A 288,358-nucleotide genomic window follows, 5' to 3' on the forward strand; every position below is an offset into this window, starting at 1 on the left:
TTCTTATATCTGGTGTAGAAACCTGAGACCAGAGATAACCTCCCTTCCTCACCCCGGTTCCCTAAAGTCATTCCTTTGGGGCATGGACACCCTCTAAGCTCACTATATAGGCTAAACAGCCAGTAGTTTGACCTGAGACCTCTGGTCTTTTGTGGCCTCTGCCTCCACAAATAGTGCAAGTCCCATAGACAAATTTTTGGTCCCTGGGGCTTTATCGGTGCTAATGTTGTAAACCCAGCTTGACCCCAATTCTCTCCTCCAGGTCCTCTCCATCCTCCTTCATCTGTCCCTCCCTCTGACCTCTTCCGCTCAGAGTCTCTGATGTCCAGGATGAGAGGCCTTTGACAGTTTTGATCACTGCCACCCTCACACCAAAATTCTGTAGGACAAGGTAAACATCCAGTCAAGTATGACTCAGAGATGCCCTGGCCAGACTCCTGGGAGCTTCATACCTCTGGATCACAATCTTGGAGGTTCTGAGAACCTCTCATATGCTGCTGTAGGTTTTGTTGTTGTTGTTGTTGTTGTTTGGGACAGAGTTTCTCTGTGTAGCCTTGGCTGTCCTGGACTTGCTTTGTAGACCAGTCTGGCCTCGAACTCACAGGGATCTGCCTGTCTCTGCCTCCCAAGTGCTGGGATTAAAGGCGTGCGCCTCCACACCTGGCTTGCTGGGGTAGTTTTTAAGTCTATTTTATTGGGTTCTTAGACCTCTACCTCCCTTCCAACCTCCCAACGCTAGGTAGGAGAGAAAGAAGGTGAGAGGATCAGGGGGAGTAGACCTCTGTAGGCTACTTCCTGCTGGTTAGGGGCATTGGATTCCTTGGGGGCAAGTCCAGGTTCATCATCAGAATATCCAGCAAACCAGCAATCCAGCAATAGTAAAAGCAATCGCTAATGCAGCAGCAGGGGGAGAAGCAGCCATCCCAGGCTCGGTTGGGGCTTTCCCATTTATACCCTCTCCAGAGTCCCCAGAATTAAACTATCTGCAGCTGGCAAAGATCACGCCCCTGCTAGTGCCTGAGGTAAATCATAATCACCTGCTGTGAAGCAGCCTCTTATCTCACACCTGAGATTAAAACAAAAGCATACTCACATTAACATAACTTGAGTATTTTAACATTCCAAAACTCACCAGCCAATGGTGGCACACGCCTTTAATCCCAGCACTCAGGAGGCACAGGCTGGCAGATCACAGTGAGTTCAAGGCCAGCCTGGTCTACAAAGTGAGTCCAGGTCAGCCAAGGCTACACAGAGAAACCCTGTCTTGAAAAGCCAAACCAAAACAAAACAAAACAAAAATACACACACATTAAAACAAAAACAAAAACAAAACTCTCACTCCACCTGTGTCTTATGAGCATAGGGTAGCCATTCCTAACACTTGGGCTGGTTTTATTCTTTCCCTAAACCTGGGGACACCTCAGACTGCCTGTCATTTCAAATTTAAACCAAATTGTTTAAATGGGCTCTCAAAGCTCTCTCGGGCTGGAGAGATGGCTCAGAGGTTAAGAGCACTGGCTGCCCTTCCAGAGGTCCTGAGTTCACTTCCCATCTATAATGAGATCTGGTGCCCTCTTCTAGCATGTTGGCTCACATGCAGGCAGCATACAGTATAAATAATAATTAAATACATCTTTTGTGGGGGGTTTTTTGTTTGTTTTTTTTGTTTTTTGTTTTGTTTTTTCAAGACAGGGTTTCTCTTATGTAGCCTTGGCTGTCCTGGATTTGCTTTGTAGGCCAGGCTGGCCTCGAACTCATAGCGATCCATAGCGATCCACCTGCCCTAGCCTCCTGAGTGCTGGGATTACAGACGTGCGCCACCACACCCGGCATAAATAAATAAATCTTTTTTTTTTTTTTTTTTTTTTTGGTTTTTCGAGACAGGGTTTCTCTGTGTAGCCTTGGCTGTCCTGGACTCACTTTGTAGACCAGGCTGGCCTCGAACTCACAGTGATCCGCCTGCCTCTGCCTCCCGACTGCTGGGATTAAAGGCATGTGCCACCACGCCCAGCTAATAAATCTTTAAAAAAAAAAAGCTCTCTTAACAGGCTCTGACCCACCAAACTCATCCAGTTATCCACTCAGATCTGGCCACAATATTTCCTTGATGACTGCCACTGTTGGGCCCAGTCTGGAACTTTTCAATTTTGATCTTCTTGCAGATCTAGCCAACTTTCATAAATGATAACAACAGTAACAAAAACCTCCATATGAAAAACAAAACAAAACAAAACAAAACCTCCACATGCTACAGAAGCTATTAAGGCTGCCTTAGCTTTACCTGGAAACTTACATAGCCTGATGATTTTACAGTATGTACAAGATAATTATTAATTTATTGTGTCATTTAAGTGTGTAATTTGGATTCAAAACTTTTATTTTATTTTTTTTTATTTTTATTTTATCTTATTGGTTTTTCGAGACAGGGTTTCTCTGTAGCCCTGGCTGTCCTGGACTCACTTTGTAGACCAGGCTGCCCTCGAACTCACAGCGATCCATCTGCCTCTGCCTCCCTAGTGCTGGGATTAAAGGCGTGCGCCGCCACCGCCGCCGCCGCCACCACCACGTCCAGCAAACCTCCTTTTATTACAATGTCTTCTAAACTGAACACTTGGCATCCTCAGAATTCCAGCTCTGTTGCTTAAAATAATTACAACTGGGCTTGTTAAGTGTTAATATTCCCGCAAAAAAGGGGACTAGGTAAGGGCATTGGACCTTCACCTGAGTAGTCAGTTACACCTCCCAGCTGGCTGTGCACAATAAAGACCTAATTATATGAAGCCTCAAGGTTTTCTGAGTGCACAGGTTAAAGATTAAAAATGGAGAGGAAGTATACGTATACAACAAGAAAGCTGTTATAGACATTGAGTAAAGGCCCCAGATATTGGCTAACACCTCTCCTTAGAATAATTTATTACAGCCTGGAGAGATGGCTCAGAGGTTAAGGGCACTGGCTGCTCTTCGAAAGGTTCCGAGTTCAATTCCCAGCACCCACATGGTGGCTCACATCATCATCTGTAATGAGATCTGGTGCCTTTTTTGGAGTGTAGGTGTACATGTAGGCTGTACATTGTATACATAAATAAATACATATTTTTTTAAAAAAGAGGGCATTTTTAAAAATGCACTACAACAAATGATTAGTTTGTTACTTTTATGTCTTTATACACACATATATAAACAAAGTATATTATATAAACTATATATACATATATATGTATGTTGTTGCTATTTGTTTATTATGTTTCTTTTTTATAGGTTTGTGTGTGTGTGTGTGTGTGTGTGTGTGTGTGTGTGTGTGTGTGTGTGTGTAGCCCACGCTGTCCTGGAACTTGCTTTGTAGACCAGGTTGGCCTCTAACTCAAAATTTCTCCTGCCTCTGCCTTTTGAATACTGGGGCTAAAGGTGTTCACCCCATATCCAGCTGGTATGGGTATGTTTCTGTGTGTGTGTGTGTTTGTATGTGTGTGTGTTTGTGTGTGTGTGTGTTTGTGTGTGTGTGTGTGTGTGTTTACAAATGTCTAACTCTGTGAATACCACCCCCCCCCTCTTGGTTCTTGATAACTGAAAACTTACAACTGCCAGGCAGTGGTGGAACACTCCTTGGGAGGCAGAGGCAGGAGGATTTCTGTGAGTCCGAGGTCAGCCTGGTCTATAGCATAAGTTCCAGGACAGTCAGGGATACACAGAGAAACCCTGCCTCAAAAAAGCAAACCAAACAAACAAAAAACTTAAAACAACCAAAAAAGTTACTAGCTGAAAGTCCATAATTTGTTATAACATGCCTATACAAATTCTAACTTTTGAGGCTCAAAATATTAACAGGGATAAAATTATAACATTCTAATCTTATGAGAGTTACTAAGTTATTGCAAACTGTTAAAGATAATTGAGACATAAAAGTTAATGATTATTCACCTTATAAATGATTAAGTCCTGTAAAGTACTCCAAATTATTTTTGTAGCTATGCTAAAGCACAAATGTAATTCATTTACAGGGATGAGGAGAAATTGATTTGTATCTTCCATTGTATATTCTTTTGTTTGGTTGGTTTTTGTTCTATTTTTTTCAAGACAGCGTTTCTCTGTGTAGCTCTGGCTTCCCTGGAACTCTGTAGCTCTATAGACCAGGCTGGCCTCGAACTCACTGAGACCTGACTGCCTCTGCCCCTTGAGTTAGGTGGATTAAAGGTGTGCACTGCCGCCACCACCCACCAGACTACATAGTTTTCTGTGAATGTTGTCACTGTCAACGTTACGCCTGAAGCAAGTAACTCAAAATGAGTTTAAGTAAACTTGTTTAATGAAAAGTAATATTAAAAAAATCAAGTATATCAGAAAATCTGGCTATGAAAAAATTAACTGTGAGCTGGGTGGCGGTGGCACATGCCTTTAATCCCAGCATTTGGGAGGCAGAGGCAGGCGGATCGCTGTGAGTTCGAGGACAGTCTGGTTTACAAAGCGAGTTCAGGACAGTCAAGGCTACACAGAGAAACCTTGTCTCGAAAAACAGAAAACAAACAAAAACAAAAAACAAAAAAAAATTTTAAATGTGTATTGAGAGTTATGTTAATGTGAGTATGTTTTCGATTTAATCTCAGGTGTGCGATAAGAGGCTGCTTCACTGCAGGTGATTATGATTTGCCTCCTGCACTAGCAGGGGTGTGATCTTTGCCGGCTGCAGATAGCTTATTACGTTTGGAATTCTGGGGACTCTTGAGAGGGTATCAATGCCAGAGCCCAGAGAGGGAGAGGGGCGCTCCAAAGAAGGGCCTGTTGCTCCCCCTGCTGCTCCTGGTTGCTGTTGTTGTGGTTTATAACAAAAAGTTGGAGAGCCAGGCGTGGTGGCGCACGCCTTTAATCCCAGCACTCGGGAGGCAGAGGCAGGCGGATCGCTGTGAGTTCGAGGCCAGCCTGGTCTACAAAGCGAGTCCAGGACAGCCAGGACTACACAGAGAAACCCTGTTTCAAAAAAACAACAAAAAACAAAAACAAAAAAAAAAGAAGTTGGAGATAATATGACAACAAAGATCAACCCTGCCCCGAAGAACTCCTCATCCCTAATCAGCAGGAAGTTTATAGAGGTCTTCATCTGCTTTCCCTCTTTTTCTTCCTCTCCTACCTAGTGTTGGGGGGTTGGGAGGGTGTAGAAGAGTGATAAGTATAAGAACCCAATAAAATACACACCCCCCCCAAAAAAAGCACCTATATAGATGATTGAGTAAACTTGGCTAAACTTGTAATTCACTTGTAATTCACTTGCAGGGCTGGATGTTCCAAATCCAAGGAGGGACCTTTCCTTTTGAATGAGACACAGCCCCACCATAGTAAATTGCATGCTGGCCTCATTACAGACAGGGATGCGTGGGAAAATAAACCTGCCAGAGGCTTGCTGTGCCTGACTCAGGCCGTGTAGATCAAACCAAAAAGAACTGCTTCTTAATCCACAGAGAAGAGAAACGGTCCTTGTGTGTCACCTGATGGGGTGGTGGCTTCTCTTGCCCAGTGGAGGGTCTCAGCAGAGTCTGCACCCACATCCTGAACGTCTCAAACAAGAGGGAGGCAGACAGCAATTACTCTGCCCTCAGTGTCGCCCCAGATGACATTAAGAGGATGCTATGAATAGGGAAGCCTTGTACCTAAGCCTGCCACGCTGCTGGCATGGGACCTGCGTGCTGGTTGAGTGGCCCATGCCCTTTACCCTGGCTTTCAAATCATCCCCTTAGCAAGAGCTAATTCCAGGAGGCAAAGACAGGCTGATCTCTAAAGTTCAATGCCAGTTTGGTCTACAGTGCCAATTCCAAGATAGCCAGAACTACACAGAAAAACACTGTCTTGGGGGCTGCGGGGACAAAAACAACAACAACAACGAAAACAAAATTTAAAGGGCTGGGGTTACAACTTAGTAGCATTTGCAAGGCTCTGGGTTCAAGCCCCTGTACAATTAAAAGACAGTGGGCAGGACAGGCCTCCATGGTTAAGAGCAGATACTGCTCTTCCAGAAGACCCAAGTTTGGTTTCCAGCACTCACATCAGGCAGATCCCAAACGCCTGTCACCCCAGCTCCAGAGGATCACACCACCCTCACTTCTGGCACAGACATAAATAAGCCTTTAAAAAAACAACAAAAACAAAAAGAGACACTTACAACATTTTTTTTTCTATAACCTTAAGAAGCACACAGGAAACAAAATAACGAAAACCAGCCCTTGCAAGTCTAAACTGGATTAACAAACATGTTTCAGCTGGACACAATGCACACACCACCCAGTACTTGGGTGGTTAAGGGAGAAGGGGTCAGGAATTTGAGGCCAATGCAAGCTACCTAACAAGTTTCAATAAAAAAACAAAACACAAGTCTGGTGTGGTGGTGCGCGCCTTTAATCTCACCACTCCCGGAGGCAGAGGCAGGTGGATCGCTGTGAGTTCGAGGCCAGCCTGGTCTACAAAGTGAGTCTAGGACAGCCAAGGCTACACAGAGAAACCATGCCTCGAAAAACCAAAACAAAACCCCACACATTATGACCGAAGACAAACTGGGGAGGAAGCGATATCTTTCAGCTTAAGCTTTGAGGTTCATCACTGAGAGAAGCCTTGCTGCGGATTGGCTTTGCCCAGGTCCACTGTCTAGGGATGGCACCGCCCACAGTGGGCTGAGCCTGCCTACATCAATTAGCAATCAAGAAAACGCACCACAGGTTTGAGGTCTGAGTTGAGAACTAAGACTAGCCATCTGAGACAGGGAGGAGGGAAGCAGAGATGAAACAATTTCCCGGCTTTCTTGACCCTAGAACAGATAGGCAAGCCTACTTACAAAATTGGCCACCAGGTGGCGCTCTCGTCCCTGAGTGGACTTTGGATCTCTCAGCCAAGGCCATCCAAGAGATAAGATGCCTAGACGTATGAAACAAAAAAAGAATTTTAGCGATGTCAGTTCAGCCAACAGCCACTGCCGTCCAGAGAAGCCAGGATAGGCCAAGGATTACTAAACATTTCATTCAAGGTCACAGCTCATGGGAAAATCCAAGACTTACCCATGGCCCCAGCTCTGATAGTCTAAAGTGTATCCCTTCTCCATTGTTGGGAACCGGGGACACAATGCAGGAATTCCTCTGGATAATTCAAGGAAAACCCTCCTGTCGGTGAATACTGGCAGCAGTGACTTCTGTGCAGTGTAAACTGTGGGGAGTAGAGACACTGACCCCGAAATCCTGATTTATTTGCCCCCAACTACTATTTTCTTTTGGGGGGGGGGTGCTGGAGACCCTTAGGGGTCAAATATCCAATTTCCTGCATGCATATCAGATATTCACATTACAACTCATAGCAGTAGCAAGGTTACATTTCTGAAATGGCAATGAAATAATTTCATGGTTGGAGGTCACCACAACACGAGGAATATATTAAAGGAGTACAGCGTCACGGAGGTTGAGAACCCCTGGGCTCTAAAGCAAACTCATGACCATGAGTGAACCCATCTCACTGCTGAGCAGGTGAACAAAAGCAAAAAAGCAAAAAAAAAAAAACACATATGTCTGGGCAGTGGTGGCACACCCCTGTAATCCCAGCACTCGGAGGCAGAGGCAGGTGGATCTCTGAGTTTAAGGCCAGCCTTGTCTACAGAGTGAGTTTCAGGACAGTCAGGACTACAAAGAGAAACCCAGTCTTTTGGGGGGGCAGGCAGGTAGGGGGGGCGAAAGAAACAAAGGAATAACCACAGGTGTCCATTGAGGACTTTGTCACTGCTGCAAGGATGTGACTTGGCACTCTCATGCGTTTCCCCAGTGTCTCTGTTTAAATGTCAGGATGGGTGGATATGAGGCACAGTGTTTGCCCACCCATCAAAGCAGTCTGGGAGGTCACAGTAAACCCAAGGTTGCTGTGTTTTGATAATTCCAGATGCTTATTTTCTGGAGGGCACAGAACGTAGTAGTAAACTCTAAAGGCGCTGCTATGTAGACATGGAGTCTGTTTTAAATAAATGACTGATACTGGGTGCAAAGTCTATTAGCCACACATCTGTGCAAGGTGTTCGCCAAGGCGGAACACATCACTACTGCCCTTTCAGTTGAGGAGAAGGATGTCTGCAATGGCGTGGGCATAGCTCATATCTCTCAATGCTGGAAGGCCAGACGAGGTCAGCATTTTAACCAGTGTCTGCAATTACAGCAGTCGGGAGGCTGAGGCAGGAGGATTGTGAGTTCTGGGTCAGCCTGGGTTAGATAGCAAAACTCTTAACTCTCAAAAAAAAAAAAAAAATCCCAAACAGGGGCCAGCAAGATGGTTCATGGTAAAGGCTGCCAAACCTGATGAGTGCTGTTTGATCCCAGGTATCACATGGTAAAACCACAGAACCAACTCTGTCGGGTTGTTCTCTGATCTCCGCCCCCCCCCCACATCCTTCCCCCATCGTCAGTCAATCAACCAATGTAACTAAAAAAAAACAAACAAAAAAAAAACCAAAGAAGAACCATATACCTGAGAGACAGAAGCAGATGGAGCTTTATGTGTTCAAGGCTATGCTATCCTGGTCTACACAGTGAGCTACAGGCTAGCCAAGTGAGGCCTTGTCAAAAACAAATAAAACAAACAAACAAACAAACAAACGCACAGAAGAGTGACAAGCAGGCAGCTGGGGCTGGCCCCATAACTCAGCAGGAACTGGAAGCTGTTGGGAAACAGAAGTCTTCCTTCTGTGGGGTTACTGGTCTAGATGTAACCAGGATACAAGCTGTAGTAGTGTGTGAGTGTGTGTGTGTGTGTGTCCCATGTGACAATCACTGCAAACAGTCTCCCCCCCTCCCCGCCCCCATGACAGGGTTTCTCTGTATAGCCCTGGCTGTCCTGGACTCCGTTTGTAGACCAGGCTAGCCTTGAACTCAGCAAGCTGCCTGCCTCTGCCTCCCGAGTGCTGGGACTAAAGGTGTGTGCCACCACCGCCCCGCTGTAAACAGTCTTAAAACAACATAGATTTGCTGCCTTTTAGTGACTCAGCAGCTGGGCCATAATAATAATGGATCTTCTGTTGACCAGTGGCCTCCCAAGAGTGTCCAAGACAGCTTTTCTCAACCTGTGTGTAGAGACCTCTTTGGGGTTGAATAACCCTTTCATAGGGGTCACCTGAGACCATTGGAAAACACAGATATTTACATTATAATTCATAATTACAGTAATGAAGGAGCAACAAAAATAATTTTAAGGTTGGAGGACACCACAACATGAGGAGAAACTGTATTAAAGGTGGATCTCTGTGAGTTTGAGGCTAGCCTGGTCTACAAAGCCAGTCCAGGACAGCAGGACAGCCAGGCCTACAAAAAGAAACTTGGTCCTTTTTTTTTTTTTTCCTTTGTTTTTTTTTTGGTTTTTTGAGACAGGGTTTCTCTGTGTAGCTTTGACTATCCTGGACTCGCTTTGTAGACCACGCTGGCATCACCACACCTGGCAAGAAAAATCACAGCATTAGAAAGGCTGAAAACCAGCTGGGTGGTTGGTGGCGCACAACTTTAGCTCCAGCACTCGGGAGGCAGAAGCAGGTGGATCACTGAGGGTTCGAGGCCAGCCTGGTCTACAAAGTGAGTCCAGGACAGCCACGGCTACACAGAGAAACCCTATCTCGAAAAACCAAAAACCAACCAACCAACCAAACAAACAAAAAACCCACACACACCAAAAAGGCTGAAAACCACTGCTCTAAGGGGTCAACTGAGACTGGGGCCTGAGCTCAAGATAGAGCTGAGGCTCTCTGGTTGGTGTATGAACAGCCAACTAAACGCAAGATCCAGAGTTGTAGGTTAGCCTGGACCACATGAGATCTTGTCTCAAAAACAAACAAACAAACAAACAAACTAAGCCAAAATGACAACAACAAAAACCATATACATTTGCTGACTATTTTCAAGGAATTTGTTTTGTTTTTCGAGACAGAGTTTCTCTGTGTAGCCTTGCTTGCCTTGGACTCCATTTGTAGACCAAGCTGGCCTCGAACTCACATTGATCAGCCTGCCTCTGCCTCCCTGAGTGCTTTCAAGGAATTTTCTAGAAGGTGCCAGTCAGAGTATGAGCTTTGTTTTCAGCAGCTTTGAGATTATTAAGGAGACACACACACACACACACACACACACACACACACACACACACACACTCACAAACACATTTTCCCATCACTGTAATCCCAAGCAGTGGGAATCCAGGACACCAGTCAGAGGGCAACTTCCAACCCATATATCAGTCCGGGCCCTTGGCCAGCAGCGAGCTCCTGAGTGCCCTGAGGTCACCGCCCTCGAAGCTCTGTGCCTCAGAGGGGCAGCTCTGGTTGCCGACCACCACCACAGGACACAGAACATTGACTTCCTCTAAGTCTCCCTTGAAGCCCCATGTGCACAGAGGAGGAACTCTGGAAGGAACCCGCCCTGTTGACCAACCAGATCAGTGAACGTCCACCTCACTGACCAATCAAAACAATCCCAAGGTTCCACCCTGGTTCACTGGAGTCTACCTACAAGCCAGAGCCTCCTGGAGCCCCAGGCTAGGCCACCAGGGTGACAAGCAACAGCCCAGAAAAGTACACAGACGTTGGATATGTGTCAATAATCACAAAGATCATTTGCTTTTCTTTCTTTTTACTGCTTCCCTGCCTTGTCTTAACAAGCGAGCTATAATTTTCATGCTCCCCTCCACCCCCCCACCCCCCCACTTCGAGTCAGGGTCTCATGTAGCCCACAGCAGGCTGGAACCAACTCCCTTTGTTCCAAAGACGACCTTGAACTTCAGACCTTCCTGCCTCTCTCCAGAGTGCTGGATCTCTGATATGTACCAGTACGCTCGGTTTATGCTGTCACTGTTGTGTATTCTAGCCACATTCCCCAGGCCTATAATTTACTTGTGTGTGTGTGTGTGTGTGTGTGTGTGTGTGTGTGTGTGTGTGTCACACATGCACATTCTCTCTCTCTCTCTCTCTCTCTCTCCTGTTCACGTGAGTTTGTGTGCACTGTGCAGGAGCCTGTAAAGGCCATAAGAGGGAGTCAGACCTCCTGCTAGTTACAGGCAGTTTGTGAGCTGCCACTGGGGTGCTAGGAACCAAACCCAGGTCCTCCGTAAGAACAACAAGTAAGCCAAACCCTGACTTGACTGTCCACCCCCACCCTGCTAGAGGCTGGAACTGCAGGCCAAATAGCATCACTAGTGGCACCCCTCGAAGGGGACTGGGTAGCCCTCGCCTTCTCTCTCCCTGTTCATCTCCTGGCCTGATACACACTGCCTGCCAACCACATTGTGCTGTGTTACCACAGGCCCCAATGCAGGGAACACTTGATCATAGAAGAGCCCAGATGAACCTTTTTTCTTTATAACTTAAGGGTATTTGTTACAGTAACACACAGCCGACTAACACCACCCTGAATAGTGTTCTGAGCATTCAGCAAGTATTGAGAGTCTATGCTTGTGAAAGGAGCTCTCCAGATCCCCCAAAGTTCCATCTTTACCTGGAGGTTTAGGGCATGTCTCTGGTTCTGGAGAAAGACAAAGGTTTCCACAGACATTTGCAAGGCCATCCAGCTCCTTAGCTCAAGCTAGGAAATGTCGCTTCCTTGATATTCTCTCTCTCTCTCTCTCTCTCTCTCTCTCTCTCTCTCTCTGATTTTTGGAGACAGGGTTTCTCTATGTAGCCTTGGCTGTCCTGGACTTGCTTTGTAGACCCGGCTGGCCTCGAATATGCAGCAACCCACCAGCCTCTGCTTCCCAAGTGCTGGGATTAAAGGCGTGCGCCACCACATCTGGCTCTTTTTTTTTTTTTTAAAGTCAGGGTTTCTCTGTGTGAGCCTTGGACTCACTTTGTAGACCGGGCTGGCCTCGAACTCACATCAGTCCGCCTGCCTCTGCCTCCCGAGTGCTGGGATTAAAGGAGTGCGCCACCACCACCCGGCTCCTTGATCCTCTCTCTCTCTGTCCCAGATCCTGGAGACAGCTCACGCCACTCTGCCCACAGTGGGCCGCACGGCATCTCTTCTCAGGCTTTGGCAGCTTCCTGAACTGTTGAATGAGGACAGAAAGAAGAAGCCTCAGTGTCCAACAGTTAAGGCCTGATCACACAGTTTCACAATTCACTCACACTAGGCAGTTGCTTTAAAATGCACATTTTAGGGGCCAGAGAGATGGCTGGGCAGTTAATGAACTTTCTGCTTCTCCAGATGGTTGGGGTTCACTTCCTAGTTCCCATCTTGGGAGGCTCACAACTGCCTGTAACTCTGGTTCCGAGGAGAATCTGACGCCTTAGTCTGGCTTCCTCAGGCATTACATATGAACTCTTGTGTGTACAAAAAATGGTAGTTTTGACAATTTTTTTTTATAGTGTATCTAGGCCAGGCTAGGCTTGGACTCAAACGTCTCAGTCTTCCACAACTGGCTCAAAGCACATGCAGTACCCACACAAGCCAGAAGAGGGCATCAGATTCTTTGGATACAGGCGGTTGTGAGCTGTGACGGGTGTTGGGAATCAAACCCAGGTCCTCTGCAAGAGCAGCAGGTGTTCTTAACCATTGAAACATCTATCGCTACAGTTTCAGCACACTTGCACACTTTTTTTTTCAAGATAGGGTTTTTCTGTGTAGCCTTGACTGTCCTGGACTCACTTTGTAGACAAGGTTAGCCTTGAATTCAGAGATTCGCCTGCCTCTGCCTCCCAAGTGCACATTTTTTTTTTAAAGAAAATCCTGGCTAGCCTGGACTACATCAAGTTCCAGGTTACACTTGATGTGTAGACCAGGCTAGCCTCAAAACATCAGAGATCCTTGTGCCTGTGCCTGTGCCTCCTGAGTGCTGGGATTAAAGGCCCGTGTCACTATGCCCAGCTAAAATGCACTTTTGAAAAGTAGTTTTATAGGTTGGGAATGGTAGAGCATGCCTTTAATCCCAGCACTCAGGAGGCAGAGGCAGGCGGATCGCTGTGAGTTCGAGGCCTGCCTGGTCTACAAATCGAGTCCAGGACAGCCAAGGCTACCCAGAGAAACCTTGTCTCAAAAAACCAAAAAAAAAAAAAAAAAAAAAAAAAAAGCCAAACCACTCCCCTCCTCCTGAGAGGGAGAGCACAAGGGAACAGTGTGTACAGTGTGTTTCAAGGGCACTCTCCCCCACTGCCTACGACTGCCCACTTGGCCCTACCTCCCAGTGCCACAGAGGCTTGGGGCTTAACCTTTAATACATGTGTCTTTGGGGCATTCATATCTGAACTCTAGAAATTTACTTGTTAGGAAGGTTCCAAAGTAAGAGTACTCAAAGAGTGTGGCGGATAATACGGATTGTCAAGGTGACAGGATTTACAATGACCTAGGGGGGGTCAAACCTCAGGGTCTGGTTGTGAACGAGCTTCTAGACTGGGTAAGTTGAGGCTGGGGTCCTGCAGGTGCACCGTGACTGGAGGCCTCTTTTTGCCATCCCTTCCCTGTCACGATGGCCTGGACTCCCACAGCGTGAGCCAGAGCAAACCCTTCCTTCCTTACATTGCATTTGTGAGGCATTTTGTCACAGCATGAGAAATGTAACTAAGAGAGAAAAACCAAAAAACAAAAACACCAGACGTTTATACACACGTCCATGTGGAGAGCGTATGTTGCATGCACCTCCTCTTTTAAGAAAGCTTTAATTTCATTTGGACTCTTTCTTAGGTGTTCAGGGGCGGGGAGGAGACTTGTGAACCCTGAGATTTTTCCTATCCCCTCCTGGAGGCCCTGTTAATAAAGTCTTATATAAGGGGGTCTCCTCTGGGTCATTATAGCTTTGCTGCTCAAATATCAAGTGTGTGTGTGTGTGTGTGTGTGTGGAGAGAGAGAGAGAGAGAGAGAGAGAGAGAGAGAGAGAGAGAGAGAGAGAGAGAGAGAACGAGAGCAAGAGTAAGGACCAGCTAGTGGCCGAAGGAGCTTGCCACCAGCCACGCCCAACAACCCGGTGCCATCCATCCCTGGCACAACATAGGGCAGCAGGAGACACCAGTCCCTCTCAGTTTTCCTCTGACTTCTATACTTGGCCCTGTAGCAAGCATGTCTAATACCTCACCTCTGCACACACACACACAGTTTATAAATAAATGGAAAAAAAATCAGTAATAGCCAGGCTGTAGTGACCTTTAATTCCAGCACTCAGGAGGCAGAGGCTGGTGGGCCTCTGGGAGTTTGAGGCAAGCCTGGTCTACAAAGCGAGGCCAGGACAATCACAGCTACACAGAGAAATGCTGTCTCAACAACAACAACAACAACAACAAAACAGAGCCAGGCGTGGTGGCGCACGCCTTTAATCCCAGCACTCGGGAGGCAGAGGTAGGCGGATTGCTGTGAGTTCGAGGCCAGCCTGGTCTACAAAGTGAGTCCAGGACGGCCAAGGCTACACAGAGAGACCCTGTCTTGAAAAACCAAAAAAACAAAAAACAAAAACAAAAACAAAACCCAAAAAACCAAATTAGTGATCATGTCGTCCCAGGGGAACTTCTGTATTCTAATTGCTACTATAAAAACCTGGAAGATGGGCTGCAATCAAACCCTCCTCAGATCTGCTTCCTTCTAGAAGCAGAGGGCCACCCATTCCTGATTGCCTCCACCTTCGAAGGCTGCTCACATCCAACTGCAAAGCTGGCAACGGCTGGTCCAACTTCGCTTACCCTCCCTCAGTCTGGTCCTGTCAATGCCGCTTTCCATTTCTCTCTTTCAGGACCGCTGAAAAGACCTGGGAACCAACCAGAAAATAGCCACATCCTGAGGCAACCTGAATTCCATATTGTCCAGAGGAGAACTTGTTCCGGGCCTAAGAGAAACAGCTACTAAATTCTCAGCTCAGCTGTTACTGCTTGCAAAGCCAAGGCCAAGACCGGGCTTGTAGACTGTCAAGTTCCCTCACAGAACGAGGTGGGGGTTGGCCTTGAAGACCGCGACTACGACCCAGCCATTTGTATGCAGTTCTGTCCTAATTTGCAGGCACACAGGCTGGAAGGTTAACTGAAGAGAGGTTCCAGTGTGGGCATTTATGGGGTGATGGGGAGGCCATCCTCTCTGTTGGGATCAGAACTTGCCGGCAGCTGCTTTGAAGTCACCCACGCTCCCGCAGATAAGCCCAACCAACTCTTTTGATTCCTGGATCTGGTACTTTGGCTGGCATTTAAAAACAACTTTTAAGCCAACAACAAAAGATAACGCAGGGAAAAAATGCCGCTAGTTTCAAGAGATGCAAGGCGGAAAGCGCGGCCTTATCACTAGGAATTGCGAAATGGGGCAGAGTCCTTCAGATGCAAAGCAGAAGCCACCATAGCCTCGCAAGCTCAGGCCTGCTGGTGCCAAGCTTCTCAAGGATCCTGGCTCTTGGACCGCCCCACTCCGGGCCAGCCAATCAGAGGACGAGAGGGCGCGGCCTGGCCTGCGATTGGTCGAGCGGCGGCGGCCAACTGCGCAAGCGTCCTGGGTGAGCGGTGCTCGGGACTCAGCGCGTGTGTCCTCTGTCCTGCAGTCGCCATGCCAGCCGACATCAGCCAGTGGGCCGGGCCGCTGAGCCTGCAGGAGGTGGACGAGAAGCCCCAGTACGCGCTGCGTGTCTCCTACGCCGGGGTGGAGGTGGACGAGCTGGGCAAAGTGCTGACGCCCACCCAGGTAGGGCGCAGGCCTGTTGGCGGGGGAGGCCCGGAGGCGGCGGGGTGGAGCGGAGCAGGCCTTGCACCCAGAGTCTAGGGGCTCAGCCATTGTAGTCCGAGCTGCACGACAGGAGCCCCACCCGACAGCCGGAGGCCTCTTATGTAACCTTTCTTAACGATCCGGAGCTTGCAGTCAACCCCCGGCGAGCTGCCTGCACTTTGAAGGGCTAGCGCCTTCCCCTTACCTGGTTTGCTTTTCCGCGTGGGGGGGTGGGACGGTGACGCTCCAAAAAACGGCTCCAAGAACAGAGAAAGTGGGTCTAACGGCTCCCGCTGGGTATTTAGAGCGCAGTGTTTGGGGTGGTGACTTGGGCGTTTTCCATCCGATGGCCTGTGCAGTCAGTCTCCATCGGTCCAAACTTCGTACGTGTCCTTGGGCGCTCTCGTTTTCTGAAGGCAGATTACACCTTAGCTGGCCCCAAAGGCATGGTGACTCGGGACCCTAATAAGGGGGACCTGGTGCCACCATTGGACTCCTGTCCCACCATTTTCTGTTAATAACGGCAAGTGTTGAGGCATTGTGTGTGTGTGTGTGTGTGAGAGAGAGAGAGAGAGAGAGAGAGAGAGAGAGAGAGAGAGAGAGAGAGAGAGAGAGAGAGAGAGAGAGATATGTAGGGTCTCACTGTGTAGCCCTGGCTGTCCAGGCTGGCCTCGAACTCAGAGAGATCCAGTTGCTTCTGCCTCCCAAGTGCTGGGATTAAAGGCGTGCACACTACATCTGGCTTCTTCTGTCTTTCCAAGCTTGTCTTATTATTTTTGATTTTTGTTTTATGAGTCAGTGTGTGGGTATGTGTGAGTGAGAGCAGGGGGCTGTGGAAGTCAGAAGCCGCATCGGATCTCCTGGCTCAGGAGATGCAAGCAGTTAAGAGCCTCCCTCACCCCCACCCATCACCCGCAGCTGCTGGGTATGGACATGTCCTTTGCAAGAGTTCTTAATGGCTGAGCCATCTCTCCAACCCCAAGCCCCAAGCTTCAAGCTTTTAGGAGAGGCCATACTCAGGAACATCCATTAATCTGCTATTGCAAACTATATGTGGGTGAAAAATACAAGAAACTGTTTTTGTTCCCTTAGTAAAAGAAAAAATTTTAAACAAATCCTCACGTTATACCTTTTAGGAACATAAAATCGCCAAGTGTTGAGTTTTGTTAGCGTTGCTGGGTTTTTTAACCCCAAACTGGTGCTTTCCCACAGGTCAAGAATAGACCTAGCAGCATTTCGTGGGATGGCCTCGATCCAGGAAAACTCTACACCCTGGTCCTCACAGACCCCGATGCTCCTAGCAGGAAGGACCCCAAATTCAGGCAAGTCGGGAGGCAGGGAGAAGGTGGGGAGAGGTAGTCATCTAGGTGACCTATCTGGTGGAGGTCCCTTGCTAGACAGGACTGCATAGAACCCCCCCCCGCCCCCGCCCCGGGGTTGCAGCCCGGTTTGCAGTGCTGGGAAGGAAGCCAGGCTTCACGCATGAGGGGCAGAGGCCGCCTACACCACATCCCCAGCCCCATAAGCAGGACTCTCCCTCCCTCCGCGCAGCCCTCTCACTTGGTCGAGCCTTTCTGCTTTCTTTATCATCTGCTCACTGTAGCCCAGCATGGAGGACGTGCTTGGTGCACACCTGCCACCTGGTGATCGGGGTCCTCTGTTTTCTCTCTCTAGGGAGTGGCACCATTTTCTGGTGGTCAACATGAAGGGCAATGACATCAGCAGTGGCACCGTCCTCTCAGATTACGTGGGCTCTGGGCCCCCCAGTGGCACAGGTCAGTAAAGGCTGCTTGTTGGGGGAAAGGTGGGAGGGCAGGCTGGGTGGAGTGTTGGGATGAGCCATGGGGCTGTCACAGGTCCTATTTAGTTCCAAGCTTTCCTGTAAGGGAGATGGAAGCCTGTTTGTTTTTCCTTTTGGGCAAGTCCTTTCTGGAGCAGTGAGCCTGTAGGATTGTGGGGTTAGAACCTTGCTCCTGATGGGGTAGGCCCTCTGTAGAAACGATTTTTGGACTTGTAGAGAGATGTGTCTGTATGTGGTTTTTGGTTCCTGAAAAATCAAAGTCAGAGCCTCAGATGCTTGAGGCAAGCTCTGTCACTGGGGCTGTCACGTGCTCTGGGCACAGAGCAAGCAGGCCTGTAGGAAGCTTGCAGAGGGTTTTGGGGGGGCTGTGTGTGTGTGGGGCAAACAGAGTCGAGCCCACTCTCTTCTCTGTCTTCTCTGTCTGCTTTGTGTGATCTTGGGAGTTTTTGATCCTGTAAAGAGGAAGTAAACACTATTTTCATACTAACGGCAAAGATTGCATAAAACACTCCCTTTCTCCCCAGAATGTGGTTGGGTACTTTGAAAAGATTCAGAGGACCATAGTGAGCCACGTTGAAAACACACACACAAACACACACACACACACTCACTCACTCTCTCTCTCTCTTTCTCACTCTCTCTCTCTCTCTCTCTCTCACTGTGTTTGCATGGAAAGTGAGAGTAACTCCAACACTGAAATTTTCCAGGTCGCATAAGTACCTGCTGGAGCTGGTGGCAGACAGTAACTGCCTGTTGCTTGTTACATGGTGTTCCTTCCCAATGGCAGGATCAAGGCCACAGCGATGATGGCTGATGCGTGACAGACTGCAAACTTCTGTGCTTCGTCCTGCCCTGAGAACTGACTGGAATAATGAGTACCCATTAAAGACCAGGACCAGGACTCTTGCTCTTGCTCACGTTGTGTCTGTAGGCCCAGAAACTTCCAGGTGGTTTAAAGGCCTCTGGAGTGTTCATAACAGGAGAGTAAAGAGACAGATTTCCTGGGGACTCTCAGGTTCTCCAGGGCACCTACAGGAGCAGGTGATTTAATTATAGGCAGGAGACACTAGGGAGGGAAGCAATTCTCTGGAGTCAGAGCTGCGATCTGCTCTGAAGAATAAAACTCCAGCGGCTCGCAGGTGTTTGGAAGGTTTAGCTTGCATAATGAACTGGTGGCCCAGAAGGTTTCGGGCAGAGGATTTGAGGCACATACCTCTGGACCCTCTAGGAAGATGGAGGCTCTTCTGTCACCCTGAAGGTCTTAGAGGTGGCCTTGTTCCTGTCATTCCCCTGTAGCTCAGTGTTTTCTGACACGTGCCTCCGTGGGAGGCTTTGGCCACTGCGTTCCTGTGGGCAGTGTGTGCATGGTGTATTACCTGGTGAGCGGCCTCTGTGTGAGAGTCCTTCGGTTCTGGCTTGGGTTCCTAGTTCATTTCCTTTTGTTAATTAGCTTCCCCTGTGACTGTGCTGCACGGTTCAGCCTTCCTCTGGCTGGGCACTTGGGTTGTGGCCAGGATGTGGGTGTTATGATAGAGCCACTATGTGTCTACCGGGTGTTCCTAGGCAGGGATTTCCACTGCTCTTGGGTGAAATGTCCTGGGTCAAAGAATTGCTCTGGAGTTCTCCAAAGTGGATGTTTTACACTCTGATCAGCTTGTGTAAGGTTTTTTAGGAGTTTGTGGAAATCTTTGTAGCTCCCTGAAGCTTTCGTGATGGCTGGGGTGCTGTGGCTTCTTGTCCAGTACTAGGATGGATGGTGGCCACTTCTGTCTTACCATTGTGTATATAAATACCTTTTTAAAACGGGATTAGAACCATAGGATGTTGACGTGGTCTCGTGTAGCCCAGGGTGGCTTTGAACTCGCTTTGTACTTGAGAATGAGCCTGAGTTCCTTGGTCCCAAGTGCTGAGGTGTGCACCAGTGTACTCTGTTTGTGCTGCACCATGTGGAAAACCAGGCTGAGGCTTTGCGCCTGTTTGGCTCGAGTATCCCAATTGGGCCAGCGCATCCCGACCCTCAGACTCACCTTCTGGATGATGCTTGTCTCCTGCAGGTCTTCACCGCTATGTCTGGCTGGTGTACGCGCAAGACAAGCCGCTGAACTGTGACGAGCCGATCCTCAGCAACAGGTCTGGAGACCACCGGGGCAAGTTCAAGGTGGCGGCCTTCCGCAAGAAATATCACCTGGGAGCCCCGGTGGCGGGCACGTGCTACCAGGCAGAGTGGGATGACTACGTGCCCAAGCTGTACGAGCAGCTGTCTGGGAAGTAGGGCTGCTGCTGAGGCCAGCAGTCCTGGGGACCCACCCACCCGCAGTATTGTCAAGTTGTGTAAATCATGCCGTTTTCCCCTTCCTCCCCCCCCACCCCCCAGGGAGTCCTGAGCCGAGGTAGGATAGAGGCTTTAGGGTGAGTCTTCCCACGCCTGCCCTTAGATTCTAGACAGTCACATCCCGTTTGTGTTTGGTTAGGCTCCATCTGTGGGGCGTTTGGTATTCTGATAGAGTCATGATAGTGTTGATTTAAGAAGAGCAACTCTGAAAAAGTTGATGCTCTGCCATGACTAGGTCCACAGGAGGAGGGCCAGGGCTAGCGTTGCCTTTAAGCATTTAACAAGGTGACTCAGTCCAGAATCAGGCACTGGCTCCCATCTCAGCTAAGCCCTGACAGTCCAGCTTGGTCTGGTGGCTGCACGGTGTTAATGTCCCGTTGCTCTAAATGACAGGGCTACCGTGCAGAGGCGTTGCCATGGAGAGACCCTGCTAAGCACGCTGCTAATGGTGTGAGCAAAGGTCACTGGGGTTGCCGGGTGTGTTAATCCTGTTCATTGTCAAATAAAGATAAAGGCACTGGATTCAGATGTCCAGGTCATTTCCGTAGTGTGTGGGCTTCGTACACGGGTAGTCTAGATCCTCTGAGTTAGCAGTGATGTGATCTGCTGGCCACAGGGAGCGCTCTGCCATCCCCTCCCTCCTGATGCATATAAAGGGCAGTGGGAGCGATTCACAGAAGAGAGTCAGGCGTGGTGGCGCGTGCCTGTGATCCCAGCATCTCGTCCTAGGTCTCCTGTGAGTTGTAGGCCAGCCTGGTCTATATAGGGAGATCCTGTCTCAAAACAACAGAGAGGCGTAGCCATGCTTTCAGGCTTCAGGCCGCCCTGGAAATGGTGGGCTGGGCCTGTATTCCAGCATTTGCGGGGCTGGGGCAGAAGGAGTATTGAGTTTGAGGTCAGCTTGAGCTACAAAAAAAAAAAAAAAAAAAAAAAAAAAAAAGGGTAAAGGCCAGGGAGGTGAAAGCATTCATGTCCTGAGTTCAAAGCCGAGGGCCCGGGTGGTGGGAGGAGAATAGTGACTACTGCAAATTGTGATTTTTTTTTTTTTTTTTAAGATTTATTATGTATACAGTGTTCTGCCTGCATATACGCTTGCATGACAGAAGAGGGCACCAGATCTCATTATAGATGGTTGTGAGCCACCATGTGGTTGCTAGGAATTGAACTCAAGAGCAGTGCTCAGTGGTTAAGAGCAGCTAGTGCTCTTAACTGCTAAGCCATCTCTCCAGCCCTGCCCCCCACCCCCCGGGGTTTCTCTGTGTAGCCTTGGCTGTCCTGGACTCTCTTTGTAGACCAGGCTGGCCTCGAACTCACAGAGATCCCCTGCCTGCAAGTTGTAGTCTTAACTGCAGTACTTGCATCATGGCATGCGGGATGCCCAAACACAAATAATTAAAATTAAAAAACTAAAAATAAAACTAGTCACTTTACTTTTGACAAGTCCTTTCTGGCAAAGGAGGAACGCTGCTGTTGCTTTGTGTCCTTGAGACAGGCTTGCTCAGCAGAAGGGTTTGGTGGTTCATAGTTGAGCCAACCACAGTAGGGAAAGTACAGCCAGGTAGTGGGGACTGTTGTGGTGGGGCTGCCTGGCAAACGGAGTTCACATCCTGCAGAAGAGACAACATGGGGGTGAAAAACCAAAAAAAGTGCCTGTCATCTCAACAGTGTCCTGACGACAGTTCGTGCTTGGGTTTTCTTCTAGAAGAAACAAGATAAATGCTATCCTTATAGCTTTTTTTTTTTTTTTAAATCTATATCCTTATGAGGTAAGTCTTGGTATGAATACTGGTAAACACTGTTAGGCACCTAACAAAATTAAATGTGTGTGTGTGTGTGTGTGTGTGTGTGTATGTGTGTGTGTGTGTGTAAATGTGTGCAGCTGCCTGTGGAATCCAGAAGACGTTGTCAGATCCTCCTAAAGCTGGAGTTAAAGGTGGTTGTGAGCAACTAGCATGGGTGTGGGGCACTGAACTCAGGTCCTCTGCAAGAGCGGTGCATGCTCTTAATTACTGACCCCCCCACATCTGCATCTATCTAGTGTGGTGTATACATAAGTGCACATGAACATACTTGTGTACACTACAGCACACTTGAAGGTACAGTTTGCACCTGTGGGCCCTGGGAATCAAACTCAAATCGTCAGGTTTGGTGGGTCTCCCCGGCCCTAGGCACTTACTTTCCAAACACCACTCTATGTGGTAGGTCTTAAGTTAAGGTGCCGAGGCGGACATTTTGAATAAATACATGGTGTTACAGATGCGCACATAAGTGTGCATCTGTGCTTATTTGCTGTTGTAAGTAGTACTTCAGCAAACACCCTTCATACATGGAGAAAGTACTTTGGCAAGCTAATTTTGTGTGCGTGTTGGGGGGGGGGCGTCCTAGAATTGCACAGTCATGTCCACAGGCGTGCATCTTTTTAGTTCTGTTTGTGCAAATTGACCTCTAGGGAGACAATGGTGTGAGTCCCCTCTCCACACTCAGGCCAGTTGTATTGAACTTTAAACATTTTGACTTGATATTTACATATATTTAAAATCATGTACTTTTTTTTTCCTATACACTATTTTTTATGTGAATTTTCTCTCACTAGTTGCAAGATGTTAGATTTTTTTTTTTAAGTGATAATCAGGGCGAGGTTGGAACTATAACCCCCTTTGCTTCCTTATCAGACTGTGGGGGATGGGGCCAGGGCAGGCAGCAAGATGGCGAGTGAGTAAAGGCACAGTCACCAGATTTGAGGACCCAAGCTTTGTGTTTTATCTCAGGGACCAACTCACATGGTGCTTGAAGGAAAGAATGGACTCTCCAAAGTTGTCCTTTGGTACTCATGTGTGAGGCGTGGCACACGTGAGCGTGCATACATACACAAAACACATGTAATAAATGGGGGTTGGAGAGATGGCTCAGTGGTTAAGAGCATTGGCTGCCCTTTTCAGAGGTCCCGAGTTCAAATCCCAGCCACCCACGTGACAGCTCACAGTCTGATGCCCTCTTCCAGTCTGCAGGCATTCGTGCAGATAAAACACCTGTATGCATAGCACATCTTATAAAATAACAAGTGATGGTGCACGCCTTTAATCCAAGGGCCAAGGCACATGGATCTCTCTGAGTCTGAGGTCTACAGAGCAGGCTCCAGGACAGCCAAGGTACACAGAGAAACCCTGTCTGGAAAAAAAAAAAATGTAATTGATTAAACTGGATCTGATTGACATGGAGCAGCGAAGTCCAGACGTTCTGGCCGCTGCCTGCCCACAGCCTCCCAGGAGTGTAAGCTGAGGGTGTGGGATGAGCACCAGGCATTAGTGACAAAACACTGAAGGAGCCTGAGGGAGGAAGGTCTGTCCTAGCTAACAGTCTGGGCATGGAGCCTGTCATCGTTGTGGGGAACGCAGGCGGCAGAAGCTTGAAGCAGTTGTCACATTGAATCCCATCAGGGAGCAAAAATGGTGAGTCCAGGAGCCCAGCCTGTGGCATGATGCCACCCACAGTCCTGGAGGGCCTTCCCACATCGGCCAACCCACACAGACATGCTCAGAGACTTGGCTCTTCTATGACGGTTCTAGATCCTATAGTAGTAATTAATACAGCCTAGGGGCTCACAGCCCAGTATTCCTTACATTTTTATCCAAGTATTTTGTGTGTCTGTATGCACACACCCATGTGTATATAATATGTAGGTATGCACCCAGCATGTATGTGGTCACTGAATGACTTGGAGTTGATTTTCTTTCGTTCATTCTTTGGTTTGGTTTGGTTTTTTGAGACAAAGTTTCTCTGTGTAGCCTTGGCTGTCCTGAACTGGCTTTGTAGACCAGGCTGGCCTCGAACTCACAGAGATCTGCCTGCCTCTGCTTCCCCGAGTGCTGGGATTACAGGCGTGCGCCACCATACCCAGCTTTATTCTCTCTTTCTATGTGTTCAGTTATTAAACTCAGCTCACCTGGCCCATTGCCATTTAAAAATGTATGTGCAGCTGGGTGTGGTGGCACACGCCTTTAATCCCAGCACTCGGGAGGCAGAGGCAGGATCGCTGTGAGTTCAAGGCCAACTTGGTACACAAATAGAGTTCAGGACAGACAAGGCTACACAGAAATGCTGTCTCAAAACAACAACAACAACAAAAAAACCAAAAAACTCCAAAAATGAAAAAAAAGTGCTCGGAGGCGCTTTCTCTCCCCCCAACCCCGCAAGGTGCTTTGTCTCTCAAGGTAGCCCCAGACTCAAACCTCTGATCCCCCCAGCCCCACCCCTTAGCTACTGGGATTACAGCTGTGCTCCATAGGACTGGGTTTATGTGGCACTGGGAATGGAACCCAGGGCTCTGTGCGTGGTCAGTATGTGCCCCGTCACCTGACTGACATCCCTAGCCCTTGTATACAGATTTTTCTGAATTCTGGCTTTTTAAAAGATTATTTTAAACCATGTGTAGTGGGATGGGATCTGTAATCCCATCACCCTGGGAGGCAGAGGCAGGCGGATCTCTATGAGTTCAAGGCTAGCCTGGTCTGCAAAGTGAGTCCAGGACAGTCAAGGCTACACAGAGAAACCCGGTCTCAAAAACAAAAACAAAAAAGATTATTTTTAAATATGTCTATGTGTATATGTCTGTATGGAGGTATGTGCACATAAGTGCAGTGCCTGTGGAGGCCAGCAGAGGCCAGTGATGGATCCGCTGGAGAATTACAGGCAGTTGTTTATACACACACACACACACACACACACACACACACACACACACACACACACACACACACACACAAACACCATACATATATTCATTTAAATTTAATGTTTAAAAGACAAGTCAAGAACTGAGCATGTGCTGGGTGGAGGTGTAGCTCCATGGATTCCCCCCACCCCCAGCAGTACAGGAAACAAAACAACCTAACAAACATCATAAGAAACTGAAGTCCCCAGCAGGGGAGCCTACCTCATGCCTAATGAAGTCTCCTGGATGACTGTCAAGTGCGTCTCAGGCTTAGGGACTTGGTTATTTATTTATTTTCTCTCTTTGTTTTGAGATGGGGTTTCACTGCGTAACCCAGCAGGTGAGACCAGCCTCTAACAGTTTCCTATGTGATCTTCTACCAGCCATTGTCGGATGGAACCCAGAACCGTGTCCCCTGCCACCCTAGGCCCTGCCACGCCTTCCTTCTCACTCAGGTCCACACAGGTTATGGAGACGCAGTCTGCCCAGGCATCTGGTGCAGGACACACATTCCTTCCTCCTGGCAGCTCGGCCCTGGATCCCTCACAGACAGACTCGGGGAGAAGGAGATTCTATAAATGGCATCTGTTACCTCATGGTTGAGAACTTTCACAAGCTAGCTGGGCATGTCTCACTACAGAGAGAAAAGGATGGAGAGACCAGAGGGGCGTCTGTCTAACTGGAGACTCCCCCTCCCCCTGCGCTGTGAGTTCTGCAATCAGGGCTCAAACAAGACCGCACACCACCGCCGACCGCTGCCTGAGGTGGCGCTAGGGTGGCGACATTCTGTGACATGGTAAGCAGAATCACACGCTTTAACATGTTTTAATACACCACTCATTAAGCTATTTGTTTTCTAAGACGTTATTAGATGCCATTACTGTGATAAAATACCTGAGATAGTCAGTGTAAGAGAGAAAAAGTTTCTTTGGCTCACGGTTGCCTGACTGTTGCTCCGTGCCTGTGGTGACTCGGTGCATCACAGTGGAACAGCGTGACAGAGGTCTGTCTGTCTGTGGCAGCCAGGAAGCAAAAAGGAAAAAGGAGGGTCTTTAAAGATCCTCTCCAAGAGCACACCCACAAAGTCTGAACTTCCTTCCACTGGGCCCTTGCAGGACCAGACACTGGGGACCTCGACATCAGCACACAAGACTCCAAGAGACACTCCCAATCTATGCTGTGCCTACTGCCTGCCTTCTGGCCTTCCTTCCCCCTCTCCCCTTCTCTCCCACCCTCCCTCCTTCCCTCCCTCTTTCCCTGAGACAGGGTCTCTCTGTGTAGCCCTGGCTGTCCTGGAACTCACTTTGTAGACCAGGCTGGCCTTGAACTCCAGAGATCCACCTGCCTCTGCCTCCCGAGTGCTGGGGTTGAGGCTCTGGCCGCCGCACCAGGCTCTAACAACTTTATTTTACCGTGTGGAGCATGATACTAGCAGGCTCAGTGGCCTGGGGAGCTGGACGGCTGTTACCATAGGCTCTCGGAGGAGTTAACGCACGTTACTAACTATTTGTAATTTTACACTTGCCAGGTTTAGTTTGTCACAATGAAACCAACGGGTTTTATTTGTACTTGGCAACTCACCTTTTTTTAGGGTCCAAGAATGATCCTCAGGTCCTCATTCGCAGGAACTATGATGGGGGATGGGGCGACATAGCCCACACTGCAGAATAGAAAACTACATGTGATCTCAGCCTGGCTAAGCAGGTCTAAACAGCCCAGCTCCAGAAAACCTAACACAGGGCTGGCTGTGACGCCTCTAACCCTAGCACTTCAGGGAGATAGGGATTGGGCAGAGGCGGAAGGATCTCTGTGAGTTTGAGGCTAGCCTGGTCTACATTGTGAGTTCCAGAAAAGAAAAGAAAAGAAAAGAAAAGAAAAGAAAAGAAAAAAAAACACCAATAATGACAAGAGAGGAAAATCCAATTTTCAATATGTACGGCTTGCAGAGCTAAGGTTATAGGTGTGAGAGTGTCCTGACCCCAAAACCATATCCCGGAAGTTTTATTTTACTATATAGTTACTCCAGTGAGAGGAAACCAGGAGGGCATGGAGTTTGTACTACAACAGGATCGCTTCCAGTGGGAGTGCTCCCCTGCTCCTTGTGGGGTTCCGTCCTCTTGCCTGCAATTCCATACGGCTCTGCACAGTGTGTACAGTTTGTACTTCTATGGCTAGGGACACTGAGGCTGGACCAGCCTCTCTGAGCATGCCAAATAGTGCATGCACCTCCATCTCGGTCCAGGAGAAGAAACCGGAAGCTGCGGTTTTACCTCGGCATCCTTCTGGGAGGAGCAGCAAAGTTGTGGTGCACGGTTCCAGGAGGGTCCAGCCCTCAGAGTCATCTCCAGCGGCACCTGGAAAGGAAACCCTGCCACAAGAACACAGCCAGGCGATGTGACCAACACTTTTATTTACAAATATAATTAAAAGCCCTGACAGTTAATCATGCTCTTCCTTGGAACCTGAAAAATGTTTTGTTTTAAAGTTTTTTTTTTTAAGGTGCATGCAAAAGGAGTAAAGCCTTTTTTTCTTCATCATTTTTTATTGTAAGAAAATACACAGTTTGAAAGGATGAATAATGCAATATTTATGACCAAAGATAGGGGGCGTGGGTAGGGGAAGGAGAAATAAACAGAGATGATCGGACAGAAAAGACATTGAACTCCAGAGATAGACCTGGAAACCATGGGAAGGTGGGCATGGGGGCAGGGGAGGAACAGGAGGAGGAAGTAAAAAAATTTTGATCAGAGAAACAGTTAAAATACAATATGAAAATAAGCAATTCCTCTCCTTAGATTCCCTCTATACACAAAATACATGATTTGCCAAAGCCCAATTTTGTGCTACTGGGATTCTGTGAGCTCCTTAAGTGTATTCGCACCGTCTGCAACGGCAGAAGATGCCAGGATACAGTAGACCAGGCTGACGGCAAGGCAAACCCTTGCCGGCAGGTTCTTAAAAATCACAAGATCTTTTCACCCCACCCACCCACCCCGGCCCCAAAATAGTAATAATATGTTACCACTTCATATGTACATCACAATTAGTTCCTGTAAAATGTATCAAATTTTCAATCTTTAATAAAACTTTGTTTTTTTTAATTCCTGATGAATAAATACCAAAAAAATAAAATAAAATAAAATTATGCAGCAGCTGGTTAAGGTGTAAGGCTGCGGATTTTGTCTCTCTCCCCCTTGGCATGTATTATGTATTTAGTTTTCTTTCTTTTTAGGTATTTGCTTGCTTGCTTGTTTCTGCTTTGCTTTCACTGGTTGGTGACAATGAGGGATTGCTCAGAGCAAGACCATCCGTGTTCCATCGCCGGTTGTTGATTGACAGACCCTGAAACCACCTCCAAGGTTTTCACCAGAACATCCGTGAACCACATCGGTACCTCGATGTGGGTGGTGGACAGTCGGGGCGGCCGGGTCTCGGCCAGCACTGAAAGTTGACACGGGGGAGGAAAGGGCGGGCCCCTGATGGAGTAAGAGTAAACAGGCACTAGTGCAACACGATGTCAGGAAGAGTAAGAGAGAGAGAGAGACAGAGAGAGAAAGAGAGAGAGAAAGAGGGAGGGGGGGAGAGAAAGAGAGAGTGTGTGAAGTGAGAGCAACGCCCGTTAAAATGGGGAATGTAGTTTTGCAGGGTCTGAATTTTTTTGTTTTCTTTTTTTCATTTTTTTTTTTTTTTTGTAAATGGCAAAAAAATTTAATCTCATCTATAGTCCTCCTTAGGAAAATCTAATGTCACCAAATTCCCAAATCCCATTCTGAGGCTCTCCATGTCAAAAGTCTCCGTTTCTCGCTCTTGCCTTTCCAGGAGAATTTTGATCCTCTCACTGCGTTCCTTCTGCAGGGCAGCCAGCTCCTCTTCAATCTGCACAAGAACAGAAGTAAGTGGGTATCAGTGCCAACCCCTCACCTCCACAGCCATCACACACACACACACACACACACACACACACACACACACACACACACACACACACACACTCCAGCAGGAAATAGCCTCGACCTCAGAGAAGGGAGTGCAGCAATAATGTGTCCTGGATTTGACCCACTGTGTTTCAAACTTGCTAGGAGTGGGAGCTGGGTGTGGCGGTGGAGGCGCGATGCAGGTCAGTGCCTGCCCTCAGTGGGAGGTACCTGAGGAGGAGCCCAGAGGTCTGTTGTGGTGTCACTCTTCACCTTGTTTTCTGAGCCAGGTGTTCCTGAGCCTGGAGCTTCTGTTTCAGCTAGACAGGCCATCCGGAGCATCCCTAGGATCCTGCTGTTCCCGCCTCCCCAGCGGTTAGGGTTTCAGGCTGTCTGATCCTCACACTCTCTCAGCCAGCGTTTCACCCGCCGAGCCACCTCCCAGGTCCACGGGTTGCTTTGTGTGCATACACACGTGTGCATGCGTGTGTAGGTTTATGTGGTAGCCAGAGGACGATGTCTGGTGTCGTTCCTGGGGTACCGTCTACCTTGTTTATTGAGGTGGGACCTCTCGATGGCTGAGTAGGCTGGCCCGCCGGTGAGACCCAAGGAGCCGTCTGTCTCTAGCTCCCTGTGCTGGGATGGGAAGTGTGAAGCCCCCTACCTGGCTCGGATGGGAAGTGTGAAGCCCCCTACCTGGCTCGGATGGGAAGTGTGAACCCCCATACCTGGCTTTGAAATTTGTTTTCATGTTGGTGTTTGGGATAGCACTCATGGCGTCGTGCCTGCACAGCAAGCCCACTGGGCTATCTCCTCAGCCCCAGCCCTGAGATGCTTCATGACACAGCTTCCGGCTGACACTCCCTAGTGCGCTGTCTGGAGCAAGGCATAATTCAAGTGGGAGCACTTGTGCTACTATATGCGGCAATATCAACCTATATTTCCATTTGTTAAAATTTTTAAAAATTTCATTATTTATGTCTGTGTTTAGGTATGTGCATGTTAGTAGAGTCTGTGGAAGCCTAAGTCAGATCCCGTGGAGCTGGTGTTACAGGTGGTTGCGAACTGCCTGATGTGGGTGCAGGGAACTGAACCCTGGTCCTCTGGAAGAACAGCAGCAAGCGCTCTTAACCTCTGTGCCATCTCGTTAGAACCTCATTTTATTTCTTACTTAAAGAGCCGGGTTGATAATTTCTTTTTGTTGGAAAAAAAATCAACTCTTATTTGATTTTCTTAGGCTCCTGGGCAGCCATGCGGGCGTCCCGTAGTTGTTTTGTAAGTGACATCATCCAGCTGGCTAAGATGGCGGGCTTCCTAAGCAGAATCCCAGAGGGCTCAATCACCTTCATAGGCCATCATGTCCCAGATCTGGGGACAATGTCTGCCTTTCTTGGGTCCCAGAGGTAAACGGACAGTCTGACCTCTGGTCACTGGGGAGGGCCCCATACAAAACTCCAACCCTCCGGCATCCCAGCCCCACTGCCTGCCTCCCAGGGAACAACTTACCTTCTGCTCGAGATGCGCTCTGCGTAGAGACACCCTCTGCTCCAGCTTCTGTAGCTCCCGCTCGTGCTGGGCCTCCGTCTGCATCTTGATTTTGCTCTGGTAGGCGTTGAGCAGCTCCATCTCCTGCTGGAGCTGTAGTCTCAAGGCCTGGCACTCTGCCTCTTGCGCCTCGTCTAGCCGTAACTGTGGGCACAGAAGACACGCGCTGTATATAAGGCAGTACACTCTGTGCCACCCTGGCGGTGAGTGGGAACAGTCTCCTTGCTTGGGCTTGGGTAGAAGGGTAGAAACCCACGGACACTGCAATTTGCATTTGAGCCAGTGGAGTCTGAAAACACATTTCCTTCAGTGCTGGGCCCCAGATCCTGGGAAGGCTGCCCACTCTAGTGGCTGAGCCTATGTGCTCTGGAGGTGAACCAGCGAGCTGAAGCAAGGCTCTGCCACTCGGGGTGGCATTTTGCTAACTATTTAGTCTCCTTTGGTCTCATTTCTTCCTTCATTCCTTTCTTCAAGAAAACAATAATAATTCCCATTAAGATTGGAGTTAGTTTTAAACCAAAGACTCCATATCCCAGGCCTAGGACTCCACGTGGACTACAGTGCTCAAAAAACAGCAGATGTTACATCATTTTGGTTTTGACAAGACTGTGTCCATATTTAAACACCTTTAACTATAAAATCATGATGCCCTTTAGACATACTTAGTGCTACAGAAGTGAATCCCACAATCACACAGTGTGAAGACCACGCCACCATAGTTGTTATGACCAAACAATTCATACTGACCACGGTTGTGGCTACACATGACATCTTAGTTACCAATCCATAACCCCAGGGGTTCAAATTCTCACCTCTTGAGAGCACCTGGTACCCACCAGGGGCATATTTTGCTTCTTAAGCAGTGGGACCCAGACACACACACAGCCTGGCCCAGTGCCCTTTGTGTCCATGTGAGCATCCGGTTTTTCCCTTCAGTACCAAGATGCTCAGATCCTGTGTGGAGATGAGCTAAGCCCATCTGCGGGAACACGAAGGCCAGAACCCAAAGCTGCTCCTGTGTCAGACCTTAGCAGAGCACAGGTTAGGTCCTCTGGCCTAAGCTTGGGTGTATCCCCACAGTAGCCCCTCAGTGTCCCTGGGACCACTGACGTCAGAGCCCCTGAAACAGACAGTGTGGCTATCCTGAGTTTCTCTCCCCAGAGTCATCTTCAGCTGATCTAGGCCTGTGACAAAACTGACACTGTGTCCTGCAGCGGGAAGTGATTTTGGAAATGTTAAAGCTACATGTAGAGTGTCATCTTTAGTTCTTCTGTGGGAAACACATGGAGTTACAGGGGGAAGTGTGTTTTCTGAGTCCCAGCCTGTGCAGTCCATGTTAGAATCCACTGGGGGACAAAGGCGGGGTTGCTGTACACGTGCTGTACACACATAGTCAGGCTGAAGCCAGAAGAGCTCACAGAGTAGGGTGAAATGTTCTGTGGCTCTCAGCAAGAACTGCTATGGCCTTTCTCCTGATTGAGAAGTTCCACACTAGGAACTAGGAACTCTATTCCTAGGCGTTAGCTGCCATGAGCCCTGCGCATGCGGCTGAGGGCTTAGACCACCAGCGGGCAGCTGAGAAGTGTCTCCAGCTTCCTCTGAGACAGGGCCTCATGCAGGCCATGCTGGAGCTGGAGCCTGTAATGCAGCCAAGGATGACCTTGGATTCCTGATCCTTCTGCTTCCACCTCCCAAGGGCAGATGTGCACCACCATGCAGGGATTGCAGGTGTGCACTGCCATGCTGGGATTACAGGTGTGCACCACCATGCAGGGATTGCAGGTGTGCACCGCCATGCAGGGATTACAGGTGTGCACCACCATGCAGGGATTGCAGGTATGCACCGCCATGCAGGGATTGCAGGTGTGCACCACCATGCAGGGATTGCAGGTGTGCACTGCCATGCAGGGATTGCAGGTGTGTACCGCCATGCAGGGATTGCAGGTGTGCACCACCATGCAGGGATTGCAGGTGTGCACCGCCATGCAGGGATTACAGGTGTGTACCGCCATGCAGGGATTGCAGGTGTGCACCACCATGCAGGGATTGCAGGTGTGCACTGCCATGCAGGGATTACAGGTGTGTACCGCCATGCAGGGATTGCAGGTGTGCACCACCATGCAGGGATTGCAGGTGTGCACTGCCATGCAGGGATTACAGGTGTGTATCACCATGCAGGGATTACAGGTGTGGCCCGCCATGCTGGGATTACAGGTGTGCACTGCTATGCAGGGATTGCAGGTGTGCACTGCCATGCAGGGATTCTAACAGTGCTGGTAACAAAGCTGAGGACTTCCTGCATGTTAGACAAGCTCTCTGCTACCCCAGCCTGCAGCTTCCTTTGTTTCTGGTGTCCAGTCATCCTCAAACTTCACTCTGTGTCAGCTCCGTCCACGCAATTCCAGGTGCTAGAAACCACAGGAGTTCCAGCTTTGGGCATTTTTCACCCACAGCCATACATACAGATGCACTCTAAGGTTTGCAATAACGTGGGTGGATATCACGCTTGCTTCCTACACTGGCTTAAGCAGAAGAGAAGGATGCAGGGCACAGGAGGAGCAGGCAGTGTAACTCAGCTCACAGCCTCCTCCCAAGGGCAACTCAGACCCTGCCTGTACTACTTGGTAGTGATGGGACCCCTTACTCCTAAATGCCGGAAACTGGAGTGCTATAGCCCCTAGGCCCAAAGTGGCCATGTGTCTGTTTATAAATAAAATTTTACTAGGGCATGATGTCTCTCTCACATGTGCGCACACACACACACACACACACACACACACACACACACACACACACACCTCACACATGTCATTTTTGACTACCTTTGCAGAGATGAGCTGGCTAGTGTGACGGATACCTTGTGGTCCACATGGATTACAATTTTGATCTGTCTCTTTACAGAAAAATTTAAAAAGTGCCAACTTTTGTCCTGAGACTCTTGTCTTGAGCAGTAATACTGTTCTCTTCTTTGGCCATTTTCCTCATCCTGTGGCTGCCATCTTATATAACATGGTCACTGGACATCTGCTGCAGAGCCAGGCAATGCCATAGGTACTATGACTCCAGCTAACAGGACAGGACCCAGGCTGGGGTTGTGGGTGGGTTGCTAGAGCGGGGAAATGCATGCAGCCCTGGTCTCCAGCCCTGAGTAAACAGGGCATGGTAATGAACACCTGTAATCCCAGTGGGAGGTGGGAGGCAGGAGGATCAGAAGTTCAAAGCCATCCTTGGCTATACAGTGAGTTCCAGGCCAGTTTGGGCTAGGCTACAAGAAACCTGGTCTAAAACAACCGTAAGACCAAGACAAGAATCCTAGCAATACTGTCCCCATCGCCTTTGCCTTGTCTCTTGCTCATGATGTCATTCATCATCCACTTACGTCACTCGCATCATCTTGGTGAGACGTTTTCATGGGACCTCACCTCCTAGCAGGGTTTGTCGCCATCAACTGCCTCCTCCTTGCCTCGATCCTCGGCTTCTGAGACTCTGCATATTCCCGCCCCCCCCCCCCATGTTTTTCTCCCCACTCTGCTTCTTTCCCAGCTAGGCCCTGCCAAACAGGCTCTTAGAAATGTGGCTGCTCTGGGGAGTTAGCCCCCACCCTCTCCAACTGCTCTCCCTAAGGCCTCCCGTGTACTCTACGAGCGTCTGTTGGGCAGATGCTGGCATACCGATGGGATACATGCTCTGGATTTGCCTTGGGGAGGTGGGGGCTAGCTCTCCTGTTCTCTCCCCTCGGTGTGTCTGTTTATCTGCTGGACAGCTTCACCTGGGCTGTTTCCCAGACCCCTGAGCTCAATACGACCATTACACCCTCCTCCCCTCCTGCTTCCATTGCACAGCCTGTCCCACTGCCTTCTAAATAAACCCACACTGTCACCCAGAGACTTGGATCCTCCCTCAAGCCTTTCTCATCTTGGCCCTGTCGCCAAGCACACTCCCTGGACCTCTCGCCTGTCTCTCAAACATGGCCACCTCCCCCTTCATCCCAGTACCACAGCTGTAGTGCAGCTATCATCCTCTGTGACCAGGCAAGAGCGCCACCACCGTAATGGGCTCCATCACTCTGGCCGTTCTCCACATGTCTCAGACAGATGGTCCCCAAACAGCAATACGATGCTGACTCTTAGTGACGGTGCATTGTGAAGCCTGTAATGACCTGTGACCTGGCCCCTGTGCAACCCTCCTGCCTCGTTCCCAGGCAAGATCTTCCCTAGCTCCACACATTTCAGACAGAACCGATGCCTCAGAGTTCTTCAGATGGGCAACTGTTTTCCCATGCCTGCACCGGCAGCTCCTCAGCCTAAATAGCTGTGGTAGTGAGGCTGCTCCTGCCACTCTAGACCAGGCTAGCCCTCCTGACTCCACCGCTGCCTTCTTGTTCTTGCTCTACCCTATGTGCAGTGCAGGGGCTGCAGCCCTTTTTTGATGTTGTTTCTCCCATTATCCCCAAAGGACCAGGTTAGGGGATGAGGCGACAATCATCGTAGCACTCCAGGATGCTTGGGGCACAGTGCAGACACTCAAATCCTAGTGGACGGATGGACGGATGAGGGCAGGAATGAGTGCAGCGGCACCCATCCTCAGCTCAAGACTATGTTGAAGCCTCTTCCTATTGGCAGAAGCCTCCTTTAACTATCCCCTCTGCTTGCTGCACATCTGTCTGCCTCGGCTGCTGCTGAGGATGCGAAACGGTGTCCTGTATGCAGTTTCTTCCTTTTGAGAGACACTCTTTACTTTTGAGACAGGGCCCCATGTAGCCCACGTTGGCCTTGAACTCGTGGCTGGGGGATGACCTTGGGCTTCCAATCCTCTTGCTCCGCCTCCCAGGTGCTGGTTTCTGTGGTGTGGGGCATGCTAGGCGAGCGCTCTACCCCATCCCTTGGAAGTGAGAGTGCCTCTAGTCCCTCCGCTGTACTGCACTGACTAAAGCTACTGTCTAAAGCCAGGAGGTCACCAAGGTCTGCTGCTCCCGTGGCTCCCTCTCCTGGGAACTATGGCTCTGGCATCTGTGACGCGTGCTTGCCTGGCCCCCTGTTCTCTTACTACTTGTCCTTGGGGATCTACATCATCTCAGCCTTCAAACATGGACAGCGACTAGCTCCTGTTCCCGGCCCACTTCTCAAACTCCACCTTCTGTCCCTGGTGGAGTTTTGCTTACTCTTAAATGTTACGGCTGCCTTCACAAAGGCATGGGGCCTCTGTCTTTAGTTCCAGTGTCCTTTCTGACCTGCAGATGTCAGTATCTGCATCTCTCTGTGTGGATGCCTATAGGCCTCAGGTGCCATGGCTGCCTTATGCAACTACTGTGCCCATCGTCTGAATTCACCCTCTTTCCTCAACTCTGCCCGTCTCCCATCCACTCCTCAGTTTGCTCAGATGCCCTAAGTGTCCCTCAAATCCTACCCACCCCTCGCCATGTCCGTGTGCCTGCTTCCCACCTCCCTTTAGTGCTGTGGTGGAACCCAGGACTCGCGGACACGACACACCAGACAGGCACCCAAACCCTCTCACTATGGAAGAACAACTCACATCCTGCTGAGGGGTCTGACCCCACCCCCGCCCCCACCCAGCTACTCCCTGGCTGTGACAGCTCCTCAGGCTGGTCACTCGTTCTCAGACCCTTTGGAGCTTCTTGCGTCTTTGCGGACTATAACCTCAGGTGGGGCTACTGTTTCTGTTTAGTAAACCACGGGCTGTCAGGGTCGGTTGCTGTGGGATGACATCATTCGATTACCTGACACACCCCTTCCCTAACCTACCAGCATCTTGAGCATCTTAGGATGCCTGGCACAGTGGCAAACCAGGAGGGGCTGGCCTGAGACGAAGACGGGAGAGGTGCATGAGGGGTCCTAGTCTGCCTTTCTCCTTCCCTTCTTTTCCTGCATCCTTCCCCCTTCTTTCTCCCCTCCCTCCTTCCTTCCCTTCTTGTCAGCATTGGGGCTCCCCTTCAAGTGGTCTACTGGTGAACTACACCTACAATCATAGTGTTGCCAAGACTAGGTCTTGCTAGTAGCCCAGGCTGTCAAAGTCCTCTGCCCTGGTTGTCTGAATGCGGGGACCACAGGTGTGTGTCATGGCTCCCAACCCAATCCTCTTCCTTGAACTCTGGGCTCGCCCTCCAGCTCTGAGCCCCAGATACACACTCTCCTCATCTGACCTTTGCCCATGCAGGCCCATGTATTCTGATGGGTTTCTTTTACGGCTCCCGGTATCCCCAGGCCAGCTTCCCTGTTCCTCCTTGTCCTTCCGAGGCCCTGGGTACCCCACAACTAAGTACTCAGTGTGCTTGGCTATTACCGCTTACTTACATGACTTCCCAGTTTCCCTGACTCAGCATGAGACCGCGGTCTCTGGGCCTAGTGCAACGTAGCATGTGGAGGTGTGGCCAGAGTTCATTGAGAAAATACCTCTGTCTGTCTGTCTCTATCTTTCTGTCTGTCTGTCTGTCTGTCCCCTCACTCGACCATGAGCTCAGAGGCAGCAGGGTCATGCCTGACGTTAGTTGGGCAGTGGTCAGTAAACCCCTGATAACCAAGCAGGTACACACACGAGGTACCCATCCCATCTCCTCCTCCCCGCGTGCCCCAGGCTGGACCGGCACTGCTCCCTCAGCTCCATGTTATAAGAGGTGTTCCAGCAAGTATCCACGCGCGGGCTTGGCTGTACTCGGCGTCTTCGCTTTCTTCCGTTCCTCGGGCAGGAAAAGAAGCCAATAATATATCCTAAACCAATACATCCCGGAAGGTGCTTGGGGGATGGAAAGCCGGGTCTTGAATTGTCTTGAACTCCCAAAGGCTCTTGCAGCCGTGGCAGCAAAGCTCCCCACTTACCGCTTGAGAGGCCATCATCTCGTTTATGCTTTGTTCGTACTGCTCGGCCAAAACGGCCAGCTTCCTCGTCTGCTCGTCTTTCAGCGTCTTTAAGATCGTTTTGTGCTCGTTCTTTGGAGTGACTTCCAACTGGTGATTTTTGAGTGCTTTGTACTGTTTGGTCTGTACTTTGCAAGTGTCCTGAAACTGTTTTTTAATTTGCATTTCCATGGCCTGGTAGATTTAAAAAAAAAAAAAGTGGCAAAGAGAAAAAGAGACACGAGTCAGTCTACAAGGAAGTCCCCCGGGGTCATATGACACGATTCCCACACACAACAACCATCAGTCCAGAAAATGACAGGTTCGGCACAGGACACGGGTAACGCTAACCAGTGCTCCTTTTTTTTTTTTTAATGGATGATATGGATGAAGTGATTTTGAGTTGACAAATGTCTTTAGGAAAAGAAATGGATTATAACAGGGAGAACAAATATTTGTAAGCTAATGGTGGGATATTATGAAGCTTGTTAAAAGGCTGGCAATTATTTCTCTGGTTTCCCCCAAGTCTTTTTATTTTTCAATATTTTTATTTAGTTTTAATTTGTGTGCATTGGTGTGAGGGTGTCAGATCTTAGAGTTAGAGACAGTTGTGAGCTGCCATGTGGGTGCTGGGAATTGAACCTGGGTCCTTTGGAAGAGCAGGCAGTGCTCTCAACCACTGAGCCATCTCTCCAGCCCTCCTCCAAGTCATAAGTGGCTCCTACTGTTTGCTGTGTTCCTTTCTCTGGTGTACACAGCCATGTGTGCACTATTTCCTCTCAGTTCCTAGTAAGAAGGGGGTGGCACTGTCCAGCCAGCTGCCTGCTGCCGTGGCTCGCGGTGCCTGAGACGCTGATGAGGAAGAACACCCACACAGCACTTCACATCCCAACCCATTCCCACTCGGTTTCCATAGAAACTGAGGGAGAAAAGTGACTTTGGGCCTTTGATCACATCCAGGATGCTTTCAGGACCTCACATCACATTTGCACTCTGTTGAGTTCAGGGAGAGGAGTATCTGGAGGCCTCACGACACTCTGCTGTCATGTGTCACTTCTGCAACACTCGGGGCTTCTGGTGGCAAGGGTCAAGGATGTGCCTAGCGTTTGCCTTGAAGAGACACGTGCCATCGTGACTAAGAGTGGCCTGCATTTGCGCCAGCACTGACGGTGGCCTCTCATTTTGACACACGCCAGTGGCTGAGGACACAGAACCTGCCGCCCAGAGCGATGCAAGGACTAGGTGCAGCCTGTGAGGGCCAGAGGGTCCCTCCATTTATCCTGCAGCCTGGAGAGCCAGTCCCAACTCCCAGGCACGTGCGATTTCGTAACTTTGCTACTCTTATGAATCGTAATGTAAATCTCTGTGCTTTTTAACAGTCTTGGGTGACCCCTGTGGAAGGGTGATTCAAGTGTCTCCTGAGTTCTCCTTGTTTACTTTACACTTTTTATTTTTATTTTATGTATATGGGTATTTTGCCTGCACGTATGTCTATATACCATATGTCTGCCTGGTGCCCACACGTGGAGAGACTGCTATCGTGGGGGTGGCCACGGATATGCCTGTTTGGTGAGGATGCGCTCCGGGCTCGGGGTCGCTGCCCTCTCACCTTTAAGTTTTTCGGCTGTTGCCGAAGCTCCATGACGTGCTTCCGGTGCAGCTCCCGCTCCCGCCGCTTATTGTACTCCAGCTGGTTCTCCAGCTCCGTCTGGTGCTGTAACCGGATCAGATCCATGCGGAGCTTCTGCAGCGTGTGCAGCTGTCTGTACTCTAGCTCTCGGGTGGACTCATCATGCCGGATCAGCATGGCGTGCTCCATCTCCTTCTGCGTCCTCTTTTTATTTAGTTCCTGTACCCGGGAGCAAAAGATGAATGGAGAGAGATGAGCGGAGGGGAAAGGGACGACACACAGCGCGGTGAGGGATGGCGCTGAACTAAGTCCGTTAGTGTTTGCAGCATGACTTAATGAGGTCAGGGGGGGTGTGGTCTGTTCTGTGATGAGGTCACCACTCAGAAGGTGGAGACTTCAAGCAGCCGTAACTGCATTCTCTGGGAAGTGGGATTAATCCCACCTGGATTTTCCTGCCTCACAGAGGGCCCATGACATGCTAGGCTTCGGTTTGGTAAAGCTAGGGGCTCCCATGCTATACCCATTAAAATCATTTGCGGACACACACCCTTACATTCTGATTAATTCTCTGGGATTCCGATTTTCAATTTTAAAGCCTTCTCCAGGAAACTCTGCTATGTGACCAGTGTCAAGAACCAGGCTAAAGACCTAGAATGTCTGCATTGCCCTCAGCTTTCGGGGAAATACCCTGTTTTCATATATAACAGAAGTAGGCCAATTATCTATTTTTAAAAAGCAGAGCTTAGGGCATGCTGGGAGAAACTGGAGGACACCGCTCTCCCCTTAGTAACCATTTGCTTCTTTTCACTTTTCTTCCTTCCTTTCTTTCTTCTTTTTTTTTTTTTCCTTTTTCTTTCCTGTGGCACTGGGGACTGAACCCAGAACCTTGTACATGCTAGGCAAGTGCTCTACCACTGAGCCGCATCCCCAGGCCTTCATTCGTGCCCATCTGATGCCTTTTCTCCCTTCTTCTTCTTCCTTGGAGAGTAGGGAATGATCCAACAGGAGAACAAAAGGTTAAATGAAACATTTTTACCCACTAACCTGAGACTATTTTCATCTCTTACTCCAAACTGGGGACTGAACCTCGGGCCCTGGGCTTGCTGGACCGCTGAGCTACATCCTCGGACTCTTCCTAAATTCACCAGTTGCAAAGACCTAACCCATGAGCCCTGGATTCATGCTAGTGTTGGCTAAGCTGTGGCTGCTGCCCTCGACTTGGGGGACACTCTAATGGCGACATGTAAGGTAGACGCATGTTAAAGCAGGTGCTGGTCTCGATGCTGACTGGATCCAAGGTGGGCGGATGGCCTAACCTGGGCCAATTTATTTCCTCTCCTAGGAGTGTGGAGCTGGGACCCAGGGCCAGTTGTCTCTGTGGTGGCTGGGGTGACGGCACACACAGGAACTATGGGGTGTCATCATATGGGTGAGGCTTATATAAAGCTAGACTTCAGAAGAGAGGGGAGTTGGGGGAGAAGGGAAGAGGGGGAGGGAAGGAGGGAGAGAAGGAGACAAGGAGGGGGAAAGAAGGGGAGAGGGAGGGGAGAGAGGGAGGGAGGGGGAGAGAGAGAGAGAGAGAGAGAGAGAGAGAGAGAGAGAGAGAGAGAGAGAGAGAGTGAGAGAGAGGCAGTGAGTATTTGTACCAAGTCTTGGTTGCTTTTCAGCCCACCACTATGTCCAGCGCATTAAACTACTACTGAGGGCTTTGTTCTGTTCTGTTTTTTTGTTTTTGTTTTTCCTCCCTGAGACAGAGCCCCGCCTGCTTCTGCCTCCTGAGTGCTGACTGCTGGGTGGCTTCAGGGTTCCAGTACTTCTGCAGGAGCAGCCTGACTTAAGCCAGCCCAAAGAAATTCCAACAGTTCTTAACCAAGGCAAGCAAACAGACTCTGCACAGCTTGAAAAGGGTTACAAAGCAGGGCTGGGAAGAGGCTGCTCCAGAAAACAGTGTGTGCTGCAGAGTTTTGGGGAAGGTGTTCTCACTAGCTGAGAAGGTTGGGGTGGCTGGACTTGGCAGGGGGTCAACTGCCTCACCTCTCTCTTGGCATCTGTGAGGGGAGGAGAAGACTTGAGGTGTTAGCGTTCACAGGGATGTTAGTAATGGGTGACTCTAAGTAGCTTGCATACACTGGCCGGCCCTCATACCCATAGCTTCCAGCACCACCATAGTGTGCATTTAGCAAGCATTATTAGTATTGTACATGCATGTAGCATGTGTTGGATACCAACACAGGCACAAGGGATGGAGCTGGAACAAGGGTGTCCCTGGGGCGAATTTTTAAGTTGCAGGAGTAGCTACAATGTAAACATAGTTTAAATGTTTCAATTCCCGAAAGTGAATTCTGCCAGGGCCTCTTTCTCCAGCTCCCCAGCATGTCTCTCTATTGTTTTATTTTTGCCTCTTTGCAAGGACCACCAAACGTCCTCTTTTACAAAGAATTTTTATTCATGTCTATGAGTGTTTTCCCTGCACTATGTGTAAAATGCACCATATGAATGCTGGAAGAGGCCGGAGGAGGGTGTCAGAGCCCCTGGAATTGGAGTTAAAGATGGCTGTGAGCCACCATGTGGGTGCTAGGTTCTCTGGAAGACCAGCCAGTGCTTTCAACTACAGAGCCGTCTCTCCAGCCCCAACTAAATGCCTTCTTTCAAAGATCAGTGAGTGGCCATTAGGTGATACCACAGGAAAGTGAACCTCCCCACAGATCACATGATCAATCCAAGAACTTAAGAGCGGGCCAAGGAAAGCTCTGTTATAAGTGGGTGAAGGTCTCCCTTCCATGGCACTGTGTCATGAGCCCCAGAGCTGGGCTTTATGGCCCAACTGACACTCAAGCTGCTGGGAGACCGAAAAGAAAAGACATCAAGTGAGAGCCTTCAGTGGTGATCACAGGCTTCTCTTCTTGGATGGAGTGACTCCAGGTGCTGAGGGACACCTGCATAGGATGCTCTGGGTGCCAAGAGCACTTGCACTGGACTTTCTGGGTGCATGGGGTGTTCTTTGGGAGTCATCCAAGCAATGCTCAGGTCAGAGCCAGCTTTGGTCCTTCCAGTGACGGGCTGGCTGTGCCTCTGGCAAGCTTTCTACACAGGCAAGGCCCTAACTAAAGCACACTTCAGTTTCTTCAGGCATAAACTCAGGACCTTCCCACCCAGCGCGAACAAGGCTCGTGAAGATGAAATGACAGACCTCAAGAAAATGCATCAGAATGTGACCGTGTGCTATTGTTTTTCTGTGCTCAGAAATGAATAATGAACATAGAATCGCTTAGATTTGGTTTTCACACATTATTTAGAAGATGTTGTGTATGATACAGAAAAAAATGGTTTTGGGTTGCAGTGTCTAGGCTGGCCCCTTCATCTTGGGTCCTGTCTCTGAGTTGGTGAGGTGTAAGATGGCCAGCTGCCTGTACTAGTTCAAGGCACAGGGAACCCTTTCATACCCATCTTCTCCAGAATCCACTGCCATGTCTACAGTGGCAACATGCAATGCGCTTTCATCTTTCTTTTTCTTTTACGTGGGAGTCTTGCTAGGGTGCCCAGGCTGGTTTCCAACTCATACACCTAAGTGATTCCCCTGCCTCAGCCTTAGCCTCCTGGATAGTGGGGACTTCAGGTATGCCCTACGATGCCCACTTCTCAATTAAAAACAAATCATTTCATACAGCTTAATTCTAACTGCGTCCCTGTAAGGTGGCAACCTTGCAAGTGGTGTGTGTGTGTGTGGTGTGGTGTGTGTGTGTGCGCATGTGCGTGCGTGTGTGGTGTGTGTGTGTGCGCGTGTGTATGTGTGCGTGTGCGCGTGTGTGTGTGTGCGTGTGCGTGTGTATGAATGAGACAGTATGGCTGGCATAGATCAGACTGGCCTTGAACTCACAGAGATCCTCCTGCCTCTGCCTCCTGCTGGGATTAAAGGCATGTGCCACCACTCTGAGGCCTCCTTGTAAAGACTTTCCATATGTGACCGTGAGGCACTGGGGGACTCAATGTCTAGTCATGTACAACTTCTGTGAAGCTAAATGGAGGCTACAACTCTGGTTCTCAGGTTTACAACATTTCTGTGAAAAGATGCCCCAGTGAGGTGTGTCTTCCCATGCTCTATTTTTCCAGTCTGTGATAGAATGTTCTAGACACTGATGCTACATTTTATGTTAGAGCCATGCATGCCTGTGGCTTGTATAAAACCACCAAAATCAACTGAACCAGAGGTGATAACATTGGTGACCTTGCCCACCAATGCACTTAGGGTCCATGTTCCCTGAGGGAGAAGGAGGCAGAGGCAGCTGTCTCCTTTTCTGTGAGGCAGGGGCTCTCCCACTAACCCCAACCTCCAGCCCTTTCCAAGTGGTACTTTGAGAGAGGGTCTCGATAAGTTGCCCAGTCTGGCCTCCCAACTCATGATTCTCCTGCCTCAGCCTTCTGAGCGCTAGTGTTACAGGTGTGGCACCCACAGCTGGCTCGGAATACAAACTTCACAGTGATGGTGTGTTGGGCTGTGTAGTTAGCGAGTTCTTAGTTCCGGGTCTTGGGTGGGGTTAAGCGGGCTCAAACAGACTCTGGAGTTCCTTTCTGTTTGCTTCGTGAGCTAAAAGGACCCCTGATGGCTCAGGCAGCTATGAAGGAATTAGGTTTGCTGGTGGAACTACAGATGCCTAAGGGGTGATGATGGTAACTGTCTATCTGTCTGTCTATTTTTAAGTTTTTTATTACTTTATGAGTGTATGTATGTGGGTGCATGTGGAAGTCAGTTCTCTCCTTCCATGTGGTTTTCGGAAATCAAGCTCAGGCCCCCAGACTTGGCAGCAATCACCTTCACCACCTGAGCTGTTTTGCTGGCCCTCTGTGAAATGTATCTAAAACTTTGATCAGAGGTTCCACTTCTGAGACACAGCTATGAAAGTATGTGCGCCTGGAAATGCTTGCTGACTGATTTTTCTGCAGAGCTGGAGGTGGAACCCACGGCCCCATGGATTCTAGGCGCGCTGTCTACCACTGAGCCACACTCAGAACCCACAGCCCCACGGGTTCTAGGTGCGCTGTCTACCACTGAGCCACACTCCGAGATATTAAAAACATACAAAGGTATTCTCTGTAGTGCGGCTACGTTCACCTGAGAGGATGACAGAGGTGGCCAAGGTCAGCCTGAGCTTCACAGGGGACAGATAATGTCCCCCCACCCCCACCCCCACCCCCACCCCAACAGATAATGAAGATGCCCTGAGAGAAGGCGCATTAGATAAAGATCTGTGACTACTGGTAAATCCTGTGACGCTGTGGAGAACAGGGCAGTGCTCCACATGCTTCACAGTAAATGGAGAAAGGCTGAGTTGGAGAGATGGCTCAGAGGTTAAGAGCACTGGCTGTTCTTCCAGAGGTCCTGAGTTCAAATCCCAGCATCTATATGGTGGCTCACAGCCATCTGTAATGATAGCTGGTGCCCTCTTCTGGCAGGCAGGCACACATGCAGGCAGAACACTGTATACATAATATATAAATAAATCTTTAGAGAAAGGTAGACAAAACAGTATGGTGGGCATCTGGTATTTCTGCACTTGCCCCAACCCCCGCCCCCAGCCATCCTCTTCTGCTTTGAGAAAGGACTCCATCTTTGCTGGAATTGGGGTGTCACGTTAAGGAGAGGAGGTTACCCACTTGAGGAATGTTCTGCTAGACATCCTCACTTGGCTGGAAACTGAGGTCGGTACAGAAGTGCTACATGAACAGGGTCGGAGGAGACAGAGCCCAGTGGCCGTGTGCAGGGGAGCCCAGCTCTTGCCTTCTCCATCATGGGAGGTGCTTTTCTAGCACGTCTCCTCACCATTCCTGGCTCGTTCCAACATCCCTGTTACCTTCCCCTTTCCCCCCACAGTTACTTCTGGGGCTCAAGAGATAGCGCCGTAGGTAAGAGAGCTTGCTGTTCTGAGCTGGGTTCCTGGCACACACATGGTGGTGGCTCCAAGCAACTATAATCCCAGTTCTAGGGGGGAATATACCACCTCCTTCTGGCCTCTTACACATGCAGGCAAAGCATCCATATACATAAAACAAAAATAAATGATTCTTGAAAATATTCATTACCATGCTTATGCCAGCCAGAGTTTGTTTCTGTTGCTTGCAGATAATGCCACAAAGTTAAAGTCATCTGTAAGCTATAGGGGGAGGGGATCTAGAATAATGTATGCTAAATAATGTTTGGCTGTCTTGGGGGTAGAACCTAGATGATATGAAGTTATGAAGAAAGGGTAATGTTGATAAAAAAAAAGCACCAATTTTTTATTATGCAAGATGAATAATTCCTGGACCCCTAAAGGACAGCATAATGACAATAGCTTGTCATGCTTATATTTGTAAGGATGGGTCAGAAATCTCTTCAGAAATATGCACTTGCGCATAATGCATGCACTTGCACATAATACATGCACACACACATATACACTTGCACATAAATACATGCACACATATACACTTGTGCATAATGCATTCACACATATATACACTTGCACATAATGCATGCATATACACATGATACATGCACACAATAGTAAAACACATAATAAATGCACATGCATACACAATGAAATGTGCAATGCACAATTACACAATGCACATGCACACAGAGATATACACTGACACATACTGCATACAGTGCACAAACAAACAAGCAACAACTATACAGGGCTAATGGATATCATAATTAATTCAAATACAATAATTTTCCAATGCACACTATGTCAGAGCATAGGGTTATGTACCTTAAGTGTAGGCAACTTCTAGTCCATAGTGAGAAAGAACTTTTCATATTATACTTTATATTTTTCAGTGTTCTTGTGTAGATAGAAAAACATGAACATTTCCATGAACATGGTTCTAGAAAAAAACTAAAAAAAGGAAAATCTGGACCTTTAATAAAAAAAAAAAAAATACTCTCACAGGGTTATCCTTTATCCGTGTGTGTGTGTGTGTGTGTGTGTGTGTGTGTGTGTGTGTTGTGTGTACCACCTGTGTGCTGTGTCCTTGGAGGTCAGAAGAGGGCACGGGATCCCCTGGACCTGCAGTTACAGGTGGCTGTGAGGCACCGTGCAGGAGCTGGATGCACTGAAGAGCAGTGAGCGATCTTAACCGATGAGCCGCCGCTTCATGAACACGGTTGTTGTGCGGCATTAGGGGGACAGTGGTGAGCATAGCTGCCTTCCGTGACCACAGTTGTTGTTGTAAAAATCATGTTGGGGACTAGCTACTTTCTATAACTTTTATTGATTATAACTGACCCCCTTGGCTACAAAATACCCCTAAATATCTGCTTTTGGAATAACAGTAATTGTCAGATGAAAAAAAAAAGATTTTATTTCTAACCAGCTATGGGGCTTTTAACTTTTATTTTTAAAATGTGTGTGTGTGTGTGTGTGTGTGTGTGTGTGTGTACATGGCATGTGTCTGTATCTGGTGTGTGTGTGAGAATGTGAGAGCATGCCATGCCATGCATGCATGTGGAGGTCAGGGTTCTCCTGTCTTTAGCCCCTTCTTACTGTTTGAGCCATAAGAGCATTGAGATTATAGACATGGGTGCACTGTGAGGCCAGCTTCCCGTGGGTGTAGGGGATCCGAACTGGGGTCCTCAGCTTGTACTTTATTCATGGCACCTGCTGCCATAGTTCATTTTCGGTTTCTGGCAGATCCAGAACATTCAGTGCTTAGTTAATTTCTTACCAAAACATAACCCCCTCTCTCTTTTGGTTTTTTGAGACAGGGTTTCTCTGTCTAGCCTTGCCTGTCCTAGACTCACTTTGTAGACCAGGATGGCCTCGAACTCACAGCAACCTGCCTGCCTCTGCCTTCCGGGTGCTGGGATTAAAGGCGTGCGCCACCACCACGCCTGGCATATCAAAAGCTCTCTTGAAGCTGCTGCTTCTAGCTAGACTTAAGTGTCTCAAGTCTCAATCCGGAAAGTAATTTTGATTCTATCCTCATCTCTCCTCTCATTGGCTGCCAGGACTCAGTCTTGTTTCTTTCATTTCTTAAGTCAGGGTTTCCTGCAGCTCAGACCGGCCCCAGTGCTGGCATTGCAGGTGTGAGCTATCACAGCCCAATTGTGTGCTGCTGCACGTGGGGCTGAGGGTTCTGTGTGCAGGCAAACAGTGCCAACTAAGCAGTGTGATCCCGTTTATTCCACTGGAAACTGGGTTTCAGACCCAGCTGCCTTGGACTGTCCCACTGCTGTGTTGTCTGCACCCCGTTTCTCACACTTGATCACTTTGCTTCTAGTCTCTTCTCTCTAAACAGCTTTTCTCAAATGTTTGTTGTTATTCTTGCCCCCGGAATGAACTTTTTCTGGTTTTTCCTCTTCTCTGTTTACTCATATCCCACACAACAGCTCCACTGTCTATGGACTCTGGCCCAGCAGAGGGCCCCACCCCATCACCAGGTCTAGACATCTCTTTATCCTAGAACCCATTTTCATCCCCTTGGGGTAAGTTTGAGCTTCACTAGAAACCCTGCATCCTAATCAACCCACGTGTCACTCCAAACCAGAGCCCCCTCCCCTCTGGTCTACTGTGTGTCAAATCACCACCCTGACCAGAAATGTCCACCACTGTCGCCTTTCCAGATCTCAAAGCACGAACCCAGAGCCTGGCTGGTCTGGAATGGCTGGTGGTGAGCAAATTCCAGTTCGCTTTGCTCTTTCTTCTGGTTCGAACACCGATGAGAGTACACCTGTGAGCCCTGCACTCAGGAGGCAGAGGCGGGAGGATTGACAGTGCAGGGCAGCTGGCCCACACAAGGAGAGTTTGTCTCAGAAAAACAAACAAACAAACAAAAAACAAAAAAGGTTTTCTTTTCTTTTTCAAAACAGGATTTCTCTGTATAACAGCTCTAGCTGTCCTGGAACTTGCTCTGTAGACCAGGCTGGCCTTGAACTCACAGAGATCCACCTGCCTCTGCCTCCCAAGTGCTGGGATTAAAGGCGTGAGCCACCACCACTCGACCAGAAAAGGTTTTCTGAAACACTTGCCCTGGCTCCTCTTCTGTTAATGGTACCTGAAGTGGGTGCTTCCCTCTCGCAGGTGTGGACTGGGTTTTTCTGAACCCTGAGTATTTCCCCCAATGGCTCAGCGGCATGACTTCTCAGATTATTGATGCATTCCTGACAGACTGGCATGCCTTCTATAGCCTCCATTTCATCGAGGGCCATCATGCCCACCTAATCTCCCAAGCTGGAAGACTGGCAGTTTTTTTTTTTTTTTTTAGTTTTTCAAGATAGGGTTTCTCTGTATAGCCTTGGCTGTCCTGTACTCCCTTTGTAGACCAGGCTGGCCTCAAACTAACACTGATCCATCTGCCTCTGCCTCCCAAGTGCTGGGATTAAAGGCGTGAGCCACCACGCTCAGTTTATTATTATTATTAAAGTTATGCTTTGATTGTGTGTATATATGTGTGTGAGTGTGTCCGATGCCAGATGTTGGCATGATGTGTCAACTTCCTTAATCTCTCCACTTTATATTTTCAGACAGCATCTCTCACTGAACCTAGAGACGCCTGATCAGCCTAGACTGGATGGACAGCCAACCCCAGGCATCCTCCTGCCTCCGCCTCCCCAATGCAGGGATGACAGGCCCACACTTGCACTTGGAGCTTCACTTCAGTGCTGGGATCTGAAGTCAGGCCCTCGTGCTTGTGTGGCAGGCACTTTACCTACGGCGCTACCCCCTTAGCTCCACTGTCATTGTTTTTCCAAGTCGTGGGCTTGCAATGTAGCTCAGGCTAGCCTCCAACTCGTGATCCTGCCTCACTCTCGAGAGCAGATCTCACTCTGGACTCCTGTTTGAGAGTGGTGAGGACGGCAGGGCTGACTTTAGGAATGCCTGTCTGATGCAACCTCTCATTTCTGTGCTACAGACTCCTCCGCGCGGGAACTCATAGAGGAAGCCCTCCCGCCTCCCTCGCTGCTCTTTGCCTCTCACCGGGGCAGCCTGGGTCTCACACTGTTGCTTTAGCTCTTCAAAGCCAAGCTGGCGTTTGTCAGGTCACTCCCCTGCCTAGAAGCCTCTGATGGCTCGCACTGCCTTCAGGGTCCAGTCTGAAGGCCTCACTTTGAACGAAGCCTTCAGCCTGCTCCAGCCAGTTCCCCTAGTTTCTCAGGCTGCCTTCCAAACACCCAGATCTCTGACTGCCCACATCTCCAAGTCTCAGCTCCATGCCCCCCATTAGCTGTATGCCTGTGACTGCCCGGTAGGCAGGAGACCGATGCTAGTCTGCTGTGTCTGTTTCCCTTCCCAGGCTTTGGCAGCCAGGTGCTGCTTGGTAGCCCTGGTATCTGCCACAGACAGGGCCTGGCACAAAGGAGGCACTCTGAGGCACCCGATGCCAGAGCGGACGTGGTGATGCTCAGACGTCATTTAAGTGTTTCGTGTAGAGTCACAAAACACGAGGCGACCCCGACAAGCAGGCCAAGAGCGGAAGTTTCCCCCCTGCTCTACCTTGTGTTCTGTCTTGCATGGTAGGATGCCCGCGCGCCTTATTATAACACAGCTTTTCATCTATTTAAGGCTGATCCATATGCTGCAAATGGCTTCCTCTCTTATCAGAGGAAACTTCATTCCCCGGCGTGTTTTTGCATGCGACTCTGGCACTGTGCTAACGGCTATGGCTACGGCCTCAGGAACGGAGGAGACGGACCCCCCACTGCCCCTGGGAAGGCCTCGGCGTGACAAATACCTCCCGAATGTTCTGCTGTTCCACCTCGTGGCGCTTCATCATTATTTTCCGCTTGAAGAAGCGGCAGTTTCTGTCGTAGTACAGTCTCTGCTGAGTGAGCAGGTGGGCTTCCTCCTCGGGCCTGCGTATGCTGCAGGTTTTCTTTATGCTTCGATATCCGCTCCTGCTTCTCCTTCTTGGGTGTGCTGTGGTCCTCGTTCATTTCCTGAAGACAACGACAACACAAACGCATCCACGTCCATCAAGCGGCACGACACCGAGGAACGGGGTAAGCGGCGTAGACAGTGAGTGTGGATCTCAGCACCGAAAGGCTTTGTGGTGCACCAGCCCCTGCCCCCCCCCCATTTGTGTTCTCCCCCAACTCCCTGAGTGCTAAGTGAGTGGGATACTTGAGCTTGCCTCGCTCTGGCTTCTCACTCTCAGAGATCACTTGTCCAGTCATCACGCAGTGACTCTAAGCCCCAACGTGGGGACTAGTAGGTGTGGCAGGTGAGCGAGCAAGAAGAGATCATGGTGCCTTGACACTCAAGGGAATGGATAAACCAGAATCAAAGGCAGACTTAGCAGCCATAGAAATGAACGGAAGTGACTGTCAAACCTGCCTTCAAGGGACGGACTGGAATCCCGAAGGAATGTTGAGTAGAAAGCATTTGACCTCAGTAGCAACTGTGTAGACATTTGAAAGACTTGGTGGGAGTTAACCAGGGGAAGTGCAGAGAACCAACATTCTGATATCACGGATGGAGAGGGCAGCCGGTGAAAGCATCTTAGCACAAGGTGGAAATAACCGGTCGAGGGGTAACAGGAGGTGAGTGAGTGAGAGTCCATAAGAGCTGACAGCCACATGGCTGGCCAGCTTATGGCCACCAAAGCCTTGTGGACCTGGACTTGGTGATGGTTTTCACTCAAATCTCAGGGTTGAACTCCTAGACTTGATTAACTCAGTCATGCTAAACAAGCATCTACCCACAAGCTACACCCCCAGCACACCAATGGTCTTCCGTCTAGGAATGGATACATTGTTTGGGGGAGTGTCCTAATGAGTAAGAAGCTGGCTGCTGGCTGCTGGCTGCTGGCTGCAGTGCAGAGAGCAAAACAGAGGGCAGGCAAGGCTGTGTCTGTGGAGGCAGCTGGGAGTCTCCTGGGAAGGTCAAGGTAAGGGAACAGAGTGGCTTGGACCAGGGAGGCGACAGAAGACTTGAAGGGAAGTGGATGGTTTCACATTCAGGAAGAGGCACTGCGGCTGAAGCTAATTTGAATTCAGGAGAAAAGGAATTATGCTTTGTTTGGGACCAGAGAGGGTTGGGAGTCACGCACAGGCGCTTTCCCCTCTGGCTTCCTGGAAACGTGAAGAGGGATGGGAACTGAAGAGGTTGGGATGCTGGTCTATGGGGAGGGCAGGAGGATGCTTCTGGAGAGAGCACAGTAGACTCACTCGCCTTCATTCATACCATCTAGCTTGCCCCTGAAAGCACCTGCTGTTCTTAGTGTTTGCTGCACCGCCATTTAGATCAGCTTTGCCCTTAGCCAACAGGTGGTTACAAATCAGAGTGGGGTGGCTGATGCATCTCTTTATGCCATGACGTCACCCACTAGGTTCAGCATGAGCCTTGAGTCTGGGTGTCTGGGTGTTAAATGTGGCCATAAAAAGTCACTCGAAATCAAGCCTGACTTATTAAAGTCCTTCCCATACCCTGTGATTGGCCCACAGGTGACATTCTGGACGGTATCCAAACACACACGCCAAGCACATTCCACTCAGTAAGTGGCTGGGGCCACCTTAGGTTGGGTTGGGGCCCCAAGGCTTTCTGTTATCTAAGTATGGTGAGCTGATGCTAACCTGGGGGGTGGGGGTGGGGCAGGACTCTGGAATGGGTATTTTGTGGAGAATCTTCTAAAGGTATATGTTGACCCCAATATCTTGGTGTTAGAAATGCCCAAGGTGGCAGGCATGCTTGTAAAGAGTGGGCCTCCAGAGGAGGAATAAACATGTAGATTTGATAATGGAGAAGGTGTCTGGAGTGGAGGGAAATTGTAAAAATTCCTATTGGAAAAAAAAAAATCAAAGCAATCTCCAAGATCCAGCAATATGCTGTCAACCCATAAAGGAAAAATACAAACAAAAACCTGAACAGCATGCAGACCTTTTTCTTTATGGGGCTTTCCTCTCTAGCTCCCAGAACTTAGAGAGCCAGAGACCGTTGCCTTCAGTCAGCATGGGTCAGCTGCAGCAGCGTCTCACCTGGGCAGGGCCTGAGAGCCCCCTAGTTACCCCTCCTGACCGCTCCCAGGTTCCTCACTAGACCCCCGTGCTGTCCACCCACCAATCAGCTTGTTGAGCTTTAGCATATGACTTCACTGAGGCAATGCCCAAGCCTGTACTTTATTAAACCTTAATACACCTAGGAAGCCTGCAGAGAAGGAATCCTAAACCTTATGAGAGGGGGAAGAATGCCGAAGCACCGGAAATTCACCTGTCAATACTGGAAAAAGGAGAATGAACAAGGTAAGCTCTCAGATAAAAGTGCAGTTCCTCTGGGCCCTCTCCTAAGTCCATCTGCACTCTTCAACCAAACCTTCTAGAATCATCTATTCATGTAGCAGATAGACTCATCCCACCATATATTGTCGTGGGCAGCACCAGACATGGTCTCTGCTTTTGTGGTTCTTAAGAGCTAAGCAAGTTCCTTGAATAATTATTAAAAACTCTAGTTTCTTGAAACGGAAGACGTGTATCTTGGCCAAGGCGGTTAGGAAAGGCTTCCCTGGGGAAGTAATGTTTAAGATAAGATTTCAGTAAATCAATCCTAACTCTTACAAGGAGGGGAAGGGATGAGCTGTGCAGAACTGCAGACGGGGTAAAGCAACGCCCTGTGCAAAGGCCCTAGGGGAGGGAGGGCTTGTCACATCTGAGGGACTCAAGGGCTTCTCTGCAGATGCAGCAGCTGTGAGCAGATGGGGTGGGGGGTGTGGGGGGGGGAGGCATGGAGGAAGGGGAGGCTGGTGGTGGACCATGAGGTGTCTCTAGAATGTCAGCCTTCTCTGAGAACACTGGGTGGACGGTGGGCTTTAAAGGGATGAGATGGTACAACAGGCTGTAAAATGGCCGACGTGTGGAGAACAGGCTGGAGAACGGTATCGTAAATGTTCTTAAGAAAATGTGCCAGGCGTGGTGGCGCACGCCTTTAATACAGCACTTGGGGAGGCAGAGGCAGGTGGGTCTCTGTGAGTTCAAGGGCAGCCTGGTCTACAAAGCGAGTCCAGGACAGCCAAGGCTACACAGAGAGACCCTGTCTCGAAAAACCAAAAAAGAAAAAAGAAAAGGAAAAGTAGAACTTAGGCCAACGGTTCCAAAATTGTAGCCTCTGGCTCAGCGACATTGGCATCCCATTGAAAAGGCGCATTTTCAAACTCCACCCCAGGCCCAGTGAGGATGGCAGGATGGAGGGGCGTTTAACCCTCTGCTTCTAATCAGCCTTCAACAACTCTAATGAGAAGTCAGAACTGCCCATTGCAGTGCAGGATGGGCCATTTCAGGCTCTGAGCCAGTTCAGGGTGCGGCTGGCGACCATGGGCCTGTGCGTTTTTACCTCTTTTATTTTTTCCTTACAAATCTTGTACTGCTTCTTCTGACTGTCTAAGAAAGTTGTCAAATCCTTCTTCTGCTGGGCCAGGATCTGCTGCTGGAACTTCTTCTCATCCGCTGCGGCTACCTTTGCCTAAGAGGACGACAGAGGTGGCCAAGGTCAGCCTGAGCCTCACAGGGGACTCAGCTGCCCATGGGTGCCAGATAACGTCCCCCCAGCCCCGACAGATAATGAAAGATCTACTCCTGTGGTTCTTCTGCATCTTAAAAACACATTCCTAAATGATAGAGGAAATAATGAAGGTGGGCCAGAAATGTGCCTATGTGTGTGCACGCATGTGCATATGTGTGTGGATAGCAGAGGTCAATCTCAGGCGTTGTTCCTTGGGGGCCACCCACCTTGTCACTTAATTATTTATTTATCCGTGTGTGTGTGTGTGTGTGTGTGTGTGTGTGTGTGTGTGTAGTGGATATGCACGGGGAGGAAGAGATGCTTGTGCATGTGTGTGTGTATGTGTGTGTGGTGGATGTTCACGGGGAGGAGGAGATGCTTGTGCGTGTGTGTGCACACTCACGGAGGCCAGAGGGCAACATTGGGTGCCCTGATCCATCAGTTTCTGCTTACTGGTTTGAGACACTGGCTCTTGCTGGGTCTGAAACTAGGCTAGTTCCCAGCAAGCCCCATGATTTTCGTGTCTCCGTCCTCACAGCACTGGACTTACAGGTGTGCACACAACCATGCCCGTGGAGGGCCCTGGGCCCCAAACTCGTGTCCTCATGCCTGCATGGTGAGTGTGCTCTTATCTGTTGAGCTATCCCCTGCTTGACCCCCCTCCCCACCCCCACCCATCACTTTGTGGAGACAAGGTCTCCCGTTGGCCTAAGGTTTGGTACCCATTAAGCTAAGCCAGCTACCCAGTAGGCCCCAGGAATCAGCGGTAGGATTATAGGTCTGTGCCACTATGCCTGGCCCATCGGTCCCTTCTAACAGCGAGCATTTAACAGTAATAAAGGCAGTATCTTGATTCGTTGTCTTGTAATTTTACCTTTTTTTTTTTTAAGCGTGATGGGGTACCACGATATAAGCCAGGAAGGCCTTGAACTTAGGATCCTCCTGCTCTAGCACCCACATCCCTTAGCTTACAGGTGCGTTCCAACACACCTAGAGAGAATGTTTGCCAAATTAGTCTACAGGGCCCGAGAGTGACCCTCAGGAGAGCGTGCGGAGGCCCTGGCTCCATCCCCAGCACTACCAAGAGATATTAAAGTAATGAAACTGGCTGAGGACATGGATGAGGAAGAGAGACCCTTCCTCAGAAAAACCCAAATCACAGCCAGATTAAATCCTCCCTGTGGCCAGTGGCTGGGATGGTCCTCACTAAAGGGGCGAGAGCAGGAGGAGAGCAGGCCCAGGGCAGACATGGAAGACAGTGGCACCTTCCCAGGCCACTGTGGAGGGAGCCATTCTCCCAACTGAAGCCACCTACTAATTTTGCCTCCCATGGTAAGAATCTCAGGTAGGACCCTCAGCCTGGCCACAGTGCTCCCCATCTCCTCCGTCTCCCGTTTACTGACCTCCTTTTCTATGGTAGCCACTTGCTTCTTGGCCAGCTTCTCCAGCTCGATGGACGAGTTGTTGGCGTGCGTCTCCACCTCCTTCTGCAGCTTGAGGCGGTGCTCATCCATCTCTGCTTTCAGCTTGTTCTCCAGGGCGATCAGCTGCTTCTGGTGCTGGCGCCGCATCCGCTTGTAACCTGACATCTGTTCCCGCAACTCGTTCTCCTGCTCATGCTCATGGATCTGCCGTGTAACCTGAAGCGGGGTGCGGGGCACAGAGTCCGGGTCACCCGGGGCACCGCGTAGGCCCGAGGGGGAGAGCCCCTCCCCCCAGACACTGGCCTCCGGGGCACAGAGTTCGGGTCACCCGGGGCACCGCGTGGGCCGGAGGGGGAGAGCCCCCCCCCCGAGGGGGAGAGCCCCTTCCCCCAGACACTGGCCTCTGGGGCACAGAGTTCGGGTCACCTGGGGCATCGCGTGGGACGGAGGGGGAGAGCCCCCCCCCAAACACTGGCCTCCAAATGCCGGCCTGGAGCGGGGATGTGAGGTGTGCTCAGCTGGACACGCTGGCAGCCTCAAAACCCACCTCGTTTGTTTAGCTCTTGTATATTCACATGAGGTAGGTGCTACTGGTCTCACTTAATAGGGAAATTGAGACTTGAGAGAGGTCATTCATATATTTTTAGCAGTCATTCATATAAACACATCACATACACATACACACAGGAGTTTTTAAGCCCTGTGTTTCCCTTCGCCCCATCCCTTAAAGAGCTGGCAACAAAGTTACAATAACATTTTTCCTAAAAAGGAGAAAGTGTTTCTGAGTTTCCCAGGACCATTTTTCCTTAATTCATTTTTTTTTTCCTCCTGAGACAGGGTTTCTCTGTGTTAGATTTGGGCTATCCTAGACTCACTTTGTAGACCAGGCTGGCCTCAACCTTACAGTAATCTGTCTACCTCTGCCTCCCAAGTGCTGGGATTAAAGGCATGCACCACCACCATCCCGGCTCTAATTCATTTTTGATTCAATGTCCAGTAAGCCCAAGGCTGCCATGGGAGCCTGCAGCCTGGTACCTCCTCCTGGCATTTTCCAGCCTCCTCCGACAGCTACTTGCCCTTCCCGTTTTCCTGGTGGAGCTGCCAATCGCTTCCTTCTCCTTTCCCTGATTTTAGAAAAGCCCTTGGCAGCCGGGCATGGTGGCGCACGCCTTTAATCCTAGCACTCGGGAGGCAGAGGCAGGTGGATCACTGTGAGTTCGAGGCCAGCCTGGTCTACAAAGTGGGTCCAGGACAGCCAAGGCTACACAGAGAAACCCTGTCTCGAAAAACCAATAAAAAATAAATAAATAAATAAAAAAGAAAGAAAGGAAAGAAAGAAAAGCCCTTGGTTTTCAGCGTCACAATGTACACTTGGCTTTTCACTTTATGATCTAGTGACCCCCCCCAAGAATGTGCCCCATCCCTGCTGCACCCCCAAACAAGTTTTCTTGGAAAAATCCCACACTGCTAATAGTGTTCTGCACTGTTTTCACTTTGTGGGTCAAATGGTGTTTCACCGATGGTGTGTGCGTCTGCTCTTGTCAGAAAGGTGTCCCTGCACTCTCCACTGGGTCCTTACTACAGAGCAGGGGTTCTCAACCTGTGGGGCGTGACTCCCATGGGGGAAGCTTGTCAGCTATTTACATTGAGATGCGTAACAGTAGCAACAAAATAATGTTATGGTTGGGGATCGCCACAACACGAGGAAGGGTATGAAAGGGTGGCAGCGGGAGGAGGGTTGAGAACCACTATTACAGAGGCTGCCCTGGGACTGGACTTTAACCCTTCCTGGCTGAGAGAATGTGTGGCTTCATATGCATGTCTCATTCAGAAGGATGTTCTTCTGCAGGACTGAGAGCGGAGGTTATTTTAAGACCGTCTGACAAGGAACAACATCACCCCGCAGCCCTCTAGTACTCTAAAGGAAATGGGTGACGTGTTTTGTCACTACAGTCCTGAGTAATCTATTTATTTATTTATTTACATTTTGGGGACTGGAAAAGAAACTAAGGGTTTCTCAGGCTAGTCTGCCCTTTATGCAGGCTGCTCTCAAACCCTTCATCCTTCTGTTTTGCTCCCCCACATCCCAGGTGACAGCTTTATCTGGCTCCTCCCTACCTCCCCACCCCCACCCCCACAAGCTCCCCCAGCCTAGTTCAGGAATGAAACACTAGGTGAGTTCTCTACCACTAAGCTAAAGCCCCAGACATCTTTTTTCCTTCTCCTGAGCTAGGGTGTCCCTATGTAGCCTAGGGGACCCTGACCTTCATGTCTCTCAGGTGCTGGGATTACGAGCCTGTCTCGCTACACCCAGTCCCAGTAATGTTTTCTTAAATGTATTTCTATTTTGGTAGAGGGAAACAAGGAAGCAGTTTGAGCTATGGGTACAAGTTTCAATCCATATGCTTATATTATGCATGAGGACAACATCAGGGAAAAAACAAAACAGAGACCATACAGTCCTCTTTAAATTCAGATGCCCCCCCCCAACAAATATGACAGTACAGTGGCCGTTTTCAGGAAGACATGTTTTATACAGATACACACACACACACACACACACACACACACACACACACCACACTCACCCACGTATATGGGTGAGGAGGCCAGAGGTTGATGGTGGGAGCTCTCCTCTACTGGTCTCCACCTTATTTTTTGAGGGGGTGTCTCTCACTGAGCCTGGAGCTCACCATTTGGGCCAGGCTGGCTCACCAGCAAGCCCTGGGGAGCCTCCAGTCTCCACCTCCCTAGTGTGCAGAGATCACAGGCACAAACTACAGGGCGGGCGGGGCTTTCACTTGGTGCTGGGATCTGAGCTTAGCAGCGGGCACTCTACCCACTGAGTCATCTCCTCAGCCCTCTGGAATTCCCTCTTTAATGAGGTTCCCAGAGGGGAGGCGGGGCTCACTCTAGTGCTACCAGGATGCATCTAAACTACACAAGCATGGCTGATGCATGCGATGCTCTGAGATGACTACCTTATGCCAGGAGGCCCTAAGACCAGGAGGGAGGTGAGGGGCATTTCCTGTATTACCTGGGGGTGGGTCCCTGCACACCATGGTCTCACCTCCTGTCTTATCACACCTGGGCCAAATGTGTGACAAAGACACCTGGCAGAGCCCAGCACGCGCTCCTTGTACCTGGCTGACTTCCAGGAGAGTAGCTTTGCTTTTCAGTGCATCCCACGGTTCTGGCAATCACCTTCTCAGACTCCAGACCCAACCGTCCATTTGTCACCACCAAAATTTCTGAGTTTCCAATTGTCTCCCTGAGCACATATAGAGCTGTTTTTCTGATATAGGGTCTTGCTATATAGCACAGGGTGAACTCAAACTCTCACGTGGTAGGTTAGCAGCTAGAAACCACCAGGAGATTCTGTTTTATCTCCCCATGCTCAAGGTAGACAGACAAGCTTAACGAAAGTATGAGGAGTTGACTCACTTGTGAAATTTAACGGGAAATACACTGAATGCTTGTTAATTATATTATAAATTCTTATTTCTTGTTTATACCATTTGTCTGAAGAATATGCTGTCTGGTCAGTAGACTTCTGAAAAGCTACTAATTTTATATAGTTTATATGTACTTTATCTCTTAAGGAGGGATGGAGGGGACGGGTGTGTATGTGTGCGTCAGAAGCCCCACAAGGAGACTATCAAGGCTGGCGGATCTGGACCCAGGGAGGCCTGCACAAACTGATGCACCAACCAAGGGCATTGCAGCCAAGAACCGAGACCCCCTAGTTCAGATGTAGCCGATGGCCAGCTCACTCTCCACATGGAGAAGGGGAGGGGAGAGCGGGGAACTGCCTCTGACATGAACTCTGGTGCCCGGGATTTCATCATTGCCCCTTGGTGGAGAGGCCCTGTGGGCACACAGAGGAAGGGGGATGCAGGCTATCCAGATGAGACCAGATAGGGCAGAAGACGGTGGGTGGGAACAGGAAGATAACAATGAGGGGATTACAATCTACATGTAATGTAAATAAATTATAATAAAAAATTAAAAAAAAAAGAATTTATCTCTTAAACCTGTGTGCATGTGTGGTGGATGTGTGGGTGTGTGCACGTGCTTGTGTGTGCACTGGCCTGTTCCAGTGTGGATACTGAGGAGGAGATTGACACTTGTCATCTCTCCTGGACCCTTCTCTACCTTTAATTTTTTGACACAGGGTCTCTCAGTGAACCAAAGCTTGTCCGACTCTGCCTGATGGGCTGGTCAGAGAGCTTCGTGGATCTGCCTGTCATCCCCTCACCCCCCACCACACCCCACTCTGGGTTAAGGTTACAGGCACACGCCACTGGACCTGGCTTCTTACATGGGTTCTGGGGATCTGAACTCAGCTCCTTGTGATTGTGACGTGGACACATTACTGACCAGGCCATCTCTGCAGCTGGGAGATAGGGCCTTACCATGTTGTCCACGCTGGCTTGGGACTCACTATGTAGCCTCACCTGGCCTCAAGCTTGTTTCATTCCTGGCCCCCCACACCCCACTTCAGGCACTGGGCTCAGGGGTGTTAGCACACTTCTGGCCTTACTACCTTGGTTCTCTTTTGTTGTAATTTAGTTTTGTTTTGAGATGGGGACTCACCATGAAGCCCTGGCTGATCTGAAACTCACTATGTAGACCAGGCTGGTCCAGAGCCTTTGGAGCCTTTGCCTCCAAAGTGCTAGGATTAAAGGCATCCACCACCACACACTACCTAATTCTTATAGGTCCTGGGGATGTGGCGACTATAGTTCTATAAGGGACATCTCGATGGGACCAAACATAAGTGGTGGTATCACACCCATGGCTTGCTTTGGAAAAATACTCATTCTGTCCCAATTATACCTCTGATCTTGGGCAAAGACTTGACCTCTTGAAGTCTTTTGATGCCTTCCTTGGAAGAGAGGGATGGGCCCAGTTTTCCTCAGTGTGGTGGACTGGGTATGGTGTCTGGGGAGCCTTTGACTCAAGGGAACACAAATGACCTGCTGGGCTCCTTCCTTCTCCTGCCAGCCCTGCAGGAATGTGGCCCCATACCCCTGCTTCTCACGGCCCAGGTCTAGGTCTCAACAAGTGGGTAGGAGAGAAAGGGCTTTATTTCATTTTTATATTTATTTTTAGACAGAGTCTCACTATAGAGCTCTGGCTGGCTGATATCTCACTATATAGACCAAGATGGCCTAGAACTCACAGAGATCCTCCTGCCTCTGCCTCCCGAGTGCTAGGACTAAAGGTGTGCGCCAGCAAGTCTGATGAGAGAGTACATTTAACAGTGAGCTGCCCATCACCAGCTTGTGGGCTTTAAGGGGAGATATGATTGGACACAGGCTTAGCATGAATGAGGCCCTGGCTTCTAGACTCAGGGCTCCTCCATCCCACCGTACACTGAGAAAGGATTAAGTACATTTCCTAGTCTGTCCCATCCTGCAGCATCCACTCTGCCGCTGAGCTATACTCCCAGACCGCATAATTTCTGAGTCGGAATTGCTGCCCACCTCACAGACCTAGAATATACACACTATAATAAGCAAGCGTCAGCGAGTGAGTGGCACACCGGAGGCCTGTGACACCTTGTACAGGAACTTCTCAGTTGCTCAACACGACCGCGCTGAATTCTAGGAAGCCCCAGTTCTGAAACACACCATTTAACCTACGGTCCAGAACGCGCCTCCCATGCGCCAGAACGAAGGCTGACAATGCCACTTACTGAACAACAGGCTCTTGAGCGACCCGAGCTTGTGACCAGGATTAACTCTGCCTAAGGAGCAAAGCGGTGTGTGTGTGTGTGTGTGTGTGTGTGTGTGTGTGTGTGTGTGTGTTTGGTGGAGGTGGTCACCTCAGTGCCAAGCATCAATACACTGCCAGCAAGTTCTCACAGAGAACACGGTGAGCCTCATGTTGGCTGCGGAGACCTGACTCGGCACCCTTCAGAGCACCCAAGTTAGGGGTGTTTCAAGTTCTCCAGTCATGAACGATACTAGGAGATTCTGCCATCTTTCTCTGTCCCTCCCCCTGCCTCTGTCTTCCTCCCCCCCCTCCCCATCACACACACACACACACACACAAAACAGAATAACTGACATACACTTTTCTCACTTTTTTTTTTAAAAGGGAGCTAGGATCTCATCACACAGCCCAGGCTGGCCTTGAACTCGAGCTCTTTCTCACTCTGGTTCCCACGTGGGGGATATCACACGTGTGCGTTACCACGCCCGGCTAAAATGCACACTTCTCGATCCAAATCCTCATGTGGCGGTGGCTGCAAGGAGCTCATTCGCTCACTTGCCCATTTGATACACGTTTACTGAGTGAGTGGCCATGTGGGTTGGGCATATTGATTGACAGCACAGGTTAAAAAAAAAGAAACTGATATCAGCAGCGTTCTTAGTAAAGAAGTATTCAATACTCATCACGTGTGGGGGTGCATGCACGTATGGAGGCTGGAGGTCAACCCTAGGTGTCATCCTCAAAGCTCTCCACCTTACTTTGGGAGGATGAACCCATTAATTCAGCTGGCCAATGAGCTCCAAGGACCTGTCTGTTCCTACTAGTAGCCCCCACACCCCCAAAGAGGGGCTATAGACGCACACAGTCATAGCTAGCTCTTCACATGGGTGAACTTCACTGACTGTCACCCCTTAGTCCCAGGAGTTGCCATGTATCGGCAACACATCCTCTAGTGTGCTGTCCTGAGGGGACACTTTCTAACTCTCTCTCTCTCTCTGGTTAGCACCAGGCTCTTCAGAGGTGACACTGGAGTGCTTCCTGCTGAGGCAGTGAGGTTTTTCTTCTTATGGGCCACACTCATTCAAGATGTCACATGGTGAGCTCAGTCAATCTGTGCTTCCAAAATCCTAAACACATATTTCCCCCCTTTTATGAGTTTTTCTCCTCAATCTGGTAAGGCCAAATAAGAGAATCTACAGTACCAGGGCAGAAGACCAGTTTCTCTTCCATGTTTTTCTGATGACCTCAAACTAAGTTTTCTCCTAATGCTCGCTTCCTAATGTATGGTCTGTCATGAACTCGCTCCTGCAGCTCGGCCATTTCTTTCCACCGATTCTTCCTTTAAGAGGCAACAAATGAGCCATCTGGTAGACCCCATGACCTTGATGTTTTTTAGGTCACCATTTACTGTGGAAACTGCCAGGGATCCAGAACATCACATTTAAGAAGAAGAGACATCAAACACCTAAACAACCAGAATGGTTCTCCTGGGTCAGTCACAAAACGCAAACATGGGGCATTCCGTTTGCTGGTTGTAAGACTCAAGGATGGCCCACCTCAAAGGACCAAGGTCTTGGAGAGACAATCCTGAAGAATGCTATAAACTGCTTTCCTCTAGGCAATAGACCAGCTCCTCACAGAAGGTAAGAAAAAGGGCAGGCGCCATCACATTCTCTCCCTTTTCCTAGCTCTACAAGAGGAAATAGAGGCTCATAGAGGCTGCTCATGGGAGGTTCTAATGAAGAAGCCATACTCCAAAAGCTCCCTCAAGGGCCACCTTTCTTATGTCCCACATGCAATGGGGGCAGTAGTGTGTGGAACCCAGAACTGGTTTAAGGTGCCCCCGAGAACCACGCCCCCAGTAGCAAGAGCCTGTAGTTGATGGACTTGACACACCTCATTCAGAGACTCGACAGAGAGAGCCGTACTGAGAGCAGGGCTGTGTCTGCTGGGGCCTCCTTTAGGTTTTGGGTGGAAAAGGTGGGTTCATAAGACACATCTGAGAAGTGGTGACTGTGGGTGAGAGTTTGCAAGTCAGGTGAAAAATATTCTCATTTACTGAGCTCACAACGGAAAAGTGAGCTTGTGTACTTCTGTGCTCTGTGCTGATCACCTTTCAGGTCTCTTTGTGGCTTCTCAGCAACTCTACCAGAAGGAAAACCATGGAGAAAAGAAAAAAGATACAACCCAAACCAACCGATAAGCAAATGGTTGACACATCAACCCATCAATCTAGTATTGCCATCAGCTGCCAGTTTGGCCAATGGCTTCATTACCAGAGATAGGATCCCCCACTGCCCCATGGCCTTGCACTTAATTTAATGCTGTTTACACCACCTTAGTCCTTTTCACTTAAACTGGGTGGGATGCATGAAAAAAAAAAGGCGTATGGTCCATTTTCTAAAATTACACACTTCTTTCCAATATTTTAGATTCATAGCTTGGGCAGTCCTTGGGTCTAGTGTTTGAGACCATCTAGTGGGAGCAGGATCAAAGTACTTGATAACCATGCACGAGAAAAGCCATGCCAATAGTTAGAGCGCCCCAAAGGGGACACAGGTGCAAGCATCCAACACCGTACTGCAATCTTCCCTTCATTCGTTTATTTCTCTCCCTCAAAAATGACCAGAGACTTAGAAGAGCTTCCAAGGATAACCACAACTCTCAAGACATCCCATCAGGAGGGGGCTGCACCGTAAAACAACTGAGGTCTGTGCCCAAAGCTTCAGCTGCTGCCCCACCCAAACCCAGGCTGCCGGGTTTCTAACTCAGTGTTGGAGCAGAGACCTTTTGACAAATGGGGGAAAAAAAAGTCCACTAGAAGGATGGAGGCCACGTTTCCCTGCGTAGGGGTGGGGTGGGGTCACTCTGAAGCCCGTAGGATTCTGAGTGCTTCTGAAGGCTCTGAAGTAGCTGGCAGGGGCGCAGCTTCTATTAGCCACAGAGGGCAAGGCTGTGATGGCCGAAGCCCACGCCGGGCAGGCCTGGTGGGAGTTTACAGAGGCCGGCATGAGAGTATTCTGGCATGGCTGTAGTAATGAAGGGAGGGAGGAGAGAGTCATGAATATATGATGTGCAAAGGAGGAGGGTGTGGCCTGAGGGAGAGCAGAGAATCTGCCCCACAATGGGGGAAAATACTGGGGCTAAGGTCCGCCTCCCTCCTTGCAGCACCTCCCCTGGCTGCCAGGGCTCCCCATGGCTTCCCCCCCCCCCCCCGCCCCCACTCCTCGAGAGCAGGTGGGGGTTAAAGGGACAAGCCCCACCGGAGCCTGTGGTGAGTAGTAATCACAGTTTTCTTGTCAGGCATTGTGGCATGGAGGCAACTACTGGCAGCCCCTCCATGTTCCGTAAGACTCACAGGCATGTTTTCTAGATGCTTACCAAGCATTAGGAGCTAGAGTGGACATTTTGAGATCTCAATCACACAGTGGGGTATTCCTTTCAGATGAAAAAAATTGCCCATTAAGGGGGTCACAAGAAACTTCAACATAAAAGAACTGGGGAGTGGGGTTCTTTACGAGCAGACTACATTGAACTGTGAGATTTTTTTTCCCACATGGAATAGGCATAAGCAATAGATTGCCGCTCTCGTCTCCATTCTCTTTCTACTCGCTCTCTCAAATATTATAATTCCTTCTAAATTTCAGATATCACTGAAACCTTACCAAAAAAAAAAAAAAAAAAAAAGACTTGGCGGGGCGGGGAGGGGGGAATAAAAGTAGAAATCAGGTTTGAAAAATAGGACAAGAAAAAACGATTATTTCTGGGTCGGCCTCGGATGATGTCATCATGGGTTCTGGATGTAACGGCCAAGCAGTGTACAGTAACCCTTCCTGCTCATGTGACCTCTAACAGCCATTTGGGCAAAACAACTAATATTTCAATCATTTTCCTGGCTGAGAAATGAGATTTGGATGGAAAAGCTAATAGAGAGTTCCAAATGCTGAGGATGAAATGGGAGAGAGAGAGAGAGAGAGAGAGAGAGAGAGAGAGAGCGCGAGCCTGTGTGTGTGTGGGAGCGCGCACGCGCACGCGTGGGGGGGCCAAGGGGAGGAGGCATGAAAACTAAGTCTTCCTGCGCACACCCCTTTTGCTACTACAAGGGCACCCGGCAATCACATTTGCAGTAGTAAAAATGCTGAGGAATCCGACAGCCCCTCGGCTCCCACAGTCGCTGTCAGCCTCCTCTTCAAAGCCTTCCTCGCTTTATGGCTATCAGGAAATTCTTCAGGGGTTAAATGGGGGAAGCTCGGCCACTACCACTGTTGCAATAAATAAATGAATGAACCAGAACGAACCGGACCATCCCTGGGAAGCAAGTGTCTGGTTTTTCTACAATTATAGATGGTAGCCGGCAAATATATATATATATATATATATATATATATATATATATATATATATATATATATATGTACATATTTTAAAAATCATGTTTTACCTTTTGCTGTGTGTGTGTACATCATAGAGACACACATGCACCTATATAAGAAGAAGCATAGTGCCCTGCACACACACACATCCATACCTTGAAAAATATTTTTAGCATTATTTATTTTGATGAAAACACAGATCGCTTCAAAAAAAAATGGTCATGCCAGCAACTCATCTCAAAGCCTTATATTTTGCATATACAGCATATACACACACAATCACACACACACACACACAATCACACACACACACACACACACAAAGGTTTTTTTTTTCTTCCTATGTCATAGACAATGCTAAATATCTGAGACCAGGTTGCTATGCCAACAGATTTTTTTTCCCCCCTAAAATGAATAAAATTATTTGGAGGGAGACAACATCCCTGGCTCCTTTTCCTCCCATCCATGAAGCCGAGGGAGGCTCAGGGAGGGCCAGAGGCTGCCAGACAGGGAGGAGGGGAAGGCAGGCAAGGTGGGATGGGGAGGATCAGCTTACCAAAGACGCGGATTTGATCGTGGCAAAGCGCTCTCGGTTCCGATAGTGGAGGGCCCGGCTCTGAACTGACTGGGTAGGCCACGGCTCAGGCCTGGGATCGCCGTGGCCCGCCTCATCCCTTACGAATGCATGATCCTGCAGAAATGGATGAAGAGAAGGAGAAAGTCCAGCTGCGCTCTTTCCTCGCCGGCTGCCTCTCTCTCACCCCTCTTTCTGAACAAGCACCGCTGTTTGAAATGCATAGTTCAGCTCTCTGCTAGTCCCCGCAGCTCCCACGGTATAAAATGAATAAGCAACACATTGCAGCCTTCAGTTAGGAGTGTCAGCTGATCGCTACCGGGATGCCTTCTGAGTCCCTGGCAGGCTTTTTTTTTCCCCCTTTACCTCCGGAATTACATATATGCAAAAGCAAAAAGGAAGAGGAGAGAGAATTGCGCGGACGGGTGCCTCAGAGCAGTCTGCTTAAAACGCGGTGCCCAGATAATTCCTTTAAAAATGTCATGTCCATGTCTGGCGGGGAGGATGCTGGTAGCTTTTAACATAAAAGCGAGCCTCCGCCTCATTCCCTTGAAAGAGCGGCGTTGTCAATTGAATTGGATCTGTGAGCTGGTCGGTGGGGTCATCCTTCTTCTGGGGGGGTGGGGGGGAGATCAGGGGAGGCTTGTGGCGAGCCGCCTCTCTGTCTTGTGCTGGGAAGATTCGGCAGTCACTGAGGGATCCTGCTTTCCAGTCATGATCGTACACAGTTCTAGCACCTTCTCTCTACAGCTTCTGAAAGGATTTTTTTTTTTTTTTTAGATTTAAAGAGACAGGCATACAATTCCAAACCAAATGATACTTTCACAAATGGTCCCTCAACTCAGCATCGGTATGCCAGCAGACTGAGTGAGGCCCAGATTTAATGTCCTTGACTGATTTCATCGAGTCCTGTGCTTTCTTGATGGCCAAAGATGATTAATTTCATTCTAACGCCCCGTGGGAAAAAAATAACATACCCTGGATGAATGATAATGGATGTTCCTTAAATGCAACTGAAATGACTTTTAAAGGAAAAATGTTTTCAGAGGGCCATGCCCCCTCTACAAAATGAGATGGTCAGTCACTTGGGAGAGCTAATGCTTTAGAAAATTAAAAAGACACCACCACCACCCCCCATAATACTCTGGCAATTTGTAGCTCAAAACCATGTTCAACGGTGGGGGATTTTTAAATAGCACATGCTCAGACGGGGAAGGAGAAATCAATTTCTTATTCCCCAGGGTTTTAGGAGAAACCATTTGTTTGCATTTTCTCCAGGAGTACCTGAGATTTTAAAAAACATATAATTGCCCTTTCCTTCATTACAAAACAAGGACCAAAGAGATTTAGAAAATACAAAATTATATCATTTATATAAAATTTAAAAAAATCAAAATGTGTAGATTTTTTTGAGGGAAATAAAATGTTATAACCAGGGTCTGATGTAAAAGCCGCAATCCAAGACTAAATTCATTTTAGCACTGTTTCCTTTTGTAAATCCTAAGTGTTTTGATATGTGGGGGAACTGTTTCCTCTTTTATACCTATATTTAGACTTTCCCCCATTTCTATATTGAAGTTCAAATAATGAAAAGGATCTTTACATTTTTAAATCACATTTTAGTGTGTGTGTGTGTGTGTGTGTGTGTGTGTGTGTGTGTGTACATGTGCCACAGCGCACATATGCAGGGTAGAAGAGAACTTTTGGAAGTCTGTCCTCTCCTTCGGCCATGTGGGGCTCAGGGCGCTAACTCCAGCGAGGCAGCAGGCCCCCTCTATCCATGAGGCATCTTGAGAGCTCTGTAATAAACTCGGCGGGTTTCTACCGTCAGATTCAGGGACAGTCTACAGCTGTGCTGGCAGGTGAAATGGCTACTAGCCACATGCGGCTGTTTGGATTTAAATGAAATCAAATGTTACACTGGACTCCTGACTCACTCCAGCCACATTTCAAGCACTCAGTAGCCAGCCACCCTCTATGGTGGCCAGGGCTGGGGGACTTAGGCCCTGGGCACTGCTGCCACCGCACAGGGACAGATCGGGTAAGAGGGCGGACACACGTTGCTTGGGCCTGGAAGACAGCTTGCCCGGCAAAGCTTTTGCTGAACAAGCCTGATGACCTGCGTTGAGCCCTCAGAGTCCACAGAAAGATGGACGGAGAAAGCCAACCCTGCCAGGTTGTCCTCTGACCTCCATGTGTCCCTCGGCATGTGTATGTGTGTCCCTCTGTCATGTACACATGAGAAATGCAATTCTTAAGCTGAGTGAGGTTGTGTACTATAACCCTCCCCCCACGCACCGCCCAACACACATGCATTCTGAAGCACTAAAGACATAGGAGAGGTTACAGGTTTGAGGCCACTGTGGGCAGCACAGTGAGAGCCTGTCTGCCCTCCTCCACCCCCATAATTAAAAAAACAAAAAAAATTTTTAGCATATGTATTTTGAAAGAAATACTTGAAGGATCATTTTAAAATATTTTGTTATTACTTCCCAGAAAATCCGAACGTGTGGCACAGAGGGAAAAAAAAGGGCTTGGCATGTGACCACGCGTTTACTAATGAGACTCCCCACATCTGGACTTGAACCCCCTTACCCCGGTGGGTTCAGAAAAGCATGAGATTTTTAAATGCCAGCACCACGAGAGAGACACACGAGGTCTGGGGCTCTGAGTCATGATTTTGGCAAGAATCATGCAGATTCATTGAAAGGGGACGTGGGATAAGTAGTGGCAGAAGTTACATTTCAAGTGGTGGCGACTTCCTTTGCCAAGGCATCCAGTGGCGCTAGAAGCCGCAGCAGTCACACCACAGAGCAACAAGGAAACCATTTACACACACCCATACATAAGTAATACAAACTAGATCCTTGGGTGTGGTAACACGAGTAATCCCAGCACGCATGAGGGGGAGGCGACAGGGTAGTATGGGGCCAGCCTGGGTTACAAGGTAAGCCTCTGCCTCAAAAAACAAAAACAAACAAGCAAAACAAAACAAGACAAGACAAAAAAAACTCAAACAAAACCCAGGCTTAGGACCCCAATTATCAATGAGAAACCACTGATGTTGTCTATGTGTGTTGAATGTGTGGAGACGGGAGTACATTCAGAAAGGCAACGTGTGACATCACTTTATTACATCGACATATTAAATAACTCACTAAGGTATGTATTGAAGATGCTGCAAAAGAGCTGGGGGTGTGGCATACACCTCTAGCCCCCAGCACTCGGGAGGCAGAGGCAGGCAGATCTTTGAGTTCAAGGCCAGCCTGGTCTACAGAGCGAGTTCCAGAACACCTAGGCCTACATAGAGAAACCCTGTCTCAAAAAACCAGCACGCAAACAAAATTTGCTGCACACAGTGTGACACTTATCTTGTGGGAAGGAAAAAACAAAAAATAAAAAACAAAAAAAACCCCTAAGATACCACTTTAGCGCTTGGTTCAAAGACAGGTCCCAAACTTTTAATTTACTTTAAATACAACAGGTTAAATTAATAATGTGTTGTTTTACCCTCTTTAAAAAAGATCACATTTACCATTCACTTTAACACTGAATGACATTCCCAGGCCCAAGAAGCAGAGTTGTAAACCTTCATTCTCATTGCATTAAAATAGGCTAAAGTTCCCAAATCAACTTAATGATTTAATGAGCAATTTAAAAATAAGAGGAGCTGGGTGTAGTGGTGCACGCCTTTAAGACCAGCACTCACCAGGCAGAGGCAGGCGGATTGCTGTGAGTTCAAGGCCAGCCTGGTCTACAAAGCAAGTCTGGGACAGCCAAGATAACAGAGAAACCCTGTCTTGAAAAACGAGAAAAAAAATTATATATATATGTAAAAAGAGGAATGCAGCTTCTTGGAGTTTAACTACTGTATCTGAGTGGTTATCTCAGAGCTTCTGAGCTGGGCATGACCTAGAACTAGCCAAGGAGAGGGTCAGTTAACATAGGTCACAGGATGATCCCAGCACTCGGGAGGCAGAAGCAGGCAGATCGCTGTGAGTTCGAAGCCAGCCTGATCTACAAAGTAAGTCCAGGATAGCCAAGGCTACACAGAGAGACCCTATCTTAAAAAACCAAACCAAAACAAAACAAAAACATAGGTCGCAGGAAATGCCTATTAGTCACCCACGAGGAGTTGAGGGCTGACTTCTCCGAAGAAGGTTTTTAATGACATGAAGGACAAGCATCTCAGTACATTCTACTGAGAACAGATACGTGCCCTGGTGGTAATTTATCTTTAAAATATTATCATCAGGACAGGTGAGGTGGGCTCAATGGGTGATGGTACTTGTTACCCAGTCTCAAACTTGCATTTGAAGCTGGGCGTGGTGGCGCACGCCTTTAATCCCAGCACTCGGGAGGCAGAGGCAGGTGGATCGCTGTGAGTTCGAGGCCAGCCTGGTCTACAAAGTGAGTCCAGGACAGCCAAGGCTACACAGAGAAACCCTGTCTCAAAAGACCAAACAAAAACAAAAACAAAAACAAACAAACAAAAAACCCTTGCATTTGATCCCCAGGACCCACGTGGTGGAAAGACACAACAGAATACTATGGCTTGTCCTCTGACCTCCACATGGACACTGCGGCACATGCACACTCCCAATCCCCCACCCCCGCCCCACACACATGTGCATGCACACTAAGTAAATAAAATGTGGTGAAATATCAACTGCAATACATGAAACAGCCCTTTGAAATTTCCTTGGGATTAGGGACCCATCTTAAGACCATATCTTTCAATCTGGCAAATCTACAAGGTGTGCTCATTGTAATATACAATGGAAATATTTCTTCAGACTAAAACAAAAACAAAAACAAAAAACAAAACTGCTGATGGACTGTGGGAAGAACTCCACCTTCTGATCAGCGCCCTCTGATAATATACACACCGAATTTATTTCTCCTTAAATTGTACTATTTTTAAAAAAAAACTTTTTTGAGAACAGGGGTCTTGCTTTGTAGCCTACGCTGGCTTGAATCTGTGCTGCCTCAGCACTGTGAGTGCTAAGATTACAAGCAGGCGATACCATGGCCTGATCAAAAAGAATTAAAAGCCTGGGGTGGTGGCGCACGCCTTTAATCCCGGCACTCAGGAGACAGAGGCAGGTGGATCGCTGTGAGTTCAAGGCCAGACTGGTCTACAAAGTGAGTCCAGGACAGCCAAGGCTACACAGAGAAACCCTGTTTCAAAAAACCAACCCGTCCCCCAAAAAAAGGATTACATGTTCATATAATAGAGTGATATATCACACGAAAGGCACAAACTTATGTCCTGGCCTGGGTCATTATGTGTGGAAGCCACAGGACGACCGTGGTATTTTACTCCACTGTTTCCAAATTTGAGGCAGGGTGTCTCACTGAACTTGGAGCTTTGATGAGCTGGCCAGCAAATTGGAATTCTCCTGTCTCTGCTTGTACTGCTGAGATTACAGGTGCATGTTGGGAGTGGAACCTGGCACTTAATAGGCACTTAGTAGGCACCTGGTAGGAGAGAGGTCTAAGGAGACTGTGAGAATATCACGCTTTTCTCTTGGGTTATTTAACAGAATTTATAGTTGTATTTCATCAAAGCCTGTGGTTCTGTTCTTCAAGAAAGTTCTGAAATGGTGACACACGTGGCACACCCCACAGGAGTGAAACCCAAGCCAGCTTTTCTCTGCCTGGAGCCTCGTACAGACACCCTCACTGGCCCATCCGTGGGTGAGGAAGCAACAAACTCACCGCCCGTCCTTTGCTCATTACGGAATCATCACTTTCATTGTTTTGTTTGAGACAGGGTCTCTCTATGCAGCTCCGGCTGGCCTGGAACTCACTTTGTAGGGCAGGCTGGCTTCAGATTCACAGAGCTCCTCCTGCCTCTGCCACCCCTGTGCTGGCATTAAAGGTGTGTGCCACCACTCCTGGCTTCACTTCACAGTTATTAAAGGACCCTTGAAGTGGGGGGGGGGGTTAGTCACCCCAACCTGAGGCTGCTAGATGGAGCAGGAAGGGAAGCAAAGGTCTGAAGTGAAGAGCTAGCGAGGGAAGGTAACAAGGAGCAGAAGCCGAGAACGGCATGGGACAGCAGGGACGGCAGGATGCTCCTCGCACCATCCTTCCTTCCTTCGCTCTTTGCTGAATGCGAGGGGAAGCAGCAAAGAACCCGGCCCTCTGTACAGCACAAGTGACCACAAGGCACGGGAGCAAAATGCACCTTGGACACCCTGACCCCTCAAGGATTTTCCTTCCTGCCACAGAATTGGAGAAAGCTGTTCTTTGATTTTTCAAAGAAGGCAACAGGGCTGGTGAGATGGCTTGGCAGGTAAAGGTGCTTGCTGCTAAACCTGATGACCCGAGCTCTACCCCACATCGTTGTTGGAAAGACCTCCACACATGTGCTTTTAGTGTGCAGTGCATGTGTGTACACGCACACAGACACACATGCACACACACATTAAATGTCACAGAAGTGAGGTCAGACCTATGACCTGGCCAGGCATGGTGCGCGCACCTTTAATCCCAGCACTTGGGAGGCAGAGGCAGGAGGATTGCTGTGAGTTCGAGGCCAGCCTGGTCTACAAAGTGAGTCCAGGACAATCAAGGCTACACAGAGAAACCCTGTCTCAAAAAACCAAAAACAAAAAACCCACAAAAAACAAACAACCAAACCAAACCAAACCAAACAAAACAAAACCTCTAAAAACAAAGCCCAGACCCATGATCTGCACATACTACACACACATACACAAATTTAAATTTAGATTCTACACGGGACACAAAAGAACAGAATACAGCAGTGATACATATGGGTGAAAGTGTCATAACTAAATCCACTACTCTGCATGATAAAATGATTAAGAAAACACAAGGGCAGGGAATACTAAGAAAATGAGAAAATACTTGAAGTGACACAAATATTCTCTTGATCAGCAAACACCTATTAAATGTTGAGTTTTTCGATGGTGTTATAGGCAGTTAAGAAGGCTGGAGTTCATGGTTCTAACGGTTCATGTTAAGTCTGAGAATCACTTGCACACATGCAGAAACATGTGCGTGTGTAAATAACGAAACTCTAACCAGTGCACGTACAGGTATTTTTTTTTAAACATGAGTTTGATAAGATGGTCACCTGCCCTGTAAGAGGGTCATCTTCCAAGATGACAGGCGGGTCAGGCTTTGGCCTGCTGACCAAGGCCAAGTGTGGTGTAGCGTGGGAATCTGTTTTGCGCCCGGGAGAGGAGCACGGTGGGCCCTGTCAGCTTGGTCCTAGGGCTCCACTCCTCTGTTCTGGTGTCAAGCATGTAATTGCCCTCTTGTTTGTTAGTAGACAAACTCCAAGGCAACACTGGAGGTATCTAACCCTCCGGTGCCTGCTTCTCAGACCTGATCATCACCCCGTTGAGTATCTGCTGTCACCCACTCACTCAGTCTATGCTGTCCCAGAAACCCTTCCAGGTACCGGGGAAATCTTACGTTCTGCTCAGGGGATAATAGACAAACTAACGTATTATATTTGTGGGTATGTTTTAAAGATTAAAAAAATATTTTCTTTATGTGTGCCTCTGCATGTGTGTGTTGGTGTCCTCAGAAGCCAAAAGGTGTTTACTTTCCTGGACCTGGGTTCACACACACACACACACACACACACACACACAGCGTGTTATAACACAATAATATATATAATATATATATAATATAACATAATACTATAATTATATATTTATTTATACTATACTATCTCTAATATAAGATATAATTACATATTTACTTATTTACTTTGTTTTCCTGGTGCGGGGTTTGAACCCAGGACCTTGCACATGTAAGGCGGGCATCTACTTCTGAGCTGCATCCTAAGCTCTCTGTCTCACTGTTTTTAAACTTTCTTTACGTATGTGTTCGCGTGCATGAGTTTGTGCATACCGTGCATGTGAAGGTGCCCTTAAAGGCCAGAAGAGGTAGTCAGATCCCCTGGTGCTGGAGTGACAGATGGCTGTGAGCTGTGTCACATGAGTGCTGGGAGCCAGAGCTAGTCCTCAGCAAGGGCAGCTAGTGCTCTGGGCCACTGAGCACTCTCAGGGCCCTTGTTGTCTTTTGAGGTGCCTGTGCAGCCAGGCAGGACTCGAACCTGTGACCCTGTGGTCTCAGGGTCTGGGATAGGAGAGGGATGTTGGGCTTCTGCTATTAAACCTGGTCCCCAATATAATTTTGTATAGTGAAGTGATAGATACTAAAAAGAAGACAATTAGAATAATGAGATAATGATTAGAACAGAATTTGTTTACTGCCTTTTCTGTGACTGAGGACATAACCCTGGCAGACTGGGGACTGGTACATAAAATCACACCCTTGATTTCTTTGGTCTTTGTGGTATTACATGGGAGCCGAGCCCTCTGTGAGGGAGTGCTGCTGGTGCACACCCTTTCTTGCTGCCCATATTTAACGACTCAAGCAGGAAGAAGCAGCTTGACCACTTGTCCGTCCTCTCACAGCCACCATCCCAGGGGAACACGGGACAGGAAAACAAAACACCCAGGTGCTGGAGAGTGGTTAAGAGCACTTACTGGGGGCTGGAGAGATGGCTCAGCAGTTAAGGGTACTGACTGCTCTTTCAGAGGACTCAGGTTCAAATCCCAGCTCACATGGTAGCTCTGTCTGTGAGCTAAGATCTGACAATGTCACAAACACACACACACATACACACACACACTCAGACAAAACACCAATGCACACAAAATTTAAAAAAAAAATTTTTTTTTAAAAGCACCTATTGTTCCCTGGGTTTGGTTCAGTTCACAGATATCTGTGACTCTGGCTCCAGGGGCCCTGATGCCCTCTTTTGGCTCTGAGGGCACCTGAATACACATGTTGCATTCATGCACATGCATGTGTGCACATGTGCACACACACACACAAATAAACATAAAATGAAGATCCTGTCTTGTCTCTGCTTCCTGGAAAGTGTAACCAGGCACTCAAACGTCTGACACTCTATGTGGTGTGGTGTGGCTGCTGTCCATTTGTGTGGCGAGGGGACCACTTGGACCCCCTTAGAGGGGCATCTCAGGTGGGCTGCACACCCCTCCACGCGCCCCCCGGGAGACAGGGAAACAGATGTAGCATGGCTGGGGAGGCTGCTGCTCTCGGGGCTGTGGAAGCAGAGGCTGGAGAAGCCACTCTCTGGTGGAGCCCTTGTCACCTCGTGCAGCGGGGGCCCCTGAGCTATCTCTCCGGCAGTCCAGAAGGTCCACTCTACTGCTCTCCTTGGTTCTCTGTGGTCATGGGGCCCAACAGCTGACACAAAGGAACAGCTGAGACCTGTCAACACCCATGAAGACGAAAGCCTTCTTTTTTGTTTTTTTTTTTTTTTAAAGATTTATTGATGTATTTATGTCATGTGTACAATGTTCTGCCTGCATGTACACCTGCAGGCCAGAAGAGGGCACCAGATCTCATTATAGATGGTTGTGAGCCATCATGTGGTTGCTGAGAATTGAACTCAAGACCTTTGAAAGAGCAGACAGTGCTCTTAACCTTTGAGCCATCTCTCCAGCCCCGCCTTCTTTTGTTTTATTTTTTACATTTTTATTTATTTTATGCCTCCCCTGGCCCTCTATGAGTACACGCATGCCACAGCGCATAGGCAGAAGACAACACCGCAGAGTGGGGCCTCTCCTATCACGGGGATTGAACTCAGGTCATCAGGTCTGGCAAACACCTTTTCCCACTGAACCACCTTCTTGACCCAAAACTTCCTTTTCTACACTCTGATACCCGACCATTTGCCTATAACCCAAAGAGGCCAGCTAGCATTGAGCCAAATGGCTTTCGCTATCTGCCCATATCACCCATTTCCTTACGCTTGCCTGTCTACCCTCCAGGCCTCAGCCTCTCTGCCGTTTGCCCTGTACCTTGCAATGCAAAGCTCTTCCTGCCCCAGGGCCTTTGTACTTGCTGCTCTCAGACTCACTCCCATCTCCCATGGTTTCCATTTGTCTGTGACATTTCACCTAAAAATGTCATCCTGGGCAAACCTTCCACTATTCCCTGGTCGACCAAACCTTCCTGTTACTTAGAGCAAATTTCATAAGAACACAACATGCGAATGGCTCAGATACTTAAAAAAAAAAAAAAAAAGGCAAGGGGTTGGGGGTGCTTAAGAGATGGACCAGGGGCTAAGAGCCCTTGCTGACTTTGCAGAGGACCCTGGTTCAGTTCCCATCACCCATAACCACTTACAACTCCAGTTCCAGATTAGACACCAGCTTCCGGCCTCCATGGGCACTGCATGCACACGGTACATGTAGACATATATACTAACACTCACACACATGAAATAAAAATAAATACTTAAAAAAAATGACAAGAGATCCTTATAATTTCATATTGTGGGATGTTTACCTCAAGTCAAAGCAATCGCACTGAAGTAAGCATTAACTTTTCTCATAAGGACTTTTAACTTATGATAGGTTTGTATAAATTGAGCATTCTGCTGGTTAGGTTTCTGTCACCATGATACAAGCTAGGGTCATCTGGGAGAGGGAACTTCAACTGACAAACTGCCTCTGTCAGATTGGCCTGTGGGTAAGCCTGTGGCACATCTTCTTGAATGATGATTGATGTGTTAGGGCCCCGCCCAGTGTGGTTGGTACCAGTCCTGAGTGCTTTAAGGAAGCAGGCTGAGCAAGCCAGGAGGAGCAAGCCAGTGAGCAGCACCCCTCCATGGTCCTTGCATCAGTTCCTGCCTCCAGGCTCCCGCCCTGACTTCCCTGGGTGATGGAGTGTGACCTGAGAGTTGTGAGGTGAAATAAACCCTTTTCCTCCTCGTGTTGCTGTTGGTCATGGTGTTTATCACAGCACCAGAAAGCAAACAGAATAAGCCCCCTTAGTGAGCACCATTCATTAAGAGCCAGAAGTTAATGGGCTGGCTTAGCAGAGGAGAAGGCTAGCCTGCCACCAAGCCCAATGACCTCAGCTCATCCCTGGAACCCACATGGTGGAAGAGATCACCTATGCATGTGTGCTGTGCTACACATGTGGGCACCCTTCCCACAAAACAAACCAACAAGCAAATCTGTAAATGCCGGTAGCTGGCAGGGAGCTAGCCTTAGAAGAAGGATAAATAATAAATTCTAGAAACCACAGAGAAAAATGAAAACCACCCCTAAAACATGTAGGACTGTAGATTCCAAAACACTTAGTACCCCTGGCCCCGGTGCTTGGGATTGAACGGGGTGTGTGCGGGGGTACCCGCCCATGACAGGCATGGATGCTACCAATGAGCTCCATCTTCAGTCCTCCTGTATAGCTGCTGTTATCTTGTCTTTGACTTTTCATTTTGAGATAGGGTCTTGATAAACTGCTCATCTTGAACTCCCTGTGTAGCTCTGGCAAGCTTTGAACTTGCCATTCCCCTGCCTCAGGCTCTTGAGTCTCAGGGATTAAAGACCAGAACCACCAGGCCTGGCTGTTCTTCTGCGTAGTCACACGGGAAGCTCTGATGCCTGAGGTGTGAAGGTTACCACTTACAGAGGATGAGTCAGTGTCTGTCCAGGAGGACTTGGGGATGGCTTCTCTTCTCTTTCTTCTTTCTTTCCTTCCTTCCTCCCTTTCTTTCTTTCTTTCTTTTTTTTTTTTTTTTTTTGAGACAGGGTCTCTCTGTGTAGCCTTGGCTGTCCTGGACTCACTTTGTAGACCAGGCTGGCCTCAGACTTATAGAGATCCACCTCTCATTGCCTCCTGATGGCTGGGGTTTCAGCTGTGTGCCACCATGCTCTGATTTCTTTCCTCTTTTCAAAATTTTTATTTAATAATTCATGTGTGTGAGCGTTTTGTTATCTGCATATATATCTATGCATTGTGCATCTGAGGAGGTCAGAAGAGGCTGTCAGAGCCACCGGACTGGAGTTACAGTAGCAGTTGTTAGCTGCCACGAGGGTGCTGAGAACTGAACTTTAACCCCGGTCCTCTGGAAGAACAACCAGTGCTTTAACCGCTGAGCCACCTCTCCAGCCTCTTTTTGTTCGTCCCCCCACCCCTTTTGAGACAGGATTTTACAGGCTGTCTTACTGTTCATGACGTAACCCAGGGCAGCCTTGAACTTGTGGCAATCCTTCCCCCCTTGGCCTTCCATGGGCTGGGATCCTAGACATGTGCCGCCGTGCCCCACCGGGACTTCTTTACCATTCTGCTGGACGGGGTCAGCCATCAGAGCAACCAGAGAGGGTAAAGCAATAGATCAAGTGTGACCAGCACGGTCTTATGCTGGTTCATCCTAAGACATCCTCCTGATGCTCTGGCTGCTAAGAAGAAACCCAGCCTCCTGAAGGCAGCATGTCCCGAGCTGCCTTTGCTTTGACCACCCAAGCCTGGCTGGTAAGGGCCCCAGGATGCTCACCTTCTTGTGTACCATGGAGGAGGAATTGGAGTTTACTGTGCCTTCATCCTCCTGCATCATGATGAGCTCAGGACCGCTCTCGTCCATGACCTCCTGCATGCTGTTCACGCTGCTGCTCCGGCTGCCCGTGCTCACCGACACGCTGGGGATGGACTGGATGCTGCCCAGGCTGTCTACCTCTCTGCTCAGGTTGCTGCTGTGCTCACTGTCCTGTAAGAAATGGGCAGTGGGCTCAAACAAACAAACAAACAAAACCCCATAATACCTGGGAGGTCCACAGCTGACCCACTGACTGGGCCACTTGAGGACTCACTTCTGCAGTGACAAATTGCTTTTCTCTCTCTCTCTCTCTCTCTCTCTCTCTCTCTCTCTCTCTCTCTCTCTCTCTCTCTCTCTCTCTCTCTGTGTGTGTGTGTGTGTGTACATGCATAGTGCACAGAGCTCAACCCTGAGTGTTGTTCCTTATAAAGAGCCATTCACCTTGAGTTTTGAGACATGGTCTCTCAGTGGCGGGAGCCCACCAAGTAGGCGAGACTGGCTGGCCTATGAACTCCAGGGATGTTCCTGTCTTTGCTTGCCCAGAGCTAGGATTACAAGCCATGCGCTCTGGTGATGGAACTCAGGCCCTGCACTTGCACAGCTTTGACTTATCAGGTCCTCACTCGTATCTCTCATGGAGGATCTTTGGGGGACAATCTACCACCATCAGACATCTCACTTACTTTGATTCCTCCCCCAGGGCCACTCTGGATACGCTACCATGCCAGAGCTTTCCACTGCTACACAGGACCATGATACCACGGGATTGTGCCCTGTGAGTGTCATGAGTCCAGACTTGGGAGGGCTCTTTGGGGGATACCATGGTCCTCCAGAGAGACACTGCTGGCTACCAAAGTGATGATCTCTACAATACTCGCAGTTGTCACCTGAAACTGGAGTGGAGTGGATGGGGCCTTTAGAGGGGACAAGCTGTACACCCTCCGCAGGTTCATACGAGGCAGGGATAGGAATTCTACCATCCGAGGTAGGTAGTTAGGCTCTGCCTGCCTTAAGCGATTCTGTCATGCTTACCTCTGCGATCTCATTTACGAAGTCTGTTAGGATCTTCTCCACAAGATTTAACGATGCCACTGAGTCAATTTAGTTACAGATAAACTCTGTTTTCAAGCCCTACTATACACAAATGAGCTTAGTAGGTTGAGAACACAAGCAGTCACTCAGTAGTATAAAAATGGTAGACAATACACTACTTTTTCTTTTTTCATGTTTCAAAGACAGGGCCTCAGTTATGTCACCAGGGCTGTCCTGGCAGTTGGTCTATAGGCCAGGATGGCCTTGAATTCACAGAGTCACTCTGCTTCTGCTTCCCTAGTACTGGGACTAAAGATGTGTGTTTCCATACCCACTGCCAACATACTATATTTTAATGCATTCATTATCTCAATTAAAGGATACCAACTGTGTATACCAATCAAGAGATTTCTATAGTCTAGCTCCTATTTTTGAATCTTATTATTGATAAAATACTTTTGTTTCATTAAAGTTGAAAAATAATATTCACTCTTTCTTCTTATTTATTTTTCTAAAATTTACTCTCTCTCTCGCTCTCTTTCTCTCCCCCCTCCCCCGTGTGTGTGTGTGTGTGTGTGTGTGTGTGTGTGTGTGTGTGCACATGCCACAGAACATGTGCCATGGTGGGCTTGGGAGCGGTCAGAGGATAACTTGCAGTCATTGGTTCTCTCCCTCCACCACGTGGGCCCTGGAGGTCTCAGGCACCTTTTCTGGCTGAGCCATCCAGCTGACCCTTGTCCAGTTTCTTTAGCTAAATGAGAGGCCAGGAAGCCATCTTCCTTTTGAAAACCATCATGTGTACACCGACTAGAGAGAAGCAGTTCTGGGGACACAGGCCCCACACTGAGGTAACCTCAAACCCATGCTGACTCTTTGCTTGTTTGAGACAGGTTCTTACTCTGTGGCCCAAGCTGGCCTCAAATCCACAATCCTCCTGCCTCAGCCTTAAAGGGCAGAGACAGCAGGCATGCACTGCCATGCCCAGCCTCTCCCTGAGGCTGACACGCTTTCAGGCCACACAGGATCAATTACATCACTCTCTCAGGGAGAGCCACATGTTAGCAAGCCCCATTTACTATTCCCAGAAACACTGCCCTTACCATCCCAGGCCACTTAAGCTCTGCAGCCAGGACCATCCTCCTGAAGGAGGGCACTTTCCTGGGTCTAAAATGTGCCAAGCCCCGGGTAAGGGAGGAGCACAGCCTCAGCTTTGGCTGAGAGCTACTAGGGGCTAGTGTAGGGTTTTCTTCACGGGTGTGGTCCCTGGTAGTCTGACAAGTGCCAGATCACCTCATACTCACATGCACATGGGCAGCACTGACTGGACTCAGTGGGTTAAAAAGGAGCTGTGAAATTGGGAGGCTAGGGGAGGCTGGGTGGGGTGGTCTTAGAAGAGCCGGAGGGGAGCAGGGGCTAAATGTGACTGAAAGGCTTTGTATGCACATGTGCAATTCTAGAACTAAAAATATATTAAAAACTGTGCTATGCCCATTCACAAATGCCCAACTCCAACTTATGATACCCACCCCACTCACCACTGTTGCGGCCCTGGCTCCCCCCAGTACTGGGGGAACTTTTCACATTCTGCCTTAAGGTAGAGTTGCTGCATTTATGTCTCTGTTGCCCTGGGCATCTCTTAGGAGAGGTAGCACCAATTACTTCTGCATCCTCCTAAATGGTTGCCCAAGTCTGGAAGTTTCTCACAGAAGCTAAGGTAAGGAGGACCTACTTCTTCTTCCTCTTGGGACTCGTTCAAAGGTCCGTTCCGGGCCTCTTGGAAGAGGATCTTCTTCATCTTTCTGTACTGCAGGTTGTCCAGCTCTCGGACAGCATCCTTTGTCCTCTGGATGAGGTCGATGAGAACCCGCGGTGGCCGCTCCCTCCGAATGAAGTCGTGCTGAACAGGGGAGGAAGAACTGGTGTGAGCAAAGGTTACCTTTAGGTGCGATGCATGTCAGCAGGCAGGGAAGGGCGAACAGGTTTGGGGACCTTTGAAATAAAGGTGATCTTGACACTGGTGTCCCTCATGGTGGCTCCCCTTACAAAGAGATAATAATGCTTCTACTTCCTGTCCCAGGTCCCACTTTGCAGACTCTAGAGCAATGGCTCTCAACCCTCCTAATGCTCCGACCCTTTAATACAGCCCCAACCACAACATTATTTTTGCTGCTACTTTGCAACTGTACTTTTGTTACTGTTATAAATCATAATGTAAATATATGATATTCAGGGTATCTGATATGTGACCCGCAAAGGGGCTGTGGCTTACAGGCTGAGAACCTCTATTCTACATACTCCATGGGAATTTGTATTTTGTTTTGCTAAGCAAGGCAGTGCACAATTAATTTTTTGTTTGTTTTTGTTTTTGTTTTTTGAGACAGGGTTTCTCTGTGTAGCCTTGGCTGTCCTGGACTCACTTTGTAGACCAGGCTGGCCTCGAACTCACAGCGATCCACCTGCCTCTGCCTCCCGAGTGCTGAGATTAAATGCGTGCGCCACCACGCCCGTCTCAGTGCACAATTCTAATTCCAGCGCTTGGGAGGCAGCGGCAAGAGGATCCCTGTCTCTGTGGATATGAAGACAACCTTGTCCACATAGTGAGTTTCAGGCCAGCCAGGGCTACATCATGAGACCTCGAAAAACAAAACAAAACAAAACAACCTTTCTCTTTTTAGTTACGAATGTTTATGGTATACAGTGTGATGCTTTGGTACAAATGGTGAAGTAATTACTATAGACTGGGCAGTTACCAGACCATCATCTCCCTTCCCGAGTGTGTAGCCAGGGTGCTTAAAAACCACTGTCTTCAAATTTTACAAGACACCTACAATCTTCAGGTCAGACCTTAGGCCTTAATACTGAACATATTGCACAAGTGCAAGCCTTGGCTCTGTACCTCAACCTCCCCAATTCTATTTCACATATTTATTTGTAGGTGTATGCACACACAAGTGTCAAGGTCAGAGGACAACCTGAGGAGGTCAGTCCTGCCCTTCTTCCATGTGGGCCCTGGGGATTACATTCAGGTCTTCAGGCAGGATGGCAAACCCCTTTACCTACTTAGTCTTCTTGTCTGTCCCAAATCTCATTTCCACCCCCAAACCATCTTTCTACTCTTTTTTTTTGTATCTTTGATTTTTAAAAAAAAAAAAAGTGTGTGAATTCTACATGTACGCAATGTTGTCTGAGCCTTTCTTTGTATCTCTAACTTATCTTACTTGTATAATGCCTTCTAGAGTCATCCACGTTGGCACATATCGTAGGCTTTTTCCCTTTCCCCACTTCTCCCCTCCTTTAATTGAGACAGGGTCTCATGTGGCCCAGGCTGGCTTTGAACTCAGTATGTTGCCCTCTGATTCCCCTGCCTCCACATTCCAAGGGTTGGGCACCACGCCTGGCTAGAACGTCTATTCCTAGGCCGGAAACTACGATGGACATGTGGTTTGTTTCCATACGTTGGCTGCTATGGGCAATGCTATAATAATTATAGGATGCAGACATCTTTACAAGATAGTGAATTCCGTTTCTTTCAGATATGAACCCAAAGGATGGAATCCTGGATCAGATACAGTCCTGTTTTATGTTTTTTAAAATTCTCTTGGGAGGGCCCACTCTGATTTCCGCAATGCTTACACCAGTTAATAATTATCCCCTTTGCTCTGGAGCTATGCTAACTCCTGAGATCTACTTTATCATATATATAATATAATATAATATAATATAATATAATATAATATAATATAAGAAATAAAAATTGTTAGAACTTGGGGCTGGAGAGATGGTACAGTGGTTGGGAGCACTGGCTGCTGTTACAGAGGACCTGGGTTCAGTTCCCAACACCTACATGATGGCTTGCAATTGCCTCTAACTCCAGTTCCAGAGAATCTGATGCCCTCTTCTGTCCTCTGTAGGAACTGCATGAACATAATCACATATATACATGCAGGCAACTGCTCATACACATAAAATAAAATAAAACAAAACCCTTTTTTTTTAAAAAAAAATCATGAGAGCCAGGCGTGGTGGCACACGCCTTTAATCCCAACACTTGGGAAGCAGAGGCAAACAGATCTCTGTGAGTTCAAGGACACAGCAAAACCCTGTCTTGAATAACCAAAACAACAACAACAACAACAACAGCAAACAAACAAACAAAAACAAAAAACCCCATGAGACCCTTTAGTAATGGCAGATGGGTTCGTCCCTTCCAAAGCTGAGATGAGATGAAGCCCATCCCAGCCGCAGTCTGCCTCACCCTCCCCTCTCCCTCTCACCAGCTTTCGGAAAACAGACTTGTGCAAATTTCGTTTTCTCTTTCCTTCAGACATACAGTGAAGAATACCGCATGAGCTTGCTTACTGGCCATACAATTTAGATAGAAAACATGACAGCTGTTCAGTCCACCAGGGGTCAGGGGTCCCGTGAGGCTGCCTCCCACTAAAGAGCTGGACAGACAGGAGCAAAGGTACAGGGTCTCTGAGGAGGGGCAAGCACTGCCCTCCATCCTGGGCTGCTGTTGGTACTTCGGTTGTGGTTGATCCCTCTGTCCACCACACTCTTGACTTCACGCTATGAGATGCTGTGGCTCTCACCTGAGTACATCTTCTGAAACGTGGAAGTACTCTACACCTGAAATAAGTCTCTGTCTACCGGGTAAAGCCTGTTGCACCAGGCTCCTGCTTTTCTTCCAGACCTGGTCCTTCTTGCTTCCCCTCCTATCCAGTGCACATCACATTCTAGAGGATGCTAGCTCTGGTCCTGCAGCTGCCACACCTATGCTCTGCTCAAATTCTTTGCCTGCACTTCTAGACCCTTGTTGGTTTCCACGCTCTTGCAATCAAAAGGTCCAGACCCCTTTAAGAGAATGATTTGTAAACCAGGGGTGGTTCATGCTTGTCATCCTGGTATTGAGAGGCAGAGGCAGGAAGATCTCTGAGTTTACAACCAGCCTGGTCTACATAGTGAGTCTCTGGCTAGGTAAAGCTACATAGCAAGACCCTGTCTCAAACAACAACAAGATAATAACCTTATTGTTTAAAGATTCAAATAATATACAAAAACACTTAAAGGGAAATAAAGAAGTGATTTCCAAATCTCATCATCCATAAACAACACTGTAAAATTATGGGGTGTCAATTTAAATCTCATCAACACCCCTTCCCAAGAAAATGGCTTTCAAGAAATAATTTCAAAGGCCAGGCATGGTGGCGCACACCTTTAATCCCAGCACTCGGGAGGCAGAGGCAGGAGGATCAATATGCATTCTGGGTCAGCCTGCTTTACAAAGTGAGTCCAGGACAGCCCAGGCTACACAGAGAAAGCCTGTCTCAAAAAACCAAAAGAGAAATAATCTCAAAAAGGAACCTTACCACATATTCTAATTTAAGTATAATCTATACAATTGAAGCTGTATTAGTATTTAACAGAATTAGAAGAAAGTAAAATAAAAATAATTGCTTAATCTTGTTCTAATTTTTCTTTCTTTCTTTGTTTGTTTCTTTCTTTCTTTCTTTCTTTCTTTTTTCCTGACAGAGTTATCTATTCCTAAACCTCTTTTTAAAATTAAGAACCACCTGGCTGGATGCAGTGGCACATGCCTGTAATCCCAGCACTCAGGGAGGCAGAGGCAGGAGGATCTCTGTGAGTTTGAGTTTAGCCTACAAAGTTGAGTCCAGGACAGCCAAGGCTATACAGAGAAACCCTGTCTTGAAAAACAAGCAAACAAACAAAAAATAAGGACTACCATGAATTTGAGAGAAAGTTGGGTAGGTATGTGACAGTTGGAAGGAGGAAAGGGAAAGGAGAAATGATGTAATTATATTTTAATTTCAAACATTAAAAAGTACAGAACAACCTGGGTACAGATGTGAGCTACAAAACAAAACAAACAAATAAAAATAAGTAAATAAATTTAATTACACTAAAGAGACTCAACGGGTAAACGTGCTTGCCACTAGACTGATGATGACCTGAGTGTGATCCCTGGGACCCACACTGGAAGGACTGACAGCAAGTGACAGATGTGTTGGGGGATGCAAGCTCATGAGCAAATGTATGCGTACACATGCACATATACTCTCTTAAAAATATATATGTATACAGTAAAATATTTCAAAAATAAAAGAGAAAATATCATAAAAGGCTTAAGAGACCTGAGTTACCTTTATCAAAAAACTATATTTTTATCTGAAAAAACAGAAAGATTAATTAATTTTCTGCCCCCCCCCCCCCCCCGTTTCCTCCAGTTGCCTTTGTTCTTTTTTATTTTGCCAGTGTTTACCATGTCACATTGTGGTTTTAAAACATTTTAATAATTCTTACCTTAGCTCCATATTTAAACCACTCAATATAAAAATGTTTTAATGTCAGGAAGAAAATATAAGGACAGAAGGGTTATTTTATTTTATTTTATTTTTGTTTTTCGAGACAGGGTCTCTCTGTGTTAGCCTTGGCTGTCCTGGACTCACTTTGTAGACCAAGCTGGCCTCGAACTCACAGCGATCCGCCCGCCTCTGCCTCCCGAGTGCTGGGATTAAAGGCGTGCGTCTCCACGCCCGGGGTTATTTTAAAAATATTCAGGAACAAGTAGGTAGCTAGCTGGAGGAAAAGTGTGGGCTACCTCACGCTCTTTCAAAATTCACACAAGAATCTCTTCAGCACAAAGAATGCTAAAGGATATTAGACTTTTGTCAGATGTGGGGTTGGTGAAGATCTTTTCCCAGTCTGTAGGCTGTCGCTTTGTTCTGTTGACAATGTCTCCTGCCTTACAAAAGCTTCTCAGCTTCATGAGGTCCAATTTATTAATTGTTGACCTTAAGGCCTGGGTTGATGGTGTTCTGTTCAGGAAGTTGTCTCCTGTGACAATGTGTTCCAGGCTCTTCCCCACTTTTTTCTTCTAACCGATTTAATGTCCCTGGGTTTTATGTTGAGGTCTTTAATCCACTTGGACTTGTGTTTTGTGCATGGTGACAAATATGGGTCTAATTGCATTTTTCTACATGTAGACATCCAGTTAGACCAGCACCATTTCTTGAAGATGCTATCGTTTTTTTCCCATTGAATAGATTTGGCTTCTTTGTCAAAAATCAAGTGGCCAAATGTGTGTGGATTCATCTCTGGGTCTTCGATTCGATTCTATTGACCTACCAGCCTATTGCTGTGCCAGTACCATGCTGTTTTTTTTGTTTTTGTTTATTTGTTTGTTTGTTTTTGGTTTTTTGAGACAGGGTTTCTCTGTGTAGCCTTGGCTGTCCTGGACTCACTATGTAGACCAGGCTGGCCTCGAACTCACAGCAATCCACCTGCCTCTGCCTCCTGAGTGCTGGGATTACAGGCATGCGCCACCACGCCCGGCTAGTACCATGCTGTTTTAATTACTGTTGCTCTATAGTACAGCTTGAGATCGGGGATGGAGATTCCTCCGGAGGATCTTTTTATTGTATAGGATTGTTTTTGCTATTCTGGGCTTTTTGTTTCTCCATATGAAGTTGAGAATTGATCTTTCAATGCCTTCAAAATATTTTGTAGGTATTTTGATAGGGATTGCATTGAATCTGTAAATTGCTTTTGGTAAGATGGCCATTTTTACTATGTTAATTCTTCCAATCCACGCACAATGGAGGTTCCTCCATCTTCTGATATCATCTTCAATCTCTTTCTTCAGACATTTAAAGTTTTTTTCAAACAAGTCCTTCACTTGCTTGATTAGAGTTACTCCTAGATATTTCATATTGCTTGTGGCTATCGTGAAGGGTGTAGTTTTCCTAATTTCTTCCTCTGCGTCATTTGTACATAGGAAGGACTCTCCAATAGCATCGTGCCTGGATACTTTATTTACTTTATGTTTGGGGATTGGGTCAAGGGCTGTTGTGAGCCACTACGTGGGTGCTGGCCATCAAACCTGGCCCTTTAGGAGAGCAGCCAGTGCTCTTAACTGCTGAGCCATCCCCTCCAGCCCTGAGATCTGAAATTTGTATTGTAGGGGTCTTTCATATCTTGGTTAGGTTTATTCCAAATTATCTTTTTGATGTTATTGTGAGTGGAAGTGTACCCATGATCACTTACAGCACCTCCAGTACCAGGCACTATACACCTTTATTGAAATGACTGGTCAGGGTAGTGTAAGTGACACCCCAAAAAATATAGATTATATATGTAGCCCTCGGTTGACTCTCAAGGGTTGAGGGTGGGTCCCTAGTGCCCTGTACTTAGGACAGGTGCCATGTACTTAGGACACAGGAATCATGATTTGAGCTGCATCTGACCTGAGAGCATCTTTCCTGTGGTATAGCTTCCACGGTTCCAGAAATTATGATGAAAGCTGCCAAGGGGGGAGAACAAATAAACAGTCCTGCCCAACCATAACACCCATGAATGCTGACAGTCACCAGCATGGCACAACAGTACACTTTTATAGTGTGATAAGTGGCACTTACGTGTTGGTGGCAACCGATAGCTGTTTAGTTGGACTTAAGGCCTACCCAACAGGAAGGATGTCACGCCTCATACTGGAAACCCCGCCGTACCCCTGGGGCTAGTAATGCCATAGTCTTTAGAAAAGAATCACTACCTAGACCACTGTAATTCCTTATTATATTCTAAATCTTGTCCTTAGATCCACAGATAAGTGTAGCTATCACCCCTCATCAAAGAAGCTTCTTTTAACAGTAAATGGAGACCGCCACAGAAAGCTGAAACTGGACACAGTGCAGAGATCATAAGCTAGGGGTCGCCGAGCCCCAACATGTGCATCTATCACAGCTCCCACCTCTGTGGCTCAGGGAACACCACGGAAGAGAGGGCAGAGAGAATGTAAGAGCCAGGATACCAGGAAGTGTGATCCATTCCCTCCTAGGAAAGGCTGCACAAACAAGACAGAAAAATGGCACCATCAGTGGATGTGCTAATGCGGAAGAGAGAACAATTTTGTGGAGTCCTACCCCCGGGGAAATAACTACAGGCAACAGTTGACCGCTGAAAGGAGAATTTTAGCGCCTCCCAGCGGTGAGTCCATTATTAGTTGTCCAATGAAGAATGGTCAGCCTTGAAACTATACACTACCGACAAAAATGGACTTGGCAGATTGTATTTTTATATATTTGTGCATACACATGTACATATAGGCACATATATGTAATAATAATGATGATAGTTAATAATAATAATAATAATAATAATAATAATAATAATAATAATAATAATAATAGGCTATGAACTTGAGTGTGGAGGAATGCCTTGAGTGGATGTAGCAGTTGTCAATAAAGTGCTGTTTAGCCAATCAGCTGGGCAGAAGGACAGGAAGTGGAAGGCGGGGCTTCCAGGAGAGGAGGAGGAGCCGGGAGTTGACAGTTCTGAGAGTGCAGTAGGTGGAAAAAAGCTGCCAGGGAGGATCAGATTGGCAACTGCTTGGAATGTAGTAGGTTATGAGGACATAGGATTGGAGTAGTTTATTTTAGTTTGCTAGTAGATTAGTAGCAGTTTAGATTCTGCCCAGCTCAGTGCTTGCAGCTTTGAATTACACTTCAGTCTCATTGTATCAGTTACTGGCGTCCTAGGCCATATTGATACCCTGACTGCAACACTTGAGACTGAGGGGCATGAAAGGAGCTTGAGGGAAGGAACCTGGGAGATGCTTATGGGAGGAAAGGGTGTGGTTAAAGTGACGTAATTACTTTAATTTCAGCTAAAGCCATTTTAACTTAAGAAAGAACTCTAAAGTAAAAGTAACTAAGACGTTTGCAAGATTCATTATAAGTTAGTGAGGAAAAGTCAACAACTAACAGACCTACAGAGGCCACAGACCAGAAAACAGAAATGGCCTCACCACAGCTTAGGGAAGAGACTCAACTAAGAGATGAGAAAGAAAACTTAAACTGCACCCAGAGGACTTGCCCTCTTGCGCTCTCTCTGTCTCTGTCTCTGTCTGTCTCTGTCTCTGTCTCTCTCTCTGTCTGTCTCTGTCTCTGTCTCTGTCTCTCTGTCTCTGTCTCTGTCTCTGTCTCTGTCTCTCTGCACACACGGATGTGCAGCTCCATTGGCACAGTGCTGGCTTTACAGGGATGAGGCCCTAGCTTTGACCTCTAGGACTACCCACGGTCAAAAAGAACCCAAACAAAGCTGGAAAAAAATCTTATAAAAAAATGCAGAACAAAAAGAGAGAGAGAGAGAGAGAGAGAGAGAGAGAGAGAGAGAGAGAGAGAGAAACCCAAACCACAGCCAGTTACATTTTTCACCAGTCCAAGCAGTGCAATTCAGACCGTTCACACTTGGCCAGTGGAGCTGTAAACTGCACGGCGATCTGGCCGTACGCAGTCCAGCCTAAGCTCCACCTTCCCTCTTGTGAGTGCTGTCATGCCTAGGACATCGATGCTCCCTGTAGGGCAGGGTGTAAGGAGGGAGGGAACGGGAGTGAGCACAAAGCTGGCCACTTTCCCAGCATGCACCAGGTCCTGTTTTCCTCCTAGATTAAAGCCTTCCAAGTTCATTAAGATGTGTGGGTGTTGGGGTGTTTCCAGAATGGTAGAACAGTGTGTTCTAAACAGAGGTAAAACAATCCTACAAGGAAGCTCTTTAAACTCAGGAAGAAGACAACTCAAGGGTTTCAGGAAGTCCCAGAAACTGACTGGATTCACTAGACTTCCCCTCCCCAAGCATTTATAAACAGTAAAGGCTCCCGAGGATTACTCTCAGAGCAGCTGAGTGAGGCACCTGGAAAGGACACTCTCCAGCCCGTAGAGCTGCCTGCAGGCTGTGCAGTGGGCTCCAGGTGTCCAGCTTTGTGAGCTGTCACCTGTGCCGGGGTGGGCTTTGGTGAAGCAGCTGTCCTTGAGTTAGCTTTTCTGCTCCAGTAAGTAACCTCAGTAAAACTCATGGTTCCTTAAGTTGGGCTTTGGTCTGTCTTCAGATCCCTATCTGCAGTGTGTAGCCTGCTGTTTTTATCTTCACAGGAACAGTGCCACACAAAATCCTCATTACTTAAAAACCCATTATTTTGCATGTCAACATTTCTCTCTGTGTGTGTGATATGTGTGTGGACAAGTGCACATGCTTGTGAGTACATGTGTGGAGGTTGGTGGAGGATGTTGGCTATCTTGCTCCACTACTTCCTGTCTTATTCCTTTGAGACAGAGCCTTTCACTAAAGGTGGAGATAGGCTGGTGGCCAGCAAGCCTCAGTGTCCACCCTGTCTCTGAGGTTACAGGTTCATGAAGCCCTGCCCTGCTTTTCACGAAGGTGCTGGGATCCGAACTTGGGTCCTCACACTTGGGCAGCAAGTGCTCTTACCACTGGGCCATCTCCCAGCCAAATATAAACTATGCATTTATTTTTGTTTTATATGTATGAACAATTACAACTTATGTTGTTTGCGGGGCAGGGTATGTGTGTTTTGGCTGCACATTGTATGTGTGTGTATCACATGTGTGTGTGATGCCTACAGAGCCCAAAAGAGGCCACTGGATCCCCTGAAACTGGAGTTACAGATGTTTGTGAGCTGTCATGTGGGCGCTGGGAACTGAACCAGGTCCTTGAGGGAGCATCTAGGGCTCTGAACGGCTGAGTCATTGCTTCCGTCTCACAGCTGCCACTGTTTTAGGCCTGACAGACTGGGTAATGCAACCCGTCAGAGTTTTTCTTATAAACAAACCAACAAACAGAATTGCTCATAAGAGGATGCATTCTGAAAATGAAATGAACAACAGGACTGATTAAACGCACACACACACACACCAGAGCGTAGAGATCTAAAAACGTCTACACCATGAAGGACCCCATCCACTGCTAGCGTGTTGACAGCATCATCTCTTAAACTCAACAGACAACAAAGAACAGAGAGAGGCTCAAATCAAACCAATGTGTATGTGTTTTAATGTATCCATTAAAAAAGTCAGAAAGCAAAATAGAAAAAAATTATAAAACTTAAACTTTGTGTTGTTGTTTGAGACAGGCTCTCATGTAGTCAAGGAGGCTGGCCTTGAACTATTGATGCTCTTACCTCCAGAGCCTAGCATGATGACTGCACAGTCCCAGAACACCAGCACTAGGTAAGCGGAGGCAGGAGGATCATCCCTTCAAGATCAGCCTGGGCACATGTTGAGATCACGGGCATGCCGCCATGGCCTCTTGAGTATAACCGTGTGACACTCTCCTAGCTCACCTGCATGACCTGAGTACCTGCCCTTAGATTGTCACCTTACATCTTCTGGGCCTGGATTTGACACCAACCTAACTGAAATGTGCAGAGCTGGCATCGGCACTGCCGGTAAATCATCCTGAGAACTCATTCAAGTTCAGTCAGAAAACCCTTGGCATGGCAAGGCAAGCAGAGCAGGGAGGAGAAATTGGCTGGTTCTAAGGCAAAACAGGTGGGCGGGAAGGAAAAACTTACCCACGGGAGGGTGTTTGGGTGGGGGTGGGGCCTGACAATGTTCCTGTTTGTTTGTTTGTTTGTTTGTTTTTCAAGACAGGGTTTCTCTGTGTAGCCTTGGCTGTCCTAGACTCACTTTGTAGATCAAACTGGCCTCAAACTCACAGCGATCCACCTGCCTCTGCCTTATTAGTGCTGGATTAAAGGCGTGTGCTACCATGCCCAGCTTGGTCTTTTTTGTTTTTGTTTTTGTTTTGAGACAGGGTCTCTCTGTGTTAGCCTTGGCTGCCCTGGACTCGCTTTGTAGACCAAGCTGGCCTCGAACTCACAGTGATCTATCTGCCTCTGCTTCCCAAGTGCTGGGATTAAAGGTGTGCACCACCACCACTTGGCTGATTTTTTAAAAATGTATTTATTTACTATGTATACAGTGTTCTGCCTGCATGTATGCTTGTCCACCAGAAGAGGGCACCAGATCTCATTATAGATGGTTATAAGTCACCACATGGTTGCTCAGAATTGAACTCAGGACCTCTGGAAGAGCAGAGAGTGTTCTTAACCTCTAAGTTATCTCTCCAGCCTCAACGTTCCTGGTTTTTGTGCCTATTTCCATCTTTGCATGAGCCAGTGTGTCACAGCGCTCAGACACAGAGTAACTGACCCTTATTGCCCTTGTACCCAGACTTCATGGCCCCTCCTCAGATGGAAACTGGAAAACTTACCCTTAACAATTCCTCCGCAGCTGGTCTTTCTTGAGGTATTTTGTGCAAGCAGTTATCAACAAATCTCCTGAAGGAATCTGTCCTGTGTGAGCAAAACATACCAAGGAGAGCAGTGAGGGGCTATGGGACATGCCTCGTCCAGAAGGTGAAGAGCATGGGAAAGAACACTTTGCAGGGCTGGAGAGATGGCTCAGAGGTTAAGAGCACTGACTGCTCTTCCAGAGGTCCTGAGTTCAATTCCCAGCAACCTCATGGTGGCTCACAGGCATCCATAATGTGATCTGGTGCCCTCTTATGGCATGCAGGCATCCATGGAGGCAGAGCACTATATACATAATAAATAAATAAATATTTTTTTTAAAAAATTTTAATCTTAAAAAAAAAGAACACTTTGCAACTTGGGAGATTGTGTATGTGCATGGTGTGTGTGTGTGTGTGCACACGCACGCACATACAAAGGCACACTGCTTGCGGGGCACCCATTCTTACTGTTTTTGTGATGGAAGAATGCAATGGTGTTTTAGGGCAGACCTTTGAATGTCGTTGAGTGGGAATGTCAGATACCCACAGCAAGTTTCTTGGGGATGTCTTACCATTCCCTGGACTGTAGCGTGGGGGAGTCGTTCTGAGCAATGTGGTAGAGGGCGCTCATGGCGTTCATGTTGAAGAGGGGGGGCTTGCGCTCCGCTGGAAGAGGAAGGAAGCGCACACAGTAAGGCACTCTCAAAAGTAGTAAGGTAGGTAGCGAGGTCAGGACTACCAACATGACGTCATCGGCTTGTTGTACTCTTAGGGTCAGCTCAAAGGAGCCATTTGCTGGTCACTCACTGTCCACTAGAATGCTCCTAACAGATCCTTTTTCAAAATAGTGGGAGGAACTTTCCTTATTTTTTCATAGTGTCTGCATAGATTGGTGTTGGCCTATTTTCCAATGGCGAGGTGTGAATATCTGTTTGTGTATTTTAACTGAAAATACATAGTCATTAAATAAAGTCAGAAAGCAGAGTAGAACAAAATATATATTATTATCAAACAGAGGAGCTGGGAGAGACAGCTCAGCAGTTAAGAGCATTGGCTGCTCTTGCAGAGGACCCAGGTTTAGTTTTCAGTACCTACATGGTGGCTCATAAACATCCATTAACTCCAGCTCCGGGGGATCTGACACCTTCTCCTGGGCATTGCATACACATGGTGTGGTAAAAAACAATACAGGCAAACCCACTTATACATATAAAATAAATAAATCTAAAAAGATTATATATAATTGTAGAATGGAATTTTTTGTTTGTTTATTTCAGACATGGTGTTACTTAGCCCAGAGGCTGGTGTATTTCTGTGAGTTTGAGCCCAGACTGTTTTATTTATTTATTTATTTATAATTTTTAAAAATTATTTTTATTTTATGTGCATTTGTGTTTTGCAGTCCTGAAGTTACAGACAGTTCTGAGCTGCCATGTGGGTGCTGGGAATTGAACCTGGGTCCGCTGGAAGAGCAGTCAGTGCTCTTAACCGCTGAGCCATCTCTCCAGCCACAGCCTGTTTTAAACAGTATTTCCAGCATGGCCAGGGGTACATAGTGAGATATTGTCTCCAAAATAAATACACAATAAAACTTTAAAAAAAGAAAAGGGGATGATTTGGAATGACTTCTTAGATTTTAAAAAAGTGTTTATTCCCTCATGGTCTCACGCCCATTATAGGCCTCAGTGAGTCCCTGCTGGATGGGCTCTGTGGATGCCTCTGGCTTGGCCTTTTACGGCCCTGCAAGGATTTCTTCCCTCCCTCTACTGCCCACTCCTGCTTGCCCTTTCTTCTCTCCAGGGTCTCCCACCCCTCTCTCCAGGGTCTCCCACCCCTCTCTCCAGGGTCTCCCACCCCTCTCTCCAGGGTCTCCCATCCCTCTCTCCAGGGTCTCCAACATAGTCCTAGCTGGTTGGTCTCCTCAGTAGCGGGGATCACCTGTGTGCACCATCAAGCAACTGCTGTCTGTTTACATGCATCAAGTAGAAACTGGTTCAAACTGGTAGATGGTGTGTGAACTGCTCTGAGCAAGAGCCAAGTGAACAAACGCTTCAGGCACAGGGGAGAGACAGATGGTTTGGGGCTATTTTTCAGGAAGTGGACTCAAGTTTGTAGAGCGCGGTCTTCTGGCAACGTCAAGTTTTCAAGCCACGGGGAACTAGGAACTCCTGTGGACACCAGTGGGTTCCCATTCCTCCTAGCACTAAGGTCAGACCCTTGGGCAGCATCTGCCGGTTTCCGTCAGCCTGTTCTGTTCTGAGAACAGGAGCCTCTTTCCCCACTCTCTCGAGCCATCTCAGGGTTCACTGAAGCCATCAAGCACAGGCCATTTCACATGGATGCTTTCAGTCTGGACTCTGTGACTTTTAACAGGTTAACTCTTTTCAAATATGTTTTAAATAAAAATCTTTTTTTGGAGAGGGAGTCTTGCTATGCTGCTTAGGCTGGTCTGAAACTCCTGGGGTCACTGGTCCTCTTGTCTGTCTCCTGAGGAGCTGAGAACTTGTGAGCCCCTGCTCAGCTCTGGTCCACCCTTAACAAACCTCCTTAACAATCTCGCTTCATCCTTCTTTTCTGATTTTTTGAGACAAGGTCTCTCAGTGTTAGCCTTGGCTGTCCTGGACTCGCTTTGTAGACCAGGCTGGCCTCGAACTCACAGCGATCCGCCTGCCTCTGCCTCCCGAGTGCTGGGATTACAGGCGTGCGCCACCACGCGCGGCTCTGCTTCATCCCTGTTGTGGCTTGAAAATGAAATGCCCCCACAGGCTCATGGCATGCTTGAACACTGGGTCCCTCAGTTGCTGGTGCTGTTCTAGAAGGCTGTGGAACCTCTTGGAGGTGGGCCCTCACTAGAGGAAATGAGTCACGGAGCAGGCGCCAGGTCTTGGGAATTTTTTTTATAGCCCCTCCCCACTTACTGTCAGTTATCGCTCTGTTTCTGGACTGTGGAAACTATGTAACCAAACTGACTGAAGCTGCCAAGACCACATCTTCCCTGCCAGGGTAGACTAGACTGTATCCCCTCAAACTGTGAGCGCAAACCAAACTTTCCTGCCTTAGGTTGGTTCTTGTCAGGTGTTTGGTCATAGTAGTGAGTAACTAATAAGAACTCATTTTGTTTCTGCAGTAATTTAATGCATTTTTAAATTTTTATTTATTTTTATTGTGCGTAGCATTGGTGTTTTGCCTGCATGTATGTCTGCGTGAGGGTGTCAGATCTCAGAGTTACAGACAGTTGTGAGCTGCCATGTGGGTGCTGGGAATTGAACCCGGGTCCTTTGGAAGAGCAGTCAGTGCTTTTAACCGCTGGGCCATCTCTCCAGCCCCTTAATGCATATTTATTGAGGGCTTATGCTATTATAGTACAAGAGCTGCCACACCAACCACTGGAGTACTAATCTCAGTGAGAAATTTATGATTTATTTGAACACCTTTTCCAAGCTGATCGATCAGGGCCACAGCAAGGACTCAGGAGCCTAACTGTGACAGCGACCTATTCTTAGGGCAGTCTTTTATAGGAAAATCAAGGGCAGAAGATGGAGGCAGGGACAAAATCCATTATGGCTAACCATACAAAGCAATATTGCATTTTTGGCTAGCTAGCTAGAGCACTATCAGCTAACCTGTAAGCTGATTGGTCCCAAGTGAGGTAAGGTGGTGGTTAGGGTCTTTCAGAGCACATCCAAAGTGTAGGCAGGTGTGTAGATAATAACAGTGTAATGGGAGCAGCCAGAGGGTAGCCACTGAATCATCTAGTGTAGGTTAACTTGACCCTCTGGCAGGGAATATCAGTGCCATCTATCAATCACTACCTCTAAGAAGCAGAGGTACAAAGTTAAAAATGTTTGCACTTAATTTCACCTCATAAACAAAATGGAGGCTGAATACAGAAATGGCTGTAGCTATGTCAAAAGAGTAGGCCTCAGCAATGCTATATAAATGATCCTTCCTCAGGAAAGCCTTCTTTGACATTTGTCATTGCAGTCTGTATCTTTGCTGCATTTTGGGGCCACACATTACAACCTTTGTGAGTCTGTGTCCTTCCTAAGTGTATGTCCCCTCTGCTGAACTTTAGGGGCGGTGATGACCTTCATTTTCTTCTTCACTCTTGTTTCCAGTGCGGAAGACTCAGCTTGGGACAGAGCGCTCACAAAAACCTACTAAATAAATTAACAAAGGGCAGCCTAGTGCAAAGGACTGTGTCCACAAAGAATCTGTGTGGGCTGCCGGGATGGATCCATGTCCAAGGAGATTGCAGCCAAACCCGAGTGCCTGAATTTAATCCCTGGGTCCAGATGGCAGAAGAAGAGAAATGACTCTGGCAAGCTGCTTCCTAACCTCCACTTATGTGCCATGGCACTCACATGTACCCCAACCCCAACATACATACATACATACACACACACACACACACACACACATAACTATCTATCTATCTATCTATCTATCTATCTATCTATCTATCTATCTATCTATCCAGCCCCCCTTTAGGCTTCAAGACTGAGTTGTTGTCCACACTATGTTTGTTTTTTGTTTTTGTTTTTGTCTCTTCTGAGACAGGGTCTCACGTAGCCCAGGCTGGCCTTGAAATCACTACGTAACACAGGATGACCCCGAGCTTCTGATCCTCCTGTCTCCGCCTTCCACGTGCTAGGACTACAGACATGCTACACCACACCCAGTTTGTCCAGCGTGGGAACTGAACCTAGGGCTTCATGCATGGTAGGCAAGCACTCTACCAACTAGGCTACATCCCCAGGTCCAGTATCCCCTCTCTTTTAAACTTCTGTTTCCTTTATTTAGTGCCCCCTTTACTGCATCTCTTATGCAAATCAGCATTCCTCTGAGCTAGTTTTGCCTGACAGTTTTCTAATCAATCCTTCTGATGGTGAGTCCATCACATGGTGTCTGACGTAAGCCCCACGACCTGGCCTCTTCATTATGTCTATGCCTGTTTGCTACACAAAGACTTTTAAAATGTGCATACACACACACACACACACATGCGCGCGCGCACCTGGGCACAAGCCATGACAGCTAGCCCTCAGCTGGTGGGAAAATCACTACAGTAGAGAAACCAGAGCCCTCCTCCAAACGCTGGATTTGAAAGATCTGGTTTATACTTGAATCCTTTGCTAGATGAACTACTACCACCTTCCCCCGCAAACCCCCTAGTCAGCTGAGCCTGGTGCTGAAGGCCTGAAATCCCAGCACTGGGCAGGATAAAGCCACAGGGCTTGTTACTGAGACAGAAGGCCACAGAGCAAAGGCCAGAGCCAGCCAGCAGCCCACTTGTATGTAGTGAAGTGTTTTCCACAGGTGTTTTCTGTACCAGTGAGGAAGGTACAAGCAGTGCAGACACACAGAGCAGGGCCCACAGGGTCTGGAACATCTGCCATCTGGTTCTTTCCAGGGAGATCATCACTGCATTGACAGGGCACAGCAGGTGGCACAAGTCTGCCAGTGCAAAGCAAGGACCGTGACCAAGGATCTATGAGTCTTTACTGTTTCCATGTGTGGGTCTCTGTGTGTATGGTGTTAGAATGTGTATAGGGGCATTTGCATGGGTGTTTGCATGTGTACAGCATTCGTGCTTTTATGTGTGGTGTGCATGTGAGTGGATGTGTGTATGCATATTTGCATATGTGTGGGTACATATTGTGTGTACATGGAGAGGAGGCCAGATGCTGATATCAGGCTCTTTCTTGATTGCTCTCTATGGAGTCTCTCACTGGAACTCAGAGCTTATTATTCAGCCAGTGTTGCCAATTAGATTGCTTCAGAGGTCACCTGTTACCTCCTTCTGAGTTCTGGGACTCTAAATGGGTAACTAGGCCCTGCCCTTCACTGGGGAAAGTGTGGGAGAGCTGGCCCTGCCCCTTGCCTGGGTAAAGCAGGAGAGCTGGTGGCCTGGGTGCAGGACATCTGGCAAGCAGACCGATTCGGCTACCACCCAGGCCCGGATGCAGGACTTTGAGTTAGCTCACCCCAACATCTATCCCATCTATGATCTCCTGGAACACATGAAGGAGCCAGTCCTGCAGAACTAAAGCTGCAGGATCTCCATGACACAGGGCAACAGCAGGATATCTGAGAGCAATCCTGGTGAGGACGCAGTATTGAGAGTGTAGCAGGAGCCTGAGGCCTCCAACCAGACTCATTGCAATGCACATTTGCAAGCAAAGATGTATGAACAAAAGGGCATACTGTGTGACACACCATAGCTTCCACAGTGAAATCTGTTTGCTTGCTTGTTTCATTTTCCTTAGGGAAGGGAGGTTGCAAGGGCAAAGGCTGGATATGGAGGGATGGGGAGATGAGTGAGATCGGGGTACAGGATGTGAAATGCACAAAGAATCAATTTTTTAAAAAGTTATAAAACAAAACACAAGTGGGCAACCACATTGACGTAGGTGTTAGGGATGTACTGCAGGGAGCATTTTATCTACAGAACCTTCTCCCCGGCCCATAATCCATGTTTTCTTAAACGAAAGGAAAAAAAAAAACCGAAAGAACAGAAAAGCCAATCTTGCTAAATGACATTTTAAAAAGAGTTTCTGCCAAAGTGAAAGACAAAGGTCACATCTTTGTGGATACACCAGCTGTGCCAACCAGGGTCAGGGTTTTCGGGGACCAGGTTAGTGGGTTGCTGCTAACAGCTCTGTCTATGCTAAGTTAGAATCATTGGGGACCCCACTCTTGAAAGGGCCAAACTTTCTTAAGAACAAATATGTCAGGCAGCCCTATCTGAAAGGTAACAGCATCAGCTCCCAGGTACTGAGTTCCCGTCCTATCTGGTCCTCACTGCCTGGTGCCTGGCACGGACACCATTCATCATGCCCACCAGAGCCTAACAGTTAAGTGTTATTCTCCAGTTTCCTAAAGGGAGAGACTAGGGTACAGTGAAACTCATTGCTGTAATGGGTAGCAGAGTTGTGGTCACCCTTGACCCCAAGAGCCTCCCAATTGCCAGATCATGTGCACACTACCATGTTTGATGTGTGTGATTGCATGTGTGACACGTGTGTGTATGCGTGTGTGTGTGTGTGTGTGTGTGTGTGTGTGTGTGTGTGTGTGTGACACAGTGTGGGTGCTCGGAATCAGCTCAGGTCCTCTGGAGAGAAGCAAGTGCTATTAAACACTGAGTGTCTCACCAGTCCCTGGGGACAACTGTCAAGCCGGTGTATCTTGTACTATTAAGTTTTCTTCAAGACTCTACCACTGGGTAAAAAAACATATTAAAGGCATATATTTGGGAAGTCTTCTGATATGTCCCCTATATGGTTTGGATATAAACTAGAGCAGGGGAGGTTACTGTAAAGACAGGGTACGCGATACCACACAGAGTAAGGAATGTTTCTCAAACATTTGTACTTACTGGCTTGTATTCCAGTGTTTGCTAACTGCCACATCTGCTCAGATTCCTTTAGCTACAATAGCATGGAGACATAGGAGAGAAGAACAATTTTCTGTGGTATACAAGGGCCTGGGAAGTATCTATAATAAACTCACATCACCTGGCCTCTGTGCAGCTGTCAATCACTGAGCAGGGGCGGGAGCATTATAAGGACCAATTTGCAAAGACCCGGTGGGAAGCACTCTTCACTCACCCAGCTCTATGCAGGTGATGCCGAGCGACCAGATGTCAGCTTTCCCATCGTACTTTCCTTCATCCATGGCTAAGATCACCTCTGGGGCCATCCTGCCAAACACAACGGGAAGAACTCAAGTTGTCAGTAGAAACAACATTTCTGTCTTATAAAACTACTCAGTACAATGGATCTAAGGGCATTCAAAAGCAATTTTTTAAAAGGTAATTAAAAGTTATCTTTTGTTTTTTTTTGTTTTTTGTTTTAATGCCAGGTGGCGGCGGCTCATGCCTTTAATCCCAGCACTTGGGAGGCAGAGGCAGGTGGATCCCTGTGAGTTCGAGGCCAGCCTGGTCTACAAGGCCAGTCGAGGACAGCCAAGGCTACAGAGAGAAACCCTGTCTCGAAAAACCAAAAAAAAAAAAAAAAAAAAAAAAGGGGGAGACCGGTCACAGGGACCTCATGGAGATCTGTAAAGGATTAGTATGTGGTGAGCACAGACAAATGAATCCCTCTAAAAGACATGAAAATTAGGGACCTGGAGAGATGGCTCAGCAGTTAAGAACACTGGCTGCTCTTCCAAAGGACCCGGGTTCAATTCCCAGCACCCACATGGCAGCTCACTACTGGGTGTAACTCCAGGTCCAGGGACCTGACACCCTCACACAGACATATACAAACATGCAGAATACCAATGTACATAAAATAAATAAAAATAAACTATTTCTAAAAAGACATAAAAATATTTGGAGGGACAGTATCTTTAAAGGAACATACTGTTTCAAAGGCATTGCAACTTACAGAACGAACCAGGCTGGTAAAGGCAGGCAGCATGCTTGACCCTGAGGAGGGAGGGGCTCTCTGCTTTCACTTTGCTTTGGATGTGGAGCTGTCCTACTCTATCTTAGCAGTGGCTTGGTAAATACTATCTTATGATGGGGTTGAGGGGTAAAAAAGCACCTGTTTTTAGCAGGCTTTTCCAGAATGTGTCTTTTTCAAAGCTACAACACGATGGTGTATCTGTGACCGTTCGGAAAGGGGACATCTCAGAATGCCATCAAGGTGGATGAAGTATGGGGAAGTCAGTAGTGTGAGGAGCTTGGATTTCCTCCACTCTGCCTTGGTACCCAGCCAGAGGGCTGTAAAGAGGACGCCTTGTCCTCACCTGAACACGCTGCCTCCAGGGAACAGTTCAAGAGAAACCTCAGGTGAAACCTTAGATGGAGCTAGCCCGGAAAGGTGATAACACACAAGGTGGACCCAGAGCCAGCTGCCTCACTGAGCAATTTCAGGTCACTCTTCTTGGCTACTGAGGTTTGTAACCATCTCAAATGAAATCTGACTGGGGCACATTGGGAACACAGGGTTTTTTTCTTTGTTTGGTTTTTGTGTGTGTGTGTGTGTGTGTGTGTGTGTGTTTTGTTTTTAAACAGTCTCTCTATGTATCCTTGGCTGTCCTAGAACTCAGCGTGTAGACCAGACTGGTGTCAAACTCACAGAGATCCATCCGCCTCTGCTGGGGTTAAAGGTGTGCACCACTGTACCTGGCTGGTAACACACTGTTGAGACAAAACAAGGCCAGGCCAGGTGGTGCTGGCTTGGGTGCTGACCTCTATGGGTAGCCTGAGGCAGGCAGATTGCACATTCATGGTCAGCCTGAGATAGAGAATGAATCTCAGACCAATCCGGACAAATTAGTGATACTGTGTTTCCAAATAAAGAGGCTGGGAGTGTAGCTCAATGGTTGAGCACTCGCCCAGCATTCTCCAGGTCCTAGGTTCAATCCCTACCACTGCAGACACAACAGTGGTGATGCTAAGTGTCCCTCCTGCTCCCCTTTGTGTATCTGAAGCCTATGGTGTATCTTCTAAGACTACGTACCAGTAAGGAGTCCCCACGAAGGAGTTGGCAGGCGAAGCCATGGAGGCAGATCCAAAGTCAGCTAGCTTCACCTGGCCTGGCTCCGTTAGCAGGATATTTCCTGCTTTAATGTCTCTACAGGAGAAAAAGAAGAGAGGCCAAGAGTTAACGTCTCAATTCTTACTATACAGGAAGCCAGAGCATGCAATTAGCAAGATACGATGTTTATTAAACAAACCAAACGCGCAAGCACACTTTTCCCATCGGTCAGCGCATGGTGTAAGGGAGCCCCGCATTCTTGGGTGCTCACTAGAAGGGCTTCCAGGGTCGGGGTTGGGGGAGCTGTCTTCAGAAGTGGGGGTAGAGCCAGGGAAAGAGGCAGCCATGCCAGTCGGGGAATGCTCCAGGACCCTTATAAAGCGTGTTCTTCAATGCTTTCTCCAGCCACCACCAACATCCCTCGTGCTGGGGAAACTGGCGCCATTTCTAACTGCCCTTCTTTCCCCCTTCGGAATCTGACGTGCCTGGCGTGGCCGCCCTGCCCAGGGATCCTCAGCTGGGCACGTACCTGTTCTGTCCTGCCCGTGACCCTTTCTCTCTGCCTTTAACTGTCACTCTAAGGCATGGGAGGGTACAGGTTATGGGAAAGGTGTTATTTAAGAAATAACACTGTACAGTAAAAAGAAGACCCTGAAAGATCAAAACAGACAAGGATTAGGGGTTAGGAGTTTACATTCAGCACTGCTTTGGCGGCTGGCGGCTGGTTTGCCACTAAAGATGTTTGTTTGATGTCTGGTGCACTGAAACGTTAGGGGGGAATTCAGAATGAGCGGGTGATGCAGATGCCCCCTTGTGCTCCTTGAGATATGAATGAGGCAGAACGAGGACTAGCGAGCATGAACAGCCAGGTGGCCATGGGCCATGGAAAGATACAGCCGAGAAAATGGGAAGTTCCCAAAACGTCCCTTGAAATGACAGTTTCCCTCCTTGGAGATGACACTGGGCAGAAAGACGGAAAACAAAGGTACTGTTTAGTCTCTTACAACAGGACGGATGACTTGGAGATGGAGCAGGCCTCAAAGTGACGAAAAGCTGAGAGGAATGGCAAGTGGCATTCATGTTTTCTTTGAAGACTGGGTCCTATGTAGCCCAGGCTGGTTTTGAACTCTTTGCGTAGTGGAGGTTGGCCTTGAACTCCTAATACTCTGCCTTTCCTTCCCAAGTGCTGAAATTATTTGCACATGTGCTAAGCCTGGCTAGAATACTCTTAAAAATGTCTCTGTATAGGACTAGCTGTCTTGGAACTCACTCTGTAGACCAGGCTGACCTTGAACTCAGAGTTACTCCTGCCTCTGCCTCCCTAGTACTGGTATTAAAGGTGTGTTACCACCTTTTAAGTTTTTAAATTTAAAGAACATAAAAAAAAAACCAAATAAAACCCAAATCACTTTTTGTTGTTTTCTCAATTTCCTTCATAAATAACTGATTATAGTAAGAAACAAAACACAAAACTAAGCTGTGGCTTCAGATAAAACCCAGCAAACTTCCAAGCAAGTCAGCATCCCGTGACAACACCTTGGTCCCAAGGAAACTTACTCAAAGACTTGCTAGACCCATTGGTAAAATGGTAAATGGTTTAGTCGATATTTACCAGATTGTGAGTTCAAGATCTACCTAGGCTACATTTTAAGCCCTTGTCTCAAAAGAGTTAAAAAAAACAAAAGCTAAAAGCTAAAAATAACAACCACTACCCACAAATAACAAATAAACAGCCTCCCAAACACAAGAGGCCTGGGAGGTAGCTGTTTGTCTCCTGTGATGCCTTAGGCACCCTGAAAACTGGAACATATGCCTGTTCCCATAATTCCTGGACTACGGAGTTAGGAAAGGGAAACAGAAATGACAAAAGCTGGGGTCTGGACTTACCTGTGAATCAGGGAGTGAAAGTGGAGGTAGGCCAGTCCCTGCAAGGCACCATGGGTGATAGCAGCAATCTCCACTTCCTGAAGTGGTTTCTTATGAACTGAGGAAGGAGAGAGGGTCAGGATGGAGGACCAGCCTTCTACATCACAGTCACGCTTTACCTGAGAGCATATTCACCTACGCACGGAGGCTGTACCTCCCATAGCAGAGCAGACGAGGAAAGCCAAGCACATGAAAACGAGACCAACAAAATAAAACCCAAAGCCCCGCACGCAGAACTGATTTACGGGTCAGGTCTATGTCAGTTCTAACCCAGCTAGGCCCAGGTTTTATCAGTCCCTCCTGACAGTGTTCTAGGTCACACTGTTCTCCTCTGCCACAAAGCCACCATAATCACCCCCCTGACCTAAGAGGGGCTATGAAGCAGCTTTTATTGAGAGGTCATAGCTTCAGATTTTTTTTTTTGAGACAGGGTTTCTCTGTGTACCCTTGGCTGTCCTAGACTTGATTTGTAGACTAGGCTGGCCTTGAACTCACAGAGATCCTCCTGCCTCTGCCTCCCAAGTGCTGGGATTACAGGTGTGCGCCACCACACCAGTTCAGACATTTCTTAAATGGGATTTTAAACATAGCTGCAGATCGCAGCGGCACTGGTAAGTGGGGATTGGGTCCATCCGGACACTGCACACAAGAGCTGTTAGTACTTCTCCTCTCACATGCACAGCCCACCGTGACACTGGAAAGGGGTAGGCAGCAACAATCCCACGTGGCATTGGTGGTTTTTGGCTAGGGGCATGGTACCATAGTAAGCAAACATTTCAGCAAGGCCTTCCCTGGGTGGCTATGGGCTCAGCAGTAGGAGGACTGCTGGTATCACCCAGACATGTCAACTACGCTGTGGAGATTATGCCTACACCCCTTATCCATGTGCCCCTTAACTGCCTTTCATCCAAAGGCACAAACTGCATATATTCTAGAAGCAGATAAAATTCTTTTTTTTTTTTAAGATTTTATTTATTTGTTTGGTGTGTGTGTGTGTGTGCGCGCGCGCGCGCGCGCGCGCGCGTGTGACGCATGCATGTGCATGAGTGCAGGTGCCTGTGGAGACCAGAAGAGGGTGTCAGGTTCTCAGAACTGGAGTTGCAGGCAGCTGGGAGGTAGCTGGGAGGCAAACTTGCTAGAGCAGAGTGTTCTCGCTGCTAAGCCATCTCTTCAGTCCCACAGAGAACATGACGGGGGTGGGGGGAACAAGCAGAGGAAGCAGTGACGCCATGCTTACCTTCTAACAAGTCAGAGGCTGAGCCTAAGCAGTACTCCATCACCAACTGGAACAGATCGAAAGATCAGAATAATGAACGTTAATAACAAGTTCCTAAAGTTAACACACAACCAACCAAATATCTGTAAAACCTAATAACCAATCAACCAGTCAACCACAACACCAACCAACGAAACAAACTAAAACAACCAACCGACCAAGTACAAAACTAACCAATCAACCAGCCAACTAACCATTCACCTAACCAAGTGCCCAGTTAACCAACTGAATAACCAATCAACCAAGCACACAATCAGCCAACCGCGACACTAAAAACATCAGGAGGATAAATCTTTGGCCTGGCCTAAATCTTTCTTATCTGGTCACCTGATAACGAATTGATTTCCATGATTTCCCACATTTCAGCTCTTGTCACCGGTTTCGTTGGATTTGACCTCAGATTATATGAGGGGCCGATATAGAAATAGGCACTGTAGACGGGTCAAGCTGAGATTGTCCATTCGGACCTGAGACCTTCTCACACTGTCTTGTCTTATAATAGGTATTAAGTGGCTAGACTTTATTGTTTATTACTTATAAGATAACATTTGTAACTTAGAAAGTTTGTCAAGGAATACAGAAACTAGAAAAAAAAATCTGTGTTAAATTTAGGATTTTGGGGTTCAATCCTCAGCACCAAAAGTGAACAGAACACCCCCAGTCACAGGGTAGTGGTGGCACATGCCTTTAACCCCAGAATTCAGGAGGCAGAGGCAAGCAGATCTCTGTTGAATTCGAGGCCAGCCTGGTCTACAGAGTGAGGTCCAGGACAGCCAGGGCTACACAGAGAAGCCCTAGCTCAAAACAGCAACAACAAAAACAAAAGGCAAACAAGCAAGCAAATAAACAAAAAGAAAACCCCCCAGTCAGCCGTTCTGTGTCCACATTGTCTAAAGCGTGGAACAAGCACAGCTCAGCATTACCAGGGAGGGCTGTGGTGCACATGGCAGCCCAAGCTCGGGTAGCGCTGTGTTCCACTGTGTGCATTGGCTGTGCACCACTGTGAAGTCAGAGGCCTACGCTGAGTCACTGTGTCCCACACAGCTTTAACACTGGGCCAGGAGGGGTTGTGCTGGGTTCCTGTTCTTTTAAAGGTACGTGTGAAAAGACCCTCAGGATTGCTGTCACAAGTGCATTTCTTAGCCCTTCACGCCAAGCCCTTGACAGCCAGGCTTTGCCACACACTAGGTAGGTCTCAACTCCCTTTACTTCTTCTTCATGGTCACTTAATGGCCAAGTCACCCTTGGTGCTCTTTGTCTCCTTGCCTCTTTCAGCTCCATGCCTAGGGGCACCTTTAAAAAAACTATTTATTACTTATACAGTGTTCTGCCTGTGTGTGTGCCTGCAGGCCAGAAGAGGGCACTAGATCTCATTATAGATGGTTGTGAGCCACCATGTGGTTGCTGGGAACTGAACTCAGGACCTTTGGAAGAACAGCCAGTGTTCTTAAACTCTGAGCTATCTCTCCAGCCCCACAGAGAGCTCTTTTTTGTTTGTTTGTTTGTTTCCAGACAGGGTTTCTCTGTGTAGCCTTGGCTGTCCTGGACTCACAGCGATCCACCTGCCTCTGCCTCTGCTCGGATTAAAGGTGTGCACCACCATGCCTGGCCTAGGAGCGAGCACCTTCTAACCAGTAGTAAAAAATAGTTGCAGCTGGAAACCAGGTAACCAAGCCGACTAGAATTCCATGTAAGAAGAGTAAACAGGCCTGGAGGAAGGGCTCTGGCTCTGTCAAGACTTCCGGTTACTTGGATGTACACCGTTTATCTCTCCAGACTCCTCCAAGGCAGTGAGGTTGCCCAGAGCAACTGATTTCCAGATCTGATGCTCCTCTGATTGACATCTGTTCAGACAGGAAGCAGTGGCTCTACACAGCTGAAGGACTGTTTGGGGCTGGAGAGAGATTCAGTGGGAAAAGCGCTTGCCTTACAAGCAGGAGGAGCAGAACTCAGTCTCCTATTAAGAGCTGGGTATACGGGGCATGTGCCTGTGACCCCAGGGCGGGGGAGGTGCACACAGGGCTCCCTGGGGCTCACTGGCCAGCAAGTTCCAGGTTCAGGGAGAGACACTGTCTCAACAGATCAGGTGGAGAGTGGCTGAAGAAGACACCTGACTGACTCTTTCTTCCTTTCTTTCTTTCTTTCTTTCTTTCTTTCTTTCTTTCTTTCTTTCTTTCTTTCTTTCTTTCTTTCTTTCTTTCTTCCTGTGTGTGTGCCTGCAAGCCAGAAGAGGGCACCAGATCTCATTATAGATGGTTATGAGACCATGTGGTTGCTGGGAATTGAACTCAGGACCTTTTTTTTGAGACAAGATTTCTCCGTTATCTTGGCTGTCCTGGACTCTCTTTGTAGACCAGGCTGGCCTCGAACTCACAGCAATCACCTGCCTCTGCCTCCTAAGTGCTGGGATTAAAAGCGTGCGCTACCACGCCTGGCAGACACCTGACTTTCAACTAGTGGTATTCACATGCACACAGAGAGAAATGCAAGTGCACACATGAACACATACAGACACACACAGAGAAACATACACATACACACACACACACACACACACACACACACACACACACACACAAGCACGTGCACGTGCATGCGCACACCGTACTCCCCCTCCCCAATGAACCCCTACAGCAGAACTGCCCAAGCACAATGTTTGGGAACAGAATGCCCATTTCCTGTTGGCCTCAGCTCATCACAAACAACCCATCATAGACAGGTATATCGGGCTTTAAGCTACCCAGTGTGACTAACTATGAAGTTTATTTCTTCATATGCCAAATGGTGTGTGACAGTCACCAGAAAAAATACAAAGTGTGTGGAAGGGCTCCCCACTCCAGGTTCACGGTGGTGGTGTCATTCTGTAAAAGCTGTACAATGAGCCGGGCATGGTGGCACATGCCTGTAATTCCAGCGCTCAGAGAGGCAGAGGCAGGCAGCTCTCTTTGAGTTTGAGGTCAGCCTGGTCTAAAAAGCGAGTCCAGGACACCTAAGGCTACACAGAGAAACTCTGTCTTGAACACCCCCCCCCCAAATACACCCCAAAAAACCAAACCAAAGTTGTGCAGTGGACAGTGTCAGGTGAAGTGCCAGAGTTTTGGTCACATGGCATGGGAGGAGGGTGGAAGTGACAAGACAAAAATTCTAGAATGAGCCAGGCATGGTAGCATGCGCCTTTAATCCCAGCACTTGGAAGGCAGAGGCAGTCTGTGAGTTTGAGGCCAGTCTAGTCTACAAGTGAGTCTAGGACAGCCAAGGCTACACAGAGAGACTCTGTCTTGAAAAACAAAACAACAACAACAACAACAAAAATCTAGAATGAGGGCTGGAGAGATGGCTCAGCAGTTAAGAGCACTGTCTGCGTTTGCAGAGGACCCAGGTTCTGCTCCTGGCACCCACATAGCAGCTCAGAACTGTAACTCCAGTTCCAGGGCACAAAGGCCTTTTCTGACCTCTGTGGGCACTGCACACACATGGTACACTTGCATATATGCAGGCAAAACACTCATACATATAGAATAGAAATAAATAAATCTTAAGGAAAATTCTAGGATAAGGGCTAGTTAGATGGTTCAGTGGGTTAAGGCACTCGCTGTTGACAACGTGAAGCCAATCCTTTTGTTTGTTTTGGTTTTTTTGAGACAGAGTTTCTCTGTGTCACCCTGGCTCTTCTGGACTGGCTTTGTTGATCAGGCTGGTCTCAAACTCATAGCAATTTTGCCTGTCTTGCCTCCACCACTAGTGGCTTTGAAGCTAATTCTTTTTTAAAAAATTTATTATGTATACAGTGTTCTGCCTGCACGCCAGAGCCAGAAGAGGACAACAGATTTCATCATAGATGGTTATGAGCCACCATATGGTTGCTGGGAATTGAACTCAGGACCTTTGGAAGAACAGCCAGTGCTCTTAACCTCTGAGCCATCTCTCCAGCCCTGAAGCTAATTCTTTTTTTGTTGTTGTTTTTTGTTTTTTGTTTTTTTGAGACAGGGTCTCTCTTGTGGCCTTGGCTGTCCTGGACTCACTTTGTAGACCAGGCTGGCCTCAAACTCACAGCGATCCGCCCGCCTCTGCCTCCCAAGTGCTGGGATAAAAGGTGTGCACCACCACGCCCAGCTTTGAAGCTAATTCTTGAAACATATTTTGTAGAAGGAAAAACAAACAGACAAACAGCTTCCACTAGTTGTCCTTTTTACCTCCACACGTGTGCCATAGCAAACATGCACATGCAATGCAAAGTAAATATAATAATGTTTAAAAGTTCTAAGAGACTAACAAGATTTCACTTTTGGTTTTACAGATGATGTTATTAATTCTCTACTACCTCTTTACTAAATGTTTTCAGTATGGCGTTTCCAAGAGGCTGGACTGGCATATTTAACCTTATGGAATACATACCATATGACACACTGGCAAGCATAGACAAGTGTTAAATAACTGATTACACACGTCCAATGGGACAGAGGCAGGATTCACCGCTTTACAGCTCAGATAAATAATTTTAAAATCAATAGAGCAAAGAGAATAGAGACCGACTCACCCAAGCAGTGTGCTCCTTTAAATAACAACCCTTGTACTCAATGGTGTTTGGATGCTTCAGCTGTTGCAGAAATTTAACTTCCTTAAGAATATCTTGCCATTTCTATGGGAACCAAACAAACAGCGTTTAATTTTCAAACCGAAAACAGTATTTATCAAGTGTGTGTATATGCATATACATAATTCTCTTCTTCTGTGATGGATGGGCATAGGTAAATGGTCAAGAAATGATCCAGCTATGAATAAATTAATAAAGAAAAAAATATATAAAAAAATAAATTGAGTGAATATGATAAGTAAAAACAGGGACTATGCATACAAATAAAATAAATACATTTAGTTTGTTACTCAAAAAAAAAAAGAAAGAAAGAAAAAAGAAATGATCCAGCTAGCTACCTTGGCTATAGTTTCAAGTCCACACTTCTCATCCAATGTATCGGAGTAAAAGCACAACTCACACCCTTGTTCCATGCTGTAACGTTACTTCCTTGGACGCACTATCAAAAGCCTTGCTGAAGGCCCCACAGGAGGCAAATGTGGCTGGGAGTTTTCTGTGCTCCAGCTACAGAGCTTCCTGAGCCAGCCCGCTTCACCAAGTAACTCAGAAATGCGTCATCTCTCTTTTCTTCTCTATCTCTGTCTTTCCTTTTCTTCCCTCTCTTTTCCCTTCCCTTATCCTCTTTCCTTCCTTTCTTTTTTGTTTTGTTTTTTTTTTCTTAATACAGGATTTCTCTGTATAACAGCCCTGGCTGTCCTGGACTTGCTCTGTAGACCAGACTGGCTTGGAACTCACAGAGATCCACCTGCCTCTGCCTCCCAAGTGCCGGGATTAAAGGTGTGCGTCTCCACCACCCAGCCTGTATCTTTTCTAAGTATGCTTTCCCTGACACTTTGGGCCTCTTTACTGTTACTCTAGAGCCTCCGGGCCTGACCTCATGCCAGCTTAAATGACATTTAAATGACTTGTTTTGGGGTTTTTGTTTTTCTTTTTTTCCGAGACAGGGATTCTCTGTGCAGCTCTGGCTGTCCTAGACTTACTTTGTAGACCAGGCTGGCCTCAAACTCACAGCGATCCACCTGCCTCTGCCTCCCTGAGTGCTGGGATTACAGGCGTGCGCCACTGTGCCTGGCATTAACTGGCATTTTCCCTTTTTTCATCTCCACTCTTCCCCCTCTTCCTAGGGAGCCACTGAAGTTTGCAGCTTGCCTGTCTTAGGACAGTTTTCTTATAAACTCTTATAAAACTGTTCTTGTGTTCACAAGAAAAGGCAAAAGAACAGCATTGTGATAAGTGCCTCGGTAACTTTTATGAATTACATTTTTGGAATGCTTTGTCCTACATTTAATGAACATACACCAATCACATGTGTTGACGGGATACTCTATATGTCTCTATACCGTAATTATCCTAAGAGGGTATCTAGCACGTTCGTTATCTCACTGACCTATGATAACTCTGTTATCACAGGTGTGTGTGTGTGTGTCTGTCTGTCTGTCTGTCTGTCTGTCTGTCTGTCTGTCTGTGATAACATCTCACTATCACAGGGACATTGACTAGAATGGTAGGCTCCTCCCCACCAGTGACTTTTGAAATACTCGTGGCGACCCTAGGGGCTAGCCACCCTCCTCTGCCTGGCTCACCTCACATCTGCTTAGGCATGGATGGCAGTGACTCACCTCGTGGGTCTGCTTCCCACTGTAGGACATTTTCTTAATAGCGACCACCTCATTGGTGTGAGCATTCGTTGCCTGTGGTAAGAGAGAGGAAGGAAAATAAGTTATGAGCCGGGCGGTGGTGGCGCACGCCTTTAATCCCAGCACTCGGGAGGCAGAGGCAGGCAGATTGCTGTGAGTTGGCGGCCAGCCTGGTCTACAAAGCGAGTCCGTGATAGTCAAGGCTAGACAGAGAGAAACCCTGTCTTGAAAAACCAAAATAAATAAATAAATAAATTAAACAAAAAAGAAAAATAAGTTATGATAGCTAGCCACATTCACTTAAACTCTGTACTAGGGCCTTGTGGCATCTGTCCTCACAGCTTGACAACATATTTTAAAGATGTTCCCCCTAACAGGGTAGAGAGCCAGTCTACCCTGACTTTATGGGATGGCTTCTTCTTATTCCTTGCTGTATAACATGTGAGGCCAGACCTCATGAAAATATATCGTCAAGTGAAAGAAAAGTAAACCTACTAAAGTTTAGTTTCACCTTGTTAGATGGCCAATAGTGGAGAACCAGCTAAACAGTCAAGATCAACCATGAGATGAAATAACCAGACAGGAGGCCAGAGAGAGGTCTCAGTGGTCAAGAGTGAGCTCTGGCTGCTCTTACAGAGGCCTGAGGTCAGGTCTCAGAACCTACAAGCACCTGTAACTCCAGTGCCAGGGGATCTGGCACCCTCTTCTGGTCTCTGTGGGTACTGCACACAAGTGACATAATATACACACAGATACTCATATACAAAATAAAAATAACCAAATCTTTAAGAAAAGCACTTATCCACAGATAAGTGCACATCTCCCTACCTTCACTGCTGTACCATTCACTAAGTAGCCAAAATATAGGATCACCCCAGATTCCTGATGCTAAACTGCAGGGGAAATGGATGTGCATTAAAAACAAACAAACAAACAAAAAACCAAAACAAACAAACAAAAATAATGCACAGTGCATGCTGGGTCACTGAGCCATATTCTAACCTGTTAAAAAAAATTACCAAATTCTTCATGTTTTCAGAAAGAAAACAGGGGAGAGATACAGCTTGGAGGGGAGCACTTGATTTGCGTGTGTGAGGCCTGGGCTTCATCATGCCAGGGTCAGGGACAAGGAGAGAGGAGAGGGGACTCTGATGGAATTAGACGGTGCCACCATGTAAGTGCTCATTAAGGACATTTATAGTCAGTGCTGTCTGGTGCCGTTCCTGTCCATCTGCAGTCATCACTAACTGGACACCCCCCACCCACCCCAACCCCCATCCCCGCCACCCACCCCGCCCACACTTACTCATACACTCTACCCGCTGGTACTGGGATCAGAAATCAGAAAACAATTTCCATGTTGATTTTCTTAGAGACGCATGAGGGTGCTGGGCACATGTATGTGTACGCACTGTGTATGTGTACATGTGTGTGGAGGCAAGAGGAGGACCCTGAGTGCCCTATGTATCCTTCCCAGCCTTATGGCCTTGAGATGGTGTCACTCACTGAACCTGGAGTTGGTCTGGTGGCCAGCGAGACCCTGTCATTCTCCTGTCTCTGTCCCTGTCAGCGCTGGGGCTGCAGGTGTGTGAGGTTTGTGTGGATATGTCCTGCTTTAATTAAATAATAATAATAATAATAATAATAATAATAATAATAATAATAATAATAACAACAACAACTATATAACAGAAGAGGATGTTCTGCACAATCTCTTCTTTCCAATGCCCTGTGCTGTATTCTGCACACTTACAGCTGCCCTGGGAATTTAGTTACATTTTATATCTCCAATAGACTACAGTGGTCTTGGAAGCTCTGGACAAAATTATGAACTGCACACATACTTTCTGAGAATTTACCGTCTGCGCACTATTGTCTCTTAGCTGTTCTCCTGATTTCTGCTAGCTTATAAAGGCATTTTTATTTGTTTGTTTTAAAAAATTATTTTTAAGATTTTGTTTTTTTGTTTTTGTTTTTTCAAATTAAGTGTATCAGTGCATCTGGGTATGAGTTTATGCACAGGAATGGAGTGCCTGCGGAGGCCAGGAGAGGGCGGTAGACCCCTGGGAGCTGGAGTTACAGGTAATTTTGAGACAGGTAATTTTGCTGTGGGTGCTGGGAGCTGAACTCAGGACCTCTGCAAGAGCAGCAAGTGCTCGTAACCCCTGATCCATCTCTCCAACTCCTGAGAAAGATATAAAGCCAAACACAACTTTTTACTGTATTCTACTAATTGAGCCTAAGATGAAAGCCAAGAGCGATTCAGCCGCGATGATGGCCGAGGTGACCTGGAGGTCGAGCGGACTCTCAGGGAACACTAGAAAACTGCAGAGTTTACATTGTCCTGACTGACAGAAACGAAGCAGCTCCACCTGCGTTTCCCTCTTACCACACAGCATCTCGCCATCCTGCTCATTAATGCTGCCAACTGTAGTGTAAACGCAAACCATGAGGCACGTCTGTCTCTCTCTCTCTCATTTTCTCTCTCTCTCTCTCTCTCTCTCTCTCTCTGTCTCTGTTGCTCTCTGTCTCTGTGTGTGTGTCTCTCTCTATCTCTGTGTGTGTGTGTCTCTCTCTCTGTCTCTGTGTGTGTGTCTCTCTCTTTGCCTGTGTGTGTGTGTATCTCTCTGTCTCTGTGTGTATGTCTCTCTCTGTCTCTGTGTGTATGTCTCTCTCTGTCTCTGTGTGTGTCTCTCTCTCTGTCTCTGTGTGTGTCTCTCTCTCTGTCTCTGTGTGTGTCTCTCTGTCTCTGTGTGTGTGTGTCACTCTCTCTATCTCTGTGTGTGTGTGTGTCTCTCTGTCTCTGTCTCTGTGTGTGTGTGTCTCTCTCTGTATGTGTGTATCTCTCTGTCTCTCTGTGTGTGTCTCTCTGTCTTTGTGTGTGTGTCTCTCTCTTTCTGTCTCCGTGTGTGTGTGTGTGTGTGTGTGTGTGTGTGTGTCTGCTGGAGCCCATGTGACCACATGCATGTAGGTTCCTGTGGAGGCCAGGAGAAGGCCCTGGATCTCCTGAGTCTGGAGTTACAGTGGTTGTGAGCTGCCTCACCCGGCTGCTAGGAAGGAAACTTGGGTCCTGTGCAAGGGCAGTGCCAGCTCTAATGGCTGCAGCATATCTCTCCAAGTTCCGAATGCTTCCATTTTAAAGAATTTCAAAGTTACCTTGCCCCAGGGTGTCAAAGTAACAGTTACACAGAGAGAGAAGCTAGAGCACAGCCACCATGAAATATGACAGTGGCACTCTTCAGGGGGGGCAGGGAGTGGCAGCCCTGGGGCAGGAAGGACATATGAGGGGCTTCTGGGACATGGCAGTGCTCCTCTTGTCCTGTTAATTCCCCAGAGATTGCCTTTTAATTATTGCTTAAATTACATATACTTATGGGGAGGTACGTGCTTTTGTCTTTGTGCTGAAGTTGAGCCTCAGGCCTTGTACATGCTAGACAAGGGTTCTATGTCCAGGCCAATTGTGTGTGTGTGTGTGTTTGTGTGTGTGTGTGTGTTTGTGTGTGTGTGTATGCATGCATGCAAGAGATAGATAGATAGATAGATAGATAGATAGATAGATAGATAGAGAATACTTTTGTATGTATGATATATTTATAATTTTTTAAAAAAAAGAATCTTTGTGCTGGGCAAGGTGGCACACACCTATAATCTTAGCACTTGGGCAAGCAGAGGCAAACATATCTCTGTGAGTTCAAAGCCAGCTTGGTCTACAAAGTGAATCCAGGATAGCCAAGACTACACAGAAGAAGCCTGTCTCAAACAAACAAACAAACAAACAAACAAACAAACAACCCAAAACCAAAATTCAAACCCAAACAAAAAAAGCATCTTTGTAAAAAAGGAAACAGGACTTTGTTTGGGTCTTTAATGCTATAGGAAAAAAAAATGTAGACTAACATGGGGCCATTGAATAGAAAACGGTCCCTCCTTTCAGCCACAGGAAACTTGGCCAGTGACATGACTGTGAACTGAGCATGGATGGGATGAACGAGGACAATGGCAGTGCTGAGCACAGATGCCAAGGGCTGCAGGAGGGTTCTGAGGACACCCACGGAGAAGCTGGGAAGGACACTGAAGAGGAGCCGTGCTGGACAGCTGAGGGCCACGTAGGAAGGACGACAGGAAACAGGATGAGATAAGGAGCTGACAACTCACACGTGTCCCTACCCTGTGTTACAGGCTACTGCCCTCAAGACACATGGGTTACTCTGATGAAGCCGACTCCCGCCACGCCAGGTGGAAAACTACATTTCACATGGCCAGCTGCAGGTGACTGGGCTGTGCTTCTACCTCAGTCATTTATTTTCTCATTTAAAAATGTACATTAAGGAGGATTTGGAGTTAGGAATAGCCGTGTACCATTTATCAGAATGTAGTGGCTTTCTATGATTGTCAGCAAATATCTTTGTATATCTCTCTAAATAGCTATTTATCTGCCTATCCATTCACCCACCCATTCACCCGTCCACTTCTTACCCACCTGCCCATCCATCTATCCATCCACTCAACCATCCATCCATCCTCCATTCATCCGTCCTGCTACCCCCTACTCATCCATCCCTCAGTTCATCCATCCATTTACTCACTCACCCATCCATCCATCAACCATCAATCCTCCATCCATCCATTCCCCATCCATCCATCTTCTTACCCTCCCATCCATCCATCCACCCACCCATCCATCCCCCATCAATCCATCCATCACCCATCCATCCATCCTCCATCCACCCATCAACCATCCACCCATCCACCCACTCTACATTTCTTTAAGTCCTACCATTGGCAGACATTGTATTAGTTCCTCAGAACACAGTAATGGCTGAGGTAGCCAAGCCCTTGTTATCATGGTGCTCATTATTTAGGGGAAGGGACATAAACAACCAGGCACTCTCACATAACTGTGACACTACCACCGCGCTAGAATATGTAACTAAACATAAACACTGGGCGTTAAGAAGCAGATGGCTGAATGGGAAAAAACTGTCTTGTGAAAGCGACACTGGAGCTGAAGCCCACAGGACCATCGGGGGGACAAAGGTTTGGAGGGTTAGGAGGCTTTGGGGTGAAGGAACGGAGAGCAGAGGCTGAGAAGCCTGGCCATCTCCAGGGGGCACCCGGGACTCTACTTCAAGTGTATCACTCTGCCTTACCGCCCTGGGAATAGAGCCTAGTGTTCCGGAACCAACTCCAGCAATAAGCACGATCTCCACAGAACACAGCGTGCTCTACAGCAGACAGAGCTCCCGCTTTCTGAACCTACTCTGCAACTAATTACTTACAAAGTACACGGCTCCGAAGCTCCCATGTCCAATTTCGTGCAAGTCAATAAAAAGCTCTTCGGGGTCATCTTTGTAGAACAGACCAGCAGTCTCTGGGTCCCTCAGTGCCCCTTTACGCATGGTGGCCAGGGTGGCAAGCACGCTGCTTTTTGGTGGCCCAGTCCTTTTGTCTCTCTCATTGACGACTATTTTTTCGTTCTTACAAATCTTCAGTCCCTGTAGAAAAAAATGAGATTTGCCATTCAGTTCTTTCTAACACATTGTTTGCATGATAATGCAAACACAAGTCAACACTAAATGTATTTGTCTGGGTCAACAAGATGGCTCAGCAGGTGAAGTGCTTGCTACAAAGGCTGATGACCTGAGTTTCCATCAACAGAACACCCAAGGCAGGAAAGAGCTGACTCCTGCGAGCCCGCTGACCTCCACTTGGACACTGTGGCATGCATGCACCCACCCACCCCATACAGATTTAATAAAATGTAATAATTCTGAAAGTTTCCTTATCTTACCACTCAATGGCAAAAGGACAAGAAACCCAAATTTTAAAAAATGGCACAGGACTTGAATAAACTTTTCTTAAAAAAAAAAAAAAAGATACAGGAATGACTATGAAAATATGTTATTAAGCTTGACATCATCATCAGAAACAAAAATTCAAAACCCATAGCTAAACCATTTCATGTTCACTAGGGCAGCTATAAAAACAGACAAGTCGGGCTGGGCGTGGTGGCGCTGTAATCCCAGCACTCAGGAGGCAGAGACTGGTGGATCGCTGTGAGTTCGAGGCCAGCCTGGTCTACAGAGTGAGTCCAGGACAGCCAAGGCTACATAGAGAAACCCTGTCTCGAAAAACCAAACAAACAAACAAACAAACAAACAAACATCAAAAACTCAGAACCAGAGTATTTGTCTCAGGAATTCCACACCACGGGACTAGAGGGATGGCTTGGTGGTCAAGAGCACATGTTGTTCTTTCAGAGGACCTGAGCTCCGTCCTTAGCACCCATGTCAGGGGGCTCACAACTGCCTGTAACTCCAGCTCCAGGAGATTCTATACCTGCCTTTTCCAAGTGCGCGCGCACGCGCGCGCGCACACACACACACACACACACGCGCGCGTGCACACGCACATGCACACACACAAACTTACACATGACTGAAGATATAAAATAAAAATTTTAAAAGAATATTACTTGTAATGGTTTGATTAGGCATCGCCCTATAAACTCGTGTGTTTGGATGCTTGGCCCATAGGGAGGGGCACTGTTAGGAGGAAGTGTGGACTGTGGGTGGGGCTTTGAGGTCTCCTATGCTCAAGCCATGCTTGGTGTGGCACACAGTCCCCTTAGGTTGCCTGCTGATCAAGGTGTAGGACTCTCAGCTCCCTCCCCAGCACCATGTCTGCCTGCACGCCGCCATGCTTCCCGCCATGGTGACAATGGACTAAACCCCTGAAACTCTAAGCCAGGCCCAATGAAAGTTTTCTTTTGTAAGAGTTGCCTTGGTCGTAACGTCTCTTCACAGCGATGAAACCCTAAGACCTAAAGAGAAAGGAAAAGACACCCACACGGAAAAAACTCACACAGGTTTCAGAGTGACATCATTCCTAACCGCCAGATAGTGAAAATAACCCAATGCCCAGTAGCTGGTGATTAAATAAAATGTGGCCTACCCACACAGTGGAATATAATAGCCATAAAGGGGGACAAAGGGCCACGCTTGGCCGTGCCCAGCGCTCGGGGAGTGGAAGCAGGTGGATTTGAGTTCAATCCCCATTGGCTGAGCAACTCAAAGCACCCATGAGTAGCAGAGGCCATTTGTCTTGTCTGTGTGTTGACTTACCAATAGTTACACGAGTCCCTTCTGTTCTTTTCCTTAAATTTTAAAAAACACTGGGATGTTATTTTTCTTCTATGGTTTTTTTTTCCCCCAGTCTAAATAACCTCTGCTGCACACACATAAGCACTGATTTCTATTTGAGCTAAATATAATATAGACTGTGTTTTTTCCTTGACCCCCTAGCTAATCAGGCCACACATTTAGTAATTAGCCAATAAATCTATTTTTTCTTCAAAATATGATATTCTAGAATTTTAAAAGGCCACCAGTTAAAGGAGTAAAGGTGACAGTGCTGGTAGATACGTCTCCTCTTGTGACGTGACAGTGCACATGGCATCATGGACTCAGCTTACTTGAGTCATTAGCAGCCTGTGTAGGTAAACAGCCTGACCATCTAGCCATCAGCTGGACTCTTTCTTTCATTCATTTAATAAATACCTAATGAATGCTTAGGATTTTCACAACATTGTACTGGGCTGGGTGTGAGGGCCAGAGCCCATACCATACTGTATCTTTATAAAGGACTTGCGGTCAAATAGAGCAACAGACATTCAAAGGACAAAGTGGTTCGGACTATGGTTACAGACTAAAAGGGAAAAATGTCTCTCAACGTAATGGCATTGAAGATTGGTCTGGCCTTCTTAGGGAAAATAAACATACTTCATTTAATATGGATGGGTGGGAGAGCAGGGAATAGAAATTACAACGATGGTGTTAAACCAAGGAGAACCACAAAAACCCTGGACTTGAGCTGGGCGTGGTGGTGCATGCCTTTAATCCCAGCACTCGGGAGGCAGAGGCAGATGGATCGCTGTGAGTCTGAGGCCAGCCTGGTCTACAAAGTGAGTCAAGGACAGCCAAGGCTACACAGAGAAACCTTGCCCCGAAAAACCAAAAACCAACCAAACAACCAAACAAAAGCCCTGGGTTTTATACAATGTGCATCAGGATGCCACCAAAGGCTTTGCACAGTTAGAAGGGTCCTCCTTGGGAGCACTGCACCTGTTGTCCTGGGCAGCTGTCCTGTCATCTTCAGACCATGACAATCAAGTGTCCTAATACTGTTGGGAAGGCTCTTAAATGGAGTCATGTGGTGGTCAGGGATCTGAGGCACAGAGGGCAGCCCAAAGTGGGTTAGCCTGCTGCGAGGGGGGGACAGGATGGATTAAACCAGAGAGCCCTTGTTGGAGACCATGCATGACATGCCTGACAGGGAGCACAGGAAACTCCCCTTAAGAAAGACTGACCGATCTAGTGACTGACATTCAATTGCCGAAATGTGTTTTGAATTTCTGAGTACTTTGGCTTCAGTTAGGATTAAGCTAAGTTACTAACAATCATTTTTGAGAAAGCAAAGGTTCTTCTGTCATATTATAGACCAAAATGATTATTTAAAGAAATAGATGTTTAAATGTGAAAAAAAAATGAGGCCTTAAAAAAAAAACCTCCCAGAATAAGTGACGAGTGAACGTTTAATTACTAAGCGCCACAGCAGAGCAGACACCATCCACTAAATCAATAAGCTTGACCACCCATAATTAATAAGCTCAAAAATAGAACGAGGAGACTTCTGGCTCTAGCCAAGATGGAGAAACGGGCACTTGATTTATTTATTTTCTGTCATCGGAAACAATCAAAGCATTAGAGAAGACACATATAGAGTGGCATTTGAAGACAGTGGCTGACAGGCAAAGGACAAAGACCCCTGACGTAGCCACAGGAGCTCCAGTGTCTGCCCAGGGACGGGCTCAGGGTGGGGCAGGTAGGGGCTGGTGGACCCTGTGATAGGGAGAGAGCCAGGAGAGTCTGAGGTGACCCTGGGGGTCAGAGTTCACAGGGAACAGACGGAATAGAAAGGGACAGTCCAAGGCGGGGTTTGGAGGTCCATAGCAGGCTCCCCTCTAGTCTGCAGTGTGGGCTGTCAGTGAGGAAGGTAGGCCAGCTCAGGACGGGGCCGCCTGAGATGAGCAGAGAAAATGGCACCCGGAACTCACTCTGTAGCCCATGCTGGCCTTGAACTTGAGACAGTGCGAAGATGGTCCCACGTGTTTGGCGTCAGGGGGAGTAAGGGACATTAAAGCACAGGTGTACAGGACATACGAGGCTCAAATTCAACCTGCATCGGGGAAAGCGCAACACGCTATCTGGGATAAAAACACGTTGCAAGGGATGTGAAATGGAAAAAGTATTACTGAAAATTTTTGAATGAATATACGAAACCCAAATAAAAATAGAAGATGAAGCTGGGCGTGGTGGCGCACGCCTTTAATCCCAGCACTCGGGAGGCAGAGGCAGGTGGATCGCTGTGAGTTTGAGGCCAGCCTGGTCTACAAAGTGAGTCTAGGACAGCCAAGGCTACACAGAGAGACCCTGTCTTGAAAAACAAAACAAAACAAACAAAAAAGATGATAAATAAGAGGAAAGGAGGGAGGGAGGGAGGGAGGGAGGGAGGGAGGGAGGGAGGGAGGGAGGAAGGTAGCATAGCTGTGTATCGCTTAGGCAGGGACACCTTCAAGCAGCCTTGTGTATGTCTAGCAGGCATCTGTAGAGGCGAGGACGGATATGTTAGGACATATCCAGGGAGGTGGCTCAGTGGTTGAAAAGCACTGGCTGCACTTCCAGAGGACCCGGGTTCAATCCCCAGCGCCCAGATGCCTGCCCACAACTGTCTAACTCCGCAGTCCCGGGGGATCTGACGCCCTCTTCTGAACTCTGTGCATGCCAGGCATGCACGTGTTACACAGACAAACATGCAGGCAAAAACACTCATACATTTAAAATAAGTAATTCAGAAAGCAAGATAAAAAATAAAATAAATTTGATGAATTGATGTTGATAATATTTACAAAACTGGGGAGAATAAGAAGTTCTGGAACATGCAGACGTCAAGAGCAAGAGACATGAAGGAAACGACGTCAAGCACACCGCAAAAAAGTGTCCAAAACTTGTGGTGAGGGGCTGGAAAAGTGACTTAGGTTAAGAGCACTGGTTGTACTTCCAGAGGACAGGGATTCAAATCCTAGCATTCACGTGGGAGCTCACAACCACCTGCCACTCCAGTTCTAGGGGATCCAACAGCCTCTTTGGGCAGCCTCCATGGCAACCCTGGGTACCAGGCACTCGCACTGTATACAGACACACATGCAGGCTAAAACACCCATACATATAGAAATTAAAATTTTTTTAAATATGATACAGTCATACAAATAGTGTGATGGCTAATGTCCATTGTCAACGTGACGGGCTCCTGAATCACCTGGGAGATGAGGCTGAGAGGCACACCTGTAGGGATTAGCTTCACTGGGTTAACTGAGGCAGGGAGACCCACCATTGGGTGGCACCATTCCCTGCGCCACTACCCTGGGCTTGATAAAAATGGTGGAAGTGAGTTAAGCATAAGCATTCATCCCCCTCGGTCTCTTGACTGTGGGGACCACATAACCAGCTGCTGCACATCCCTGTTACTCCCCTAACTGTGGGGACCAGGTGACTAGCTGCATATTCCTGTCACTTCCCTGACTGTGGGGGCCACGTGACCAGCTGCTGCACATTCCAGCTGCTTCCCTGACTGTGGGGACCATGTAATCAGCTGCTGCACATCCTTGTTACTCCCCTAACTGTGGGGACCAGGTGACCAGCTGCTGCACATTCCAGCTGCTTCCCTGACTGTGGGGACCACGTGACCAGCAGCTGCACATTCTTGTTACTTCCCTGACTGTAGAGGCCATGTGACCAGCTGCTGCACATTCCTGTCACTTCCCTGACTATGGAGGCCATGTGACCAGCTGCTGCACGTTCCTGTCACTTCCCTGACTGTGGAGGCCATGTGACCAGCTGCTGCACGTTCCTGTTACTTCCTTCTAGTCACTTTCCTGACTGTGGGGGCCACGTGACCAGCTGCTGCACATGCCAGTCACTTTCCTGACTGTGGGGACCATGTGACCAGCTGCTGCACATTCCAGTCACTTCCCTGACTGTGGGGACCACGTGACCAGCTGCTGCACATGCCAGTCATTTCCCTGACTGTGGGGACCATGTGACCAGCTGCTGCACAGTTCAGTCACTTCCCTGCCACCTACAGACTAATCTTGAAGAGTGAGCCCAAATGCATCTTCTCTCCATTAAGTTGCTTTTGTCAGGATATTTTTTATTATTATTATTATTATTATTATTATTATTATTATTATTATTATTATTAGTTTTTGTTTTTCGAGACAGAGTTTCTCTGTGTAGCCTTGGCTGTCCTGGACTCACTCTGTAGACTAGTCTGGCCTCGAACTCACCGAGATCCACCTGCCTCTGCCTCCCAAGTGCTGGGATTAAAGGTGCGTGCCACCACTGCCTAGCCTTTGTCAGGATATTTTATCACAGCAACAAGAGGAGTAACTAAAGCCAACAGTACAGGGAAAATGGAGACGTTCTGTATAAAGGAAGCCAGAGAAGGATGACAGCAGATGCTGCAGACTCCTGGCTATAAATACATAACCGAGAAGACAATCAGGTGCTGCTCTTAAAGTGCCAGAAGAAAAAAGTCAAACTCAAAATTCTATACCCGGTGAAAACACCTCTGGAAAGTGCCAGCAGAATAAAGGCTTTAGAACACAAAAGAGCTAAATAAATAAAGATATTCTATTAAAATCGTTTTTAAAAGACAAGTAAGGGGTTGGAGAGATGGCTCAGAAGTTCAGAGCATTGGCTCCTTTTTCAGAGGACCAGAGTTCAATTCCCAGCACCCACATAACTCAACACCCAGTTGTAACCCTAGTTCTGGGGATCTGATGCCCTCTCCTGGTCTCTGAGGGCACCACGCATGCAGATGGCAGCCAGGTATACATGTAAGCAAAACACACACACACACACACACACACACACACACACACACCTTGAAAAAATAATCCACAGGTTGAAGAGCAAATGAAGAGAGAGAAATAGAAACCATTTTGACTGGATTGAAAATGCAAGCACAGCTGTAAGGGAGGAGGGTGTCGGTGGGGGGGGGGGGGCGGGCAGCCTTCCACCTTAGAGAGTCTCTAACAGGGCATCATTGTGACTTTGACACCAGCCTGGGCTACAGAGTGAGGCTCTGTCTCCAATGAAATGTGAAAGGAAAAGCAAAGGCAACCATAACACGCGGCTGACCTGACAGGGAAATGTAAGGCACAGAAAATAAGGAGCATTTCAAATTAGTGACCTCAGCTTGCACTGTGTACTGAAGAAGAAGAAGAAGAAGAAGAAGAAGAAGAAGAAGAAGAAGGAGAAGGAGAAGGAGAAGGAGAAGGAGAAGGAGAAGGAGAAGGAGAAGGAGAAGGAGAAGAAGGAAGAAGAAGAAAAAGAAGAAAGAAAAGGAGAAGGAGAAGGAGAAGGAGAAGGAGAAGGAGAAGGAGAAGAAGGAAGAAGAAGAAAAAGAAGAAAGAAAAAATAAAGAGGAAACCACTGAAGTAAAAAACAAAAAAGAAGGAAAATGAAAAACAACAAAAGCAAAGTTCTTTTAGAAAAAGAACTGTACCTATTAACCTTGTATCAAAGTGATCTGTTAATTTAAAAAACGCAGATGAAAGAAATGACTAACCAGGACGGAGAGCGGAGACATCAGTATAGCTTCACCGGCAGCAGGTAATTAGGAACTTTCGTAAACAATGTGATATGAAGAAATTCAAGGACTTGAAAGAAATAGTCAAATACTTCAGGAAACACAAATCATAGTTTGCTCAAGGAAAATAATCTCAATATTATATTAAAACATAATGAGCTGCTAGGCCCTAAGCTTGAGGTCAGTCTCTCCAAGTCACATGGTAAAAGGAGAGAAACAACCCATGAAGTTGACCTCTGACCTCTGACCTCCACACATGCACCATGGTGCAGAAACACATACAGAATAAATAAGAGTAACAACGTGTTTTAAAGATTGAAATATGGGGGCTGGAGAGTGGTTAAGAGTGCCGCTTGCTCTTCTAGAGGTCCTGAGTTCAATTCCCACCAACCACATGGTGGCTCACAACCATCTATAATGTTATCTGATGCCTTCTTCTGCAGATAAAGCATTTATATATGATAAATAGATCTTAAAAAAAATAAATAAAATAAAGATTGAAATATAAGCCAGGTATTGGTGGTGGTGCATGCCTTTAATCCCAGCACTTGGGAGACAGAGGCAGGTGGATTTCCATGAGTTCGAGGCAGCCTGGACTACAGAGCAAGTTCCAGGACAGTCAGAGCTGTTACACAGAGAAACCCTGTCTTCAAAATCAAAAACAAAAAAATTGAAATATAAAAATTTTCCATAAATAAGCATCAAGGCTTTATCAACAATTCCAGCCCATATATAAGGGAGAAACAAAAGCCAGTCTACACAACTGCCCCAGAAAAGAACAAAAAGGTTATTATTCAAATGGAAACGGAAGCCATACTGTGCCCAGGTCAGAAACAAAAGTGCAGTCCACGGAACATAGAATCCACATCAGACTGCATCAAAATGAGATGTCTGCTATTCCAAAGACGCGCTACAACATGAAAGGGTAGGCAACAGCAGATAAAAGTCTGCGCAAAAAAAAGTTTCTCCCTTGTAAAAAGAAATTATATGGATATGTAAATATAAATTATAAAGAACTCTTAAAAGCCCCTAGCATTTTGATTTTTCTTCTCTCTCTCTCTCTCTCTCTCTCTCTCTCTCTCTCTCTCTCTCTCTCTTTACTTTTTTATGTGCGTTGTATATGTGTCTGTGTGTATGTCCATGCACCACAGGAATGCCTGGTACCTGCAGAGGTCCGAAGAGGGCGCTGGATCCCCTTGAGTGGGGGATACAGACGGCTGTGAGGCAGCATATGGGTGCTGGGAATTGAAACCAGGTCCTCTGCAAGAGCAGCCAATCCTCTTAACTTTTGAGGCACCTCTCCAGCTCCTACCACTCCACTCTTTTAAACGGACAAAAGATTTCAGTGAGCCTCTTATCAAGGAAGATGCCTAAGTGGCCAGTGAGAGGAGTTCAGCAGAGAGACACCAAACAGAACCATGAGATACTGTCACACAGTCACTGAAATAGCTAGCACGGAAAACCTCATGAGACCAGGCACAATGAAGGTGCGGAATAACTGGGTCCTAGAGATGCTACAGCGGGCAGGGAGGGGGGTATATAAAATGGTGCACCCTTTAGGAAAAAATACTTATTTGGGCAGTTTCTCATAAACCTTCCATGGGTGTATACATTCTGTTCTAGACAACTACACAAGAGGAACAAAAGCTTAAATCCATGCAGAGCTCTGCCCAGCAGCGTTTACGGCAGCAGCTGTGCTTTCTCTAGCCCAAACTGGACAAAGTCTAAATGCGCATCAGTGATGAATGCGTGAGCAACCTGTGGTACAGAGGCGAAGGCACGTAACAAAACAGACTGTAGACATGTGCAACAACATGGATGAATCTCAAAATGAGGATGCCAAGTGAAAGAAGACAGGCAGAAAGAGCATATCCTTTATGGTTTCATTTCTATAACGTCCTAGAAAATATTAACTGGGGCTGGAAAGATGGATGAGATTCGGAACTCTTGCTGCTCTTGAAGAAGACCCCAGTTCAGTTCCCAGCACCCATGTCAAGTGGCTCATAAAGTCCAGTAACTCCAGTTCTGGAGGCTCTGGCACCCTCTTCTGGCCTCTGAGGGCTCTGCACTCACGTGCACACACCTATACACAGACACATACTGATGGAACCAGAATATGTGTGTGACAGAGGCCAGGAAGGACGGGTTGAAGGGACACAAAGGGGCTTTGGGCATCAGAAGCTCTATTATCACCAGGGTGACAGTTTCATATACTTGTGCAGATTAACTCAAAGTTACTCTCCGTGTCAGGGAGAGGGACGCAGGCAGACACATACATGTATGTAACAGACTCAGAGGAGAAAAGCAGGGAATTCAGAGGAGAGACACTCGTGGTCACGGAGGACAGGAAATGTACATGACTTCACAAGTAATCAGAGAATTAGAAACTAAAAAGACAAGACATCTTACTTCGCTCACCACATTGGCTGAATAATCAAAAAATTCTGTACTTCCGGAAGCTGCTTTTAGCTGGCAGAGCCCTCTGGGGGTTCATACAAAGCCTTTCTTTAAAATTATGTAAAATTATTTTTGTTTTATGTGTGTGAGCGTTTTACTTGCACTAACATCTGTGTGCCACACGCATGCCTGCTGCCTGCAGAGGCCAGAAGAGGGCGCTGGATCCCCTGGAGCTGTGTAGTCACAGGCAGTTGTGAGTCACCATAGGGTGCTGGGAATTGAACTTGAGTCCTCTGGAAGAGTAGCCAATGCTGAGCCACCAATGCATCTCCTTGGCCAAAAGCAGTTTCTTTAAATTATTTTTTATTTTTTTTTGTTTTATTTTTGGTGGTTTTTTTGTTTGTTTGTTTGTTTTTTGTTTTTTCGAGACAAGGTTTCTCTGTATATCCTTGGCTGTCCTAGACTCGCTTTGTAGACCAGGCTGGCCTCGAACTCACAGAGATCCATCTGCCTCTGCCTTCCAAGTGCTGGGATTAAAGGCGTGCACCACCACCGCCCAGCTAGTCTCTTTACATTATTAAAGAAGATGTTTCTTTTTATTATTTTAACCCAGGTGCCTGTGGGGTTGAGGAGAGGGCATCAGAGCACTGTGGCTGCAGTTACAGGTGATTGGATATGAGTATCGGGAACTGAACTCTGGTCCTCTGTAAGAGTTGGAGTGTTAGCCAGGCAGTGGTGGTGTACAGCTTTAATCCCAGGACTCAGGAGGCAGAGGCAGGTAGGTTGCTGTGAGTTTGAGGCCAGCCTGGTCTATAGAGTGAGTCCCCGACAGGCAAGGCTACACAGAGAAACCTTGTATCAAAAAACCAAAACAAAACAAAAAATCCAAAAACCCCCGCATTTATTTCATCTTGCAAATTGTCTATGTGCATGTGTCTATGTGTGAGTTTGTCCTTGTGGCTGCAGTGCCAATGGCAGCCAGAAGAGGGCACCAAATCTCCTGGAGCTGGAGGTACAAGTAGTTGTGATCTGGCCCGTGTGGGTGTTGGGAACTGAACTCAGATCTTCTGCAAGTGCAGTGCATATTCTTAACCACTAAGCCATCTCTCCAGTTGTGTAATGTACTGCTTTCTTATTTATGTGTTTATATACCTTTCATTGTCTTACAAAGTCAGTAAAATTTCACTGTAGAAAGCCCAGAAAATACAACACATTCCTATTGTGCAAGAGGAAGCTACGTCACAGGGCCTTGCACAGTACCTTTTGGTGTGCGGCACAAGACCCACAGGAATGCTTGGGTTCATTGCAGCAGCAGTCTCTTCGCACTTACAACCCCAGTCTTCCACACACAGGATGCTCCTGTGGACAGAAGGGAAAATATATATAATTACAAGGAAATGTGAAGGGAGAAAGTAATTAAAGCTGGAGGTGGTAGCAGACATCTGTGGTCCCAGCAACTGCGGAGGGTGGGGACTGTGAATAGCTGGAGTCCAGGAGTTTGGGCAGCCTAATGAGACCTTCCGCTCTTGTTAAAACAAACCAATAACTATTGATGTAGCAGTTTTAAATAAAACTTTATTATCATGCATGGATGACAGATGTAAAAGATGCACCTTTCACCAGGGGCTACTTTGATTCCCATGAGATGAGCAGGATTCTCAGAACCTACAGGGAGGAGGCCGCAGAGCCGTACACGTGCCACGTAGCTCCACACTACCCACCAGGTGCTAACAGAGCTGGCGCAGAGGCCAAGAGTGCCTGCTGCCCTTCCAGAGGACGCAAGTATGGTTCGCAGCACCCACATAGGAGCTCAAAACCATCTGTGGCTCCAGCTCCAAAGGATAGGGTGGCCTCTTCTGGCCTCCGTGGGCACTGTGCACACACAGTGCACAGACATATATACAGACAAAACACCCATGCACATAGAGTAAAAAGAAAGAAAGAAAGAAAGAAAGAAAGACGAACAAGCATGACAATAAATAAGTAAAACTTGGCTAAGAACAAGAATCTGTAACCACCAGCACATGACACTAACCTGACGGTACACTGTCCCTAGACAAGGCTGGAGACTGCGCATGCTTCTTCCATAGTCATGAGGTGCACTGTCCCATCTACCTCCCTTTCCAGAATTGCTCATATCCAGTCTCCCACAATTTTTAAAAAGATTTATTTATTATGTATACAATGTTCTGCCTGCATATGTGCCTGCACACCAAAAGAAGGCACCAGATCTCATTATAGATGGTTGTGAGCCACCTGGGAATTGGGTTGCTGGGAATTGAACTCAGGTCCTTTGGAAGAGCAGACAGTGCTCTTAACCGCTGAGCCATCTCTCCAGCCCCCCACATTTTCCTATTAACTGTCAGTTTTCAATGGCTAAAGAAATATATGACTGCTGGGTGTAGTGGCGCACGCCTTTAATCCCAGCACTCGGGAGGCAGAGGCAGGCAGATCTCGGAGAGTTTGATGCCAGTCTAGTCTACAAAATGAGTCCAGGACAGCCAAGGCTACACAGAGAAACCTTGTCTCAAAAAACAAACAAACAAAAAACAAAAACAAAAGACAGAAAGAAAAAAAGAAACACATGACTAATGTGAACACAAATTTAGAAACCTTTTTTTTTTCAATACCTAACTCAGGGGCTGGGGAGATGGTTCAGCTGGCAAAGTGCTCACTGAGCACTGTCCTAATGACTGCTCGACGCTGGTCTCACAGAACAGTCACCATTCCTTCACAATGAGTACTCCACCTTGCAGAGGAAGGCTTTACCTCACTTGGCTCTGGGTTTCTGAACGCGTGTCCTGATGCTCCTGTGAGAGCACTTTACCCACTGAGCCATCTCTATAGCTCTGGAGTACACTTCTGTTTTGTCGAGATGGGGGAGTCTCACTATGTAAACCAGGCTGGCCTGGAACTCCCTATGTAGATGAGGCTGGCTTCAAAACTCCCAGAGATCTGCCTGTCTTTGCCTCCCGAGTGCAGAGATTAGAGTTGTGAACCACCACACCTGGCCTGGGAGTAAGTTTATTATGTATACAGTGTTCTGCCTGCATGTGCACCTACGACCAGAAGAGGGCATCAGATCTCAGTATAGATGGTTGTGAGCCACCATGCGGTTGCTGGGAATTGAACTCAGGACCTTTGGAAGAGCAGCCAGTTCTCTTAACCTCTGAGCCATCTCTCCAGCCCTTGTTTGTTTTTTCCAAGACATGGGTTTCTCTGTGTAGCCCTGGCTGTCCTGGTACTCACTATGTAGACCAGGCTGGCCTCGAATTCAAGAGATCTGCCTGTCTCTGCCTTTCAAGAGCTGGGACTAAAGGCGCGCGCCACCACTGCCCAGCTATTCCCTCTGATTCTTTGTGTGACTTGCTTTATCTAGAGCCTGTCCGAAGTTCAGCACCAGATTTCACCCGATCACTAAACCGTCAGTAACTGCCCAGCTTTACTCTCCCACTAATCTAGTCTGACAATAGCCTCCATGAACCAAGTCAGTCCCAGCAACATTGTGTGAAAACTACAGAGTAAGCTAGTGTGTGTGTGTGTGTGTGTGTGTGTGTGTGTGTGTGTACACGTGTGTGCATCTGTGCGCAGAGGCCAGCAGTCAATACCAGATGTCTCAACTGCTTCCCTATTATTCATTCACTCATCCTTTCCATATTTATTTGTTTAATATTTGTTTATTTGTTTATCTGTTGAGACAGGGTCTCTCAGGCGGGCTGGCCAGTGAGTTCCAGGGACCCCCTGTTTTCCTCCCCAGTGCACTGGGGTTACAGGCACATACTACCACACCGGCCTTTTCTGTGGGTACAGAGCAAGCACTTTACTAACTGTGCCACCTCCCCAGACCCAGCCTATAATTCAACTCTTTGCTTCACCTCTAAACAAGGAGATAAACACAGTCTGGAGCATCCAGAGTGTCCCCGAAGTAAGGTATATGTTTGAGTTCACTTCTTGGTTGAACTATGTGTCCTCAAGTTATCAACTAAAAACAACAACAACGAAACAAAAAAAAAAATCCTGCTTTATTAAAAAATGTAATTCCCATATCTAATCTGTCACCTAAACTGAGCTCACTGGTTTTTGGGTTTTCCCAGGGTATGTGCAATACTTTGATCATTTTCACCACAAGGAGAAAGTACAGCCTCCACTCTCGCCCTTTCACGCTAGGCAAACACTAACTAGCTTTTGTCCCCTTCCATTACCAGGTTCCTGATAAGTTTACAAGAACAGCTTCACACAACATGTGTCATACAGGAGAACATGTGTTCTCTTGGGGCAGGTTTCTTTCATGTGATGTAGGCCAGCATGTAGCACAACTCGGTGTTTTACGTCTGGTCAATGCCACGTAACATTCCTCTGTGTGAGCATACCACAGTTTGCCTGTAGGCAGCTCAGCTGATGGACAAGTGGGCCAGGTCTACCTGTTGGCTGTCGTGAATAATGGCCATACAGTCATCTGTGCCCACGTTTCCGAGTAGATGTCTGTTTTTTATTTCTCCTGAGTACATACCCATAGCTGCACTTAGCTGAGCTCTCCGGCCTCAGTAAATAGCTGAAGATCCGTGAAACCCTGTGCCAATCTCCTCTTGTCCAGCTTAGAACCAAAAATGAGACTCCAAATGCACCCTCCTCCCCAAACACGAAATATTTTCCCCTGGGAGGATTTCATTCTGGGCATTAGCTAAAGTGATGTGCATAAACTCTTCTTCCTTCCTCAGCCGCTTGCAACCTTAAATGTCACGTGGACCGTGACGGCTGAGAACTGTGCCAAGAACGCTGTCTTTCAGGTCTCGGGCCCTTGGGTCAACTAAACAATCTGGCTGGTTTAGGGTAGCTCTCGTCATCAGCCACAGCCACTCTTGTCCCTCAGAAATGGAAGCCTTCCAACGCTGGGAAGCGAGCGAGTGACTTGTTCACAGTCCTTGTAGGAGAAAAGAAGAAACAGAGATGGAGAATAGGAACGCAGCATTTCTATGACGTCCATTCCCAGAAGCTTGGAGGGCGATTCGCCGAGGCTGGCCTTTGCGTGGCTGTGTTTAATCCCACCACTTCCGAGACAAACCAGGAGCCAGCGAACCTGAAACCCCACAGTATCTCAGCATCAGGGCAGGGAGGAAGAGTCAGGATGCTTCCCACTGGACAAGCACCCACCTTCCTCCCTCCCCTCCTCTTCTCTCTCCTCCCTTCATTTCCTCCTTTCTCTCCCTCCCTTCCCTTCCCTTTCCTGACAGGCTGAGTCTCAGGGACTCACCTGCAAGCTGGCATTTCCTCAAACCAAAGCCCAGGACCTCTAATTTCCCAGCCCGGAGAGCTTCCCGTGCACCACACGCCCAAGTCAAACTTCCATGCAGCCCAAGTTGCTATATTTTGGAGGGCAATCCAGAAAATGCTAGGGTCATGTGAGACTGGGTTCCTGTGTCACACACTCTCCCAAGGACCTCCTAACACTCAAGATACACATATATATTTGCATTCAGTACTTGGCTAACAGCAGGCTCTGCTCTTGCAGAGGACCTGGCTTTGGTTTTCAGTTCCCACATCAGGTTGTTCACAGCTGCCTCTGACTTCAGCTCCAAAGGATCATATGCATCTCGCACATGCCTCTCGTACACACATACTCACATGCAGATATACATGCATAGAAATAATTTAAAATCAATCTTTAAAAAGGAATATAAAATTCTCACACAAACATATGCCTAAAGAGCTTGGGATTGGGCAGTCAAAATATTTGCCAAATGCATGCAAGGAAGGTCCTGGGGCCCTTAGCGATGACAGCACAAGAGAAAACAAAGTGGGTATGGCTAGAGGGCCTTGAGGAAGACCAGCAACTTGGGGTTCATATTAAAAGCAGCCTCTTAAAATAGCTGCTATTTGCTGGGTGTGGTGGCGCACGCCTTTAATCCCAGCACTCGGGAGGCAGAGGCAGGCGGATCGCTGTGAGTTCGAGGCCAGCCTGGTCAACAAAGTGAGTCCAGGACAGCCAAGGCTACACAGAGAGACTCTGTCTCAGAAAAACCAAAAAAAAAAAAAAAAAAAAATAGCTGCTATTCATCACTTGCTCTCAGAGAGTGGGCCAAGGCTTTGGAGGGCTGCAGCACCAGGGCATCAGAGGGCAGGTGGGGCATCAGAGCGTGAGATGGGACACCTATGAATTATTGGACAGCAGTGAAACTGAAGTTTAAACAGCGGTCAGAGCTTTTTCAAAGTTGGAATTAATACAGTGTGGGTGGCCACACCCCATGCCCACCGCCCAACCTAGATGCAGACTTGAAGAGAGTCACTTGCCAAGAAAGAAAAGTTGGTCTGCTGCCTGCCGTGCCTGCCTGCCCACAACTATTAACTGTTATTCTGAGGTAAGGAAACTGTCTTTTATGGTGCTTACATTTTGACAATGAAACTAGACAATAGTTAGCTTTTGCACCACCAAGATCACACAGCCCAGGGTGCTTGTGTGTCGCAGCGTTTGATAGCAGCAAGGGACATTGCAATCACCTGAGCTGTACCTCGCAATCGTGGCAGAAGTGTCCACATTTATTGATTTATCATCATAAGGATACTTTCAGCCTACACCTGGGTGAACTGACATTAAATTATATGACAAAGATTCTTCCAATACCTTCTTAAGACTAAGGTCTATGTCTCTGTGTTAAAAAACAAAACATAACAAAACTATTGGCTGTTCTGATTAATTGGGTTGGTAGACAGAGGGGAGAAGCCAGGCTCCTCAAATCCCTTAACTTTACATATTTTCATCATGCATGCATGAATGTTTTGTCCATGTGTATGTCTGTGTACCATGTGCGTGGCCAGTGTCAATAGAGATCAGAAGAAGGTATCGGATCCCCTGAAACTGGAGTTACAGACAGTTGTGAGCTGCAAGATGGGGGTGCTGGGGAATCGAACCTGGGTACTTTGGAAGGGCAGCAAGTGGTCTTAACCACTGAGCCATCTCTCCAGCCTGCATCTCTTAACTTGAATATTGAGTAATTTTGTACTGTCTGCTACTTCGATGGGAGGCCAGAAACTTGAGATCAATCCTGCATCTAGCTCAGAAAGTAAACAGTACTCTACATGAGTCTTAAATCAAGATGGGGCGGGGCCTGGTGGAGAGATGGCTCAGTGGTTAAGAGCACTGTCTGCTCTTCCAGAGGTCCTGAGTTCAATTCTCTGCAAACACATGGCGCCTCACAACCATCTATAATGTGATCTAATGGAGGCCTACGTACAGGCAGAGTACTGTATACATAATAACAAATAAATATATCTTTAAAAAAATCAAGACTTGGGGGCTGGGGAGATGGTTAGAGGTTAAGAGTACACGCTGTTTTTGCAAAGAACCCGGGTTTGGTTTTCAGCACCCATATCAGGTGGCTCACAACCTGTAACTCCAGTTCTATGGGATCTCACGCCCTCTTCTGGCCTCTATGGGTACTGCACTCAAGTGATGCACATACAGACAAGCAGATGCACGTGCACATACACATTAAAAATTAAAAAAAAAAATTCAAGAACAGTACAAAAATGGAACTCATCTAGCCTTATAAATTCCACATTATTCTAACAGGCTTGACCAAACGGCGGACTTCATTATGCACTACAAGTTTAATGATATATAGCTATCAAATACATAATATGAATGCTTTAAATGACTGCAAAACACAATAATAATAATAATAATAATACATCTAGTATTTCTCAAACTTGATTACCTTTCATCCATATCTATTATCAACAAGTTTTACAGACCTATCATCCTTTTTAAAACTAGCTTTCGGGTTATTTGGCTAATTCGTTTATCACATATATTTACTCACTTACTCACTCACTCACTCATTCTTTCATTCATCCAGCAAGTACATTAAGCATCACCTGTGTGTCCAGCACTGAGCAAGGCTTTAGGTTCTTTGTGGCCTGAGTCAGCCTGTGCTTTAGTACTTATTACTTTAGACATGTGCGCGCAAGTACACGTGCTTGTGGGCAGCATGCGTGCAGGGGGCCTCTGTCTGTCTCTGCATTAGGGCCTTGACACAGTCTCTCACTGGCCAGCAAGCACTCAGAACCCCCCTGTCTCCGTCCTACAATGCTGTGGTGATGGGCACACACAGTTTGGGCCAGGTTTTTATGAGGGTGGTAGGGATTTCAACTTGGGTCCACATGCTTGCAGAGCAAGCTCTCCTACCCACTGAGCTGCCTTCCCAGCCATGGTGCCTAATTTCCTGACCTGTGGTGCCAGGATAAGACTATGCAAATGAATGCGGAGGTCACAGGAAATCTGTTGACAGTGAAGATGGGTCTCTGCGTACTTAGTGACCAGAAATCTGTTCAAACTCAAGTGCTAATGAATGCCAGGTGTTTCTGACAGCCTTCACTGTAGAGCATAATGTCACTGCAGCCATGCTTCTGAGCGCAGCAATGCGCCAGTGCACTGTGCATACTGTGGTACTACGCCTCTGAAAACACCTGGGATCAGATTCAAGGGCAAAGCATGTTACAAACTGGGCACACAAAGGTTTCCTATTCTTACAGAAGCCTTAGCGCTGAAATACACACAGCAAGGACTTTTCCCATTTCCCCATCACCATTCCCATAATATAAAACCCAAAAAATTCAGTAGAAAAAAACCAAACCAAAACAAAACAAAAAACCCAAATCATCCAGCAGATTAACAAGACAAGTCTCAAAAGAAGACACGCAAACAGAGCAGAAAGCACATTCAAAAACAAACAAACAAAAAAAACCCGCTCAGCATCTCAGCCACAGGGGGAAATGCAAATCAAAACCAGGAGGAGATGCCACTTCCCTCCAGTAAGAATGGCTATTATCAAAGAGACAAAGGTGACAAGAGCTGGGAAGGACGTGTGAGAGAGAGAATCCTTCCCGGCACAATGTGGGAGGAAACGCACATAAATACAACCATTGTGCCAAAAAGCATAAAGGCTCCTGGGAAAATTCTGTCCCCGTTGATTGCTCTTGCTGTTCAGAGTTAGCCGAGAAATGGAAACAACTGAAGTGCTCGGGCCCCTGGCCACTACTCAAGCATGTGCGTGGCTCAAACGCACAGGAATAGTGTTCGGCCGTTTAGAAGACTGAAATGCCATCGCTGGCAACGGCATGGATGGAGCCGGAGGTCACTGTGGTAAGCTGAATAAGCCTGGCAGAGAATGAAAAGGACCATGTGATGTCACTGTGGTGGCTTGAACAAGAAATGTCCCCCATAGGTTCATATATTTGAGTGCTTCGTCACGAGTTGGTGAAGCTGTTTTGGAAGGATGAGGTGGGTGTGGTCTTGTTGGAGGAGGTGTGTCACCGGGCCAAGTTTTGAGTTTTCAAGAGACTCTCCACCATTCCCAGTGTCCTCTCTTTCTGCCTCCTCCCTGTGGATCAAGATGTGAGCTCTCGGCTATTGCTCCAGCGCCATGCTCCCCGCCACAACGGTCACTGACTCTAACCCTCTGAAACTGTAAGCCCCAAATAAACCCTTTTTCTGGAAGTTCCTTTGCCATGGTATCTTATCAAAGCAATAGAACAGCAGCTAAGACGGTCACTAATCTGTACAACCTTTAACAAGCTGATCCGATAGGACTTGAGAGTAGAGTGGGGCTCACAGGCTGAGGTGTGTAGGGAGGAGAGGGAATTGGACACAGGTTGACTGGTTGGTACTAAGACACAGGTGATATAGAAATATAGGCAAATGCAAACCAAGTTTCAATAGTGATTACCGCAGGTGGTGGGAACATACGCATTTTCTGTTCTCTTTGTCTGCTGTATGAATTATAGTTCCTCATTGTTCATATGTCACTTTCGCAGTGAGACTGGTTCAAATGTTTATGGTAAGAATTAGTTTGGGGGCTGGAGAGATGGCTCAGAGGTTAAGAGCACTGACTGCTCTTCCAAAGGTCATGAGTTCAATTCCCAGCAACCACATGGTGGCTCACAACCATCTATAATGAGATCTGGTGCCCTCTTCTGGTGTAAATGCAGGCAAAACACTGTATACTTAATAAATAAATAAATAAATCTTTAAAAAAGAATTAGTTTGGAAGAGCGGGAGACGGGAGCAGGCAGGGCAGGTGAGGGATACCGAACAGGAAAGATAGTTCATTCTAGGGTGTGGCAACACAATTGAAACCAAGCAGATACCCCCCTCTGTCTCCATGAATCTGGGCATGTGGACCAGGCAGCAGCCCAGTAAGGAACTGAGAGCCCACAGGCTTGGACATCCCAGAAAAGACATGGCATCCGAGGTAGTTCTGGGGCTCTAGAAACCGGTGACAAGGGGGAAGTTCATTCAGCAAATGAAAGCCAAGAGCTGAGAAGGGTCAAGCTTGGGGGTGAGAAAGAAGAGAGTTTCCAGATAGATGGAGTTAAAAGTGCTAAGGGCACCCAAGAAGAGGAACATAGTAAGAAAAAAAAAAAGATGGAGGTCAGAGGTCAAGGTCAATGACGGAGCTTGGTGAGACAAGGGCAGTGCTGGCTCGGAAAGGGAACATGTTCAGGGCGCCTGCACTGACTTGGTTGGAGGGAAGAGGCGGCTGAAGACCACATCAAAGCTGAGGCTTTAGTGGGCAGTGGATGAATTCTAAGTGTGCCCTTCTCATTGAACATACAGTCAAAATGCTAAAATGACTTCCTTAGGTCAGGTAAGTGAAATGAACGAATGAATGAATACTAATAACACAATTTAGGTGCTTGGTTTTTTTGTTTTTGTTTTTGTTTTGTTTTGTTTTGTTTTTTCGAGACAGGGTTTCTCTGTGTAGCGTTGGCTGTCCTGGACTCACTTTGTAGACCAGGCTGGCCTCGAACTCACAGTGATCTGCCCGCCTCTGCCTCCCGAGTGCTGTGCTTGTTTTTTATGTGTACGAGTGTTTTGCTGCATGTATGGATGTGCATCACATATATACCAGGTGTTTGCAGAAGCCAAAAGGAGGCAGTAGATGCCCTGGGACTGGAGTTACCAAAGGTTGTGAAGCGTCAGGTGGGTCTTGCGAATTGAACCCACGTCCTCTGCAACATGCGTTCTCCATCCCTGAGCCATCTCTCCAGCCCCAGGTCTGCACCCAAGTCTAGGATTTGGGGAGTGTTGCTCAATACACACAAACACGCCTGTTTGTGAGACAGGGTCTCACTAGGTTCCTGGTGCCCTGGCACTGGCCATAAGGGCCACCCTTGGTCTTGAACTCACAGAGATCCACTTGCCTCTTTCTCCCAAGGGATAGGATTATAGGTGTGTACGGCTGTGCCTGGCTTCTTAAGTTTTCAAAAGATCGCTGCACACTTGCTTCATTGTAAAGGAAAAGAAAAACAAACAGACAAAGGCTCCAAGAAAAAACAACTCCCCTCCCCAAGAACCAAGCCTTTGTCCTTTTTTTAGGACGCTTTCCTCCTTCTTCCACCCTCTCTTTCTCATCTTCCTTTTTCTGAAGTGGATAGAGCTTGATGCCACATTGAACAAACTGAAATTAGTCAACATATTTAAGTGTGTGCTTTAAGAGTCAGTGTGTAAATAGCATCACAGATTGGGAGTGGCTCGCAGTGGGGCCCGGGGAAACGGAAGTGTCTCTCTCCTCAGTGCTTTCATAGATGGAGTCAGCTGTCTTGGGGACCTGACACTCCCTCCCCCCCACACTGAATTCCTGAGGCAAATGCCTGGGTACCTACATGTACCTGTGCCCTCTATGCCTTCAGGAAGGCAGCCACTGGGGACCGCAGAACTCAGCAGTGGGGCCCTTGCAAAGAAACCGGCTTCAGTGCTGAGCTCCCCGGCATGTAGTTCTAAAAAGGTCACAGCTATTAGCAAGAGCTTTCGTGGCTGTTGGCTTGAGAACAATTCTCTCCTCCTTCCATCTTGTCGAGCGGGACAGAGGTCTTTAATCACGATCAGTTAGAGACTCGAACTTCAAAACCGAAGTGTTTATATTTAGTTTTTGAGACAGGGTCGCGCACTGTTGTTTGGGCTAGCCTGGAACTCAATGTATAGCCCAGGTTGGCCTGAACTCCTAGAGAGCCTCCTGCCTCTTCCTTCCCAGTGATGGGGTTATAAGCATGAGCTGGTGAGGCCTGGCTAAAGTAAACTTAAGGGTCTAGCTGGCCTCTACTACGAAAGGGAGGGTGTCTTCCACCTCCCACCCTTCCGCTCACATGCTGAAGCAGTGGGTGACTATTTGGAGACGGAGCCTTTAGGATGGAGAATGGAGGTCAAATGACATCTTAAGGGCGGAACCCTCATCTGGTGGGACTGGGGTTCTTAGAAGTGAGAGACAGACAGGGAGACTGTGGCTGGCCAGAAGGTAGCTGGTACCCAAGAGGAAAGCCCAAAGCAAGAACAGGGTCTGCAGCACACTAGGTTCGGCCTTGCAGCCTCTACTAAATATGCATATGTACACACATAGATATACACATATGCAGATGTATATATTGTATTATACATAAGTATATTTTTACATAAATGTTATATGGATATATACAAGTACATATGTAAATACATTTATGGATGTGTATATACATGTATATTATATAAGCTTCTTGCTTATATACACATAAGTCCATATTTTATATATGCATTTTATGCGTTGATACACAATTCCAGGATAGAAAGAAAATGCATGATATTTGTCTTTCTGCACTTATTTTTCTTAGCATGCTGATCTTCAGTTGCTCCATTTTCCAGCAAATACCATCATTTCATTTGTGTCCATGGCCAAATAGACATTAAGAATCCATCTCGCGAGCCGGGTGTGGTGGTGCACGCCTTTAATCCCAGCACTCGGGAGGCAGAGGCAGGCGGATCCCTGTGAGTTTGAGGCCAGCCTGGTCTACAAAGCGAGTTCAGGACAGCCAGGACTACACAGAGAGACCCTGTCTCAAAAAACCAAAAAAAAAAAAAAGAATCCATTTTGCCCAAATCAGAATGGCAGGCATTAAGAAAGGAGACAACAGGTCGCACTGGTGAGGATGTGGGAAGAAGGGAAGTCTAATTCACCGCAAGTGAGAAAGCAAATTGGTGCAGCTATTATGGAAATCAGAGTGGCGGCTCCTCAAAAGTTCTAGGAGTGGAACTACCACGTGACCCAGCTGACCACTCATGGGCGTAGCCCTGAAAGACTAAGTAAGGGGTCACAGAAGCATCAGCACACACAGCACTACTAGCAAGAGTTAAGTTACACAACTAGCCTCAGCATCCATCACAGAGTAAATAAAGAACATAGATGCTTTGTTAATTGTTTCCTCTCAAAATATATCATGGGAGATGGAGAGATGGCACAGCGGCTAAAAGCTCTTACTGCTCTTGCACAGGCCTGGAATTCAGTTCCCAGTAGCCACATCATATGGTTAACAATCTTGTAACTCTGGCTCTACAGGGATCTAGCGCCCTCTTCTGGACTCAAGGGGCACTGCACCCACATGCATAGACACAGACACATGTAAACACAGTTTTAAAAAATCTCTTCAAAATATATCACGATGATTCAAAGAATAAGGTACATATATTTTCTGATAGAAGGAACCATTTATAATATACTTAAGTCTTTTCCCAGTAATTGGAGGGGGGAAATGACCCACAAATAAGATTAGAGCACACTTGAAGACTACCTACCAAGTCTTGACCTAAATGTGTCTGTGAGTGTTATTTAAGTGCCTTTGAGCATAAGTGGCTCGGAATGAGCATGAATGGATGAGTGCAGGTCCCGTAGTCAGCAGTGGGTACCATTGCCACATAAAGCAATTTCTTTCTCTGTTGCTGATTTCCTTGACATTTGGTAATGGTATGGACTTAGTCTGGCATAGAATGATAGAGTGGTTCCCTAGCACACGACTGGCTCTATGTTGTGCAAACCAGAAGCCAAACCTGACCAAACCAAACCATAATAAAAGCCAAACAACAGCAACCAAGCAATCACTGTCAGTTCTCCATACACTTTTTTCTTTCTTTCTTTCTTTGGTCTCACGTAGGACAGGCTGGACTTGAACTCACTATGTAGTGAGGATGGACTTGAACTTCTGCATCCCTGCCTCCACCTCCTGAGTGCAAGGATTTATAGACTAATGCTAAATGTCCATTACAGCTGCTAATGAATGGCGCCTGTCCTACACACCTCGGCTGGTACTGAAAGTCACAGTGCCTAAGCTGCTCCTCAGCTCCACACCTCTAATCCCCATCTTCACAGGACACAACGTCTTTGGTCCTTGCGGATGGTACATGGCATCCTTCCTGGGCAATATTGAACTCTTGTCCTCAGTGACTCCAGGGCGCCACATGAATGCCACAGCTGTCTTTACCCATCTCGCTGGGATGTCAAGAAGCCTGCTCCAAAAAATGAAGCATGGTAGGCTTTACCCCGCTAGCTAGGAACTGCTCAAGAACCCACCTGGGTCATGCAGGTGTCAGCTGTCTGTCCCCGAGGAAGAGTGTAGAGACTATGTTATATGTACTACTTATTAGACAAGAGTCAAGCTGTCTTAGGCATGTACCTGCTTGCTACAGGCCAGAAGAAACCCACACAAGCATACACACACACACACACACACACACACACACACACACACACACACAGTTTCTTTTTGAGACAAGGTTTCTCAGTGTAGCCCTGGCTGTCCTGGAACTTGCTCTATAGACCAGGTTGGCCTTGAACTCAGCCATCCACCTGTTTCTGCCTCCCACCTTTGTTTTTTTTTTTTTTTAAGATTTAAAAAATATTTTCTATTTAATTATGGGCGTGTATGGGAGGGTCTGAATCTGGGGTGTGCACATGTGGCTGTAGAACAGAATGCTGGATCTCCTGGAGCTGGAGTCGCCAGCAATCGTGAGCCAGACGAAATGAGGGCCAGGCTCCCAGCACTGGGGAGGCAGAGGCAGGAGGATCACTGTGAGTTCAAGGCCAGCCTGGTCTACAAAGTGAGTCCAGGACAGCCAGGGCTACACAGAGAAACCCTGTTTCAGGAAAAAAAAAAAAAGAAAGAAAGAAAGAAAGAAAAAGAAAAGAAATGAGGCCTGGGGACTGAATTTATGTCCTCCGAAAGAGCGGCAAGTTCCCTTTACTGCTGAGCCACCTCTCCAGTCCTTAGAAATTCCTTTTTTCAAAAATTTAATTAATTTATTCAGATTACAACTCAATTGTTATCCCATCACTTGTATCCTCCCATTCCTCCCTCCCTCCCGCTTTCACCCTATTCCCCTCCCCTAGGTCTAAGACCAAGGGGGACTAGAAATTCCTTTTTCAAAAAGCAGTTGAGACATAGAAAATGAACAGGAACCTGAGCACTTGTTATTTCCCCAGAGGACCTGAGTTTGATCCCCAGCACCCAATGGTATTTCACAATCACCTGGGACTCTAGTGCCAGGGGATCCAGTGGCCCCGACAGGCACCAAGCTATACATGGCCCACAGACATAAGATAAAAATTTCCTTAACAGATAAGTAAAATAATTCCTTCTAAAGTCAATGGCCGTCTAACAGCAGACCTTAGCTCCACGTTCTTAGATTGCCTTGGAGGGGTTAGAGAGACCGTGAAGAACTGAGCATAGTTAATGCCCAGCAGAGAGACAGTGACAGTGACAGTGACAGTGACAGTGACGCACAGCGAAGGGTGGGACTTCAGGCCTTAGTACTGGGGAGAGGAGACACAGAAGCCAAAGCGTGAACTCAAGCACACTGAATTGTCTAGTTTCATCCGGTGCCCACAGACTTCCCAACACAGAGGGCTCTGAGGACACTGCCCTGCTACTCAGGAACTACAAACACCCCCAAACCCACACCAAGCCATGGTTCCAGCTTAAGTCCTCACCCCGCTGCCCCCCGCCCCCCAGTTTGAGTCTGGGTACCACAGCGCCGTGTCTGTCTTCTGTCCTAGCGTATCTCACCTTTCCTCATATTACCTTAATAGTTACTGTGGACATGAAGGTTCCCTCAACTGGAAAACAGGTTTCTTCCAGTGACTCTCCCAGATGCTTGCCCAGCACGCACGCCCAAGGCCTGGATTTGAGACCAGTGCCACCCAAAGCCAAACCAAACCAAGCCAAGCCAAACAACCAACAGAAGAAATGGCTTCTTTTCCTCTGCTACTCTTATAGCAAAGTGTGTAATTTTTTCCCCCTAAGACAATCTAAGTTTGAAGCCCAGTGTGGTGACACACTTTATCTTTTAATCCAGCATTTGGGAGGCAGAGGCCGGTGGATCTCTGTGAGTCTGGCCTGGTCTACATAGCAAGCTCCAGGCAGCCAGGACTACACAGCGAGACCCTGATAAAATAAAAAAGTAAGTTAAGACAGGATAACTTGAGCTGCGGTTTCAATTTACCCACAATTCACTTACAGCTGTTTATTTATGTGCCCTCGGGGCACAGCTCTGCGCACTTAGAGAAACAGAACAAAGAGTCCCATTCTTGAGATGCTTAAATTCTAGCGGAAGAAATAAATGGGCAATTAATAATAAATATGCTAAGTAATTAGCATATTAAAAGGATAGTGAGGGGTAGATGACATGGCTCAGCAGGTAAAGGTGCTTGCTGCCAACTCCAAGGGCCCAAGTTCAATACCCAGGACCCACATAGTAGAAGAAAGAAGCAACTCAAACCAGTTGTTCTCTGAACCTCACATGCCCGTGTCCACATAGACACACCTACAAAATAAAATTTCACATAAAAAAAATAAGAGTGTAAAGAAAAAGGAAAATAGAAACATAAAGTTGAGAAACCCCAAGGGTGTGGGGCAAGCTGCAACTTGCATCAGGGCTGTGGGCCCCAGCTCCAGGAGGAAGTGAAATCTGATCCTTCTCAAATTTGGAAGCAGGTTGGGGAGGCCTCTTCTACTGTTGGAAGATAGGAGAGCAGCCAGTGCCAAGGCCCTGTGGCGGCTGTGCAGGGGCAGTGGGTGACTGAGCAGAGCATCGAGGCGGTGCAGGTCAGGGGAGGGTGGGGGAGGGTGGGAGATGGGAGAGGGTGGGGAGATGGGGGGTACGATTCAGGAGACAGGGTTGGAATGAGAGACTGAAAGGGCCCCGTGGAATCCTGCTGCTGCCCGGACTCCAGGCCCACTCTGGGAGAGAGGTCTGTCATACTGACTTCCTTCCCAGAACTTGCTGGCCAGCCAGCCAAGCCCAATAGATGAGCTCCAGGTGCTCAGAAATCAAGGTGGAGCTGGGCGTGGTGGCGCACGCCTTTAATCCCAGCACTCGGGAGGCAGAGGCAGGCGGATTGCTGTGAGTTCGAGGCCAACCTGGTCTACAAAGTGAGTCCAGGACAGCCAAGGCTACACAGAGAAACCCTGTCTCGAAAAAACCAAAAAAAAAAAAAAAAAAGAAAGAAATCAAGGTGGAGAGAGAGGTTATAAAAGACACTTCACACTGACCTCTGGCTTCAACATGTACATGCACACATATGTGCATGCATACCCCCACCACATCCACATGAACACACACACACACACACACACACACATCTACATGAACACATACACACACACCTACATGAACACATACACACACACATCTACATGAACACATACATACGTCTACATGAACACACACACATCTACATGAACACATCCACACACACATCCACATGAACACACACACACCTACATGAACACACACATCCACACACGTCTACATGAACACATACACACCTACATGAACACATACACACACATCCACATGAACACACACATACACACACACCTACATGAACACACACACACATCCACATGAACACACACATACACACATCCACATGAACACACACACACCTACATGAACACACACATACACATACATCCACATGAACACACACATCCACATGAACACACACACACCTACATGAACACACACATACACATACATCCACATGAACACATACATCCACATGAACACACACATCCACATGAACACACACATCCACACACATCCACATGAACACACACACACCTACATGAACACACACATACACATACATCCACATGAACACACACATCCACATGAACACACACATCCACACACATCCACATGAACACACAAGACTATAATGGTTCTAACAGCTTCCTACTGTAAGTGACACAGCTGCATGAACAACAGCGCCACGCATGGCAGTGGGGTGGCTGGTGTGGACAACTGTAGTCTGCATGTTGAAAGACACAGGCGCTTGCCCTGCGTTATTGCAGTCTCCCCTGTGAACCGCTGTACTGTGCTACCCGAGCTAACAACCTAGGAGCGGCAGCTAGCCACAGGGCCCAGCGTGCCCTGGTCTCCAGCAGTCAGGTTTGTGCAGGTCGGCCCCAGTGCTAGAGGCACCCCTCCTGGGAAGCCACATGTGACGTGATGGGAGCTTCAAAGATGAGACAGGAGCCAGGCAAGGCTGTGCAGTCCTCTAATCCCAGCATCCCCGAGACTGCGGCAGATGCATTTTCCTGTGAGTCTGAGCTACACAGTGAGACTGTCTCAGAGAGGAGGAAAAAGAGGAGATGGAGGAGAAAGAGAGAGACACAGGGAGAGACAGACAGACAGACAGAGACATTTATACACACAAGGGGAGTGGGGGAGGAGGAGAAAGACTGGTTTAGGGCTGCTTCAGTGGTCAAAGTGTTTGCCACACAAGTGTGAGGACTGGAGTTCGAATCCCCAGAATTCATATAAATGGGCATATCTGTTTATCTGTAATTCCAGGCTAGGAAGGCAGAGACAGATGATCCCAGAGCAAGCTGGCTAAGGAAACTAGCCGCATCAGTGAGCTCTGAATTTGATTGAGAGACCCTGCCTCATTGAACAAAATGGAAGAAGGGATGATGACGATTCCTGATGTCAGCCGGGGTTTTCCACATTCTTAAGCACGCATGGACGAGCTTGTGCACCCCCAAACACAGGTACCTCTGACATGCAAACATGCAACCAAACACACGGGAATGGAAACATTAATATAAATTTTTTTAAAAAGAGAGATTAAACTGAAAGGATAGGTACATCAAAAAACAAACAAACAAACAAACAAACAACAACAACAACAAAAAAAAAACCAGTTCAATTAAAAACCAGGCTCCCGGGGCTGGAGGGATGTCAGCAGTTACGAGCACTGGCTGCTCCTCCACAGCCCAGCTTTGGTTCCCCGCACCCACAGGTGGTGTGTGACATCTATAACTCAAGGTCTCGGGTGTCTGCTGGCTTCTGGCTTTCATATGGATGTGGTACATGGATAAACATGCAGGCGAAACACCAATACACATAAAATAATTTTTTAAAAAGAACCCTTTTAGTATGCAAAATGCAATCGTGTTCCAAAGGCTGCGAAAGGCCAGCACCTCATACAGGCATCTCCTAGTTTAACACAGGGCACACTCAGCTGGCTACAGCCATCCCCACCCCCGCCCCACAGGGCTATCTTGATTTTGGAATACAGTGACCATTTTTTAAAAAGCAACAATGAGCTGGGTGTGGTGGCGCACGCCTTTAGTCCCAGCACTTGGGAGGCAGAGGCAGGCAGATCGCTGTGAGTCCAGCGGCAGGCAGATCAAAGCAAGTCCAGGACAGCCAAGATAACAGAGAAACCCTGTCTTGGGAAAAAGAAAAAAAAGAAAAAAAAAAAAAAAAAGAAAAGCAACAATGGATACAAGTTTTCAGCAGTCCACTGAAGAGGGCACAAAATCAGTTTGAAAGTTATTTTTCTAAGTCTGAGGTACTTAAGGTTTCTTGAAGTTTTCTCAATTCTTGACAGAGTTCCATATTCCCTTCGGCTGAAAGTGAATTTATTTGGAAAGCCCTCCAAGGGTTTACCTCCGTGGGTGAGGAGGGGAAAGGGTGCTGATGGAACATCCCAGCATGCCTTGGGGAGAGGGTCAAGCTTGTCTTGCAGAGCAATCGCAGACAGTGGGTGGCTTTGCAGTCCCCCCCACCCCTCCGTCCCCTAACCTACAATTAAAGCCTCATGCTTACTGGGCCAGGGCTTTTTAGGGCAGGGCATGAACTGCTTTTGTGCTTCATCTAGAATGTCGGCCAGGGAACTTTCGACACAGGAAATCAAGGCGATCGCTTCGCTGATTAGGACCTGCTAACGAATCCTTTAGAACTCAGAGACACAAATGAGATGGCCATGTGAAAAGGAAGTGCGCACTGGGACTCCAAGTGGGACCAAAGGCTCAAAAGACAGAAGGCGCACAGGAAGGCAAATCCGGTTACTGTGCTTTGGCACCCTAGGGGCTGGGTCTGCACCAGCCTGAAGGGTGACTTCCGGAAGTCTGAGCTGGGTATCAAGTGAGGAGAGAGAATTCTGAGACTGTGTCTGTAGGAGGCTTGGGAGCTGTGATCAAAAGACGGGAGAATTATCCCAGGCGAGGATGCTCACAAGCCAAAAACCACCTTAAGGGGCAATGTCTGTAAACAGGCTTTCTGAATAACCTCCCTACAGTGTGCGTTAGAGACGCATGCGCACAGCCTGCCTTTCTCATGCACTGAAGGGTATTTTCCAAGTTTCCCCCCTCCCAGTCTTCTGCTGTTCTAGTCTGTTCTTCAGCAGTTCCCAGTGTCAGAGGCCCAGTGGGCACAAGTCATCAGATGGAGTTAAGTGCAAATGTTTTACATCGAGAGCCCGCCCGCATTACCGAGGCACTGGATAAATTTGAGATCAGGACATATAATACCACAGGTGGCCGCCAATGTCACCATCGCCACGGACGACATTAAAGCTGCAAGGAGGTGAAAATGTCAAAGCAAAACCACTCAGTGACAGCTTGAATCAAACAAGCACAGGAGAAATGTAGATGAGAAACTCTAGCGTACAGCAGTGTCCGCCGGGGAGAGAATTCAACAATCAAAGTTTATTTGGGTGTTTGCCAGGGTGGTAAGGGCCTTTCTCCACACAAGCTAAACCCCTCACAGCTTAGGGGGATTCAGCAGCATGCTTCTTTTTGTTTGTTTGTTTTTGTTTTTCGAGACAGTTTCTTTGTGTAGCTTTGGCTGTCCTGGACTCACTTTGTAGACCAGGCTGGTCTCGAACTCACAGAGATCCGCCTGCCTCTGCCTCCCAAGTGCTGGGATTAAAGGCGTGCGCCACCACCGCCCCGCTAGCATACTTCCTTTTATGTAAATGTATTAATCTAGTTATTAAACTAGAGTGACAGCTCATAGGTAAAGGCACTTGACTTGGATCCTCAGGGCCTGTATGGTGGCAGGACAGATCATCTCCCAAAAGTTATCCTCTGACCCCCACTCACGCCCACACTTACACAGAAGACAAATGTTTATTAAAAAAAAAAAAAAGGCACAATACAAGTAGTGGTCAGAATATTAGCAGTTGGAAGCCAGACCAAAGGACATTGGTTGTCGCGTGTGGCTCTAGTTTCTTCTCATCCCCTTTAACTCTTACTGCATGGCATTAGTTAGGGATGAGTTTTAAAAATCATTTTATGTGTTTGGGCATTCTGCCTATATGTATGTCTGTGTCTCATGTGCATGTCTGGGGCCCACAGAGGCCAAAAGAGGGTGTTGGATCCCTTAGAACTGGAATTACAAACATTCATGGGCGTATACACCTTTAAGAAGAATTTCCATATGCTTAATTTCTCGAGCAGGTGTCGCTTATCACCTGCCCCTACCCTCTCCTAACTGGGTGAACTAAATACTGCTTTGTGCACTGGTCGGGGAACGAGATCAGGTGGCACTAGCCTCGTGCTACGGGCTGGCTCCAGTCACCCTCTGCCAGAAGTGGCAGGAGGCAGAGTGAAGACGCTGGCAAGAGGAAGAATTAGGTCAAGAGCCCCAGGTCTGGGGATGAATGACAGAGTGGCCCAGAAGATTTTGGCATGGGTACATCTCTCTGAAAGTAGCCTAGCACGCCAGGCAAGAATGCTGGCTCAGACACAAGTGGACCTCAGCTTGAATCTGGGCTTGTGCTTCTGGTATGCAGTTAATTTGACCTTTAACCTCTTCAAGGCCATTTTTCTCACCAGGTCAGTGGGGGATATTCCCCTTAGAGGTTGTGGGGATTAGAAAAGATGTTTTAAGAGAAGGCTGTCACATGTTGAGGCCCCCTCCGCCACCCCCAACAAGTCTCAGCTATGGGATTATTGATGATGAGTGGACGTGCCTGCTGTTTGCTGTTCAGTGATATGCCTGTAATTCGTATATACTTAAAACCCAAAAAATCTAGGGCTGACAGAGTTTGAGATCACTTTTAATCCCAGCACTCAGGAGGCAGAGACAGGTAGATCTCTGTGAGTTCGAGACCAACCTGGTCTACATGACAGGACAGCCAGGGCTACACTGGGAAACCCTGTCTCAAAAAACAAACCAAAATCCCAGCACTCGGGAGGCAGAGGCAGGCAGATCTCTGTGAGTTCGAGGCCAGCCTGGTCTACAAAGTGAGTCCAGGACAGCCAAGGCTACACAGAGAAACCCTGTCTCGAAAAAACCAAAAAAAAAAAAAACCCAAAACCAAAAACCCACAAACCAAACAACAAAACAAAACAAACACACACACACACAAAAAAAATCAGGAAAATTCTGTTCTTTGTCCCTACTTCTCCCCACCCCCTTTCTGGTCCCCTGTATAGCGCGGGCTAGGCTTGAGCTAACCCCTGTCCTGTTCTCTTCAGACTTCCTGGGACTGGGACTGCAAGCATATGCCATTACGTGTTGTTCCAACAATGTTTTCTAACACCTCAAACTATCTCTCACAGCACATAGTCTCCAGGTTGCAGCTGGTGCTTGAAGAAGACAAGTCTTTATATTACAGGAAGATGGTTTGCCACGGTGTGGATGCTTGGGACGAGTCCCAGTGCAGAAGGAATGGCCTAGCAGACCCTGTCTGTTGGCTGTCTACCTGGCACCAGTTCCTCCCTGCATTCCACGGACAGATATTTCCGGTCCCACCATGCAGGGAGAAGCTTGATAGTCATGGCAACCTGTTAATTGCCATTGAGGAGATGGATCTGGGGACAGGGACAGGACCTCAGCCCTCACCAACAGAACCCGAGGAGACAACACATCTGTCTGGGCTTCTGGGCATGGAACTTAGCAAAACAAATACTCCTATAGGGCTGGGATGAAGTTTAATGGTAGAATGCTTGTCCTGTATGCATGACACCCTGGGCTCTACCCTCAGTACCACATGCATGCAAGCAGGCAGGAAGCGCACACCTGGAATCCCAGCGCTCTTGTGGAGGTGCAGTGACTTAAGGCCATCCTTGCCTATGTAATGCATTTGATGCCAGCCTGGACTATATAAGCTCCTATCTCAAAAGTACACACACACACACACACACACACACACACACACACACACACACACTGAAACAAACAAATACACAACACCCATCAACCAAACAAACTCCCCTCCCCCATTTGTGGGTCATTTCTCCAGTGTGTAAGATCTTGGTGGCGGCGTCTGTAATATTGTCCCAGGCTGTCCTGGAAAGCCCAAGGTCAAGCACATCTCTGCCACAGTCTCCTAAGGCCTGTAGGCACGCACCACTGTGGTGCAGCCCACCCAGTTTTACTTCCTTTGGTTTCATGTCTCTGAGCAGATGGTTTGCACTTGTGTAAATGCACCACATGCATGCAGTGCCTAAGGAGGTCAGAAGAGGGCGCTACATCCCGTGAACCTGGAAACGGTTGGAAACTGCTTTGTGGGTGCTGGGAATGGACCCGAGTCTTCTGCAGGAGAATTAAGTACTCTTTTTTTTTAAAGGATTTTTTATTTATTCATTCATTCATTTATTTATTTATTATGTATACAGTGCTCTGCCTGCATGTACACCTGCATGCCAGAAGAGGGCACCAGATCACGTTATAGATTGTTGTGAGGCACCATGTGGGTGCTAGGAATTGAACTCAGGTCCTCTTGAAGAGCAGTCAGTGTTCTGAAGTGCTGAGCCATCTCTCCAGCTCCCGAACTAAGTACTCTTAACTGCTGAGCTCTCTCTCTCTACCCCAAGGCTGGCAGAATTCAAAGACAGATTTCAGTGTTACTCATACACAAATTATAAATTTGCTAGATGGTGTTAGGAGAATGGATGAACCCCATGGGAACAGTGAGCTAATACAGGAATGTTCTAGAACAACTGCAGGTATACAGGCGGCTCCATCAGGCACCAGCTAGTTTTTTGGGTGTTTTTTTTTTTTTCAAGACAGGGTTTCTCTGTGTAGCCTTGGCTGTCTTAAACTCGCTTTGTAGACCAGGCTAGCCTCGAACTCACAGCGATCCACGTACCTCTGCCTCCTGAGTGCTGGGATTAAAGGCATGTGCCACCACTGCCCAGCCAGGCACCAGCTAGTTGAGTGACACTGTTAATGTGAATTATTTTTTTGTTTTGTTTTGTTTTTTCATTATTATTCTTTATTTTTTATTTATTTTTTTTTAATTTTTTTTTTAGATGGGGTCTCCTGGACTCCATCCTGGCCTGGAACTTGCAATGTCACTGAGATGATTTTGAAGTTCTGATCCTCAGCTGTCACCTCCAGAGTGCTGGGTCTGCACATGTCCCCTCCCTCCACTGGTTTCCTTCAAGCCATTTAAGAATTCTGAGTCTTGGGGGCTGGAGAGCTGGCTCGGAGGTTAAAAGCACTTGTTCTTATAGAGAACCCAGGTTCAGTTCCCAGGACCCACACGGTGGCTCACAACTCCAGTTCCAGGGGACCCAATGCCCTTTTCTGGCCCTGCGGGCACCAGGCACACACATGGTACATGTATATACACAAAATACTCATGTATGAAATAAAATATATAAACCTAAGAAATTATTTAAAACAAGAACTCGAAGTCTCACTTTTACCATTTATAAGAGACAATTAGGCAGATGAGCGGCCAGTGCATCGAGCCGTGAGGAAAATGATGACCTTAATATATAGCCTTGAATGCACTGGGCAACACCTGTGGCCCTTCTCCTCTTGTCCCCCATCCCTTGCCCCCTTTTTCTAGAAGAACTATTGAGAGACCCTCATGTCTCAGGACAGACTGGGGAAGAAAAAAGCTGGGTGTGGTGGTACAGGTCTGTAACCCCAGCCTGTGGAAGGCTGAGGCGGGAGGGGCATGAGTTCGAGGCCAGCTGGGCCCTGTTTCAATACCCTCTCCCACCTTACAAAATGGGAGGAAGAGTCAAGAAAGCAGACAGAGAGGAGATGAAGGGTTCGTTTGTTCGTTCATTCATTCATTCATTCATTCATTCAACACACCAATGTTTACCGAGTAACTACAATGCATAAGGAAACGGAGTCAGTGTAGAGCAAAACAATCACGCGTAGCTAGGACGGGGTTGGGTTAGGGTGGGGGTGGGGAGGGGGTGAGGGGAAGGGTGGAGGTTGGAGGGGAAGAACAAGAGAAGGAAATGAAGACAGGAGAAAGGGCGTGCCGTACTCCAAAAACCAGTGAGCAAGCAGGGTCAAGTGCAAGGCTTATGTAAACAGGAGATGTGGGCTTGCCTGGCCGAGAAAGTCAAGAGGAAGGGAGAGACTAGGAAAGCTAATGCTTTTCAACACTGCAGCAGTGCAATAGCTGCTTAGGTAGGCTTCCAAAAGAAAACGCCCTCTGCGTATACTAGTCACTCAGCAAACACTGGGTAAATGAGTAAATAAGGGAAGACACGACCCTTACCATAATCTCTCCACAGACCCGGGCATTACAAAGAGCTGTGGGGGCAGGCAGATTTGTCCTAACTCTGAGGACCTTTCAGAAGTTTAGGTTAGGGCAACGTATTTTCTACGAACAAAAATCCTATCATCAGGGGCTGGAGAGATGGCTCAGTGGTTAAGAGCACTGAGGTCCTGGGTTTGGTTTCAGGCACTCACATGGCAGCTCAAGACTGTCTGTTAACTCCAGATCTGGGAGACTTATGCCCTCTTCTGGCCTCTGCAGGTATTGCATACATGTGATATCCACACATACAAGTAGGCAAATCAATCAATCACACACATAAAAATAAATTAATCTTTAAGAAATCCCAACACAGCAGGGCGTGGTGGCACATGCCTTTAATCCCAGCACTCAGGAGGCAGAGGCAGGCGGATGGGGTGGAATGTAAGTAAGCCAGGCCAGTGTTGTCTGACTAGAAAGGCTGAGAGTCTGCCCAGCTAAAGATCCTAAGCTTATAATAAATAGAGTAAGACTCTGTGCCATTATTCCATCTGCTGGTGGTCTCAAAGAGAGTCCCACTTTATGAAGGTGCTTACTGTCACCAGGCATGGTGGCACACACATCTGTAATCCCAGCAATAGGGAGGCAGATCTCTGTGAGTTTGAGGCCAGCCTGGTCTACAAAGTGAGTCTAGGACAGCAAGTCTACACAGAGAAACCCTGTCTCGAAAAAACCAAAACAAACAAAAACCAAAACAAAACAAAACAAAAAAGGTGCTTATTGTCAAGCCTGATTTAGATCCCAGGTCCCATACGGTAGAAGGACAGAACTGATTCCTGACCTGTGACCTCTATATAGGATCATGGCATTCAGACAGTGCATATGTGTACATATACACACAAATAAATGAAAATTGAAAAGTTTTTTTTAATTGCAGAAGACTGCGATATGGTTCAGTTGCTAGAAAGCTTGCCCAGCATGCGCCTTTAAAGGCCTGGGTTTGACTCTCAGTCCTGCAGGAAACTGGGTATGGTGGTACATACCTATAACCCCAGCCCTAGGCAAGTGTAGGCAGATAGATCAGGAGCTCAAGGTCATCCTGGGCTGCACAGAGAGTTTGGGGCCAGCCTGAGCTACACATCACCTGGTGAACTGCGGTAGATATATAAAAAAAAAAAAAACAACATGGTGACCTCTGTGAAAAGAACATTCTACCTCATAAAAGGGTCATGACCCAAAGGTTGAGAACCGCTGGCTTCGGTTTTCTTCCCAAGGCCTTACCTTTTGCTATAAAACCCAGGCAGTGGTGGTGCATGCCTTTAATTCCAGCACTCAGGAGGCAGAGGCAGGTGGATCTCTGAGTCTGAGGCCAGCCTGGTCTATACAGTGAGTTTCAGGACAGCTAGTGCTACACAGAGAAACCCCGGTCTTGATACCCCACTCTCCCCACCAAAGGATATTTTCATGGGAATACTTGTTTTTCATAAAATAAGGGCTAAAGCTGGGCGTGATGGCACATGCCTTTAATCCCAGCACTCGGGAGGCAGAGGCAGGTGGATCGCTGTGAGTTGAGGCCAACCTGGTCTACAAAGCAAGTCCAGGACAGCCAAGGCTACAAAGAGAAACCCTGTCTCAAAAACAAACAAACAAACAAAAAAACCAAAACCAAACAAACAAACAAAAAAAAAGGGGGGAGGGGTGGAGCTAAAAGATTACTATTACTATTTTACTCATTACACTTTGGATTCGGTCATTTCATTATAATATAGAATATACTTAGCATCCATCCATTGCTTTCAATTTGTATATGATCTGCACTTGGGAGCTAGCCTGTCCCTCCCAGTGTCTACCCAGGTAGCCATTTACAATCGGCTGATTAGGCAGCTGGAGTGTGGCTGGTGGGACAGGAGAACTGAATTCAAAACTTTGTTTCCTTTGGATTAATTGGAGTGTAAGTATCTGTTGGGGTCGGCAGCCACAGCACTGGAGAATAGCTCAAGATGGTTTGAAAAAGCTCCAATGATTACAGCAAACCTGAGTAATGAGACTCACAAGCAGAGTGCACAGGCTCCCCCCCCCCCACACACACACACAATGCAGCCTCAGCTGGCAATCCCCTCCCCAAGAGGCAGCACTGGTCTTACCACTTTATAAATCAACCTCCTGCCCTCCCTCCCCTGCCCCGTGTGTCCTCACATTCCCTGTCGGAAGTCATTTGTGACGTCAGAAATTTAACCAGGGGTCTAACTCTGAGCCCAGGCAATGAGGCCCTACCTCTCTGAGAAGCTGACATTGCTCCATGTTCCCGCCCCATACCTCCACACTGTGAGTGATCTGTGGGTCTCCGCTCTAGGCTGATTTCAGCTGGCTCTCGGGGAGGAAGGAGTGAGGGCAGGTGTGTCCCTGTGGTTTTTTTCCCACAGGGCATAGGAGAGCAGCTATGGCCGCTCCACCTCAAAGACACAGTCCCAAACAGTTCACAGTGGCAGCCTACAGCTGGCTCAAGGTCAGGGTTTCTTGAACTGTCCTGAACTGTTAGTGACCTTCAGATTCTGACAAATGGTTCTAAGTGCCCAACTCCCCATCCCAGGAAATGCCTCTGATCACTCAAAGACTGAGAGATGTTAGGCTGCCGACCGCACTGCTGAGCACTTTTACGGACCCTTTACCATTTGTCCTGGCTGCACCACAGCATGGCTCTGGTTTGTATCCCAATTGCTGCTCATAGTGCGCAGCTGGGGTCAAGTCTGGTGTCCATTCACCTTAGAACGATGGCATGGCACAGCGTGGCGCCTGAAAGCTTCTGTCGGCATAACTGTCTTCTGGACTCTAACCACTTTCAACTACTTTAATCTCCTTATAAGGGGGGAGGGGGAACCCACTGGAATCCCAATGCCCCTGGCCAGTGCATCACTCAGACCTAGCCCTGACAGCTCGTGGCATCGTGATCTCCGCTTGGTGGGGGGCTCTCGGGCTTAGCTCGTGCAGCTCTTTCCCCTTCTTTTTGTCTCACACAGCACTTATCTTACTCTTGTTTCCCATTGCTGGGATAAAATTCTCCAACAAAAGCACAAGAGAGGTTGGGGAGAAACTACGCAGTTATGGCATAATTTTGAAGGTCAAAGGTCACATATGTTGTTTCTGTAATCTGTGACTAGCTTCGCCTCACACATTCCAACAAAGGAAGGCATTGTTCTTGGATTGGTGGGACGGATGGTAATGAGGGACCAGTTTCTCAAGATAACACGTGTGTTAAAGGTTTACGGTTATCTGGGTACAGTGGTTCGTGCCTGTAGTTCCAGCGCTTGGGAAGCAGAGGCCGAGGTAGAGGGATCAGGAGTTCAAGGCCAGCCTCAGCAGGGCTGAGGCCTTGACTCACAAAAAAACGCTGAGGTATGGTTTGTAGCTCTCTTACTTTTTTTTTTTTTTTTTTCCCCTGCTGCTGTGATAAAAAAAATCATTTGGTTTACTGGAGAAAGGGTTGAGGTTGGCTCAGAGTTCCAGGCTATGGTACGGAAGTCGAGGCAGCGGGAGCTTGAGGCAGCTGGTGACAGGTGCCCGCAGTCAAAAGAGAGTGAGGCAGGTACGCTGCTGCCCACTCCAGCACACCTTTCTCCACGTGCACAGTCCAGGCTGCCAGCCAGGGAGCGGCACCACCCACAGTGGGCGTGTCTTCCTGCCTCAGTGAACACAGTCAAGTCACGCTGACAATTAACAGTGACTGCCAAGGAGCCAATCCAACAAGTGCTATAACCTACGAGTGCTTTATAATCAAATTACTCAGAGTTTTTCTCATTCCGCCATGACTTGAAAATTGCAGAAATGAACCGGAACCTTAATGGGCTAATTGCCCCAGACGGGAGAATCTCACTTCTGAGAGGCTCTTTTGTTTTTTGTTTTTGCTTATCTCTCACAGCTTGTATCACAAGCTTGCACCCCCGACATTATTTTGGGCTACGGAGTAGCACCCTTCCCCACCATCTTCACCCTGGGCCTGTAGTATCACCATCTCACACAACAAACCTAAGGTGTGACCTTCTGAGGCTCCGCCCTGTTAGCCCTGTATTAAATCCGCAGGATTGCGGTGGGGAGAAAGGCTGTCCTAAAAAAAAGAGCAAAGAAAATGAAATATCATTTTTAAAAAATTGCTGGGCGGTGGTGGCTCACCGCCTTTAATCCCGGCATTCGTGAGGCAGAGGCAGGTGGATCTCTGTGAATTTGAGGCCAGCCTGGTCTACAAAGCGAGTCCAGGACAGCCAAGGCTACACAGAGAGACCTTGTCTCAAAACAAAAACAAAAACCCCACAAAAACGACTGTGGGGATCAGGGGGTGTAGCTCAATTGTTAGAGCACTTGCTTTAACATTCATGGAGGGGCGTGGTCCTGAGCACCACATAAACGGGGGTGGGGGTGTGAAGGGGGTGGGGGGCGTGGCACGTGCCTGTAGCCCCAGCAGTTGTGAGGTGGAGGCAGGAGGACAGAAGATCCTTGGGTACATAGTGAGCTCAAAGCAGTCCAAGCCACATAAGACTGTCATGAGAGAAAGAGAGGAAAACTTCAAAGCCCATATATAGGGCTAGAGAGAATGATGGCATTTGCTGCCAAGCTTGATGCCATGGCAGGCCCCCCTCCAATCTCCACTAAAGGAATAATAAATAAATAAATAAATAAATAAATAAATAAATAACAAAACAAGCCATCAAATAAAACTCATATATAAATTAAACTTATTTTTAGATTTAGTTATCTTACGTGTTTGGGTATTGCCCCCTGTCTGTATACTGTGTGTATGTCTGGTGCCCACAGAGGTTACAAAAGGGAGCCACATCTCCCAAGCATGGCGGTACAGACAGTGTGAGGAGGCACTCTGTGGGTGATGGGAACAGGACTGGGCCCTTTGCATGAGTAACCAGCGCTCCTAACCACTGAACCACCTCTGCAGCCTCTTGTCTGTAATTAAGAGGAGAGGTGAGGAAGATATTTGGCGGAGGGGGGTGGGGGTGGGGTAGGGGGAGTGGGGGGGGGAGATGGTGGCTCAAACCTTTAATCCCAGCACTCGGGAGGCAGAGGCAGGTGGATCTCTGTGAGTTCCAGGCCAGCCTGGTCTACAAAGTGAGTTCTAGGACAGCTAGGGCTACACAGAGAAGCCCTGTCTCGAAAATCCAAAACAACAACAACAAAAGCCAAATGTATTTGCAACTACTAACAAAGCAAAGGGGAAGGAGGTGGCCCCTCAGGGCTTAGGTCAACAGCAACTGCAGTAAGGGGCTGAAGCAAACCCTCCCACAGCTGGGTTTACACACAGGGATGAGTCTACAGCCAGTCATCAGGCGCTGAGATTAGGGAACTGGAAACCAAAACTCATGGATGAAAGTGGCCAGGGCGGCTTCTTAGGAGAAGATCACACTTTGGAGGGAGTTATGACACTGTTTTGGTGACTCAGCCCTGGGGTATTTACCACAGCTGCCGTCCTAGTCATCTCTGACTTTTCACAAAGTTATTTTTTAAAACCTTCCTGTTGCTATGCCTTGTTCCTCAAATGAATCAGCCAGGGGTGGACCCGAGACTAGGCACAGAAAGAAGTTCTAGCTAGGATCTTCTAAGGCTACAGTATGCAAATCTCCCAGATGTGACCTTTGAATTTCTAACATCTAGTGCTGGAGTGCGCGCACGCACACGTACACACACACACACACACACACACACACACACACACACACACACACACATTCTGTACCTGTCACTCTGAACATGATTTATTCACAAATCCATGTCTTGTATGAAGTCTAGGTGGTTGTCCGATGAGCATATTAACTCAGATGCAGATTCAATTTCTCATTTTGCATTTAAAGATGTCCCTTTAAGCCTGCAGGCCACTGGCACAGCCCTCCTGTGACATACAGTTAGCTACAGCTGCCAACTTGACGTAAACCGAGAGTCACCTGGGATGACAGAGCCTCAAGTACAGAGATGCCTCCATCAGGCCAGTCTGTGGGCCTGTCTGTATGGTATTTTCTTGATTGCTAACTGATGTAGGAAGACACTGCCTACTATAGGCGGAGCCACCCCTACGCAGTGGCCTTGGGCTATACAAGAGCTACCTGACCAATCCAGCGGAAGCAAGCCAGTGGGCAGCCTTCCCTAGCTCCCAGCCTTGCCTTGCATGGATGGTGGGCTGGGACCTAGGCTGAACTCAGTGCTCACGGTGTCAGTCACAGTCACGGAAAGTAAGCTAGGACATCTAGCTACATGAGACTCTGGATTTGGTCCCCAGCACTGCAGGAAACAAAATAATGGCCAGGCATGGTGGCACATGCCTGTAATCCCAGCACGTTGGAGGCAGAGAATAATTAGCACAGAACTTCTGTATTATAATCTTAAGATTTAAATGACAGTAGTTACTTATTCTATCTTATTTCTTTTCTTTTCTTTTTTCCGAGACAGGGTTTCCCTGTGTAGCCTTGGCTGCTTAGTACTTACTTTGTAGACCAGGTTGGACTGGAAATCACAGCAATCTGCCTGCCTCTGCCTCCCTAAATACTGGGATTAAAGGAGTGCACCTTCCATTTTTAAAAGTGTGGTTCTGCTGGGTGGTGGCATTCACCTTTAATCCCAGCATTCCAGAGGCAGAGGCAGGCAGATCTCGAGTTCAAGGCCAGCCTAGTCTATAAAGTGAGTCCAGGACAGCCAAAGCTACACAGAGAGACCCTGTCTCGAAAAACCAAGAGAAAATGGCTAATTTTAGCCTTCAGCCTATTATTAAAATTGAAATACTACAGTAAACCAGCAAAGTATTTTAAATGACACCCTAAGTTTCAGAAAAGTGTCTTCCCCTCATGCTCTTTGTTTTGTTTTCTTTCTCTGTGTACTACTGGCTGTCCTGAAACTCACAGCGATCCACCTGCCTCTGCCTCCCCGAGTGCTGGGATTAAAGGCGTGCACCACCATAGCCTGCCCCACAATTCCCATTTTCTCGATCATTCCATTCATCTGACTGATACGGAAGCAGAAGGCCTTTACATCACATCTCCACTATGTTTTATAACCAATCTTTTTTTTTTTTAAATTAGAAAAAAAATTACATAAAGAAAAAGACCTCCAGAATGCGGTAGTGCACGCCTTTAATCCTAGCACTTGGAGGCGGAGGCACTGTCTCAAGAAAGAAAAAAGTATGTTGTTATTTTTATTTACCCCAACAGTTTAAATATAAAAATTAAGCTTAGCTTCCAGGAAAAAGCAGGTAACAGGACAGACACTGCTCTATGGATTAAAGTTCCTCAGCTCAGTCTGGCACACGTCAGAGGCACAATAGCCAGCGATGCCCAGAGGAAGAAAACCAAGGACTCACGCTCTCCGGTACTAACAGACTTTGTAGGGCTAGTGAGGCAGCTGAGCAGGTACAGGCGCTTGCCAGTAGCCAGGCAGCCTGAGTTCCACACCTGGAACCCATAGGTCAGAAAGAGAAAAACCAACACATATGAGCAGTCCTCTAAACACCCATCCACATGATTACACACACATGCGTGCACACTCAATAAATAAAATGTAAATAATTTTTTAAGAAAAAAAAAAAAGGATGGATATGGTGGTGCAACCGTTTAATCCCACAGCTCATGAGGCAGAGGCAGGTGGGGCTCAGAGGCCAGCCTGGACTACACAGTGAGTTTCACACCAGCCAGGGTACACAGTGAGACCCTGTGTTTAAAAAAAAAAAAGTGGTTTAAACTAAAGCAAATCAGCTGCTAAGGTCTGGAACGAACTAGTACAGACACAAGGGTCCATGGAATAGGATGGGGGTTCTCAGAACCAAACACGGGTGGGTGTGAGTGTAAGGCGCAAGCTTCTTTTCACATCGGTCTAAGAGGATGAGCTGCCCACTTAAAAAAAAAGACGTGACTGCAGGTGACTGGCCACTCTATGTCTCGATCCTATGCCAAAGCAATTTTGAGGTTTTGTTTTGTTTTCAAGACAGGGTTTCTCTGTGTTAGCCTTGGCTGTCCTAGACCTGCTTTGTAGATCAGGCTGGCTTCGAACACACAGCGATCTGCCTGCCTCTGCCTCCCAAGTGCTGGGATTAAACACCACCATGCCCAACTAGCAATTTTGAGTTTTACAGAGAACAATTCAAGCCAGTTAGCCAACAAGGACATGGCTGGATGCTTTTATGAGCTTACTTTTTTTTTTTGGTTTTTCGAGACAGGGTCTCTTTGTGTAGCCTTGGCTGTCCTGGACTCACTTTGTAGACCAGGCTGGCCTCGAACTCATACTGATGCCCCCTGCCTCTGCCTCCCGAGTGCTGGGACTAAAGGCGTGTGCCACCGCACCTGGTGGGCTTACATTTTAAATGTGATGCAGAATCTAGACACCTCCACTCTTACTGATTTTGCTGTGTAAGATGTAAACTTCCAGCCTGGTGTCAGAAAAGAAGCAGACAGAATAGCCACCACAGAGGCACAAAGAACAGCAGTGTGGCCCAAAAGACTATTACTCAGACTCCCCCACATGTGTGTGGTCACAGCTATTTGGGAGGCTGAGGCAGGAGGACAGCTTGAGGCTGCTATGGGCTTGAGGTTATTCTGGGTAACACAGAGAGACCCCGTCTCAAAAGAGAATAATCCATGTAATGACCTTAAGTCTAGTGGGCTTTAGAGCAGTTAGCAGATCAGTCAGTGTCTGTGCGCCCTGTCCGAGCCACGTGAGTTTGCATGTCAAGCGGCATCTCACCATTGTGGCGTCAAGGAGAGGCATGCCACAGGAGATGAGCCGGTAGATCTGAGCACATTGGGGGGATATTTATGGTTCTGGGAGAGACTACGGGAATGAATTATACAAGTTAATAGAAGAAATGAAGCTGTTATTTACTCGGGGGGGGGGGGGATGGAATGTCACATGGATAAAGCAAATGTAATCAGTCTACGGAAAGCCACGGCTGTGAGTCACACATATCATCATCACGGGAGTCTATCTGCTGAGCTGACCAGAAAAGGTGAGGCAGGCGGATGCGGAAGGTAGGGGGAGACCACGTGTGCGCGCACGAAGGCTAAATCCTCCTGTCATCTCTAAGTGACATATTTAGACCACAGTATAAATATGCTATTTAGGAATATGGAAGAAAGAACAAATCGAGATGACATCTATAAACCCGGAAAGTGGCTGCCACTGGGAAGTCAGAACTGGGTGGAGACGGGAGGCAGGAGACAGCCCCTTAGCACTAAAACCCCGGGGGTGGGGGGACTAGCTTTCCCATAGTTGATACAGAGAAATGGAAAATCTTGACAAAATAGTATACAAAAATCAATGTTGCTTTGGCAGAACAAGTTGAAAGGTGGAAAGGTACTGCTTGTTAGGGTCGGCCTGATCTTAACAAGGCTAAGCAGCTCCCAAAGATGAAATATTCAAACCCAAAAAGTACAGAAAGCTTTCCAAGAGAGCGAAGGAAGGACCTACCCAGTGAACGGGACCCAGAGGGCTGGAGGAGATGCCGGAGACTTCCAGTTACCGCAACAGGCCAGGGAATGAAGACCCGCGAGTGGGTGTGCCTGTGGGCAGGAACGCAGGACCGTATTAGTGGGCTCTGCCTGTCAGAATTATAAAATAGAGCAGGGCCTGTCAATCAGGAGGCTGGGGAAAGGGGGGTTACAAGTTCAAGGCCAGCCTGGACAATTTAGTGAGTAAGCCCTTAGGGTGACATAGAAAGCTAAAGAGGCTGGGGATAGGGCTGAGTGACAGAGCAGCTGCCTAGTGTGCATGACAACCTGGGTTCAATCTTTAGAATGGTAAAGGTAATATGGAGACATGTCTTTATCTAGAAGTTCCTACTTTTGGGTACTTGTTCGGTACCTGTATTCACAGCAGATGAGAGTACAGGAGGATGCCACATAGCAAGGGAACACAGACAGCGAGGGCATTTGATAGCACTGACCATTAGAACAATGGCTCAGCAGTTGAGGGGTTAGCAAATAACTATCAAGGCCAGCCTGAGCCAGTTCATGAGTTCTGAGTCTCAGGATGGAGTGGGAGAGTCTGTCTCCCAACAAACAAACAAGTTATATACGTGAGGACTTCCTACAGAAGTGTATTAAACAGAAAACATATTTCAGAAACTGGGCGGTAGTGGCACACATCTTCAATCCTCCCAGCACTCGGGAGGCGGAGGCAGGCAGATCTCTGTGAGTTCAAGGCCAGACTGATTTATAGCTTGAGTTCCCGGACAGCCAAGGCTACACACAGAGAAACACTGTTTCAAAGAACAAAACAAAAACAAACAAACAAACAAAAAAAGGCACATGTTTTTAGAGTGGAGCAAATCAGGATGCTCACTTTTTTTTTTTTTTAAAGATTTATTTATTTATTTATTATGTATACATTTCTCTGCCTGCTTGTACCCCTGGAGGCCAGAAGAGGGCATCAGATCACATTATAGATGGTTGTGAGCCACCATGTGGTTGCTGGGAATTGAACTCAGGACCTCTAGAAGAGCAGTCAGTGCTCTTAACCACTGGGCCATCTCTCCAGCCCCCAGGATGCTCACTTTTGATGAACACTGAGAGTAAGGATACAGCTGGCTCAGTGGTAGGTAGAGCACCAGTTTAGCGTGACAGGGACCAGTCCTGACAAGAAGGAACAATTTCATGTCAGCCCTAGTCCCCATAGGAAGAACTCACAGAAAACACACCAAACTACCAGACATGAACAAATGGCGGTGGTGGCGCCATTGAGGAAGGTCACTGGCCACTTGTCTGCTTGTAGCAGTAATGGGGAAGCCTCGGGGGATTTGCTCCAGGACCACCACCACTTTAGGAAACAAGATCTGTGACCATTTCAGTTCCTTACATGAGACAGGGTCTCATTATGTAGCCCTCTGTCCTGGAGCATGCTCTGTAGACCAGGCTGGCCTTGAACTCATGGAGCCTGCCTCTGCCCACCCAGCGCTGAGGATTAAAGGCGTGCGCCACCACAGCCTCAGTTCAGTTCCCAGCACACATCACCTAGACCTTTAGCTCCAAGGAGGATCTAATATCATCTTTTGGCCTCTGAAGGCAACTGTATACATACACGCACACACATTTACATACATAGATAAAAATTTAAAATAGAGTGGGGTGTGGTGGTGCACAGATCTCTGTGAGTTCAAAGCCAGCCTGGTCTACCAAATGAGTCTAGGACAGCCAAGGCTGTTATACAGAGAAACCCTGTCTCAAAAACCCAAACAAAATAAAAACAAATCTTTTAAAATATGCATAATGATCATAACTTTGCTTTTAAAATTAGTCACAATATCAACAGGTGACTTGTTGACTGAAATTATCAAAACTCAGTCTAAATCAATAGCTTTGTGGTTACCCCCAAACGTTCCTTGGGCAGATTTCTTCTAGAAGGGCCTAGGGTGTGGCTCAGAGGTGCTTGTAGAGTGGGTAGGTTTTTTTTTTTTTTTTTTTTTTAATGTAGGAGACGCGTTAGGCTAATTTGGGATTACAGTGATTGGACTCAAGCAAGCAAACGAATTAGCCAAGTGGAGCCGCATCTGGCTTTAATCACGAAAGCCTTTGCTGACCCCACCCTGTCACTTCATCCGCTTCCTTTGCTTGTCTTTGAGTTTTTCTGCGCTTTGGCCAGTTAATTCCCAAGGGACCCCCCCCCCCCCCAAGGCCGGGCACTACCATCCGAAGGTGATAGGAGGAGCCGGGTCGTCTAAAGAGGTTCCAAACCAGCCCCAGCGGAGGTCTGCGGCTTCACCCTCGGATCGTGGCATGGGAGCTGAAGGCTGGAGTTTGAACCCCTTGGCATAACCTCTTATTTATCTTGTGAGCCCGTGTCGCTTGGGAAGTAAGGCTGAGGCATAGCAGTCCCTCAGACATTCATGTAAATACTCTGTGGACGCTGTTTTGTTCGTTTGCCAAAAAAAATACTCAACTCCATCCACGCCAGACAGCTAAATTCATTCAATATCACGTGCTCGGAGGCCGGTTCTCAAACTGGAGTTCCTTTTGTGGGAGGAGCGGGGGGTGCATCTCTAAAAACCCTAAACACATGACACTTACAAAGCCCCGCTTTACCGGAACCTGGCGTCCCCGCAGCAGCGTGTGCTCCCTAAGGGGCGCTCTGAGTCCACCACAAACGGCAGGGTTTCCCCATTCTTTTCACACGCCCCTTTGCTTTGGACGGCTTCATTTTTGTCCCATTCGGACCGAAGGAATGACACACAAAACTGACCCCAAAGCTGTGACTTGCCTAATTCCAACAGGGCCTTTCTGCTGCTCACTTACAGAGAGGGTCTCTTTAGACAGAAACGCCCACTTACTAGCTTGGCTGTGTGCATGCATTCCACCGCACTTAGCGCATACACTTGAGAAGGTCCTGACTGTAGCAGTGACTCAGCCTAAGTACAGAGTTCCAAAAATCCCAGACTTAGTGCTTGGAGGCCAGCAGACACATGGTAGCCGTGAGCCCCACGTTCTGGGAGTCTCAGTCTACAGAAGAAACACACACTTCACCACTGTAAAGTTCTGTCCCCACTCCCCAGTTACTTGGGGGGTACAGAGCAGGACTTTACTCTCCATAGGAGTCCAAAGCCCTACATTACACTATAACCATAAAAAAACTAACAAATAGGAGGGCTGGAGAGGTGGTTCTGCAGTTAAGAGCAGCCAGAGCTTTACCAGAGGACCTAGGTTTAGTGCCCACCACCCACATGGCCCCTTACATCCGTCTATAACCCCGGTTAAGGAGTCCGACACCCTCTAGTGGCCACCACTGGTATTGCAATGCAGATATACACACAGGTAAAATACTCAGATTAATTAATTAAATACATTAGAACAAGTACTTTTACATACACAAGAAATAGTTGTCAGGACCACCAAGATTGCTCCATAGGTAAACCGCTTGACTCACAAGCCTGAAGACTTGGATTTTAGCCTGCAAAATCCGATATGCTGTGTACATGAGGGTGGAGAGCCTGACTTTCACTCCCAGCCGGCTTTAGGACGCCATTCTCCCTGCCTTGTCCAAACGGAAAATAACTGCCGGCCCGTGGCGCACGCCTGTAATCCCAGCACTCGGGGAGGCAGAGGCAGGTGCATCTCTGTGAGTTCAAGGCCAGCCTGGTCTACAAAGCGAGTCCAGGACAGCCAAGGCTACACAGAGAAACACTGTCTTGAAAAACAAAACAAACAAACAAAAAGAAAGTAACTTCCCATTAGCTACCAACTACTGCAGAACAATGAAGACCAAGGGACCCAGGAAATAAATGTTCCCTTATTGTAGAATTTCACCTATAGGTCCTACTGAGTTCTCCCAGGTGTGCTGGGGTGGGGGAGGGGGAGGGTCAGGGGGAGGGGGAAGGGAACGCCAGAATGGAGATTTGCATAAATATTCGCATTTGGCCACTTCTGCTGTACATTTTCCTCCCATGTGTCTGATTTGAAACACCAGGCAAAGCAATAGGTTATTTGCCTTTTAACTCTCCTGAATAAAGACAGAAGACAATACATCATCAGCAACTGACACTAGGTTACAATCCTGGGCCAACAATATGGGCAAACATTTGGCCATCTTGTGTATTTTTTTTGACACAGATGTGTCAATGTTTCATTTCCTGTCGAGTGTGTGTGTGTGTGTGTGTGTGTGTGTGTGTGTGTGTGTGTGTGTCCACTTTTCTTCCCTCCCCACAGTTTATTTCTATGTAGAGGTATCTAGATAAGAGACAAAATGAAATGAGCACTTTGCTCCCGAAAAGGCATAATAATTGATGGGAAAAATTAGTGTAAAGATTACATTCCAGTGGATCAAGCCTGTAGATAAATGGTTTTAGAGTGGTTTGTTTAACTGATATTATGTTAGTGAGGCCTGGTAAGATAATATCTCTTTTTTTCTTTTTGTTTGTTTTGTTTTTTTGAGACAGAGTTTCTCTGTGTAGCCTTGCCTGTCCAGACTCACTTTGTAAACCAGGCTGGCCTTGAACTCAGAGATCTGCCTGCCTCTGCCTCCCAAGTGCTGGGACTAAAGATGTGTGCCCTGGTCTGCTTCTTCTTTCTACAAAGAATCCCTGATGTATCTTCAGACATTTTAAGGTAATTATATTTACTTGTGGTACAAAATGACCCATTTCCAGGTGACACTTAGGATATACCCTCTTCTTCTTCTTCTTCTTCTTCTTCTTCTTCTTCTTCTTCTTCTTCTTCTTCTTCTTCTTCTTCTTTTCTTCTTCTTCTTTTTTGGGGGGGTCCTGGACTCGCTTTGTAGACCAGGCTGGCCTCGAACTCACAGCGATCCGCCTGCCTCTGCCTCCTGAGTGCTGGGATTAAAGGCGTGCGCCACCACGCCCAGCCAGACATACCTTCTTACATGTATTTTTCCAGGTTTATATCTTACATAGTAGTTTAAGAAAGAGCAAGGAAACAGCGCACAACAAAGCAGCATCGTCCTTCTTTCAGCCAGTATTAGGACTCTGAAGCTGTCCTGTCTGTCACAGCTGGGGTCCAGGCCTGATGGTTATGACGTGGTGTGGTGTGGGCCTACGCTCTATCTGGGCCCAGCTGATAGCTGGGCAAAAAGGAAACCATCGCAAAGAGGAAGTGTGCCACCAGGCAGTTACTCATTAAACTTTAGACAGACTGATTTATAGTGAGGAGGAAAAGAAGCAAAGGAAATAGAAGCCGGGATCCCCAAAGTCCCAACAGAAGAAGAGGTCAGTAACAAGAAGGGTGAAGAGAAAAGGGAAGGAAGAAAAAAAAGGGGGGGGGGGAGAAAGTCAGCAACAAGGGGTATGTGGGTCCAAAGGGCAAAGCTCTTGGTTGACAGCCCCGGTTATCTTCCCAAGTCTGAAACTGTGCAAAGCATGTGCAACTGGGAGACATCTGTTTCCAAAGAACAAGATGGCGCCAGTGCCACTTGGGCCGGCGTGAGCACAGAGGTCTCGCCCTCCTTTTATATTAAAGTAGGGGGAAATTCTGGCACAGAATACATTATGGATGATTTTTTTTTTGTTTTGTTTGGTTTTGGTTTTTTAAAGACAGGGTTTCTCTGTGTAGCCTTGGCTGTCCTGGACTCGCCTTGTAGACCAGGCTGGCCTCGAACTCACAGCGATCCACCTGCCTCTGCCTCCAGAGTGCTGGGATTAAAGGTGTGCGCCCCGGCTTCTTCTTCCTTTTTTTTTTTTTTTAAGGAGTGATAACTATAAATTAGACAGGTAACCTGGAGTTCTCTTCTGTTTCCTTTGGAATGAAGCATGACTCACTTCCCACTGCAATGTCAGTGCAGAGAGCCAATGAACACAAGATGCAGACAGGGCGGTCTTCTAGAACATGCCACAGAGAAGGAGCTCTGCTCTGCTCTGGCTACCCTGTGTGCTAGCCCTGTGACGTCTGGCTTCCCATTTCCTGTAGAATGTGGATACTATGACCTGATTTTAGGGTACCCTTTAAGCACCCTCTCCCACCTTTTTTGTGACAAGTTCTCACTTTGTAGTCCCTGTCGGCCTCAGACTTAGAGAATTGTCTGCCTCTGCCTCCAGAGTGTTGAGATTAAAGGTCTGTGCTGAAGGCCACACAGAAGTGCTTTATGAATTGCATTAAGGTCTGGGGGCCTTGAGCTCAGGGATGCAGCACTTGCTTAGCACATATAAGGCCCTGGGTCTGATCTTTGGAATGAGAAAATAAAGTAAAATAACATAAATCTCTATAAAACATAGCATGCTATTGGGAAGTAAAGGGATTTTAAACCTGTGAAGGAGAGTCTGGTTACCATATTGAAAAATTAGATGAGGGCTTAAGAGATGGCTCAGTGGTTAAGAGCACTGTCTGCTTTTCTAAAGGTCCTGAGTTCAATTATCAGCAACCACATATGGCTCACAACCATCTATAACGAGAGCTGATAATGTCTTCTGGCACACAAGCGTACATGCAGGCAAAACACTGTATACATAATAAATAAATCATTACAAAAAAAAAAGAAAAATTAGATGAACTAGTGTTTATACTGATTTTTTTAAAAGTTCATTTTATGTGCATGGGATTTCTACATTAAGTCTGTGTACCATGTGCATGCAGTGCCCATGGAGGCCAGAAGAGGGCGTAAGACCACCTTGACTGAAGTTACAGATAGCTGTCAGCTACCATGTGGGTGCTGGGAACTGCACCAGGGTCCTCTGCAAGAGCAGCCAGCGCTCTTAACCGCTGAGCCATCTCTCCAGCCCCTGTACTGACGGTTTACTCCTTCGGAACCACAGTCTTGCTCCACTTCTGCCTGCTGTCCGCTGACACCTGTCACCAGCCTTCTTCCCCGCGTGGCTCTAGTAACAGCCATCTTTACTCACACACCCTTGCTGCCATCTCACTTTTTGTTTTTCCCTCATACACTCATCTTCTCTTTTATTTTCCCCCACTTGAAATGTAGTCACTCTATCAAGGCACACCTATTATAGAAAGCATCATAGCCCACTGCCATTGTGTGCTGCCCCCCACAGCTCCCCTTTTTTTATTACAAGGCATAGTGGGAGCAGAGAGGAACAGCCATGCTGTCTGTCATTGCTTGATTAGCTAACTTTGGTTGCTAGATGATATAATATTCCAAAAATGGGAGGAATGGGAGGCTACAAGAAATGGGATAACTATTGAGATGGGCTATGAATGAATTAATAAAAAAAAATGTAAAAAGAAAAAATTCCAAAAACAGGCTCTTACACAACAGTGTGGATGGGCGGAAGGGCCGGACCCTGGGATGAGTTAGAGGCAGTTCCTGTATTTACTTAACCATTTGAAATTGCTCAAAATGAGAATTTTGAGCAAATCCATAAAACACCAAAGAAGAGCCAGGCGTAGTGGCACACGCCTTTAATCCCAGCACTTGGGAGGCAGAGGCAGGCGGGTGGATGTGAGTTCAAGGCCAGCATGGTCTACAAAGCAAGTCCATGACAGCCAAGGCTACATAGAGAAACTCTGTCTCGAAAAACCAAACCAAAACAAAACAAAAAACTCGAAAAAAACAAAAAGCAAACAAACAAACAAATAAACCCCACCAAAGACAATTAAAAACAAAAAACAAAAAACAAGCCCTGTGTGAGTTGTGCCACAAGTCTTTAACCTCAGCACTAGGGAGGGAGGCAGAGGTGAGTGGGTCTCTCTGAGTTTGAGCCCAGCCTGGGCCACAAAGCAAGCTCAGGCCAAGCAGAGCTACAACATGAGCCCTGTCTTCAACAAAAATTCTTCTTGAAGTCTGCTTTTGGAGAAATGAACGAACTGATATCACTAACTTCAGATTATACCGTGCAATGACCAATTCAACCAAAGTACCCACTGTTGTTTATATGCCAAAATGACCCCTGCGGGAGGGTGCCCGTTGGGAAGGGCTTCTATGAGCCACCCTTATCCTGGCCAGCCCACTCCTGCTCAACCTGAACGGAACTGAGCCCGGTGCTGCAGGCCTGTAATCCCAGTTACTTGAGACACTGAGGTAAGGGAATCGAAAGTTCGAGGCTGGTCTGCGTTGCTTACTGAGATTGCCTCAAATTAAAATTAAATAAATAAATAAATAAATAAGTCCAAAAAGGATTCATTTGCTTAGTGCATGCAAAGCCTTCAGCTCAATGGCCTGTTCACAGACATAGGAAAGAAAAGTGTTTCAGAAGCTCACCTTTTTCTGTGCTGCTTAAAAAAAAAAAAAAAAGAAAACAAAACCCCAAACCAAAGCCAGATCACATGGTTTAAGTTTCCTTCTGCATTAGTTTATTTTAAGAGAGTTTCATAATTAGGAGTGTTCCTGGTGACTGAAATTCCACAAGGCTGTGAAGTGACAGGCACACCATCAGAATCTCCAGTGCGTTTGGTACTCTTTCAAGGTAGCCAATGTTGCTCTTTTTGAAAACTTCACATGGTGGACCCAAGAGATGACATCATGGGTAAAGGCACTTGCTACCAAATATGGTGACCTGAGTTTGGGATAAAAGGAGAAAACCGACTCTCACAAGCTGTCCTCTGACCTCCACATTTGCACCATGGGATAGACACACGTGCAAACACAAGTGATAAATATGTTAAAACAGAACCAAACAGGCCGTGTAGGTTTCTGCCTGTGTCTCCATTCTTCCCACTCAGAAGGAGGTTCTGTAGACAACTGCAGGAGGTTTCTCAATGGCAGAGAGAGGCTGGCTGGCTGAGGACCTCAGGAGCAGAGAGTTGCCGTGATGAGTGCCCTAGGATTCTGTACCGCCTTCATTAGGTGCCAGGCTGGGAACGAGAAAGGCCTGCCTCCCTGAGCCAACAGACAAGATGCCCTCTGGTCCAAGGTCCGGAGAGGCAGAGAGATAACAGCAGATGACCCATGTTCCCATGGAGAAAGTGGCAACAACGGAGCCTGGGTCAGCTGACCTGTTCCTGGCCCACATCAGGTGGTAGCAAGTGTCTCTCTGTCTACCGTTGAGATGCTGGGACACTAATGACTCCTCTCCTTCAAAATAGTTGCAAAGAACTCCTCACACTGGTGACCTCTGGCCATCTGCTTAGCAAGACAGAGGCCAGCTACCTCCTAGCCCTTTATCCTTCTGTCCAGAGGGCCACTTTGTCCCCACTGCTCCCTATCCTTCGCTCGCGAGAGAAAGTAGACTAGGCATGTGCATCCCACTCTCAGAAGCATTATAAGAGATGGAGTTGAGACACTCTGTTCAGAATCAGCATCTTCTACTCTCTACCTGGTGATGCTGGGAAGTGGAGAGGACCAGAGGGTTCCTGTCTACTGACTCTACCAGCAGGGATCCAGTGGGGCCTGAGGCATAGCAGAAAGATGAGGCCAACTAAGAACACTGAAGAGGGGCTGGAGAGATGGCTTAGTGGTTAAGAGTGCCACCTGTTCTTCCAGAGGTCCTGAGTTCAATTCCCAGCAAACACATGGTGGCTCACAACCATCTATAATGAGATCTGATACCCTCTGCAGATAAAGCACTCACATACAATAAATAAATATTTAAAAAAAAGAACACCAAAGAGAAGATTTAAAAAACCAGACTGTCCTTGAAATCACTACCCATAAATGTAGACAGACCCACAGCTAAAGGACAAACGGCTGGTAAGGTGGACTTAAGCAGAACCAATGGTTGCCAACATGTTCAGGACACTCACAGTGTCCAGGATGATGACATCCTCCTCCTAATCATCACCATCATCACCACCACCACCACCGCTCACTCACTCACTCACTCACTCACTCACTCACTATCACACCAGAAAACAGACATTAGCACTGCCACAATCATGGCATCACTTGTCACAACATCTAAAGTGCAAAAAGGTCTAAACGTCCACCAGGGTAATGGATAAGCATTTGCAATAAACACACACACACACACACACCCCCTCTCTCTCTCTCTCACACACACACACACATACTCTCTCTCTCTCTCTCTCACACACACACACACACACTCTCTCTCTCTCCCTCTCTCTCTCTCTCTCTCTCTCTCTCACACACACACACACACACACACACACACACACACACACTTGACTCATCCTTAAGAAGAAATAAAGACTACAGTGTAGCGCGAGGGGGGAGCATTAAACACTAGATCGGCGGCTCTCAACCTTCCTAACGCTGCGACGCTTTAATACAGCTCCTCATGTTGTGGTGACCCCAGCCATAACATTATTTTCATCACTGCTTCATGACTACAATTTTGCTACTGTTATGAACCGTAATGTAAATATCTGATATGCAGGATATCTGATATGAGACCCCCCAAAGGGGTGGAGACCCACAGGTTGAGGGTCTCCTCAACCCTCCTGAGGGTTCCTGCTCTAGAGGAAATGAGACAGTCACTCAGAGCAGGGGAGATGTGGCGCATCTACAATGACACAGGCCCAGAAGTAAAAACATGTTTGAACTTGCAGTAAATGCCGTCAAAGTGAGACGAAAGGGAGAGACAGAGGGTACGGAGCTGCCAGTCAACAGGTAGGCAGAACAACTCCAAAAGGACTGCTTACAGCACTGAGCACCTTTTATTGTTTTGTTTGGGGGTTGGAGACTGAGGGTCACTATGCATGTAGCCTTGGCTGGTCTGGAACTTGTCATGTAGACCAGGCCGGTCTTGAACTTGTAATCCTCTTGCTCCTAGCTCCTAAGTACTGGAACCACATGTGTAAAACCACTTGACTGCATGAAGAGTATACATATTTATAAATGTTCAAGATCTTAAAAATCTGTTTAGAAGATAGATTTTTGTATCAATGTTTCTTATTTCAATAAATTAAGATAAAACTGAATAAATCCTTAATGCCAAAAGTAGGAGAGGAAATGCTGTTATAGGTCACACGGCCATTAATAGATAGGCTAAGCAGAACAGCTGGCGAGGGCTGGAGAGAGGCCTCGGTAGGTAAAAGTGCTGACTGTGGCTGCTTTTCCAGGGGACCCAGGTTTAGTTCCCAGCAGCCACCCACACAGTAGCACCCAGCCATCCATATCTCTGGTTCCGAGAGATGTGACGCCCTCTTCTGGCATCTACAGTCAGTAGGCACACAGGTGAAGACAGACATACATGCAGGCTAACACCTATGTGCACATAATAAAAATTAAAAGGCTGTAATATAAGGGTAATAAGAGCCGGGCGTTGTGGTGGCGCACGCCTTTAATCCCAGCACTCGGGAGGCAGAGGCAGGCAGATCACTGTGAGTTCGAGGCCAGCCTGGTCTACAAAGTGAGTCCAGGATGGCCAAGGCCACACAGAGAGACCCTGTCTCAAAACAAAACAAAACAATAGGGTAATAAGAGTTCAGAAATGAAGCAACTTTGACGATTTAGAAGACACAGACCAATTTATCTGCAACTACCTCTAAAGGTCCACCAGTGTAAAACAGATATTAATGCTCCTAAAAGAGAAACTTCAAGGCCTCTTCCTACAACATTTTACCAAGAATGTGAGGAGGAATCCATACTGCCTTTGTATAATCTCCTTCAGAAAACACAAGGGAAGGGAGGCTACTGCCCGCCCCCTCCTGTGAGACCAGTGTCACCATGAAACTCAACAAAGAGATCACAGGGAAAGGAAATGACAGTGATCTCTCGAGAACGCAGGCACAGGAGTTGGGGACAGATGCCAGCTGGAGGAGGTGTGGTCCACGGGGAGTTGGGGGGGGGGGCAGAAGAGCACATATGGCTACAGAGCCCTGGGTTTGACCCTCGGCCTCCAAACAAAACAAGAGTCAAGAACGTGCATGTTGATAACTACAAGATGCAGATGAAAGAAAGAAGCACGTGTGAAGAGAAGAGACACCATGTTTACCCACAGAGCGAGAAGGTCAGCACAGAAAGCTGTCTGTTCTCCCCCAAATGGACCCATGACACTGACAGAATTCCCACCACAGCCCAGCAAGGCACTTTTGTACAGACAGGCAAACTCATTGTAAGGTTTATAAGCAAGGAGAACGTACTAGGACTAAGCCACCCCGGGGAAGAGAGCTAAACATCAGAGTCACTGTATCGCACACTAACATATATAACTACAGTGATCAAGGCAGGGTGCTGCTGATGGGGAGAGGCAGCACAGAGAGAACCCCAACACACACACACACACACACACACACACACACACACACACACACACACACTACCCACCCTCACCTTCCCATGCTATACCACCCACATCACACCACATACACATACCCTATACGATCCCCCCAGCACTCCCTACCACACACACTCCATATGGACCCACCTGATATTTCCCTCTTAGACTTAATTTATTTTAAATTATGTGTCTGTGTGTGATGGACATGTGAAGGCAGGTGCCTGAGGAGGCTAGTGGCTTTGACCACCTGGAGCTGGAGCTGCAGGTGGTTGGGAGCCCCGCCCCAGGGTGGGTGCTGGGAACTGAACTCAGGCCCTCTATGAGAGCAGTCCACGCTCTTAAGTGTTGAGCCACCTCACCAGCCCTCAGAGTGTTGTGACAAAGGTGCACCTGAGCGGACACCTTTCAACAGATGTCGCTGAAACTACAGGGCAGTAGCAGATTAAAACAAACAAGCGAGCGAAACCTTGACCTGGACCCAGGGCTTTGAAAAAAGCAGGTAACAGATTGGAATGAAAGCCTCCAAGATGGCAGGGTTAGAACAAAAGGCAGGAGATGGATTTTCAGGCCCCGAGAACCATCAGAATGAACAGGAAGCAGGAGCCCATTGGGGGAAGAACTGGGGAACCACGTTCAGCATAACTTCCAGACCCTTCATTTTAGGTTAAATTCAATGAGAAGGAAGAAAGCTGTAGATTGAGAGGAAGTGGCAGGGCTAGTGTGCAGTGTCTATCAAGGACCCCCAGAGACAGCGGTGACAACCAGACAAGGTCTCTGCGTAGCCTTGTCTGTCCTGGACTCTCTTTGTAGACCAGGCTGGCTTCCAACTCACTAGGATCTGATTGCCTCTGCCTCTCAATAGTGCTGGGATTAAAGGCCTGCGCCACCACGCCCAGCTCCCTCCCTCCTTTCAACACACTTCCTTTAAGACTCTTGGGCTTTAATGTGATTTTTATCAGGGACATCCACCGGGCCGCTATTGACACCCTTCCTCCATCTCTCATCTGCCTGCTGAACATTGTCACTGTTTTGCTTTGGCCAAATACTCATTTCCTTTTGAGATGAGCTTGCAGCTACAGGGTTGGGGGGTGTGGCTTTCTGATCCACTATTAGGTGATTCTGGTCCTCCCAGAGAGAGAGCCTCTGGGAGGAGCCAAGAGGTCCACAGCTGCAGGCCACATTCGAATCTGCTAACGCAGCACTAGGCAAGCGTGACTTTGAAGTTGGCCTTTCATATAAAGGCTGGTAATGCTGGTGCTTAGGTCTTGTCACACAAGTGATAGGGTCCTGAGTTCAAGACTGGGAATAATGACGGCTGAGAAACGACCTTCCCCAGTGGCGTGAGGACATCAGCTGTGTCAGACACAGGTGATCAAGGATTACAGGCTCACTAACTGTCAGTGGTAAAATGTGGGTGTCAAGGGGTTTCTCGGTGTAGCCCTGGCTGTCCTGGAACTTACTCTGTAGACCAGGCTGACCTCAAACTCACAAAGATCTGCTTGCATCCACCTCCCCAGTGCTGGGATTAAAGGCGTGTGCCACCACATCTGTCTGCAAAAGTTCTTTTATGACTATCAGGATTCTCAGAGCACTCCGTATACAACATGACATTAAACTTAATGGTTAGGGTGTCCAGGAAAACAATTTAAAACACTTCTGAGAGCATAGCTAGATGACTGAATGGGTAAAGATGCTTGCTTGCTGCCAAGCCAGAGGACCTGAGTGAAATCCCTGGAGCTCACATGGTGGCAGGTAACAACTGACCCCCCCCCCCCCCCCGCAAAGTCATTCTCTAATTCCCATAAGCATGTGCATCCTCCCCACACCCAATAAATAAATATTTACATGTAAGAAAAGCACTACAAAATATTGGTATTAGGTATGAGCACAAGTCCATCTGCATGTGAAAGAGCAAAGTATGAGGGCATCATCACATAAAACCACGGATGTGATTAGTCATGACGAGAGCAGGGTTGGGGTGTCACTTTTTGAAACTCAAAACAAACACATGACTTGACCCTGGTGTATCTTTCCCACTTAGTGATGTCCTTTACTTTCTCCCAGCATCCCTTGTACTTGCTGCTCCCCTGCCCCCCTTCCTGCCCCCCCCACCTGTGTCCCAGTGTCCTATCCAAACCCTTTTCTTGATTTATCTCTATCCACAAATCCAAGCCCTTGATGCTTTTGCAGCGGAAGTGGGCACTGCAGCAAATGTGGCCCGATGGGTTCCTGTGCAGCTATGGCAGCCTTGATTTGTCATATTCGCATGGGAAGGCACAGACGTGACCCCGCCCCCACCCAGGACCACATTCTAACCCTCCTGCCATCGTCTCCTGCCTCTTAGGAGGAGCAGCAGCCATTCTCAGATTTGACAGGAACAGGCAGACCATGGAAGAGGAGGGCCTCTGGCACAGTCATGCTGCCAGATGATCAAAACACAAAAGACACGATGAGAATAGAACAATTTTTTTTTTTAAAGACCTCATTATGTTTTTAGGCATCACTTTGTAGTCCAGACTGGGCTCTGAACTCACAGAGATCTGCCTGCCTCTGCCTCCGAGTACTGGGATTAAAGGCAGGCACCACGCCTGCTCGGTGATGGTATCATATTGACTACTTGAACATGTTCTCCCTGCCCCTACTCATCCTGGAAACCAGTGGGAGAAAGCGTGTGTCAAAGGCTTCCCTTATCTGCAAAACAAATTCTGACCAATTGACGTGGCTGCAGAGAGCATTCCGGCTGTGTGAGCAGCGCCTGCTTTCCCACTCTCAGAGCTCTGCGCCTCTTTCTGTCTCTTTCAAAGCTTGGAGCTTCTGGTGACAATTTATTCTTCACCATGTCTTGTCTTCTATTATGCCACACAACAGGCTTCCTTAGTGTCCGGTTCCCTAGTTAATACACAGTCACCTCTTCACCTGGTAATCAGAGCATTAATCTGATTTTCCAAGGTGTTAGCAGGTTGCGGATGGCCAGCAGGCCTCCGAGGCTTAGTCAGCCCCTAGTCATTAAGTAAAATGCTAATAAATAAATAAATAAACAAACAAAAATCCAACCCCACACAACCAATCCACTATTTTCTACTAAATGTGTGAATGAGAAGACTTAAATTATAGATTCGGATCAGGACCAAAACCTCGAAACTTAAACTCAAACAGGGCCAGTGAGATAGCTTCGCACGTAAAGGGGCTTGCCGCCAAGTCTGGCAACCTGCATGGTGGCAGGGGAGAACCAACTCCTGCAAGCCATCCTCTGACCTCTACATGTGTGTTTGCCCTCAAAGAAGAATACACAAGGGGCTGGAGAGCAGGGGTTCTCGGCCTTCCTAGTGCTGCGACCATTTCTAGTTCTTCATGGTGTGGTGACCCAAAACCATAAAATGATTTCATTGTTACTTCGCAGCTGTAACTTTGTTACGAACTGTAATGTATAACTATCTGATACTGCGACCCACAGGTTGAGAATGCTGGGCCGGCATGTCTGCCCAGTGATTAAGAGCACTGGCTGCTCCTCTAGAGGACCCAGGCTCAGCTCCCAGCACCTACATGGTAGAGTACCACCATCTATAACTCCAATGCAAGGGGATCTCATATCCTTCCTGGCTTCCTCTTGATGCTAGCTAGGCACATCGTGTGGGCACACACATGCATGCAGGCATAACACGCATACATGTAATTATGCACACGTATTTAAATAAAAGAGATGAAAGAGACTGAAGTAAAGCCGGGTGTGGTGGCGCACGCCTTTAACCCCAGCACTCGGGAGGCAGAGGCAGGCGGATCGCTGTGAGTTCGAGGCCAGCCTGGTCTACAAAGCGAGTCCAGGACAGCCAAGGCTACACAGAGAAACCCTGTCTCAAAAAACAAAACAAAACAAAACAAAACCAAAAAGAAAGAGACTGAAGTACAGGCAAAATAGGTAAGAGATAGCCACTGAACAACATAGTCATTAATCAGGAAGTGGTTGCTTGGGACAGGTCCAGCATTTCTCCTTTCCTACTCAACATGCTAGAGAGGTTAAAACAAAGAGGCTTGAATGTAAAACTTGAGTCAAACAAACAAACAAACAAACAGAACAGAACAAGCAGGGATATGAGGAAGGAAGGTGGTGATAGGGTTTGGGAAGAATGTGGCAGGGCTGCTCTGAACTAGATGAAGGCCAAGTGAAAAGCCACGTGTCCAGGGAGATGGGGCCGCACCCTTCCAAACCCTAGAAGCTCGGGGGAACTGTCAGACGCTGGCTTGCATCTGTGGTGGGTGGAAAAAGGGGGGAGGGGGACACACAGCCAGGAAGTGAGAGAGTGCCTTTCCCAGGACACAGTATAACACGGCTGTTCCCTCAGCCTGTTTTGAAGAGAAAGAATCCGTATTTCTGGAAACTAAGTTCTTGGTGGTTTTAATTGTGGTGGCATCTTCTTGCATGTGGAATAGTGTCGTGTGTGTGTGTGTGTGTGTATGTGTGTGTGTGTGTGTGTGTGTGTGTAGGAAGAGAGAGAGAGGTGGGGAAGGGAGAACAAGAAGGAAAGAGGAAAGGGGAAAGGACAGACAGAGAGACCACCCAAGGGAGCTATTTTCAACATCTGTAACTATAAAGACTTTAAAACAAACAAAAAAACCTAATTTGATTATCTGTGCAACAACGCAGGCTTGGAAATGAGGTGGAAGAAGTACATTTTACGAAAAAAAAGAGGAGTATTTGTTGGTATCCATTACGGTTAACAACACAAAAAAGAAGCTACATGACATTGGCCATCCTAGTTACTACTTTAAAACTATAAAGAAGGCTGGAGGGTTAGAGGCAAAATACAGTTGGAGTGTTCTACGCGAAATACGTCTGGGCTGGGATGTGATTTGTGTCTTGTAATCGTTTACACGCCTACCCACTGATGAAAGCAAGATGAATGTGTTGCTTGTAAGGCCTGGCCACCAGCAGTGCAGGAGGTGGCAGAGACAGGCAGATTTCTAAGTTCAAGGGCAGCCTGGTCTACATTATGAATTCTGGTCAGCCAGGACGTTAGAGTGAGACCCTGTCTTTAAAAAAGAAAAAAGAAAAAGAAAAAAGAAAAAAAAAAGCCAGCTTTGGTGGCACATGCCTGTAATCCCAGTATTCAGGGAGGCAGAGGCAGGAGGATCTCTGTGAGTTCGAGGCCAGCCTGGTCTACAAAGAGAGTCCAGGACAGCCAGGGTTACACAGAGAAACCCTGTCTCAAAAAATAACAGCAACAAAAAGTGTATGACAACTACTTTGAGCCAGAGACTGTCACCAATTTGCTGGAAAGGGGAAAGTTAGGGGAACTGATGCTCAACTCAGCTTCTATGTCTGTGCATTGACCAAGCCCTGTTGGCGGGAAAACCCACCCAAATCCACCCACCTACTCTCCAACTGAAGATGAATAAGGAATTGCTTTTTATATATGAAATACAGAGACTTTACAGTTCCAGGTGACAACTGGGTATCCCTACTCCTGGGGCAGATTCCAAATGTCATGGTCGGGTCCCAGTTCCCCAAAATAAGAGTTATTTTGATGCCTGCTAGACTTTACATAGTGCCCCCATGGTGGCAGGCAATTGGGACCGTTCACTCAGCATTGAAGATGACCTGTCTTGGATTCCAGTCATACGGCATATAGAAAATACAAAATATTTTCATTCCAGAATACTTCTTAGGAAAAAACTGAAATATTGTTATAAAAGTGGTTGGGTTTTTGTTGTTGTTTGTTTGTTTGTTTTTCTGCAACAGGGTTTCTCTTGTTAACACCTCTGGCTGTCCTGGAACTCTGTAGTCCAGGCTGGCCTTGAACTCACAGAGATCTGCCTGCGTCTGCCTCCCAAAGTGCTGGGATTAAAGGCATGCGCCACCACTGCCCGGCCTTCGTTATAAAAACGTTAAACTAGGGGTTTACACTGCTGCTGATTTCCCACTATTTTAAGTGTCCAAAAGTATGAAGTCCGAACACTTGACAAGAAACGCAGACTTGGGCTTGCCAAACTGGTTGCGTGTACAGTGGTACCACGTGGCCACTCTTTGGGGGGAAGAAAATGCATTTAAAGGACTAAAGTGAAGCTCTGTTTCCTACCTACCTACAAGAGGAACATTTGCTGAGGAGGGGACTCCCTTCAGTCTCTCTCCAGTGCCTGGAGTCAGACAAGCTGTTCTCACTCTAACCAGCCTGGAGTGAACTACTCCTGACGTGGTCCACAGCCCACCTTGTCCATAAGCTTCCTGAGGCCCCCAACTGTCCCACCCCCTCAGTCCTCTTTCTTCAGGCTAGCCGCCTCTCAGCCAGGCCAGCAAACGGCCTGAGTCCCTCACCTGGTGACCTGTGCACTGAAGCACCCCCTTACTGTCTACCGCCACCGTCTGCCCACCCTTCAGTTTGGTCTCCATCAGTCTAAGGGCGTCACGGCAGAGGGAGGAGCCTTCCCTGACAGGAACATGCTTCTGGTCACTAGCTCCGACCTGGTCCATCTCCCCATCCAGAAGGATCCTTCTCAGGCGGTATCTTCTGGAACGTCTGGGCAGGCTCTCCTCACAGACTCTGGTTTTTTCCTCCCTGGGGCCCTGTTGTCTATGAGACCCACAGCAAACACCTGAGGGGGCTGCCTGCCCCATCCTCCCACATGGGACGTCATGCAGGTCTGTAACTGTCTCTTATTCTCACTCTTGCGCTGTCAGCTCCCCCCCCTCCCCCCCCCCCCCCAGCTGCAAATGCCCTCTACGAATCTCTCCCAGCTGCGTTTCTTCTTTTCCATTGAGGCTGTCCTCCGGCTCGGGACCTCGGTCCAAATTCCCATTCCCAGTCTCTTTCTTCCTCGAAGTCACTCCACAAACTAGCTGCGGAGTGCTTCTTCAAAGGCTCTGATTGCATTGCTCTCTTCTATTCAAATGGCTTAAATGGCTCCCCGCCATCTGTGGTTCAAAGTTCAAACGTCTTGCTATGTGATTCAAAAGGCCTTTGATTTCCCACTGTCCCTGAGTACCCTAGGCTTTGTTCGCACCCTCTGAACTTGGCTGAGCGTGCATTGATTACGTCCTGCCACACCTGATGAAAAGCCGGCCAGCCCTCGGGACTGCGTTCAGATTCCGTCTCCACCACGGGAAGTTGCTCTCCCTCGTGGGAAGAAGCGCCCCTGACAACTTCCTGATGGCAGCTACACCCTGTGTCTTTCCTCTAAGTGACGTGGGCACCCCTAAGTTTCATTAATTGTGGCTGGCAATAGGATGCTCAGTCGTGTCTTCTGCAAAGTGTCCTCATGGTGAGGGGCAGTTGGGACCATTCATTCAGAATTGAAGAGCGCCTATATTAAGTCTGATGAGAAGATCCAGGGGACCAACTAACTAAATAAACAATACGTGTGTGTGAGTGTGTGTGTGTGTGAAAATGAGAATTAAAAAAAACAAAACAAAAAACAAGCCAAACAAAATTACAGATGAGCTGAAAGTTACATGCATGACACAGGCCTGCTGAACAGTCACAGGGAAAGACATGAACTAACAAATATGATTAATAATGATTAATATACACTGATTATCAAACGCCAGTGTGCACACTAGTGAGGCTATGGGGGTGAAGGGCACAGACACACACATGAGTGCTCTTTGGTGTGATAAATGAACAACCATCTGGAAGCCAAGCCTAGTGGTGGCAGTGGCACACGTCTTTAAACTCCTAGCCCTCAGGAGGCAGAGGCAGGTGGGTCTTTGGGAGTTCAAGGACAGCCTGGTCTATATACGGAGTTCTGGGCTGGCCAGGACTATGTAGTGAGACTCTAGAGGAAATCCTAGTGCTTGGGAGGTAGAGGCAGGAGAATCAGGGGGTTCAAGGCCAGCTTTGATGACGCAGAGTCCTCAGGTTGATCGACGTGAAATCCTGGCTCAGCAAAAAGGCAGCAGAGATAGGCAGGAAAAAAGTCAAACAGGAAGTGAGCCTGACACTGGGTCATGAAGAAAAGGTAAAGTCTGAGTCTGGGAGGCAGGGCCTGAGCGCGCCTGGAACCTCTGGCTGCCTTTGAGAGAAAGCAAGAGGGACCGCCCATTCGAGGCCTGAGGAAGCCAGGCTGGATAAACACTGTGGGGACAGATTAGAAAGGGTGTGGAGGACAGCGCAGTGGAAAGTGGGAACCTCAGAGGCCCCAGCACGCAGAGCTCTGGGCTGGAAGTGCCCTTGGAAGAAGGTTGTGCAGCCGGATGGGCGTGGCGCTAGCGCTGAACAGAGAGACTGAGGCGGGAAGATGGAGGCCAGCCTAGCTACACGCAGTCAGACCCTGTTTCAAATAACAACAAAGCCAAAAGGAGCCTAAAGGTTGGGCAGTATGAGTTGGGGAGGGGGGAGGGAGAGAGGACAGAATGAAGGGAGGCAACGGGGGTGACCTATGAATGAGCCCACGGGGCCCGAATCAGAGGGACCCACGGACCAGTGTGTGTCTATAGCGGTGTTGAGAGGCTCCAACTATGGGCTTCCAGATACAAGGCAGACACATAAGAATCCAGAAGCAGGGCTGGAGAGATGGCTCAGAGGTTAAGAGCACTGGCTGCTCTTCCAAAGGTCTTGAGTTCAATTCCCAGCAACCACATGGTGGCTCACAGCCATCTAATGAGATCTGGTGCCCTCTTCTGGTGTGCAGGCATGCATATAGGCAGAATACTGTATAAGTAATAAATAAATAAATCTTAAAAAAAAAAAAGGAGTCTAGAAGCAGGAGCCAGGGGAGTCATGAGCCAGGTGCCCTAGACTGCCAAGCGTCAGGACTCTGTCCACAGATTGGCCAGTCAGGGGACAGTTTGGTTTAGTCAATATATTGTCAATGTTTCGACATTATGCATTTGCTCGGTCACCATCCCATGACAATCTGTTCATCATGTCATCAACGCTTACTGGCTCCTCAGAGGACAGAAACCCCAAGAGATGGACAATAAACAACAAACAAACAAACAACTTCTTTATCTTCCAGTTCTCCTAAAGGAAAACCTAAGACTTCCCTTTCGGCTGACACAAAGTGCTGAAATACAGTTTCAACCTGAGGTGGCCCCGCAGGAGAGAACACTAGCCCACACTCTGTATAAAGAGAACGAGTTAAAAGCAAACAACCCTGTGGGCTGGGGGGCAGGCGAGCAGCTCAGCCTGTGGATGGTTGGGATTCCCTGCACCCACGTGAACGCTGAGTGTAGTCGCCCTCCTTCTGGGCGGAGATAGACGGACACACTTTCCCTTGACCTCTGGTCCCGACACATAACGCAGGGTGAGTGAGCCCTCAGACCCATGTGCATACATGCAGAAATAATTAATTTGAAAATAAACTCATTCTTGTTTGCCAACTCTGAGTTTTGTTTTGTTTTGTTTTTTTTGAGTTCTCTCAAAGGGAGAGGAAATTTTCAATGGGGAGACAAAGAGAAAAATGGTGCGAAAGCTGAGTCTATAGGACGGAAAAATCATTTTGACTGATAATTACTAAGTCTCATCTGATTGTGCTCACGCCCCGACTTCCTCCACGCCCTTGGCTGGGTAGCATGGAACCAGGTGAGACCACGAATGGGCCAGCAGGTCCCAGCTCTCTGTCCATGTCATTTTCCCACCTGAGACACCGAGGCTTCCGGGAGGTTGGCAGGTGTGTGAAGTGGCGGTTCACTCATTCCTGTGCCAAGCCCAAAAGTATGTGACTGAAACCCAAAGTCGTACACAGAGGGCGATCACGGGCCACAGTGGTGGAGGCCGGACACCCTCTAGGGCGTGTGTCCTTGATACAAATGACAGGTTGTCTGACTCCCTGAACTTCTGCAGAAGGTGGGTGGGACCCTGGCAGAGCTGGCGTCTTACTGTTTGACATCTTTTGGCGGGATACTTCCATCAAGGGCAGATGGTGCACATGAAAAGATGACATCAGCCCGTGTGTGTGTGTTTTCACACATACACATGTTGTATGTAATCACACACATGTTACATGTAAGCACACACATTGCATGCATGTTACATGTAATTACATACAATCATTTTCTGGTAAAGCTGTGAATGGAACCTGATTACTACAAAGCAGCAAGAATTAATATTGCTGCCAGATACCAGTCATGGGCTCTTTCCTTGACACAAGGTCAACTTTGGGCTTTTCAGACATTATCTCACTTAACCCCACATTGGTCTTGGGAAGTAGGGACTCTGACTAATGCCCATTTTCCAGTTTGAGACACTGAAGCTTCTGGTAGGTTAGCAGGTGCATATATATATACAATACATATGTATATATGTGTGTGTTGTATATGCATGAATTATATACACATACATACATGCACATTACATATGTATTACATGCGTATAATATATGTATATATGTATACATATACACATCTACTCATTCATTCCTAAGACACTTCTAAAAATATCTTGCCTTTGCAATTCTTTTTTTTTTTTTTTCCAGACAGGGTCTCACTGTGTAGCCCTGTCTGTCCTGGACTCGCTTTGTAGACCAGGCTGGCCTCAAACTCACAGTTATCTGCCTGCCTTTGCCTCCCGAGTGCTGGGATTACAGGTGTGCGCCACCACGGCCGGCTCGCCTTTGCAATTCTTAAGCATCTGGGCCCAGATGTCATGCTTCCTCTGCAAAGCTTCCTTGTCATGTTGCCTCCAGGGCCAGAACAGCCTACAACCTCAGGTTCCTTCACAGGGCCCTGGGTCTCACTTAACATTTTATGTGATGTCCCAGTGTGTTGGGATGTTCTAACACACTCCCTCCATAATAACTTAACGCAGGAAGTGTAGCGCTCTCACTGTCAGCTGTCCCCTCCTTTCGGCTAACATGTGGCCTTGCACAAAAGAGGTCCATGCCATCTTTGCTGGCCAGAGATAAGGACTGTGACCACAGGAAACCAGAGAGCGGGGTCAGCACGTGGCGTGTCACCTGAGCCTTGTCATCTGGATGGGGCCCACCTACTGCTGGCGCTGGTTGAGTCAACAGGCACAGATGGATAGGATGCAGCCAGCGACCCCCACCTCCCCTGCCTCTATAAGAGCTGCAGTCATCTGCTGGCTGAGGCCCCGCCCACTTCCTCTCCCCACTCCCAGATCTGACTAGGACACTTCTGGACTGAAATCTACATTTAACCCATCCTAGAGGCTGAGAGGCTGTAATTTATATCACACACACACACACACACACACACACAGACACACACACACACACACACACCATTTGGCATCACATTTCAAATTTTTAATCTCCTCTTTTCTCCGGTTAGACCCTTCCCCGTGACATGAGTTGTACCCACTACACACATTCTTGAAGGAATTACGCCTCCTACACGAAGTGGCAAGAGTCAGACATGGAAGATGCTACAGTTTGTCCAGGGTGCACGTCAGCCCACACATTTCCCTCAGTCCTTGCTCCGATTACCTAGCGAAGTGGACAAAGGAAGCTGAAGGCTCCCAGAGGCAGCTTTCCCTCAGAGAATTCTTTAGTCTGACTTTAACATACACAGGAACAGGCTGTCAATTAAGGCTCCCTTCGTTGCTTGCACCATCTGACTTTATGGACTAGAGCCGTCCCGGAAATGAACAATCTGAAGGCTAAGGTATTCCCTCTCCTACTTTAGTAAGTAGGTCACCCTAGTCACTAAAATGACTTCCAAAAAGGCAAAATGAAGTAAATGTGGCCAAGCCCTTTGATCTTTGCGTGTCTGTGGTTGGAATTATACGTGAGAAACCGGTCCTGTTTCTACCCTATTTTCCCTTTTCTTTGAAATAAGAAAAATAGGAAGTGATATTTTTTAAGGTCTGGGAAGGACACTGTGCCATTTTGAGTAGTTTAGTCCTGAATGTTACGTTAACGTTGGGGCAATTAGGGCAGACTGCACCAACCTTCATAAAGGTGACCTTTAGCATATTCATAAAGTTTTCTTCAAGGGCTCCTCTGCCAAGACTGTGATACTCTACCGGCGGCCTGGCCTTCGCCTTAGTCTTTCCGAAGAAAGACGGAAAATTAAAACTTCTGAGTTTTGAAAAACTGACACAAGAGCTCGACTCTATCAAACAACCAATTAAAGAAGCCCGTGGGCCCGACCAGCCGCAGCTTTCCCATTGTCAGCTGGACTGTGAGCGAAGGTCCTAAGTACTCACGTGAAGCGCAGCAGGAAGTTTAAGTGGCTGCCGTGTGGGGACGGTGTGTCAGCATAAGTTGCTTTATAGTAAAATATAAAACGAAGACCTAAGCTTCGCTTCCTCACAGGCCCCTCAATGTCCAAGGCGACTTGTGGGACTTTAGCCCCAGCAGCCAATAGGCCTGAGAGGTGAATTTCATTGAAGGACTGCCTCTGGCTCACAGGAAAGATAAACCTGTGATCGACTGCAGTGACACGGACACCCCTAGGCAGTCAACGCCTTCATTCTGAGAAAGGAAGTCCTTAGCAGAGACTCAAGTGGGACTTCGGCAGCACTTCCTGGTCAGACCGGGAGCCTCAAGAGCACTTTAGAGGGCTTTGCATTTTGGCACTTGGGGAGAAGGAATGTCCTAAAACAAGTTTCCAGTACCCCCAGTACCCCAGCTCCACCCCCCAGTTCCCACCAAAGAGAACAAACAGGAGCTAGCTAAACAAACACCATGCTACCAAAAAAAAAAAAATCTATGACATTCGGTCAACGGCTGCTGCTGCAGAGACATGTAGACAGCAGGCCAGGCCAGGGTCCCGGCCTCCATAAAGACACTGGCATAGTCAGCATCGGGCTACATGAAGGTACCCCACATCCCTCTGCCTGGCTGCTCTGGGAGCTTTGGAGGGACACACCCTGTTAGGAGGCAGTGAAAACATCACAGAAGGCACTCACCAGCTTCCTGGAGACTGAAGGCCAGGCAAGTCACTTTCACATTTTACTCTCTAAAATGTCTTCCGTACGTGTGGAAAGTCTGCAAGAAAAGCCCCCATGAAATCCTTAGGAGGAACTTCAGATGAAGAAGCATGCGCAGGGTGCCCCACGGTGCTATCGGGCCCTGCAGCCTGCATGCGGTATTTCCTGTTCCGACGCCCATTGGCCCGAGCAGGTGCATGTGCCTCTGGGTGGTGCCAATCTGCTGCTGCGCTCTCTCTCTCCCTCTCTCTCTCTCTCTCTCTCTCTCTCTCTCTCTCTCTCTTCTCTCTCTCCTACTGTGGGAACATCTAGGATCTAAGACTCTACCACCGTGGCCTCAAACTGAGCACCGTCCTGCAAGCTTCATTGTGGACCGGTGAATTCCTGGCTTGAAAGGGCAGGGGGCAGTTCATTTCAATAGGTTTTCCTGATTTCTCTAAAACTCACCGTTACGGAGCCTGTCCTAGTGGGGGAGGGGGGAGAAACAGGATGAGCCCAAGTTCAAGTCTTGCTTGGACTATAGGGGACTTCAGAGCCTGTCTGGGCTTCAGAGTGAGTTCAAGGACACCCTGGGCAACTTAGCGAAAAGCTGTCTTAAAAATGAGCAGCGGAGGCAGAGGCCTGGGGAGAGGGCTCCACGGCTAAGAGGGCTTGCAGCTCTAGCTGGGCTCTGGGGTTTGGATCCCAGCACTCACATGGAGTGGCTGACAGATGCCTACAATTTTAATTCTTCTATTTATTTATTTATTTATTTATTTATTAATACAGTGCACATTAGATCACATTATATGTGGCTGTGAGGCACCATGTGGTTGCTGGGAATCGAACTCAGGACCTCTGGAAGAGCAGCCAGTGCTTCTTAACCACTGAGCCATCTCTCCAGCCCCCTGCAATTCTAATTCAAAGGAATGCAAAGCCCACTTCTGCTTCCTCACGCACACACACCCACACTCACACACACACATGTGCACTGACACGCACATAAAAAACCCCAAATCCTCCGGGTGTGGTGGTGCGCGCCTTTAATCCCAGCACTCGGGAGGCAGAGGCAGGTAGATTGCTGTGAGTTCAAGGCCAGCCTGGTCTACAAAGTGAGTCCAGGACAGCCAAAGCTGCACAGAGAAACCCTGTCTTGAAAAACCAAAACAACAACAACAACCCCTCAAAAAAACAACCAAAAAAATCCTAAAAATAGAAACAGAGAGTCAAGGGGAGGTACAGTGCTGGTCTAGCCTGAGGCCCTTGGTCAGTTTCAGGGCCAGGGTCAGTCCTACTCTAAATCACTGGCTCTGTCCAGAGGTTCTCAACCTGTGGGTCGGAAACCCCTCCCCCCCCACCGCTGCAAGGAACCCCATTTCAGACATCCTGCATATCAGCTATTACACATCAGAACAGTAGCAAAGTTACAGTTATGAAGTAGGAATGAAATAATTTTACGGTTGGGGGGGGGACATCACAGCATGAGGAACTGCGTTAAAGGGGCGCAGCTTTAGGAAGGCTGAGAACCACTGCTCTCTTCAAAATATCGTCTTTGGGGGCTGGAGAGATGGCTCAGTGGTTAAGAGCCCCGCCTGCTCTTCCAGTGGTCCTGAGTTCAATTCCCAGCAACCATATGGTGGCTCACAACCATCTAATGTAATCTGATACCCTCTTCTGCAGATAAAGCACTCATATGCAACAAATAAAATAAATAAATCTTTAAAAAAATATTGTCCTTGGCTCTAGGACACTGTGACGAAGAGAACAAAGTCTGGAGTTTGGGGGATTTTCTACATAAGTGGGAAAGAAAAGTTTCATGTGGCAGAGACCAAGGACGCTTAGATGGCAGCTGGGAAAGCTGACAGCAGCTGGTGTCTACTATTAAAAGCATCGTTATAAGGGCCTAGAAAGAGTTCCCAAGCTTGGTGGCTCACAACAGTAACCCCTGCATCGGGGAGGCTAAGCTGGGAGGATGGCAAGTTCAAGGCCAGCCTGGCTTAAAACGGGGAGACACTGGAAAAAGAGGCAGAAACTGGGTGCACGGAAGGGAGGAAGGGTTTGTGTGTCCTTAGTATTTCAAACGCATGTCGGGGCGGGCGTGGGAGCCAGCAGGCAAAAGGAAGAGCTCGCCAGTGCTGTTATTTTAATTCAGGCTTACAACACGCTTCAAATGCAATTACCCATACATGCAGAAAGCCTATAACATCCTCCAATTAACACCAGGAGTTTGGTCTGACCAGTTCCCAGCGTCAATATCACAAGCAACGGAAACCAAGTGAAAAGTTTCAGCAGGTTAGTGCTTGGGCTCCAGGGCTCATGTTTCCTTCATTCCTGCCTGTTTATGTTGCCTAAGGAGGTGACATGGGCATCGGAGAGGCTACCGTATAACAAACATCTCTAAAAGAATTTTCTCTTGGCTTCTATGGTCAAAAATAGAGTGAACGCAAGGCTAACGTGAAAGACCAACCTAAAATCCAGAGAGTAAAAAGGACATGAAAACGCTTCCAAGCTATACTTTCCTTCCCCGGGATTTTTACTTCCTTATGCTCAAAATAACGAAACTCTTTGTAGCCAGCCAATTGGAGAACTTGCTCAGGCCAAATTTCTATTAGTCACTCAACAAACGTTCACTAAGCAACTAGCTGGGGTGGTGGCAATGAGTGAAACCAGAAGAAGCTCTCTCTGTGGACCCTACATGCCAGTGGGGGGTGGGGCTAAGGGGAACAGAACAAACAGAATGGCAGCTCTGTCAGAAGTCAGCAAGTGCTGGGGAGAAGGACTCAGTTTGAAAGGTGGGGAGCACCCCCAAGTTTATTTGTGCTCAGTGACTGAGTGATCATTCTAGAAAGGAAGGCCTTTGCTTTGGAAGATTGGGGTCAAGTCACCACCATCTTCTATTGCTCATAAGAGAGATGTGTGTGTGTGTGTTGAATGTGTGTATGTGTCTGTGTGGTATATGTGTGTGTGTATGCTGTATGTGTTTATGTGTGTGTGGTGTATGTGTGTATGTGTGTGGTGTATGTGTGTGTATGTGTGTGTGGCGTATGTGTGTGTGTGGTATATGTGTGTATGTATGTGTAAGTCTGTATGTGCTCGCATGTGGAAACCAGATTCAGTCAACGCCAGTGTCTTTCTCAATCACCCTCCGCCTTATTTTCTGTGGCAGTGCCTCTTACTGCCCCAGGAGTGTATTGATTCAGCTAACTTGGCTGGCTAGGGAACCTCACTCCACCTGTCTCCACCTCCCCAGTACGAGGATTACAGATGTGGCCCACCTCATCTGGCTTTGAATAATAATTTGTTTTGGAGGGATGCTATGCTAGAGAGATGGTTCAGAGATACCAGCTGTTCTTGCTAGGTCCAGGGTTTGGTTCCCAGCATCTGCAATGACAGCTGATAGCTGTTTGTAACTCTAGCTCCAAGGGATCTGACGCCCTCTTCTGGCTCCCTCAGACACTGCATGCATGTGGTACACAGACATACATGCAAGCAAAACACTCAGGCTCATAAAAAAAAAAACCCTAAAAGGTTTTAAATTATATTTTTATTTACTTTGAATAAATGTGTGTGTGAGTGAGTGTGTGTGTGTGTGTGTGTGTGTGTGTGTGTATGCGCACGCACACCTATGAGCATACTTGTCAAACCATGAGTCAGAGGACAAATTATGAGAGTCAATTCTCTCCTTATAGGCTCAGGCATTGGTGGCAGGGATCTTTACCCACCAAGCTATTGTCTCAGTCCACACCTCTTTTTATTGGGTGTTAAGGTTCTCAGGAGCAGTTTACAGACTTGAGAATCTTCTTTGTTACTAAGACCAGGAGAACAGAGAACAAAATTCCTAAGGACCCAGACAATCAAAATCCCACTCAAAGATACAAAGTAACAGCCCCATCACCACCACACACATTAACAAAGTGAACTCAGGAGGCAGAGGCAGGCAAATCTCTGAGCTGGAGGTCAGCGTGGTCTACAGAGTGAATTCTAGGACGGCCAAGGTACACAGAGAAACTCTGCCTTGAAAAACCAAGAGTCCAAGTGAAATGTTGAAAATGACCATGGATGTTTCCAAGTCCTGAGCTCCTGATGTCAGACTCTCTGTCATGCTCAGAGGAGAGTCTTCCTTTAGGAATTGTCCCTGTCATTGTCACCTGCAGTGACAATTCTATAATTATCTGCAAAGCTATACTTAAAGACTAGTTTGACTCTAAAGTATTACAATTTAATACAATTCAATAATTGAGATATCTGTTGTGCCGCACCCCTTTAATCCCAGCACTCAGGAAGCAGAGGCAGGTGGATTGCTGTGAGTTCGAGGCTGCCTGGTCTACAAAGCGAGTCTAAGACAGTCAAGGCTACATAGAGAAACCTGTCTCAAAAAACAAAAACAAAAACAATTTTACACATGTGAACAATGTATTTTGATGATATTCATCCCCGATTCGGTTCAGTTTCATTTGTTATTATTGTGTATGTGTGTGCATTCTGATGTCTGGGGGCACACATGACACACATGGCACACGTGTGGAGGCTAGAGGACCATGCTGTGGTGTCAGGTCTCTCCTTCCACCCCTGTGTGGGTAACAGGGACCGATCTCTGGGTCACCAGGCTTAGGAGCAAGTGCTTGAATAGACTGGGTCATCTTGATGCGTGCCCCCCCCTCCTTTTGATGAGCTAAAAGCCCTTGTGAGGCCTAGAAAGAAGACATAAATATGACCTATTCATTTGCTGACCAGTAATTAATTTCCTCATTCCTATGCACACTTACTGAGCATACTTCCTACTTCATGGCTCACACTTGGTCTGGGGTATGAAAAGGTAAGTAAGGCCCCATCCATGCCCTCAGCTCACAGGCCAGTCAGTTGGAAACGGGGAAACGGGGACCTCGCATGCAGTGGCTGGAAGAATTTTGCTAGCCAGGCACGGTGGCTCACGCCTGTAATCGGAGACTGTGGGAAGCTGACAGGAGAGGTCGCTTGAGAGTTCAAGGTCATCCTGGGCTATAGAGTAAGTCATGGTCACAAAACAAAATAATACAAATCCAGAAAAATAGCTTTGCAGAGACCATAAAAGCATAAGAGTCTGCAAAGCACCATTTAACTTCCTATCTCTACTGTTACATTTTGACCCACATCATTTAAAAGCCATGCCAAAATAGTTTTTCAAACTACTTATGGAGGGGGTTGTAGCTCCCCGGCAAGGCACCTGCCTAGTACACTTGAGGTCCTGAGTTTGAGCCCAATCATCTCAATGAATAAACTAAAATATGTGTAGTTGCACATTCAAAATATGGAATTTTATGTTTATCCCCACAATTGGTGCTGCTCTCAGCTATGGTCGGGGAGAGGTTTCCTCCGGCCGTGGGCAGCAGAGATACAGCAGACTCATACCTGGGGCAAAGTGCTGAAATACAAGGAGGGGGCCGGGAGGTGACAGCTCCTGCCACAATGTGGCTGCCATGGCACTCATGGGCTCAGCGCCACAGTGGTTACCTACACTGGATGAAGCCAACAGATAGGCCAGCATTCCAGCGGGCAGGACTGACTGGGCTTAGTGGATGGTGGAGAGCGAGCTATTGAGCTTTGGGTGTGAGGTGGCGGAGAGAGACATGTTGGAGGGTGTCTGGAGAGACAGAAAGTGTAGTGGGGAGGATATGGTTGAGATATATTGTATACATGTACCAAGTGGTCAGAGGATAAATAAAAGATACTATAGCCATTAAAAATTAAGTGGAAAAAAAATTTAAAGGCCTATGTTCTCAATGGAAGAGAAAATTGGCCACGAACTATGATTCTGTTTAGTGTGTTCACTGCCAAGACCAATTAAGTTATTAGTTTATTGCCGGACGTGGTGGCGCACGCTTTTAATCCCAGCACTCGGGAGGCAGAGGCAGGCAGATTGCTGTGAGTTTGAGGCCAGCCTGGACTACAAAGTGAGTCCAGGACAGCCAAGGCTACACAAAGAAACCCTGTCTCGAAAAACCAAAAAAAAAAAAAAAAGTTATTAGTTTATTTAAGAAAGTTTTCCGATTTCATTAGTGAAATCTATTGTAGTGGCAGAGCAAGACACATTTGAATTGTAGCTACCTTTGTTTGCCATGGGCATATGCCAGTGACAGGCAGAAAGTGAAACACTCAAACACAGAGGGCTGGTGAGATCGCTGAGTGGTTAAGAGCACCAGTTTCTCTTACGGAGGACCCGGGTTCAGTTCCCAGAGTCTAATGGTGGCTCACAACCATCTCTAACTCTGGTTCCGAGGGGATTTGGTGCCCTTTTCTGGCCCTCACAGGCACCAGACACACATGCAGTGAGTTCTCAAGACACACATTCAGGCCAAGCACAATAAATAAAACAAAAAGAAAGCCCTTGCTTGTAAAATTAAAAAGTTAGCTTGGGGCTGGTGAGATGGCTCAGTGAGTAAAGGTGCTTGCCGCCAAGCCCAATGGCATGAGTTCGATTCCTGGGACCTACATGGTGGAAGGAGAGACTCGCACATCCTCCGACCTTCACACACTTGTGAGCCTGTACATGCACACAATAGATAAATGAACAAAAGGAAAAATAAAAATGAGTATATACTATAGGTCCCAGGTTAATCTGGGGATAAAAGGTTTCCTTCCCTGCCCCCCCAAATAGTGGGAGAAGCTGGAGGTGAGCTCTTCCAATGAGTACCTCATCCAGTAATCACAATATTACAATAAAGTGCAGGAGGTGGCTTCAATTTCACTTTCCTCATGGAGGCCAGAGGTAAGGTGACAAGGACCCCTGATGATGGACTCGGGCATGCAATGTTCCATTGGCTGGGAACTAAATATATACCCACAAGCAGTAAAGCAGCCAATTAAATGGGTGATAAGGCTAGCCCACAACACATCATCCAGGCCAAAATACACCTCTCCCAAGATGACAAAAACTCAGAAACTGTCTACTGTGGGTGGTAAGCATTTGCCCTGAAGGAAGACAAATTAAAAGATATTTCCTCAAGAAGTCCCAAAACATGTGGATCTGTCTGTGCGCGTATGTGTCTCTGTGTGCATATATGCCTGTCTCTCTGTGCGCTTGTCTATGTGTGTATATGTGTGTATGTCTGTGTTCTTTCTGGAAGAGAAGGAAGAAAATTAAGCTAGGAGAAAATTATGGAAAGATGCATCTGTGTGTAACACAGGGTAGAAAATGTGTGCAAAGTGAGACGTCGTGAGCCTCCTGTGTCAGCTCCCTAGCCTTGCTCCACTCCTACACCCAGCTCTGCTGAAGACCCGTGCATTTATGAATGCTGGCAAGCAATGAAAACGCTTGTTCAGGTTGGCTTGTGTGTTAAGCCACGCTAGATAGCTAGGCAGCCTCCGAGAGTACAATGGAGCAACTGTACTGGATGGACTCAAGCAGTAAGGAGAGTGGGAAATGGGTCCTTAGGTTTCCTGGGCTCCGGCTAGCCCGGGACTAAGAACTGGTAAAGAATATGCAAGTGGTCACCTGCATCTCTTCTCGTCTCGGCATTTTCTAAACAAGAAACAAGGCTTTCAGGTGAACAAACGTGTACCAACCTCACATGCCTTCCCCAGGGAAGAAAGCTACAGGCTCCTCTTATCACTAAGAATTCTACTCCAGAGGTCCGGCTCCATCAACCCTGGATCCTGAGTGAAGTGGTTGCCATGGCTGCCTCGGTGATGACTCAGGGGAGGAGCAGGGTGCTTTCTTTTCATACCAGGAAATGCTTTTATTGTTTTGTCTTTAGAAATGACCATTTGCACTGCTCAGAAGTGAGCTTACAAGATGGGGGGGGGGAAATCCTCCTCCTCCCTCCTGCTTAGACACTTCTGGAACTTCCTGGAAGGATTGGGGCGGGTCTTGCCATTCAGAGTACCTCACACCTCCATGTGCCTAACACTGGTGAATAGGCACAAGAGTTAACTGGCTTAACCCCACCCCCAACCCCCTTAACTTTACTTCTTCCTTGAATTCTGAGAAAATCTGTGCTTCCTGCTGCTCCTCCTGTCCTCAGCATCACTTGAGTCTGGGGGGCGTTTCTGGTGGGTGGGAATTTCATTGTCGCCTTGCTCCGCACTCAGAACTGCTGTGGAAGGGCAGTTTCACTTACTATCACCCCACTGAAAACCATTTCAGAGATGTTGGTGTTAGACTGAAATAGTATCGAGGCTGGCAGTGTAGCTCAGTGGGAAGATCACTTGCCTAATAGTCTCAAGGCCTTGGGGTTCATGCTTTACGCCTAGCCAAATCAATAGCAGATCTAGGCAAGCCTCGACTTTTGTTACTGTTCTGGGGACAAAAGCCAGGGCTTTGGGCTGGTTCGCCCAGCCCTACATTGTGTCTGTGAGGAATACTACAGTGTAGTTTGACTGGAACTGTCTAGTGCTAAACGCAAGCAAAACATTTCTTCAGTCTTTTGAGCTGGGGTATCAGAGCCCAGGGCTATCTTGGTACCCCTTACGTATGTAGCCCAGGCTAGCCTCCAACTCAAAAGATCCCCCTCAGCATCCTGAGTCCTGCTATCATGCCCTGTGAAAGTGTTTCAAACAATATACACTCTAACTGTGACCGAGAGGAGACACTGAAATAACAGCAATGACCGGGTGCAGTGGCACATGTCTGTAATCCCAGCACTCTGGGAGGCAGAGGCAGGCGGGTCTCTAAGTTCGAGGCCAGTCTGGTCTACAAAGTGCATCCAGGACAGCCAAGGCTACACAGAAAAACTCTTTCTCATAAAACAAACAAACAACCCCCCAAACAAAACAAACAAAAAATGGATAGTAGTTACCAATCTCCATTATTTCCCTAAAACCATCATTTTCTAAGTCTCTAAACTAAATAAGACAGTGATGAAGAGAAGAGAAATAACATTAGAAATAGAGAAAAAGATTTTTTAAAAAACTGAAATACAAGTGATACATAAAAAATGGCACAAAGAAATCTCATTGCTGAGCCGGGCATGGTGGCACACGCCTTTAATCTCAGCACTTGGGAGGCAGAGGCAGTCGGATCGCTGTGAGTTCGAGGTCAGCCTGGTCTGCAAAGCAAGTCCAGGACAGCCAAGCCTACACAGAGAAACCCTGTCTTGAAAACCAAAAAAAAAAAAAAAAAAGAGAGAGAGAGAAAAATACCAACCCAAAAAATAATTGAAGAAGAAAAAAAAACAAACAAACACAAAACCTCATCATGATTCCTTAAAATCTTCAACTATAAAGTTGATGACCTAATAAAGTGCCCTAGGGGAGAATCCAGAAGGTGCTTAGGGCCATGTCAACATATTCTGGCACTTGGGTCATGACATGGCCACACGCATCAGAGTCGCTGAGGCTATCTTGCACCTGCCACCTTCTCTGGCTTCAGATCCCAGCCTTGAGATAGACCGACTGAGTCTGCTTTGAATATGTACATCTGGCCCCTAATCATGCCTAGAACGTGCCATTCGTTTATTGGCCCCAGGAACTGCTTTGAAAAATTGAGTGCGACCTTCTAACTGTGTCTAACACATCAAAGTTAAACAGCCTGGACTACAAACCTGCTCCAGTTTCTCTTAAATCTGCATTGTAAACACTGACAGGGACGGGCTGCCAAATGGGAAAAAGTTTCTTAACTCCTTGTGGAGTGAAAACAAAAAGCTAAAACCAAACCAACCAAACAAAAACCCTTTGCTTTAAGAGCACACAGCATTAAAATTAACATCCTAATTAATCCAAGGTCACTCGGGTCCTAAAAGAACTCTTCCTCCAGCTTCTTGGAATGCAGTGAATGGAAGCAAGCCTCTCTAGTTTTCCCCTGGATCTGTCATCAAGGAATCCCTGGTGGAACTTTAGGAAAGAGATGGGAAGCCAGCCTGCTGTTTGGAAGAGACGAGGCCTTAGTCTTAATCTCTACAAATCGTCTGGCTAGCCTTTGGCCAGCCCTTGGGATCTGTCTTTCACTCCCAGGCCCATCACGTGATCTCCCTTCCACCGCCCCGCAACTCAAGCCTCGGGGAGACCTCGGATTCTTAGAGGTGGAACACCGGTGTCCAGGTGTCAGCGTAGCTGCTGTCCCACTCAATGCCACGGGGACCCAAGCTGCCCGTGCTTTCCCCCAGGTGCCTGGCTGCTAGGGCAGAAACCCACAAGTCATGCTCAGCAAGTCCTTCTCTGCTACCTCACTCTCCTGCTCCCCTTGGACTCTCAGTGCTGGCCCTGCTTGGGTCCTTCGGCCCCCACTCGCCTGTCCTGGCTCCTTTCGGGGACCCCTCCCGTCACCGGGCTACCCTAAGGCTTCTTGAGGTCGTCTTCACATCCATTGCGAGGGCACGGCTTTCAGAGCCCTAGCTTCCCTTGAGTCTCCTTTGCGTATTCATTCCCTGTCTTGGTCCCTCTTGGGTCCCCTTCCTTCGTTCCGCTGTCTGGGTTCTCTCAAGTCAACTTGCTCAGTCTGCAGTCCCGGTCCCTCTCTGGGTCAGGTCCGCTCTTTCCACTGGGGCGGATCTCCTCCTTCATCCCGCCTTCGCAATCTCTCTGGGGTCCTCTCACTCATCCCATTGCCCAGGGTTCCTCTTCAAGTCGCCTCGTTAATCCCGCTGCCTCGTCCGGTCTTGGGATCCTCTTGCTCACCCTCGGTATTTCTCGGTCCCGCTTGCTCACCCTCGGTATTTCTCGGTCCCCTCCTCATCCTGCTTTGCCCATTCCTCTCGGGGTCCCCTCGCTCACTCGTGCTCCCTCTCGGAGTCCACTCCTCACCCCGCTGTCCCTGTTCCCATCCTGGTCCTCTCACCCGCGGTCCCTCTCGGGGTCCCCTCCCCACTCCCCGTCCCGATCCCTCCCGGTCCCCCGGTGCACTGGCAGAACCGCTAGCAACTCCGCTCCCGGGATGCTCGCGGCCGCTGCGCCCGGTCCCCGCGCTGGGACTCCGGCTGTCACTCTGGCGCCCGCGCTCTCACCCTCAGCGCTGTCACCCGCGGCCCAGGCGCCGCCGCCTCCACTCACTCGTGCCCGGAGTCGCTCTCGTGCTGGGTCTTCGCGTGCTGGGTCCCGAAGCGCAGCCTCCGTCCGCGAGTCCGCGTCGCGCCCCACTCTCCACGCAGGACCCTCGGCTGCCGCCGCTGCTGCTGTCCGAGGTGCGGCTCCGCCAGGGGTGGCCAATCGCACCGGACTGCGCGGAGCGCGCCCCGCCCCCACTCGACCCCGCCCCTGACTCCGCCTACAGTCGTGCTCTGATAGGCTCTCTACTGACCTTCCCTGATCGCCGGCCTCAGGGCCCAGGCTGCATATAGGCGTTTGATTGTCTTTGCCTGAGAAGCCCGAGCAGTCCAGGAGATTGGCGGAGCTGGCGGTGGGCGGGTCCGGTGGGCGGGGCTCCTTCCAACGCGGAAGCTCTCCCAACTTGGGTTACATGGGGCCCTCTTCGGGCGCGGTCAACCTTGTTTGTGCTGCGCTGGGGTCAAAGTTCGTGGCTCTCTTTTTTCCCCAAACCTTGGGTTTTTTTTTTTTAATTTTAATTTTTATTTTTTATTTGGGGAGACCACCGTGGGAGAGAGCATGTGCGGCCGAACCCGTTTTTCGCTGGACCTTTCACAACTCCTAGTCACCCTTAAGGGCAGCTTTGCGCCTGGGGCTTGTAAATATTTTCTAGCTCTCAGAAGGGAATTAATTGCCTTTTCTTTGCCTCCTGTTTAGTGGACCTCAGTTTACAGCTGGCGGGGTAGGAGGGTGGGATCTGTAACTACATGAGGACTTTACTCAGCTAAATGCTTTTTTTCTTTTCTTTTCTTTTCCTTTTTTGAGATAGGTTTCTTTGTGTAGCCCTGGCTGTCCTGGACTCACTTTGTAGACCAGGCTGGCCTTGAACTCACAGTGATTCGCCTCCCCACCCCCACCTCCGTGCTGGGATTATAAAGGTATGCGCCACCACGCCCGACCTCTGGGCACGTTTCTAGAAGCCAAACCCTTCCACTCTTTGTGGCCCGGAGGTGGTGTGAACACCAATACTCAGTAGGCAGGGAGACCCCGTTGGCTTTGGCAAGGTTCCAGCAAGAACATCCAACGAAACGTTTCAGGGCCACGAGCTTTAGTGAACCAAAGGCAGAAAGCTGCTGAGCTTTGACCCCAAGTGCAACCTGCAGTAACCTGGGTCCATCCTGAGCCACGCTGAAACATAGTGCTTGCCAGGGATTAAAGTGCACCAGGTCATGTCTCATATTTTGGGGGAAATGGGCTGTGTTGTTTCAGTTGGTGGTAGAAGCTAAAAAACGGCTTTCCGCAGGGACACATTTTCACCCTAAACCTTGTCAGATGTAGACTTTTGCTCTAGCTCCCAGTAAACGCTCTGCCACAAAATCATTTGCTATTTACTTATGTGTTTATTTATGTATCTCCCTGAGACTTGGTCTCACTGTGTTGCCCTTGCTGGCCGAGAACTCTGTGGACAGGTTGGCCCTAGGCTCACAGGGATCCGCCCGCTGCCGCCTCTGGCTGCAATTTAAAGTCACATGCCACCACGCTGGCTTTTAAAATCATCATCATTATTATTTTAAGTCCTGAAGACTGAATCTAGAGATTCAAACATGTCAGAAAACTGCTCACCCCCCCCCCGCAACTATATCCCCCAGAAAAAATTGCATCCTAAACACTGTGTGCTTGCAAATCAAACTTCATCCCAATTAATGGGCACCCTTAGTATCTGCGTGGTGGGAACACAGAGGTCGGGAAGGCCGGAAGTTGGGAACAGAGGGCTGCAGGGTTTGGGTTTAGGTCTTGCTCTGAGGCAGGTGTTTGCTGAGTAGCCTGATGGAATATCATAGATGGGAAAGGTGGGGGAGGGGTTAAGGGCTAGAACTTGATTTTGAAAGAAACTTAGGTTTTATAGGTATTGATAAGAGTTGGCCAAGCCTAAAGTCATGAGGGAATTAAAAAAAAAAAAAGATTCTCATCTGGGCGTGGTGGCGCACGCCTTTAATCCCAGCACTTGGGAGGCAGAGGCAGGTGGATTGCTTTGAGTTCAAGGCCAGCCTGGTCTACAAAGTGAGTCTAGGACAGCCAAGGTTACACAGAGAAACCCTGTCTCCGAAAACCAAAACCAAAAAAAAAAAAAAAAAAAAGATAAAAGAGAGACAGAAACGTTGTCTGCAATCAGGGAAACACAAGCAAGATTACAAAAAAAGGGCCCAGCTTGTAACTATTTAATAACAAAACCCAACTACCTTTTGATTCATTGTATCAATAAATTCTGAGTTTAAAAATGTTGCCTTTTATTTTTCTGCTCCGTGAATAGTATTACTGACAGGAGCTCAGGTCCCTCAGTGTGGTAGATCACAAATAGTTTACATGTCATCCAACAGCACAAGGGCGCGCGCACACACACAGAGAGAGAGAGGGAGGGAGGGAGAGAGAGAGAGAGAGAGAGACGGAGGGAGGGAGGGAGGGAGGGGGAGGGAGAGAGAGGGAGGGAGAAGGAGGTTGAAGGCTGACCTCATCTTTTGGAGGAGAGAGACAGCTCTGTAAACCTCTGGTGAGGCGGAGCTATTGTTGAGCAGGGGTCTCAGATCCCTGAACTTCTGGGAGAGTCATCTCAGCCTTGCATTCTGGAATTTTTTTGCATTTCACACAGAGGAACTATCCCTTACAAAGAGAGCCAAGATTTAATTAAAACAAGGTAGTAAATAGGAAATGTCAAAATAAATGGGACTGAGAACGAATGTTCTCATTTTTGGACGTCTCTCTGGGGACCAGTTTGGAAAGAACTTTGATCACAAAGGATGTGAAGCCTCTGTGTGGGTTCCACCCCTGCCTTCCACTGCGTTCACAGCTGCCCAGCTTCGCTACTTGTTCCTTTTTCTGTGCAGATTTGAGTTAACTGAATGGGGTTATGGTGGACACATCTTCCTGCTCCCTCCAATTAGGGACTGAAGCTAGGGTCTCCAGCACGCCAGGCAAGTCTACCCAGCTGCACCCACAGCCCTCTTTCTTATGTACTGAGATGTGGTCTCACTCGGCTGGCTGGCCTTGAACTCACTCTGAAATCCAGGAAAACCTCGATCTTGCTGTGCTCTTGTCTTTATCTTTCTGTGATAATTATAGTCTTGAGGTACCAGGCAGAGCCCACGAATTTTTTTTTTAATTTAAAAAAATTTTTTATTTTTTGCAAAAACTGAAACATTGCTTCCTTTTTCTGGGGGGGGGGGGGTGGGCGGGCGGGGAAGCCGTGGGTGTGTGAGGAGCACAGAGCTACACAAATAAATATATGGAGAAACTCTTGGCTTTTTTGTATGTTTGCTTTCAAGGCAAGGTTTCTCTGTGTCTCCCTGGCTGCCTGGAACTCGTTTGTAGACTAGGAACCAGGCGGCCAACTCAGAGGCCTGCCTCTGCCTCTGGTGTGCTGGGACTAAAGGCGTGTGCTAGTGTGCTATTACGCTCAGCATTGGCTTTTTAGTTTTAGCCAATGTAGTTCCTGTAGGGAAATTCTCTATTTGGTCATCTGAAAATTAGGTTAACAAGTTACTGGATTAGGTAAAAATGCCTTAAAAAACTACATTCGAGGAAACCCAAAGCAGCTATTCCGTGGATAGCCTGGATTTGGGATTCTTTTTTTTTTTTTTTTTCTCGAGACAGGGTTTCTCTGTGTAGCCTTGGCTGTCCTAAACTCACTTTGTAGACCAGGCTGGCCTTGAACTCACAGTGATCTGCCTGCCTCTGCCTCCCGAGTGCTGTGATTAAAGGCATGCACCACCACACCCGCCTGGATTTAGGATTCTAAACTGACTCCATTTTCTTTTTCTTTTTCTTTTTTTTCTTTCTTTCTTTTTTTTTTTTCGAAACAGGGTTTCTCTGTGTAGCCTTGGCCATCCTGGACTCACTTTGTAGACCAGGCTGGCCTCGAACTCACAGCGATCTGCCTGCCTCTGCCTCTCGAGTGCTGGGATTAAAGGCGTGCGCCACCACGCCCGGCTTCATTTTTTTTTTCTTTTTTGAAAGGAAAATGATAGCTCTTTTGATCATTTGTAAAATAAGGAGAGCAGCTTACTCAGTAAATCTATTCAAAAGAAAGCACTGGCAAGGCCTGGGTATATACATTCACCTGAGCCGTGGATATGGAATGGCAGCCATTTGCCTTTATTTAAAAAATTTTTTTTTTCTGGCTTTTTCGAGACAAGGTTTCTCTGTGTAGCTAGCCTTGAGTGTCCCCGATTGACTTTGTAGACCAGGCTGGCCTCGAACTCACTGCAATTCGCCTGCCTCTGCTTTCCATAAGTGTTAGGATTACAGGTGCGCTCCCCCCTCCCCGCCGCCCGACTTGCTTTAATTCTTTTTTAGGGGGGGGGCGGAGTTTAGAGACAGGGTCTTTCTGTGTAGCCTTGGCTGTCCTGGTCACACTTTGTAGACCAAGCTGGCCTTAAACTCACAGCGATCCGCCTGCTTCTGCCTCCCAGTGCTGGGATTAAAGGCGTGCACCACCACCGCCCGGCCATTAACTCTTAATAAAATCCCCGTTAAGGCAGGGGCTGAATCACACTCCCCATTTTCCGTATCACACACTCTGGCTGAACCAGGGACCAAGCCTCCTATGCAGGGCTTTGCAGAGCCTCCACCCATCAGGTCGCCTAGTCCACACTTTAGTTTTGACTCCGGGCGCCGCCTGGCGGCCGTTTCCGGAAGTGTCCTCCCCGCCTCGGGGTCCTGACTGCGATCAGGGCTGCCCAGATATATGCCTGACTCCAGGGCCACCTGGCTCCGTCCCTCCCCCCGTGGCCGAGCGAAGATTCTTAGGACAGTGATGAAGACGGTGCTGTACGAAGAACGTGGAGTCTGGCGTCTCGCCCATTGCCTCGAGGATGGCTGGGTCAGGCCGTCGCCGGGCAGCCCACGACCCGGAAGTGGCCGGCTGCGCGAGGCCCCCGTTGCCCAGCGCGGGCGCCGGGGGAGGGGGTGGGGGCGGAGCTCGGCGCTAAAGGAGAGCGGGTGGCTGTGGCTCCGGCTCCGCGAGGTGGGGGCCGTCCGGGACGCAGCCAGGCGGCCGCGATCTCCGCGGGACACGCTCCGCCCCGGCCCGAGGCGGCGACATGAGCGCCGCGGGGCTGCTGGCTCCGGCGCCCGCCCCGGCTGCAGCGCCTCCCGCCCCGGAGTACTACCCCGAGGACGACGAAGAACTAGAGAGCGCCGAGGACGATGAGCGGAGCTGCCGGGGCCGCGAATCCGACGAAGGTGCCTCCTGGGGGGCTATGGGGCAGGGGTCAGAGAGGTCGCCAGAGCTCTTCAGAGTCAGGAGTCCCTTTTTAAGACGGTCCCCCGGCCGTGTCTCAGATCCTCTCTGGATGGCAGGGGAGAAAGTCATCTCTTGGAAGTGCACTTGGGTACGAGCGATGCCTATACCTTGGCTTCCTCCGATCCCAGCTTCTCTCCTCAAAACGCTTAACCCCCCCTAGCTCCACTCGGGGACCTGGAACCATGCAGCCGTTAAGTATTCATTTGGCTGCCACCTACACTAGCGTTGTCACCTAAAGGTCCCCAGCCTCTTGTTTACCCACCTGCTGCGGAGCGGCATGCAGTCCTCACTTCCTGGGTAGGTGTAAGAGATAAGTGAGATCCGCTCTGCCGCTGGGGACTAGACGCACGCGGAGGTGGGGGTTTGTTTGTTTTCAGTCCCGAGTGTTTTGCTCCTCAGAACCTCACTTCTCAATCTGGACCTTGTTTACCCTTTGGCGAGCTGGGCCGGGGGGGGGGGCGGGGGTTTGCACCCTGAGGGATTGAGGAAGGAGCTAGCTAGGTGGAGGAGCCAGGTAGATGGGAAAGCGGGGGAGGGGAGGCCTTTGTATGGGTGGAGTGGAGTATTCTGGCACAAAGTCTGGCTGTAAAAAGCAAAAGCTGCCTCGACTGCACGAAGCATCGTCTCACTCAAATGAGTTTCTCAAGTGCCTAGGGACATAACTCGCTGTCTTTAGACAGGACCTCTGTGAAAGCGCCTTCCACTGAGGGAGAGGATGTCGCTTTGTGGAGACGTGGGTCTGCGTTAGCCTTTCCAAACGCAGCAGCAGCATATGCAGAGCAGAAAGTTGAAGGAACTGATTGCATTTGACTTAACTACGGTAAAAGGCTAGGCTTAGCCGGGCGTGGTGGCGCACGCCTTTAATCCCAGCACTCGGGAGGCAGAGGCAGGCGGATCACTGTGAGTTCGAGGCCAGCCTGGTCTACAAAGTGAGATCAGGATGGCCAAGGCTACACAGAGAAACCCTGTCTCGAAAAACCAAAAAAAAAAAAAAAAAAAAAGGCTAGGCTTTACCAGGAATTTTTCAACGTGAAACGCTGCATTGCTTTTAATGACCACGAGGGGGTGCAGTGAAGACAGAATTAATCTCCTTTAGCTATGTAGGGGCCACTGAATGCAGCAATTTGCTTTAGACCAGTTTAAAAAATACATATATGTAACATATAATAAACATATGCATTACAAATATATAAAATACATATATGGGGGCCTAGAGAGATGGCTCAGATGTTTACTGACTTTTCAGAGGATCCAAGTTTGTATGGCCCACAACTGTCTATAATTCCAGCTCCAGGGGACTCAGTGCCTTGTGACCTCTGACCTCTGGGCACCAGTCATGCAGGTGGTGGGTGTACCTACACACAGACAAAAGATACACATAACATGAAATAAATATGATTTAAAATGTTTGTTAATTATTTTATTTATGTGTATGGATGTCCGCTATATGAGTTTATGTGCACCAAATGTGTACAGGTGCCCTTTGAAACCAGAAGAGGGCACCAGGTCCCCTGGAACTGCAGATACAGGATATTATAAACCATCTGATCTGAGCGTTGTGAAACAAACCCCATAACCTCTGCAAAGAACAGCGGGCTCTCTTAACTACTGAGACATGCCTCCAGACCCCTTTTAGGGATTTGTTTAAATACGAGGTTTCGAAACATTAAGGAAATATTATTTTGCACTGCCTTCTGATTTTGTAATTTACTTATTTACTTATTTTTATTTTTAATTTTTAATTTTTGGTTTTTCGAGACAGGGTTTCTCTTTGTGGCCTTGGCTGTCCTAGACTCACTTTGTACACCAGGCTGGCCTCAAACTCACAGTGATCCGCCTGCCTCTGTCTCCCGAGTGCTGGGATTAAAGAGTGCTGGGATTAAAGGCGTGCGCCACCACGCCCGGCTTTGTAATTTTTTTTAATCTGTTGACTTGGGAAGCCTGTCAGCAGCTGTTAGGATTGACTTTGTTGTGGGGATGGTGGTCTCCCTTTCCCTGTGTTATCTAATGTGTGCTGGGATGGGCACAGGCACGCCCTGATCCTCTCCTGAAGGTGGTTACTGTTGCTGTGTGCTCTGTCAGGACTGCCTGTCTGGTGTGCCCTTTTGTCTCACTGTACACCGGATTCTTAGCCTAAACCCAAGTTGGAATGGCATTTCTTTTTTGTTTTAAACACACACACACACACACACACACACACACACACACACACCCTCCCTCCTGGGAGCCTGTTAATTTATGCTGTCATGATACCAGTTCTGTGACTTTGATCTTCACTGTCACATCTTCCCTCGTCTCCCGCAGACACTGAGGATGCCAGCGAGACGGACCTGGCAAAGCACGATGAGGAAGACTACGTGGAGATGAAGGAGCAGTGAGTAGGGCTCGTGCCTGTTCTCCGCACTGTGCTTCCGAGGCTTCGTAGACACTCATTTCTGGCCTTCGTGCTTGCAAAGCTTGAGTTTCTCTGTGATTTCCCTGTCCTTTCTCATCTAAGAGCCTTGCTGGAAACAATGGGGTGGGGTGATAAGGCCATAAGTTGGTGTGGAAATTGGTGCCCAGAAAAATGGGTACCTTGCAGATCCCCAGCCCCTGTCCCGTATTGCAGGGAGTATGCCGGGTGGCCTGAGTGTCCTGGGAATTCAGGGGAGCAGACATTGGAGCAGGCTGCTGCCCCTCCCTGCCACACTGCTGTTTGCCTACACACATCCTCACCCAAGCCGTTTGTAGTCACATGTGCCCAGAGAAGCGAAAGCGCTGCTTGTTTTTGGGGGGGCCTGGGGGAGTAGTTTTGAGACCAGGCTGGCCTCCAGTTCACAGAGTGCTGGGATTCATAGTGTGCACCGCCGCACCTGGCTTTGATTTTTTTTTTTTAAAGAAAAATGTACCATCAACCACCACTAAGAAACAAGATCTAGCTGGGCGGTGGTGGCGCACGCCTTTAATCCCAGCACTTGGGAGGCAGAGGCAGGTAAATTGCTGTGAATTAGAGGCCAGCCTGGTCTACAAAGCGAGTCCAGAACAGCCAAGGCTACACAGAGAGACTCTGTCTTGAGAAAGCAAACAAACAAACAAAGAAACAAAACCTAGTCTTGCCACTTTGCCAGATTGGTCCCAAAATGGTCTCCAGGCATGGTGGCCTCCCACATCAGCCTCCCACGTCTCTGCGATGACAGGTGTAGGCGGCTGTACCACCCTCTGCCTTGATCTCCCCAGATAGATGGTTGTGAGTAGCGCAGGATGCGTTTGAGCTAGGGTATATCACTCGGGGGTTCAGGGTCATCTGGAAATCATTTTGTCACCCAAGGTTGCCATGACCTGCGCCGTCCCTCCGCCCCCCCTGCCCCCCCCCTGCCCCCCAGTCTTCCTTTTTCTTACTGTGAACTGCTGGATTACAGGCCATGGGGCATCACACACAATTTTCAGGAAGCTGTGCCCGGATGTATTTCCAGGCTCTTGGTTTTGAACCCTTGAGCTCACATGTCTTCCCTCTAGATTCTCCTTTCAGCTGTGCGTGGCCGTCTCTGGCATCTGTCATTTTCAACCCAAAGGAACAATTCAGCCAGCTGTGGCCGCTGCTGATGCTAGGCTATGTTAATAATTTACATGCACGTTCTCAGTTGCACCACGAAACTCTGCCTGGTCTTTCTACTTTGCCAGCTCTTCACTGGTTGGGGCTGGCCTGGCTGAAATTTGTTCTCAGACTCCTCCTTAGATGTCATCTCAGCAGGTCTGGTCCCCACGGGTTCCTTTTTCAGTCTGTAAACACTGCCATTCCAAGGGAGACCCAATTGCAGGCATTTGCTGCTCCCTCTGTTGGTGGGGACTTGACCCCCTGGGTGTCCTGTCTGCTCCTCTCTTGCTCTTTTTAAAGATCCATTTATTTTTCTTTTATGTGCGTGGGTTGCACGTTTTTTTGGTGTCTCATTTTTGCAGTGCCCTCAGAGGCCAGAAGAGGGCGACGAATCCTCCAGAAGTAGAGTTACAGACAGCAGCTACCAGTAGGGGCTGGAACCAAACCCTGGTCCTCTAGAAGAGCAGCCAGCGCCCCTAACCCCTGAGCTGTCTCTCCAGCTCCCCTCAGCAGCAGTTTTACCATGAGCTTTTGATGGTCGACTGTGCCTCCTTCGTGCTGACTGAGCGAGACAGCCATTGAGATAAAACAAAGCTTCCGGTGTGGTGAAGTGAGCTGTGCATTAGGGGTGGCCCTGAGAGACCGGGCGGGAGGGGCCCACAGGCCTCTCAGTGTTCTGAGGAGGGGGTGTGCATCTGTCAGCCTTTTTGAGGAATGAAAAGGTCTTGTTGACCGATGTTCTCTTCGGCCTCTTTTGTCATTGAGAAACTGGAGGTGTTGGCTCTGTTTTTTTTTAACAATTAAACTTTATTATACAACCCAACTAGCTTACACAAGAGGGAAAAAAGGTTAAAGGGAAAAAAGAGTGAACCTTCCGGTATCCGTTCCATGGGATGGGTCCCTAGGTGTCTCTGGCCTGTGCACTGGTCCAGCCTGTTTGCTGATCCTCCTTCCGGTCTGACCCTGTTGCCCCTCTCTCCTCTCTGCCTGCCTGTCTCACAAGTGAAGGGCGGTCTCCTTCTCCCACTGAGGGTCGATTAGAAACACAATAGTCCAGGTGGAGTCCCCAGGTCCGCTTCTGAATTCCAGGCCCAGGATGGCTCTACTCAGTTTATCAAGGTTAATTTCAAGGAGTATCCATGGTGTGCCCAAGAGTAAAGCCCTCCAAGACTGCTTTCACCTGTGCAAAGCTTACAGTCCTTCCCACATGGAGGTGGTTTTTTGTGTGTGTGTGTGTGTGTTTTGTTTTGTTTTTTTCCACGTAGAAGCAGACGTATTGCCTCAGATGTGGTATGCCTGGAACTCACAGCCCAGGCAGACTTGCTGGTGTGTGAGGCTGCCCGTAACCCCTTGGTGTGAGAGGTGAGAACCCGGTCACACTGCTTAGTGTGCTCGCTGCCCTCACCCAGCTGGGGCTGCAGATGTGCCCTGCATTTTAACTTTTGAGCCTGAGTTAGCATTGTTTTTCTGATCCTGAAAAGGCAGTGGCCTCAAAATGACATGAAGGGCTGTGGACTTGGTGTTTACACAGCTGGGCCATAGGGGCAGGTATGCTAAGCACCTTCCTCCACCACTCAGGAGCCTCCTGGAAATTACGTGTTTATGTACTTGTTCTGTGAGGACTTACGCTGTGCTGAACTGCGGCTACGAGGACAACTTGCAAGAGTTCGTTCTTTCCTTCCACTGTGTTGGTCCCAGGGGTGGAACTCAGGCCATTAGGCCTGGTGGCAAGTGCCACCTCCCCGGGCTCCTTTTGCCATTTATAATTTAATTGTAGGGTTGACAGGGAAGTTGTGTTTAAGTCATTTCTGTATCTTAAATGCTAAAGAGAGCAGCGCGTTCTCCCTGTCTTCCTTGTCCACTCTCTGCTTCCCTCAGACTGTAGGACCGTATTCCGTCTGCCGCTCTCACTTTTGCACAGTCCCTGTGGTTTCACAGGGAGGACACACTGCGCTACAGTGCAGTGGGGGGTGTGTGTCTTTGGGATCTCTCAACCTCGAGCCTCTTCAGTCAGACTCCCCTCTTGACCCAAAGACCACGATTGCATCCCTAGCACAGCCTGGCCCTGCCTGGGACCTGAGCCTTTCCTCTCTTACAGGATGTATCAGGACAAACTGGCATCCCTGAAGAGGCAGCTGCAGCAGCTACAGGAAGGTAGGTGTGCATGCTGCGGGTCCTTGAGATCTGAGTCTTACTTCCATCTGGGAGCGCTAGTGAGGGTTGAGTCTGGCTTGTTTTAGCCATCTGTACACATAGTCTGTTGTTTCCTATCAGGGAGGTGAGTTTCTGACTTTCTTTTTTTTTTTGTTGTTTTGTTTTTCGAGACAGGGTTTCTCTCTGTAGCCTTGGCTATCCTGGACTCACTTTGTAGACCAGGCTGGCCTCGAACTCACAGCGCTCCGCCTGCCTCTGCCTCCCGAGTGCTGGGATTAAAGGCGTGCCCCACCACCGCCCGGCTGAGTTTCTGACTTTCTTATTGCACCGGTTTTGGTTTGGAACAAATTCTTGAACTGGGGCCTCTAGACCTAGATTAGAGACCACTGTGTCTAAGATAGACTGTTTTTAAATTTATTTTTATTTTTTATTATTTTGGTTTTTGTGAGACAGGGTTTCTCTGTAGCCTTGGCTGTCCTGGACACGCTTTGTAGGCCAGGCCTGCCTCTGCCTCCTGAGTGCTGGAATTAAAGGTGTGCGCCACCACACCCGGCTTTAGAACTCTTTTTTAAAAGAGGGTGTTGTAGGTCAGCACGATGGTTCAGTGGGTAAAGGAGCTTGCTGCCAAGCCTCATGACGTGAGTTTGATGCCCACAGTTCACAGTTCACACGGTGGAAGGAGAGAACTCACTCCAAAAGATTTTCTCTCTCTCTCTCTCTCTCTCTCTCTCTCTCTCTCTCTCTCACACACACACACACACACACACACACACACACACACACACACGCAGTTTCCCTTTCCTCCTTAAGCTAAGCCCTACTTCACGCCACCGCTCTCTCTTGTTGGTAAATTCTCAGTGGCTGTGTCTTGCAAGTTCAGTGGCCATTGAAGTCTTGGCAGCCTGAGACTGAGAACCCGCTTCCCTAACTTCTTTGCCAAGCTCGCAACCCAGTGTCACTGCTGCTTAAGGAATGTGACTTTGGGCATGTCACAGCTCATGCTTCATCCACAAAGTGAAGAAAGAAGGGCCCGGAGCAGAGTGCTGGCCGCAATGTGAACCCGGGCAGGGTGGCAGCTGTCTGCGCTGCACAGTGTAGGGTCCCTGTCAGCACAACTGCTTCCCCCATGGGAACCTCCTTGCTGGGAGGGTGCTCCTGGGGCCCCACCCTCCACTGGCTACTGTGCCAGCAGGTGCTCCCTATAGATGGTGAATGAGCAGGTTTAGGATCCGCACCCGCGCCACCTGACTGCCGCCAACTGCACGCCTAAGTCAGGCTGAACTGAATTAGTCATCCAGTTCCTCGGTTGTATTGGTGAAGGTTCAGGGCAGAAGTAGCCCCCACTGGCCACTGTACTGGACATTGCAGAGGGAGAGTTTCCACCAACCCAGGAGGGGCTCCTGGATAGCCTTGAGGTAGACCTCCCAGCAGAGGATGACCTGTCTCCAGGAGAGTGAGGCCCACTGCCTTAAACTGTAGGACCCGGTGGCCAGTGTCTCCTGGGTGTCCGTGTCCTTCTATGCGCCCTCACTCCCTAAGAGGAGGCGCTCCAGTGGTCTCTGGTGCTGTCTGCTGTGTGCCTCTTCTCTTGTACGGCTCTCTAGGCCCTCGACGGTGCTAGGAAGTGACTTAGGAGACGTGTGTGGTGGGGGGCTGGGTAGGGTTGGATGGTTTTCTGAGTCACTGCTTTGTGACTGTCCCATCAGGTACGTTGCAGGAATATCAGAAGAGGATGAAGAAGCTGGATCAGCAGTACAGAGAGAGGATCCGGAACGCAGGTAGGTGCCCCGACGTGCACACGGCTCCTCCATGATTTCCACATGTGCATGCTGATAGACTGCGGAGAGGTTTCTCCCTGGCACACCGGATCTCCCCCTGGGGTGAGGGGAAGTGGTGCCCCACGGCTGCCATCACATTAAGCTGTTCCCCTGTCCTCCAGGCGTCAGGGTGGCTCCTGAGGTGTGTTGCTCCTTGCTCATGTCCACTTGGTGGAAGAAGCTGGAGGCCATCATGCCTTGGTTAGCTTGTCTGTACCTGAGAAGAGGGGTGTGGCCTATTTGTGGCCTCCGTGTGTTTTAAGCACTTACAAGGACTTGGTGGCATGGAATGCTATTGCTCAGCTGTGCATGTATCTGCTGGGGTGCTTAAGTGTCTGTGCACATTGGTCCTTTGAGCAACGCGAAGCCACCAGCACATTGGCTTTAGGAAACTCAGCGTTTCACTGGCCAAAGGTACCCACCTCCATAAAATCAAGGAACGATGAGGGTTAAAGAGCCGTGCAGCGGGCTCCTGGCCCACAGTCCCCTGGGCTGGAGTGACCCTGGCTTCGGGATGAGTGGCTTGTTTGCTCTGAATGCTTTTCGTCAGACATAATGTCTGGGTTCTGGAAGTCTGAAGGCTCCATGGTGTTTTTGTGAATATGCTTTTCACAGGTAAATGGGTATGTAGGATGTGAGGCTTGCAAAGGAGGCCACGGAATTTGTGACACCAGAAGTCTCTGGTCTACTTGTGGTTTTTGTGGACCAAGTATAGTAGGCCCACACTCATCTAGAAAGACAGGAAGTCCCAGATACACTTTGGGTCAGTTGCTGTCTTTATCAGAGTTTACAGCATCCTGGTGGGGATGAGGTCTATATTAGAGGAACAGAGCTGATTGAACGAGTCTGTAGCAAGGGCCGTGAGAGGCTTGCAGGCTGTGGTCCAGCTAGTCCAGTGGCTGTCTCCCCCGGCATGTCTGAGAACCCAGTAGTTGTGCCAGGCTGCATGGCTGAGCTGGTCTTCCATAGACACCGGGATCTGGAGGAAGCAGGCTCTGACGCCATGGAAGGAAGGCACTTGCCAGTGAGCGCGAGGGCAGGCAGGCAAAGAGAGCGAGCTTCCTGTTCCATGTCCTTTGTAGAGGCTGCCACCCAAAGGTATGGTCCCGATTAGAGGTGGATCTTCCCAGCTCAGAAGATCTGGATAATAAAAGGTGGGTCTTCCCACTTCTCATGACGTAAAAGGAATCCCTCACACGTGTCCCCAGCTACTTAGGTTTCAGTTCATTCCAGATGTAGTCAAGGTGACAACCAAAACCAGCCATGTTGTCTGGCACCCAGTAGGCACTAAGGAAGCCTAGAGTAGGGCCTGGCGAATTTGGGTCTGTTGGGGGAAGGCCTCAGGAGGGGGCTGCCTCGGATCTGGAATTTGAGAGATTGACCAGAGTTAACTCCTAGCTGTGCCCAGGCCCCTCATCCTAGAGGTTCTCTCTGGAGAGGGGCCTGCCTTGCCATGCACACACCCCACTTTGAAAGCTTCCACGCGGACTCTGCCTCTACAGGGAGGGTAGTGTGTCTCACTGGGCTGTCCCGCTGGGTGGGCCTAAGGTCAGCTGGAGGGGTAGAACTGCCCGGGCCTCTCTGTGGATCCTGACGCCCCTATCTGGAAAGATGGTGGCCTGCCGAGTCTAACTGCACCTTTCTCTCTTTCAGAGCTCTTCCTCCAGCTGGAAGTAAGTACCCAGGGGTCTTTCTGGTTTGCAGGCTCCTCCGTCCGAGGCTGGGGTCTTAATGTAGGTCCTGCTAGCCTTTCCTTCTGTCAGCAAGTAAATGGTTCGGAAAGTGTCACCACTGCTCACTTGGTTAAGGGCACTTAGCGCCAGCTCAGACTTCCCATCCGTTCATGAGTGTTGTGCAGTCAGTCGTGCTGCTCCTGGCCATGTGGGGTTAGGATGCCACCCCTCGCTGTTTCTTTTTTTTTTTTTTTTTTTTTTTGGTGGTGGTTGTTATTATTATTATTATTAGTTTTTGTTTTTGTTTTTTGAGACAGGGTTTCTCTGTGTAATGGCCCTGGCTGTCCTGGAACTCTCTTTGTAGGCTGGCCTCGAACTCACGGAGATCTGCCTGCCTCTGCCTCCCAAATGCTGGGATTAAAGGCATGTGCCACCATGCCCGGCTTCTTTTTTGTTTTTTAATTTAAAACTTAATTTATGTACATGAGTTTCAGTGAATGAAGGCCACACATTTGTGTGCTTCTGCAGGCCAGAAGAGGGAGCTGGGTCCCCAAAAGCTGGAGCCTCCCAGCGTGGGTGCTAGGGCCAAATTCAGGTCCTTTGGAAGAGCAGGAAGCATCCTCAACCCACCAGCCCATCTCCCTAGCTCACAGCCTATGTGGTGACCTTCACCTCACAGGATGACCATTTGAAGCCTCTCAGGACTATGCCTGGCTTTGCTAGTGGCTCCCCGTAGCCCTGCCTCTAAGTTGGCTTCACAGATCCATCTTGTTTTGGGACCTCACTGGGTCGGAAGGCAAGATGGCGTTAGCATTTCCTTCCATGGCACAGACAGTTTCGTGCTATGGTGCTGAGGTGAGGGCCTAGTTCTTGAGTGATAGGCTGCCCTGGGGCCCAGAGTGGGTAAGGAGTGCTTTGTAGTTTGTAAGACATCTTCACTAAAAAGAGTTCGGTGCACACAGTCGAGGCCAGGCATGCAGAGCGTGTGCTCAGTGATGCTTAGTGATCACAGTCCCATAGTCATCACCCAGGACATTGGTGAGATTCCACAAGGGGGCTTTTAGGCAGGCGTTTTATTTTTTTAATTTTAGTAATAGCTTAATTTTGATGCTTGAGTACTTGAGGGTTCGGGCACGTAATGAATGGTGTGCAGTTGCTTTTGTTCTTAGGGCTCAAACATAATAGCGTGCTGTCTGGCTTCAGTGTCATGTAGTTAGTTCTGAATGCAGAAACTTCATCTGGAACGGGCTGTTTTCACTTGGAATTGTCTCCTTCCAAAAGGGACCCTTGCTCTCTCGGAGAGACTCTTAACCCTGAGTGCTGTTTTGGCGTTAAAGCCTCAGACTCACGATGTGGGAGAGGAGGGGCCGGGTGGCAGTGCAGAGCCTTGGAGTGAGCGCTGCTATGTGGCTGGGTTTGGGCCCCCGCTGGGTGAAATGAGGCCTGAGGCTTTCTCTGCCCCGGGGTCAGTGCTAGCCTTGCGCTGGCTCCCATTGCTACGCCACCCACTGCCGCGTCGGCCCAGCACGCGTCTCTCTTTTGATCAGACTGAACAGGTAGAGAGGAACTATATTAAAGAGAAGAAGGCGGCGGTGAAGGAGTTTGAGGACAAGAAGGTGGAGCTGAAGGAGAACCTGATTGCCGAGCTGGAGGAGAAGAAGAAGATGATTGAGAACGAGAAGCTCACGATGGAGCTGACTGGAGGTACAGGCGCCCTGGGCCCCCGGGGAAGTTAACTCCCGTCAGGCCTGGCGGCAGGGCAGGGCATGGCTGGCTTCCTGACCTGCTCTAACTGGGGACTGTAGTCTGGCTGCTTAGCACCGCCTGTAGAGGTCAGGTCCTACCTCATCTCAGGACGGAGTGCCTCAGGTGTTGGCATGTGACAAGCAGGCCACGGGCAGCTCTTCAGCAGCAGAGTTGCAGGCTCTGGCTTGTGCCTCACTGGCTCCTTGTCAGCTGCCATTGCCTCTTACTGGGGCCACCTGGAGGTTGCTGTAATTACAACAATTAGAAAAGGCCTGAGGAAAGGGGCTTGGGCCCTCCTGTGCTGTGGCTCTCTTCCCCCTGGCGGTGCTGGAGGCTCAGCCAGTGGTCACTGCAGAGTGGTGAAGCCAAGAGGTCTCCTGAGAAGCTAGAACCCATCTTGAGACTGGTTCCTCCCTACCAGCCAGGACCTCATCGGTTCCAGGGGGCTCAGCAGCTACAGACAGGTCTCACATGGAAGCAGTGTGGGTGACTCTCCGTTGCCACCTGTAGATGGTGGGTGAGTCTCAGGAGGCTAGAAAGCATTGGCAGTACCAGCCATTTGAGACCTTGGCAGGGCCTTTGTTGCAAGTCAGCACTGAGTTAGCCACATGGACACGGAGGTGGTGCGCTCTTCTGCACACCCCAAAACGCCAGAAGGCTCTGGGGCTCTGGGCTAACCAATTTTAACAGGGCTAATTAGGTAGGACATGTGGGCTTTCTTGGAAATCCTTGGAGCTGACTTGGAATCAGAAACTGAGCAGTCAGAGCCATCGTGCCCCTGTGTCTGTGCTGTGAACCAGCATGGCCATCCCATTGACACAGGCTGTCCCCTCCACAGATCTCCCAGTGACAGTGAGGCAGTGTCTGGTGGGGTGGAGTAGAGGCCTTAGAAAACCCATTCAGGGCTTGTCAGGAGCAGTGAGCTCTGCATGGGCACAAGTGTGGCTGAGTGCTGGAGTACTGCCCTTAGGCCGCACCCTGTCACAGTGCTGTTGACACCACACTTGTCAGGCACCATTTCCCCCACCTGTTTTGACCCGCACGCACGTAGTCTTCTCGGTGTGGTTGTGACACCCTATTGTTCTCTCCGGAGCCTCCAGCTGTTCGGGAGCCTCCATGAGGCTGGTGGGAAACCCTGTCTGTCTGTAGCTGCTCCCACTCCGTCTGCTGGGAAGGACATGCTCACCTTGCGTGTGCTTCAGTGTCCTAGTTACTGACAAGCGGCAGGCACTGGCCAGGCGGTGTCAGAGCCAGCTTCTGAACTGAAGCAGGAGGCAGAGAAGACAGTGTCAAGGAAACCATTTGTAATGCAATAAAGCTGGTAGCAGAAGCGTTTAAAGCCATGCGCGGGCATGAAGGCACTGATGTCCTTCCTCAAGCCATTCGGTACCTTGGGGTAGAGAGTGCTGCCAAGGCAGTGCTGGAGGGTGGGAGGGAAGGCACTGAAGCTGGAGGATCATGGGCCTTCCCTCCGCACACGGTGCTGCTGCGCTGTCGCTGACTTGTTCCACTCTGTGCTCGGTGCCTAGAACCACTGCTTCAAGCTCCGTCCAGAGAGATGTCTTGAAATCGCCTGCTCAGTTTGGAGATTACTTTTAAAAAGTAGATGAGAGGTTGGGGGGAAAGTCCGCAAGAAGCAGGTGTTTTGGGCCACCTGCTCTGTCTAGCATGCGTCACTCATAAACTGGTCCGTGTGAGTAGCAAGAGGCGCTCGGCACCCTCAGCCTTCTGGGGACACTAGGGACTGATTGTTGATGCAGTGCTGTGTGTGGTCCTAGAAGTGAGGCTGTGCTGGGCCGCCTTCTTTGTGCTGGGGCTGGGCCTATTCTACACCCAAGGCCGTTGTGCCGCTCTGTGGAAGGTGGAGTGAGTTTACTGTGAACCGTTGGCCTAGACAACCAGGGAGCATTACCTTTTTCTTTTCTCTTCAAGATTTCTTTGTGTGTGTGTCTCGTGCACGCTTGCACGTACACATGCACATGATACATGTCTGCAGTTGCCTGCAGAGCCTGGAGGAGGGCACCAGATGCTCTGGAGTTGGAGTTTCAGGCAGTTCTCAGGTGATTGACCGAGCCTGTGTCCTCTGCAGGAAGAGGCACCCTGAAGCACTGAGCCACTCTCCAGCTCAGGCTTGCTCATTTTTAATTTGCCTCTCCTTTCATTAGCCATTTCGTTGCCACTTGGTTTTTGATTTCCTGACACTTGCTCACTGGGGTGTCTTCTAACCTTCAAGCCCCTGTGGGAAGCTACTCTCGTTCTCAGTAAAGCCATGGATTTGCTTTAGGAAACACTGGCTTTGTAGCTGGCCCTGTGAGCAACCATAAGGTCAAGGGAGAAATGTGTTGCCCCCTGTGAGGTCAGGTGCGCTCCCCTGCTGGCTCACTAGCTGGGAAGAGCCTCTTCTGTCCCAGGCTTCTTCCTGTGGGGCGTTGTCTTACCTGGCGAGGGTCGGCTGGCACAGGACAGATACCCAGCACCTAGCAAGTGTAGCGTCATTTACTTGCTTGGTTTTGGGTGTCATTTTCCAGATTTATAAATGATGGAATTGACTCAGAAGTCAGCCTCTTACCCCAAGTCCCCAAAGTGTAGAGCAATTTTATTCAGAACATGGCTCCTCTGGCAAGAGATCATATCCAAAACCTTCCAGGTCTGTGTGATCCCGCTGGAATACAGACACCTTTAGTCCAGGAGACAGAGGCAAACAGATCTGAGTTCAAGGCCAGCCTGGTATAGAGCAAGTATCAAGTAAAGAAAAGCTTAGGTCTGGGTGCGGTGGTTCATGCCTTTACTCCCAAACAGTGAAGGTAAAGTTAGTTTGTAGAAGGAAGCACCCATGTTTGAAAGTGATGTCTAATTTAGTGGCAGAAAAGGTGAGGAATCAAAGATTCAACAGAATAGGATCCATCCAACTCTCACAGCAGAGTGGAAAGGGAAGCTACTTAAGGGGGCAACACAGAGAATGAGAGAGAGAGAGAGAGAGAGAGAGAGAGAGAGAGAGAGAGAGAGAGAGAGAGAGAGAGAAGGCAGTTTCCCCTGGAACAGTAATAGACAGGTTGCAGAGAGAGAAAACTCAGGTGAAGACTGAATGAGCCAGAAATAAGGAGGAGCCAGGAGATCAGAGCAGATTCCTGGAGTTGCTTTGAGGCCAAGCAGAGCAACTCAGAGGCCGAGAGAAAAGCCAGATTGAGAACGTCAGCTGGGAGAGGAGTTTTAGTCAGAACAGCTGAGTTGAACAAGCCAGCCCAGAGCTCAGAACAAGAAAGGGTGAGCTTATTAAGCAGTAAGTCTTAGGGGCTAAAACATTCTAGGCCTAGATTAGATGTATGCAGGCTTGAAGCTTCCAGCACTAGGCCTAGGTAGGCAGAAGGAGGCAGTAAGCTTTCCAGACAGCCACTGAAACAGGCAAATAAAAGTTCTCTTTACAGCAAAGGTCCCAGCTGGTACTTAACCAGTCTGCCTGAGTTCACGTCTGTCCTGACTGTTAGGCCTGCTCCCTTAACCCCATCGAGTCAGGAAAGTGAGGCTACTGGCTTGGCTGTCCTGCACGAATCAGCTGAGCTGCCAAACCGCCCAGGTTTAAGGCAAGGCAAAGATTTGACAGGCTCATTTTACCGTGCTTGTGCTAGGCAGCACCTAATGCTCCACTGAAAGGTGCTTTGCAAGTCAGGGCTAAGCCTGTAGAAAGAGATCTGCCGAGAGGCCGAGAAGGAGGGGGACAGGTGATCTGACCTGGGGTGGGTGGGCTCTGTCTAAATAAATGTCAGCCCTTTACCTGGGCAGCTTTGCTCTCTGGAGTCTGGTCTCTTGGCTCCCACTGTGGTTTGGCCCCTGAACACCTGACGTTGACTCTCATTCCCTGCTTTCACCTCCACTGTGGTCACCCCACAGCTGTGGTTTGTGACAGCGTGGGTGAGCCTGCCAGCCTACTGCAGATGCAGAAGGCTGTGCCTCCAGTTGGGCCCCATGTTGCACTCGCTGTATGCCGCAAGCTCGAGGGAAGCGTATGCTTCAGATTATTGCAGCAATCTCTTCCCCAATAGCTAAACACATTGTAATGTTCTTCTTCTTAAGAACTGGAGGTGGAACCCAGGGCCTTGCTCTATCGCTGGGTTACATGCCGCACCAACTGAGCCATCTCACCAGCCTTGTTTATTTATCATTTTCCTATAGTGAAAGCATTACAAATCTTAGGTCCTAGAGACTGTTTTGAAGTGCTCAGTATGATATAGTTGACAGTCACTGCTGTCAGTAGAACCCTGAGCTCACTTCCCTCGGCAAGCTAGAACTTCAAAAGGCCCTCCCGTCTCTCCACCACCTTCCTCCCCCACCCCTTCCTCTTCCTCCCGCCTCTCTCCTGTCTCCAGCCTTTCCTCCATCTTTCTTTCTGCCTCTGCTTCTTTGGGGTTAGCTCACTCCCTTAGAGTCCACTTAAGAGGGAGATGGGTGAGCTTGCTTTCTAGGTAAAGTATGGTAAAGGAAAGTTAGATCTGCAGTTGGGAGGGGCAGCAAGTGAGAGGGGGTGTAGAGCAAAAGGCAGGTGGTTGCCTGTTACTGTAGCAGTGATGTTGTCCCAGGCACTCTAGGGGGCGCTCCAGGCTCCCCAGCGCCCACCATCATATCTTCACTGTGCCCTTTGAGGCAGGCCCAGCACTGCCTGGGGTCCTAGGCCTGGCAGCTTTCTGGGTGAGCGGATGGGCAGGAGCTAGACTACTAAAGGCAGACCGGGTGGGACTCTCGGAAGCGCCTGTCCCACAGAGGCCAGGGAGCTTCCTACTACAAGGCAAGGTTGGGTTAGGTGTTTAGGAGCTCGGTACATGACTGAGACATGTTGCCCTGCTTAGGTGCCTTCTCTAGGGTTGTCACACTCAAGGGTCTGGGCTTCAGACCTGGGAGTTTGACCTTTGTACTGCCCAGGTTAAGCGCTCTCAGGCTCACCCTACCAAACTCACAGGAAGCTGTTGCTTGAGGCTGAGTGGCATGAGCTGATTGTATTGGTCTTGACCTCAGGTAGCTACAGAGGGTTGTGAAAGAAGAAAGTTGGGAGTTTGTAAACAAAGACTTCATATAAAACCTTGGCTGGGTCAGTGGCCTTTAAAGGGGCCTTCTATGGCCCTGGGCTTCGGCACCCAGCCTCGGTGGGAGCAGTAGAAATGAGGTTCCTGTCTGATCCCCAGCTTCCTTTCAGTCCCTTGTCCTGTGACTGTGGCTTCTCAGTTTGAGGGAAAGGAGGTTTTGAGGGTGCTGGAGGAAGGCTGTATCAGCCATGCTGCTAGGATCTCGGGCTGGGGTGTAGCTAACTCAGCTAGCCTGACACAGGTAGGCATATGTATGCCCTGCAGCCGGAGAGGCCTCTGCCAGGGGTGGTGCGTGGACTAAGCGTGCTTGGTCATACAGCTGTGACACGGTGGCCACAGGATAGACACTCTTACCTAAGAGGGACTCCAGCTGCCCTCTGGGGCGGTTGGATAGGTTCACCCCGTCCATTCTTGTTACAGATTCTATGGAAGTGAAACCCATCATGACCAGAAAGTTGCGGAGGCGACCAAATGATCCTGTCCCCATTCCAGACAAGAGGAGAAAACCGGCTCCTGATATCCATTTGCGCCAAGCTTGAACCACATCAAATCCTTTGCTTCCCAACCCAGGAGTTATCCGCACCTATGCTAGGGGGTTGTGCACTGTACCCAAGGTAGGTGCGGTGTTCTTGGAAAGAAGCTGCATAGACATAGACATGGCCGCTGGGCCAGCATGGAGCAGCAGCGTCTGTCCCTCTTCAGGAGATTCAATGTAGCTGTTTGTCCAGAGAGGAGCTGTACTTTGTGCGGCCAGCAGAGGGTGCACTTCAGGCCCCTTCACCGGCACTGCATGATTAAGCCACTGTGAGACTAGACTTTACTTGTATGTCTGGAAAGCTTCAAAGCCGAGGTGAAATTGTCACCTTCCTTCCCTGTGCCCTCAACATTGCCAGCATCTAATGCACAGCTTCCCTTCAGAGCAGTTTGTATGGTAGGGCATGTTGAGGTCCTCTCTGTGCCTGGTAACTTTTAGCATGAGAGTCAACTTTTCAAAGAGGCGAGTTCTTACCTTGAAAATAGCATTGACGTAGCCTGGGCCTCGCCAGTCCCAAAGTGTCAGAGCTCTGTGTGCCTCTGTCTCCTTGGAGGCTGCGCGCTTGTGTTTCAGACATGTTCCTTTAACTCTCAACACCTCAGCTAAACTATTTGCTAACGGATGAGCAGATCATGGAGGATCTGAGAACGCTAAACAAGGTACAGTTGGATGTGTTTGAAAGCTCACACTTGACGTAATTTTCTGTGTCACTTTGTTCCCCTGTCACTTGTTAAAGTCACCATGACATCTCTGACACGTTTAAGTTGTTTCTAAGATGATTTTCTCTGAGACTATTTTTGTTGTTATTCTTCCTACAGCTTAAGTCACCCAAGAGACCAGGTGAGTGCTGGATGACACTACCAGTCTTTGTATCCATCACTGGAAAAGCACATGTGGGATTCCCAAGAGTAAATTACTCAGTGTTTGCCTGTGAGAAGTCATGGACAGCAACAGGAGTCATAAACATGCCTCTCCCATTCGCGTGTTGTGTCTTTAAAGCCAGCTGCGTTGTTTTGCCTTCACCTTAGGGTTTATTATAAAGGAGACATGTGATTGGCTGTGGAAGGTTCCCTTCTGTTTAGGTGTCGGGCGGGCATTAGGTTCAAGTCCACGTAAAATCACAGGAAATTTCCATGTCTGGGGTTTTTGGAGCTCGGCCGTGGCGTTACTAGTCTAGTGATGGTCTGGTCACAGTGAGGCCCCCAGACGGCGCCTGGTTTTCATTAGTAGACGAGGCGAAGGCTCTGGAGACATTCAAGAAGTTTTGAGTGTGCTATGCTGGTTTGGTGTCCATGCTAAGTTTAGAATCAGTGTGGTGGCCTGACAGTGAGGGACACCAGATGGCAGATATTGTTGCAATTAGCACCAGTGGCCCCTGTGGATAACCAATGGCCCCTGTGGATAGCCAGTGGCCCCTGTGGATAGCCAGTGGCCCCTGTGGATAGCCAGTGGCCCCTGTCGATAGCCAGTGACCTCTCCATTAGTAGCTAGTGACCCCCGTGGATAGCCAGTGACCTCTCCATTAGTAGCTAGTGACCTCCGTGGATAGCCAGTGACCTCTCCATTAGTAGCTAGTGGCCCCCTGTGGATAGCCAGTGGCCCTCGTGGATAGCCACTGTGCTCAACCCACACAATACAGTGACTCTGCCTCTAACTACCACGGAAGGCCTTGCTGGTTGGGATTGTGGCCACACTGGTGGTATCAGTTACTGTGTGTCATTGTTGGGCCCCATGCTCAGGTCCAGGTTCATGTCTGCTCATCATCTTGGTATCTCTGGTTCCTCCAGCTTCCCCGTCCTCTCCTGAACACTTGCCTGCCACACCTGCAGAGTCTCCAGCCCAGAGATTTGAGGCTCGGATAGAAGATGGCAAACTGTATTACGATAAAAGATGGTAAGTTGTGGGGAGTGAGGACTGCTCCTGGTGGCCTAAGAACTGTTGGGAGGGTTGGGGCCATTCAAGCTGATTATCTCAGGATTTTGCCGACTCATCTCTTTATATATTAGCTTAATTCCTTTTGGTGGTGCTGGGCCTCAAGCCCATGTGCTGGGGCTCTGGCCCAGACTTAGAGTCTTCAGTGAGATTCCACTTGAGGACTGAGAGGGCAGTTGGTGGATCCCTCTGTGAGGTCACTGAGAGCAGCATTTCTCTGTGTGTCCCAAGGATGCTGACCCCTTTCTGCACCGTGTTGCTGTCTCCACACTAGAGTTTGCAGGCAGGCCCTGTCTAGTCACAACAGGCTAGATTTCCTACTCTGTCCCCTCTTCTGTATGCTAAAGGTTAGGAGAGGGTACTGCTGCCTAAGCCGAGAAGGTGCCCTTCTCAAAGCTGCAGGTTTCTCGCATCTCAGATGCTTTTTATTTGACAGCTGTATCCTTTTCTTAGGCATTTTTCTAGCTTTCAAGGTTTTCCAGGAAGTGCAGTTCGGAGATGATATCCTGAAACACTTAGATGGAAGGCTATTTGAGCCGTTGAGATTGCCTGCAGCTTCATGGGAAACAATAGGAAGGAACTGGAGAGGCTCATACATTTATTCATTCAGCAAACACTGGTTAGACATCCTAGGTATCACATCGCCATTAATTCGGCCATCTTTTCAAAGGTCTTTTAGTCTGGTGTCCAGTGTTGCTGTTCAGTGTTCCTGTGCAGGCTGGGGCCCTAGGAGGACATGGCTGCACCCTGACTCTCTATTGGCTGTCTGGAGGAGGTGTGGGTTACTATAGTCCTTTCTGTCATTGCCATTTATAATAGCCATAATAACTCGTGTTTCAATGTTTTTTGTTTTGTTTTCGAGACACGGTTTCTCCGTAGCCCTGGCTGTCCTGGACGCACTCTGTAGATCTGGCCTCTGCCTCCCCGAGTGGAGGGATTATAGGCATCTGCCATCACACCCGGATCAATGTTTTCATTTAGCCAAAAGCTGACAAATTTGGTGGTGTGACCTCGTGAGTTGACAGTGGTCACATTAATTCTCACCCAACATGTCTAGTCATCTCTCACTGTCCAGGACCCCGGAAGCCAAAACCATGGTTTTCAGTTCCCTGCATAAAGCTGCAGTGCGCACATAAAAGCTAATCCTGGCACTGGGAGGGGACTAAGCAAGTCAGCGGGCCTGTGCATGTTGTCCTCTGACCTCCCACATGTGCCATGATGCGTGCTCTTACTCTGTCTCTCTCTGTCTCTCTTCTGTCTCTCTCTTCTGTCTCTCTCTCTCTCTCTCTCTCTCTCTCTCTCTCTCTCTGACACACACACACACACACACACACACACACACACACACACTAAAAACTAAAGAGCCTCAAGCCTATCTTCCTGTGTGTTTTAAGCCATCTCCATATTTCTTGTACCAACTATAGTGCAAATGTTGCATAAATATGCCACATTGTTTAATAGTCAGATTTCCACAGTAATGTCACTTTGACGTGTGGGCAGGCCTTATTTTTCTGAGGCTCATGCTAATTTAGATATTTTTACCCCTTTGGCTGTATCTGAGCAGTGGAACTGTCCACATAGCCTGTTTCATCAAAAGCTTAGAGGACAAGTCAGGCACCTGTTCTAGTGTCTGTCAGCCTGCTGCAGTGACTTACTGCCCTTGCGGAAGGTTGTTAGTGTTCCTGTCTGAGACTTGTTGGTTAGGTGGGTGTGCTGCCGCTAGGTGGCAGGCCCTAGCAACTCAACAGAACGGGCAGAGTGAGATTAAAAAAAATGTTTGTAATAATGAAAACCAAATAACCTTTAAAGATCAGGCCCACTTGTAAGAATGGCCTTTGGGGACAGTGAGATTTATGGCTAACGGTTCTAGGGGTCTGTGAGTCATCCAGCCAGTATATGATTTCAGGCGGTGTTCATTTTGTAAGTGTGACCACCACTGTCTTTCTGAACTCAGCTCTGAGATTATGAGACGAGGAGGAAAATGTAGTAAAATGATTTTCTTTTTAGATGAGACACCTGCAATGGCTGATGTGTGGTCCTCTCAGCACAGGGGTCTGGCTTGAAATGTCAGAACTTAACATTGTCCTTTTGTCAGCCAAACAGGTCCGAAAACAGTGTCTCCTGAACAGTCACCTCTTCGCTGAATTTTGAAGTTGCTTTTCATGCTGTTAAACACGTTTTGGGAATGTCACTTACATTCTGGGTTCAGTACCATCCCTCTTTGGTTTCTGCAGTCAGTCCTATGCAGGTGTTGGCAGCTGGGCCTGCCCTGCCCTGGCCTCATACAAGGGACTTAGGAAGTCCCATCTTGAGGTCTCATCTGCCTCGAACCAGCCTGTCACTCCCATCAGGCTCCGGTGTTCAACTTTTGTTCCTTTGTCTCTCAGGAAGCTTTGTTTGCTGTTCTTCCTTCTTCTGTAGATGCAGCCCTGGCTCAGAGAGCCTCCGTCATCATGTCCCTTCCAGAAGTGGGATACTTTTGCAAAGCATACTTTAGGGGCTTTAAGGACATCAGCAGGACAGTGTGGGGCAGGGCTCCATCTCGGCATGGTCCAGCTGCGTCCCTGCCTTCGCCTTGGTCCCTGCTTTCTGTGTCACTACCCTGTGCTGTCAGTTTGCCTTATGTTTTGACTTAGACTAATGACCCCTCACAGAAGTAAGCTGAGGGCGCTGCGAGGTGTGCCTGCTTTTCCCCTCTCTCCTCCCTTCTCCCTCTGCCTCCTCTTTCCACTCCTCCTTTAGATCTGGAGTTGCCAGTGTGGACAGAGGTGGATTCCCTCCTTGCTGAGTAGACTGGACCTTGTAGCTGTCACCTGACCACAGGGCCTGTTTCCAGCAGCAGTGGGGCCCCTTGAGCCTCTGGTGCTGTTATGTGGGTCAGGTGTGGGGAAATGAAGTTAATTTTATTATGTTACTATGGGGATTCTTGGTAATACATAGAAATCAGTTGTTTTGACCTACCAAAAAGCAACCATCCGGGTTTGCTGGGTCAGCATCAAGACCCAGAGTGTTAAGGACTGAACTGTGAGGTCCGAGGTTAAAATTTCCATTAGTAAGTCCGCCTGCCATGAGAGCCCTGGTCTTAGACACTGACGTGTTTTATTCAGCAGCTGAATTGCAGCTTATACAATGGTTAATGAGAGGAGAGCGTTGAAAGCTATGCAGTAAAAATAATCACCATTTGTATTTTATATGTTACATATAGGAGTATACAACATATTTTTCTCTGCATCTAATACATGTGTAGTATGCATCCTTTTTCTCCCACACTGTACCACAGTGTGGATGCTGTCTCCATTCAGCTCCGTACCAAGTGTGCTTGAGGCTGGCGATGCTTGTGCATTAATTACCCTGCGACCTCGGTTACTGACAGTTGGAAAGGAGAGCTAGATGGCTGAGGGGCTGTGTTCTGTTTCATGGCTCTAGTTCCGTGATGGCTCAGGCCCCTTAGCATCCCCTCAGGGCCCAGCCTCCCTGTCTTGAAGGCTGCCATTGACTAGGATCACCGACTCCAATCCTGCAGAGAAACCAAGGGAAGCGTGTGTTGTCACGAATAGTCGGCCTCCCTCATGCTGTGCACTGTGCGATGCGGACCTTGTGACAGCCCCATGTGATAATGAGAGTCCTCTGACCAGTGACAGCAGTGTGAGAGCTTGGATCCCAGCCAGCATCCTGCTGCAGTCATGTTCCTGAGCTGCACCCTTCCAGCGTTCTTCTCAGGGAGTACACTGGCGCGGAAACCCTGGAGCTCAGCTCCCACGTAGGGGGAGGCTGCTTGGAGCCTGAGAGCTGGAGCCACTTCACAGGTGGAGCTTGTGTTTGGGCAGCCAGCCTTCCATCCTTCCCACGAGATGAACCTGCTTCGTCCCCCAAAGACACACCAGCAAGATGCAGCGCGCTGCCTGTGTGGGGGTGGCAGGGAGTTGTGCTTTGCAACAGTTCCTAGGAGCCTGAGGGTTTTCAGATTTGTGTGGCTGGAATGAGCAGAGGTTGTGCTCTCATCCTGTTGTCCCTTTGGACTTTGTCCTGGCTTCCTCTTCATCCTTGGTCTGTGCTTAGCTTGCGGAAGTTGGACGTAGCACTGCATTGTGGGACACAGCGCTGGTGCTGTGCAGAATCAGGATGCCCCCCCCCCCCCGCTGCCCCCTCCCCAGCCTCCCCAGCTGTGTGTCGTGTCCTGTCCCCCTGTTCCTCTCTCCCTGCAGAGTGGGCCGGGGCAGAAGCACTTAGCTACTGCTTGTGCTAGGACCTTCAGCGCTGCCTTCTTAGTGTTAGCCTTGGTGAGCTTTTAATGTTCCTGTGTTGTGTTTAAGGCCCCAAGAGAGCAGGGACCCCGTCTCTTGTCCCTCACCCTAGGCTTAGTCAGTGCTGAACACTGTTAAAGTGAGTCATGAGGCTTTGAATCTATGGCTAAACTAAGGGCTAAATGCAAAGTTCCTTCTAGTTGATGATTCAGTTGGACAAGCAGAAAACGGGTCTCCAGACCCTTCTGTTTGTGTGGAGCCGCCAGCCTCCTGCAGTGCTTCAGGCTGACGCCAGAAAGTGCAACAGATCCAACACAGAGTTCTAACTTTTTGAACTTAGTCCCAATAGTGAAGGAAATTATAGCTGGCATGCTGGCTTGCTTAGGCCTGCAGTCCAGCTGCTTGGTGAGGTGAGTCAGGAGAATTGCATTTTAAAGACAGCTTTATAATACTCAGTTTCAAAATAAAAGGAAAACTAGGGACACAGCTCCCTCGTGGTGGAGCACTTCTTAGGGGCACAGCTCCCTCATGGTGGAGCACTTCCTAGGGGCGCAGTTCCCTTGAGGTGGAGCATTTCCTAGGGACACAGCTCCCTCGTGGTGGAGCACTTCCTAGGGGCACAGTTCCCTTGAGGTGGAGCATTTCCTAGGCACACAGCTCCCTCATGGTGGAGCACTTCCTAGGGACACAGCTCAGTGGTGGAGCACTTGCCCTGTGTACGGTAAGCAGGTCCTGGGTTCGGCCTCCAGAAATGCTGAGAGAAGGTGGATTGCACAGCTCTCCAGCCTTCTGAGCCTTTGTTCCTCTTCGCAGAGGGCCAAGGGAAGTTTTGGATCCACAAGATTGGAGGCTTTTACTCTTAAGGTGGAGGCCTTCTGCCTTCTGAAGCCTGTGCTCTTCCTCGGTTGCCTGTTGCTGAGACCTGTTGGTGGAATAATGGTTCTGTAACAAAACAAGGCCCTCCTGCCTGATTTCCTGTTTGTGTCCTGTTTTGGCAGGTACCACAAGAGCCAGGCCATCTACCTAGAGTCCAAGGACAACCAGAAACTGAGCTGTGTCATCAGCTCAGTGGGAGCCAATGAGGTAGGGATCAAGGTCTTCCCTGTGAGGAGAGAACACTGCGCTGAGAAGTGTGGGGAAAAAAATACCACAGGTGTAAAACAAAGCCCCACTCTAGATGTGCAGCGCAGCCCTGCCTTGTGTGGGGTGGGTCAGCACTGTTGGGGAAACTGCCAGATCACCCCTGAGCCCTCATGTCTGCTGGAGCCCGGCCCTGCAGTTCCATGTGCTGCTGGGGCCATGGTGTGCTCCTCTGCAGCCACTGAGCTTACCCCAGGAGAGTGCAGGTGAGCGAGCGCGCACTGCTGCCCGGGGCCCTTGGGTGGCTGCACACTGACAGCGGAGCCTGTCTGTGGAGCTAGCATACTCCTTGTCTCGTGTGTGTTTAGAGGTTCCTCCATACCAACGGACTGCTTCATCTGTGAGGGTTGGGGGTCGGGCACAAGGCTCAGCACCCAGGGGTGCCTGTAAATGGGTGCTGGTGCTGCTGGCCTGCAGCTGGCTGTCCTTCCTGTCTGACATGTTCTTCTGCCAGGCCTGCCTCTCAGTGCATTTCCCTCAGGATTAGGTCTGCATTTAAAGCTGTTCAGTGTGCTACCCAAGGATGCTGGGACTGCCCTAGGGCTCCCACTGGCCCATCTTTAGGAGGATGTCAGCAGCGGCTCACCCACACCATTAGAAGTTTTAAAAGTCTGAAACTTGCATAGCTGCACGGGCTTGATCTTTTATCAGCCCACAAATGTCTGCAAAGAAATTGATTTTTTTTTTTTCTGTGTCTCCCCTCTGTTAGTGATTTGTGCCAGTGCACGGTAAATCTAATGAAGCTGGATTATAAAATAACTTAAGCCTCCGGTATTCTCTCAGCTTCCTGAATCGAAAGCTCCCTCAAATGTGACCAGTTTGCAAAATGATAGTGTGCTTGGGAGTTGGAGCCAGCCTCAGATAAAGGAATGCCATTCTTCAGGGCTGAGTTTGAGTTGCTGCTAAGCCAGAGTCAGAATGGGGGTCCCCCAGAAAGACACGGTGCTCCCCAGCCATGAGGCCTGTGATTGTATGGTGGGCTGTTCTACAGAGCGCGCAGGCCTCTCTAGGACCTACGAAGACTGTGACATTCTGCCTTAGGGTGTCCCAGTGTGGTCCAGTGAGCAAATGCTGATGCCGTGGCAGCTCCCACAGGGATGAGGCCTTAGGGAATCCGCTCTGTGCCTGGCGATGGAGCGGCAGCATCCGTGTTGAGGAGCATTCCAGCTCTGTTCTCAGTTACACTGTCACGCATCCCTGGAGGTGCCTGGCCTTTGTGGGCGCATGTGGCTGGTGGGCCAGCAGGTGGGTGGCCCCCTGGCTCAGCACCACTTGGGTCAGTTTTCTATTTAAAATGGTCTCGCAGGAGGCTCAGCTTCATGCAGGGTCTTCAGCTTGCTTCAGTTTAGGCTGTGTTCTGTCACTCACTCATCACACTGGCGATGCAGTGAGACTGAGAGAGTAAGCCTGCAGCTCGAGCTTTAGTGGGGAGGAGAGCTCTGTCTGCAGAGTCTGTGTGTGAGGGGCAGACCTTGGCCAAACCTTGCTTTAGGCTGTCTAATCACCCAGGTCGTGTAGGGCCAGTGAGAGGAGGAGGTATTGTGAGGTGAAGCACCCCATGTGACGTGATAGTAACCCCACAGGGCTGTGTGAGTGGAGCACCCCATAGTACACCCCACAGGGGCCAAGGAGCTGCTGAGGCTGAAGGACCACCCTCAGCTCTTGAGCATTGGAAGGCTAAGTAAGAGGGAATTTTACTCGGGGCAAGGAAAATATGTTTAAATTGGTTTGAAAAGCTATTGCTCCTGAATGCATATTTTTGGGGTGTTGAAAAATATAATCACCAAGTCCAGAGTCCAGATGACTGAGGCAGAAACGGAGCTGACACTATTAGAGGTGTGTGAGTGCTGGCTGAGCCTCCACAGCGTTCAGGCGCCAGGAGCTGCCTCTGAAGCCAGGGGCACTCCGATGGCCCCTTCAGGCAGATACTCTGCCCACACCTGAGCCACACAGAAGTCCCTCCATCTCACCCTCACCCCAACTCCTGTCTCCACAGATCTGGGTGAGGAAGACGAGTGACAGCACCAAAATGAGGATCTACCTGGGCCAGCTGCAGCGTGGGCTCTTCGTGATCCGCCGGCGGTCAGCGGCTTGACTTTCTACGCTCCTCCTCTTCCCTTGACCCTTTTTCTGGAGTGGTTTTTATTTTTGTTTTGTTTTCTTCTTAATAGAAAATTCTTAACTTACCGGGACTAGCTCCGTGGCCTGGGACATGGAGAGCACTGTGGAGTTGAAGGCACTCACATGGCCAGCCACTTCCATCTCTGTACCGTTCTTTCCTGCCTCGGCTTCTTCCAGAAAGCAGTCACCAGAGACTCTTGCTTTCAGGAGTGTGGGGGCTTCATCCACTTTCCTTTTATTCCTTTGTTTTGTTTTGTTTATACTTGGTCTTTTTTTTTTTTTTTTTTTTTTTTAAAGAAAAACCTCCTTTGAGTTTGAAGGGAAGCTTGTTTTAATAATTTCCTCTCGGCCTTTGTCCCGTGAAGAGCAGTGAGTGCTTTCCTGACTGAATCTGACTGGTGGGTCGTGTGCTTGCTTCCCTTGCTGGGCCGTGAAGCGTGGGACAGGGGAGTTCTCCTGGCTCTGCCTTCTCGGAGAAATAAAAGATGTGGAACGTCTCACCTGCCTCCGCTTCTACTCCGCTGACCGAGGGACCAGGGCTCTAGCCTTCTTCACCCTGGAGGCTGCAGCCAACAGATGGGCTGGGAGAGGGACGTGACGCAGTCTTATCACGCTGGAGGGACCGCTCTGTGGACATTCTCAAGCACAAGGGATTTGTTTAGACACGCCTGTCCTTGCTCAGAGTGGAAGAAGTGGTAGTTCCAGAAGTTTCCATTTGTAATTCCTCTCCCTAGCTCCCAATGGCTAGAAGTTTCATGCGCCTCTGTAGTGTGGGTTCTCTCTTTCTTGATAGGTGCGGTGGCCAGGTGAGCGTTGAAGTAACCAGTCTGTAGCCTTGTGTGTGCTCTGTGCGTCACTCCTGTACTGGGCTGTTCAGTGCCACAGGACCCCCAGCCTCCCCTGAGGTTTGGCCCATGTTGGTGCTGCAGCCACCAAGTCTGTGCTGCTTGAGCCCCAGTGAAGCCACCTGCCGTTGCCCTCTTTCTCCCTGGGCTGCTATTAGAGAAATGACTCATGGGGCGGGGCAGGATTCCTTATGCTCCAGCTGCCACCATGCCTCCTGTAAAGAAGCAGGTCAGAGCGACTGTCACTACCTCTGGGCTGTCAGTAGGCTGTCCACATCTTAGAGATCTTTGCAGGTAATCTGCTTCACCCCAGGCCCCCCACAGTCTGTCCACATTGCCTCATGATGTGGATAGCCACAGTAAGCCCCTCTGCCCCACAGGAAGACATGTACAGACCTGCAGTGTTAACTTATATCAACCCTCTCAGTGGAATTTTTAAGGAAACAGGATAAACGATGATGTTTGTTACTTAAAAATTGCCAACTGGCCTGTTCTTCTCTGCCCTCTGCCTTGTACCCACCCACTGTCACCATGGGTACAGTAGTGATCCCTGCATTGTAAATATCTTTACAGTGAGCCCCACTCTGCTACATGCTCACTGCAGTGAGCCCCACCCTCATATGCTCACTATAGTGATCTGAGCCCAGGTTAAGCAGGCAGGCCTCCCTGGATGTGCTCAGTTGCCTGAGTTCCAACTGGCTTGGGGAAGCACCCTGCTGGGCACTCAGGTACCCAGGATGGAAATCATTCAGACATAGTTGGTGTTTGTCCTCAAGGGTGTCAGGACACTTTCTTGCCTGTGACCTCCCTTGCTTTCCCCATAGTGCAGGCGGAAGTGTGTTTTCAGGAAAGTATGTTCTCATCTGGAGGGGCTGCACCTCCACAGGGGTGGGGTGAGGCAGTGGCAAACTGTGTTTCCTTCACCTTGCCTGGTGGCCACACTGGGCTTTAGTGCAGTAACTTTGAAGGCTGGCATGCTGGCACTATTATTGCCTTCTGTACTTCAGAGGTCACCCAAGGCCTAGACATGGCCTTGACCTTTACTGCCTTCCCAGTGTCTTAAGCAACCTCAGTCATGGGGGCTGGAGAGATGGCTCAGTGGTTAAGAGCACCGTCTGCTCTTCCAGAGGTCCTGAGTTCAATTCCCAGCAACCACATGGTGGCTCACAAGCATTTGTAATGTGATCTGATGCCTTCTTACAATAAATAAATAAATAAATGTTAAAAAAGGAAGAAGAAGAAGGAAACCCCAGTCATGACAGACTTTGCAGGGATTGAGTTTCTTTTTCTTTTCTTTTTTTTTTTTTTTTGAGACAGGGTTTCTCTGTGTAGCCTTGGCTGTCCTGGACTCCCTTTGTAGACCAGGCTGGCCTCAAACTCACAGCAATCCGCCTGCCTCTGCCTCCCGAGTGCTGGGATTAAAGGCGTGCGCCACCACGCCCGGCAACACTGAGTTTCTTAAGTCACCCTTGAGTTGAAAACCCAATAGTTCCATTGTTCTCACGGGGTTCCACTCATGGACAGAGGTCCTTCAGAGAGGGGCAGAGAGGCTCAAAGGGGAAGGGATAGATGCTGGGGGAACAGGAGGCTGGCCTTCAGCCTGGTGGCGACGGTTAGAACCCCACCCAGTCCTTGTCTCTGCAGACACACACGCAGCAATGGGTTCAAATCCAACTGTCCCCAGGCAGTTGTGGTGTTGCCCCTGTGCTGGGTGTGTTGGGGTGTTTTCTTCAAGTGTTAGTTGAAGTTTAAGTGAAGTTAGCTCTTCCAAGAGTGCGTAGCGTCCGACCTTTGCCTTGGGGTGTCTGTCTGGCCTCTCCCCTGCACCTCTTCTCAAGCCAGTGCCCTCCTGACAATTTTCAGATAGTTTCGGTAGCCATAACCAAAGCCAGGATGTGTGTTTTCCTTTGAGTACTAGTGTTGAATGGCTGTCTACCGACCATTGTGGCTGTTCTTTTTAAACTCTTGACTAGGGCCTTGGAAGACCCCAGATCTTATCTTCAGGTTAAACTGCTGATTCTGTGAGGCCCCTGTGCAGGGCTGGGGCTTTTTATGGGAAATGGTGGCTTGCAGGGGTTGGAGGTGGTAGATAAGACTGATTCTATTTCTTGAGCTAATTGGAGAGAGGTGGAGCCTTTTAACTGTATCTTCTTTCTTTCTTTCTTTCTTTTTTTCCGAGACAGGGTTTCTCTGTGTAGCCTTGGCTGTCCTGGACTCCCTTTGTAGACCAGGCTGGCCTCTGCCTCCCGAGTGCTGGGATTAAGGGCATGCACCACCGTGCCTGGCTTTCTTTTCTTTTTTCTTTTTTTAAAGAGATTTATTTGGTATTTATACATTATCCTGCCTGTATGTAGACCTACCAGCCAGAAGAGGGCACCAGATCATGTGAGGAGCCACCATGTGGGTGCTGGGAATTGAACTCAGGACCTTGGAAGAGCAGCCAGTGCTCTAAACCTCTGAGCCATTTCCCCAGCCCTTAACCGTATTTTCTGTTTCTCACTTTTGTTGTTTGTTTTGCCTTAAATCTTGATTTTTGTTGTTGTTTGTTGTTTGTTTTTGAGACAGGGGTTTTCTGTGTAGCCTTGGCTGACCTAGACTTGCTTTGTAGACCAGGCTGGCCTCGAACTCACAGCGATCCGCCTGCCTCTGCCTCTCAAGTGCTAGGATTAAAGGTGTGCGTCACCACCGCCCAGCTTTTCCCTTGAATGTTTAATAGATCATCTCCTTATTTAAGAGTTTTGCTTCTCATCTGGTAATTTGGCATCTCTATCCTTGGTATCTCACCAGTGTTTCCAAAGAGCCCAAACTGTTTGAAATTCCAGGTCAATCTGCAGTTATTTCTAGCAGCTGGTGGGCTTTCTGTAGCACTGTTAGTTGGTACCACCTTCAGGGTTTCGAGAGGTGAATGTGTAAATTGTAAAAATAGTTTTTAAAAAGTATAGGTTTTTCCAGATAAACTTTCAAAGGGAAAGCCTTGGCGACGTCTGTTCGATCCACTGACTTGCTGAGGGATTAGAATTTATTTTAGTTTTTTTTCTCCCATTGATCCCGGGGGACAGGAGTTTGTGGGGAGACTGGATGAGCTGGTGTCATGTTGGGAGGCTCTGGGGACCCCAGCCCTTCAGCTGTAAAGCTTAGCTTTTACATTGGATTAGGTGGAAAGCCTTGGGAGTCAGGTCACGACTGAGCTGGTGTTCACTTGATGTGTGTGGCTCAGAGGGACAGTGGCTTGTGACCCCCTGGTGTGCCTGTGATCCAGGTGTGGCCCATCTTTCAGAAAGGACTGCCTTGTGCATTAAGTAATACTTGGGATGGGGGTGGGCAGAGCACTTCCATTTTTACTGTGCTGTAGCATCAGGCTTACACAAACATGCCCACACCAATTGATGCCAGTGAGACATGAGGACCCTTGTACACTAGTGAGTAACAACAGCCTGCATCCCAGGGCCCAAAAGCCCTCACCTGTGTTTGCTCAGGGACGCCTCCTAACAGCCCTGATAGATAGAGTGTTCAGTGGAAGCTGAAAAAAAGACTAAGGTAAAAAAGGGGAGTTTGGTCACTTGTGTAGGCCACACTGTGGGGCAATCTGGATCTTTGGGATCAGAAGCTGGGTATTATAACCACAATGCTGTGCAGAACCTTGCACAACTCTTCTGTGTTAGAATGACATTCGAGCCCAGTGCAGTGGTGCACACCTGTTTCATCCTTGGGAGGGAAGGACCGCTTGCCCAGGAGTTCAGGGCCACCTGGGTAACAGAGGGTCCTTACATCAGGAAAGCAACCCATTTCATCTTTCTTTTCCAGCACTTAACTAGTTTTTGATTGGTTGCTTGAGATGAAGTTTTGCAGTGTGGTCAGGCAGAGCTTGAACTTGTCTTGGCCCAGCCCCCTAAGCGCAGGGAGTACAGTGACATCACCATTAGATGTCTTTTTAAATTTCCCCGCCAGAGTCTGGAGAGAGCACTAACTACCGTGCCCCTTTACAAGCGTTTGCTCCCCGGCATGTACATCACAGGAAAGCCAGGTGTAGCAGTTTTAAGGCTCCAGCTCTGTGGCTTTCTTGTGCGTTCTCAGGCAGAGTGTAAGTTCCCAGTACATTGTATGAGTGTCTTGGCCTCTTTAGCTGAGATCTTCTCTGTGAGGTTTTATCTAGTAATTCCACACGGTACTGTTCTCTATTCCGGTATTTGGGGAACTAATATTGTTTTTCCGTTGATTGTATAGTTCATCATGTTTTTCCCTCGGGTGTTTGGCAGACAGGCTAGAGTTGCCCTCTTTCCAGTGCTAGTTGGTGTGTGTGTATATGTATGTGTGTGAGCATGCCTGTGGACACATGTGTGGGTAGGTGTGCATCTATGTGGAGGCCAGAGGCTAACATAGGGCATATTTTTGAGAGTGTCTCTAGCTGAACCCCAGAAGCTCACTGATTGGGCTAAACTGGTTGGCTAGTGGGCTTCAGGGACCCTGTGTCCCCAGTGCTGGGATCTCAGCTGTTTACAAAGGTGCTGGGAATTTGAGCTCAGGTCCTCATGCTTTTAGGGCAAGCTCTTTACCTACTGAGCCATCTCCCCAGCCTGTTAAATTGCATTTTGAATCTGCTTTCACCTCTGATACACAAGTACTGAGAGCCAATGCAGGAGGTGGGGACACTCATTTGCTTGGGCCCCAGCTCTGCTGGCCAGGCCAGAGTTCCTCCGTGAGCAGTGCCTTCCTTGTCATCTCCATGGAGGAAGAAGGTGCCTAGGAGCCATCAAATTAGTTTCTAAAGCCGCACCTGATGCTTTCTGTTGTCAGCGAGCCTTCTGTTGTCCTTCTGTGGAGACTGGAGAATGGAAGGACACACCAGTTCTTACTCCTTGCTTCAGTTCCACCCAGTGCCCCGCTCAGGCCAGCGGCTCCCCGCCCCCGGCCGCAGAGGTGCTCCTGATCTGAGTTGTACTCCAGGCTCCATCCTTGCTGAGGCCAATACATACCTTTTCCACTCTTGGAGAAGGTGCCAGGTAGAATGAAAGAACAGAGGGACCATTCACTGGATGCTTTCCAGAAGAGAGATAACCCCCTAATAACTGGTTACTAAGAAAAAATTGCATGTATTTAAGAAGTTCGCTAGGGGAGAAAAGGAGGTAAGAGACAGCACAGCTGCCAGATCTCCCCCCCCCCCCCCAAGACGGTTTCTGTGTGTAACCTTGACTGTCCTGGACTCACTTTGTAGACCAGGTTGGCCTTGAACTCACTGCCTCTGGCTCCCACAGCTGCCAGATCTTAATCCTTTTACCCACCATCTCAGTTGCTGGGTCACCCAAAAGATACCAGTCTATAAAACAACAAACTTCGCTTTACTCATAGGGAAAACCAGTAACTACAACCGCAAGATTCTCTCCTTGATTTTTCAGAGGGGGAGACTCAGTAAGGGTGTTCTGTTTCTCAGTAGGGTGGTCAGCAACCCCCAAACGCTCAAGATAGGTGAGGGGTTGAAGTGGATAGTTGGCTAAGCCTGATCACAGCATCAGTCTGGCTTCCCAGGACTCAGCCATGCCTCTACAGAGCCAGCGCATGCCCAAGGCAGAAACAGCCGCTGGTTGATAAGCCTTGGCATTGGTTGAGGCATCACCTGTGTTTCTGCATGTTTTCCTGTTTTGATTGACAGGTTTGGGTTCTGTGCATAGTGCTGCTTAGTTTTTGTTTTTTGTTTGTTTGTTGTTGTTCTGTTTTGTCACCTCGATAGAAACTGTGGTCCGCTGGGGAAGAGGAGCATCAACTGAGATGCCTGTCAGACTGGTTAATGATGGATGTGGGAGGACCCAGCTCCCTGTGTGTGCTGTCATCCCTAGGCAGGTGGATCTGGGCGGTAAAAGGGGGACTGAGCAAACCTTGGCCAGTAAGCAGCGCTCTCCCGTGGCTTTGCTTCAGTTCCTGCCTTGACTTCCCTCAGTGACTGACTGTGTAAGCCGAATGAACCCTTCCTCCTCAGGTTGCTTTTGGTCCCGTGTTTCATCACAGCACCAGAGGAAACGAGAATAGCCATGCTGCTTCTGACTTTAACCATGCGTGCATCCAATCATGTGTAAGCAGATGGTGCCTAACAGGCCAGGATCCCTGAAAGTTCCTTAAGATGAACCTGCTTTACTGCTCATGTACCAGACCAGACTGGAATGGTGCCTTGCTTAAGGATGTTTGTTGTCACAAAAGGGGAGTCACTAAGGGTAGCTGGGGAGCCCTGGGTGGCTTTGTCTTGAGAGGGCTCTGTATGCCACTTGATGCTGCGCCCCCTGTGCGCCTGCCCCCAGCTTGCTAAGTGTATGGCTTGGGGAGTGCTGTGTGTGGAGTGCAAGGCATGTGAAATCCCGGCTGCCAAACTCTGGCCATGTTCACCTGCCTCACAGTGACTGTCCCACAACTGCAGTGGCGGGTATTTATCTACTTCCAGCCTGGGTGTCAGTCCAGCCTACATGGGAAGGGAGCAGCATTTGGTACCCAGAAGCCACAAGAATAAAGCCTCCAGCCATGAGATCACATGATCACATTGGGCATCAGTTTCTGCTGATGGTTGCCTGGTCACAGAGGTTAGAGGGTACAGTCTGGACACAGCTGGAAGCGTCACCTCCCTGAGTAGTACCCATTGTTGTACATGTGTGTATGACATGACATGACATGCATGTGCAGGTCAGAGAGCAACCATGGAGTTGACCACTCCTCCAAATTCATGTCCTCCCTCCCTCCCTCTCCCCCCCCCACATGTACTGCATGTTTGCTGTCCCCAGTTTACCATCCCACCTAAATGAGAGCAGCTGAAGCTCAGCAGCGCTAAACATGCAAGGTCAAATGGCTGGTTAGAGGCATCGCCACCCCTAGAAGGTGGGAGGGATGACTGAGGACCCTCAGTTGCCAGGTCTGCTGGACAGCATGGAGCCATCCCATTCTGCATGTCCCACTGTGGCCTCAGTGGCGCCATCCTTGGCTCTTCTGTGTAGAGGGAAGGTGGGTGGATCCAGAGTTCCTGAGCCTGGCTCATCCACTCAGCAGCGGGGGTCGGGGCGCAGGGGAAGGAATGTTTACTTGGGGGCTGTGTGCTCTGACATCATCACCGCTCCCATGCTCTCCACTTGAGATGCCTGGGCATTTTCCAGTTTTAGCAGTGAACCCCTTGCTTGCATCCTTGAGTCTCCTGTAGGCCCTGACACCCATCCTCTGCTCTGTTACTTATCTCTGGCTCCTGTTACGTGGAGAGGAAAGTCGACGGCCCCCTTTCTACAGAGCTGATTTACCATGGGGAGAGTGGTGTTTGGGACCACGATGAGTTCGCAGGATAGGTTGATCACTTCCGTTGCAATTGGAGCAGAAAGTCTCCATCATAGGCTTCTCCGGAGAACCTCACTACCAACATAGCCATCTTGAAATAAAAATTATCTGCTGTGCAGTTGTGGCACATGCCTTTAATCCTAGTTGGGTGGCAGAGACAGGTGGGTCTTTGTGAGTTCGAGGCCAGCCTGGTCTACAGAATGAGTTCTTGGACAGCCAGGACTACTCAGAGAAACCCTGCCACAAAACAAAAACAAGTAAATAAACATTTAAAATGTTATTTTTTTATTTGAAACCTTGATACACGTTTATACAATGTCCACCCTCCACCTCTCAACTCTCTCACTTCCCTTGCTGATTCATGTCATTTAAAAAATTGTAATTAGTAACCTGAGTCAGATTAGTAATGCACCTGTGTGGGACCACCCACCAAGGCAGGCAGGCTTACCAGCTGCTGCATCCCCAGAGGACAGTGATTGTCTTTAGCATCTTCAACTGCCCATTGCTCCTGTGAGAAGGGTGGAGCCTTGGGACCCCTCCTCTCTCCCTGCAGGAATTTTGACTGGCTTGATCTTGTGTGAACCAAATTGTCACCACCCTTCAGACATCACACCTTAGTTACTGAGTTCTCTGCAAATGGCCTCTGTTGAATTACAGGGAAGTTTGGTGTTCTCAAGTCTTCTGTCAGGGGAAGGCAAAGCCCGCACATAGAGGTGAGTGAGCACGGGCCACATTTAAAGCCAAAGAACACGGATTTGGCAATAAGCCTGCGGGGCAGCTCATCTTTGAACTTTAAAATGTTTGTCCTGCAGCAGACATCCTTTTGTTTCCTGCTGGACTCTCCTGTTTTCCTCTCACCGCTTCCCTTTCTTCTTTCTCCCTGGCCCACCTGCTCACCCCTCCCTGCCTTTATATCACCGGGGCAGTGGCTCGTGGCGGTCCTGCAGCGGCTTTCCAATTTCACACCTACATGCCCCTGAAAGTATTTGCAAAATAACACGTATGTAAAACCAAATAAAGGGCCTGTTAGACAGTTGTCTGTCTGTCTTCACCCCCCCACACCCCCCCTCGGGCTCTGAGCCCCACTCTTCTCCCCAGTACACAGCTCTCTCCTGAGAATCCAAGGGTGTTAGATTAGGTCTGTCTATACAGAGATTAGGAAGAGAGCACTCACTGAGCGCTGACTGTGTTCCTGGGTGCTTTCAGCTCCCCGAGTTATATTACTATACATGGCTGTCAGGCAATACATGGACAGGAGAAGAAACTGAGGCGTGGGGTGGAAGTCCGTCTTATCACCCCCTGTTGCCTTTCCCATGGGTCTGCCGCTTCCTGATACCTAGCCAGAGCACAAAGGACCCTTCGTTGTCTGCTAAGCCAGTGACCCACTCCCATCTTCAAGGTAGAGGAAAGGGTTTTGTCTGATCACAAAGGGGTCCGTGGTAGGACAATAGCTAGGACTCGGGTCTAAGGTTAAACAGACTGTTTTCCTAGGATGAGGCCTTAAAAGTTGGACTCCCGGACTTCAGCTTGCTCTTCTTATAAGCCCCATGACTTTGGGTAAATCACAAAACCTCCCTAAATAGTAATAGATACATAGACCTCGACAGTTCTCAGCCTTTCTTCTTTTTGAAGTGGACAGCGGTTAATACAGAGACTGCTCAGCCTCTAACATGGCTGTTAGAGTCCTGGGCCCACAGAAGCTGTGGTCGCCTGGCTGGCTGCCAGTGGAGGGCATCTGCCCTTTGGGGTGTGTATGGTCACTGGTAGGTTACATATGTTCATGTGCAAGGCCCTAAGCCCAGCTCAAATGGCCGACACTGACTGGCCTCAGCGAGTTATTTAAAAATAAGACATGAAGTTAGAGGGAAGGACAGGTTGGGGTTGTGGGGAGCCCTGGGGGAGTTGAAAGGGGTAGTAGGGATGAAAATGGTGAAAATGCATGCGCATGAAATTTTCAGAGAGTAAACAGTATTTCTTGAAAAGCATCGTGAACAACAAAATTACTGTGTGAGATGGTTCCGCAGGTAAAGGCACCTGCTGCTAAGCCCGATGATCTGAGTTCAGTCCCTGGGTACCACTTAATGGGAAGCGAGTCTCACAACTTGTCCTCTGACTTACAGGGTGCACACACACAATTAATACATTAAAAAAAAATAGCTGTGTGAGAGCCTGGCTTGGTTGTCTCTTTAACTGGATGAAGAGATGCTAAGGAGATTAGTAGGACCATTGCTATGGACCATTCTTTTCCCTGGAGGAAAGGAAGCACCATAAGACGCAGGTTGTTCTCAAGGAAGTGAGACATCTATCCTGCAGGGAAACCCGCTCATCTCAGCAAGTACATACAATGCAGAGACTTCAGGAAATCCTTGAAACAGACAGGATTCATTAGGCCCCTCCCTCCCTAAGCTTATATAAGCAGTGAGGACTGCTGAGAAAGTCAGGTCAGCTGACCTCCCTGGAAGATTGTGCAGTACGCTCCAGGTGCCCAGCTTTCATGAGCTGTCACTCATGCTGGGATGGGCTTTGGTGAGGCAGATGTCCTTGAGTCATTTCTACTCCTGTAAGTGACCCCTTGCCCGCAGTCCTGTAAGTAACCCAAATAAAACTCACTGGTTCGCCAAGTTGGACTTTGGTGGTGTCCGTACTTTGGTTTATCATCGATCCCCTTTCTGGTGTGAGTAGATGGTTTTTTTTTTTCACTGTCTCCCCAGGAATAGAATCACACAGCACCCATATCTGGGTCTGCTTCGGATGATGGCATTAGGAGGCAGAGAAAGTAACAGGAGCAGGCCCTCGATGTCGTGACTTTGGGTCCAGGTCTCACCCTGGCCCCTTCTGAGGACACCACCACAATATTCCGCATAAACGCACGAGGCCAAGTGATGACGGACTAAACCTCTTGAAACTATGATCCAAACAAACCCATCTCCTTTAAGTTGTCTCTGTCAGGCAATTATCACAGTTAAAAAAAAAAAAAAGCTAACAGACATCCGTGTCAGATTTCTCAAGGGGGTGAACGGGGGTTGTGCCCACAGAGCAGCACGGTGGCCATCAAGCTTGGTTTAGCTCACCCAAGTGCCCACCCTGAGCAGCCATCCCAGAAAACCCATGTCACCTCATGGCATGATGGCTGAGTCCTAGGCAACTTCCCACAGATGTTTACCCAGGAAAGGCCAGTCGAAGCCAGTAGCCACAAGTCGTTCAGGGCAAGCAGGCGTTCTGCCCCTGTCTATCTTATTTTTAATGGCTGCGCCCCTGGGTGAGTTGAGAAAATGGCTTTCTCATGCTCCAGGGAGAACAACCATAGTCAGGGTTACGTTTCTTTTTACTCCAACACCCTGTGAAGTGAACCTTTTTCTCTTTCCCCCTCTAGTATGCCGCTCATTAGATGCTGGTAGAATGAAATCTGTTCAGTTACAGCCTTGTGACTTATCATGCTGTCTCTCTCCTCTCCTCTCCTCTCCTCTCCTCTCCTCTCCTCTCCTCTCCTCTGCTCTGCTCTGCTCTCCTCTCCTCCCCTCCTCTCCCCTCCCCTCCCTTCCCTTCCCCTCCTTTCCTCTCCTCTCTCCTCCCTTCTCGTCTCCTCTCCTCTTCCTCCTTCCCCCATCCTATTTATTCTTGGGAACAGGAATCTCCTGTAGCCCAGGCTGGCCTCAAACTCACTACATAGCCAAGGATAACCTTACCCTTGTGACCCTCATGACATCACCCTGAGTACTGGGCTTACAGGAGCACACCCGCACACCCAGCTTTATGTGCGGGTTCATATTTTGGGCGAGGCTCTACCATAAGCTACATCCAAGACGAAAGGAGGCAGGTGTACTCAGAAACTACCAGAAGCTTGGCCACCAAATCTAGTGATCTGGTTCTCCCCTTCACCTCCCGGAGGCCACTGCACCATCCAGCTGGTACCTGTGATGTTTCACATCTGCCTGTTAGTGGTCTGTTATGAAGGCAGGCTGATTTCATCCACTGTGGAAGCCACCCCCACTCTCGGTCATCCCGTCACTAAGTGAGGTCAGTGGTCACATCACTGTGACTGTAAACTCCAGGTACGGCTCACTGCTGCTGTAAACCAGAATTGTATTCTGTGCCTGACAGCTCGTCCCCCGGAGCTAAGAGTCATCTTATATTGTTACCGTTTTCTTCTTGTCATTTGCTTGCTTGTCCATGTCCGCAGGGCTAATTCGACTTAAGACTTGTCGCCAACTGTCTAAAGTTCTTCAAAAGACATGTGCTGCACAAGACCCCCCTCTGAGCTTTGAAATCTCTCTTCCCTGCAGACTCCATTCCTCGTGGCCTGGTCCACGGCCATCGCCCTTTCAGCCTTTGCCTCTGTAGCTCCCATTTCTTGTTTATCTTCCTGTGTCCTGTACTCCTCCATTAAAAAAAAAAAAGATTTATTTATTTATTTAGTATACAGTGTTCTGCCTGCATATACAGCTGCACATCAGAAGAGGGTGCCAGATCTCATTATAGATGGTTGTGAGCCACAGTGTGGTTGCTGGGAATTGAACTCAGGACCTTTGGGAGAGCAGCTAGTGAGCTCTTAACTTCTGAGCCATCTCTCCAGCCCTGTACTTCTCCATTTTTATAAGGCACACCTGTCGGGTACCTCCCAACGCTTGACTGCAGATGCTTCTATTCTGTCTTGTCTTTATTGAGAGTTTGGCTAGAGGGAGGCCGTTCGTATGTCTCCAGAACTAAGAAGACTCACCAGAGCGTAGCACTCCCCAGTGTGCTCCTTTGGGCCCTGCTCTGGTTACTGGCCCTGTCTAAAAGTCCTTGTGCTTTGGCCTCACCAGGATGTGCTCATCCAGCTTCTAAAATCTGGCCTGTGCCTCTCTGATGCCATCCATTCTGGCTGGCTTAATTCTAGCCTGGAAACCATTTGCCTTCAGTATTTGAAGGCAATGCTTATTGCTTCCAGCACTTCTTCAAGAATTCAGAATCTATCCGAATTATTGATTGCTTTGGTCTGACTTTTTTTTTTTTTTTAAACCTCCAGGAGCTTAGGGCACCCAGACTCTCCCATCCTCACGATGGGCCTTGGTGTTGGCCCATGCGCTGAGCAGTTAGAAGCTTCCCAGTTCTTGACACTTATGTTTCTATGTATTTCCCTCATGTTCTGGTAGTGCAGTAGCCTCTACATCCACGGAATCCACAGAGTCAGCCAACTGCAGGCCACAGGTGGAGAAGGCGCCCAGGCCTTCTCTTGGGCAGTCCTTTTCTCCCGGTTCCTCAAACATCACAACACAATGAACATTTACCTAGCATTTTCCTTATGTCTATATTCTAAGCAAGTGAGAAGTGATGTAGAATGTACTTGAGGATGCGTGGAGGTTATATGCAAATGCTATGCTAATTATAGCAGGGTCTAGAGTCACCACAGAGCCTGGCATCTAGTAGAGGTGGGGGATGTCTTAGAGCCAGCGCCTCCATAACACTGAAGGGTGACTAGCTGTATGCGTGCATGTGGAGGCGAATGCACCCTCCAAGATGGCCTCCATGGCCCTCCCTTCTGGGGAGCCACACCCCTAGGCCGTCAGCCCTCCTGTTAGCTCAGAAGTGATGGAGTTGTATTTCTGAGGTTGGGTATAAAGGGTCTCGGTCTTGGCCATGCCCTGTTGGCCTTGGGTCACTTGCTCTTGGGACATGTGCTCCATTTTAACTAGGCCACACTTGTCCAGGGACTAAGGCCTTTTGTCAGTATTTATCTTGGAACCAAGGTTCCTTGTCCACAGCAGGGGGACCCAGCCATTTGCTCTAGGGACTAGCTCCTCCAGCCTTGGTCACTCCTTCATGTGGGATGGCAGCTGGCAGCTGCTGACTGAGTGACCCCGATGTCATCACTGAACTACTAGATTGTTCTCCAGTCCACTTGGCCCTCTTGTCATGGAGCTACAGCTGCTGTACTGTCACCTCAGGGACCAGGCAGGAGGCTCGCATGTTCCAGGCCAACACGGGAGTCCTAGTGTCATTTCTGTTGCTGTGATAAAACACTCCAGCATGAAACAGCTTAAGTGAGAAAAGGCTTATTTTAGCTCACAGTTCTAGGCTATTTACAGTCCACCACTGCAGGGATGTCTAGGCCGCAGGAACTTGAAACACCTACTCACATGACAGCTTCATCCAAGAGTAGAGAGCTGAATGGGTGCATGCTTTCTGCCCAGCTCAGTTTCTCCACTCTTCTATAGTCTGGGACCCAAGCCTAGGGGATGGTGCTGCCTGTGGTGGGCATGTCTTCCCATAGCAATTAAGTTAACCAAGATGATCCCCTGCTGACCAGAACTAGGAAATCCCTCAGTGAGATTCTCTTCCCAGATGATTCTACACTGGGTCACATGGATGATTAAGAGTAACCACCACAATGGGCTCTACAACCAGACCTTGCCTGAAAAGTAAATAAGCAAAGCATTTGCTATTCTAAGCCACTTAGTGATCACACGATCTGTTAATATAGTAATAGACAACCAATGTAAATGGCTTTCTGCTCCTCCTTTTCTCTGTCCTTGCATCTTGGATTTCTTGTTATTGGGTATTTAAGTTTCCATTTCCCATTGCTGTGATAAACGCCCCAGCAAAAGCAGCTTGATGGAGAAAGGGTTTATTCTGCCTGACACTTCTGAGCTGCAGTCTGTCATGTCAAGCCAGGCAGGGGCTTAAAGCAGCTGGTCACGTGACATCCACACTCAGGAAGCAGAGAGTGCGGCTGCTGCTCCTGCTGCTGCTCAGCTCCCTTTTCCCATCACACAGCCCAGGATCCCAGCCAGGGGATGGTGCCACCCACAGTGGACGGCTCGATTAATGTAATCAAGATAATCCCCCACTGAATGCCCAGAGGCCCATCTCCCAGGTTATTTGTACAGTGAAGTTATAGCCAACTCTAGCCATCACATTTTGATTATAAAAGATGGTAGAGTACTTGTATCAGTCTTCACATTTCATGTCATTTAGTATTTCCTATCTATTTGTCTTTTTATTCTGGGAAACTTCTTCAAGTTTGTTTTCTAACCCTTCTTCTGAGTTTTGTTATTTCCATTTAAACAATTTCTAGAAACCATTTTTTTTCCAAGATAGGTTTTCTCTGTGTACTGTGTAGCCTTGGATGTCCTGGACTCACTCTGTAGACCAGGCTGGCCTCGAACTCACAGTGATCCACCTGCCTCTGCCTCCCAAGTGCTGGGATTAAAGGCGTGTGCCACCAAACCAGGCTTAGAAACCAATTTTTAACCTTCACTTTTTCTTTCTTTCTTTCTTTCTTTCTTTCTTTCTTTTTCTTTTTCTTTTTTCTTTTTCTTTTGACATGGTTTCTCTGTGTAACAGACCTTCTATACTGGAAATTGCTTTGTAGACCAGACTGGCCTTGAAATCACAGAGACCCACCTGTTTCTGCCTCCTAAGTACTGGGATTAAAGGTGTGCACCATCATGCTCAGCCTTCTCTTTTGTTTAAAGATTAAATATATGTATTTGTGTTTGTGTGTGTGTGTGTGTATGTGTGTTTGTGTGTGTGTTTGTGTTTGTGTGTGTGTGTATGTGTGTGTGTTTGTGTGTGTGTGTGTGTGTGTGTGTGTGTGTGTGTGTGTGTGTTTGTATGCTTGCACATGCAGGTGCCCACAGTCACTAGAAGAGAACACTGGATCCTCTGGAGCTGGAGTTATATAGGTGGTTGTGAGCCCCCTACCCTTTGTAAGAGCAGTGTAGACTCTAGCTAGCCGTGTGCCCAGCCTGCTTCTTTCCATGTTGGATTTGTTCTGACTGTTGATCCTAGGGCCCCACACATGCTATGCAGCTACTCTGTCCCTTGGTCAGCCTTGGTCTCTTGCACTTACTGTTCTAGATGGTCCTGGTGTACTCTGGTGCTCTCGGCTCTCCATCCCGTCAGCTGCAGATTCAGCCCTTTCTATGCTACTGAGTTTTCTCTTCTTAAACTTTACATTTCTTTTAGTGAGATTTCATGAAAAAGGAGAGAGAAATTGCTATGTGTATTTAATTAACACTCTGCATCAACCTTTAATTCCTTGGCTACCTGCCCCCACCCCCTCCAGACATCTTGTGACTCATTCAGTCCCTTGCTCATCAAGACAGCCCAGGCTGTTCTCAGCCACGTGGTCCTGAGGTCATGGCCTATGAATCGCAGCTGACCAGATATCAGTAGACCCTTCCCGAGCACTCTGTGTGGTAACTTACTGCAAAGCTGCTGATTCGGACCTGGAAGTCATGCCGACGGCCCCCATCTGCCGATGTTGACCTCCGAGCTGAGCGTCAAGAGCTTAGGGAAGAAATTTACATGCGTGTAACCCAAAGGTCTGGATGTGTTTACCCAGCGCGGCGCCCGTGGGGTCAGATGCATATAAATGCTCTCCACGCATCTCGAAAATGAGCTTCGTTGCAAACAAAACCCACCTTTGGTCTGTGGGAAAATTGAGAATCGTGGAAAAAATGCCTAGCCTAAAACATATTTAAATATTCATGGTATCTTCAAAGTGGAGTTGCTGGGAAAGGCTGAGCCACCAGGAGCACAGCTGGGACAGCATAGTGACACCGTCCTGAGAGTCAAGAGTTCTATGGGGGACAGAGACGGATTCAGGGTGGCCTAGTTCAAGCTCCTGCTGCCACAGCGATAAAAGCTATTTTGGATGTGTTATGTTTATTATTTAAAGAGACCAAGTTCTTATTTAGAAAATATACTATAGTCATAACACCTTGAAGACAATTACATTTCATGTTACAGAATTTACTTAGGGTAGTGATGTATTTCGTTTGTTTCCTGCCTAGCTTCCTCCATGTGGTAAGGTTTTCAAGATGGAAGCCATAGCGCATGTTTATCACTTTTCTCCCTCTGCTCCACCCCTGGCAGACATTACTAGTCAATTATGCGACTCACTCTCCTTAAGCTCAGATGTGAGATCTCAAAGTCTTCTTATGTTTCATTTTATTTTATTTTGAGACAAGATCTTATTAATCCAGGCTAGCCTTGAATTCACTTTGTGGCCAAGGGTGACCTTGAACTTCTGACCCTCCTGCTTCCACATCCTTTGTGTTGAGACTACAGGGATGTACCCAGCTCATAAACCTTTCCCACAGTGTTGCTGGTAGCCACTAGCAATGACTATGGCTTGGGGGTCACGTTGGTTGATTTTTGCTTGGTAATTTATCACTAACCTCAAGATGTCAGCATCACAGCTCATAATAATTTACCTAGAACAGACTGAAAATAGTCTTTTCAGAAAAGACTTAGCTAGAATTTGGGTGTTTCCCCCTCTTCTCTTATTTTGGGAGTTTGGAGCCTGCAGCCACCACAACAACTGTGTTTTGTCTTGGACTCTCATCTTTCGGCTCTGGGCTGCTACACAGTATTTCCTTCATGTACACTGACAATTTTGAGCAACCCACTTAACTACACCTTCATTCTGCCACTTACTCTATTATGGTCACAAAGTCTCCGAGCAACGTTAACAATGGCGCTTTCCACTGTTTGCTGAGCACAGCCTATGGCACCCTTATCGCTGCGCCTGCTGTATGCACCAAGTGAACAAAAGCCTGTGAGTGGCTTGCGTTATGGTGCCTGGCATAAGGTGAGTGCTAAATTACTAGATTCAATTTCTTACTGCTCATAAAGGCATAGGTATTATGGAACACAGGGTTTAAGTGGTTAGTTACTGGGTGGCTGGTAAGTTGAAAAACTAGATTCTAGTTCAGTCTGGAAAGCTCCCCAATCTTGGGACTCTGTCGTTCAACCTTGTCCGACTGCACTACAGTCTCCTGCCTTACCGGAATGGTGATTGTCATATAAGGGTAATAGTAGGCACTAAATAAATGGACGTACAGTCGTCTCCCAGCCTCTGGAGGTGACCTGTTCTAGGTGCGCCTCGCCCTAGGGCTCCCAAGTCCACAGATGTTCAAATCTCGTCTCAAATGGCATAGCGCCTGCACACACCTGTGCACACCGTACTGTAGACTTTTATTCATATCTGGCTTCTTAAAATACCAGATACAAGATAAATTGTTATAATGTCTTGCTCAGGGGGCAGTGTCTGCACATGCTCACTACAGATGTGGCTACTGCAGGCTTATGACAAAGTGTGCAATTTGTGGCTGCGTGATCCACAGGAATAGATGCAGAGGGAGAATTGTATGTCTTTATTTGTTCTTTGTCAACTGATAATTATATATAAATATGTGTATACATGCATACATATACATGCACACACACATGTGGTATGATATGTTAGCCTGGTTCTCCCTAACAAGTGTTTTTATTTTTTGTTTTGCTTTTATTTTTACAGATGATTAGGCTGAGGCTGAGAACACTGTGTGGCCAGCAAGCTGCTAGTTAATATTTTTTTTTAAATTTTTTATTGAAAAATAAAATCATTCATATTACATCTCAATTGCTATCCCATCCCATGCAGCCTCCCATTCCTCCCCTAGTTAGTATTGTTTAAAGTTGATTTTATTAAAAAGTCATTATGCCCACTGCTTTGATAACAAACCAAGGGACACACTAACCAACATCTACCCAGCAGCTGCTACAGTGTACGTTTACAGAGCACCTGCATCCATCAGGAACTTTTCTCAATCCATCAAACATTTCTTTCCTACGTTGGGTTTCTTTCCCAAGCGTTCTGGGCATCAGGTTGCCCAGCAGATAGCTGTACTTGGCAATAGACAATCAGAGAGTCCCGTTGTAAACTCTTCCAGATAATTTGAAATCTTTAAAACATTACATCTATTTATTTACTTGTTTATTGCATGTGCATATATGTTTGTGTAGGGGGCATGTGTGTTCTATTGAGTTCACATAAAGGTCAGAAGTCAACTTGTGGGAATCGCTTCTCCTTTTCCACCATGTGGGGCTGAAGGACTGAAGTCCGTTTTTCATGTTTAGCAGCAAGCTCCTTTTTATCTGCTGAGCCATTTCACTGGCCCAAGAGTTTGAAATCTTAGCTATTGTTTTGTGCCTCAGTTTCCCCATCAGAAATGGGAAGAATACCTACTTTTCATCTTCTCATTATCAGAGTGTCCAAGATGCTAAATGCAAGTCTTCATGATATTGGTTGCTAAACAAAAGTGTGGGCAATTCACTTTGGCTTACATGTTAAGAGACAGAATTAACTTTTAAAACATTAACAATGAGATTGGTTTTTGCTTGTTTGTTTGTTTCTCTAGCTTTTAGAATGCCCTTGCAGGACCTGGCTGTCCTACTGGGAACTTGGGTAGGTGAAAAGTGCTGTTTCCCCTGTTGACTGAGCCTACTGTGCTCCTATTGTGTCCCCACCATAGCATCTGTGTTCTCCCACCATGGCCATATCAGTATGTAAAACTGCCACCTTGTAGCCACTCACTTTCCCCCACTAGTCCTTGTAGACCTCTGACTTTGAGCTTCCACTCTGCCGTAGGAGAGAGAGTCCCCCTGAGCGTTAGAACATCACCGGGACCAAGTGTTCTCCACAGCTGTCTGAGCTGCATCAACAAAAGACTTTACTCCCCTATTCTACAAGTTTAAAAAGTATCTTTAAACCAGAACCTGACATTTGAAAGAATAAAGGAAAGAAAAGATATATATATTTTTAAACATATATACTCACCCTTATGTGCTTTGACCACCCACCTGCCTATCCAGGGCAAAACACGGGCTCTATGCAAAACTGCCAGACTGCTTGGTACCTCGGACAGCGCCACAGACCTTTGGCTGAAGTTAATCTTCTGTAAGAGACAGTCACTTAACAAGGTGGTTCGTCTGCTAGTGCACAATGTGTGGGATCCTGTGTCCTGGATGTTTATGTAACACAGCTCTGCCATGAACCGTGAGTAGCACAATCAATGCCACAATAGTCACCAGATGACAGGATTCATTCATTTTTTAATTTCTAAAACTTATTCCTTGAGACCTTCACGTTCGTACGCAATATACTCTCATCATATTTGCTCCACATCCTCCTTCCAGCTCCTCCCAGATTCCTCCAAGATCCCCCCTGCCAATTTCATGTCCTCTTAATTTAAAAAAAAAACTCACTGGGTTTAATTAGGGATGCTCATAGGCACAGGAACACAGGACCATCCAACTGGCCATGGTCAGCCTAGCAGGGGCCACACCCCTAAGGAAAGCAGACTCTCCCTCCCTTAGCCACCACCAACTGCCAATAGCTCCTCAGGTATAGGAGGGTTGCACATTCCTACAGATTGGGAAGTGTTCAGAGACATTAGCATCCTAGGAGGCTGCCGTTCTATTTGTGGTCCCTCGCTGAGGCAGGCATCATTACATGGCATGTGGCATGCTGTTTCAAGGACTTTTTTTTTTTTTTAAATTGAGACAGGGTCTCACCATGCAGCCCTGGCTGTCTTGGAACTCACAGAGGTCTTCCTGACTCTGCCTCCCAAGTGCGGGCACTAAAGCTGGGCGCCACCGCACCTGTCCCAACTTTTATTGTTAAAACTACTGTTTTAAAAATAAACAAGGGAAGTAAGAAATGAAAAAAGGGGCTGGAGAGCCCCTTGCAGCTCAGACCACTTGCTCAGAACCTGGGTTTGATTCCTAGCACCCCACATGGCTGCTCACAAGCACCCAGAACTCCAGTTCCAGAGGCCCCCTGGCCTCTTCTGACCCCCTCGGGCACATATCATATGTCACACCTGTGCTCCAATCTCAGTCACTCTCCCAACTACACTCCTTTGCTAGGCTCACTCTTCTCACAAACAGCCTACTCTGTTCTCATGTCACACACACACACACACACACACACACACACACACACACACACACACATGAACAGGCACACTCACTTCAGTCTAGAGTCTGCATATGAAAGGAAACATATTTTTCTTCCCTAATATGATGATGTCTAATTTCATCTAGTTTCCTGCAAATAGTGCAGTTGCATTTTTCTTTACAGCCAACTCAAATTGGATTATGCACACACCCCGAGTTTCCTTTATGCTTTCCAGATGAGATTCCCCCCCCCCAGATGTGATTAACTTAAATAAGCACTGCATTTCATGCAACCCAAACACCTATTATCTTCCTGGTGCATAATCGATGTAAAAATTAGGCACAAGGTCTATTATAACTTCCTTATCCATCTTGTGTGTGCATGAGTGTGTGTGTGTGTGTGTGTGTATGTATGTGTGTGTGTGTGTGTGCATTCACTGAGAAGTGGTAGACTCAGTTTTAGAAACCCTGCCCTTCTGGGTACTTCCTGCCCATCCTCCACTTTGAGGACACATTCAGATGGTGAATTACATGAACTTGTGTCTTACCTAGGCTTTCTGTTGCTGTGATAAAACACCATGACCAAAAGGCAACCTGGGGAGGAAAGAGTTTACTTGGCATGTATACCCAGGGTCACAGTCCACTGACGGAAGCCAAGATGAGAGCTCGAGTCAGAAGCTGAAGCCGAGGCCATGGAGGAACGCTGCTCACTGGTTTGCTCTGCCTGGTTTGCTCAGCCTGCTTTCTTATACACACCCAGGATCGCCTGCCTAGGGGTGGCGCCTCCCACAATGGTCTGGGCCCCTCCCCCACCAATCATTAATTAAGAAAATGCCCCTGGGCTTACCTACAGGCCAGTCTGACAGGACATCTTCTTCCTTGATAACTTCAGCTTGGTCTGTGTGAGTTCAAGGCCAGCCTGGTCTACAGAATTAATCCAGGACAGCTAGGGCTACATGGAGAAACCCTGTCTTGAAAAGCAAGCCCCGCCCCCACTGCCCCGAACCAAGGAAACTAAGCAAGCCAATCAGAAACCAGGAACTGTCTAGGTGACCCACTGAGATACACAGCACTGGCCATTTGCACGGCTGCCAGAAATAATCCTGCGCTGCTGTGTGCTTTGTGCCATTGGAGGAGGCCTTTTTGCTTTTTGCTTTAGCTTTTGGAAAGATGGACTTCAGTGCAAGGCTGTGTGCGCTGAGCACTGAGTAACTCTAGGGGGCGGTACTCACCTAGGCTTTCTACAGAGACCCAGCATGCATTGTAACTCCTACCACAGAGCTACTGCACAGTACAACGCACCCAACTGCCCCATGCAAGGGCTGTCATACTTTGGGGGAAAGAAAGGCTTGTCAGAGAAGACATATTCACTTGGGCTGAGCTACAATATTGTCTCTTAAGGGTCACTTAACATTTAAGGGTCCTGACAAGTTTTCCTTGTAAGCCAATGTCCTGAGAAGTCAGCAACAGCCAGTCTCCCCCCCTCCCTGTGGCCCCCTCCCCTCGCCCTCAGCCCTGTATTCACTCGAGAGTCAGCCTCACACCCACTGCTAATTTTAGCCAGCAATCTGCAAAGACCGTCAGCTAGTCTTATGGACATGGCTGGATGGCTCTCGAAGCGACCGGTAGCAAGGCCAGATTTCCTTCCAAAGGTATCGATCCTCACTTCACCCTGCCCACGCTTTCCCCACAGAGGCTTCCTCGCTGCAGTCACGCCTCCAGGGTGCCTGAGGGGTACCTGAGCCAGGTCCTGCTGGCAGAGGGGGGCTCAGCATTGATTTCACTCCTCTTTCATTAGGGTTTCTTCAGTGAGTGGCGAGCCACGCAGATGGAGTCACCTCATTCCGATTGATAGGATCTCCAAAAAAAAAAAAAAAAAAAAAAAGGATGAAGCAGTTTACACGAAGGAAGTCATCGAATTAATTACAGCCCGGAAGAGCCACTGCCAATGAAGCATCCTAGCTGTTGGCTGTTGCAGATGACAAACGGAAACTGGGAGGTCACTGAGCTCATTCAAGGTCCTACAGGTCGTAGGGGGTTAGCAGCTGAGATCCAGCATCCTCTGCGGCAGCGCGGCTGTGTCTTAGAACCTCTCTGACACACTGAGCCTGGCACGAGGTTAACTTTCAGACACATGTTTGCAGATGAACGTATGCATTTTTCTAAAAAAAAAAAAAAAGTTTGACCAGCACATTTAACTGTTAATAATAATGCGTTTCATGACGATCTTTCATCTATAATGTATTTTTACCGTATTACCCTCTCTTTTCTCCTCCCGCGCCTGCGTACCCTCACTCCTCTTCCTTTATTTTCACGTGTTTGTGGATGTCGTGTATATGTGTGTGCGTGTACCCATGTGAGTACATGGGAAGGTCAGATGTTCACATAGACCCTCTCTACGGCTCTCCACCTTACTTTCTTTTTTTTTTTTTTTTTGATTTTTCGAGACAAGGTTTCTCTGTGTAGCCTTGGATGTCCTAGGCTCGCTTTGTAGACCAGGCTGGCCTCGAACTCACAGCGATCCACCTGCCTCTGCCTCCCGAGTGCTGGGATTAAAGGCGTGTGCCACCACCACCCGGCTACCTTACTTTCTGAGACAAGGTCTCTTGCTGTTTCTGCATGACTGGGGGGCCAGTGAGCCCCTAGGATGTGTCTGCCTCTGTCCCCCAACACTGGGGTCACAGAAAGTTTACTGTGTGGATGTGGGCGTGGGCTCTTCTTTGTGGAAAATAGGTGTTTTTTGCCTGTGTGAAGGTGGGATGACCGGATCTGCAGCGACGGGCTGAGAGCACAAGGCAACCAAGTCTGGGAGTGAGAGCCAGTGTGTCAGGGTGAGCAGAGAGGTGGGGAAAGTCTGTTTCTGACAATCTCCTGGAACCACTGGACTTTCTTATCTCCAGACTTTAGAAACTTTGAGATGTGATCACTTTTTAAAAGTATTTTAGTTTTATTATTTACTTTTTCATTTATTTAACGTGTTTGCATGTGAGTGTAGTGCCTGCAGAGGCCAGAAGAGGGCAGTGCGCCTCCTGGAGCTGGTGTTAAAGGCCTCCTAGGTGAGCCTCCTAGGATGTGGTACTAGGAACAGAGCTCCAATTCTGTGGAAGAGCATTAAGCATATTTAGCCCTTGACTAGATGACCTGAATATTATAAAAATATACCAGATTTGGGGTAACTGCCAAGATTAGAGATTTATTTAGCTCCAGGATGTGATACGGTTTTAAAATAGGTTATTTATTTTTATCTTATGTGCATGAGTATTTCCCCTACATGTATGTCTGTGCACCATGTGCATGCCCGGTGCTCACAGAGGTCAGAAGAGGGCATCAGATCCCCTGGGACTGGAGTTACAGATGGTTCTGAACTGCCACGTGGGTCCTGGGAACTGAACCCAGACCATCTGCGAGAGCAGCCGGTGCTCTTAACTGTTGACCCATCTCTTCAGTGCCAGAAATGTGATAATTTTTTAAAAACCCCTTTTCAATCTGGGGTTTTGTTATTTGCAAATGCCTTCTAGGTTCTAGAATTATAGGGACTTGTCTGAAGAATAAGTAGCTTGTCAGCTAACTTAAACCCGAGTCAAGTTTTTGAAATTTGGTCCTGTTTGGGGGCCACACTTATTGGCTGTGGAGGACTGCTGTGTGCATGCAGGGAGTTAGCAGCCCTCTAGCCACAAGATGTCAGCAGTCCCTTGTCCAAGTCGTGAAAGCTAAGATGTCTTTGGATTGTTTGGTGCCATCTAGAGTGTGTATACCCCTAGCTCATTTACTTGTTGCTCATTTTATTTCTTTATTTTTTTTTATTTTTTTATTTTTGAGGCAATAATTCTTCTTAGAAATCACTTACCCAAAAGAACAGTCTGCCTCAGTGTCCCCCATGAGTTCCAAACCCTCAATTTCCCACTCTCTTTTCCTAGTCATGGATGGTGAGACTGTTGGGTCTCGGAGCTTTTGAGTGGAATAAAATTGTGACACGCTTCCTTGTTTCCTAGATTGCCTTGTGTGACTTCTTAAGACTAGGTCCCCTGACCAGATCCTAGAAACACACACACACACACACACACACACACACACACACACACACATGTTTCCCTGGAGCACAATGGCTAATGCATACCCTGTTGTTTACACACACACACACACACACACACACACACGTTTCCCTGGAGCACAATGGCTAATGCATACCCTGTTGTTTACACACACACACACACACACACACATTTCTCTGGAGCACAATGGCTAATGCATACCCTGTTGTGTAGGCACTGGAACCCTTGTGTAGTTGCCATAGTATTCAACAAAGCTCCCCCTCGGATCACACCTCCCAAAAGAAACTGAAAGCAGAGATTCAAAACAGGTGTTTGTGCATAAATATTAATAGCATCATCCTTTGCAATACTCACGGCGTGGAAGCAACCCCCAAGTGTCCACAGGTGGAAGAGTGGTCAAATTAATTTGTGAGCGTGAGAGCTGGAATACTATTCAGCCTTCAAAAGGAACGATGTTTGGATACACGCTCTAACAGATGCGTGGTCCTTGAAGACATTTTAAGTGAGACAAACCTGTTACAAAGGGACAGGTATCGTGGCTCTACTGATCTAGGATGAAGAAGTTTACAGGACAGGAAATGAAACTGGAGGCCATCAGGCACTAGGCCAGGAAAGAAATGGGCTGTATTACCTAGTGGGTCCCGTTCTTTTGCAACACACTAAAGACCTCTGAAACTCGAAAACAAGGAAGGCCAGACACCTGGGAATGTAATTAATGTCACTAAATTGTGTGTGTGTGTGTGTGACTAAAGACTTTGGAAAGTAGAAAACAAGGAAGATCACACACCTGGGAGTGTAACGAATGACACCAAATCATGCAGTCAGAAACCATTTTGTGTAGTCTATAGTTCACCACAATAAAAAGCTTACAAGCCTTCTCTCTCCCCCAGTGAATCAAGCCTTGGACTTCCGACAAGTCTTAAGGCAGCGTGGTGCCATGCTTTCTGAAGATGCTTTGATGGATGAAGGAAGAGCAGAGAAGGAATGTTCGGATCCGGAACTCTGCTTCCTGGCATATCTAGTGGAAACTGCTGAGTTGGGTGACATCGCTCCCTGTTTACATGACCCACCTGGAGCAAGCGATGATGTGCCTTGCCCTGGATGAGGATTCCAAGGGTGCAGAGAACAAAGCTGGCCTTCATAGGAGTTCATGCAGTTTGAGTCCCTACGGACCCCAAGCTTTTAACGTGGGACTCAAATGTGGTTTGCTGAGGCTTGGAGCTGAGGTGCTTAAACTTTAGATTCAAGAAGCTGTTTTGAGAATTTACTTAGTTAAACACTAATAAGAACAAAATGAAGTTAGCAGCTCTCAAACAACCCTGGGCTTTCTGAGTCATGAGTTAAAAACAAATCACATTTCCCAAAAATGTGTTTTTCTCAGTACAATGTCAATTAGATGGGAGAAGTGATTTTCCTGGGAGGAGGAAAAAAAAAAAAAGCGGGAGCTCAGGGGCCCTTTTCTGTGGCCCCAGATGCTCCTGAGGCAAAAATCGGCAGTTCCCTGCTGGGGCCGAGACAGCCATATCTGTATTTCCTTGTCTATCTTTCCGACTTATCAGGGGGTGGATGGCATTTGATGATTTAATCTGTGTAATCTCTAGACAGAACATGTCTCCACTTGGCTGCCAGGAAAATGTTAATTTATTCTACTTCTGGAGCTACACGAGTAAATGAACTGATTGAAAATGAGGTGTGTGCCTCTGAGTGTGTGTGTGTGTGTGTGTGTGTGTGTGTGTGTGTGCATGCACGTGCACACGCATGGGGGTCTGCACAAAGAGAAACAGATCAATTTTTAACTAGAAGTCTCACACGTCTCCTTGTACTTAGAAACCGAAACACCACCGCTCTCCAAAAACTGCAAAGAACTGTTGTGTGTGGTTGTTTTTCTGAGGGCTGCACAGGGGATTGTTTGTTTGTTTGCTTGCTTTTACGTCTCCCAGCAATGGTGTAAAGAACGTCAACCTGTGGCTCTGTAGGGGTCTGTCACCTGAAATACCTTTCTCTCCGAAGAGCCAAAATGTCTCAGGTCTGAGGGCTCCTTGCTATTTAAGAGGCTTTTTTTTTTTATCGAGTGGTTTGGGACGGAGCACAGCAAAGGCAACTGTTATTCTCTGTTTGTTCAAGTTTGCATAAAAATAAGCTTCATTGAAAAGGCTTTGGCCAAAGGAGCTGAGGTGTTACATTCTGCTCCTACCAAAGTCTCCAGCAGCTTCCAAAGTCTTCTGGTCCTTCTCTCCTCCCTGTGAGTCCTGGCACCCTCGTGTGGTACAGGTCAGCCTCCAGCAAAGGGTCTATTAAAGCCAGGTGCCTGGCTTCCTTCAGCTGTTTCCTGGCACACAGTAAGAAGCCAGCAAGAGCTTCAAAGAGCCCAGGCATTCTGGTCTTTGAGGATGGCTGGTAATTTGTTCTAGAACAAAAAGAACCCCCTCTCCCTCCCTGCTTTCTTCCCTACCTTACTTCCTTCTCTTCTTCCTGGATCTCATGTGTCCCAGGCTGGCCACTGTAGGCTTTAATTTTTTTTTAAACCTACTTTATTTGGGGTTCCTTAATGACTATACCTTCCTTCCAACACATCAGCCCTAGGTAGGAGAGAAAGAAGGTTTGTAGGGACATAGGATGCAGACCTTTATAGACTCAGTTCCTTGGGGCGACTCCACTCTTCATCATCAGGATTATGCGGTCCAATCAAACAGCAAACAGAGGCAGCAAATGGCAAGCAACAAACAGAAACAGCAACTGTGGAACAAATCAGCTGCAGACTTTTTGGAGTTTTCTCAGGAGTGTTTCGCTCTAGGAAGAGAAGCAAATCCATATGAAGCCAAGTGATGCAAAGCGACTCAAGGCAATCTCTCTCTCTGTCTCTGGGCTGTTATTTATACCCTCGCAGACTCTGCAGCAGGATGCTTTTCGGCTGGCAAAAAACCTACGCTCCCTTGCATGAGTCAGTCAGTTTCCACCTGACAAAGATCACGTGCCCTCTCACCAGGCAGTTTCACACCCCACACTTGGAATCGAAATAAAAACAGGTTCACATAACCAAAACTTCCACTACAGGCCTCAAACTCACTATATAGGCAAGGATAACCCTGCCATTATGTTCTTCCTGCACCTTCTGCAGAGCTGGGATTTTAAGGTGTTTGCCACACCCCTGGTATATTTTGTCCCAGGGTGGAGCTTCGTGCTTGCTAGGTGAGCACTCTGCCAACTGAACTTCACCCCAATCTTGCTTCACTCACTAAGATTCCTATTATTTTATAAGCAAGGTAGGAAAGTAGGGAGACTCAAAGATCACACCTATACAGCCTATAAAAAGAAGAAGCCAGAATAGGCAGGTTTTGGTTTTTTGTTTTTTTTTCTTTAACACTTAAGCAAATAAATGTGACTTGGCCCGTGCTTACTTTACTCTGCCTCACGCTGTTTACTATCTTGGTACAAGCTATTATGCCTACCACCCACCAAGCTGACTGAAGTTGGTCTCACAGGGGCTTGATCCCTCCAGCCCATTTTACAGATGAGGCGATGTATTGGGAATGAAGTGGTTGGAGGACACACGGACAGCAAGCATCGAGAGCTGGGGTTTGAAAGTCCTCTGTGTCTGTGCTGCTGTGTCACCACAAGTGAAACATTGCAGTCCCCTGATTTGTTTAGAGAAAACTTCCTTCATGAAGAGGACCATGAACTGAATACCAAAAACATGGCATGGAACAGTCAGTGGGTGGAATAGACGTTACAGTCTGCATGTAATTAACAGGCTTGTGGTTAAGCATCCTGCTCCAAACATCACTGCGCACAATGAGTCACTATAGCCTCCGTGGACCTGAGGTTCATGTTTCTAACCAGTTCTCCAGTGGTGCTGCCCCTGGGACCTATAGGCATCACAGCGACCAGGAGAGGAAATGTGCTAAGATGAATAAGGACATTCTCATCTATAGCTGGCTGGGTGGTTATGTAATTCTGTGAGGCATCTGTTATCTCTTCAGAATGAGGGAACTGAGACATGGATTGTACACAGCCACCACTGTCAGGTGTCACACAGATGCAGAGAGGCATGGGCAAGCCAGGAAGGAAAGCCCCGAAGACTTAGGTCTGGGGAACCCTGAGTCATTCAGTAAACATGAGGAAAGCACACAGATGGCTTGGCTATCTGTGAGTGTTGCTACTGCTTACAGGAGGGAGAGGTGTGTGTTAGTGTGTGTGTGTGAATGTGTGCGTGCTGTAAGTGTGTGCGCTGGGAATGTGTGTGTATGTGTATATATGTGTGTGTATGTCTGTGTTGCTGCTATACAAGGGTCTGGGCAAAGAGAAGCAAATAAGCCTAAACCCAAGATATTTTGTTTATCTTTATGTTTAAGCATGTAGATGTGTGTTCATGGTCTCTTTCTTTCTTTCTTTTTTTTTTTTGGTCCATATATGTGCATGTGTGTGGACATGTATGTGCAGGCCAGAGGCCAACCTTGGGTGTTCTTCAGGAGCACCCACACCTCCACCTCATTTTTAAAGATAAGTTATCTCAGAGCTGGGTGTGGTGGTGCATGCCTTTAAGCCCAGCACTCGGGAGGCAGAGGCAGGTGGATCACTGTGAGTTCGAGGCCAGCCTGGTCTACAAAGTGAGTCCAGGATGGCCAAGGCTAACGCAGAGAGACCCTGTCTCGAAAAACAAAAGCAAAAAACAAACAAACAAAAAGATAGCTTATCTCATTGGCCTTGAGTTCACCATGTAGTCTAGGCTGGTTGGTCAGTGAGCTCCAAGGATCTGCCTGGACCGATTTGTCTATGATGGGATTACAAATAGATGAGAATGTCCTTATTCATCTTAGCACATTTCCTCTCCTGGTCGCTGTGATGCCTATAGGTCCCAGGGGCTGAAGAGATGGCTTATCAGCAAAAAGCACTGGCTACTATTTCAGAGGCCCTGGGCTTTATTCCCAGCACCCACATGACAGCTCACAACCCTCTATAACTTTTGTATTGTCTTCTGTCTTCCATAGGCAAATGGCAGACATGCAGCGCACATACAATCATACATGCAGGGAAAACCCATGTACAAACATGAATGAGTGAATAAATCAGTAACAAGTATCGGCCACTGCTCCCAGCTTATTTTTATTTTAAATGTGTGTTCTGGAGGCTCGCTTCTGGTTCTTACGCTTAGAGAAAGTACTTTCTGGACCCAGCTATCTCCTCAGACCCTTGTGACATTTGTCTTAAAGTAGAAGCTGCATCATCTTTAGGCAGTAGTGATTGCACTTCCCACACACCATTGTATGCATAATGCTGTGTGTGACTGTTTTCCCGCGGGGGCCAGGGAGGGGTCCATCCCGGTCTCCAAGGGTTTTAGAGAAGGCGGGCCTGTGATCTTGTGATTGCCTGGTGCATCTTCCTTTTTAAGACTTGAAAACACCAGAGGAAGCTTCTGATATGCTTGGCTGTGGACATGTATTTGGACACAGCTGCCTAACATGCAGATCTGGAGCCCAGGAGGGGGAGCCAGAGAGAACTGAGAGGTGGAGAGCCATCAGCCCACAGTCTGGAAAGATTAGACTCAGGTTTCAGAAGGGCACAAACTTGGGCAGGCGTGTTGACAGTACAGAGAGCTGGGACAGAGGGTCAGGGGTGAAGATGGCAGCCATATTGGATTAAGGTTGGTCCTAAGGACCTATTTTAATTACTTGTCTCTTTAAAATTAGATCACATTGTGAGGTTCTGGGGGTCCAGGATTTCATCATGTGGATCTTATGTGGATATATTTCAGCTCTTATCCCTTAGGTTGTGGCCTAACCCATCCAGAAAATCACTCTTTTCCCCCCACTACTCCAAATTAGGCTTCTCCATCATTCTGGAAGCCATCCTGGCTTTGCAACCCACCCGCCAGCACCTATTCCATTTTCTAGTTACGTATTTATTTATAGATCTCCACCTGTCTAAATTAAGAACCATGAATTCCAGGGCTGGATCTGTCCCCCGATGTGTCCCCAGTATCCAGCAAGGCTCCATCTAGCACACAGTAGGCAGCCAATGCATGTCTCTGAATGAAGGAAAAGTCCAGAGACCAAACAGGGGGGCTAGAGAGATGGCTCAGAACTTAAGAGCACCCGCTGCTCTTCCAGTTGAACTCCAGCGGGAGTCCGATTCCCTGCCCCCATGCTGGGTGGCTCACACCCACCTGTAACTCCCAGGGGATTTGATGTCCTTTTCTGGCCCCGTCAGGCACCTGTACTCACACATAAATTAAAAACAAAACAAAACATGATAAAAAAAAACCATCAAACATTCAACAGAACCTGTCAATCCCACTTATAGTTAACCAGACTAAAACCATTGACTAGAGAGGAGGGTTGTTTTGTTTTGCTTTGTTTTTTGTTTTTTGTTTTAAATCCATGCTTGAAGATCAGGACAGGTGATTTTACACCAACCCTGGGGACCCCCCACTGTAGTCTTTTGGCATGAAATGTGCAAACTGTGACCGGAAATCGATTCCAGCTCAAAGGTAGGCAGCCAGGGAGAGGGCATTTATAAAATCACTGTCGGCATCTGCTATGACATGACTCCCCAGCGTGGCGCCACAGGCCAGCATACGGCCAAATCGAATGGTGTCGAGCTTGTCACTGAAGATAAAATTCAACATTAAGCAGGAACTCCGGACGCATTTTGCTCCTGCTCCATTGTCTCAGAAGGTGTGTCGACCGAGATTGGATTTGAGCTGGCTTTCAGGTGGATCCGCTTTCAGAGTCTAAGGTTTGGGCTGTGTTAAAGTTTTGCGTATACACGCTGTTTGGATTTACCTCCTGGCTCACAGAGAGTCTGGAGGAAGGTCACTGTGAGTCTCAGCCATGCCTAGGAGGTCATGGGAAATAGTTTTGTCTGGGTCCCTGGTAACATAAGGAGTTACACACTGTAAAATTTCAGCAACATGACTTTCCAGTCATGAGCTGAACAAAGAGGACACCAACGAACATGCCAAACCAGACGGAGAAAAGCCCCACGAGGCCTCAACCCTCCACAAAGATCTATAGGCAACCTAATAAAGCTGGGAACCAGGGAGGTGGTCCTCCCCAGGGCCCAGCACACCAATTGGTCATCCAATGCTAATGGTCATCCCTGAAAACATACATGCAAGAAACATTATATGGACTGAACTATTGAACAAATCTAAGTGTTCATGTGGTGATGGTAAAGCCATACAAAAATGCTACAAGACAACTGGGTGTGGTGGCGCACGCCTTTGATCCCAGCACTCGGGAGGCAGAGGCAGGTGGATCTCTGTGAGTGTGAAGCCAGCCTGGTCTACAAAGAGAGTTCCAGGACAGCCAGGGCTATTACACAGAGAAATCTGTGAAAAAAAAAAAAAAAAAAGAAACTAAAACAAAACAAAACAACAATAGCAACAAAAGTGCCACAAGACAAGCCAGAGTATACCTCATGAGTGTGTACGTACAATATTTCTTTTCTTTTTTCTTTTTTTGTTGTTTTTTGAGACAGGGTTTCTCTGTGTAGTCTTGGCTGTCCTGGACTCGCTTTGTAGACCAGGCTGGCCTCGAACTCACAGCGATCCGCCTGCCTCTGCCTCCCGAGTGCTGGGATTAAAGGCGTGTGCCACCACGCCCGGCTACGTACAATATTTCTAAACTGCACTGCAATGCTGTCTAACTAGGCTATCATGGCTACATCGTATGCACGTTTTCTTACTACATTATAGAAACTGGAAAAATATGGAGTTAATAATACTGTCTTTGACTCAGAATATCTACAATGAGGTGTTAAAATTTTAGCATGTAATGTATGTGTTTATGTGATGTGTTTGGTCATTAAAAACTGGTGTATATTATCTTATATGATGTGATGGTTTGAATGGCTCCCATAGGCTCATATGTTTTAATACTTGGTTCCCCAACTGGTGGAATTGTTTGGGAAGGATAAGGAGGTGTGGCCTTAATGGAGAAGGCACACTTTGAGGTTTCAAAAGCCAATTCCATTCCCAGTGTGCTTCTCTGTCTCCTGCTTTTGGATCAATACATGAGATCTCAATTGTCCCTGCTGCCATGCCCTTGCTCCACCACCATGGACTCTAACTCTCTGAAACTGTAAGCCCAACTAAATGCTTTCAGTTATAATTTTTTCTTGGTCATGGTGTCTTATTATAGTAATAGAAAAGTAACTATTATTGTAGATACTGTAGTCAACTCCAGGTGTTGCTCCTCAGGTGCCATCCACCTTGCCTTTTTGAGACAGGGCTCTCATTTGACTGATGGATGTCACTGATTTGCCTAAGTTGGCTGGATAATAAGTGCCAGAGTGTTGTCTGTGTTCTCCTCTCCAGCGTTGGTACCTGGATTTATATGTGGATGCAGCAAACACTTAACCAGGGAACAGTGACTTTTAAATGTTTCTGGCTAGAGTTTTAAGCACAGCTTAGTACACACACACACACACACACACACACACACATACACACACACACACACACACACACAGGGGTGGGGGGAGAGAAAGACATACAGAGACATGCACAGAGACACACACAGAGACAGACAGACAGACAGACAGACAGACACACACACACAGAGACAGAGACAGAGACAGAGACAGAGACAGAGAGTGAGAGACCGAAGGAGAGAGACCGAGAGAGACAGAGACACAGAGAGAGAAAGAGAGCGTTGGTCAAAGCATTCGTGAAATACTTTTCAATTATGCTATGAAGCATGTATTTTGATATGTTCTATTCTTTTCTGTTTCGTTTAAAATAAGCATTGGTCTTGACTCATTAGGTTGATTTAATGGCCATACAGTGGAGACCTATTGAAAACCATCAATATAGGAAGCTTATGGGGTTATATTTTGAATGGGACGTTAAAGGTATAGGTTCTAATGTTAGCCTTTAAGGCAAAAAGCTTTCCTGGTCAAGAGCACCTTAAATTGCACTGGTCTTTGCAAAGTCGGAGGGTATGAATTAACCTATTTTGGTTTCTTTACAATTGCTCATGACCTTCTTTTCCCGGAGGAACTGGGGCCAAATTCTAGTATGACTGGTGTTTAAAGGCCCAGCATACATTTTTTTCTTTCTTTCTGATAACTGAATTCAAACAATGTAGTATGTGTGTTGCTAGCATCCTGGGTACACTGTGTGCTTATTTCCTATAGAGTTGATGCTTATAGGTGTATATCCTGTAGTTTATGAAATGGACGTGGACGGAAGACAATAGGTTTGTGTGCAGTGCGAAAAGGGGTCTTTGTTCTGGTAGAAGCTGAGGAATCTCACTGTGGTGTTTTGCTACCTGGGGCAGGCAGTACGGCACTTTTACAAAGGGTGCTGAAATAAAGCGAGAAGACAAAGGAAGGGAGATTTGGGCTTCTTAGGGGCGGACAATTGAGGGTAAATAGAGTTGGAAAACAAGAATTAGTAAGGGTTGTTTGTGAAAATTCAATTTAGCATGCATTTTTTGTCTCCAGCAACAATGGTTGGTTTTCTCTCTAAGTACAAGAGGCAAAAGGGAAAAATCTTCCTGTACATAGCTCAGGACCAAGAGCTCACGATGCACTTGTGACTACTTTACCGTGTCCAGATTCCAGCAATCCTTATGCTAAAATGGTGCGTCCCGTGTGGCACCTTTAATCAACACAGATGTTTCAACATTTTTGCAATCTTAGTTTCCCGCATCAGTCCTGAGAATCCAAACGTAGTTAAGGCTAGATTCTGAAGAAGCAAAATAAATACCTTGAAGGACTGGAAATGTGGTTTTGCCAGGGACCAAACGGCCTGTGGCCGACCCCCACCCATTCAGCATCTGCAGCAAACATCCTGCTTGGCCACTCACTAGGCACACAAGGCATCCGGCTTAGCCCTGAGAAGAGAGCGATCCGATCCTGAGATAACCACAGAGACATCCTGCTTTGCCTCAACCAGGAAAACCCCTCCCCCTGCAGATGTTCCCGGGGCTCAACCCCAGAAGATTCTGTACTTTTCCATTACCTTCCTCGCTTACCCCCACCCTCCCTAAAGCAGGTTTTAAAAAGCCTGCCCTTACCTTCAATAAACGGCTCTTGACAAGCTACTGTTTCCTTGAGCCCTGCCTCTCCCTCGCCCATTTTTTATCCACAGGTTGCGACCCCCCTCGGCCCCCCAATAACTGACCAGCTGGACTGATCGTGGTTTGGCTGGTAGAGGGTTTCCCTAGCATGCCTGAAGCCCTAGGTCCAATGCCTAGATAAGCCAGGCATGGTGGCATAGCCTGTAACGCCATCACTTAGGAGGTGGACGTAGGTGGTGGATCAGAAGTTCAAAGTCATCCTCACCCTCATCTCATAATGGGCTTGCGCTAGCCTGGGCTATATGAGACACTCTCTCAAAAAAACTCTTAACTAAAGGTTCAAGATATAGGAACCCATATCTATGTTGAAAAGTCTGTGAATATCACAAATCAAGAATTGGTAGCCGTGGCGGGGGTGGGGGTGTGGGGGGTGGGGCTAGGCTACCTGGCAGTGGAAGATGTGTTTGAAGTGTATGTGATGAAAAGAGAGAAAATAGACAATATAGAGATAAGTTCAAGGACATCAGCTCCAGCCATGGAAGCATCCAGAACCTCTACTGACAGGATGCGACTGGCTGGAGGCTCTCAAACCTTCTCCAGGCAAGGATTCTCTCCTGGTCATTGCTGATTGACTGGAGGTTCACACCGCACCCCAAATTAGCCAATCAGAGCTTTTGCTTCTTGGATGTGAGCACAGAGAGAACCAAATGTCAGCTGTGTTTGGTGCTGATATTTTTTTTTAAAGATGTATTTGTTTTATTTTATGTAAGTCTGTCTGTCTGTCTGTCTGTCTGTCTGTGTGTGTATCTGACTGTATTTATATGCACCATGCATATGCAGGTACCCACAGAAGCCAAAATGAGGGCATCAGACTTTAACTGGAGCTATGGATGCTTGTGTGTCTTTATAATCTCCCCACTAACACTCACATAGCTTTCTGCCACATAGTAATATTAAGGCTCATTTAAGCCAGGCATGGTGGCACACGCCTTTAACCCCAGCACTTGGGGGACAGAGGCAAGCAGATCTCTGTGAGTTCGAGGCTAATCTAGTCTACAAAATGAGTTCCAGGACAGCCAGAAAAACTCTGTCTTGAAAAAAAACTAAAACCCAAACCAAAACCAAAACCAAAAAACTCACAAGCCCAAACTATTAATAAAGGACTCACTTAGCTTGCCAAATGTCCATGGAAGTTTGGGCATCTTTTTCTATTACAGCCCTTAGAGCAGGGAGAATGACTATGTAGTTTTGGCTTTCTCTGCCAGAGATTTTGTAGGGAAAAAAAAATCAAGCTAGCATTGTTGGGTCAAAGTTTAAACACATTTAAAATTTTGATAAGTTCTTCTAAATTGCCAGATGGCCAGATTTTTAGGAAAGTGTAATAAGCTTTGTTTGGGGTCAAGTAAAGTCAAGGTGGTAGAGGCCTAAGATCACCATTGATGTCCCCAAATCAATTAGGAGCAAAGGGAACTCTGAGGAGAGGTGACAGCTGGAGACAGGCCCAAGTGTGAGGTATGGAAATGCCCGTTATGATTCAACTGTACTTCACACACAAACAGGAGCCCACCAGACACGGTCATCAGAGGTCTCGAGGTGCCACGGGAGGGTACACACCGCACGCAAAAACACAGCTCCATCTTGAATTCACCAAAAGCCGCTTGCTGGCTGTGATAAATATTAATTCCACGTTCAAATAGCTGTTCTCATTTTCTTGGGTTCAGAAGCACTTTTGGAGGCTGGCCTAGCCTCTTCAGATCTTTGGAGAGCATTTACGAGGGTCAGCTTGGCTCAGCATGGCTAGGAACACAGTGCCTATTGAAGTAGCTGGGGTTATTGCTCGCGGTGGTGAGGGAGGAGGAGAAGAGGCACAGGAACCGTGGGGCGCTTGAACAAAGGGGCTAGGGAGGATTTCTTTAAAAAGCCCCTGTGTGTGTGTGTGTGTGTGTGTGTGTGTGTGTGTGTGTGTGTGTGTCTGAGCACATACTGTGCCCACATGTGTAGGTCAGAGGACGACCTTGGCCCCTGGTCCTCTCTTTCAATCTTGTTTGTGACAGGGTCGTTGTCTTTCGTTGTTTGCTATATGTAAACCAGGATGGATGGCCTGCGAGCTTCCGGGGTTTCTTCTGTTTCGCCTCTCCACATCTCATGGCAGGAACACTGGGATGACAGGTGTGTGCTGCAGTGCTTGGATTTACACGGGCTTTGGGGATTTGAACTCAGGTCCTCAGGCTTGTGCAGCTTTGCCACGAGTCCTAGAAAAAATTTATTATAGACTGCTATAGTTGGGCCTGGAAGTCCCCCAAAGGTTCCTGTGTTGAAGGTATAGGTCTTACTTGTAATTGATAAACTCTGGGAATATCAGGGGCATGTGGTGTCATTGCAGGAGGTTGGTCACTTGGGGGAGGGGTGTTCCTTTGGAGGTTGTACTGGGGCCCCAGAAGCTCTCTTTCTCTCCCTCTCTCTCCATCTCTTTTCTACTGTAAGTCTTACCATGGCTTCCTACCTCTCCACAGGCCCAAAGTGATGGAACCACGTGACCGTGGACAGAAACCTCTGAAGCAGCCAAAACAAACCTTTCTTTCTTTTAGTTGTTTTGCTTCAAGTGCTCGGTCTTAGTCATAAAAAACTGATTCGCTGACACATACACACACACACACTCAATGCTCACATATACACACATACACTCTCACTCTCTCACACACACACACACACTCAATGCTCACATATACACACATACACTCTCACTCTCTCACACACACACTCAATGCTCACACACACACACACACACACACACACACACACACACACACATGATTAGATTTTGGCTGGAAGATTCAGTGGATAGAATAAAGAAATGAGACCTTGGTCCTAACTGAGGCGGGCAGATGCCACGCCCATCCTGCTTATCACAGTGTCCCCGGTGGCTCATGGTAGGGAGCACCAGCCACACGCTCAAAGGCAGCACTCGATGACAGTTGATCAAATGAAGACAAGACACTGAGCTTCATGTGTGTCCTGTGCCTCATTTATGTCTGTGTACGGAGCTGTAAATAGGCCCATAGCATAGTAGATACCCAATAAATATTTGCATAAAGGTTTACCGTGGTAAGTTTTGTATGTCAGACTGGCCAGGCCGTAGGTTGTTCAGTCTTATTTCAGAGTCTATCAAGAAAGATGGTTTTGGAAGAGACCAGCCTTTGACTGCTAACACTTCCTCCTTCAGTGATTCAGAACTTGACCATGAGACTTTCACGGCCAGTGGGGATGTGTGACCCTTGAGCTTGGCTTTCAAGTAGACCCATGCATTCCTACTGGCTTTCTTGTGCTCCTGCCATTCATGTGTCATGCCCTGGGAGGCCACTGAACTGAGAACGGGAACACCTTGTCTCTATGGACATTAGCCCCACAGGGCCCAGACACTCTCCAGAGATCCACAAACATACGAATGAGAAGTTTTTATTTGCCTTCATAAGCCAGTCTGTGGTAGGGATTGTTTGTTACACACCAAAATCTGACTGATACAAGGGAATTTTGCATCTGGTAAGACTGATAGGTGCCATTCTACCCTGCCTCCCATGAGTGAAGCAGTTAGCTTGGCACACGCAGAGTGAACGATTTACATTATTACAGTGTAGTGAAATATCTGGATACCAGCCCAAGAGTTGTGTAGGAACTTGATTTTCAATCCTCAGTCTTTCTGAGCTTTCTGAGCACCAGGGTAAGTGCGGTCGGTCCAGGAGGACACAAATCGGAGAGTGAGCAGGTCAGATAGTTGATGGGCACTCTTCCTTAAAAGGATATCTGGCACCATGGCAACCATAAGCACATTCAGTTTTTGTGACTATGGATTATAATTACCAAGTTATTAACCAGAGGGCCATGTGAGAGATTGATGGCTCTTGCTCCTTGTAATGTGTCCTTTAAATGCTAAATAATAAGTTAAATGTAAGGGATAAATAAGCTCCATGGCTTATTTATGGGGCAATTACAGGATATTTTCAGCCTATTAACTGGGACATGGGTGGAAGCTCAGGGCTGGGAGGAGGAAGAGCCCTAAGGAAGAAGCTGAGAGACCTGGATTCACTGCCACCTGCAGCTGGCACCCTTGAGCAGGTCACGCCACTGCTCGGAACCCCAGTGTCAGCATCTGGAAGAGTAGAGGCAGGGAACAGAGGCCACATCTCACCGTGTACCTGTGAGGAGCTGGCGACATGATTTCTTGGGTGGCGTTGAGCACAGTGCTCCACATACGATAAGCAGTCCTAAGAATATTAACTCACTGTATCATCGGATCGGGAAATAAGAGGTTTGGGCCATCTAGTGAGAGACCCCCCCCCACTTTATGTTTTCAGTTAACAAATGATTGATATGATCTTCAGCAGATTATCAATGAGTTCATAGTCAGCCGGGAACTAAACTTGGCTCTTCTGTGAGTGTACCATGTATTCCTAGCCACTAAGCCATCTCCCTAGCCCCAGAAATAGCCCCTACCTACCGTTTTCTACCTAAAGACAACCTTGAACTTGGGTGAATTTCGACAAGAATAAAGATGATATCGTAAGTCACCTATCATACCGTTTCATTGAAACAGAAACACCATCAGATTGTGTGTGCATGCATGCATGTGGGGTGTGGTCTGAGTGTATACAGGTATGAGTGTGTGTGTGTGTGTGTGTGCACACTTGTGTGAAGGCCAGGGGTCAATGTTGGATGTCTTCTTCATGTACTTCACATCTTTCTAATTTTAGTTGCAAATATGTATATTTTTTTACTAATTATACCTTATTAAAACTGGAAGAAATTGGGTAGGGTGGCACGTTGCCTATACTCCCAGCACTCAGGGAGGCAAAGGCAGGTGGATCTCTGTGAGTTCGAGGCCAGCTTGGCCTACAAAGTGAGAGTCAAGGCTACACAGAGAAACCCTGTCTAGAAAAACCAAAATAAATAAAAACAAACAAGAAACCCCAACTCTCCCCCCCAAAAACCCAAAACTGGAAGAATTTTTAAAAAATTTAGTAAAATCACCTTTTTTCCTCCAATGAACTCACAATAAAATATAACTGTCATCGTCTTTTTCTTTTTTCATGGTGGATTAATTGATTCAGTTTTCTGTTTTTAAAGTAGCAATAGTCCCCAGGGTGGTGGTGGCATACACCTTTAATCCCAGCAGTGGGGAGGCAGAGATAGGTGGATCTCTGAGTTCAAGGCCAGCCTGGTCTACAGAGTGAGTTCCAGGACAGCCAGTGCCACAAAGAGAAACCCTATCTCAAAAAACAAAAAACAAAACAAAGCAAGAAGTAGCAAAAATCAGTAATATAATTGGTTGTAAAAGTGTAAAACCTGTTGTATTTTTGAGTCAGAGTCTTTCATTGGTCCTGGGGCTTTCAGCTTCATCTAGCCTGGCTGGCCAGAGGTTTCCCGGGATCCTCCTGTCTCTGCCTCTGCAGAGTTGGGATTGCAGGTGCACCCTGCTGAGCCCAGCTGTTTTACATGGTTCGGTCACTGTGCGCATGCGCGTGGCAAGCACCGTCTCCACCGCAGCCCCACTGTTGACTTCTTTACGATTCTTTCTCTGTGTTTTTAACCGAGGATTAAATCTTTCAAATCCGAAATCGGAATCGTCCTGTCCGTGCTGATTGCCACCTGCTTTTTAGAGACGTCAGTCAATGTCCGCCTAAAACAGTCTTAAGGGCTGCTCCTGGGAAGCATTTCTCAGGAGTTATTTCTGGAGGCCCTGGTTAGCACATTTACCCAAATTACACCTTCAGACTTGCTGAAGTCTTCATTTCAAATTGGTCTTAAATGGGCCAGGCTTGGCTTTAAGATTCCCTTCCACCCCTCCTCCCCCACGCCACTGCCCTCCAGCTCTCTGTCAAGTAGTTAATGATGCTACCAGGCACTTAGGCAGTCGGGAGCTCTCAGAGTAAAGGGGCTCCGTGGTGAGCCATTTTGTAAAAGGGGGAAAATGCCATTCAAATAACCACCCTTTAATTTTTCATCGAGGCTGGGATTTTTTTTCCCTCCCTAAACTGAATTCTTTCTTAACGTCCATTCCCTTACTTCCCTTGCTTCTGAGAGCACCTTTCTTGGTTCCTCAAACAAGGAGCCCTCCCTCCTCCCTCCTCCCCCTCCCCCGCATCCCCCTCTCCCCTCCCTCTTCCCCCTCCTCCCTCCCCTTCCCCCGTCCCCCGCCCACCCCGTGTCTTCTGTGGCCGTGACTGGGTGTATTGATTTCCGTGCACGATATTTTCGATGGGTTTAAGTGATTTGTAACTTAATCATTGGAAGAGTTAAGGTACAGGGATGAGGCCGATGGCTCAGTCAGTAAAGCGCTTGGCCTTTTGGGTGTGAGGAGCGGAGTCTGATCCCCAGTACCTCTTTAAAAAGCCAAGCACAAGGAGAGGGGTGTGGAGAGAATGCGGATTCCCCCCACTCCCATCCCCACCCCCCGGGGGCGGGGGTGGGCTCACTGGCCACAGGTTGTCAGGCTTGCTGGGACGAACCTTGAAGCATGCCAAGGTCCCCAGAACTGAATATTCTGATTGGCTTGAGCCTGGGCCGCTTGTTCTGGGCGGCAGCACCGTCTCTAACGCCTTGGCAGTGCATGAACAGAAGGTATAACCTACATTCATCCCACAGCTAGCCTGCGACCTTCCTCCCGAGGCACGTGACCCTGAGCAGGAAAGAGAAAGAAGAAGGAAAAGAGAGAAACCAAAGGCTTTTATTTATCTTTTAGACTGAGCATCTCAGTCTCTCAGTCTGAATCCTTTGCGCAGGTGATGCTTCTCCACTAACCCCCCTGGTAGCTGGGCTCTCAGAGGGCTGCGCATCATCTGGAGAATGGTCCACAGTGTGCTGGCGGCTACTCGCTTGATGACAGTTCTGGTCATGTTCCCATTTATTCCCATTTCTTTAAGGCGACAGTTATGGTCCAGTCTCACGTCTGGAAGCTGAAACTCCATCTCGTCCTCAGAGATCCTTTCACACTTCTTTAAAAATGAGCATTTATTGCTTTTTTCGGACCATGGAAATTTGTCAAAAGGAAAATACGGAGAGCACTGGGTAGGTATGCAATAGTTAACAGGCCCCCGGGGTGTCAAAAACACTTACATGGCTGTGGTTTCATACCAGGCCCTTGCACACACATGCTAGCCAGAGAAAGTTTAGATATGTTTGTTTGCTTGTTTTGTTTTGTTTTGTTTTTTTGAGACAAAGTATTATTATGTAGCCCTGGTTGTTCTCAAACTCATTATGTAGACTAGGCTGGCCTCAAACTCACAGAGATCAGCCTGCCTCTCTGCCTCCTGAGTGACAGGGATTAAGGGTATGCGCCGCCACACTGATTGAAAGTTTAACTCTTAAACATGACACTGGACTTTGTTACTTTCCACTAACACTGCACCCAAACTGTGTTTCCCTGCTCACAGTAATCATGGGTGTTTCCGTGCTCTTTAAATACTTTAAGGAAAGGTGAGTTCTAATGATCTTGTCATGTTCCAACGCATGCCTGCAGCAGTTATCCAGGGCCTATTAGTAGATATACAGGTATTTTCAAAATTGCCTATATTGGAAATAGTTTTGAAACAAATATTTACACTCATAAATAGAGCTGTGTTAATTTGTCTCCACCACAACATTAAAGTTTCTAATAAAACAGTGTCAATGCGCTTGGGGGCTTTCGTTTTAAATGCATTAAAAAATTTTTTTTATAAAGTCCCTATGTATTTTTAAAACTATTCTAAAGTTAGGAGGGGTATTAAATAGTAGCGGAGATTCCAATCAATTCCCAAAATTGATATGATCCTTTCATATTATTCCTTCCAGCCCTTTATGCATGCGCACATCTGAACGTGTGGGTGCATTTGTTGATTTCTCTCCTCATCCTCTTTTATTTTTAGCTCTTTCCCCCCTCCCATGTGTATTTTCTGAGATGCCAGGCATTTGGATGGCTTCCAGTAGCCAGTACCATGGACGAAGGAAGCAAAACACCTAAGAAACACATATTGACACCACCCGCTAAGCCAGGGCAGCAGTGACTCCTTTCCCCACTGATGGGGAATTTGAGTACCAAAGACACACCCAGTCTTCCTATGTGCCGCAGCATCCCACGGTGCCCTTGCAAGAGCTCAGACACTGCAAAGCCATCATTTCCATCCGCCGATGAAGACAGTGGTTTACGCTGATTTTCTTTATTGAGGCAAAGCTTGTGTAAGATTAAAAAAAATTACCTTTTTGGTCACTTAGAGTTGAATACGTTCACAACGCCATGACAGCATCATCATTACCATCTTGAATTAAAACATCTGCATCACTCATACAATCCGGTCACTCAGCAAGCAGTCACCCCCTCACCCTTCCTTCCGGTTGCATCCCCTGGAGACCGCTTATCTACGTTATCTGCCCGTGGGCTTGCTCGATCTCCACATTCTGTGCACATAGACTCATGGCGTCATTAACCTCTTTCCCTTAGTGGAGCGCATCCCAGTTCATCCCCACTGTAGCGTGTAGTGATGCTTCATTCTTTTCTTTCCTTTTTCTTTTTTTAACAGCTGAATCATATTCCATGTGGGCCGGCTAGTTTTATGCCAACTTGACACAGGTTAGAGTCATCTGAGAGGAGGGAGCCTCAATTAAGAAAATGCCTCCATGTGATCATTCTGTAGGCAAGCCTGTGGGGCATTTTCTTAATTAGTGATCGATGGGGGAAGGCCCAGCTCATCATGGGTGCTGCCATCCCTGGACTGGGCAAGCCTATAAAGCAGTAAGCCTGGAAGCCACTGAGCAGCACTCCTCTGTTGCCGCTGCATCAGCTCCTGCCTCCAGGTTCCTGCCCTGTTTGAGTTCCTGCCCTGACTTTGTGGAAGTGTAAGCCAAATAAAGCCTTCCTTCCCCAAGTTGCTTTGGTCAACAGCAATAGAAACCCTAACACACCACTGATAGAGATAGAAACCAAAGTAAGATAGACCAAACATTTCTTGCCAGTCCATCAACTGGTAGGTGGTTGCACTGTTACTACCTTTTGAATGTTGCGAATAATAGTAAACAAAATTTGAACACTTGTTTTATTAACTCTGTTTGACTGTACTGTTACTTTTCGTAGTTTAAAAAAATTATTGAGGCATAAGGCAAATTTTCTTTAAAAATGCTTAAACTATTCTTGTCTATGTGGTGATAGGTCTGTTTGTTTTGTTTTATTCTGGATATTTAGGGAATTACTTTTTGAATTTAATTTTGTTTGAAGATCAGCTTTGGGTAGAGGCTTGTGGCTCATGTTTTCCCCCCCTTCCCCCTGTGAGAACCCTAAATAGGTCATCTCATGTTTTCTAGTATGAAGTGTGGTAGTTACAATGTTTACTGAACTGAGTGATTTCATTTACCTGAGAAGTGATTTGGTCTCCTTTTCTAGGTTTTTGTTTGTTTGTTTGTTTTTTGTTTTTCGAGACAGGGTCTCTCTGTGTAGCCTTGGCTGTCCTGGACTCCCTTTGTAGACCAGGCTGGCCTCGAACTCACAGCGATCTATCTGCCTGCCTTTGCCTCCCTAGTGCTGAGATTACACACGTGCGCCACCACTGCCCGGCTGGCATTCCAATTTAAAAAAAAAAAATCAATGTTCTTTTCTTTTTCCATTTCCGTGTGTGTGTGTGTGTGTGTGTGTGTGTAGTGTGCATGTTTGTGTATACATGTTTGTATGTACGTGGAACGCATACGCATGTGGAGGCCCAAGGCTGATGTTGGGAGTCATCCTTCATCAATCACACTTCCACCTTATTCACAGAGGCAGGGTCTCTCAATCAAACCCAGAGCTCACCGATGTGGCTAATCTTGCTGGCCAGCTTGCCCTTGGGAATCCCTTGTCTCTGGCTTCTGAGGATAGAATTACAGTCTGGCTGCCATGCCCACTGGCATTTTCATGGGCTCTGGCCATCTGAACTCTGGCCTCCATTATTGTATGTCAAGTGCGTTAACCACTGAGCGGTCTCCTCAGCCCCTCCCCCTGCCCCCCCCCCCCGAGTTATTATTATTTAAAGTCTTTGGGGAGACAAGTTGCCTGCCACCAAGTCTCCCAAACCCAAGTTTGATCCCTGTATCCCACAGGTTGGAGGGAGAGAACTGTCTCCTATAAATGAGCTCATAAAATAAGAGAGAGAGAGAGAGGGAGAGAGAGAAAGGGAGAGAGAGAGGGAGAGAGAGAGAGAGAGAGGGAGAGAGAGAGAAAGAGAGAGAGAGAGGGAGAGAAGTCTTGGGTTGATTTTCTTGAATTATTCTTTGGGTGTGGGTGTGAGGGTGTCATTGAGGTAGGATCTGACTTTGAACATGGGGTCATTTTGCCTTAACCTCACCAGCAGCTGGGGTAGCAGGCATGTGCCACAGTTAAGTGGCTTTTGGGTTTATTCTGTAGGGGCTTGTAATATGTAGCTTTTATTCAGTCACAGTTTTCTAAATTTCTCTTTTTGTCTGTTTTGAAATATTAAGACAAGAGTTTCCTCTTCCCTTTGTCCCGCTGTGTACATTTGACCTGCCTTTGTTGGGTGAAAATTGCTATTTTCTCACAACGTTGGATGAGATTTGACTCCTGCGCTGCTGTTCCTTGTGCTTAATTGAGATTTCCTGTGCTGTTGTGCAGGAAGTCAGGCTGGGATAACCTCCTGAGCTTCCCTTTCACGGAGCTCTGTCTCAGGTGGCTCTGGCTTCCTACCTTTCTCCCTCTCTGGCTTTTGTGGATACACCTTGTCCTTCTGTTCCTGTTGCTTCTGCCCCGTGAGGATTCTGGTCTTCACTCAGGTGTGGCCTCACTGGAAGGCTTTGGTTCACTAGACTTGGGAATTCAAGGAATAAGATCCTAGCATGAGGCCCTGTCTCGTGGTGTGGTCCCCTGAGCACTCCTGGATACTGCCCGCTGCAGATTCTGCCATTGTGAACCTATGTGCTCAGGCTGGTCTGCCTTGACTCCCCATGAGCCTTCATTGGTGGTCTTGTGGGAAGCATAGGAGAGAGAGGTTAGCTGGGGGGGGGGGCAGGTCACTACGGGCCTTAGGGTATCTTGTCTTGGACTTGTCTCTGTCCCTTCCTGTATCCTGCAGTCTCCGAGGTGACCTGTGTTCCACCATGCTGCTCTCTCTACCTCTCATGAGCTCACTGTCAACAGAGCTGAGGCTTCTGGGCTAAATCTCTGAAATCACGAACCGAGCAAACCTTTCCCTAAGTTGTTTGTGTCAGGCATTTTATCATCATGATGGAAAGTGACAAGTACTGTCAGGTTCCCTGGAAATGCATGGTGAAATAGAGGGTGTCCTCAGAGGAGAGGGAGAGGAGAAGACATTGCAAAACTATGCCTCCAGTGCCCTGTACAACGCCACCAGCCTCTGCAGAAGCCCTTGGAATGCTCTGTACAATGTCACCAGCATCTGCAGATGTCCTTGGAATGCCTTGTACAATGTCCCCAGCCTCTGCATCTCAGCTATGAAAAGTCAGCCTGCTTCCAGGAAAGCCCTTTCTCCTCTCTGTTCCCAAGTCTGCGGAACTCCTCTCAAACATGCCTCTTGAACTTCCGTTGAGGTTCTAATATTCTTCCTGGGCCCATAAAATGGGTTCTTTGAGTCTTCTCTTCTTGGCTTCAGGGGAGGGGACCCCTCCTCTTGTGGGTGGATGTGGGAGGGTCCAAGCCCAATATATATGCATCACAACTCTTTTCATTATACCTTCCTCAGTTTCCAACCTAACTTAAAAAATACAACTCACTTATTTGTGTGTGTGTGCAATCACACACACACACACACACACACACACACACACACACACACACACGCCTATGTAGTCCAGAAAAGGTCATCAGATCCCCTGAAGCTGGAGTCACAGGTAGTTGTGACTACTTGGCATGGATGATGGTATCTGAACTTGGGTTGCACAAGAGCAATACGCACTAGTAACCTATGGTTACACAGCAAGCACAAGAGAGACAAGATGGTTACAGTCTGTCAGTCTAGCACCACCATGATGCTTCAGCATGCCCTGTAGATGTTGTACTGTAGCTAAACTTAAAGAGGGGTTGACCCAATTCCAAGAAACAAGATTATTTTAATATCCTGCTCTTTAGCCATTCAATAAATATTTGTTTGGTGGCTAAGTTGTGTAGGATTATATTAATCTTCTTTGTTGGGTAAATGAGGTGGGTGATAAGGACATTGTCCTGGGATTAGCACAGCAGGAGGACTTTGGGGGACTCAAGCAAGGTCACCTCCCCAGTTGTCTCATAAGCAAAGCTCAGTGGAAAGTAAAGAGAGGCCAGTTTGAGGTGACTTCTGGGACCTCTTGGGGGGGGACAGGAGTGCATACACAAATTTGTAGGCCACCACATGGATAGTTAGAGAGGCCTGGAGGGAGCAGCTGGTAGGGGTCTTGACCTAAACCCAGTGGCAGAGAGAAGAGCATTGGGAACCATAAAATGAAGTCACACTGTAGAAGAAGGGAACGGATTTTGATGACCTGGATGCAATACCGTTAACACTTCCTCTGGAATTAAAAACCGGGTGTGTTGGTGAGTGTGTTGCCATCATGACAGAGTCTAGGATCACCTGGGACCTGGGCCTCTGGGCATGCCTGTAGGGGGTGATCCTAGTTAGGGTAATTGAAGTGAGAAGACCTGCCTACTGTGGGCAGCATCATTCCACAGGAAGGGGATCTGGAGCTGAGCAGCAGCCCGCTTCTCCACTCTCTGCTTCCTGATTGTGGATGTCATGTGACCAGCTACTTCACAATTCTGCAGCCGTGATGCGCTGCAACTGTGAGACAGAATAGATGCTCTTCTCCCTTATGTTGCTTTCCCCCTAAGCGTTTATCAGAGAAACAGGGAAAGAAACCAAGACACAGACTCCAATTCTTGCACGGCAATAGCGTCACTCTTTATGATGGTCAGTGGGCACAACAACTTATGTGTCCGCCAAGAGTTGATCGGTGTGGTCTAGCCACACAGCAGAGTATTGTTCTGCTTTAAAAAGGAGTAAATATTGGGCCAGGCGTGGTGGTGAATGCCTTTAATCCCAGCACTCAGGAGACAGAGGCAGGTGGATCGCTGTGAGTTCAAGGTCAGCCTGATCTACAAAGTGAGTCTAGGACAGCAAAGGCTACACAGAGAAACCCTGTCTTGAAAAAAAAAAAGGAGTAAACTTTGGATATAAAAAAAAAAAAAAAAGAGCTACTGCTGGGCTCACCCACCTCTTGTCCCTATGAGGACCCTATTTTGAGACTAGCTAACTGAAGAAGAAACCCACCGATAGCACACTTGGCCCAATGGGCATTTGAAAAGCGTGTCATGGTGGATTGAGTGTGAATGTCCCCCATAGGCTCATGTGTTTGTTCACTTGGTCTCCAGATGGTGGCGCTGTTTTTGAAGGTTGTAGAGCCCTATTAGGAGGTATGAGGTTTGCTGCAGGAGGTAGTGACTCACTGTGGGGGAGGGCCTTCGGTCATTATAGCCTAGACTCACTTCCTGTCTGCTGTGTTTCCTCACTGCAGATACAATGTCTCCAGCTGCCTCATGCTCCTGTGGCCGTGTTGCTCCTGCCACGCCTGACCGCATCCTCAGACAGTAAGCCGAAATAAATTCTCTTTCCCGTAAGTTACTTCTTGTTGGATGTTGCCAAATAAGAGAAGAAACTAATGCAGTGGCCTAATCCTGGGTGGGTCCCCAAAGATGCCCTGGCTGAGTGTCCTAGTTTGAGCAGGCATACCACGGTGCAGCATTTTCTCTCGGGTGTCAAGTGTCAGAATTATCCAGCTTCCGCCTCACAGAGATGAGGTTGTTGCTAAAGATGCTTCTCTGTTCCTGAGAAATAGGAGCCATTTAGGTCCTGGTGGTGAATTCTTTGATATGATTTTAAGTGACATGATCAGACCACAAGAGGGCAGTGCTCAGCGCAAAGGAAGGCATTACTAAGGGGGAGGATTTCAAGGTAAATAGGAAGACACTGTGGTGGGGCTTTCTCTTAAATTATAATTATATATTTCACCAATGATAGCCACGAACACAGCGGTGAGTGGGAGTAGATGTGCTTTTAAGGAAGAGAGGGGAAGCTAGGAAAGAGGGACAAAAGAACATAAAGGAAAGCTCTAGATTTGCCTTTGGAGTGTCTTTGATAAGAGAGAGGGGCCGCCTGGGGAGTTTCTTGACGGGGCGCGAGCTTGAACTCGACTGGACAGCAGCCATCTCTCAAAGCTGCTCTTAGTTGCCTTCATCACTCTCCTGGACAGCCGCTGCATCCGCAGGACCATTTGCAGGTCAGGCCCTCCCTGCTTTCCTGACAATCAGATTATCCTAGCTAGACTCAGGTGCCGCTTAACCAAGTTAGGTACAGAATAATTTAAAGTCTCAGCACTCAGGATTTGAAAATCTGCCGTAGGCATGACAGGCTAAAGGCTGATTTATGCTTTATTTGACTTGGAGGGTAAAAGGAAGAAGAATTGAGCACATGAGTCTTGGGGAAAAAAATTGGTATGAAGGCCTCTTGGAGAGGGTTTTTATATCCCCGAATCTCATGATGTTTCAGGCTCTGCTTTTATCACCAGGACAGCATTTTATATCTATTTTGGTTAGCAAAAAAGTCACTGTATGTGTAAAATACTCCGTACAAGGGGACTGGGTGCCTCTGAGGGTCTGCTCAGCACCCACCTGTGACCCACCCAACCATCTGCCTACGTATCTACTCATCTATCCACTCACACATCTACCCACTCACCCAAACACACACACACACACACACACACACACCCCTCCTACATAGAACTATCCAGCCCTCTCCATTTACCACCCACCCACACATGTGTCCACTCATCCGTATGTTCACTCATTCACCCATCTACCTTAATATACACCCATCTGTTTATCCACCCTTCCGTCCCTCCCTCCACCCGGTATCCATCTTCTCATATAATTTGTTCCTCCCTCCACCCACCATCTATATATCCACTATCCACCTCTCCCTCCAGTCATCCACCATCCATTTATCCACAACCTGTTCACCCATTCTTCCATTCACCATCCACCCGCCCATCCATCCTTATATCCACCCCATCATCCATCCATCCATCCACCCATCTATCATCCATCCACCCATCCACCCATCTATCATCCATCCATCCATCCACCCATCTATCATCCATCCACCCACCCATCCATCCATCCATCCATCCATCCACCCATCCATCCATCTATCATCCATCCACCCATCCATCCATCCATGCATCCATCCATCCACCCATCCATCCATCTATCATCTATCCATCCATCCATCCATCCATCCATCCATCCATCTATCCATCTATCCACCCATCCATCCACCCATCCATCCATCTATCCATCTATCCATCCATCCACCCACCCATCCATCCATCCATCCATCCGTCCATCCATCCGTCCATCCATCCATCCATGCATCCACCCATGCACCCATCCATCCATCCATCCATCCATCCATCTACCCACCCACTACCCTCACCAACCTCCTGAAAACTTCTCTAGTCTGATAACTACTCTCTATCCAGGTTTCCTTCACAGCATGTGTGTGGTAGCTCCTCACTGCCCTTTGACTCTGGTCTTCTGTCTAAAACATTTGGGGCTGCATTACAGGCTGAGTGGCCTTTCTATACTTTAAAGCCTTCATTTGAAGCATCTATGGATTACTATAAATGGAATCATTATTCAACCAATCATGACTTATGGTGTGTGTGTGCATGCGTGTGTGTGTGTGTGTGTGTGTGTGTGTGTGTGTGTGTGTGTGTGTGTGTGTGTGTGTATGTGTGCCTGGCTGGCCAGTGAGCTCTCTCCTGTCTGCACCTCCCCCATGTTAGATTATGGGAGTATTCCTCCAGCCCTACTTTTCTTTCTCTCATGGGTGCCGGGGCTCAGCTCCAGTCCAAACCTTTATCAGACATGCACTTTCTCAGCTCAGCCACCTCCTCAGGCCTTGTTGAACTTTCAGCTCGTGTGTCACTATCAGTTATAGGCACTGGAGTTTTTTACTGCAATGAGCTCCTTCCTTGTGGAAGTCTTATTATAGTAGGAGAGGCAGACAGTGACAGCACCGGGTGCATTTGCAAGCTGTGATAAATATTCAGAGGAGTGCGGCATGCACGGCATCACCAGCGCTGTGGCGGCAACAGGGAAGTGTCTCTCTAACAACAGGTGTCGCGTGAATAGCTATTACTATTATCATATAATGAGCCTTCTAAAACCTTTCCATAGCAATTATTGCTGAGATTTTATTGAGCACTTTCTGCGACCCAGTCATTGCGCCGAGGACCACAAAATGAATGTGGTAGAGACAGATGCTGAGGCTGCCTCTTCCTGTCTCCTAGGAACTATCCCAGCAGGCAGTTGGGTATTTAGACCTTTGTTTCCCCAGGCATATTTCACTACGTAGTCCAGACTGGCATGATCCTCCTGCCACAGCCCCTGATGTGCTGGGATGACAGGCATGTCAGCTTTACCCAGGACTTGTGATCTGGAGCCGTCTCTGCTGCTTTGTATTTTCCCAGTCCCCTTTTTATTATCATTTAAGCAGCATTTTCAGAGTCTCTTTTTTTTTCCCTTTTTTTTTTCTGAGACAAGGTTTCTCTGTGTATCCCTGGCTGGCCTGGCCTCACTTTGTAGACCAGGCTAGCCTTTGAACTCACAGTGATTCACCTGCCTCTGCCTCCCGAGTGCTGGGATTAAAGGCATGTGCCACCACGCCCGGCCTCAGAGCCTCTTATGTGGAGGTCCCCTTTATCAGGGTCCCCTGTTCCTCATGTCCCTGGGCAGGGGATGTGTTTAGTTCTAGGCTTGTGGCAGTTGTTCCATCACAAATGCCCATCCCACAGCACTGTGTCCTACTGTGTGTGCTGCCTTGCAGAGAATACTGCATTCCGAGAGCTTTGCGTTCTTTCTCTCTAACCCCAGGATCCTGCTCAACACCGGCTATATATAAGATGCTCAGCCAATAGATGCCTGCAGATGTTCTGTGTGAGCGCTTTGTCTCTGTGGGGAAGACATGCTTTGTATTGGACAGGTTGAGTAGATTAGAAAGGGGGATTCTTTGGGATCCAATGTGAATGAGGCCCTAGAAGGGCTTATAATTTTGACTTGCCACGGGCTGTGTGACCCACTAGCTGATTTCTCAGCTGCTTGCTCTTGCTTGATGGCACAGACAGCTCGGAGTCCATTTCCAAGGCCTGTCTAGATAGTCTCCTTCTTCTGTCTTCTCAAGGATGGGCAATACTCAGGGCATTCTGGGGGCAAGAGATGGCTGCTGTAGGCATGGCAACTATCTTAGTTGGCTTTCTGTTGCGGAAATAAACATCATGACCAGAAGCCACTTGGTGGAGGAAAGGGTTTATTATCTCTTACGGGCTACAGACAATCAATTATTAAACTTGCTAGTAGCACAGTTGTGCAACCACCAAGACAATCTGGTTCTAGAACTTTTTTTTTTTTTTTTTTTTTTTTTTTGCTAACTAACTCCCAAAGAAACCACATACTTTTTCTCAATCACACCTATTCCATATTCCATGCATCTACTTTCAGTCAAACCTGGGTTTGACACTTGTGGACATTTTATATAAATGAAATCAAGGGCTACACGGCCTTTTGTCACTGGCTTATTTCATTCAGTGTAGTACTTTCATACTGTAGCCAAATGAGTACTTTATTCCTTTTGAAAGCTGACTAACATTTTATTAGTAGACCACCACACTTGGCTTGTATACTCATTAGTTGACTGATTTTTTTCCCCAACATTATTTCCTTTTAAAAGAGGAGCTATACTCCCAACTTAACTTTTTTAAAAAAAGATTGATTTATTTATTTTATGTATGTATACAAGTACTTTCTATCTGCATGTACACCTGCAGGCCAGAAGAGGGCACCAGATCTCATTATAGATGGTTGTGAGCCACCATGTGGTTGCTGGGAATTGAACTCAGGACCTCTGGAAGAGCAGACAGTGCTCTTAACCACTGAGCTATCTCTCCAGCCCCAACTTAACTTTTTAAAGTGCTGAGTTTTATGTCCATCTGACTCCTTCCCTTGAGAGTCCTGTCTGTGGTGTCTGCGTGGCTTTCCAATCATCCCCAGGGTTGCTGGCTACTGGTCCTCAGGAACCAGGGAGCAGAAGCAATGAACTGGGGGTGTGGTAGCCCGTGAGCATGAAGGGAAATAACCTTCAGGGACCAGCTTCAGGGAGGCAGATTAAATTTTATTTGGGGTAAGCAAAGGTTATACAGGGTTTTGTGGGAGGGAGTGGGCATGCCCAGGGTGGATGAATGTCATTGGCTAAAGGGCTAAGGTACCGGGATGCCTCATTAACAACAGGGGAGGCATTCCAGGCATGTCAGGTGCTTGCTGAAGGGAATCCTATAGGGCGAAAAGGAGTTGGATTTGTAATTTCCCCCCCGCCCCAGGGCTACATGACATTCTTCAGGTAGAGGTATGGGGGTCTGGGATCCCCAGGCAGAGAAGAGGATTCCCATTGATGAAGGGAGCCCTCCATTTGTCACGGAGTTCAGGACTTTCCAATAATGGTAGACTTTGACCTAAGCAGCAGGGTTTCCTGACATGTTTGAGTGCCTCTGATCAGCATGGTTCCTGGAGCAGAGTTGATGGTCCAGTGGTGGAGCAGGAGAACACATTCATCTAACATAGGATGCATGCAGTGTTAGACGGTGCCAGCTGGGTATTAGCTGCTCTCCTGGGCCCTGACTCACATGATACCACAGAAATGGTGGTGTTTTGGGTTAGAGAAAAGACTGTTAAATATGTTGGGCTTTCGCCTTTTTGCTCATCTAGGTATGTCTGGGAACTTTCAGTTTACCACTGTGAGGGCTGGGAAAGGGGCTCAGCTGCCCAAAGCACTGGCTGTGGAAGCCCAAAGGCCAGTGTTTCATTCCCAGAGTTCACTTAAAAAGCAAGACCTGGTGGCTTGCATGTCATCCCAGCCAAGATGGCAGAAGAGATAGAAGACTGGCTGGAAGCTCATGGGTGTAGCACAATTCAAGAGAGACTCCGCCTCAAAATAAGGTGTAGGAGAGAAATGACTCAGAAAAGGCTGTCCTCTAATACACACATATACACTCATATGCACACACGCACACACATATATACACATATGCATATACCCACATGTGCTCATGTGTGCTCACACGTGCACACACACACACATGTATACATATGCAGGCGCACACTCACTCATTAAATAAATAAGTAAATCCCAAATGATCATTATGGCTTGTTCTATAATTTTCTTTTCTTTTCTTTTTTTGTGAAATTTATTTACTATATATTTCCATTCAAATAGTTCATTGTAAGATTAATATAACAAGTAATATTATTTATTTTTCTTTTTTTCTCCTTTATTAATTTATTCTTGTTACATCTCAATGGTTATCCCATCCCTTGTATCCTCCCATTCTTCCTTCCCTCCCACTTTCCCCTTATTCCCCTCCCCTATGACTGTTCCTGAGGGAGATTACCTCTCCCTGTGTATGTTCATAGGGTATCAAGTCTCTTCTTGGTAACCTGCTGTCCTTCCTCTGAGTGCCATCAGGTCTCCCCCTCCAGGGGACATGGTCAAAAGTGAGGCACCAGAGTATGTGAGAAAGTCATATCCCACTCTCCACTCTACTGTGGAGAGTGTTCTGTCCATTGGCTAGATCTGGGTAGGGGTTTGAGGTTTACCGCCTGTATTGTCCTTGGCTGGTGCCTTAGTTTGAGCGGGACCCCTGGGCCCAAATCTGCCTATCATAATGTTCTACTTGTAGGCTTGTTCTATAATTTTCTTGGACAGTTCCATGGTTAATCCTGATTGTCCACTTGATGGGACCCATAAATGCCTATAAGATGAGCCTCTGGGCATGCCTGTAAAGAGTTTATCTAGATCGGGTTCGCTGAGGTAGGATGATGTCCTATCATCCCGTGAGCTGGAGCCTGGATTGAATGAAAGGAGCTGAAAGCCAGCAGGCATCGCTCTCTGCCTCCTGCCCGCAGAGGCCGTAGAACCAGCTGTCTGAAGCTAGCACAGCCATGCCTTCCCCGCCACGGCAAGCTTCAAACAGGGAGGCCAAATTAGCCCTTCTATCCTGAAGTGACATTGTCTGGACATTTTGTGCAACAAAGATGAAAGTAAGTGACACAGACAGCTTTGCTTAAGATGAGGCTGGTCTGCGGCACAGGATGTTCTTTCTCTGTCTCTGTAGTCACTGGCAAAGAATAAGAGCAAGTTGGCTGAATATCCAGTACTTACCCTATAGATTTGGGGGAAGGCTACAATTCAGGGCATAGCTCTCATCCTTTTGTTTTTGGGGACCTGCCAAGTGTTGAGTTGTTTTTAAATCTATTTATTTGTATTTGGTGTTTATAACTGTTTTGCCTGCTAACATGTACGTGCACCATGTGGGTGTTTGGGATCTGAAATATGGTCCTCTCTAAGAACAGTAAGTGTTTCTAACTTCTGAGACACCTCTCCTGTTCCCTCCCTGTTTGTCTCTCTGTGCCCTCGTTTCTTCTGCCATCTGCAAGATGGAGCTGGTTTGTTTAACCAAGTCATTATTTGATGGACACTGTACTGGCTGTTGTTCAAGTCAAAGGCCACGCACTGTGTACAGAGGTTGGTTTAGAGCCCACAGAGGCAGACACTCAACCCTGCCATCTCCTACTCCATCAGGGCAGTTCAGAACCCAGATGGTGGCCTCCAGAGGGGACACTGCTAGGACAGATTTGCTTCCAGCAGGCGGATGGCTCTGGCTTTAGGAAACAGAGTGGATTCCAGTGAGAGTAGGGTCTTGTTCCAGGAAGGGGAGTTGCCTCAGGCATTCCCATGGAAAAAAAAATATTGAGAAGCAGCAGATGGGGACTGCTGGCTAGGAATTGACTCGTTCAATTAAAAAATCAAAGAAAGAAATAATCGGAGCAAGGTGTTTGGTAGCAGGCTTCTGGTGGCTCAGACCAGGCTGATGGAGTCTGAAGGCCATAATCACATCATCACAGGCACAGAGGAGATAGATGCTTATGAAAGTTTCTCCCACTTAAAATAGCTTTCCCTTCCTCCTTGGTCCTTTCAAAGAGCTGAAGCATTGATGTAGCTTTGACAGGTCCACAACTATTTATAACTGCCATTGAAAGAAACTTTTAAAACACCATGCCAAGTCAAGAACATTTTCTCTCGCTTAGATTCGAAGGTGTATGACTTTCACCAGGCCTTGGGGATACACTCAGTTTCTTGCCAAGGGGAAGATGGAGTGTGAATTTCTGAATGGTTAGGGCTGAAGGAGAGAGAGAGTAGCCAGTTAGCTCTTCATGTATTTGTTTTGCTTTTGAGAGAGGGTGTCTGGTGGCTCAGTGGGTCTTGCCTTCTGGTTCCTGAATAGAAACAGAAAGTCGTGTGAATGTGTTCAATAGCAAAATCTCATAGACCCCAGGGCATTATGGGATTGGATTATGGTCAGACAGCTACTTTTCTGTATTCCCCATCCCTCCCCTTCCCATGACCCTCTCTGCTGAGCAACTTCCTTTGCTTCTTCCCATTTTCTTCTCCCTTTGTAAGAAGGAACCAAACTGAAGCCATTTTGAATAAAACTTCCGTTTTTGTATAGGAGTCAAACAAAGTTTAAGATCCCAAGACTTTTCTGGGTGACTGACATCCTGGTTGGCAAGTTGAGACTTGAATGCTGGGCAAGTCACCCTACCACAGCTGAGTAAACCAACCAATGAGAACAGAAGAAAATATCCCAAATGGGAAAATGTCCCTAGGAGAGTCCCCTATCCCTGAATCCTGGTGGTGGAAAAAAATGTAACTGTAACTTGGCACAGATACTTCTGATTTTCAGGCATAAAAACTCTAGAACATTCTGGCTTGAGGTCACAGTTCAGTTCCTGAGTCTGTTCTGTGTCCCTGACTGATCAGTAAGAGCTTGATTACAATACATTTTGTTTTCTGTATCAACTTGGTGTTTGAGCTGTGTTGGGTCTAAGTGGACCCTTTAACACTTTGATTTTATTGTGGCTTTAGACTGTTGGAGAGCCAGTATCAGACAGCTTCCGAGACTGCGCACTCTCTCATGATTGCTTCTGTCTCTGTGGTAGGGGTTGGATGGGAGTCTCACTTCTCTCCAACTTAAAACTCCTGTGAGTTCCTGCGTTTGCTCACAAGGTTTTTATGTGAAATGAGCATTCGCTGGGAGTGCCTCAGTGAGAGAAAGCCATGTGTGATGTGACCTCCAGAAGGCTTTCTCTATGTTTTCATTAGCATATGTTAATTATGTATAATTATGGGGTTTCATTACATCATCATAACACATGTGCAGGATGCATTTTGATCATATTAACTCCCATTACTCTCTCAAGTCCTCCTCCCACTCCCTCTGGTTCCTATCTTCTCAAGCACACCCCCTTCAATGTGTGTGTGTGTGCGTGTGTGTGTGTGTGTGTGTGTGTGTGTGTGTGTGTGTAGGTGTACATGTATGCAGGAGTATGCATGCCTGTGTGTGTATTTGTGAATATGGAGGATAGAAGATAACCTTATCTGTCATTCCTTAGGTGCCTTCCACACTGTTGTTTTGAGGCAAAGTGTATTGGTTTGCATGAGAATGTGCCCCACAGGCTCATATGTTTGAGGGTTTGGGCCCTAGTTGGTGGAACTGTTTGGGAAGGATTAGGAGGTGTGGCCTTGTTAGAGGAAGTGTGCCACTGGGGCACACTCTGAGATTGCAAATGACTCATGCCATTCCCGGTGTACCTCTCTGTCCTCTGCTTGCTGAAGATACGGTCTCTCAGCTGTTCCTGCTGCTGTGCCTTTGCTCCACAGCCGTCAAACGCTTTCTTTTATAAGTTGCCTTGGCTGTGATGTCTTATCACAGCCATAGAGAAATAACTCATACACAGGGTCTTCCTGGTCTGGAGCTCACGGATTTGGTTAGGCTGGCCAGTGAGTCCTAGGGACCCACACTGCTTCCTCAGCCCTACAAGTAAAAGTTTACATAACCTTGCCTGTGGTAAAACAATTTTCAAAGCGTTATTCTTTGTGGCTGGAGAGATATATTAACTGCCGTCCACTCTGGCCAAGGCTGACAGCATCGCTAATCTATGGACATAAATGTGAGTATAGAGATGGCAGTTTGACACTAGGTACATTTAACAGAAGGGGAGTAGTAAGTCCCCTCAAGTCTTATGGCCACTCCAGCCATGGAATTTGACCCGGTTTACAATGCAAGGCATGGGATTCCTACTTGGGGACCAGGCTTCAAATCCTACCAGAAAGTGGCTGGTTACCCCCATAACAGTCACACCACTACTCCATCGGCGGGCACATCTTTCCTGGCACGTCAGTATGGGTAACATGCAGGGTCCATCTGGGTAAGACTGTTGATGACGTTTCTCCCCCAGGATACCCAACTGCACCTTCTAGCACTATGAAAGCTGGCAGGCAGGAAGGAAGCTTCTAGCTCAGTATCAGCTTGAGTTTGCCACATCCTGCGCCTGGAGTATATGGTACGTTTAACAATTGGTCTTACCGTCTATTTTTGGTGTTACTTCTTTTTTTTTTTTTTTTTAAACAAACATGGATTCTGAGGAGCTCAGGTCTTTGTGCTTGTAGGACAAGCTTTACCCATGGAGCCAACTCCCTAGCCTGAGTGTTTACTATTGTTGGTCATTTTAGACCTGTATATTTCTCTTTTCTCTTTCCCTTGTGGTGGTGCATGGGGTTTCCTAAAACCCCCAAAAGGATTACTTTTGTGTTCTTGAGCACTTTTAATGGTGCTTGGGTTGGCATGAAGAGGCTGCACAGAGCTCTGCAGTGGCTGCCTGTTGCTGAGGACCTGTTTTAGGCAGTAGTATCAAAGTACGGTCAAGGGAACATCTGGGTAGTTTCCCAGGCCTCACAGGCAGCCATTGCCAGGAAACTAAAGACATATAAGAAGATGAGTGGTTGCTCCTGAGTGTGGGAAGCAGTGAGCTGAGAAGGGCTTTCCAACCTCAGACCTGAGTCTGAACCTCTCCCTGCTATTGATTAGCTTTGAGACCCTCAGAAAGCCAGCTAGCCTCTCAATAGCTTATCAATAACAGTATGAGGGTAATGACAGCACGCATACGTTACGTGTCTCCATTCTGTGTGTGCTCATGTGTGTTCAGGTGTGTGTGAGTGTGGAAGCCAGAGGACAGTTGTGGTGGTCACTCCTTCGATTTGGTCCACCATTTTTTTTTTTGAGATGATGGCTTTCACTGGTGAGCTCTACAGTCTGCCTGAATCTCGCCCCAGCCCAGTGCTGGAATTATGAATGCATGGTTGTTTTATTTTATTAAACATGAGTTCTAGGCATGGAACTCAGGTCCTCAGGCACCTTACTGACTGAGCCATCTCCTCGCCCAGCAGTACTTCTTCTTCTTCCATTTCTTTTTTTTTTTTTTAGATTTAAAAATTATTATTTTAACATGATATCGATGTATGTGTGTCTGTGTGGGGATGCGTGCACATGACTGCAGATGCTCATGGGGACCCTAGTCATTAACTGCCCAGAAACTGGGGTTTCAGGGAGCTGTAAGCTGTTGGATGTGGGTGCTGGGAACCAAACTTGAGTCCGTTGAAAGAGAGATAAGAATTATGTTAACCACTGAGCCATCTCTTTAGCCAGTACTAGGTTTTATGTCACAGGATAATTGAGAAAACCGTGAGTACATACACACACATACATACACATACATAAGTATGCCAGTCACACACAGAACGTGCAACCACTGGTGCTGCGATCTTGTTCTCAATATTTAGAGGCAGGCTTCTCCTATATTTTCCAAGAGAACGTCTGGACACCAGCCTGCCTTTAAGGCATTCGTTCATTGACCCAGATTCTGGCACACAGGGAATCTGCAGTCTTGACTTCCTGTGAGGGGACGCTGTACACACGCACCGTGAAAATTAAGCACTCTCCAAATGGAGTGTCACTCCAGGAGAGAGAGGCAGGAAAGAGAGCCAGAGGTTAAGTGTATTCCCGTGGGTGCCAGACCCTCTGGGTTTGCACCCCCTCCCCCCATTGCTATGTGCTTCTTAGCTGTGACTGTCTTTTCTCCTTTTGTCCAACAGGGACAACATCAGTGGCAGCCTCTAAAGGTTAACTGAGACATCCTTGGCAAGATGCCTAGCCTGCAGTTCATGCTGAGTGATGGTGTTTGTGATTATCCAATTAGCATATGCAAAGCATTTCCATTTCTGGATGACTTTACACTCTACATTTTCCTACCTATTTTTTTTAAAGCCAATGTACTATATATTTAACTCACTGCTGATTATCTTTATGGTGCCTCACTCTGGGGAGGTAGAAATGAGCTCCTGACAAAACCATTATTCTCAAGGCGTTTACATTTCAGTGAGGGAATTCGAGCACTGGACAAAGAATGACAGGCAAGCTAAGGACAATGACAAGAAGGGAAAAACACAAACTGCAAGCAAAGGAAACAGAAGTGTGTGTGTGTGTGTGTGTGTGTGTGTGTGTGTAAGAGACACGCAGACACACAGATATACAGACACACACACATACACAGACACACACACACACACAGACACGCAGAGAGAGAGAGAGAGAGAGAGAGAGAGAGAGAGAGAGAGAGAGAGACGGAGAGAGGGAGAGACGGAGAGAGGGAGAGAGGGAGAGAGAGAGAAAGAGATATGCTCATAGAAGTTCTAA

General features: G+C 47.9%; 3 protein-coding genes and 2 long non-coding RNA genes across 5 annotated transcripts; 3 read left to right on the plus strand and 2 right to left on the minus strand.

Annotated features, from left to right (window-relative positions):
- Positions 1-15,419: 15,419 nt before the first annotated feature.
- PEBP1 (phosphatidylethanolamine binding protein 1) lies at positions 15,420-20,299 on the plus strand. Its single transcript, XM_084762233.1, has 4 exons — positions 15,420-15,623; positions 16,857-16,970; positions 17,323-17,419; positions 19,500-20,299. The coding sequence occupies exons 1-4, from the start codon at positions 15,489-15,491 to the stop codon at positions 19,715-19,717; spliced, it is 564 nt and encodes a 187-aa protein (XP_084618359.1). The 5' UTR covers positions 15,420-15,488; the 3' UTR covers positions 19,718-20,299.
- Positions 20,300-28,099: 7,800 nt separating this feature from the next.
- Positions 28,100-196,613, minus strand: TAOK3 (TAO kinase 3). Its single transcript, XM_084762174.1, is given in 24 exon segments — positions 28,100-28,364; positions 29,909-30,091; positions 36,781-36,993; positions 38,408-38,647; positions 49,142-49,258; positions 49,260-49,346; positions 52,732-52,860; positions 54,303-54,539; positions 64,974-65,108; positions 77,365-77,574; positions 80,165-80,332; positions 91,522-91,603; positions 92,115-92,208; positions 99,153-99,244; positions 101,013-101,126; positions 102,918-103,014; positions 104,194-104,239; positions 108,770-108,871; positions 110,446-110,517; positions 115,743-115,958; positions 126,832-126,930; positions 160,566-160,657; positions 185,478-185,556; positions 196,440-196,613. Coding segments are annotated over 20 exon segments (2,700 nt in total). The 5' UTR covers positions 115,863-115,958; positions 126,832-126,930; positions 160,566-160,657; positions 185,478-185,556; positions 196,440-196,613; the 3' UTR covers positions 28,100-28,202.
- On the plus strand, positions 189,381-191,216 carry LOC311586586. The gene is made up of 2 exons (XR_014775596.1): positions 189,381-189,433; positions 191,042-191,216. It is a non-coding gene; the product is annotated as an uncharacterized lncRNA (long non-coding RNA).
- A 4,751-nt stretch (positions 196,614-201,364) lies between the features above and the next one.
- Positions 201,365-228,219, plus strand: SUDS3 (SDS3 homolog, SIN3A corepressor complex component). Its single transcript, XM_084762218.1, has 13 exons — positions 201,365-201,650; positions 204,016-204,085; positions 207,384-207,439; positions 209,146-209,217; positions 210,910-210,929; positions 212,477-212,633; positions 218,171-218,266; positions 218,883-218,944; positions 219,104-219,125; positions 220,073-220,178; positions 225,460-225,544; positions 227,598-227,683; positions 227,773-228,219. Exons 1-13 carry the CDS (start codon positions 201,509-201,511, stop codon positions 227,795-227,797), a joined length of 999 nt encoding a protein of 332 aa, XP_084618344.1. The 5' UTR covers positions 201,365-201,508; the 3' UTR covers positions 227,798-228,219.
- A 24,411-nt stretch (positions 228,220-252,630) lies between these two features.
- On the minus strand, positions 252,631-252,824 carry LOC311586587. The gene is made up of 2 exons (XR_014775597.1): positions 252,789-252,824; positions 252,631-252,743 (listed from the first exon to the last, which is right to left on the minus strand). It is a non-coding gene; the product is annotated as an uncharacterized lncRNA (long non-coding RNA).
- Positions 252,825-288,358: the final 35,534 nt, after the last annotated feature.

Source organism: Acomys minous (assembly GCF_964271855.1).
Source record: "Acomys minous genome assembly, chromosome: 16".
NCBI classification, from domain to species: domain Eukaryota; kingdom Metazoa; phylum Chordata; class Mammalia; order Rodentia; family Muridae; genus Acomys; species Acomys minous.

What these genes read in the sequence shown, in the direction of transcription:
- PEBP1 (XM_084762233.1), top strand. Translation starts at nt 15,489, where the DNA reads ATGCCAGCCGACATCAGCCAGTGGGCCGGGCCGCTGAGCCTGCAGGAG. An exon ending in AAGTGCTGACGCCCACCCAG is followed by an intron (nt 15,624 to 16,856) that starts GTAGGGCGCAGG and finishes GCTTTCCCACAG; the next exon opens with GTCAAGAATAGACCTAGCAG. An exon ending in TGGGCCCCCCAGTGGCACAG is followed by an intron (nt 17,420 to 19,499) that starts GTCAGTAAAGGC and finishes TGTCTCCTGCAG; the next exon opens with GTCTTCACCGCTATGTCTGG.
- SUDS3 (XM_084762218.1), top strand. Translation starts at nt 201,509, where the DNA reads ATGAGCGCCGCGGGGCTGCTGGCTCCGGCGCCCGCCCCGGCTGCAGCG. An exon ending in GGGCCGCGAATCCGACGAAG is followed by an intron (nt 201,651 to 204,015) that starts GTGCCTCCTGGG and finishes CGTCTCCCGCAG; the next exon opens with ACACTGAGGATGCCAGCGAG. An exon ending in CTCTTCGTGATCCGCCGGCG is followed by an intron (nt 227,684 to 227,772) that starts GTCAGCGGCTTG and finishes TCTTCTTAATAG; the next exon opens with AAAATTCTTAACTTACCGGG.